The 241663-nt window shown below is 45.4% G+C and overlaps 1 protein-coding gene and 1 long non-coding RNA gene across 4 annotated transcripts; one reads left to right on the forward strand and one right to left on the reverse strand.

Moving 5' to 3' along the window:
- Positions 1-62911: 62911 nt before the first annotated feature.
- LOC115082695 lies at positions 62912-69560 on the reverse strand. Its single transcript, XR_003854230.1, has 3 exons — positions 69177-69560; positions 68200-68433; positions 62912-63729 (listed from the first exon to the last, which is right to left on the reverse strand). It is a non-coding gene; the product is annotated as an uncharacterized LOC115082695 (long non-coding RNA).
- LOC115082694 (ubiquitin carboxyl-terminal hydrolase 47-like) lies at positions 69088-203953 on the forward strand. 3 transcript variants are annotated; one of them, XM_029586891.1, is made up of 12 exons: positions 69088-69216; positions 69946-70007; positions 76237-76387; positions 88758-88918; positions 107389-107468; positions 121127-121261; positions 123618-123713; positions 170812-170955; positions 179305-179442; positions 182638-182675; positions 185689-185747; positions 203532-203953. In XM_029586891.1, exons 1-12 carry the CDS (start codon positions 69179-69181, stop codon positions 203606-203608), a joined length of 1179 nt encoding a protein of 392 aa, XP_029442751.1. In that variant the 5' UTR covers positions 69088-69178; the 3' UTR covers positions 203609-203953. The 3 variants fall into 3 exon arrangements, with proteins under 3 accessions (XP_029442751.1, XP_029442749.1, XP_029442750.1); XM_029586889.1 differs by lacking the exon at positions 69088-69216 and having other exon boundaries at positions 69562-70007; XM_029586890.1 differs by lacking the exon at positions 69088-69216 and having other exon boundaries at positions 69579-70007; positions 88797-88918.
- The last annotated feature ends 37710 nt before the right edge of the window (positions 203954-241663 follow it).

Below are 241663 nucleotides of genomic sequence, written 5' to 3' on the forward strand. Positions count from 1 at the left end.
CTCTTTCAGGGGCTCAAGATGCTTATGGTCCGTGAAAATGGTAAATCTATGTCCAACCAGGGGCGCCAACTTGATGGCGAGAAGTTCTCGGTCACCCATGGTGTAGTGCTGCTCTGTGGAAGAGAACTTGTGGGAGTAAAATGAACAAGGTATTAATTTACCCTTTGGAGAAAACTGACTTAAGACGGCTCCTGCTCCAATTGCGGAGGCGTCGACTTCAATGACGAATGGACTTCTTGGGTCTGGATACTGAAGATAAAGGCCGGAACAGAAGGCTTCTTTTAATGTCTGAAAGGCGGCTTGTGCCTTGGGTGTCCACACACGAGTGTTAGCCCCTTTCTTTGTCATGGCAGTGAGCAGAGCAGCTAGGGTAGAATAATTGGCAATGAAGCTCCGGTAATAATTGGTGAAACCAAGGAAGCCAAGGAAATGTTGTAAGGCCCGTAGGCCTACTGGCTGGGGCCAATCTTGGCTTGGGACTTTCTCTGGATCCGTGGAGAAACCTATCGGATATGATGTACCCTAGGAAGGGTAAGTGATTTCGCTCGAAGAGGCATTTTTTAAACTTGGCATATAGATGATTTTCTCTTAGACATTGGAGGACAATCTGAACATGATCTCGATGGAATTTGAGATCCTTGGAAAAGATCAAGATGTCATCGAGATACATGACTACGAATGAGTACAAGAGGTCTCAGAGGATTTCATTCATAAGGTGTTGAAAGACCGCTGGGGCATTGCATAGCCCAAAGGGCATCACTGGATATTCATAGTGACCATCCCTCGTATTGAATGTGGTTTTCCAGTTATCTTCGAGTTGGATGCGTACCAGATTGTACGCACCCCTCAGATCCAACTTGGTGAAGATCCGTGCCCCTTGAAGGCATCAAACAGCTCACTGATAAGAGGCAGAGGGTAACGGTCTTTGCGGATTATGGCGTTGAGCCCTCTGTAATCAATACAAGGGCGTAGATTGCCGTCCTTCTTCTTAACGAAGAAGAAGCCCGCTCCAGCGGGAGAATCAGAGGGATGAATGAACCCTTTCTCTAGGTTCTCTTTGATATACTCAGACATGGCTAGGGTTTCTGTGTGAGACAATGGGTAAGTTCTGGCCCTGGGAGATGTCGTGCTCAGCAGAAGCTCTATGGAGCAATTGAATTTGTGTAACGGAGGCAAGACGTCTTCAAACTCAACATACTGAGTAGGCAAACCAGATAGAGTGAGGCCTGGTACGCAGTGGAAGGCCCGGTGACTGCTGCCACAGGACGCCGAGGCCTAGCGGAGCTCATAGCTGCTGCTGGGGAGGCTGACCTGGGATATGCAGAGGAGTTAGTAAGATGAGCAGGCCTGTGTGCAGGCCGGGTGCAGACGGGGCGCACCACACTACTGTGCTTCCTCACTTTTATGCTCTTAAAGATAATTTTATTGTATTTTATAATTATTGTATTATCTTAAGTAATGTTACTTTATTTTAACATTTGTTGTCTTTTAATATTTTATTTTATTTTGAATTAATGTGATTTAGTTAATTTAATGTAATTGTATTACTGTTGTAAACCATTGTGATGGGTACACCAAATGATAGTATATAAAATCAATCAATCAATCAATCAATAAATAAATAGTCTAAATGGTAAAAATACAAAACATAAAAATACAAAAATAGTTACTTACAAAGGGGATGATATGTTTTCTTGTGGAACTTCCCATAGGTTACAACCCATTTCTATAAAAGTTTGCTATGGAATTAAATGAGTTCCATTACAAACCTTCCCAAGAAACTGTAGTATTGGTGCTGGCCAGTAAGGCACTTTAGATTAAAGGAGTGATATGAGAAAAACAGATTACAAACTGTTGACAGTGGGCCAACGTTAAGGATTGGACAAAATTATGGCAAAAAATGTACAAGAGTCTGTAAGCCAGTTTTTAATTTCCTGTACCTGTATCTTCTGAGATAGAAATAACCCATACGTGATGGGGGTCTATGCTTCTCACTATTTCAGTATTCACCAGTTTTTCCTGCTATGGGCAGTGGGAGCGATGTTTGCATTTTTAGACCCTCCCCTTGCATTAACTCCACCTTTTTGTGGGAGGCTTGTGTGGGATACAAATATCCCCATGAGCATGTTCAGAGGCAGAGGGCAGGTGATACTGGAAGAGAGAAGGTGTGGAATTGGAGGAGATCCCTGGAGAAGAGAGAGAGAAATGGCAGTGGAATTTTGTGAATGTTCATAGCCTTACCCCTTGGGGTTTTGATCAGAAGAGAAGGAGTCTGTGTTAGACTGGAAGAAGATTTTTGGACTTTCAATTGACCAGTCTGGAAGATAGGGCTCCCCTTCCCATGTATCTGGAAAGGCTGAGTCGCTGATCTTTAAGCCCTGCTGCAATGCAAAAGCAAGGGCAAGGAGATTTGTAGAGATTGTGAAAATCATGGAGTCTATTTTTGGATTTTGGTACTTCCTATTTTTCTAGTTTATATGGAGCTGCCTAGTATCCTACTCTCCAATGGGAAGGGATCATTAAGCCTGGATGATAGTGCAACAGGGACACAGAAACCATATTCTGACTATTAAGCTTTTTATACAGTTTGATGTTTCCATACTGGTTGGAACTTTATTTTTTCTGCAAGTACATTTTTCCTTTGAACAGCAAAATGAATTCTGTCCTTTTATTTTTGTTTCTGGCACCTGAGTTTGATGTTATTTTTCAGTGGTTATTGCGGTTACCCCTGCATCTAAGTGGCACCCCAGAGTACAGAGGCTTGGAGCAGTGGAGTTTTCCTTAAATATGCCTAAGGCCCTGGAAGTTTATCTTCCCCTGGACAGATGAACCCTGGTAAATGTAGCTCCTCGGCTGCAGCTAATAACTCAAATAGAGTACCCACTATACATAGAAAAAGAAACTCTTTTAAAAGTAGTGTAATGCCTGCTTACCTCGTGGGGAATTCCTGGGTCTGGGTCCAACCTGGTGGGAGCCCCCTAGGGCAGACTCACGTTCTTGGTCCTCACGTTCTTGGTACCTGGTGCCTCCACCTGAGGAAGAAGGTGTTAGTGGGTGGGATTTCCCTCCCTTTCCCCAGGAAGACAAATGGGGCAGTGAACAAGGCTGGCAGTATGTACAAATATATACAGGTTTATTAGACTATGCAAGTATATACATTTCTACATGACTATATATATTGCTAATAGGATGTCAAATAGCACACTTATCTACTCGTGGTTAATAGTCTCAGGCCACACAACTATATGCATTTCTACAAGACAGTAAGATAGTAAGAACATTTAGGGGTAGATTTTAAAAGGTGCACGCGGGTGTACATGTGCGCTCACTACCTGGCACACACACATGTACACCCGATTTTACAACATGTGCGCAGGCGCGCACATGTTGTAAAATTGGGGGTCGGCGCACGCAAGGGGGTGCACAATTGTGCACCCCCTTGCGTGGTTCAGTTGTCTGAGAACTGGGTACCCAAGGATCTGACTCCCCAGGGTGAGAATAAATATTTCTTACAAATCCCTCTCTCATTCAGAATTCTCCAATGTAGAACTTTTCCAGTCATAGTTCTGTAATTTAGGAGTTTGCTAACCTTGGATTTAAAGAGATATTTCATTGCAAATTACCAACAGTAGTCCAGGGGGCTGTGATATGCAAATTCCTTACCTCAGTCTCTGACTCATCTATTCAATGGTCATTTAAGCACCTTCATAGTAAGGGGTTTGGCAACCCTTTCAATCTCATTCTGGGTTTCCTGAGCTGGCTGCTCATTTTACATAGCTGCATTCTCCTCTTTTTTTTCTCTGCTGCAGTTCACCTAACTGGCAGCTTGCTCCCCACTCTCTCTCCTTTGGGAGCGGGGGTTTCAGTAGTGTAAGACTTTTGCGCAGGCTTTAAAACTCAATGGGCCTGATTTTAATAAGCATTTACATGCTTAAAATTGGGTTTTATATATGTAAATTCACTTTAACTCTGTAAGTGGGCTTTTGAAAATTATGAATTTCCATAGGATTTACCTCTATAAGTGCACTTTATGCAGGTAAATGGATTTTGAAAATTGCTACACTAGTATGTTAAATCTACATGTGCAAATCCTTTTAAAAATGACACCCTTTTTGAACAAATTTTTGTTTGAACCATTTTTTCATTTCCTAAGGATTCAGGAGGTTAAAAACCATAGAAAAAAAGATATTATTTCAAAATTGTGCATTTTTATTGTAACTTTATTTTTATTAGTTTTTCGAAAAATAAAATATTTAGTTACATACAGGCCATAAAATATAGGGATCTAGACTAGTGGTTCTCAATCTATTCCTCAGGCCATACCCAGTCAATCTGGTTTTCAGAATATCTGCAATGAGATAGATTTGGAAATATTGGAGATTGTGTATGCAAATGTATCTAATGAATATTCATTGTGCATATCTTGAAAACCAGACTGGCTGACTGTGTTCTGTGGACTGGGCTGAGAACCACTGTCCTAGATAATACAGCTTAATATGCATAGTAAGAGCCTTTTCTGCACGCTAAAAATAATGTGCTGTGCAGCAAGTCCTTAGGGGCGGATTTTAAAAGGGTTATGCGTGTAAATGCTCAGGATTTACGCACGTAACCGCTCTTGCGCGCACCAAGCCTATTTTGCATAGGCCCGGTGACACGCACAAAGCCCCGGAAAGCGCGTATGTCCCGGGGCTTTGTGAAAGGGGTGATCCGGGGCCAGTCTGGTGATCCGGGACCGAGCCTCCGGCGCGCGCAAGTTACGCCTGCCAGAGGCAGGTATAAATTGCAAAATAAAGGTAGGGGGGATTTAGGTAGGGCTGGGGGGCGGGTTAGATAGGGGAAGTGAGGGGAAGGTGGGGGGCGGGCCGAAGGAAAGTTCCCTCCGATTTTGGAGGGGCCTCGGAGGGAACGGGGAAAGCCATCGGGGCTCCCCTAGAGCTGAGTGCGCGCAAGGTGCACTAGTGCGCACCCCCTTGCGTGCGCCAACCGCAGATTTTATAACATGCGCGCGGTTCTGCGCGCATGTTATAAAATCGGGCGTACAAGTTTACGGTATATAGCTTGATATGTTGACCTCCATTTGCTATTTCCCTTGGGTCCAATCAAGTCAAAAAGTTAACATCTGCCTCAGACTAGATGTGAAATTTTTAGTGGGCCTTGTGCCATGAAATTCTCCCTGTGCTAACCAGACTGAAGTGAAAGGGTTGGTTAGCAGAGAGAATTTATTGTTGTGATTCCAGCTGCTGCGCAGCCTCCTCTCCACTAGAGGACCCCAGTGAGCTTGGCTCCAAACTACCAGCATGTTCTTTGTCCTTCGTCTGTACCTGCTGTACTACTTCCACTCCACCAGGGGTTCACCATAAGCACACCCTTCAGGCTGACTCATCCCTTCTCTCTGCCTTGCACCACACCCACACTGCAGCCCTATTTAGTTCTGTCTCTCCCATGCCTCCTTGCTTTGTCATCAAGTCCTTAGCTCCCTTCTTTAGCCACTATTGCTTTATGGCCTTCTAAGTCCTTTCCTTGTATATTTACATGGCCTCTGGGCCTTCTGACTCTAGTTTTCTTGAGCCTTGCTCTTTGGCCCTGGGCCTTCTGTTTCCTGGCTCTCCTTCCTGTCCTGTGGCCATCCAGCCTTCTGTTCCAAGCCTTGCTTTGTAGCCTGTGGGCCTTCTGACCCTTTCCTGCCTTGTGGCCTACTTTAGGCCTCTCTGTTCCCTGACTTTGCCTTGCCTGAGGCTCCCTTAGCATCTTCCTGTTTCTAGGACCTGCCTGATTTGCCCCTCAGGGCTTTGTCTCTGTTGCCTTCGGGCATTCTATGTTCCATGTTCTGTGTAGTCCTTGTCCTGGTTTGTCCTATCTTGTTGTAGCCTGTCTGGTCCAGTCCAAATTCCAGTGTTCCAGTTCCTTGCTTACCAGCATTTAGCTCCAGTGTTCCAGTTTCATGCTTACCTGCATCCAGCTCCTTGCTTACCTGCATCCAGCTCCTCGCTAAATTTATTCTGTTCCTGCGTTCCAGTTCCACGCTTACCTGCATCCAGCTCCACACTTATCTCACAGCTCCACACTGGAACCACAGAAACCACTCTGTTTCTATGGTTCCAGTTCCACCCTTACTAGTACTGAGTTCCAGCCCAGCCTGCACCTTGTTCCAGTGCTCCAACCTCACCGGACCATCTACACTCCATTATAGTCCTACGCCATTCCAGGAGGTGGTGTCTACAACACCCCCTCTCCAGCTCCCCTTCATTCACAACATTTATTCCATCCAAGCCAATCCTCCACTCCTCCCCCCCCCCGAGAGTAATAACTTCCTCCTCCATGGCACCGTCTCCTGCAGGACAATTATGTAGCCAATTACCCCCTCTACCCCATCAGTAATGACAGTGCCCTCTGGGCATACACACTTGATAAGTAGTGAAATGGTGCTTGGCAGCATTATTCAGAGTTCAATGGCCGTGCCAGCAGGAAGATTCTGCAGTTCATTCTGCTGGTGAATAAAATGGGCAACCTCTGGAATAGTAAGTGCCCAGAGAGTACTGTCAATACTACTGGGAGAGGAGGAGATAGAGCTGAGGGTATCCCAGGGAGGGATTGTCATTGCTGCCTACAGGGAAGGGGCGGGATATTGGGAGTTGGCTGCCCCAGAGGGAACCACATCATTGCTACCAGTGGTTAATAGAAACAACGATGTCCTGAAGGTGGCTATCACTGCTTTATGTGGGGGTGGGGAGGGATGAAATTGGGAGGGGGTACTCAGGAGGGGCTGTTTTGCTGCCAGGTGGGATCAGGGTGCCTCAAAGGGGATTATTTTATTGTTACTGGAAGGTGAGATACCATGAAGTGCTGGGGGATCAGGAAGGGGTGCCCTGGAGAGGACAACATCATTACTAATAGTGGGGGAGAGAAAGTGGACTGCCCTGGAGGAAGCTGTTATTGCTGCTGAGAAGGGAGGGATTTTTATTAAATTTATTTATTCATTTATGTATTCGCTTACTTATTTACTAAGGTGGGTATTGGGAGAGGATGCCCCATAGGCGGCAATCATTTCTGTTGGAAGGGGGAGTGGAAATTGGGAAGAGGGTGATTCCAAGAGGGCTGTTATTAGTGCAGGAGAGAGATAGAGAGTGGCATGCCCCAGAGGGGATTGTTTGATGTCTTGGTATGGGGTGCAGCATATTCTTTATGGGGAATTTGAGAGGTGGAAACCCCCCCTGCTAACCAGCGCTTTCACGTTTGGCCTAATAGCACAGGGGATTTCACTACAGCTAGTGAAGTCATTAAACTTTTCCATGTTCACATTACCTTAGTATCAAGGTCACGCTTTTGAGGGAAAGTTTTAATGACTCTTACTAAAATGTATTGCAGAGCACATTAAGTCCCATTTCAACATGCATATAAAAATGTTACGCTACAACATATGGTACAAAACATGATAAATTCCAACAAAAATCAGAAACGAAAAAATTAAAAAATGCATTATTTATGAAAGAAAAAAAATATAACATGAAATAAAGGGCAATATATCTACTGAACTTCACATCCACTGATGAGAATGAATAAATTATTACTTTATACCCTCTACTTTTTGCAGATTTTTACCCAACTTTTGCTAGATGACAGCGATGCAGCAGGATAGAATTTCAGCATGTTTGGTAGCCGTTTGAATCATGGGATAAAATATGTTCCATAGAGGAATGAGGGGTAGAGGGAGCAGGAAGGGAGGGGGAGAATGCAATCTGGGTGGGAGGAGGGGATTTAAGGTTTATGTTTGATGCACATCTACATTGCATATTTAGACTCTCATACTCTATAGGAGACAAAACATCTTTATAATAAAAGAAACATTTGTTAGCATTGGAAAAGCTAGATAAATTAGCTTTTGGAAACTCAAACAGAAAGCCATTTTTCATATCTCTGTTCAAGTATATTAAAAATTTGTCCCCAAAGTCTCCATTTAAATTCTGGCCAGAAATTAGCATGTGATTTCTCATGCTTGCTGAATGCTTTGGATGAATTTCTCTGCAGTCCTTGGATGATGATGCAGTGGCTGGATGGTTGAAGAATCCACAGTGAATTCCTAGTTTTTCATATGGAACAGGCATTCACTAACTCATGGAAAATGTTATGAACACTTCACCAAAATGAGATTAAAATTCCTTATCTAGTCTGGATCTCAGTTTGCCTAATACTAATAGAATGCAAGCAACTATACTAGCACAGTTCAGCCAACTGGAAATAAATAAATAAATACAACTGAAAGTTATCTAAAATTATCTTACTTGTCCTTTCTTCAAAACAAAACACTATGACCTAGATTTATCAAAATGCTATAATAAAGTGGAAATAGCACCCGTGATAAAAAAAACAGGGGCATGGTTGGCTAAGGTCCCTGCTCTCACATCAGTAATTTCCACAATACATTTATTGCATGCTTAATCTATTGCAGGTACATTACCAACCAACATATGAGAGAGAGAGAGAGAGAGTGATTTCGCAGCGGCCTCGGAGGGAACAGGCAGCGTGCACCGGGCTCAGCGCGTGCAGGTTGCACAAATGTGCACCCCCTTGCGCGCGCTGACCCCGGATTTTATAAGATACGCGCGGCTACGCGCGTATCTTATATAAAATCCAGCATACTTTTGTTTGCGCCTGGTGCACGAACAAAAGTACGCGCGCGCGTAAATTTATAAAGTCTACCCCACAGTGAACTTAATATCAGGTAATGGACTTCTCCTCCAAGAACTTATCCAATCCTTTTTTAAACACAGCTATACTAACTGCACTAACCACATCCTCTGGCAACAAATTCCAGAGTTTGATTGTGCATTGAGTAAAAAAGAACTTTCTCCGATTAGTTTTAAATGTGCCCCATGCTAACTTCATGGAGTGCCCCCTAGTCTTTCTACTATCCGAAAGAGTAACCGATTCACATCTACCCGTTCTAGACCTCTCATGATTTTAAACATCTCTATCATATCCACCCTCAGTCGTCTCTTCTCCAAGCTGAAAAGTCCTAACCTCTTTAGTCTTTCCTCTCAGGGGAGTTGTTCCATTCCCCTTATCATTTTGGTAGCCCTTCTCTGTTCCTTCTCCATCACAATTATATCTTTTTTGAGATGCGGCGACCAGAATTGTACACAGTATTCAAGGTGTGGTCTCACCATGGAGCGATACAGAGGCATTATGACATTTTCCATTTTATTCACCATTCCCTTTCTAATAATTCCCAACATTCTGTTTGCTTTTTTGACTGCCGCAGCACACTGAACCGACAATTTCAATGAGTTATCCACTATGACACCTAGGTCTCTTTCTTGGGTTGTAGCACCTAATATGGAACCCAACATTGTGTAATTATAGCATGGGTTATTTTTCCCTATATGCATCACCTTGCACTTATCCACATTAAATTTCATCTGCCATTTGGATGCCCAATTTTCCAGTCTCATAAGGTCTTCCTGCAATTTATCACAATCTGCTTGTGATTTAACTACTCTGAACAATTTTGTCTCATCTGCAAATTTGATTATCTCACTCGTCGTATTTCTTTCCAGATCATTTATAAATATATTGAAAAGTAAGGGTCCCAATACAGATCCCTGAGGCACTCCACTGTCCACTCCCACTGAGAAAATTGTCCATTTAATCCTACTCTGTTTCCTGTCTTTTAGCTAGTTTGCAATCCACGAAAGGACATCGCCACCTATCCCATGACTTTTTACTTTTCCTAGAAGCCTCTCGTGAGGAACTTTGTCAAACGCCTTCTGAAAATCCAAGTATACTATATCTATCGGTTTAGCTTTATCCACATGTTTATTAACTCCTTCAAAAAAGTGAAGCAGATTTGTGAGGCAAGACTTGCCCTGGGTAAAGCCATGCTGACTTTGTTCCATTAAACCATGTCTTTTTATATGTTCTGTGATTTTGATGTTTAGAACACTTTCCACTATTTTTCCTGGCACTGAAGTCAGGCTAACTGGTCTGTAGTTTCCCGGATCGCCCCTGGAGCCCTTTTTAAATATTGGGGTTACATTTGCTATCCTCCAGTCTTCAGGTACAATGGATGATTTTAATGATAAGTTACAAAATTTTACTAATAGGTCTGAAATTTCATTTTTTATTTCCTTCAGAACTCTGGGGTGTATACCATCCGGTCCAGGTGATTTACTACTCTTTAGTTTGTCAATCAGGCCTACCACATCTTCTAGGTTCACCGTGATTTGATTCAGTCCATCTTAATCATTACCCATGAAATATCTACACTGCTCGCAAACAATTCCAAATACAGTATAGTAGCCTTCCGGCAAGGAATGTGATATTAAGTTGACCGTTTCTACTTGTTGTACATCATGATGGGTAGTATATGCTATAATCTGCCCATGTGATCTCATTTACATTGGTTGCACTAAAAAAATGATCAAAGTTAAGTTGTTTAGATGTCTCTCATAGTTTCACTGATTTAAAGTGGTTGATAATTGATCACATTCTAGAACATGTGAAAGGAGCTAACAGGGAAGCCAGACTCAATCTACATAGCAATTTTGGATATATCGCTTAAATACTATATATCCAGGGGTGGTGGGCAGCATGTCTATTGCTGTTCCCTGTTTTTCTTTTAGGTTTATTGAGAATGGAACCTGGGATTCTCCGTGGTTGAGACCTGGGACAAAGCATAGTGACAGAATACCTTTGCTCATTTGAGCATCATGTTTTTGGAGATTTTTTTCCTTTGGCTGTGGGGGAAGGTTTCCACCCTTCACACCTCAATTTCTTGGTTTCCTTAATGGCTTTCTTAATGGTTTCCTTGGTTTTTGCTGAAAGCCTCAGGTTCCAAGGACTCAGATATTTTTCCTTTTTTGTTTTACATCAAGAGGGAGGGTGCGTTTCACTGAGAGATGCCTATAGGATCACCAGTATCCTCCGGGAAGGATGACACAGGAGTCATCCACGGGAAGAAGGAGTGAAATGGGAAAGAAGGAGAGTTTGTGGATCTACTCTGAGGTTTGCTACCATGTCAATGGAATAATGGCACTGGTATCCCTCTGGTACCCCAGCAGAATGAAGGAGAAAGGAGGACTACAGGAGAGGTAGGAGAACTGAGATTTACATATCTAAATTGACTACAGAGAAATCCCCTATCAATTGGAAGGGAGTTAACCTCACCACCAGATTGGCCTGCAGAAAAATTAAATCTGACAATTTGCATTTAATGAACAACAGAAATAACTGGAGAGAGATATGGGTCACAAATTTATTAATAAACAGAGACTATAAAGTTTGTTGTGAGAACATAAGTGTTGCGCTTGGGGACCCTTGTCCTGGAGCAGCGGAGAATGGCTCCCTGGTAGGGACCAGGAGGTAACTGTCCCCAGGGCGCGGAACTCTGGAGGAGACAAAGGCTAGGATGAGCTTCACCACTGGAAGCTCGAGGTCCCACTGGGAGGAGCCTGTAGGGACCCGGGCTGCTTGGACTTAGGTGGGCCTCGCAGGGTCTCCTGGAGAGATGGAAGTCAGGCGTGCCCACAAACAGGAGGAGAGCACAGTCAGGTTCAAGACTTGAGGTCAGGTGGAGCAAGGAGGACCAGAACAATGTAGATGATGACAAGGCTAGGAACAGAGCCAGAATCTAGAGACTTGGTCAAGCAGGCAGAGTCAGAGTCCGGGGGTCAGTCCGAGGAGTAGTCAGAAAAGCAGGGGTCAGGTTCCAGAGGTCAGACAAGGTCACAGGCAGGCCGAGGTCAGAAGGCAGGCAGCAGGCAGACAAGTCTAGGAACAAGCTGAGGTCAGGAGGCAGGTGGCAGGCAGGCAGGTCGAGAGGCAGACTGGTGTCAGAAGGCAGGCGACAGGCAGGCAGGTCGAGGAACAGACTGGAGTCAGAAGGCAGGCAGCAGGCAGGCAAGTCAAGGAGCAGGCTGGAGTCAGAAGGCAGGCAGTAGACGAGGTCAAGGAACAAGCCGAGGTCAGTACCAGTAAGACAGTCCAGAGGTACTACCTGGGGAGACGGATAGACGAACAGGAACAGAAGGATGCTGGAGTACTAGGATGCAGGAACAAGGCAGGAACAGAACTGGAACAGAAGGATCCTGGAACGAGACTTGGAACAAGACTGGAGCAAGATACAAACGCAGTGACAATCTAGCATACAAGCTGACCTGATTGCCAAGGCAAGGAAGTGTAAGCAAGGACTTCCTTATAACAGGGAATCAATCAGGGTGCGCCGCTGAGCTAGAACCTCCCCTTGGCCCTATAAGAGGCCGGGCGGTCCGCATGCACGCGTAAGGGCATAGCCAACACAGCCGAGGACACCAAGCTACGGCGAGAGGCCTGGTGCGCAGTCGCCGCTAGGGAGGCAGACCAGGGACCTGCCGTGGAACCATGGAGGTGAGCAGGGCCATGCACGGGGTGCGTAACAATCAGAAGCTGTAAAGAACTTTTCCATCAACTACATAATTCAACAGTAAAAATTATATTGGAAACCATAACAGTCTCCAGCATGATTATTATTGCTGTCTATAACTAAGAGATCAACAGTGATGTATACAATGAACTGTAATATGGGATTTGATTTAAAACAATGCATAGGGCCTAGAAGAATCATCTTCCCCCCACCCAGGGAATCTTGGACACTTAAATAACATTAACATCATGGGAAGACTCAGATATATGAGACTGTGTTTGAAGAATTATGCCTGGAACCCTATCTGGGACTGCTAACCTTGGGGTCACATATATTTGGTTGTGGAGAAGGAAGGAGCGAGGAGGATCAGTGGAGGTTTTCAAAGGACTTAACAGGTTACTGTTGATTTTCAGCTCTAAGTGTCTGTTTTGTTAAATCTTGCTGATCAAATTTGGACTGGCTAAATTTAGCTGAATTTTCAGCTGAAAACCTAGTCACTTAGATTCAACTGGAAATGATCTTAAAAATAATAAACTAAAATTAGCTGGTTATCTTACCCGCTTGGTGGGTCTGTTGAAAATAGACCAATCAGTGTCTTACTGAAAATTTACCCCAGAGGATCTAGCTCCATAATTAGGCAAATAGATCCAATCTTTGGTGCTCACTCCACCTGAGGTGGATAATATGAGACTGGCCCCTTGTAGGCCCATGAATCAGTGCCACTGTGCCCTTTTCCTCCATCAAAGTCGAGACCAGGGAATGTCCCAGGATGTCCCTGGGGGTCAAGTGCCTTTCCCAGCCACAAAAACAATCTCCTATTGCCAGGTCTTCAATGAGAGCCCAGCGGATGCAGGGAGAGTATGTCCCTCTTCACCTGGCCAGGTCAGATTCAAAATGGTGCCAACTGAGCTGATGCTACACTATGCTATACACTCTGTGCATCTTAAGGGTGGGGATGAGGACCAAAAGACCACCAGAGATTTATGTCAGAAGTCAGGTGGAACTTTAGTCTGCCAGGAATTGACACTAGGGTGGATGGGGTATACTAGACTCCCTAGAGATTTACATCAGGAGGAGGCTCTCTCCTGTCCCTGACAAAGTTGGGGGGTAGAGAGATCACAAAGAACTGATCTCAGAAGGAGGAATTATCTGGATTGGAGCTCAGGGATGGGTGAAAAGTGAACAAAGGCCTGTGGAAGTGGTGGTGATGGTTGGAGGGTGGAGGAGGAGGGAATTTTCTGGTTAGGTCACTGGGGTAGAAGGGAGGTGATAGGAAACCTCCATAAATCCATTCATAGATTTGCACCATTTCGAAGAATGATGCTGATCTATGCATTTAAACTGTGTACATAATTTAAAAAATCAAATGAATGTGTATAGTTTCATCCCTTACCCACAGCATCATTCCTTAACATCTACTTTTACAGTGGCTAAATAGAGCTGAATTGTAAAACATAGTGTGGAAAAATCTATTTTATAGATCTCCACGGTTCGTCTAATAAGTTCTGCTGAGAGAATCGTAAATTTCATGAGGGTTGATAACATTTTAAAATAGCATTAGCCCATGGACAAGTTTGATCATTAATCAATATAAAAATCATCATAGCAATTTTATATTTAATTCTTTCACCAATTGAGAGCCAATGTAACTCAATCAAAACTGGAGTGATATTGTAAAATCGTTTCAAACCATTAATTATGCAAGCTGAGGAGTTTAGCAAAAGCTGTAATGGGTCATAGTGTTGAATATGGAAGACTGTTACAGTAGTTGATAACTGGGAATATTGAGGCTTGCAGTATGGTGCGAAATTAGGAGGCATGTAAATGTTTCCTTAGACCTGAAATAACGCAGATGCGGCTTGCATTTGCAAGCAATTTAAATAGAGTATCAAGCGGTATGTGAGCAGGACTGAGCGTGCGGGGAACGAGGGTGCGCCCGGCACTGCCGCACTCTTTCTAACGCGGCCTTGCTGTATCGACCTGACAGTAGCTTAAAGAAGCCTTGTCTGATTATTTGAGTGACTTGTGGTCGAAATGACAAGGTGCTGGTGTTGCGGTCTCTACCGCTTCCCTCCGGTTAGGGCCCAAACCCGCCTACCTCCGCTTCAGGGATCACCGCATTCCGCCCGCTCCGGACCCCGGGGGCTTCTCTCACTCCACGTGGCGGTCGCCATTACGTGCCTGCTTCCCTTCAGTCTCGCGCGCACGAGGACATCCGTCTTGAACTCTCAGCTCCCGGAAGCCTGGCCCCGCCCGTGCTGCTGACATCACGCCCAAGTCCCGATATAACAGGCAGTCAAACTCTCTCTCATTCCCTTGCAACGAGGTTCACAACTCCATAGTTGTTTTTAGTTGCGTTCCTGGTGGTCTCCACGTTGCCTGCTTCTGACTCCGGTTTGCTTCCGACTCTGCTTCTGCCTGTTGCCTGCCTCCGACTCCGGTTTGCCTCTGACTCCGCTTCTGCCTGCTGCCTGCCTCCGACTCCGGTTTGCCTCTGACTCCGCTTCAGCCTGCTGCCTGCCCCGACTCCGGTTTGCTTCCGACTCCACTTCAGCCTACAGCCTGCTTCAGTATCCGGTTTGCTACTGACTCCGCTTCAGCCTACAGCCTGCTTCAGCCTCCGGTTTGCTACCGACTCCGCTTCAGCCTACAGCCTGCTTCAGCCTCCGGTTTGCCACTGACTCCGCTTCAGCCTACAGCCTGCTTCAGCCTCTGGTTTGCTACAGACTCCGCAGCCGCCGCTGCCCTGCCTTCAGCCGGCCCTCGGACCTGTACAGCCGGTCCCCTGCCTCCTGGGTACCTTGGACTTCCTATCCTTCTTGCTTGCTCTGGTCCCGGTCTAAGCCTATCTCAGCCCCTGGACTTTCTGTCTCTATTCCGAGTCCCAGGGACCCGGTGCCCTACGGGCTCCTCCCGGGGGTTCCCTGGTTCCTGGGTGAACACCTCCTGCTTGTGGCTCCACCCCCCGCCCTACCCTGTCTCCCTAGGTAGGCCGGCCCAAGGGTCCACTAGCTCTCCAGCAGTGTCCAACTGCAACAGCTGGCCTAAAAATTACAAATTGCGGCAAAACAGGGAGGTTGAGTGGAGGTCAGAACTGACCCCTGTCTCAACTTGGGCTTGCACACGCAGCAGCCCTGACTCCCGCAAATAGAAAAAAAATCTAAATGCCATCACACAGCAGATTGGGCACATAGCAAAGACTATTGCCTTTTCAGAAGTGTTATCTTTTTACCGAAAGGGAACAGAAAAGTTAACCCATACAGACAACTTCAATATCTGGCTCAAAGCTAGGTGTAAGGAAGAAGGTTTTGGATATAATGAATTCTGGAGCCATGCATAGAACAGTGAAAGATTGTATGATAAAGATGGCCTATGTCTGTCCATGGCAGGAAAAAGAATCCTAAGTGAGAAATTCAGATCATATATCCTAAGGTGTTTAAACTAGAGCATAGGGGTGGCAGAAGGAAGATGGAATATTGCTCCTGACAAATACAGAAAATCAGTGGAAAAATGAACAAAAATCAGCTTGAATCCACTTTTAAACAAAAGGGCAGCAAAGGTGACCAGGAAGAGTAGCAAGTCAAGTGAGAAAAACCGGAAAGCTATAAGCATAAATAGTAGTCATCTGAGCAATAAAATTCCACATCTACAGGCCCTGATGGTGGAGGCTGACTTGGATATTGTGTAGAGATGTGAATCGTGTCCTCGATCGTCTTAACGATCGATTTCGGCTGGGAGGGGGAGGGAATCGTATTGTTGCCGTTTGGGGGGGTAAAATATCGTGAAAAATCGTGAAAAATCGTGAAAAAACTAAAAATCGTAAAATCGCAAAACCGGCACATTAAAACCCCCTAAAACCCACCCCCGACCCTTTAAATTAAATCCCCCACCCTCCCGAACCCCCCCCAAATGAGTTAAATAACCTGCGAGTCCAGTGGCGGTCCGGAACGGCAGCGGTCCGGAACGGGCTCCTGCTCCTGAATCTTGTTGTGTTCAGCCGGCGCCATTTTCCAAAATGGCGCCGAAAAATGGCGGCGGCCATAGACGACCACGATTGGACGGCAGGAGGTCCTTCCGGACCCCCGCTGGACTTTTGGCAAGTCTTGTGGGGGTCCCCCACAAGCTGGCCAAAAGTTCCTGGAGGTCCAGCGGGGGTCAGGCAGCGATTTCCCGCCGCGAATCATTTTCGTACGGAAAATGGCGCCGGCAGGAGATCGACTGCAGGAGGTCGTTCAGCGAGGCGCCGGAACCCTCGCTGAACGACCTCCTGCAGTCGATCTCCTGCCGGCGCCATTTTCCGTACGAAAACGAATCGCGGCGGGAAATCGCTCCCTGACCCCCGCTGGACCTCCAGGAACTTTTGGCCAGCTTGTGGGGGGCCTCCTGACCCCCACAAGACTTGCCAAAAGTCCAGCGGGGGTCCGGAAGGACCTCCTGCTGTCCAATCGTGTTCGTCTATGGCCGCCGCCATTTTTCGGCGCCATTTTGGAAAATGGCGCCGGCTGAACACAACAAGATTCAGGAGCAGGAGCCCGTTCCGGACCGCTGCCGTTCCGGACCGCCGCTGGACTCGCAGGTTATTTAACTCATTTGGGGGGGGTTCGGGGGGGTTCGCGATTTAATTTAAAGGGTCGGGGGTGGGTTTTAGGGGGTTTTAATGTGCCGGCTCACGATTCTAACGATTTATAACGATAAATCGTTAGAATCTCTATTGTATTGTGTTCCATAACGGTTTAAGACGATATTAAAATTATCGGACGATAATTTTAATCGTCCTAAAACGATTCACATCCCTAATATTGTGGCTATTATGGAGAAATGTTCAGAGTCTTATGAATGGAATATGGCCCTACCGTGCTAAACCTGTTAAAGAAGGACAAAGATGACAAAAATGAAGGAAGAGTAGTTCTATATGCAAAAACAATATCCAAGCAACTGAAATGCAGGAGGCATGGAGAAGAAAGAAGCACTATGTGCTCTTAAAAAAAGATGATGACACTTCCATTTACACTAGGGTAATCAAACAGAGGAACTAGACAGAGATCTGGCTAAAGACATCCAAAAGGGTGGGGAAGGAAAAGTTTTGCTGGTTGGAGACTTTAATCTTCCAAATGTGGATTGGAGTATCCATTCTGCAGAATCTGCAAGAAGTAGAGAATTTGGATGCCCTTCAAGGGGCTCTGCTCAGACAAATGGTTATCAATCTCACAAATGGAGATATCTCTAGTCAGTTTAGGTGCTTCTCATTTCACACACAGGACCTTTCACTATGATGCATGGTCTGGTGCAAGAGTTAACCGTAATGGAGCTGCTTGGTAATAGTGATCATAACCGAATCAAATTTAACATAATTACTGAAGGGAAGGCATTAAGGAAAACTTGTGGAAAATTCCTTTTTGGGACTTACCCGAGAGACTCCTTGGCCTGGCTTTGCGCACTCTGTTTGTACCAATTTAAAAGTTTTAAAGAAAAATATGATCTGGTAAGACTTTTTGCAATGGCTGGCCTGCACCCAGTGGTCAATTCCTTGCAACTTTAAGGCTAAGTGGCTGACCAACAGCACTTGATATGGGCCTTTCCACCTAGGCTGAAAACAGTTCTTTCTCTGGAACACTTTATAATAGTCACCTTTTTGGATTTTGGGGTAAACTTGGTTTAGAGGACTCGAAAGAGCAGGGGCACCTTCTGGCAAATTTTCTGGACCTGTTGATGAAGTTTTCACACAAAATGTAAAACCAATTCATCTTGGGCAAAGTCAATGTCAACTGGGAAACTGGGCATAGAAGGCACAGTATTGGATGGCCCATGAGTATTTCATGGGGAGTTAGGCCATGTTTTCAGTTTGGCATATTCCTCATATTCATGAGGGCAAGGGGGAGAGCAGAGGGCCATTTTAAGGAAATCTCATGGGTAATTTTAGCCAATGTATTCTTCAGGACCAGATTTAGCCGTTCTATGAGGCTGGATGCTTGGGGGCAGCATGATGTATGGTACTGGACCTTTAACCTCAAAGCCTTTCCCAAATCTTGCATCACTTTTCCTGTGAAACGAGAACCTATGTCACTTTCAATAGTTCCTGGATTCCAAAATGTGGTATGACCTCAGTTAAGGCATTGTCCTTTGCTAAAGGAAACGCCTTGGTCCACCCACTAAACATGCAGATAAACTGCAGAATATATCTCCATTTCATTGCTTATGGCATTGTAATAAGATCCCTTTGTAACCTAACAAATGAACCCCAGGGGGCGTTTAGGTGCAAAGGTGTGACCCAAAGACCCTTTCCTATGTTAAGGACTACACATGTGCTTCATCTCTGTACATCTTTTAACACCCTAGGTCCCAAGCCTGGGGCCCACCAATGTGACAGGATCTCCAATATCATCCCCACCTTGCTAGAGTGAGAACCCTGGTGTGCCACTCGAGCAAGGTATGGTAAGAGGGATAAGGGGGCAACAGGTTTGCCTTCAGGGCCACACCACAGGTCTTGGGGATGAGACATAAAAATTTTAGCGCCTCCACAGAGAGTGTTCGTTGAGGGCATCTTTCTGTAAAACAAGAAGGTCATTAATAGCAATCTGGGAAGAGGGTGCAGAGACCTGTTTGGGAAACAAGAAGGCGTTAATGATGGAAAGAGTTGCCAGCTCATGGAGGGCAGCCTGGCAGACAACTGCATCAGCAAAGGCATTTCCACTGGCTTCAAAAGAGTCCAAGCTGGTATGGGCAGTATACTTCACCATGGCAATATGTGAGGGAGAAAACAAAGCATATACTATAAATTCAAAATTTTTGATGGGGGACTCACAGGAGATCAGAAACCCTCTAGTTTGCCAAATGACCCCAAAGTTGTGGACCACGCCAAAGCCATATTGTGAATCTATGTATATAGTGACCAATGAGGATGTGGCCAACAAGCAGACTCTGGTTAGGGTGTTTACTGAAGAGGATGTTGGGGAGGTACCCGTAATGGAGAAGGTTTTCATGGGTAATGATTCAGATGGACTGAATCAAATCACGGTGAACCTAGAAGATGTGGTAGGCATGATTGACAAACTGAAGAGTAGTAAATCACCTGGACCAGATGGTATACACCCCAGAGTTCTGAAGGAACTAAAAAATGAAATTTCAGACCTATTAGTAAAAATTTGTAACTTATCATTAAAATCATCCATTGTACCTGAAGACTGGAGGATAGCAAATGTAACCCCAATATTTAAAAAGGGCTCCAGGGGCGATCCGGGAAACTACAGACCGGTTAGCTTGACTTCAGTGCCAGGAAAAATAGTGGAAAGTGTTCTAAAAATCTGAAGGTCAGTTTTGTTCCAAGTTGTTATCTAAGTTGATCTTAGTTGTTTCTTAATATAATATATTATACTGTATTATAGTTCTTCTGTTCATCATATTATATTTAATATGTTCCATGTAAACTGCCTACCCGGCGATAGTTATCTCTGTTAAATGTGAACCGGAGTGATATGTATTGTATACAGGAACTTCCGGTATATAAAAACCAATAAATAAATAAATAAATAAAATCACAGAACATATAGAAAGACATGGTTTAATAGAACAAAGTCAGCATGGCTTTACCCAGGGCAAGTCTTGCCTCACAAATCTGCTTCACTTTTTTGAAGGAGTTAATAAACATGTGGATAAAGGTGAACCGGTTGATATAGTATACTTGGATTTTCAGAAAGCGTTTGACAAAGTTCCTCATGAGAGGCTTCTAGGAAAAGTAAAAAGTCATGGGATAGGTGGCAATGTCCTTTCGTGGATTGCAAACTGGCTAAAAGACAGGAAACAGAGAGTAGGATTAAATGGGCAATTTTCTCAGTGGAAGGGAGTGGACAGTGGAGTGCCTCAGGGATCTGTATTGGGACCCTTACTTTTCAATATATTTATAAATGATCTGGAAAGAAATACGACGAGTGAGATAATCAAATTTGCAGATGACACAAAATTGTTCAGAGTAGTTAAATCACAAGCAGATTGTGATAAATTGCGGGAAGACCTTGTGAGACTGGAAAATTGGGCATCCAAATGGCAGATGAAATTTAATGTGGATAAGTGCAAGGTGATGCATATAGGGAAAAATAACCCATGCTATAATTACACAATGTTGGGTTCCATATTAGGTGCTACAACCCAAGAAAGAGATCTAGGTGTCATATTGGATAACACATTGAAATCGTCAGTACAGTGTGCTGCGGCAGTCAAAAAAGCAAACAGAATGTTGGGAATTATTAGAAAGGGAATGGTGAATAAAACGGAAAATGTCATAATGCCTCTGTTTCGCTCCATGGTGAGACTGCACCTTGAATACTAGGGATGTGAATCATTTTTCAACGATTAAAATTATCGTCCGATAATGTTAATATCGTCTTAAATCGTTATAGAACACAATACAATAGAAATTCTAACGATTTATCGTTAAAAATCGTTAAATTGTGTTAGTGCGCACTAACGGGTGTTAGTGCGCACTAACTCCCAGTTAGTGCGCACTAACAGAAAATGATACAAATTGACACTTTCCAGGTCAGTAAAGGTCAGTTAGGAATGAATATGTGTTCCTATTGGCTGGCTGCCCTCTTATCTATTGATGTTACCAAGGTTCCCACTGAGGTGATGGTTGGGGGGATGGGAAATGGAACTGGAAACTCACGAACACCAACAGAAAATGAAACAAAGTGTTGACACTTCCCAGGTCAGTAAAGGTCACTTAGGAATGAATATGTATTCCTATTGGCTGGCTGTGCTCTTATCTATTGATGTTACCAAGGTTCCCACTGAGGTAATGGTTGGGGGGATGTGAAATGGAAACAGTTGGAAGCTTGACAAAAAAAGTAATGTGATGATCATCACTCATGTGACTAGAACTTGTTTGTTTATTATTTTTGATAGCAGGCACGTGAAATGCTAGTGCATGTTGAATTTGCCAATCACTGTGCATTTTAGAAAGGTGGTCCTGGCTGGAACTACACAGGTCAAATATATGTGGTAATTGATTGTTGGTAAGTGTATTTTTTAAGTAGCCACACTGGCCACCAGTATGTTTACTTTTCCTCCTACTTAACTCACTAGCTCAGCTTTATAAGAAGGGCTTCTCTGCTTGTGTGTTGCTTTTGTTTGGTGTGAGGAGAGCAGAAACATCAGATCTTTATTCAATCTACTACAGTCATCTATTATATTAACCTACTCAATTTTTTTAAATGATTTATTATATCACTGAATTAATAATTAATTATTATTAGGTGGTTGTGAATGTCTGACTAGGCTACTAGCCTAGTGTAACTGGTGAGGCTAGTGGCATTTTAGCAGAATTATAATTTATTTTTATTAGTACTGCAGCATTAATATATTCAAGCCTAGGTAGGCAGGCAGTGCACCGCTCCAGCAGTCACATCATTGCTTCCTGTGCATTGCATGTGCACAGGTCTCCTTTACTGCAGACACTGTCTCCAGCTTGGGGAAAAGGCAGGTCTCCTTTATATATATAATCTTATCAATCAATCAGTGGACTGTATTAGCTGCAGCTGGTGATTGATTAAATAAATACTGAAATATCAGTCTAACTACTAAACTAGTGTGTCGTCTTACACTAGCCAGCCGCTACCCCTGTGTTGGTGCTGGACTTGCACGTGAGCCTTAAATTTATAAATAAATTGTTTGTGTTAGTAGTGCTAGTATAAGTATAATATTAAGGGGTAGCCTAGTGTCATTGGCTTGTGGCTGGCTACTAGCCACGCCAGTGAGCCACTAGTCAGATTACTAGTCACACAGTGACCTGTCACTGACTGACGAAGTCACTCACTAACTGTATCTAACCCTTCTTTATATCTTATCTATTAGGTGCTGCTCAGTACACTGCTGTGCCAGCTTACTTGTTGGTACTGGACTGGACTTGCAGCCATAAAGTTTTAAAATGTTTGCTGGTAAGAAGAAGAGTGCTACTGGAAAGAAAATTCCAGTCACTAGAAAAAAACTGATTTGATAATGATACCCCTTCTACTGCAGCTAATGTAAAAGAGCAAGGTAACTTGCAGGACAAGGAAGGAGCAAAATCAGAAAAGGTGAAAGTGAAATCTGTGCAGCAGCAGCAAAGTTTATTGATAGATGAAGTGCTACAGAAAGTGTTGAATAAAGAATCAGAGGACTCTGAGTCTGAGGAGGAGGATGACAATGATGATATTCAGGATGAGGAGAAGAACACCACCAATGACAGTGATAGTAGTGATGATGAATCAGGTGATGGTAGTCCGATTGCCAAAAAAAACCACTGTCAGTGCCAGTATCCTCTCTATTCCTAAACCAGTTGAAAATTGGCAGGTTACTACAACAACAACTTCTGCTACTTCTACTCCTAGTACTACTACTCCTACTATGATGACAACAATGACAAGAAATGTCCAGCCTAGAGTAAGGGACAGTAGAAAAACATCTAAGGTTTGGAATCATTTTAATGTTACGGATGATTGGAGATGTGCTCAATGTATCCATTGTAAAAGGATGGTGAGCCGTGGAAGAACTCTTGGACATCTTACTACCACCAACATGAAATATCACCTTGAAAGAGAACATAGAGCACTGTTGCTTGCAGAAGAAGCTGCAGGGAAGCCACAGAAGGAAATTACTTCAGAAGATTGTGTGTATGTGAAGCAGAAGCAGACTTCTCCTTCTCCTCTTCCACGGCAGCAGCGGCAAGCTACTGTTGAGCAGATGGGGTGGTGTCCTTCTTCAATTTCACAGACTAGGAAGCAAGTAGTATCCAAAGTGGTGACACGACAAATTGCTGTAATGATTGCTGTGGATGATCAGCCACTGCAGATTGTAGAGAATGATGGATTTAAGCAGCTGATCCATCTTTTAGCACCAGACTACAAAATTCCTTCAAGAACTACATTTACCCGTCAGGTGATTCCTTCCCTGTACTCACAATGTCATGATGAAATGCAGATTGTGATGGCAAGGGCAAAGGGAAGGAGCATACATCTCACCACTGATCTTTGGACTAGTAAGAATGCAACACATGCATATTTGTCTCTAACAGCACATTGGTGGCAGCTGGATGAGGCATTAACTGACAGCACAAGCACAAGCAGTGGCAGTAGCACCAGCAGCTCCAAAAAAACTTTCTCCAGGATACCGGTGGGCTTTACTGCATGCTCAAGTACTAGACAAGAGACATACTTCTGAAAATATCTTACAGACAATTCAGGGGATGATGGAAGGATGGAAAGGGCTACTTAGAAGCAGTGATATGGAATGTTTAAATGGATATATCATTACTGACAATGCTGCCAATATGAGTAAGGCTCTGGAGGATGGTGGATTCAAAGGCATCCGATGCTTTGCACATACACTGCACCTAGTAGTGAGGGATGCGTTGGGGCTAGGTGCCAAGGAATTGCAAGGTACTAGTCGTCAAGCCCTGAAGCGGTTGATTGAAAAGTGCCACAAAATAACTGGGCATTTCAATCGCAGTGTGAAAAGTGGGAAGGAACTCAGAGAAAAACAAAAAGCAGTTAGGGCACCATTGCATAACCTTGTTCAGGATGTGCCTACCAGATGGAATTCCACCTATCTTATGTTGGAGAGGTTGTCTGAACAACAGACACCTCTGCATGATTTGGCAATGGAATCTGAAATTGGATTGGAAAATCCACTTGGATGTCAGGACTGGACAAACATTGCACAGATGGTGTATGTCCTCAAGCCTTTCAAAGAATATACTGATGCACTGAGTGCAGCTACAGCCACGTTAGGTGATATCATTCCTGTAATATATGATCTGGAGCAGGTATTACAGGAATTTCTGCATCAGACAGATTTGTCAAAGGAAGTGTTGCAGCTTGTGAGATGCTTAAAAGAGCAAGTACAGAAAAGGTTGAAACCTCTAATGGAAAAGGATAGCTATATCTTAGCTACTATGTGTGACCCACGTGTGAAAGGCAATGTTGCTCTCAAGTGCAATACTCTTGCATCCTGGACAAATAAGTTGATTGAAATGGTTGAAAAGATTTCAACTCCTCCCACTCCATCCTGCTCAGCTGCTTCCAGTTCCACCAGCTGCTTCCCTCCCATGATGACAACCCATTCTCCTCCCAAATGTCATGAAACTGGTCCTATTTCAAAAGCAAGAGCAAGATTTGTCACATTTCAGACTGGTGGTGCTGCTAACCAGCAGCACCTACAAAAGAAGGTTGCAGAAATTCATGTGAAGAATTTTCTCTCTGAGCCAGTTCAGAGCATGGCGTCAGATCCCCTGAGATATTGGGCAGAAAAAGCTTCAATGTGGCCTTATCTTAGCATAGTAGCACAACACTTTCTTTCCTGCCCACCCACCAGTGTGCAAAGTGAAAGAGTATTTTCATTGACAGGGAACATTGTGAGTCAACACCGTGCACGTTTGAATCCAGACTTAGTAGAGGAATTGGTTTTCATCAAAATGAACCTTCCGCTGCTTGATAATGTGAAAATTCGCTGTGACTGGGAGGAGTGAGTCTCTTGTCTAGGATGGGGATGCAAGGTCGTTTGGGAACACAGCAGGATGGAGCATTCAGCAGAAGCACTGCCTCATGATAGAACTGCCCCTGCCTCTTCACCTCAGGTGTCTGCTGTGCTGTTATCATCTATCTTGTCAGCTTGATGAATAAGGACCTTGTATGTGCAAGAAAGAACCCTAAGTTTGTGTCTATCAACTGTGTGCGCTTATTTAGCAGCTGTTAGAAAATAGGCAGTTAAAGTACTTTTGAGTTTTGACCATAGTCTCTCTAAGCAGTTAATGTATATCATACTGTGATAGGGGCATGGTTTATTTTTCAGGCTGAGACAGTTTATAGCTCAGCTTACCAAACCGGTCCTGGGGATTCCACAGCCAGTTGGATTTTTAGAATATCCACAAAGAATATGCATGAGATACATTTGCATATCATGGGGACTCAGTATATGCAAATTTACATCATGCATAAAATCCGGCTGAGTGAGTGGTTATTTATTTGGAAAACCCTGGTTTATAGGGACCAATTTGTCTCACTCTCTAGAAATAAAGCCTGACCACCTAAGTTAGTGCCTAAATCAAAACCATCTCCAGTTATGTCATGAGTTACTTAAGCTCCCTGTGGTCAGTAAAAGGTTTCTCTGGCCGAGATTTAATTATTTCTCCATGCGGAGCAGATACATGTTAAGTTGAATTTTCAAGTTGCATTAATAAAAAACAGCATTTACGTGTTTAAATTGCATATACTTGTTTATATAGTACAACATGAGTAAATCTACACGTGTGAAAAAAAGGGATGGTCCAGGTGTTCCCAAGTGGAGGCCAACATTTATGTATGTTAGTCGCTATTTTATAAGAGATTTACTGTATGTATAGATTTGGCAGCTTTATATTTACTCTCGCTCTTTATCTGGAGTAAGTGACAGTATAAGTCTTAACAGTGAAATCATGACTAGGTCATGGTCTGGGAGAAATGGGGGAAGCTGAGGCTGATCTTGATGAGTTGCAGATGGACTGGAGTGGAAACTGAAAGACTAATTGATAACACTGGTAATTTTATTGCTGTGTGCATGTTAGAAAATCTCTTGACTATAAATCCCAATTTATAATAATTTTAATAATTGAGTCCACTAATATTTCTCAAATTAAAAACATTTTATTAACTACAAAACTATAACGAAATTAAATAAAACTGTTATAAAAATATAACTTTAAAATGACAAAATACAAAAACAAAATTATGTGTTAGCACCCAGTACTCAAGGATGTGGAGAGGAGAATGGCAACCCGAGATGAGGATCCTGCTCTGGAGCAGAGGGCAGTGGCATCTCCTCCTCACGAGGCATCTCATGAGGAGGAGATACGTGTGCCCTCAGCTCCTGAATGGCCTCCTCCATGGCTGCCAGCCTCCTCTCCACATCCTTGACATCTGCCCTGAGGCTGTTTACTCCCTGCAGGAGCTCCTTCAGCATGCCAAACTGCGCATGTGCAGTGCATACGCAGCTTGGAGGAGATCCTGCAGGGAGTAAAGCAGCAGTGCTGGTGCTGGTGCTGCTGGGCCCAGCTGTGGCTGCCTCCATCCTTTGGGCACTGGCAGTGGCACTGGTGGCTGTGGCTGCCTCTTCTTGCCCTGTAAAGAAATGTAAAAAATTCTACATAAGATATAGAACAGGGGTGGACAGTTCTGGTCCTCGAGGGCCACAAACCAGTATTGTATGCACCAGCAAGGTGTGCAGGAAGATCACAACACTCCTGGTATTAATAGGGATAGGGCACTGTGTGCAGGAAGATCACAACACTCCTGGTATTAATAGGGATAGGGCACTGTGTGCAGGAAGATCACAACACCCCTGGTGTCAGGGTTAGGACACTGTGTGCAGGAAGATCACAACACTCCTGGTATAGGATAGGGCACTGTGTGCAGGAAGATCACAACACTCCTGGTGTCAGGGTTAGGGCACTGTGTGCAGGAAGATCACAACACCCCTGGTGTCAGGGTTAGGGCACTGTGTGCAGGAAGATCACAACACTCCTGGTATTAATAGGGATAGGGCACTGTGTGCAGGACGATCACAACACCCCTGGTGTCAGGGTTAGGGCACTGTGTGCAGGAAGATCACAACACTCCTGGTATAGGATAGGGCACTGTGTGCAGGAAGAACACAACACTCCTGGTGTCAGGGTTAGGGCACTGTGTGCAGGAAGATCACAACACTCCTGGTATTAATAGGGATAGGGAACTGTGTGCAGGAAGATCACAACACCCCTGGTGTCAGGGTTAGGGCACTGTGTGCAGGAAGATCACAACACCCCTGGTGTCAGGGTTAGGGCACTGTGTGCAGGAAGATCACAACACTCCTGGTATTAATAGGGATAGGGCACTGTGTGCAGGAAGATCACAACCCCCCTGGTGTCAGGGTTAGGGCAATGTGTGCAGGAGGATCACAACACCCCTGGTGTCAGGGTTAGGGCACTGTGTGCAGGAAGATCACAACACTCCTGGTATAGGATAGGGCACTGTGTGCAGTAAGATCACAACACTCCTGGTGTCAGGGTTAGGGCACTGTGTGCAGGAAGATCACAACACCCCTGGTGTCAGGGTTAGGGCACTGTGTGCAGGAAGATCACAACACTCCTGGTATTAATAGGGATAGGGCACTGTGTGCAGGACGATCAAAACACCCCTGGTGTCAGGGTTAGGGCACTGTGTGCAGGAAGATCACAACACTCCTGGTATTAATAGGGATAGGGCACTGTGTGCAGGAAGATCACAACACCCCTGGTGTCAGGGTTAGGGCACTGTGTGCAGGAAGATCACAACACTCCTGGTATAGGATAGGGCACTGTGTGCAGGAAGATCACAACACCCCTGGTGTCAGGGTTAGGGCACTGTGTGCAGGAAGATCACAACACTCCTGGTATAGGATAGGGCACTGTGTGCAGGAAGATCACAACACCCCTGGTGTCAGGGTTAGGGCACTGTGTGCAGGAAGATCACAACACCCCTGGTGTCAGGGTTAGGGCACTGTGTGCAGGAAGATCACAACACTCCTGGTATTAATAGGGATAGGGCACTGTGTGCAGGAAGATCACAACACTCCTGGTATTAATAGGGATAGGGCACTGTGTGCAGGAAGATCACAACACCCCTGGTGTCAGGGTTAGGGCACTGTGTGCAGGAAGATCACAACACCCCTGGTGTCAGGGTTAGGGCACTGTGTGCAGAAAGATCACAACACTCCTGGTATAGGATAGGGCACTGTGTGCAGGAAGATCACAACACTCCTGGTGTCAGGGTTAGGGCACTGTGTGCAGGAAGATCACAACACCCCTGGTGTCAGGGTTAGGGCACTGTGTGCAGGAAGATCACAACACTCCTGGTATTAATAGGGATAGGGCACTGTGTGCAGGAAGATCACAACACCCCTGGTGTCAGGGTTAGGGCACTGTGTGCAGGAAGATCACAACACTCCTGGTATAGGATAGGGCACTGTGTGCAGGAAGATCACAACACTCCTGGTGTCGGGGTTAGGGCACTGTGTGCAGGAAGATCACAACACTCCTGGTATAGGATAGGGCACTGTGTGCAGGAAGATCACAACACCCCTGGTGTCAGGGTTAGGGCACTGTGTGCAGGAAGATCACAACACTCCTGGTGTCAGGGTTAGGGCACTGTGTGCAGGAAGATCACAACACTCCTGGTATTAATAGGGATAGGGCACTGTGTGCAGGAAGATCACAACACCCCTGGTGTCAGGGTTAGGGCACTGTGTGCAGGAAGATCACAACACTCCTGGTATAGGATAGGGCACTGTGTGCAGGAAGATCACAACACTCCTGGTGTCAGGGTTAGGGCACTGTGTGCAGGAAGATCACAACACTCCTGGTATAGGATAGGGCACTGTGTGCAGGAAGATCACAACACCCCTGGTGTCAGGGTTAGGGCACTGTGTGCAGGAAGAACATAAGAACATAAGAAAATGCCATACTGGGTCAGACCAAGGGTCCATCAAGCCCAGCATCCTGTTTCCAACAGTGGCCAATCCAGGCCATAAGAACCTGGCAAGTACCCAAAAACTAAGTCTATTCCATGTAACCATTGCTAATGGCAGTGGCTATTCTCTAAGTGAACTTAATAGCAGGTAATGGACTTCTCCTCCAAGAACTTATCCAATCCTTTTTTAAACACAGCTATACTAACTGCACGAACCACATTCTCTGGCAACAAATTCCAGAGTTTAATTGTGCGTTGAGTAAAAAAGAACTTTCTCCGATTAGTTTTAAATGTGCCCCATGCTAACTTCATGGAGTGTCCCCTAGTCCTTCTACTATCCGAAAGAGTAAATAACCGATTCACATCTACCCGTTCTAGACCTCTCATGATTTTAAACACCTCTATCATATCCCCCCTCAGTCGTCTCTTCTCCAAGCTGAAAAGTCCTAACCTCTTTAGTCTTTCCTCATAGGGGAGTTGTTCCATTCCCCTTATCATTTTGGTAGCCCTTCTCTGTACCTTCTCCATCGCAATTATATCTTTTTTGAGATGCGGCGACCAGAATTGTACACAGTATTCAAGGTGCGGTCTCACCATGGAGCGATACAGAGGCATTATGACATTTTCCGTTTTATTCATCATTCCTTTTCTAATAATTCCCAACATTCTGTTTGCTTTTTTGACTGCCGAAGCACACTGTGCCCTATCCAACACTCCTGGTATAGGATAGGGCACTGTGTGCAGGAAGATCACAACACTCCTGGTGTCAGGGTTAGGGCACTGTGTGCAGGAAGATCACAACACCCCTGGTGTCAGGGTTAGGGCACTGTGTGCAGGAAGATCACAACACTCCTGGTATTAATAGGGATAGGGCACTGTGTGCAGGAAGATCACAACACCCCTGGTGTCAGGGTTAGGGCACTGTGTGCAGGAAGATTACAACACTCCTGGTATAGGATAGGGCACTGTGTGCAGGAAGATCACAACACTCCTGGTGTCAGGGTTAGGGCACTGTGTGCAGGAAGATCACAACACTCCTGGTATTAATAGGGATAGGGCACTGTGTGCAGGAAGATCACAACACTCCTGGTATTAATTTATAGGGATAGGGCACTGTGTGCAGGAAGATCACAACACTCCTGGTATTAATAGGGATAGGGCACTGTGTGCAGGAAGATCACAACACTCCTGGTATAGGATAGGGCACTGTGTGCAGGAAGATCACAACACCCCTGGTGTCAGGGTTAGGGCACTGTGTGCAGGAAGATCACAACACTCCTGGTATAGGATAGGGCACTGTGTGCAGGAAGATCACAACACTCCTGGTGTCAGGGTTAGGGCACTGTGTGCAGGAAGATCACAACACTCCTGGTATAGGATAGGGCACTGTGTGCAGGAAGATCACAACACTCCTGGTGTCAGGGTTAGGGCACTGTGTGCAGGAAGATCACAACACTCCTGGTATTAATAGGGATAGGGCACTGTGTGCAGGAAGATCACAACACTCCTGGTATTAATAGGGATAGGGCACTGTGTACAGGAAGATCACAACACCCCTGGTGCCAGGGTTAGGGCACTGTGTGCAGGAAGATCACAACACTCCTGGTATCAGGGTTAGGGCACAAATTCTAGTCACATTGACTGATCACATTACTTTTTTTGTCAAGCTACCAACTGTTTCCATTTCCCATCCCCCATATACTGTCAGTGGGAACCTTGGTAACATGAATAAATAAGAGGGCAGCCAATAGGAATACATATTCATTCCTAAACTGACCTTAACTGACCTGAAAAGTGTCAAATTGTATCATTTTCAGTTAGTGCGCACTAACTGGGAGTTAGCGCCCTAACTCGAGTTAGTGCGCACTAATGGAAAAAACGATTTTTAACGATTTTTTAACTAAAAAATCGTGCCAAACACGATTTTCTTCTCCTGACAAACGATTTCGATCGTTAAGACGATAGGGCACACGATTCACATCCCTATTGAATACTGTGTACAATTCTGGTCGCCGCATCTCAAAAAAGATATAATTGCGATGGAGAAGGTACAGAGAAGGGCTACCAAAATGATAAGGGGAATGGAACAACTCCCCTATGAGGAAAGACTAAAGAGGTTAGGACTTTCAGCTTGGAGAAGAGACGACTGAGGGGGGATATGATACGGGTGTTTAAAATCATGAGAGGTCTAGAACGGGTAGATGTGAATCGGTTATTTACTCTTTCGGATAGTAGAAAGACTAGGGGGCACTGCATGAAGATAGCATTAGAGATGTGCATTCGTTTTTCACGATTTAGTCAATGCCAACGACATTGTCTAATTCGTCATTGTTGGGGAAGTTGGGAAAAAGAATCAAAATTCCACGAAGTTTCGGGTTAAAGTCGGTTTTTTATTACTGCGCACTAACGGATGTTAGTGCGCATGGACTATCCGTTAGCGCGCAATCGCTGGACGTAGTGCACAGTACATGGCGCCTCACCATACTGCGCACTAACGGATTATTAGTGCGCGCTATGTACATGACAGTGCGCATTGATATATGTTAGTGCGCACTAATGTAAATTGATACTAAATTGATACTTTTTTGTAAATCGAAGGTTGAATATGTATTCCTATTGGGTGTCTTCTTGTTTTTTATTCATTACCAAGGTTACCAACAGCCAAGGTGCTGTTTTTTACAGATTGTTTTATATGGGGGATGGGGAATGGGAATGGGGGATAGAGCTATTAGCTTGAAGTTCTAATCCTACTGTAGTAGTGTGTCTGTGGATATTGTGATTATGTCATCAATCATGTGACTAGAATTTGTTTGATATATTATGCATAATATTCATTTGCATCATTTTTGAACTGGCCACTTAAATTAATAGGTTTATTTTCCCTCCTACTTTTAGTCAATAGGTAGCTATAATAGCTATATAATAAGGGGTGCTCTGCTTATGTGTTGCTTTTGTTTTGTGGGTTTGAGGAGAAAACATCAGTCAATCAGTCATTATAGCTAGCTGCAGCTGTTGATTTGATAGTTAATATTATACAGTCTTTATTGTTATTAATAAGGGGTAGCTGCTAGCTGGCTTAGCTAGCTGATACTAGTATCAGCCTATGATACTAGCAGCCAGCCAGTAGCCATTGCCACTAGCCACAGTAGCATATAGCTACTGCTAGCAGCCAAGTACCACTAGCCAAAATAGCCAATAGCCACAACCAGTGAGCTGAGCTGAGCTCTACTCTTTTTTTCTGTTTCTTGAGTGAGCTCTTCGTTCGCAGCATTCCTAGCCTAGGCATAGGCAGGCACCAGCACTCCAGTCCAGCAGCAGGGCTTGCTTATAAAGGACAAGGTGAAGGTAGGTGCTTTGATTGCTTTCTGAACATTGCAGCAGTAGAGTTTTAATAGATTTATAAATATATAAAATTATATAATATTATATTTATCAATATTATATAGATGTATGTGTAATCTACTAGATTTATCACTAATAGTGTTTATAGCTAGTTAGCCATAGCCAGTGACACTAGGCTAATAGCTAGCTTGGCTATTAGCCTAGTGTCACTGGCTATGGCTAGCTATTAAAGCCAGTGAGTCACTACTATCAAATCAATTCTACTACTAAACCTATAATTGGCCAATAGTCTGTCCAATATCCTATATTATGTATCTTGTGCTTGGCTTGAGGCTTCTGCTCCTGTGTGTGAGATTTGTGGGTAAGACTTGAAGTGGGAGGGAGAAGTTATTTTAGTTCAAAGAACAGAATAGGCCTGAAAAGGATATGAAAAAATAGGAATAGGACTTCTCTAACCTCAATGCTTGGCTTGCATGTAGTATTAACAGAAAAGCCTAGCCAGTCCTGCCAGGAGGCTAATGTAATGAGTGAACTGAAGTATTGCAGCCTAGTTTCAGTCTCAGTCTGCTGCAGTTTGATGCTCTGGCCAATGCATGGTATAAATTGCAATATAATATATTAGTAAGTATACTATATCAAATTATCAATTGTCAGTGTCACTCACTGACTAATAAATAATCACTATATCCTTCTTTGTCCTGTGGTCTGGGGGTAGCCTTAGCAATAGCTAGCTAGCTAATGCTATTAGCTCAATAAAGTTTTAAAAATGAATACCAAACTAATTTATTAACTTGTTTAATGTACTATATTTATTATATATTTCTTTGACCACAGGATCATAATGCCCCTACCAGTACCCTCTGGAAAAAAACGTGTTGCTAGTGATAGTGCTACTGGAAAGAGCTGTCTGCCAGTCCCTAGGAAAAAACTGCAATTTTTTGAGAAGAAAGAGGATGTAGAAGTGCAAGGAAACTTGTTGCAAGGGAAGGAACGAGCAAAATTTGAGGGAAAGGTGAAAAGATTAGATGAAAGAATGGTGCTACAGAAAGTATTGGATGATGATGATGAATCAGATATTGAGGAGGAGGAGGAGGAGGATGATGATCAGGAGTTTTTGGCTAGTAAACATTCTGAGGAGAAGGAGGAGGAGGAGAACAGAAGCAATGACAATGTTAGTCAGATTGCAAAACAAACAACTACTGCCAGTGCCAGCAGTATTGCTGGTACCCTGTCCCCTACACCATTTGAACATCCACGTGTGACTACTACTACTACTACTACTACTACTACTACTACTATTTCTACTACTAGTATGAAAATGACAAGTATCCAGCCTAGAGTAAGGAACAGTACAAGGACATCAAAGATTTGGAATCATTATCATGTTGTGGCTGACCAGAGATTTGGACAATGTATCCATTGTAAAAAGATGGTGAGCCGTGGAAGAATTATTGGACATCTTACTAACAGCAACATGAAATATCACCTTGAAAGAGAACATAGAGCACTGTTGCTTGCAGAAGAAGCTGGTCCCACCGTGCTTGCCCAGGCTTCAAGTAAAGCAACAGGGAAGCAGCCACAGAAGGAAAGTAGTAGTACTAAAGAAGATACAGATTGTGTGTATCTGCAGAAGCAGCAGTCTCCTCTTCCTCATCCCCAGCAGCAGCGGCAAGCTACCATGGAGCAGATGGGGTGGTGTTCTTCTGCAATGTCACAGAGCAGGAAGCAGGCAATGTCTAAAGTGGGTACACAACATATTGCTCTAATGATTGCTTTGGATGATCAGCCACTGCAGATTGTAGAAAATGAGGGATTTAAGCGGATGCTCCATTATTTCGCCCCTTACTACAAACTTCCTTCAAGAAGTACATTTAGCCATCAGGTGCTTCCTTCCCTATACAGAAAATGTCGTGCTGAAATGCAGATTATGATGGCAAGGGCAAAGGGGAGGAGCATCCATCTCACCACTGATGTTTGGACTAGTATGAATGCAATGCATGCATATTTGTCTCTAACAGCACATTGGTGGCAGCTGGATGAGGCATTAATACCTGTAAGCACTAGCAGCATTGGCAGTGGCAGTGGCAGCAGCTCCAAAAAGGTTTCGCCAGGATACCATTGGGCTTTACTGCATGCTCAAGTGCTAGACAAGAGACATACTTCAGAAAATATCTTACATGCAATTCAGGGGATGATGGAAAAATGGAATTGGCTCCTTAGAAGCAGTGATATGGAATGCTTAAATGGATTTTTCATTACTGACAATGATTCCAATATTATTAAGGCTCTGGCTGATTGTAGATTCAGCGGCATCCGATGCTTTGCACATACCCTGCATCTGATAGTGAGGGATGCTTTGGGGCTTAGTGGCAAGGAAGGTGGTACTACTAGTTGTAGTAGTCAACTCCTGAAGCGGTTGATTGAAAAGTGTCGCAAAATAGCTGGGCATTTCAATCGTAGTGTAAAAAGTGGGAAGCAACTCAGAAAGAGGCAAATAGCAGTTGGCGCACCTTTGCACAACCTTCTTCAGGATGTGCCTACCAGATGGAATTCCACCTATCTTATGTTGGAGAGGTTGTCTGAACAGCAGACACCTCTTCATGATTTGGCAATGGCAACTGAAATTGGATTGGAAAATCCTCTTGGATGTCAGGACTGGACAAACATTGCACACATGGTGCATGTCCTCAAGCCTTTCAAAGTATATACTGATGCATTGAGTTCAGCTAATGCCACTTTGGGTGGTGTCATCCCTGTAATAAACTATATGGAGGAGATATTAGAGGAATTTCTGCATCATCCAGATTTCTCTAAGGAAGTGTTAATGCTTGTTAAATGCTTAAAAGAGCAAGTTGAAAAAAGATTGAAACCTCTCATGCAAAGGGATTGCTATATGTTAGCCACGATGTGTGACTCACGTGTGAAAGGCAGTATTGCTCTCAAGAACAATGCTCTTACACATTGGAGAAAAAAGTTGATTAAAATGGTTGAAAACATAATGTCTAACAGGGTCTGTTCCACTGGTAACGATGAAAAAGAATTAGTATCATCCTCTCAGTCTCCAACTCCATCCTGCTCAAGTACTAGTATGATCAGCTGCTCCCCTACCCCTTCCATAACACATCAAAATATGAGTCATTCCACATTTAATGAACTGCCTGCCATGTCACAAGCAATCGCATCAGCTGTTGGCAGAAGAGTTACTACTACTGAGTCCTACCTGCAGGAGAATGTTTCAGAACTGCATGTTAAGAGTTTTCTGTCTGAGCCAATTCAGAGCATGGACTCAGATCCCTAGAGATATTGGGCACAGAAAGCTTCAATGTGGCCTGATCTTGCAATACTAGCACAGCACTTTCTTTCCTGCCCGCCAACAAGTGTGCAAAGTAAAGAGTATTTTCAATGACAGGGAACATAGTGAGTCCACACCGTGCACGATTGTCTCCAGACTTAGTCGAGCAATTGGTTTTTATCACAACGAACTTTCCACAGCTTGGGTATCCAAACTTTCCCTGTGACTGGGAGGAGTGAGCCTCTTGTCGAGGGCCGAGATCCAAGGTCAAGGGGTGGAAGAGAGGCTTGGCTCTATGCAGCTGTGCTCCCCGCATCGCTTGCTGGGGCGCCCGGCCACAAGAGGCAGCAGTGGCCACAACACTGCCGCTGCTGCCTCTTGTGGCCCACAGGAGAAGCCAGTCTGGGAGTCACAAGACATGAACACTCTGTCCTGCTGCATCTCCAACACAGGCTTCTCACTCCCAGGCTCCTTTCCCCCAGTGTCCACCTCTGAGGCAGGCAAGTCCTCGCTGGGTTCTTCTGCCTCAGCGTCCATCTCCGACAGCATGATTGTGTGAATGAAGTATGAAAGAATTTCAGGCCAATACAATATTAAATTGCACTTACAGTGCACAGAGAGGTTGATACTCTAACTAAGGGCCTCATTTTCCAAGCACTTTACCGCGTGCGATAAATTCGCAAATCGCGTTAACAGCTGTTAACGCGATTTGCGAATGCAAATTAGTAATTTGGCATTCAGGGGGCGGAGTTGGGGCGGAGCATATGTAAAGCGGGAACCTGTTTATCGTGTGCGGCGAAACAGCCGCAGTGTTAGCGCGGCTAATAACTACAACCCTCAAATTTGCGTTATGGACTGCGCTACGGGCCAGAAAAGGATTATCACCGTCCACAATAGTTCCGGACAGGCTCCGGGGGGGAGAGCGCCTTACTATAGTGCCTATGCCCTAGACAGGTATTTTAATCCCTATGGGAGAGCCACCTACTAACTCGGGGTGGGGATTAGGTATCAGCGTCGGGGGTTGGGGGCCACTGTCGCATTCCACATGAGACCTACGGAAAGAACAGTGGTCTCTAGTGAAGATTTGCTGGCCGTCGGAGTGAGGAAACTCACTCCAAGAGGAGATTTGGGCAACGTTCTCTCCACCTAGCTTGTTGTTGCCCAGGTAGAGTGTCCAGCAAGCTAGGTGGAGAGAACACTGCACAAATCTCCTCTTGGAGTGAGTTTCCTCACTCCGACGGCCAGCAAATCTTCACTAGAGACCACTGTTCTTTCCGTAGGTCTCATGTGGAATGCGACAGTGGCCCCCAACCCCCGACGCTGATACCTAATCCCCACCCCGAGTTAGTAGGTGGCCCTCCCATAGGGATTAAAATACCTGTCTAGGGCATAGGCACTATAGTGAGGTTCTCTCTCTCTCTCTCTCTCTCTCTCTCTCTCTCTCTCTCTCTCTCTCTCTCTCTCTCTCTCTCTCTCTCTCTCTGACTATTGTGGCCCGCGATGATTGAAGTGCAAAACCTGGCAAATATCGTGCACTGCGATGAAACACTGAAAGAATCATCGCACACTGGGAAAACATTGCGTGCGGTGCTAATGTTTTCGCGAATGTTTCCCCACTGCACGAAAGAAGCCTCATTTGCATTGGTAACGCCCCCTAATGCATTACCAATGCGATATTGGAAAATGAGGCCCTAAGTGGCTGTACTAGTACTAGCTACTACTTGGATATAAACTGTTACTGTTATATCCACTACTGGAACAATATATTGATTAACCAAATATATACAAACACCCTTGAGTGTAATAAAAAGAGAAAACTGAGCACCCAGAAGTTGTACATTTCTGAAGGATTTTTTGTTCATGAGTCTGCTTTCTCCTAGTCCTTACTCCTACTTTAGTATCACAAGCATTAAATTTTTTGCTTCAAATGGCTGTCTTGGTCATGGAGCAATTTTTGGCATTGACGTGTGAGTCATTGCAGTAACTTGAGTGCTGCACACACTGCACACAGTGCACAATATTGTATTGGCCAGGTTGAAAGATGTGTGAATGGTCAGTAGCCACGGTTGAAGCCTTGATGTTGGCGCTACTGCTCACAAGTATACAACTTGTGCTAATTCAGCCAGACTGAATGTTGTATGGAAGTGTATGACTAACTTAGTTACTACTAAAACAATGAAATGTGTTGAATTATAATAGACATACATCCGTACATGTCTGCTCTTTGTAATTTAGTAGTACCATACTATATTATTTTGGAATAATTATTATTAGTTAAATGACTAATAAAATAATATATAAAAAAGAACAAACAAACATTTTTAACAATGTAAACACATTTATTTTGTTTAACATATTATTTATATTTAACTATAATAGAATAGATAGACATTAGACAGACAGTAGACACATTTTTGTCAAAAAAAAAAACAAACCAGGCCAGCAGCCCAGGTCAAGGCGAAATATGATGCCTTGACTTCATGATGTTGCAGCAGGGTCATGTGGAGAGGAGGGTGCCGCCACTGGAGAAACCTGCTCTGAAGCAGAGGGAACTGGCACCTCCTCCTCATGAGGCATCTCATGAGGAGGAGAAGCCATTTCCCTCTGCTCCTGAGGGGCCTCCTCCAGGGCTAACAACCTCCTCTCCACATTGCTCACACTGGCCTGCACCTCTCCGACCTTCTGCTGCAACATCATGAAGTCGGCATCATATTTCGCCTTGAACTGCCGTACTTCCTCCAGGATCTCCTCCAACTTTGAATATTGTGCACAGCATCACTTACAGGTTGGAGGAGATCCTGGAGGAAGTACGGCAGTGCTGGTGCTGGCACTGGCGCCGGTGGTGGTGCTGGTGGCAGTGGTGGGCCGCTGGGCCATGACAGCTTTATCTTGGCCTGTAAAGAAATTAAAAAAAAAAAAAATTCAACATGAGACACAGAACTATACATTATACATACATTACATAGTCAGATATGACAAATAAAAAAGCAAATACTGGATGCGTGCGAGCAAGTTTATAAAATAATCTACCCCTTATTTAGTTTATTGACCTTGAGGATTATAGAAAAATGAGGAGTCCATTGCAGGGGAGAAGGAGTGAGGGGGAGAGTGGAGGGATATCAAATCTATCAACATAGATTAGAGAGAATACATAATTTGAAGGATTGGAAGGAGAAATAATAGTCAATCTCAGGTTACACAGAATATGATGGTAGGAGATACACTACAAACCTCTTCTTTTTTTTCACCTTCAATTCTTTAGTTTACTATCATAGCCACTCAGTGTCATTTAATATATACAAATAAATAAATACACACATCCCCCCATTCCCAATCCCCAGCCACTATAACTGACTGATATAAAAAAAAAAGATTTTGTTTTTCAGTCTCAGATAATATATACTACTGTACTGGCCGTGCCAAGATATATTATTTCCTACCTAGACCACTACTTGTTGCTGCCTCCGTCCTCCTCTGGTGACAGCTCTGCCTCCCACTAGGCCCAGGAAGCCCCGCCTCGTCCCTGCCTGGGTGTGGTTCTGTACAAGATAAATCAAAATTCAGAGAACAACAGTTAGAATTTTAAAAACAAGAATGAGATCAGACACAATGATTCATTCACTGTTATAGTAAAGAAACATTTTTAAACATAAATTCCATTACAATTAATTGAATAGTTGTGTAATGTGTGTTGTTCTTGTGTAGTATTCTGAAAACAACTTACCAGGCACGGAATGGGGCAAGGTTCGGCGGACCTCATCGAGCCACCTACCCTCGTGCAATCGCAGATGGCAACCTGAAAATTAGAGGAATATACAGGAAAAAGAATAACATTGATTAAGTTTTACAACATGCCCATGTTTTGCCTTGACCTACTAGATTATTTTTTATGCAACATACAAAAGTTAGTTATACATAAATACTATTTTATTTATATTTCAATGTGGCTTTCAAAAAAATTCCAAATACCACCATTTCAAAACGATAAATATAAATATCAATAATATACCACAGATAATTTTATTTCCTTTGTAGTCTAGTTATTAAGTATTAATACTAGTATAGTATAGGGTAAGGGTGGTACACTAGTAGCTAGCTAGTAGCTAGCTACTAGTATTTCTGTTTTTTTAAAATATATTTACTTAACATTATAACTTTTATTACTTATAGTAGTTAATTATTACATTATAATTATATAACTCACTGTATGCTACTAGTAGCTACTGTAGCTAGTATTACTATCATACTCTATTTAATTTTCAATGACAAAATAATATACATAATTTATAATTGAATAATATGATCAACATTATTATTTCTCACCTTTCTTTTTGAGGTCTTCCACCTCACGAGGGTAGGAGGCCCGCCGGAAAAACTCCTGGAGAGAGGCCCAGGCAGCAGTCTCCCTTTCCAGGTTAGGCCTGCTGCCTGGGGGGATGTAAAGGTTCCTCTCATCCAGGAGCATGAGCCGGGCCAGGAGGTCCACGTCGGCCTGGGTAAAGCGGGGCTTCCTGGACCTTGCTGCCACCTTGGAGGAGGACGGTGGGGAGGAGTCAGACTCCCTCCCCGTCACCTGACTCCCTTTCACGTTCCATCCTACCATGAGAAAATAAAAAAGAAGATGAAAAAAAGTATGTGCTATAGGACAGCTGTTTGTTCAGAAGCTCACACACTAATGCAGGGAGGGGCTAGGCAGCTCCCCCCTGTCTGTGAAGCCAGCCCTCAGCCCTCACCCACACAGTGACAGTACACTATTCAGTTCAGTGGCTGGGACATGGGGGGAGGGGAGGAGTGAGGGTCAGGCAGCTGAGCTCCCCCCCCTGTCTGTGAAGCCAGCCAGCCTCTCACTATGTAATGCAGGCAGGGAGGGAGCTGTCTCAGCCCTCACCCTCACAGTGACAGTACACCATTCAGTTCAGTGGCTGGGACATGGGGGGAGGGGAGGAGTGAGGGTCAGGCAGCTGAGCTCCCCCCCCCCTGTCTGTGAAGCCAGCCAGCCTCTCACTACGTAATGCAGGCAGGGAGGGAGCTGTCTCAGCCCTCACCCTCACAGTGACAGTACACTATTCAGTTCAGTGGCTGGGACATGGGGGGAGGGGAGGAGGGGAGGAGGAGAGGAGTGAGGGTCAGGCAGCTGAGCTTCCCCCCCCTGTCTGTGAAGCCAGCCAGCCTCTCACTACGTAATGCAGGCAGGGAGGGAGCTGTCTCAGCCCTCACCCTCACAGTGACAGTACACCATTCAGTTCAGTGGCTGGGACATGGGGGGAGGGGAGGAGTGAGGGTCAGGCAGCTGAGCTCCCCCCCCCCCCGTCTGTGAAGCCAGCCAGCCTCTCACTACGTAATGCAGGCAGGGAGGGAGCTGTCTCAGTCCTCACCCTCACAGTGACAGTACACCATTCAGTTCAGTGGCTGGGACATGGGGGGAGGGGAGGAGTGAGGGTCAGGCAGCTGAGCTCCCCCCCCCCTGTCTGTGAAGCCAGCCAGCCTCTCACTACGTAATGCAGGCAGGGAGGGAGCTGTCTCAGCCCTCACCCTCACAGTGACAGTACACTATTCAGTTCAGTGGCTGGGACATGGGGGGAGGGGAGGAGTGAGGGTCAGGCAGCTGAGCTCCCCCCCCCTGTCTGTGAAGCCAGCCAGCCTCTCATGCAGGGAGGGAGCTGTCTGACACTGACAATCTCTGTTAAACTTTTTTTTTCACTAAATTAGCATAAAATTAAATGAAGTACTTTTGTGTGTTAAACTTTTAATTTCCCCTAATGTAAGTAACTTCATTTAATATTATTTTTATATTATTTTATGCTACTTCACCGAAAAAAAGTGCATTAACTATTTAACTTAACCAACTAAGTAACTAATAGTAAAGTAATACTGTATAAAAACTAAAACAAAATCTTATATATTTATTATATTATACACTTACAGTGGTAAAGTTGAAGTTGATGATATTAATCAAGAGGATATTGGATAATGTGTTCTCTTCAACTCTGTGTGTGTGCACAGCTCAGTGCTCACACTGCTCAGCTCACTGCTGCTGCTCTCTGTCTCAGACAGCACGTAGTAAGAAAATAATTATTAGTGCGTGTATTTTAAGCAAAATGGCCTCTGGGGACCTCACAGAGCATGCTCAAGGTAGCGCGTACTAATCCGCGTTTGTGCGCACTACCCAGCGGTAGTGCGCACTAACTACGGATGAGTTAAAATACTGATTCTACATTCCCATTGGCTGTTTTCCAGGTGGTGCGAACCAGTGGGAGCCCAGAACCGTACATTTAGCTAACGAACTCCTTAAAAATTGATACGTTTTACTTAAAAGTTGCAATTTTAGGTAGTGCGCACTATCATTAGTTGGTGCGCACTAACGGGAACTCTGGGCGCACTAACCCCGGTAGTGCGCACTAACTATGGATGAGTTAAAATACTGATTCTACATTCCCATTGGCTGTTTTCCAGGTGGTGCGAACCAGTGGGAGCCCAGAACCGTACATTTAGCTAACGAACTCCTTAAAAATTGATACGTTTTACTTAAAAGTTGCAATTTTTGGTAGTGCGCACTATCATTAGTTAGTGCGCACTAACGGGAACCTTGGGCGCACTAACCCTGTTAGTGCGCACTAACTCCGTTCGTAAAAAAACCCAAACCACACGCGAAAAACTAAACTTTTAAACGAATCGGTCGACCGAAGCCAGACCCGATTCCTAAAAACGAAGCACATCTCTAGATAGCATGGGGCACATTTAAAACTAATCGGAGAAAGTTCTTTTTTACTCAACGCACAATTAAACTCTGGAATTTGTTGCCAGAGGATGTGGTTAGTGCAGTTAGTATAGCTATGTTTAAAAAAGGATTGGATAAGTTCTTGGAGGAGAAGTCCATTACCTGCTATTAAGTTCACTTAGAGAATAGCCACTGCCATTAGCAATGGTTACATGGAATATACTTAGTTTTTGTGTACTTGCCAGGTTCTTATGGCCTGGATTGGCCTCTGTTGGAAACAGGATGCTGGGCTTGATGGACCCTTGGTCTGACCCAGTATGGCATTTTTCTTATGTTCTTATGTTCTTAAACAGCTCTGCCACCTGTGCTGAGGCATTTGTAGACAGGAGTTGGGGAACACACAGCATACCTGGCCTGTAAAGCTCCATGGAGCATTGCAATCAGGAGCCATCAATAATATAAATCAGATTGGGGTTCTGCAAAAGAACCTCAGATAAGTCAGGACAAAATCAGGTATCAACATGAATGGTCGCCTCACAGTCGTGGGGTTCACCATCTTCCGGTAGGGGTAACAAGTTAGCTGGATGGAGAATGATGAACAGTTAGATTGTCTTGGCCAGTCAGGGAATAAAGTTTGTATTGGCTAATATTATGCTTCCAGTTCATACTCCCATGATTTTTAAAGTGTCATCCATGCAAAACTTTCTCAGTGGGAAGGGTATTCTGTTATCATGGGTAGGGATTTTACCATCACAGACAACCCTCTAGTGGACTACAAGCCATCTAAAAATCCCCCAAAACTCAGTCTAACATGGGTATAGGACTCTTATGTCATGATCTTCAGTTGATAGATTCATGGTGTATTTTACACTTGGAAGACAGACAGTTTACCTTCTTTTATCATGAACACAGAGTTTTCACTTGCATAAATTATATTTTGATATCAGAAACTTTGTTTGATAAGTTGTTTCATAGTTACATTGAGGATATGCCTTTCTTGGATCTTGCTGCAGTATAACATAGGAATGGAATACTGCGAACACCTGTTGTCCCAATTCCCCAATGATACACCAGACACAGTAATGGTATTTAATAGGGATGTGAATTGTTTTTTGATGATTTAAAACAATCGTCAGATATATTTTAAATCGTCAAAAATCATTAGAGCCGCGAGACAATAGCAATTCCCCTGATTTATCGTCAAAAAATCGTAAATCAGGGGAGGGGGGAGGGGGGAGGGCGGGAAAACCGGCACACCAAAACAACCTTAAAACTCACCCCAACCCTTTAAAACAAATCCCCCACCCTCCCGAACCCCCCCCCCAAATGTTTTAAATTACCTGGGGTCCAGTGGGGGGGGGGGGTCCCGGCGCGATCTCCCGTTCTCGGGCCACGGCTGCGTTAATAGAAATGGCGCCGGTGGCCCTTTGCCCTTACCATATGACAGGGCAAAGGTAACACCAGCGCCATTTGGGTTCCTGTCACCCGACGTCACAAGTGCAGGAGATCGCTTCCGGACCCCCGCTGGACCCCCAGGGACTTTTGGCCAGCTTGGGGGGGCCTCCTGACCCCCACAAGACTTGTAGTGAGGGCAAAGGTAGCGCCGGCGCCATTTTGAATATTGGCAATATGGCCCAAGTGCAGGAGGTCGCTCCCGGACCCCCGCTGGACTTTTGGCAAGTCTTGTGGGGGTCAGGAGGCCCCCCCAAGCTGGCCAAAAGTCCCTGGGGGTCCAGCAGGGGTCCAGGAGCGATCTCCTGCACTTGTGACGTCGGGTGACAGGAACCAAAATGGCGCCGGCGCTACCTTTGCCCTGTCATATGGTAAGGGCAAAGGGCCACCAGCGCCATTTCTATTAACGCAGCCGTGGCCCGAGAGCGGGAGATCGCGCCGGGACCCCCCCCACTGGAACCCAGGTAATTTAAAACATTTTGGGGGGGTTCGGGAGGGTAGGGAATTTGTTTTAAAGGGTCGGGGTGGATTTTAGGGTTGTTTTGGTGTACTGGTTTTCCCGCCCTCCCCCGATTTACGATTTTTTAACAAAAAAAACTATGACGATCAGATTTCTCTCCCCCCCCAGCCAAAATCTATTCACATCCCTAGTATTTAATTTGGCTGCAGTTTAATACAAAACATTAACCCGAGCCCTTACAAAATATAGCTTTTAACAACCCCTCCAAACCGCCCCACCAAAGTTTTGCCCTCCCCATCTTCACCACCTTGACCCCAGTAGTGAAGTGACATCTTCCCTCCCCTGTCTCCACGAACTCTGTCTCAAACCAGTGAGAGTAAGCTCACACCGAGAACTTTGGTCCTGTAGTTCTCAGGTCCTCCCATGTAGCAGCCCCCCCAACTACACGAGGCTCCCTCCCATCCCTACCACCATATCACTGCCCCATTACATAGACCCTTTGGGCTCGGGTTTACCGCTACAAACAAATCGATATTATATCGGCTTGTTCCCCCAACTGCGGCCTGTTATCACTTCCTAATCTCCCTCTCAAGCCCTTCCTGGATGGAACTATTAAATAAATCCATACCCACTTCCGATAAGTGTATCCTATCCCTGCTGAATAAACACGGTTCTACCCCCCATGATCACGGATGCCGTACCCAGAATCCTCCCTCCCAACCCATCCATTTACCCAACTGCCTATTCAATTTTTTGACCCCAGAGTGCCAAATCATCTCTTCTTGATTCCGTAGTCGCACAATGATGTCCGACCATCCTAACAAAATCCGTAGCCATCTAATCATTATTTGGGATAAGTCCTTTTTCATACAAGTGAGTAACTTCTTGCACAATTTTGAACCTATGTCATTACCTCCTAAGTGAAAAAGCATTATATTCGGCTCTCCCCACATTTGAATCCATTCAAACAGAAAAGGCAAGAGATCGTCCCACCCCCATGCCTCACTTGCTGAACCAGGACAAGCGCCACCCGACCCTATCAATGTCCAAATGTTGCCCATAAGGATGCTTCAGCGCTCTTCTCTGAGCCCGATGGATATAAGAATGACCCACTATCCAGGCACATCCTTTGAACCGCCACACTCTCACGCGCTCTGCAATACAAATGCAAAATCAGTAACATGCACAATTTTATCCCCCCTTTTCTCAACCCCCCCCCACCCCCGTTGCCGATCCTCCATAGTTCCTGTGCTTCCCGTCCCAGATGGCTCCTGCCCCTAGCAAAAACTTGGCCTAACATAAGATCGAAAGGCAGAGAACTTCCATTGTCCCATTCCTTTAATGTCAATATCCGACACACCGGCTTCCGCTGTAGATGTGGCCACCCCTATCTGGAATGAGTGAGAGCTATTAAAAAACCCAGATCACTGCCCACTTTGCTAATAGCCAAACTCCGAACCTTAGCAAACTGATAACACGTCAATGGGGTGCTATCCTTGTGTATCAAGAAAGGGCCCTCCAGAACTAGGCGTATAACCATATACTCTTGAGCCTGCCTCACCGGACATGCCGTCACTTGGGTAGCCAATAGTAACGTAATGAAAGCTCCCTTCCCCTGCTGATCCGTCTTGGACCTGGGAATAAACAATCTAACCTTCAAATCACAAATCTGCACGTTCCTTAGTGTAATGCCTGTGTCCTGATGTCCCACCGTGATTTTGCCACTAATTCACTGATCCTCATGGCTCCAAAGAAGGCCCAGGAAAATGCTATCCTGAACAAGGCCACCTCGAACGTAGACCAACAAACCATCGGCAAGATGTCTGCTAGTCTCACTAAATCCTTGTATCGGACTGGCCGTCATTTATCGCCCGGGAACCCGTAACCACATTGCCAACCCCCCAAAACCTTCCGCACCCTAAAACTATTAGCGGATTTGGTCTCCCCTTTAGCTTTTGAAAAAAAGCTAAATCTGCCAATTGCAATCGTATGGTAGCCAATGAACGTCCTTCATTTTTTGCCCCTAGTATGAACTGCACAAGCTCCCGCTCCGTCACATCCCCTTGTCTGCACCCTATGTTTTGCAAGAAACCTGACACTGCCATAAGTCCTTTGGTGTAAGCCTTCCAGGTTGCGGGTGCGACTGAGCTGTGAATCATCTCCCATTCTTCTTCATCCCAATGAGTCCCGTCAATCCCCGGGTAGCTCTCTCCATATGGCCTCCTCGGACTGTATTCTGCTGGGACAGCATAAGAACATAAGAACATAAGAAATTGCCATGCTGGGTCAGACCAAGGGTCCATCAAGCCCAGCATCCTGTTTCCAGCAAAGGCCAAAACCAGGCCACAAGAACCTGGCAATTACCCACACACTAAGAAGATCCCATGCTACTGATGCAATTTATAGCAGTGGCTATTCCCTAAGTAAACTTGATTAATAGCCATTAATGGACTTCTCCTCCAAGACCTTATCCAAATCTTTTTTGATCCCAGCTACACTAACTGCACTAACCACATCCTCTGGCAACAAATTCCAGAGCTTTATTGTGCGTTGAGTGAAAGAATTTTCTCCGATTAGTCTTAAACGTGCTACTTGCTAACTTCATGGAATGCCCCCTAGTCCTTCTATTATTCAAAAGTGTAAATAACCGAGTCACATCTACTTGTTCAAGACCTCTCATGATCTTAAAGATCTCTATCATGGTATCCTGGCCCCCCCCCTGCTTCCCGTCGCCACCCCTCCCCTTCATCTCTGCACCCCCTAATCCCTCCTCCCTTCCTAACCATCATTCATCCAACATGTATAACCCAGGGCTAGACCACTAAATTACCTCCCGATCCCCCTGCATTTTTTCATTCAGATATTATTTATTTATTTATTTATTTTTTAAAATGTATTTATTTTTATTATTCCCTCTCTGCCTAAAGTGGGCACTTTGCCACGGTTGTGCCTTTGGTATTTGTGGGTTGTGTCGCCTGATTGCACCGGAACGCGGAGTGTGCCCTGCTGCACGAGGAACATGCGTGCCTAAATTTACATTCAGGAAATAAACAAGTAGCTCTATTATATCTCCAACAGACATCAGAGCCACTAAGTGAGACCCTCAGATTGCTTCCTTTTGCTAAAGGCACTGGGCCACAAGTTGAACTGACCTTCCCCATGCCAAGAACACCCCCATTGCCACTGGTTACTACTATACCCTGCTCTAACTTACTCGGCCCTGCACTCTTATTCGTCATTTGAGTGAGTCATAAGTTTATGTCCTGCGTGCCCCAAGACATGAACTGGTTCCCCGCCATTTTTTCCCTGCAGCGTTCATTGTAGTTGAGCCATGCCCAACCTTCATAATACTTGTAAGCCCCAAGGATGCTGTCCCCGTTCGCTAATAACACCCCGTGCTGATCTGATTGGTATTGGCACACAACACTTGCTAATCTCAGGAAACCTCTCACCCAATTGATAATGTACTTGGCAACCTTAGGCCCTGAATAATCACCTCGCTTCTTCTTTTTCCCTTTCCTGTGCCCTTTTTTATCCTCCCTCCTTCCTGCCAATAAACGGAAAATATTAACATATCTTCTCCGAAGAATTCTGCTGCGCAATCTTTTGGGCACTCCCTCCCATAATTCCGTTAGGGCACTCCCTCCCATATCCTGACTCGGGCCTACCCCGCTGAGGCGCCGGAGCTTGTCCGAAGACCCGCTATCTGAAGAAGAGGTAGTGGATAAGTCAGAACTCTCTGAGCTATTACTATGTGCCCTCCTTTTCTTCCTTCTTTTTGTCATCGCGTTTTGACTATAACTTTCACCGTCTTTACCTGCACCAACTCTAGACAACGCTCAGACACTGGGTTCCCCTACTCCTTGTTCCTGCTGCTCTCCTGGCGGCGTCCGCACCCTGCGGTAGCTTTCTTCCTGCCGAGTCCTCCAACTCTCTCACATCGATCACCCTCTTCATCCTCGAAACCTGAAACAGCAGAAAAACCACCACCAGTATCTCGCCCAAACACTGCCCTCTCCACCCTGCTCCTGGCCCTGGATTGTGGATCTTCCCCCGCGAAAGCACCCGTCTGTCTACAGTCTAATTCTCCCAGCCTAAAACCTTGTGGGGTGCCTGCAATCAACCTGCCCCCCGATCTTCCTTCTGTTCCTGCCACATGACCGCTGGCTGATCTGACCCCTTCTGGTCCCACTTTTCCAACCTGAATTCCTGTGGCTGTGTTCCTACCCACTCGTGCAGGATTGAGCCCAGCTCTGATCCCCCTGTGCCTCACGACTGCTTCTTTAAGGGAGGAATAAAGGTGACTGCACTCACCACACGTCTGGTGCTCCCTTCTGTTAAGCACCTCCTGCAGCCTCTGTCCCTGCATCCGAGCTCTGGGCACGCCTCCTCTGTTGCCTCGAAAGGGCTGTCTGCCACAACCCACTTCCGGTACTCCTATCATGTTGCCTCCTCTCTTTAGGCTCGCCGAGGCTCCTCTCTGGGTCATGTGCCCCTTCTCCGGCCTGACTCCTCCCTGGCTTGCTTCAACGGTGCTGACGGCTCGTCCCTTGCTCGATTGCATCTGGTCCTGTTCCATCCTCCTCTCACTCTCCTGAGCCACTTCTGGGTCGAATCCAGTGCCCACTGTCTGAACATCGGACCCCATGGGGAAAGCACGGGGTTGGCTGGGAATGAAGTCTCGGTCACCCTCGCTGGGCCGCTCAAACCTTCCTTCACTGCCTGGAACCTAATTCGCTCAAAGCCTGCCTGTTCCTGCCAGTTGTCTCCCCCCCACTTCTGGCTCTCCCGAATCGATAGCCTCGGGGCCGCTTTCACCCGTGCTAGTGTCCACCTGTTGCGGAGGGAGCAGCCTGCAGGGAGGAGGGGCGCTGATCCCGGGTGTTATGGTTATTGATGTTTGGGTGGATCCTTGGACACTGTGGCAGCTGACCATGCCCACGAGGGGCAGTCCTGTGAGGGACCATGGTGTCAGGCTAGACTCTGGACACACAAACACAGATTTTAATCTTTATTTAAACAGTTTTGGAAACCACCAGAGGTGGCAGTAGTGTTGCGACCGTCACTTCCTGACGGCTTCACTCTGCCTACCTTTCCTTTCTTGTGACACCTCCTGCTCCTCATGGACGCCTGGCTGCCGCAGTGTCTGCCTGCCATCCTCTCCGGCATCCCCGGACTGGCTTGGGCGCTGCCTCCTGCCATGCTCTTCAGGCACCTTAAGGCACGCGCGCCGCGCGACCCTCATTCTTATTTCCTCATTGGCGCGTTCCTCAGGGGCATCCCCCTGTGATGATGTCATGCTGTCCGGATATTTAAGCCTACTGTTTATTGCTAGCCGTTGAGTTAGCAAGGGTGATCTTACGGATGGGATTCGCTGTCCTTACCCAGCTATTCTGCCTCTCCAACTCCCATTGGACTCTTTCTCCTAATGGGGTACCCGCTCCTCGGGGGCCTCATTGTTTCTTTCAGGTCGCTATCAGGTAACCGGTACTCGATCCTTGAGGGCCCATGTTCCCTGACTTGCTGCCTGCATTTATCTCCTCTTCTACTTGGAAGAATTCGCTGCAGACACCATCAGTGAGTACTACTATCATCTACTCCTCAGAGCTGTCTCCCTGGAACCAGGTACTCGCTCCTTGAGGGCCTGCCCCTGTTCCAGCTCCAGTGCCATCTCCTACGTGGAACCGCTGTGTGAGTACATTCCCAACGAGTCTCTCTACCTCCAGGGATCTGGTACTCGCTCCTCGAGGGCCAGCTCTCCTATCTTGGGGCTTCTCCATATCTGGGACTCTGTGAATGTTCTATTGTGCCCACTTTCTCAGTTCTCTCCATTACAGCACTGCTACCGGAGAAACCGCTGTTCCAGCGCTCTGGGGAATATTAGCCCAGCCGGGCTACATCTTCTACTCACTACCGCCACCTTTGGTGGCTTCTCAAACTGTCTAAATAAAGAACTATCTGTTGGGCCGGGGATTGGACACGTGTTTTCGGTCCCTTACTGAATAAGGGGTAAGGGAAAACGCGCGTCCAATGGCGGGTTAACAGTGCGCTCCACTGGAGCGCACCGTACTGTATCGGCCCGTGTGTTTGTGTGTCCAGAGCTGAGCCTGACCTGTGGCCCCTCACGGGACTTCCCCCCGTGGGCATGGTTAGCTGCCACAGTGTCAAAGGGTCCACCCAAACCTCACTAACTATAACAAGTAGTGAGTAGTAGATGTTGAGCCCGGCTGGGCGAGTATCCCACAGGACACTGGAACAGCGAATCCTTTGCTTGGCTGTGCTGTAGTGGAAAGAGACTGAGAGTTATGAGTATACAGTGAGAAACATACAGAGTCCCAGGTAGAATAGGAGAAGCTCCGAGACAGGGAGAGCAGGCCCTCGAGGAGCGAGTACCTGATCCCTTAGAGTAGACAGACTCAATGTATTGTACTCACACAGCGATTCAACTAGACGAGAGGTCTGGCACTGCAACAGAGGGCAGGCCCTCGAGGAGCGAGTACCTGGTTCCAGGGAAGCAGTACTGTGGAATAGACGATAGTTGTACTCAGATGGAAACTGTTAGTGAAGTCTTCCAAGTAGAAAGGGTTGTAGATGCAGGCAGCGACTCAGGGAACATGGGCCCTCGAGGAGTGAGTACCGGTTTCCTGATAGCACCTGAAAGAAGCAGAAGAGGCACCCGAGGAACAGGTATCCCGTTAGCAATAAGAGTTCTAGAAAACGCTGGAGTGGCAGAGTAGCTTCGGTATGGAGAGCGAATCCCATCCGTAGTGTTCCAGGTTGCTAACTCGATTAGCTAGCAAAAGTAGGAGGCTTAAATATCCGGGCAGCGTGACATCATCTTAGGGGGACACCCCTGAGGTTCGCACCAACGAGGAAATAAAGATGAGGGTGGCATGCGCGTGCGCCCTAAGGTACCTTGGAGAAGCATGGCGGGAAGCAGCACCAGAACCAGTCCGGGGACGCCAGAGAGGTCGCCAGACAGACGCCGCGGCAGCCAGTAGTCCAAGGTGAGCGGGAGGAGCCGCAAAAAGAGCGAGGTAGGCGGGGCGAAGCAGTCGCAGATCGATCGCAACACCGGGGACTGGACTGTGGGGCTTGGGTGGACCCGAACTTTTTCGACTTTTTTTTGGCATGACAGCCGTGTCCCTTGGTGGTGCTCCCTGCGTGATGCTAAAGCCTTATAACAGCGGCATCGCTGCCTGCTCTGTTATCTTTATCTTTTTTTTTTTTTTTACAGTACCTGCCCGCGGTGATGACAATTAAGGCCCCCTGCTGACTTGCTGCTTCACTGGCAAATGGCGCGAAACGCCCTCTGCCGGCTGGATTTGAAACACTGGGAAGCAGTCATGTCCAACGATCATTGCACCCTGCTTCCCGCCTGGCTGACGCCGTGCCCCCCCCCCTCCCCCTGCTATCTGCGCTCGGCCTAGCCCGCAGATTCCCCCCATGTTATATTTGCAGCACCAGACTTGCTGGCACTGCTGCTTGTTAACTACATTAACTTTGCTGGTGGAAGAGAGGGGCCTATCTCAATGGAGATTATTGCATTGGTTGTATGATGACAAAACCTTTGTATCTTTTATACAAGATAAATGGAGGGAATACTCAGAGTCTAATTTTACCCCTGATAATGGGATTTATCCCATTCTCTACTGGAATGCAGCTAAACCTGTATTGAGAGGGCCTTATTATTATTATTATTACCCATCAAGCAAGTAAAAAGTCTGAGCAAAATGTTAGATTACTAGCAATGACCAAGAAAATTGCCTTTCTCAAAAGGATTCATATACGGGAGCTGTCACAGACCTCTAAAGAACAGGTAATGGCGGCCAGAAAAGAACTAGATGATATATTGACAAAAAAAGCCCAACAATCTCTAATGTTTTACAAATTTAAACTAAATCAGTGGGGGGAATAAATCTGGGAAGCTTTTAGCAAGATTGGTAAATGCTCATATTAGACCTAAAAGATTGGTCACACAGTTGCTCTATACGTGGTCAGCTCTATGGGCCTCATTTTCCAACGCTAGCGCATGCTTGCGCTAGAGTGCAGTCTTGCGTTATCAGCGCGTGCGCTAGCAATATGGGGGCGGAGTCGGCCCCGGAAGAGGAGGAGTCGGGGCGTCACCGGGGCAGACTCTGAGACGACGGCGCGGACAGCGAAAAGGTAAGGGCCTTTTCGCTGCCTATTTCGCGCCCAATAACTACACCTTCTATGGTGGCGCTATTGGGTGCGAAACCGGCAGTGATCACACCGCGGCGGTGCGATCACTGTCGGCAAGTGCAGGACCGCCCCCCCCTGTTTCGACCCCCCGCCCCCCATTAGCGCGATTTTCTAAAGTATCGCAGGCCTGCGATACTTTAGAAAATGAGGCCCTATATGTCACAAGCCCACCAGAGTACTCCCTCTTATTTTACAGGCTTTCCAGCACTATAAAACCCTATATAAAATAGGGCAATGGTCTGAACAGGAGTGTCAATCCTTTTATCAGGACATTTATTTATTTATTTATTTATTTATTTATTTATTTAGGGCTTTTTTATACCGACATTCATGATACCAATCATATCATAATCATATCATAATCATATCTTCAGAACAATCCTACAATCAATCATTTTCGCAAAGCTGGACTATTGTAACACCATCATGCTTGGTCTTCCTTCATCACACACCAAACCATTACAAATGGTCCAAAATGCCTCCGCCCGTATACTCACCAACACCAGGAGAAGAGAACACATAACACCTATCTTGATGGACCTCCATTGGCTGCCCATCCATTTCAGAATAATCTACAAGGCCATTCTCACCATTTTCAAAAACATCCATCAATTAGCCCCTATCGATCTACATATCCCCCTCCGATTACACCATTCCACAAGACCGACAAGAGATGCTTACAAAGGATCACTTCAAGTACCTCCAGCTAAGACTACCAGACACATCACGCTCAGAGATCGGGCATTCTCCACAGCCGGTCCAACATTATGGAACTCCATTCCCCCGGATCTTAGAATGGAACCCAACATCTCAACATTCAAGAAAAGACTCAAGACGTGGCTGTTCACGCAGGCCTTTCCTAACTCCAATTCCATCTAACTCTCTTCTTTCAACACGCTCCGCTAGCATTAGCGTTAATAGCCACCTCTTACAATGTTATTTATACTTATATATAACTATCTGATCTTCATTTCCCTTCTCTTTCCAAGTTATTGTTTTCCTTGTTATATGTAACTGCTTTTCTGCACTATTGTTTAAATGGTAAAGTTTATTATAATTACACCCCTGTTTCTTGTGAACCAGCATGATGGGACCACCGTCTTGAATGTTGGTATATAAAAAAGTTAAATAATAATAATAATAATAATCATATCGGTTTACAAGAAACAATGGTGCAATAACATTAACATCAACATGAACAATAGGCGAAGAGAGAACAAAGTGAACAAAAGTTACAATAAAACAGGGGCACTTGAACTGGGAGGAGGAAGAGCCAGAGGCATGGCTAACTCAGAAATAAATAATATCTAGTCATATATTCAAGACTATAATAATAACGTGTACTCAGGACTGAATACTATCAAATATATAAATAATATCTTCCACAATTCTTCCATAAAACTTCCACAATTGGAGGAATACACTAGAGAACATTTGAATGTCCCAATTACTGAAATAGAAATAGCTAATTTGAAACTGGCTAACTCACTGGAATGGATGGATTTGGCCCAGCATTTTATAAATTACTGGGAGAGCAGAGCTCTACGCCATTAAAACTTATGCTTCAATCAGTGTGTGAGAAACATATATTCGAAGCAGGTCATAACTTGGCGACAATGACAGGAATCTTGTCATTTTTGCTACATCAGACTAACACGGCTGTCCTTCTGAAGATTTTTGGTGACTATGATGCTTCTTCCCAAACCAGGAAAGGATCCCAGGCATCCAAAGTCTTACTGACCAATCTCTCTATTAAATCAGGATGTGAAAATCCTTGTGGCAGTCCTTGCGTGTTGCGATTCCGGGCCGCCCCTGGAATCGCCACTCACCGGCTCGCGGGTTGGCGCGGATCCCGCGCTCCCCAGGGCCCCGGGGACGCCGCCGACCGCAGGCCCGGCGTTCCCCCAGCTCGCCCGGGCCTACAGCCGCTTCTGCTGCCGCTCCCCTGCCTCGCCGGAGCAGCCGGCACCTCGCGGCGCTAAGCCCCGCCCCCTAGACGCACGCGCGCGTCTCTTTTGATTATTTAAAGGGGCCAGCGCGGGAAAGCCTTGGGGACGCCCCTGATGATGTCAGACGCCTCCAGGGTACTTAAACCCTGCAGCCAGGCCTAATCGTCGCCTTGCAACGAGGTTCCCAGGCTTGCTCCTGTCTCCAGTTGCTGCGTTCCTGCTGTCTCGGCTTCCACTTGGTTCCTGACTCGGATTGGCATACGTTTCTTCTTGGCTTCTGACCCCGGACTGGTAATTGGATTTCTTCTGGCTTCTGACCTCGGACCAGCTTCCGTTGACCCCCTGGCTTCCGACCCCAGACCGGCTTACGTGGATTCTCTGGCTTCTGACCCCGGACCGGCTTACGTGGATTCTCTGTCTTCTGACCTCGGACCGGCTGACGGTGATCCATCGGTTCCTGACTCCGGCTTGGCGAGCAAAGACCCTTCGGCACTCAACCTTGGACTGCAGCGGACCAGGCCCCCGTGGGCCCTCCTAAGTCCCAGCGGCCGGGTTCCCACGGGCTCCTCCTGGGGGGACTCCGGCTTCCAGGGTGAATCTCCTAAGTCCCAGCGGCCGAACTCCTACGAGCTCCTCTCGGGGGAGGATCGGCTTCCAGGGCGAAGGTTCTCTCAGCACAGTGCCAGCGCCTTCATCACCGCCTTCCTCGCCAGAGCTCTTGGTCGCATAGAGCTCCCAGGATTCCACCTTCAACCAGCCACTAGTCTGTCAGCTCCGCCTCCCGGTCGGGGTCGCTGCTACAAACATCTACAGCAGCTCCTCTTCTGGCTCCGATCGGCCCAAGGGTCCACGAATCCAACAGATTGCAAGGCCATGGACCCGGCGGACCTTGCCGGCCTAAAAGCCATTCCGGGTATTGCCCAGAAGCTGCAGCAACAGCAATCCTGCCTGGATACCTTGATGTCTGCCGTCCAACGCCTGACGGACCGGGTAGGAGGGACTTCTGCAGCTCACTCCGCAGCTTCCACGTCTCAGATCCACTCGAATTCCCCTGTTCCGGTACAGATGCCAGCACCTCCTAGGTACTCTGGGAATCCGAAGACCTGTCGGGGATTCCTTAATCACTGTTACATTCGTTTTGACCTCCTGCCAGCACAGTTCACCACAGACCGAGAAAAGACGACATACATTATTTCTCTGCTGGATGGGAAACCTTTGACTTGGGCTTCCTCCCTTTGGGCGCGCCAAGATTCCCGGTTAAATAACCTCGTGCAATTTGTCAAGGCTTTCCGCAGGATATTTGACGAACCATCCCGGGCCTCCACAGCTGCCTCAGAGATCCTTCAACTGAAGCAAGGTAATCGCCCCCTTGAAGAATTTGCAATGGAATTCCAAACCCTGGCCACCGAACTGGGCTGGGGCGAGGACAGCTTGCATGGGATCTTTCTGGAGGGTCTGTCTTCTCGGCTCCAGGATGAACTGGCGGCCCGAGATCTTCCGGACGACTTGCAGGAACTTATTGAATTGGCCGGGCGCGTGGACCGGCGTATCCAGCGCCGGTTCCGAGAGCGAAGGCCCGCCCAGGGGCTCTCCGCCCGTCGGACCACTCCGCCTCGAGCTCGGCCTTCACCACCTGCAGCCACAACTCCATCTACAGAGGAACCTATGCAGTTGGGCCGCGGCCCTCTATCTTCCGAGGAGCGCAGACGCCGCCGTGCCTTAGGACTGTGTCTTTACTGCGGGGCCCAGGGGCATTTTCTGGCCCGTTGTACCGAACGGCCGGGAAACGCCCGAACCTAGAGCTCAGCGGGGAGTTGACTCTAGGCAACATTTCTCCCAACTCCCCATGCACCGTTCCGGTACGACTTTGCCTTCCAGAGGGAGACTTCGACACCCTAGCCCTACTCGACTCTGGATCCGGGGGGAATTTCGTCCTCCAGGAGCTGGTACAGCAGCTACAGCTCGAGGTCCGTCCGCAGGAACCGCCTGTGCGGGTTTCTTCCATTCAAGGGAACCCCCTTCCTGGGTTAATATCCACTCGCACCAATCCTCTGAAGCTCCAGGTTGGAGCCCTCCACCAGGAGGAAATCTCGTTTCTTATTCTCGAAAAATCCATCCACCCAGTCATCCTGGGTCTACCCTGGCTTAGGGAACACTCCCCGGTGATTGATTGGAGGTCCCTTCAGATCGTCTCCTGGAGTCCGGCGTGCCGCCGTCATTGCCTTCCCATACGCCCACTACAACCCGTCTCACTCTGCACAGCCCCGTTAACGGTTCCTCCCCAGTACCATGCATTCCAGGATGTCTTCTCCAAAGAAAAGGCAGAGTTGCTCCCGGAGCATCGACCATTTGATTGCGCAATTAATTTACTTCCAGGAACTACACCGCCCCGTGGGAGAGTCTACCCTTTGTCTCTGCCGGAGACCCAAGCTATGTCAGCCTATATAAAGGAGAACTTGGATCGGGGTTTCATCAGGCCATCTAAATCCCCGGCCGGAGCCGGGTTTTTCTTCGTGGGAAAGAAGGATGGGTCTCTTCGCCCCTGTATAGATTATCGGGGCTTGAACCAGATCACTCGCAGGGATCGTTATCCGTTGCCCCTGATTCCGGAGCTGCTGGACCGCCTCCAAGGCGCTCGCGTCTTCACTAAATTGGACCTCCGAGGCGCCTATAACCTCGTCCGCATACGCCCTGGGGACGAGTGGAAGACCGCTTTTAATACCAGGGACGGCCATTATGAATACCTGGTCATGCCTTTTGGCCTCTGCAACGCTCCCGCGGTATTCCAAAACCTGATGAACGAGGTGCTCCGTGACTTCTTATACACTTCCGTCATCGTATATTTAGACGATGTACTGATATATTCTCAGGACCTCGAGGCACATCGGCAACATGTGCGCCAAGTTCTACTGAAACTAAGGGAGAATCGTTTATACGCCAAACTAGAAAAATGCCAATTCGAACAGGAGTCTCTGCCATTCTTGGGGTATATTGTCTCCTCCACTGGCTTCCGTATGGACCCCGACAAAGTGAGCGCCATCAGGACCTGGCCACAGCCGTCGGGGGTGAAAGCACTCCAACGATTCTTAGGATTCGCTAATTTCTACCGACAGTTCATCCCGCATTACTCCAGCCTGGTAGCCCCCCTGACGGCCCTTACACGAAAGGGTGCGGATGCGCGAAACTGGTCCCCCGCTGCTACACAGGCCTTCCAGGATCTCAAGGACGCCTTCTTACAGGATACCTGTCTCCGTCATCCAGATCCTCAGCGTCAGTTTATCGTGGAGGTGGATGCCTCTGACGTCGCGGTAGGGGCGGTGCTGCTCCAAACCTCCCCGGCAGGCAAAACCTGGCCTTGCTCATACTTCTCCCGTAAGTTCTCACCGGCAGAGAGGAACTACGGGATTGGGGACAAAGAATTACTGGCCATAAAGTTGGCCTTTGAGGAGTGGCGCCAGTGGTTGGAGGGAGCTCAACATCCGGTTCTGGTGTACACCGACCACAAGAATTTACAGTATTTGTCACATGCACAGAGGCTCAATCCTCGGCAGGCCCGGTGGTCTCTCTTTTTTAGTCGGTTCGACTTCTCGCTTCGCTACCGACCCGCAGCCAAGAATGTTCGGGCGGATGCTCTCTCCCGCACTACCGAGGTTGAAGATGGGGAGGAAACTCCTCAATACATTCTAGATCCAGCTAAAGTGCTACTGGCAGCCACGGAACTGGGTCCCGAAGGGAAGACGGTGGTTCCGACTCGTTCCCGGAGAAGAGTCCTGGCATGGGCACACGACTCCCTGACGGCGGGCCACCCCGGAGTTACCCGAACCCTTGACTTGCTCACAGAGTTCTACTGGTGGCCAAGAGTGAGGGAGGATGTTCGGCTCTATGTCCAGTCCTGCCCCACATGCGCTCAACAAAAGCCACTTCCGGGCCGCCCCTGGGGTCTGCTCCAGCCACTCCCTATTCCCACGGAACCGTGGTCCCACTTATCCACAGATTTTGTGGTGGACTTGCCGCTCTCTGAGGGGAAAACCGTGATTTGGGTCACCGTTGATCGGTTTTCGAAGATGGCTCACTTCGTCCCGCTTCCCAAGCTACCTATGGCCCCAGAGTTGGCTGATCTATTTGTTCAACATATTTTCCGATTGCATGGCCTACCGTCGCATATCGCCTCAGATCGAGGCCCGCAATTCACAGCCAAGTACTGGAGGGCGTTATGCAGGAAATTCGGGGTACAACTGGATTTTACCACGGCATTCCACCCCCAGGGTAACGGACAGGTGGAACGAACTAACCGCTCCCTGAAGACCTTCCTCAGAGCCTTTGTAGATGAGCTTCAAGACAACTGGGCCTCTCTCATCCCCTGGGCGGAATTCTCCTATAATCGCCACAAGCACTCCGCTACACTACAGCCTCCCTTCCAGCTAGTTTATGGGAGGGTGCCTAGACCTCCGTTGCCATTACCAGTGCAGGTTACCTCCCCGGCGGCACAACTAACAGCCAGTCAGCTCCAACGCCTCTGGCTTACTACTCAGGAAAAACTTCGCAGGACGGCCACCCGCTTTAAGGCTTATGCAGATAGGGCTCGACGGCCCGCTCCGGTCTTCCTACCCGGGACGAGGGTATGGCTAAGCACTAAACACATCCAATTGCGGACTCCGTCCATGAGACTAGCGCCGCGTTACATTGGACCTTTCCCGGTGGCCGAACGCATTGGGGCTGTATCCTACAGACTGCGCCTGCCATCCACGCTCAAGATCCATGACGTCTTCCATGTGTCCCTCCTCAAGCCACTGGTGCTCTCCCGATTCCGGCCATCTCCACCAGAACCCTCCGAAGTTTCCTCAGATCCGGATACCACCTACACGGTACAAGAGGTGCTGGATGTCCGGTTTCATCGTCGTCGGTGGGAATACCTCCTGTCCTGGGAGGGTTATGGCCCTGAAGAGAACTCGTGGGAGCCCTCTACCCACATACTCGACAAAGCGCTCCTTCGTCAGTTTCATTCGGCCCATCCGGATAAGCCACGGCCTCCCGGGAGGGGGCGTAGGAGGGGGGGTACTGTTGCGATTCCGGGCCGCCCCCGGAATCGCCACTCACCGGCTCGCGGGTTGGCGCGGATCCCGCGCTCCCCAGGGCCCCGGGGACGCCGCCGACCGCAGGCCCGGCGTTCCCCCAGCTCGCCCGGGCCTACAGCCGCTTCTGCTGCCGCTCCCCTGCCTCGCCGGAGCAGCCGGCGCCTTGCGGCGCTAAGCCCCGCCCCCTAGACACACGCGCGCGTCTCTTTTGATTATTTAAAGGGGCCAGCGCGGGAAAGCCTTGGGGACGCTCCTGATGATGTCAGACGCCTCCAGGGTACTTAAACCCTGCAGCCAGGCCTAATCGTCGCCTTGCAACGAGGTTCCCAGGCTTGCTCCTGTCTCCAGTTGCTGCGTTCCTGCTGTCTCGGCTTCCACTTGGTTCCTGACTCGGATTGGCATACGTTTCTTCTTGGCTTCTGACCCCAGACTGGTAATTGGATTTCTTCTGGCTTCTGACCTCGGACCGGCTTCCGTTGACCCCCTGGCTTCCGACCCCAGACCGGCTTACGTGGATTCTCTGGCTTCTGACCCCGGACCGGCTTACGTGGATTCTCTGTCTTCTGACCTCGGACCGGCTGACGGTGATCCATCGGTTCCTGACTCCGGCTTGGCGAGCAAAGACCCTTCGGCACTCAACCTTGGACTGCAGCGGACCAGGCCCCCGTGGGCCCTCCTAAGTCCCAGCGGCCGGGTTCCCACGGGCTCCTCCTGGGGGGACTCCGGCTTCCAGGGTGAATCTCCTAAGTCCCAGCGGCCGAACTCCTACGAGCTCCTCTCGGGGGAGGATCGGCTTCCAGGGCGAAGGTTCTCTCAGCACAGTGCCAGCGCCTTCATCACCCCGCCTTCCTCGCCAGAGCTCTTGGTTGCATAGAGCTCCCAGGATTCCACCTTCGACCAGCCACTAGTCTGTCAGCTCCGCCTCCCGGTCGGGGTCGCTGCTACAAACATCTACAGCAGCTCCTCTTCTGGCTCCGATCGGCCCAAGGGTCCACGAATCCAACATTGCGTGTAGATTGAATACAATCATACAAGAGTTGGTATCATCAGACCAAATAGGGTTTATCAACGGCAGAATTTCTAATAACAACTTATTAAAAGCTATCCTTGCGCTTCAAGCTTCTCAGCAGTGTATCACAGTCAGGATCGTGGTTAGCCTGAATGCTAAAAAGGTGTTTGACCGGGTAAAATAGTCATATCTCATGTGGGTACTGGGAAATTTCTTATTTATTTTAAAACTTTTTTATACCGACATTCATTTGCATATCACATTGGTTTACATATAATGGGGATAAGAACAAAAAATTGGAAAGTGAAAAATAAGTTACATTAAACAGGGAGGCAAAGGAACAAGATGGGAATATAGTAGAAGAATAAAGGGTCCAACTAGAGGGTTGGATAGGCTAACAGAATGAAAGAAAAAGCGTTAAAATAAAATGAAATGAGAAAGGAGTAACTATTTACAGACTTCTGTGTTAAGGTTATGGAGGAGGAGATCAGTTTATAAGATGGGTGATATTATTATACCCTAAGCCCCAGACTCAACTTTTAGTAAATGGCTCTCTCAGACTCATTCCTACTAGAAAGCAGCACAAGGCAAGGTTGTCCCTTATCGCTGCTGTTGTTTGTGCATGACTTAGAGCCTCCTTGCAATCAACAGTTTTTGAGGGTGTTTGCATATGGAACAAAACTGTAAAGTTGGGTCTCTTTGCAGATGATCTGATGCTTTTTGTAGGCAATCCTCAATTGAGTCCCAGGAACATAATACATATATTTGAGTTTGGTTTGTTTTCAGGCTTTAAAATCAACTATAATGAATCACAATCATTCCCTACAGACAAAACTCTGCAGGAAAGATGGGTTGGAGCTTTTCCATTAACAGGAGCTTCTGACTGCATGCGCTATCTGGGCATTCATTTGGCTTGTATGGGATCAGAATTGTATCAGTACAACTTTGTTATACTTTTAGACAAGATTAAGCTTTTATTGCAGAAATGAATTAAGCTGCCCCTTTCACTTCTGGGTAGATGTACCTTGATTAAAATGATAATCCTTCCCAAATTTTTGAACTGTCTACAGATGTTCCCACTTTGGGTAAAAAATAGAGATGTAAGGTTGTTTAATTCAACTGGTGAGTGCTTTTTTATGGAACAACAAAAGGACCCAGGTAAATTTCAAAGAGGATGGACAATACCTGACTTACGATTATATAATATCTCTTGCCTACTATGCTTTATACAAGATTGGGTCTCAAATAAATGGAGGACTTAACTGCAGGTTGGACTTACTCTTATAGGCCTTGCAATTTGCTTCATTAAGAACATAAGAAAATGCCATACTGGGTCAGACCAAGGGTCCATCAAGCCCAGCATCCTGTTTCCAACAGTGGCCAATCCAGGCCATAAGAACCTGGCAAGTACCCAAAAACTAAGTCTATTCCATGTTATCGTTGCTAGTAATATAGCAGTGGCTATTTTCTAAGTCAACTTAATTAATAGCAGGTAATGGACTTCTCCTCCAAGAACTTATCCAATTCTTTTTTAAACACAGCTACACTAACTGCACTAACCACATCCTCTGGCAACAAATTCCAGAGTTTAATTGTGCGTTGAGTAAAAAAGAACTTTCTCCGATTAGTTTTAAATGTGCCATATGCTAATTTCATGGAGTGCCCTCTAGTCTTTCTATTATCCGAAAGAGTAAATAACTCTAGGAATAGGCTATCTATTATGGAATATTCAATATTTTGGCTTACTGCAATAAGAAAGGCATGGATTTGGTGGAGGAGATTGCTGGGACGCGACTCCACAGTTTTCCCTTACCTAACTTTAATAGATAATGTGGATTTTCCACCAGGGATTGGGAATACAGTTTTCTTGGATGTAATAAATGACTGCTTCATGGAGCAACTGGTTCAGGAACCAATGAGAGAGGGAGCTACTTTAGATTTAAGTCTTAGTGGATTTGTTGAGAGAGGTAACAGTGGTGGGGGCCACTTGGCAATAGTGATCATAACATGATCAAATTTAAACTAATAACTGGAAGGGGGTCAATAAGTAAATCTACAGCTCTAACACTAAATTTTCAAAAGGGAAACTTTGATAAAATGAGGAAAATAGTTAGAAAAAAACTGAAAGGTTCAGCTGCAAAGGTTAAAAGTGTTCAACAGGCATGGACATTGTTTAAAAATACAATCCTAGACGCGCAGTCCAGATGATTTCCATGCATTAAGAAAGGTGAAAGGAAGGCAAAACAATTACTGGCATGGTTAATAGGTGAGGTGAAAGAAGCTATTTTAGCCAAAAAAAATCCTTCAAAAATTGGAAGAAGGATCCATCTGAAGAAAATAGGAAAAAGCATAAGCCTTGTCAAGCTAAGTGTAAAACATTGATAACATTAAGCAATATATCAGAAACAAAACCTGTGTATGTTGTATTACAACTTTTATTTTAACAATATCAAAAGACAATCTATTAAAAAACTCTTTGTTCAGCACAAAATACAATAATCCATAAACATTCACTCTCCATTCATACTAATCAACAAATACAATAAAAACATAATCTCTGGTTAACCACTTCTTCTTTTCTTCTTCTTTTATGGTGGTGTAATCCTTTCAAAACATTATCTCCAGATGTCACTACTCCACATTAATTAACTTTACTTTCTCATTACATTCTTCTTCCCGACAAAAGACTCCTGTTTCACCACACGGTTTCATCAGGGGATATTGCATCTACTTCACATTGGATTACTACACATCATATCATCAACTACTATTCCAAGAGTTACTCACTCCAAAAGATCGTTCTGAACGACAGATGTCTTTCAAAAATAATCGCCAAGTGTCAACAACAGATAGTCTGAGATGTCTCACAATACGATCACTAAAAAAAGAAACACCATTCGATTTTCCCAATCATGATTCCCACATTTCCACAGCTAGAAACAAATCTCCAGCAATTTCCTTAACTCTTATTTCATAGTCATCAATTTCAGACACCATCAGTTGAGACAGCTAAAAAAAAAGCCGCGGCTGTGCATAAATCACCAGACCCTCCCCTTATATACTAACATTCAAAAAGAATTCAGTTATTGGATGAAGTCCTTCTACCTTCACTCTCCTCCAGAGTCTCAGAGTGCCAGAGCAGTGTCACTTTGAAGTAGATTGCTGGAGCAGGCTCCTCCTTAGCACAGATATACTCCTCTTTAGCCTGGGTATGTGGTGTCTTCAAATTTTGGCACCTAGGCAATTGCTTTTGTTGCCTATGCCTAAATCTGGGCCTGCCCAGGGTACAGGAAGGAAAATCTGGGAGTCGTGGTAAGCTAGTGCTCTGCAAAACATATAAAAATAAAAATATGATGAGACAACTAAGACTGATAATTGCCAAATGCTTCTAGTCATAGCTGTAGAATCAGTGTGCTAGTTTATTTCCCTGTTCTCTAGTTTAGATTTATATTTTTAATTATGCTGGCCAATGAGAAAATAACTATTCTAAAATTATACTTCATCCCAGGTCAGGGTCTTCTGAGTTGGGATTATAATAATAGCCAGGAGGTGGCGCTGTTACTCCATATAACCAATCACAAAGGTACATTTGGTGCTCAGAATCAGTACTTTAAATTGCACAGGAAGTGGGCATGTTTTTAAACTCGTTTTTTCAATTCTTTACACCAGTGAAGCAATGTTTCTATACAGCAGAGTTTATTACACAGAGAAATGTAGCTTTGATTTTCATCTTTTTTTTTTTTTGATGTAAGCTCCTTTCTCCCTTTGCATCATTAAAATATTTCCACTCTTGTGAACTCAGTCTGTGACTCTGATAAGACAGCGAGGACTGTAGGCTCCCAGCATAGAGAAAGAAATGGGTGTCCTAAACAAGACCAGTGCTAGCTTTTTTGCTGCCCTGTGCGAACAATTACTGTGCTGCCCCCCCCCTCCTTGTTCTGTTTTTTGTTTTCTGTGTTTCCAATAACCAACACACAATAGAAACTGTCCTAGACCCCCCTTCCCGGCTGAAGAAAGCCCTACTCCCTCCAGCAAACCAAACTTTCATATTGACACACCTCCTGAACCTACCTAATCCCACCCGCAAGTCCAAAATTCCTGGAATGGTAACTTTAAAATGGGTGCGTGCACAGAAGTGCATGAATTTTAAATGGCATGCCCAATTACATGCGCATTGTGGAAAATTAGTGCATCGCACACGCAGATTTACGCGTGTACTATCCACGCATAGTGCTGTGCGTAACAAAGCTGGAACGCTCATGTGCGTGAGGTTACATGCCCGTTTCTGCGAGGCACAACTTCTGGATGTGAAAAAAACAAAAACTAGACCGATGCCTTGGAAAGAATTTTATTGTGCAATAATAAAAGTGCCCGACTCTGGCCAAAGTTTCGCCTTATGGCTGCATCAGGGGCTCTTTAATATTGTCAACATATACGGACAAAGCTCGGCGTAAATGTTCAGCTAGTATTAACTGATAATGTATATCAGAATGCCAGAGACAGGAATTGTTGTTATTTCCTATATGTTAAACCCTTCCAAATTTATTTATTTATTTATTTATTTATTTATTTATTTAAGGTTTTTTTTTTAATCTACCGACATTCATAGGTACATCATGCTGGTTTACATAAAACAGTGTTAACAGGGCAAGAAATTACAAAAAACTAGGGTGGTAGTAACAGGGGAGTTACGGAAATAAGGCATTTCAAGGTAAATTTCAAGATAAATGGAAAACACAATAAAATAACTATAGAACAATGTTAACAATATAAAATATCAATAAAATTACAATATAATCACATGGCATTAAGCTGACATAGAGGATGAGGAAATCAATTGTGAAGTTCCAGAACAATGGAACATGCATGAACAGTGGTGGGGGCATAACCAATGGAGAGGGCAAATATATTGGAGAGGGCTAAGAAGAAGAGAAAGTTAAGGGTAGGCTTGCTTGAAGAGCCAGGTTTTGAGTTTTTAAATTTCTGGGGGCATTGTTTTTGTTGGAGATCAGGAGGCATGGAATTCCAGGTGGAGGGACCGGCAAAGGATAGAGCATGTTCTTTTGTGATGTTGAGGTGGGGAAGTTTAGGAGAAGGAATGTGTAAAATGCCTTTATAAGCAGATCTGGTAGGTCTGTTGGTGGTGTGGAAATGTATGGAGTCATTTAACCAGTGCATGTTCTGGTTGTGAAGGGTTTTATGTAAGATGGTGAGTGTTTTGTAGATTATGCGGTCGGAGATGGGGAGCCAATGAATATCTCCGAGGATGGGTGTAATATGGTCCGAGTGTTAGTGAGTATTCTGGTAGCGGAGTTTTGAAGCATTTGTAGGGGTTTAATAGTGGCTTTGGGGAGACCAAGAAGTAAGGAGGACCCTTAACTCTGATAAATAAAAGTCTGTTTCTGAAGAGAATACATGTTGTCTTAGGATCATAAGTAAGGTGGGAAGGCAACTGGAAGTGTCTTGTAGTAGACAGTTCCCTGCACCCCTAAACTTGCTTACAGAAATGTGAGTGGTGCCGCAGGATTGGAAAAGAGTGGTGGTAGTCCCGCTTCACAAGAGTGGGAACAGAGAGGAGGCTGGAAACTACAAGCTGGTTAGCCTTACCTCCGTGGTGGGAAAATTAATGGAGAACCTGCTGAAGGAAAGGATAGTGAACTATCTACAATCCAGTGGGTCGCTCTTTCCAAGGCAGCATGGATTCACCAGAAGAAGGTCCTGTCAGGCAAATCTGATTGATTGTTTTGATTGGGTGACTAAAGAATTGGATCAAGGAAGAGCACTTGATGTGATTTACTTGGATCTATGTAAAGCTTTTGATATGGTCCCACATAATAGACTTGTGAACAAAATGAGAAGCTTGGGAGTGAGAGCCAAGGTAGTAGCATGGATTGCAAACTGGTTGACTGACAGGAGACAGAGTGTAATGTAAATGGAACCTATTCTAAAGAAAGAACGGTGTTAAGTGGAGTGCCACAGGGATCAGTTCTGTTCAATATCTTTGTGAGCGACCTGGTGGAAGGGATAGAAGGTAAAGTCTATTTGCAGATGACACTAAGATCTGCAACAAAGTGGACATGTCTGAAGGAGTAGAGAGAATGAAAAGTGATTTAAGAAAACTTGCCTCATAATACCACTGGAAGTATGAAGTGTTTAATTACTCTGATGGTGTTACCATGGTGTTACCATGATGGTGTTACCATGATATTGTACTCAGTGAACAGGGATAATTTCCTTATGTTTGTTTGGTTAATTTGGTTTGGTTCCTATGGAACCTGATATTGATGCTTATAAGTGTAATGTCTGTTTTTATTATTATGTATGTTCTATGTATATCGCCCAGGCCTTTTTGTGTTGGGCGTTTAATAAATTTTATTAAATGAAAATGAAATGAAATGAGTGGTCAAAGATTTGGCAGCTGGGATTCAATGCCAAGAAGTGCAGAGTCATGCATCTGGGGTGCGGCAATCCAAAAGAGCTGTATGTGATGGGCGGTAAAAGACTAATGCGCATGGACTGGGAGAGTGACCTTAGTGTTATAATGTCTGATGATATGAAGATGGTGAAGCAACATGACAAGGTGATAGCTAAAGCCAGAAGAATGCTGGGCTGCATAGAGAGGAATAACCAGTAAGAAAAAAGAGGTGATAATGCCCTTGTACCGGTCCTTGGTGAGGCCTCACCTGGAGTACTGCATTCAATACTGGTGCCCGTATCTCAAAAGGGATAAAGTCAGGATAGAGGCGGTCCAAAGAAGAGCAGCCAAAATGGTGAGGGGTCCGCATTGGAAGACTTATGAGGAGAGGTTGAAGGATCTGAATAGGTACACCCTAGAAGAAAGAAAGTGCAGTGAAGATATGACACAGATCTTCAAATATCTGAAAGGTTTTACTGATGCACAATCATCAAACCTTTTGCATTGGAAAGAAATCAATAGAACTAGGGGTCATGAAATGAAACTCCAGGGAGGACGACTCAGAACCAATGTCAGGAAATATTTCTTCATGGAGAGGGTGGCGAATGCCTGGGATGTCCTGCCGGAAGAGGTGGTGAAGACGAAAACAGTCAAGGAATTCAAAGGGGCATGAGATAAACACTGTGGATCGCTAAAGGCTAGAAGTTAGAAATAAAGAAGAAAGTGCATGGGGTAACGGGAGGTAGCTTGCTGGTGTGGCAATTGCTACCCTTAAGAAATAACAATATCAAGGCTTAATGCAACTCCATCATTGCTCTCTGCTTCAACAGCAGTGAGTGAGAAAAGGGGAATTGGATTCAAACAGCAATCAACAAGAGCCCCAACTTTTATGGTTTGGGAAACAAATAAACATGGAGGTAGCTAGCTGTTGTTACACTTACTACCCTTATTCTCTAAGCCTGATACTTTTGATGCAACTCCAACATTACTTTCTGCTTTCATGGCAATGGTTAAGGGAAACTGGATTCAAATATTATCCGATGGCCCTGAATTTTACAGTCTGGTAAACTTATAAGCATGGGGGTAACCTCAGGAGCAGTTCTATAATGAGGCAGAGTGAGGCGGCTGCTTCAGGTGGCAAAATTTTGGAACAGCAAAAAGTGCCCCCCAAAATTCCCGGCCACCACCTCACCTTACTGCTAAGAGGGCGCTAAAATCAATTTGGGGAAGAAGAGGCCTCAGGGCTGCTGGTGATTCCCATTCCGCCAGCAGCTGAGGATTAAATGACGTACTGGGCCGCTCGCAGCTCCCAACTCGTCAGCGGCTGAAGATCAAAAGGGAAAGCTTTCAGGAGCCAATCAGAAGCCGGTTTACATCTACCTTGCAAGGGCTTCCTGAGAGGGGAGGTGTAATTGGCCGGGCGAGAGGCTGTGCTCTAACTTTTATCACCACCAGGTTGTTTTTTTCTTCCCATGGAGCTGATGTTGCCGTGGCTGCTATGTCCTTTCTCCTTCCTGTCTCTTTCCTTCTTGCTCTGCTCATGACAGCAGCAGCTGCTGGCAGCATGAAAAGCTTATTGCAATTTCTGAAGCTTGTATGACAGTTGAAGGTAAGCTGCAGTGAGAGAGGAGGAAAAGCTTTGCTTGCAGCCTGCACTCAACATTTTGTCTTGTCTGGGGGAGTAGGGGAGAGGTGCTGGGGTGAGAGAGGAGGAGAGACTCTTCTTTTAGTCAAGTGGAGTAGGGAAGAGGTGCTGGTGCGAGAGAGGAGGAGATGCTCTCCTTGCAGCCTGCGCACAGCAGTCTGTCATGTCTGGGGGAGTAAGGAGAGGGATGAGAGAGGAGGGAGGCTTTAGTTGCAGCCAGGTTGAGTAGGGGAGAGGTGCTGGAGTAAGAGAGGAAAAGAGGCTCTGCTTGCAGTCTGCCCACAGCACTCTGTCTTGTCTGGGGTCCTAGGGGAGAGGTGCTGCTTGCAACCTGGGGGAGTAGGGCAGAGGTGCTGGGGTGAGAGAGGAGGAGAGGTTCTACTTGTAGACAGGTAGAGTAGGGGAGAGGTGCTGGTGTGAGAAAGGAGGAGAGGCTCTCCTTGCAGCCTGCCCACAGCACTCTGTCTTGTTTGGGGGAGAGGTGCGGGGGGAGAGCATGTGTGAGGGTGTTTATGGTGGGGGAGAGAGAGCATGTAGGAAGGTGTTTGAGTGTGGGTGCAAGAGAGAGCCTATGGTGAAGTGGGTGGGAGCTGGGGAGGGCAGGCACCCATTCACAAATAGACACACACAAAACTCGGGCAGGCTCCCAATCACACACATACAACCCAGGGAAGCTCCCATTCACACATATACACACATAACTCAGGCATACTCATGCATCACGAGATCAGCACTGAAGAAATGCCAGCGCTGTGAGTTTTGAATATCACGCGGCCGGCACGCGCGCGGGTCTCTTCCTTCTTCAGCACGCAGTGGGACGCGATTGTCAGGCGTGGGGGGCGCGCCGGCCTCCTCCTTCAGCGCCAGTAGCTGCTCAGAGCTCGTTTCCGTTGTCGGCTGCTGCATGGGTCCCTTCTCAGTTTTGCCATAGCAGTCCTTCGCCCCAGCCTGAGCCTAAACAAGGTTAAAATCAGACATATATCAGTTAAGGGAGGACTGTACCACTTTGGGGAAGTTTAGGTCCCCGCTGAAGAAGATGCAGTATTTCATATTAATTAAAAATGGATTCATAGTTTTATAATCTAGTTGTAGTACTTCTAATTAATCAGTAACTTTGCTGAGCTCCCCTGTTACTCCGATTTGCCCCACGCTGGGGGAAAGTCCTGAACTGAAAACTAATCTTAATAACTGCTTGTGTAGCAAATGCATTTGTTATGGGCAGGCTGATTTAAAAGCTGGACAGCTTCTGTAAGGTGGATGTAAAACCGGTTTTCTATGCCTGCCCCCACTCGGACGGTCGCTCTAGGAAAGTGAAAGTGAAACCTCTCAGTTAAGACTGTAAGAAAGGTTGGTCCGCAGCTATCAATGAGGAAGCCTCTCTGGGGGGTTATGTTGCAGGTTATGAGGGGCTGGAGCAGAACCCTGGGGATTTTCTGTGGTGGTGTAGTTTTTGTTTTCGTGATTTGTGCGGTCTGTTGCAGAAAAAGAAAACCAAGAAGAATCCCCTGTGTAAAACAGAGAAATTCTCCGATTAATGGATCAGGTAGGTATGCTTTCCGGATGTATTACTGCTTAATCAGCTTTGTGTAGTCATTACTTGGGGTAACTCTCCTCATGCAGCTACGCTGTTCTTTCAGATTTTGGTCTGTCAGGTGTAGAAATCAACCTTGGGGGACTGGTGACTCACTTTTAAACTGATAACTGCTTTTTAATATATTGTATTTTATTATCCCTAAACTCTTTTTAGAAATTGCTTCCATGGTTTAAAGTTTTTAACTTTAGATAGAGCAATTGAACTGTCTGTTTAGATAGCTATAAGACAAGGAAGCTTCCCAGGCACTATCAGTGCTCTCTTGCTTCTTTGGGACCTGGATTTCATTAGAGGAACTGCATGGTACTCACACTTTTCAGGCATTACTTCACAATGATTCTCCTGAAAGGAAAAAACACCTGAGTTTCCTACATTCTATGTTTTGGGAGGCAAGGGAAGCAAAGAGGCCAGAGGCCAAATAGATTCCGCTGGTTTATTAACATCCACTGTAAACACAACAGTATGCACAAAATCTTTTTAACTACCCTTGCTTCAGGGTTATGTCACAGCTGCCAAGTTACCCAATTCCAGGAGGGAGATTTTAGACCAGACCTAGATTTCTGTAGTCATATCCTGACGCATTGACGTAAGTTCAAAAACCAGGACTGATATTCAGGAACTGGATAACTTGGCAGCTCTGCTATGGTGTCAATCACTAGCAAGCCCCTGAAATTTGTTCATTCCCTTTCTGAGCAGTGGGTTGCAGCAGGGGCGGTTCTATAATGAGGCAGGGTTAGGCTGCTGCTTCGAGTGGCAAGACTTCGAGGCAGCAAAATTGCCCCCCTGAAACCTTCCTGCCACAGCCGCCTCACCCTTCATGCAGGCGAACTCTGGTGGCAGGACTGGCGGCGTGGAGCAGCAACATGCTGGCGAGGTTTCCACTCCCCGCCAGCAAAAGAAAGGTCCTGGTGTCCTGCGGCAGCACGGCTTTGTGACGTGCTAGGAGGTATCTCACTGCCAGCACAAGATAGGTCCTGGCTTTGTGTCGTGCTTAAAAAGGTCCCGAGGTGGTGCGGGATTGTAACGTGCTGGTATGGTATCAAAGTTGCATACCTGTGACTGGAGTTCTCTGTGGACAGCAGACAAAACAGCCATACATTCTGGGTGATGTCACAGACGGCGACAATCGAGGACGAGCGCAATCTTCTAGATCCTAAGATTCTAAATTTAAAAAAAATCTCAGGAGCGTGTGTGGACTGCTGAAGTGACCGTTAGAATCTTTTATGTTCCATTATGTTTTAAGTCAGCGATATATCAACCATTGGGAGGTGGGTGGAACGTGTGGCTGTTTTATCTGCTGTCCATGGAGAACTCCAGTCTCAGGTATGCAACTTTGATTTCTCCGTGGACGCGCCAACACAGCCCCACATTCTGGGACTGAAAAGCGCAGTCCTAACAAAAAAAACTTGGAATGTTTGATATTCACAGAGTTGCATTAGCTAAAACAGAGGCACCAATATTCTCTGTGCAGTCTGTTACAGGTGAGATAAAATAATGAGATGAAAATGTGCTAAATGATGACCAAGTGGCCGCTCTACAAATTTTGGAAGGCTTTACCCCATTTAGATATGCCAAAGTTGTTGCTTTCGCTCTCAACATATGTGCGGTCACTTTAGATACAAACTCTCTACCTGGGTAACATCAAGCTAGGTTGAGAGAACATTGTACAAATCTCATTGTGGTGTAAGTTTCCTCATTCCGAAGGACATCAGATCTTCACAAGACTACTGTACTGTTCTGTTCTTACATCTCACTCTGCATGTAAAAGTGGCCCCTAACCCCTACACTAATACCTAAACCTCATCTTGAATTACTAGGTGGGCCTCCCATAGAGATATAAATACCTATCTAAGGTTAGGGCATTATGGCTAGTCTCTCTCTCTCTCTCTCATCGCAGTTTGCAGTAACTTAGCTTTTCGCATAGGTATTAGCACAAATTGCAATAAACTCCCTATTAGCATAAAACATGCCCCTTTTCCTATTGCATGCGAAAATTATAGCATTTTGATAAATCCAGGCCTAAGCAAGAAATCAATTTTTCCTCTTTTTAATTAATTGCTTGGATGTGATTGTCAGATGGTTGACTGGATACTGAAAGTTAATCCTCTGAAATCCTTTGGATAAATGCATGTTCCAGTTTGGAATTCTCTGTTCCTGTTATGGTGGGACTTGAAATTCTGCTTAGTGAGGTGGTTTTGTCCTTTGGTGTTTATCTGGATTCTAAATTATCTATGTATTATTAGGTTTCCAAAATTATTCAAAGGCCTTTTTATTTTTTATGTTTAATTCACTGGATTACCATATTTGGAACCTCAGGATTTGCGAATCTTAGTTCATGCCTTAGTTGTATCCAGAATTATTGGAATGCCTTGTACTCAGGGTTTTGTCAGATACAACTTAAACAATTGCAGATTTTACAAAATACAACTGAAAAATTGATTTTTGATAAGAGAAGTATGACCATGTAATCCCTGTACTGGAGGAATTGCATTGGTTGCCTGTTATCTCTCTTAACCCTGTAAAATTTTATGTCTTAAGTTTTCAAGCATTGCACTCAGGTTGACTCATTTTATTTTTCATATCTTTTAATGCTTTATTCTCTTCCCAACAGACAAGTAAATTTTCAAAGACCCATGCTTGTAAATTTCAGGGTTTACTTGTGTGGCCGGGCCTTGTGCACTCTGCGCGCATTTTCAGAAGGGCCCAGCCATGCGCTTAACCCCTTTTATGCGCACAAGTACCGGGGCAGGCCAGGGAGGCATGGTCAGGGTGGGACAGTGCCATTCAGTGCTGTTCCGGGGAAGCGCGCTCTGGCAGCCGGCTGGCGAGCGGAGATTATTTCTGCTCCAGAAGATCAGAAAGTACCAAAAAAAAAATTGGGGGATAGTAGATTTGATTTAGGGGGTGGGGAGGAGAAGGGAAAAGGGAGGAAGGATAGGTGGGGGGGGGGGGGGGGGGGTAGGGAATTTCCCTCCCAGTCCACTCTTTAATTGGAGCGGACTAGGATGGAACTGGAAAAAAGCCCAATTGCGTTGCTTCTCATAAAATTCCGCCCCTGCACGTGCAAGTCAGATGCCGCCCACACATGTGTGCACGGATGTTAAAATCCGGCACGCCTATGTGCGCAGACATCATATTTTATAATGTGAGTGTCACTGCGCGCATGTTATAAAATTGGCGCATCCATGTGCGTGCGCCAGGAACTGCGCATACATGGACCTGGCACACGATTTTTAAAATCTACCTAACAGATTATTGAGATTATCTTTGCATACTGAGATTTGTATAGAGGCCACTTTTAATTACCAAAAACCACTGTTATGGAACTCACTTCCACTTGACATTAGGCTTGAGTTAGATTATTTAAAATTCAGGAAGAATGTTAATGCTTGGTTTTTCTCTCAAGTTTTTAACCATTGAGTGATTTGGGCCTATGTTTGTTAAGAAGTTTTTTTTTTTAATTTATACTTTATTATATTATTAAGCATTACATTAATAATAATTACATTACATTAATAATTTCTTCCTGTTTTTCCCTCTCTTCTCTCGCCCCTTCTCTCATCCAATCTGCTCCCTCTCCCCCCACCCTGGTTTTTTGTAATGTCCTCCTTCAGTAATATTGTAAACCGGCATGATGTACCCACGAATGTCGATATATAAAAGCTAATAAATAAATAATAAAATAATATCACAGGTGAAACAAGGAAGAAATCAAGAAAATAAAACCTACATTACTAGTAACATCAATTGTTCCTTAATCATAGTCCCTTTAATAATCTAGGGGAGTGCTTCATAAGGTAAAAATATCTCAAAAGAAAAAACATAAATATGAGAGACATCAATTATAATGCCATCTAAACCTCACAATAGACAGTCAAGATATAGATTCTTTCTCTGCAAGAAAAGTCTCAAGATGGGAAGGATCATAAAAAATAAATGTGTTCTTACAAAATGTAATACAACCCTTGCATGGAAACTTGAGGAACAATAATGCCCCTAAGGATAAAGCTCTAGCTTTTAACATCAAGAATTGTTTTCTCCTTAACTAAGTACTTTTGCAACATCTGGAAATATAGTTACTAGTAGGAATATTATCCATAGATGCCTCCAAAAAGGAGGTCAAATTAGGACTATTTCCCTATAGCACATCTAAATCACCTTCCTGCCCTTTGGAGCTAATTCTAGACAAAGGAATATAATAAATCTTAGAAATCAACATTTCTTTACTAGAGGAAATTAGCAACACTTCTAAGTATTTTCTAAACAATTCTATAGTGGATAGCAACCTAGTAATAGGAAAATTTAAGATACGAAGATTCTTAGATCTCATTTCATTCTCTAAATTTTCAAATTGTTTCTGCATTACAAGGCTGTCTTTAATAAAAGAAGGGTTCACTGACTGTAATGAGGCAATTTCAGAAGTTACAGAAATAGAATTAGCTTCCAAGTTATGTAAACGTTCTCCATAATCCTGAAGGGTATTCTTAGTTTCAGTGGTAAAAGTCCCAAATTGAGCCATAGATTATGTTAACAGTTTTTCCATATTAGTGACTGCCCTCCAAACATCTACAAGGGTTACATTGTTATGTGTAGATTTTCAAAGGGGTACGCGTGTAGGATACTCGCGTACCCCCCGAAAACCTACCCCAAATCCCCCCTGCGCGCGCCGAGCCTATTTTGCATAGGTTCGGCGGAGCGCGCAAGCCCCGGGACGTGCGTAAGTCCCAGGGCTTGCATGGAGGGGCGTGTCGGGGGCATGCCGGGAATGACGCGGCGTTCCGGGGGGCGTGTCGCGAGTGACTTGGCGTTTCGGGGGCGGCGCCGCGGGCGTGGTTTCGGCCCAGGGGGCGTTCCGGGGGCGTGACCACGGCCTCCGGACAAGCCCCCGGACCGGAACACGGAGCGGGGCAGCCTGCCCGGCAGGCGAACTTTGCCGACAAAGGTGGGGGGGGGGTTTAGATAGGGCCGGGGGGGGGGTGGGTTAGGTAGGGGAAGGGAGGGGAAGGTGGGGGGAGGGTGAAGGAAAGTTCCCTCCGAGGCCGCTCCGATTTCGGAGCGGCCTCGGAGGGAACAGGCAACGCGCGCCGGGCTCGGCGTGCGCAGGTTACACAAATGTGCACCCCCTTGCGCGCGCTGACCCCGGATTTTATAAGATACACGCGGCTACGTGCGTATCTTATAAAATCCGGCGTACTTTTGTTCGTGCCTCGTGCGCGAACAAAAGTACGCCCTCACGCAATTTTATAAAATCCGGCCCTCTGTCAGGGAGTTCCAAATTGGGACTTCCTGGCATAGATGATCCTATAGTCGGGGAACTTCCAGGCTCTTTGTGAGCCATTATTGAGTTACCCATTTGCATCTTGTCATGTTGGGAGCTATCAACTACCGGGGGTAATGAATTTGTAACAGTCAAGGAAGTATCTTCCATAAACCCTGGAGTGTGAGGCAATGAATGTTGGCAAGGACTCTGAATAGACCCCGAAGAAAAGGAAACATCAAGTGTAGAATTCCCGGTAGATTGACTCAGCCTTCGTATTAGGTGTGTATCCAAGGGTCCTCTTATCATAGATGGAGTTGGTGTAGATGTTAAGACCTTGATTTTTCTTTTCCTACCCTTGGAGTTTTCAAACGGAGCTAGCCCAAAACATGACAAGGGGCACGCTGGCGGCTGCACGCCGCAGCCTCCTAGGTTTTAACCGCTCCTTGGCTGCGGGCAGATGACTTCACCAGGGGTGGGACTCAGGAAACTCCGTCTGCACATCTGCCTTGGTTGAGTGGGGTTGTAGCATTCCTCTAGCCGGTTCCTCCAGTGGGAGGATGATCTCTTCAGTGCACTCCTCATCTTAAGAAGTTTTAACTTCTAAAGATTTTGTATTTGTTTGATGTATGTGGTATTAGATGTTTTGTTTCATGTATTTTTATTGTAAAATGTTGATTTTGTTAATTATGCAGTATATGAAATTAAATAAATGATAAACAATTTATGACCTGTCTGTTGGTCTCTACTAGTTAGGTAATATTGTCTAAAACACCACAGGCAAGACTTATACTTCGTAGAAAGCATACACTTGAATGATGAAAAGAAAATATCACTCCTGTTTAGGTATTTCACATTGTTTGTTTATTTCAATTTGAAAATGTTATTAATAATTTTATTTTATTTTTTTTTTTTTGTTATCAGCATATCTAGGTCTGCAGAACCAGGGTTCAACTTGCTACCTGAACAGCTTGCTTCAATGTCTCTTCTTGACTCCAAACTTTACAAATATCCTCTTCTGGTGCAATTCCCCCCCTACTCGAAAAGTATACCCTTTCTGTGGCATTTTTTGCAGGTAATTGGAGCATTCACTTATTTTAACTGTAAATCCCTAGAGAAAATCATTTGTTGAGCATTTTATGCAATGGGTTTGTGGCTGACTTTTGAGTGCTCCACTACGGCATTGCTATGTTAGCACAAGAGCTTTGGATAATGTACGTGTATGGCTGTTCTCTTCCCAGCTCAGTTTTCAGGTTAATTCAGATAGGAATTAGCATTCCTACTATGAGGTTAATTTTCATTATCTCATAGCAGGTTCCTGAGTTGCTGTGAAGCACTAACAGTTGTGTGTCTTGTGCTAGGATGTTAAACTGACATTTAAAAAAAAAATATGCACCGTGTAATATTCCAGATGTTCATGTGGTAAGTAGTGATATGCAGCCTTCATCAGTTACACATTTGGTTTTTCATTTGTTATGTTTAAAACTCTTCAGTCTGCTCCTTTTCAGCATCCTTGCACCTCTGGGCCATTTGTTCAATCACTTTTCTACAATTAAATCCAATAGTCCGATTAGATCAGAAGTACAAATAACAAGACAATAATACATTAATATGCAAAATAAAGCTAAGACAAAAATAATTAGACCAAATAGCAACAAAGCGATTTTAACAAACAAATCTGACATATTACCTCAGATAAAATCTTAAATTACTGCTTTTCATACACATCTTTTGAAATATTGTTCCATACATGTGGGGGGGAGGGGTTAGTAGTTTTCATTTACTATGTTTAGGGACAAAGTTTGCAAGTACTTTTGACCAATGGACTTTGCCTACATTTCAAAATGAAAATATGTGCTTTAAAACTTGCTGTGACAAATAACTACAGTATCTGAATTGTAACTCACCTTGAGCTTGAATTTGGAAAAGGTGAGTAATTAAATATAAAATCCACATCCAAATGTATGGAATGGAGAAGCAGCCTAGTGGTTAGAACAAGGAAACCAAAGTTAAAATCCTCCTCCTCCTCCTGATGCTGCTTGTGACCTTGGGATATCACTTCACCCTCTGTTGCCTCAGGTACAAATGTAGGGGCTGATGTACTAAGACATGCATTGAAAACGGGCACTCCTATTAAGCATCTGTTTTCCTAACACGAACACAGCCACATCTCCTGGTAGCCTCATGCAGTATTTAAATTAGGGGCTGCATAAAAAAGGACGTGCTCAAATGCTTTGGACCCCCACAATTACAACAGGCGCTCAATACGAGCGTCTGTTTTTATCTCGCTTCTGGCCAATTTTTGCTGAGCTGGCTGAAGATACCTATAGCTAAGCGCCCCTTGCTGTGGGCATCTAAAGTGTGAATCCAGAATTTTTTTTTTTTTAATCAAGCCAATATACATTTATTTTTCAATACCACAAGCAATAAATTTAAGTGCCACAATGATACTAAGAGAAGGAACCTCAGAGGACTGTATTTTTTAATATCTCATGAGCCCTTGACTCGTGGATTGATGTTATGCCACCTCCGGAGATGAAGTTAATTTTGCTGAGTTAAAAAGTGTGCGTTGGGTGCCCAGTGATTTTCTGCATCGGGAGTAATAGCTAGTAGCCTCATTGATATGGAAATTATATGTGATGGAAACTATTGGCTACAAATTTGTTTGGGCATGTGTTTTGGACGCTCTGATTGTTATGTGTTTGTAAGGATGTGAACCCTGGGCTGGGATGAGAGGTGTGTCCGCCCACAGGGAGGAGACCTGTGGGCATCAGCGACGTAGGACTCGGCTGTAGATAGAACTTTATTATGGAGAGAAGGAAAGGCAAGCCCCCAGAGTGGGAAATGCATATAAGTACACTTCTGAGCAGTGGGATATACCCAAGGTGATACCACGGATGTGATGATCTGGTAGTGGCCCGCAGAGCAGAGTACGCCGAGGAAGTCCTTTCAGATGAGTAGATATATTGCAGTAGTGCAGATCCGGTAGTGGCCCGCGGAGCGGGGTACGCCGAGGATGTCTGTACAAGCGAAGATGTTGAAAGATAGTCTGAGGTGCAGGAACCCGGAAGTGGAGCTTGTAGTTGGTACGGCGATGCCCTGCTGTGTAGGGTATGCTGGAACTTCCACTGAAGGAGAAGCGGTAGTGGCCCGAGGCCCAGGGTACACCGCAGAGAACTTCAGTAGCTGGTATCGTTGAAGTCTGAAGAAAGATACTCACAATTGGTGACCCAGGAGATAGTCCTGAGAAGTGAGTCAGAAGTAGATCAAGGCTGGAAGGCCCTCCGAGGAGTGGATAGCCAGGAACGTAGAAGGGCCCCCAAGGAGCGGTTACCCAGAGCGTCCAATGCCAAGAGAAATCTGGAACAGGAAGTCCAAGATTGAGCGGATTCAGCAACAAGGGAACTCCTTGCTAACTTGTCAAAGGAATGGTCAGCTTAAGTACTGTAGTGGGTTGACATCATACGGAGGGGATGCCCCCAAGGTTCCCGCCATGATGTGTACAAAGGAGGATCTTGTGTGCGCGTGTACCTTAGGTAATCCCGGAAGCAAGATGGCAATCGGCAGTGCCCACGCCATCCTGGGGACGCCGGGGTGGTCAGCGTTGGTTGGCGGAGGCCGTCATTCTTCCGATGATTGACAGTGCAGGGAAAAAAGAGGTGAGTATGAGAGGTTGCAGCCGTCTGCAACCGACAGTCGTAACAGTAACCCGGAGGTTTTGGTTTTCTTGGATGTGACAAGTGAAACTGTCTGATCAAGTCCTTGTCAAGGATGTTACTTGCAGGCTCCCAACTATTCTCCTCGGGACCAAATCTTCCCAGGATATAAGGTACTCCCAGCGACTTCCATGTTTCCTTATACCAAGGATATCTTCCACCTGGTATGTAATGTTCTCTTCAGCGGAGAGCGGTTGAGGGTCCAGTGTCTTCCTCAAAAACTCGACAAGAAGAGCGGCTCCAAAAGGAAGATGTGGAAGGCATTGTGGATTCGAAGAGATGATGGTAATTGCAAGCTGTACGTGACTGGACCCAGGTGGCGGAGAATTGTGAAAGGCCCTATGTACATGGGCGCAAATTGAACAGAAGGCAGTTTTAGGCAGATGAAGCGGGTACTGAGCTATACCTTGTCTCCAGGTTGTAACTGCGGAGCTGCTCTGTGATGAGCATCGTAGAACTTTTTGGCCTGTTGCCCAGCTTTCTGGAGGAGTTCTTTTGTGTGCTTCCAAAGCTGATGCAGTTCTTGCGCTGAAACTTGGGCTGCAGGCAATGATACTGACACCAGGATTGGTAGAGGAGGTAGAGGTTGATGTCCACAGACAAGTTGAAAAGGCGACGATCCTGTGGAAGCTGACTGATGAGAATTCAGTGCGAATTCGGCCCAGGGGAGCAACTCGGACCAGTTGCTTCGTCTGGAATTGACATAGGATTGGAGAAACTGTTTTAGCGTATAGTTGTCCTCTCTGTCTGTCTGCTAGCTTGTGGATGGTAAGCGGATGTAAGGTCTAGGGATATGTCAAACATCTTGCAGAGGGATCTCCAGAATCCTGCTGTAAATTGAACCCCTCTGTCAGAGAGGATGTGCTTAGGCATGCCATGCAAACGGAAGACATGACAGATGAATAGCTTCACTAGTTCTGGGACTGATGGTAACCCAGGTAATGACACAAAATGAGCCATTTTGGAAAAGCGATCTATAGTGACCCAGATAGTGTTGTTGCCGTCGGACACTGGTAGGTTGACTATAAATTCCGTGGCTATATGTGTCCACGGTTCGCTAGGAGCGGGTAGAGGCTGGAAAAATCCCCACGGACAACCGGCCGGTGGCTTCTGACTATCACAGGTAGGACGAGTCCATGTAGGCCCGTACATCTTCTTTGATGGAGGGCCACCAGTAATAGCTTTGCAGAGTGGTCAATGTTCTGGATTGACCAGGATGACCTGCAAGGAGCGAATCATGGGCCCACCTGAGGATCTTCTCCCTGAGTGTCTGGGGAACCACAGTCTTTCCGGCTGGAACCATGTGAATAGCTGAGAGAAGTATCTTAGTAGGGTCAGTGATATAACGCGGAGTATCAGGGACATCCTCCGGCGAAAAGGACCGGGAGAAAGCGTTCACACGATGTTCTTGTCCGCTGGGCGATACTTCAGGAGAAAATCAAAACGATTGAAAAACCTGGACCATCGGGCTTGTCTGTGGTTCAAGCGTTCCGCATGACGTAAGTATTCAAGATTTTTGTGGTTGGTGTATACTGTTATCTGATGTTGTGCACCCTCGAGCCATGGGTGCCATTCCTCAAACGCCAATTTGATTGCTAGTAGCTCCTTGTCTCCTATCCCGAAGTTTTGCTCAGCAGGGGAGAAGCACAGAGAGAAAAAGGAGCAGGGATGTAAAGTGTGGGTGTCACTATGTTGACTAAGGACAGCACCAACTCCAACATCAGAGGCATCCACCTCGAAGATGAAAGGTCGTTGGGGATGTGAGTGGCGTAGACATGGCTCTCGAAGAAATACCCTCTTGAGTTCCTGGAAGGCACTTACGGCTTCTGGAGACCACTGAGAGGGATTGGCTCCCTTTCATGTCATGGCGGTAAGAGGCACGGTCAATATAGAGTAGTGATGACTGAATGATCTGTAATAGTTCGTGAATCCAAGAAATCTTCACAGAACTTTAAGACCAGTAGGTTGGGGCCAGTCTTGGATACTTTTGGTCTTGTGTGGATCCATCTGGAACCCCTGGCTGGATACCACATAGCCCCAAAAAGGAACAGACTCCTGATGAAATGAGCATTTCTCTAATTTGGCATACAGATGGTTTTCTCTTAATCTGTGCAGAACTTTGGCGATGTCAAGTTGATGACTCTGGAGATCTTGAGAAAAGACCAGTATGTCATCTTGATATACTATTACAAAGCTGTAATGCATGTACCTGAAGATTTCATTCATCAGGTTTTGGAATACAGCCGGGGCATTGCACAGGCCAAAGGGCATGACAAAATATTCAAAATGGCTGTTGCAGGTATTAAATGCTGTCTTCCATTCATCACCCTGGCGTATTCGGACCAAATTATATGCTCCTCTGAGGTCCAGTTTTGTGAAAATGTTGGCTCCTTGGAGCCTACCAAAGATTTCAGAGATCAGTGGCAATGGATAGCGGTCCTTCATGGTGATCTCATTCAAGCCATGGTACATGGGCGAAGGGATCCACCCTTCTTACCCACAAAAAAGAATTCAGCTCCTGCAGGAGACTTAGAAGGCCAAATGAATCCTTTCGCCAAGTTCTCTTGGATATAGGCAGACAAAGAACATAAGAAATTGCCATGCTGGGTCAGACCAAGGGTCCATCAAGCCCAGCATCCTGTTTCCAACAGAGGCCAAAACCAGGCCACAAGAACCTGGCAATTACCCAAACACTAAGAAGATCCCATGCTACTGATGCAATCAATAGCAGTGGCTATTCCCTAAGTAAAATTGATTAATAGCAGGTAATGGACTTCTCCTCCAAGAAAGTATCCAAACCTTTTTTGAACCCAGCTACACTAACTGCACTAATCACATCCTCTGGCAACAAATTCCAGAGCTTTATTGTGTGTTGAGTGAAAAAGAATTTTCTCCTATTAGTCTTAAATGTGCTATTTGCTAATTTCATGGAATGTCCCCTAGTCCTTCTATTATTCGAAAGTGAAAATAACCGAGTCACATCTACTCGCTCAAGACCTCTCATGATCTTAAAGACCTCTATCATATCCCCCCATCAGCCGTCTCTTCTCCAAGCTGAACAGCCCTAACCTCTTCAGCCTTTCCTCAAAGGGAAGCTGTTCCATCCCCTTTATCATTTTGGTTGCCCTTCTCTGTACCTTCTCCATCGCAACTATATCTTTTTTGAGATGCGGCGACCAGAATTGTACACAGTATTCAAGGTGTGGTCTCACCATGGAGCGATTATAGAGGCATTATGACATTTTCCGTTCTATTAACCATTCCCTTTCTAATATTTCCTAACATTCTATTTGCTTTTTTGACTGCTGCAGCACACTGAGCCGACGATTTTAAAATATTATCCACTATAATACCTAGATCTTTTTCCTGGGTGGTAGCTCCTAATATGGAACCCAACATCGTGTTATTACCGCAATGGTTATTTTTCCCTATATGCAACACCTTGCACTTGTCCACATTAAATTTCATCTGCCATTTGGATGCCCAATCTTTAAGCCTTGGTCTTTGACAAAGAAAGTGGGTACACCCTTCCTTTGGGAGGCTCGGAATTGGGTCCCAAGTTTATGGCACAGACAAAGGACCGGTGAGGTGGAAGAGTGTTTTCTGCTTTCTTAGAGAATACATCCTGATAGGATGAGTACTGTTGAGGCAGGCCTGGAAGGGAGGTGGTAATAGTCAGACAAGGCATCGGGGTTATTACCTCTAAACATCTTCCATGGCAAGCCTTTCCCATTGGGAGAGTTCTAGGGTGCTCCAATCGAATTGGAGTGAGTGTATTTGTAGCCATGGTATCCTGAGTACCACCGGGTGTATTGTCTTATCCAGGACTAAGAAAGAAATGGTCTCTGAGTGTAGCGACCCCGTGCGGAGACGAATAGGTTGCGTAGAACAAGAGACCTCACAAGGTAATGGCTCGCCGTGTATAGAGGACAATAGTAATGGAGTGGGTGTCTGAACTCTGGGGATTCACAGGTGCTCCACGAGTTGTCTGAGTATGAAGTTCCCACCAGCACCGGAGTCCACTAAAGCTAGTATGTGGAATTCGAGGGTATCCGAGATGATGGAGACTGGAAGTGTCAATGGAGGAGATGGGGAGGTTAGACCTAGGAAGAGTCCTCTGGTGGATCCTAGGTCTGCGAGTTTCCTGGATAGATAGGACAGGAGGTAATAAATAGCGTGGCCAGGTTGTCCACAGTACATTCAGATACCCATTCTCTTTCGGTAACGTCTCTCCTTAGCAGATAGGTGGCTGCGGCTTAATTGCATGGGTTCTTCCTCCTCAATACTGGGGTGCTGGAGTGGTCAAAGTAACAGGCGCTGGACGTGGGCGTGGAACTCCTGTGACGTCCTTTTAGGACCCTTTACCTCTTGTGACCGTTCATGCAGACGACCATCAATTCGTCCTGCTGGATCAATGAGAGAGTCCAGAGTATCAGGGAGTTCATGTGCCACTAATTTGTCTTTAATGCGAGAGTTAAGACCTTCCAGGAAAATAGCCCGTAGGCAACCCAGGTCCCAATGTAACTCTGAAGACAAGGTTTTAAACTCAATAACATAATTAGTCAAAGGTTTAGTACCTTGTTGTAGATGCAGGACTGCAGATCCAGCGACAGTCTTGTGAGTGGGGTCGTCAAACAAAGAACGAAAGAGAGCAAGGAAGCCTGTCAAATCCTTGAGAATTGGATCATTACGCTCCCAGAGAGGTGAAGCCCAGGCCAGGGCTTTCCCGTCTAAAAAAGACAGTATGTACATAGTTTTGGACACTGTGTCTGGGAAATAAGTAGGTTGCAGTGTGAAGTGCATACAGCACAAGTTCAGAAAACCCCTACATATAAGGAGATCACCTGTAAAGCGAGGGGGTACTGGCAAGGGCACAGAGTGTCGAGGGGGCAACACCTATGGAGAAGAAGTGGCCTTGTCAGGCATTAACGTGGAGTTCAGCCGTGAGTTCAGCTGATTGAAGGCGTTAGCCAAAGTCTCTGATGTCCTTTGTTGTTCAGCAAGACGTTGGGCCAGGCCAGAAATGGCCTGAATGGCTGAGAGCTGAGCCGGGTCCATGGAGTTAGCAATCTGTTATGTTTTTGTAAGGATGTGAACTCTGGGCCAGGATGAGAGGTGTCTTAGCCCACAGGGAGGAGCCCTGTCGGCCTCAACACCGGCAGGCGCGGCCTCAGCGATGTAGGACTCAGCTGCAGATAGAACTTTATTATGGAGAGAAGGAAAGGCAAGCCCGCAGAGCGGGAAATGCATATAAGTACAGTTCTGAGCAGTGGGATATACCCAAGGTGATACCACAGATGTGATGATCCAGTAGTGGCCCGCGGAGCGAGGTACGCCAGGAAGTCCCTTCACATGAATAGATATTATCTCAGAAATGCGGATTCGGTAGTGGCCTGCAGAGTGGGGTACGCCAAGGAAGTCCTTTCAGATGAGTAGATATACCAAAGTAGTACAGATCCGGTAGTGGCCCATGGAGCGGGGTACGCCGAGGATGTCTGTACTAGCGAAGATGTTGAGAGACAGTTTGAGGTGCAGGAACCCGGAAGTGGAGCTTGTAGTTGGTACGGCGATGCCCTGCTGTGTAGGGTATGCTGGAACTTCCATTGAAGGAGAAGTGGTAGTGACCTGAGGCCCGGGGTACACCTCAGAGAACTTCAGTAGCTGGTATTGTTGAAGTCTGAAGAAAGGTACTCACAATTGGTGACCCAGGAGATAGTCCTGAGAAGTGAGTCAGAAGTAGATCAAGGCTGGAAGGCACTCCGAGGAGCGGACAGCCAGGAACGCAGAAGGGCCCCCGAGTAGCGGTTACTCAGAGCGTCCAGGGCCTAGAGAGAAATCTGGAATAGGAATTCCAAGATGGAGTGGATTCAGCAATGAGGGAATTCCTTGCTAACTCATCAAAGCAATGGGCCAATCGGCTTAAGTACTGTAGCGGTTTGACGTCATATGGAGGGGACTCCCCCGAGGTTCCTGCCATGACGTGTACAAAGGACGCCCTTGTGCGCATGCGCGCACCTTAGGTAATCCCAGAAGCAAGATGGCGGTTGGCAGCGCCCACGCTGTCCCGGGGAGGTCGGTGTTGGTTGGCGGAGGCCGCCATTCTTCCGATGATTGACGGTGCAGGGAAAAAAGAGGTGAGCATGAAAGGTCGCAACCGTCTGCGACCGACAGGCATAACACTAATCTCCTTATTGCATCGGGTGCTAGACTACCACATCCAAAACGCGCATCCAACCGCATGTAAACGTGTGTGCTAGATTGGGTGTTCTTTATTGCATTGGTCCCTTAGAGGGTAATTTTTTTTTTTTTATTTAAAGTTTATTAGTTTTCATTATATGACATAGATCATAAAACAAAGGAAATATACTATTGATATGTGATATTTAGGCAAATAAAACAATATAGTTTATAATAACAAGAAAACAAATAATATCACATTATCCCATAATTTGGGGGATAAACAAGAAACTCTTATAACATTACCAACATATTTGTTGTAAAAGTAAACATCTCAGAAGGATCCAGGAGATTATTTCATTTTACTAAGTCTAAGTCTCGGGGTTCGCAACCTGATTTTTATCTACTAAGAATGTTTCTAGATGTGTGGGATCAACAAAACCAAATTTTTTTCCTTGGTAGTTGATCAGACACAAGCAAGGAAACTTTAAGAAGAAGGAAGCACCTAATGCTAACACACGGTCTCTTAAAGATAAAAAATACCTTCTTCTTACTTGAGTGGCTCTTGCCACATCTGGAAATATTTGGACTCTATGTCCACAGAACAATACATCCTTGTGTCTGAAAAACCTCCTAAATAAATTTTCTTTATCTAACTCGGCCAAACATGAAACAAAAAGGATTGCACGGCTATTAATCAAGTCCACTGATTCTTCAAGGAAAGTCGATACACCTGGAGAAGATACTAATTCTGCTACATTTTGTTCTCCAGAATTTCTAGATGGCTTTTTAAGCAAATAATAAATTTTTGATACCTTAGGGATTTCCTCTTCCTCATATAGTAAATTCTCTCTCAAATATTTTTTAAACATCTCCCATGGGGAGAGGAGCCTAGTGATAGAGCAAAAAATATAAGGATTATTAATTTTCCTATGTAGATTTTCAATATATTCAACTTCTTTTCGAATAGCTAAACTATCCCGAATAAAAGCATTTTCAGAATTTTGAATCATTTGAACTTTAGTTGTAATCGCCAACACTTCTTTCTCACATTTATCAAGTTTCTTTCCCTGATCTTCTATCAAAGTACTATTTGTTCTTATTAAGGTTAATAAAGACTCATTCATCTTATTCACATTACTATCCAGTTTTAAAATCATGTTTCCAAGATCTGACATAGTAACATTACCAGGTAATTTAACAGGACTAGTCAATATCATTTCTTTGGAATCAGCTAAAACTGATGTAATAGTATTCGCAGTCCAATGAACATTGACCTGTGGATTCAGGTCTAAGTCCCCTTGGGCCGCTCCTACCAGGCTTCCAGTTGCGATCACTCCTGATGGTTGAATTGGAGACTTTGGACCATCGCCAGGACTCAGGGAGATCAATGACGATTCTCCCAGACTGTCCTCTCGAGGCGTTCCCATCAGTTTCACAACGTGATGGTCCATTGGGCCTTTAAGTTGTTGATCCAAAGGAGAAGACGTAGAGATTTTTGCTTTTCTCTTTCTACCCATTAAGAAACATGTATATAAGAAAAACGAAAAAAACAGTCTCTCCAGCCTCTTCTGGCCTCTTCCGGCCTAAGCCGACCAAAGCCGCGCGCCCCTTTGGCGACGCGCCGGCGGCTGCGGGGCGCCGCCCTTCCGCTGCTTTTGTAGTCAGTCGGGAGGCGTCTCTGCTGACGTCACTTTCCAGCGACTCAGCTCTCTCACCAGGCTGTTGACTCGGATAGCCGGATCAGGTGCAAAATAGGAAAGCAGTGGCCTCCTCCCTTCTCCTTCTCACGCTCCCCACGATATCGCCGCCCTTCCGCTGCTTTTGTAGTCAGTCGGGAGGCGTCTCTGCTGACGTCACTTTCCAGCGACTCAGCTCTCTCACCAGGCTGTTGACTCGGATAGCCGGATCATGTGCAAAATAGGAAAGCAGTGGCCTCCTCCCTTCTCCTTCTCACGCTCCCCCAGAGGGTAATTTTATAACTGTTCATGTAGGTCTAAAATATGCCAAATTTTCAAGGCAGACTTACATACTTCAGACTGTTTCGAAAATTATAGGGCAGTCTTGAGTTCATAGTGGTGATTTTCAGATGTGTGTGCACATTTACACCTGTTCTAGAGACATACTTCTGAAAATTGACATCAGATACATTTTCAAAGGAATTATGCATCTAAATGTAACATAATATTAATCAATTTTCAAAGGCCATTTACCCACATTATGTCCACTAAAGGTGGGTAAAATCTATTGATAATTCAATGGCATATATTGTAACAATTTTCAAAAGCTCACTTACACAGGTTAAGTGAATTTACATAATCAAAACCCCAAAGTGCGTAAATGATTTCACTGCCCCAACCCTGTCCCCAGAATGCCCCTTTTTTTGTATGCATAAAAATATGCATGTAAATCACTTTTAGGTACAGTAAGTGTTCCTTTGACGCCAGAGTGCTTACAATTAACTAAGCATTCTTCTGATAGAGAAGAACAGAAGAAAAGCCTTAGTAAATCAGGCTCTAAATTTGATTCTGATTCAGTGGAGGGCAAAGTGACTTGTCCAAGGTTACAAGGAGCATCAGTGGGAATGTGAATGCTGGTTTCCTGGTTCTTAACCTGCTTTAAGCACCACCAAGCTACTCCTCTACACGGTACTGTCCTCACATGCAATGGGGAAAAGCAAGAACTGGCTTAGCTTGTCTCTCTGGACATGGAGTTATATAGCCACCCCAACAATATAGAAAATGAGTTGATATATGCATAAACCTAGTACATCCACCTGAATATTGTACATAGTTAATACTGTGGATTAAAACATTATATTTTACAAGGGCTTTGCTTAACCTGTAGATTTGGGTATATTTGACCTATATCAGAGCAACTTTGTGAATGCTCATATCTTATACTGGTCCCATTTTATAATCATGGCCTATTGGCTTTTTTTCCACACATTTTGTATTTCAATTTTAAATCCATTCAGTTATATAAATTAGAAGCTGATAATCTCCTGATCCGAACTGTGGATGAAATTGAAAGCATATATTAGCAACCGGCATGTTCAGAGACTAAGAAGGGAAGACACCAACTGCAAAAATTATTTTTCTCACACTGTGGCCTCGATTGCTATGGCAAACATCCCTGCAGTTTTGCAGGCATATTACCAGCTCCTAATTTATATGGATTTAATTTTTCACAAAGTTGTTCCAATATAGGTTGCTTATACGAGTATTCAAATCTAATATTTAAGTACAGTCCTGACACAATGTTGTTTTAATCCCTGGTATTTAAGGGGCACCCTAAGAATATGTCATGTGTACCTTTTTTTTTTTTTTTAATATGGCTAAATGGGAAACTTTTTGGAGAGGTTAAATAAACTGGATTCCAATCCAATACAGTTTATTGATATTCTGTCTTTCCAGACAAGCATTTATCTAGACCTTATATTCAAGAAACTGGTCAGTATATTTAATAATCTCTCATTTTAGAAAGCAAAGTCTTTTCTCTGTCTTTTTCCTAAACGAGTTTGATTCCTCTCCCTATCTCCTTCCTTTGCAGGTGTGGTTTAAACCTTGCTTCACTCCTTTGTTTTCTTAGGTGGTGTTTCCAACCTGAGCCTGGAATTGTGCACCACCTCCAGAAGCTCTTTGTTAATCTGCAGTATGGAAGAACAGCCCCCTCGACCCGGGACATCACAAAGGCCCTAGGAGTCAGCGATGGTAAACTGACTTCTTTTTTCATTAGTCAATATTGCACCATCGAACTTAAAATCGATTGTAGCTTAATCTTGTTTCTCTCTTATTATTGAGCTAAGCTCCGCCACCCTTCCCTCCGTCTCTACCCTGAATAAATATATTCCTGTTCAGGGCAGATGTAAGGCTAGGTAACCACCCTTTTCCCTGAATAGCTCCCATTCTATATTATGGGAGGATTTTTAAATTTTCTCTTCCCCCAGTGGAAAAGCATGGAACCTGGAACCGATACTTTACTCTTTTCTTTTACTGTATCCCACACCAGTAAAATAAGAGCTAAGAAGAGGCATCAGGAAAAAGGTTTCTCACAGGACAAGCAGGATGGTAGTCCTCACATATGGGTGACATCATCAGGATGGAGCCCAATCACAGAACATTTTTGTCAAAGTTTCTAGAACTTTGACTGGCACCTACTGGGCATGCCCAGCATAGCACCAACCCCGCAACCAGCAGGGGTCCCCCTTCAGTCTTCTTTTTTCCGCGCAGCAGTAGCCATGCGGGTTAAGGAGCTCTTCAGAGATTCGTGACAGGAATTTTCCTCACTGAACTTCATCAAAAACTTTCAAAAAAATGTACCCCACAGGGGTCCCCTTATCAATAACTGTGCTCCATGGTCAAATGGTAAGTTTTTCACCTGTTTGCGGTCGATTCCTGTGAGTTTTTCCCTCGCGGCCTACCGGCCATCGACCGCACTGCAGCTAAATTTTGTCGAGGCCATGGTGTCAGGTTTCTGTCAGTGCCCTGACTGCATTCGAATGATGTCCATCACTGACCCTCGCATGGTCTGTGTGATGTGTTTGGGGTCTGACCTTGATGTCCTTACTTGTACCGAATATGCCCAAATGTCACCAAAGGGTCGCAAGGCTCGGCTGGAAAAGATGGGACTTCTCTTTTGGCCAAAAACCCTGACTCCATCGATAGCTTTGATGTCGTCTGAACCAGTACTGTCTACTTCACGCCAGCACCGGGAAACCTCTGCTGCCCGACCGGCTTCGACGACTTAGTGGGTGTCGACCCCCTCTTTTCCTCCTCAGGAAAAAGACAGAGGAGAACATCGATAAAAACACCGGCATCGGAAAGCTCAGATCACCGATACAGGCAAGCCCTCAGCATCGACGTCGTCTGAGCCACCGACAAAAAAGTCCCGTACAGAAAAGGCCCCATCCTCTTCTGTCTCTGGGTCACTGAGGCATTCCCCACCTGGACAAGTGCTGGGATCCACGATTCCACTTTCACCGGTGGACCCTCCGGCTATGTCAGTGCTGCCTCCTACTACGGAACCGGGTATCATGCCCCAGGTTTCCATGAGGAATTGGATTGGATGATCCAAGAGGCCATCGGTAAAGCACTCTAGGGTTTCAAACCTCCATCGGTGCCGGTTCCTGCTCTGGCCACCGATCCAATACCCATGGCACTTGCATCGCTATTGGCAAGAATGGATAAGCTAATCAGTGCCCTTCCACCGGTGGATCCGAGAGAACCGATGGGCCCGATTCCTTCTTCACCGATACCCTTGTCATCGGAAGAAGAAGAAACACCGATCTCCATTCAGCCCTCTGGAGTGCTACCACCGACACAACCATCGATGTCACCGATTCCACCAGTGCCTCCCTCGAAGCCCCCATCGATGCCTCCTTCGAGGCCTTCTATGCCTTGGCCCGGACCTTCCGGAATAACACCATTACTCCCTTCTGATGAACATATAGGAGCTGGTGATGAGCCATACAATCCCTGGACCGATGATTTGTCCCAGGATACAGATGATCTGCCTTCACAGCCATCTCCACCTGATGAAAGGAAGCGTTCTACTCCAGAGGACTTGTCTGTTATCAACTTTGTAAAAGAAATGTCTGAAATAGTTCCATTTCAGCTTCAGACTGAAGAGGACTCTAGGCATGAGATGCTAGAACTTCTCCAATTTCTCGATGTTCCTAAGGAAATCATGTCTATCCCTATTCATTACATCCTCTTGGACCTTTTAAAGAGAAATTGGGAGCACCAATTTCTGTAATCAACTGTAAGGCAGATGCCACCTATCTAGTTCAGTCAGCCCCTGGCTTCCAGAGAGCGCAGCTAGACCCACACTCAGTGGTTGTGGAGTCAGCCCAGAAGAGGGCATGACGCTCCAAACCCCACTCTTCCATTCCCCCATAAATTTCTGGATGCATTTGGAAGGTGAGTATTCCATGGGTCAATGCTCATCTCTTGCATTGCTTCCTATCAACTGTACATGACCCAGTAAAACAGGGCCCTGTTTACAAAGATTCAGGAATTTGCTGAAGCCTTACCTCTACAATTCCAGGATCAACTTCATGCCCTAGCACAAAAAGGTCTAGATGCTGGCAAACATGAAGTATGGTCGGCATACGACATCTTCGACACTGCCTCCAGAGTATCAGCGGCAGGTATTAGTGCGAGACGATGGGCTTGGCTAAAGTCTTCAGACCTCAGACCAGAGGTACAGGACAGGTTAGCTGACTTGCCCTGTGCGGGGGATAATCTTTTTGGAGAAAAGATTCAAGAAGCGGTGGTGCAGCTCAAGGACCACCAAGAGACTCTGCGCCAGCTCTTCTTTCTGATCTCTCTTCCTCTTCCAAAAGATCTTTTAGGAGAGACTCCAAGAGACAGATCTACCGGCAAAGGAGATACTATCCCCCGGCGTCCAGGGGTCGGCCTTCTAAGCCTTACCAAAAAGGCCAATCCAAGCAACCTCGAGTACAGGTCACAGCCAGCTCCCCAGCCAGGTCCAGCGTCTGGCTTTTGACTCCTTCTTAGAGAGCAGTACCCAGCCTCCACTTCCGGCTATTCCTGTCAGAGGCCGATTGTGCCACTTCTCCAAACTATGGCACACAGTCACCACAGATCAGTGGGTACTGTATGCAAACATTGTGGAAACACAGATCATTTCAACCTATGCAGCTCTGTCTGGAAAATTTAGTTTTATTGATCAAAATGTTAATTGTATTTTTATTCTAACTTTATTTTATTTTTGTAATTATTTTATTTTTATATATTCTATTTAATTGAATTTTTTATTTTTACTTTTATTACTGTAAACCACTTTGGTCAATTTTGCATTGGTAAAACGGTATATAAATGTTAAATAAATATTGAGATTTATGCAGACCCCTATTATGTCATGTAAGACTCAGTATAAACAGTATGCTAGGCTATGATGGGTAAGATCTCTTGGGAATATTATTAGAATATTTTGCAGGGGACAACCTAAGACAGCCGGATACGGGCCGAGACTTTTTGTGAAGGATCTCTAGGCAAGAATCCTTCAAGAAGGGAATGTATATAATTGTATATGCTGCAAACCTGAAAGACACTGAACTGTTGGACTTTGCACGTTGATCATGATAAAGAATGATACAAGCTGGAACCAGAAGAGCTGCCCTATACACATTAACCTGAGCTGAAGTGAGGAAAGTTGTATGTATACAGAAACCTGAGTTGAAAGCTGTGATTGGAGGACTGTTGAAACCAGCCAAGGCGTGGACAGTGAAAAACAAAGAGACTGTAGAGATAGGTTACATATAAGAAAAGGCTATGTGAAGATCAAACTGAGTAGGTTTGAGACTTGCCCTGTTGTGTTGGCAAAATCTGCTACTCCCAAGAGATTGTATTACTTGCCTTTCTTGTTATTATAAAGATTTTGTTTCACAGATATGTTTGGGTCGGTATTGAATGAGCACGTACCGAACATATGTACTATGCTTCAGAGTACAGAATGTTGCACTGTAGTGGTTAATCGTTCAGAGATTGTGAAGAATGCCATGGAAAAAATCCAAAACTTGGCGAGATTAAAGGTAGAAGATTTTCAGGGTGGTTTAGATATTAATTGGTGGTCCATGGTTACTTCGTGGTTTGCAGGTTTAGGTTCTGGCCTAAAGGGCTTTGTAAGTTTTTCCATTGGATTAGGTGGACTTTTGTTGCTTGGCTGTTTGTGTACACCATGTATATGTTCATTTATTTCGCAATATCAACATCATTTAACTTCATCAGTGTCACTTGGTAAAGTGTACTCACTGTAGTAACTCAGGGTTACCATCTCAACTTTCTCTCTGTTCCACTGGATTATCCAGCTCGGCTGACGTGGGGAACATCCGACCTCTCATCACTCCTGGAGCAGGAGGTCTCCCTCCTCCTCCAGTTCCGAGCAATAGAGCCAGTGCCCCTCTCCCAACAGGGGCAAAGGTTCTATTCTCGGTATTTCCTGATACCAAAAAAGTCAGGTGGTGTTCGGCCAATACTGGATCTTCGCACCTTAAACAAATACCTACACAGAGAAAGATGGTGACCTTGGGTTCTCTTCTTCCCCTTCTCCAAAGGGAAGACTGGCTCTGCTCGCTAGACCTCCAGGACGCCTACACACACATTTCAATTACTCCGTCACATCGCAGATTCCTGCGGTTCCTAGTAGGCCCAAAACACTTCCAATATCAAGTTTTACCGTTCGGCCTAGCATCTGCCCCACGAGTCTTCACTAAGTGTCTCGTAGTGGTAGCTGCCTTTCTCAGGAGTCAAAGTGTCCACGTCTACCCCTATCTTGATGATTGGTTGATCAGGGCTCCCACTCAGCAAATTGCATTGACGTCCCTATGTCTCACGTGGCATACCCTGATCTCCCTAGGGTTTCTCATAAACTATCCAAAATCCAGGCTAGTTCCTTCTCAAACCCTATCCTTCATAGGGGCCGACTTGGACACTCTAAAAACGAAAGCCTTCCTTCCTCAGGATCGAGCTCTCAGTCTCGCTTCTCTGGCCCATCGACTGCAGTCTCAACAACACTCAACTGCACGTCACTTTCTGATCTTACTGGGTCATATGGCCTCCTCGGTGCATGTCACTCCCATGGCCCACCTGGCCATGAGAGTAATGCAATGGACTCTAAAATTGCAGTGGATTCAGTCTTCTCAGCCAGTGTCCACCATTGTCCAAATCACCAACCAGCTCCACTTATCGCTGGCTTGGTGGATTAACCAATCCAATCTTCTTCAAGGCCTTCCATTTCAGGCTCCAGAACCTCAAATAACCTTGACAACAGATGCCTCCAGCCTCTGCTGGGGTACACATGTTGCAAACCTGCAAACTCAGGGCATTTGGTCTCCAGAGGAAGCCAAACACCAAATAAATTTCCTGGAGCTTCGTGCAATCAGATATGCTCTCAAGGCTTTTCAGGATCACCTTTCCAACCAGATCATCCTGATTCAAACAGACAACCAGGTGGCCATGTGGTACATCAACAAGCAAAGGGGAATGGGCTCCTACCTCCTGTGTCAGGAAGCTGCACAGATATGGGCGGAAGCCCTTTCCCATTCGATGTACCTCAGGGCCACCTACTTGCCGGGAGTGGACAATGTGTGGGCAGACAAGCTGAGTTGCACTTTTTAACCGCCCGAGTGGTCCCTCAACCCCACTGTAGCAGACTCAATATTCCAATGTTGGGGTTACCCTCACATAGACCTCTTTGCGTCAATTCACATCCGCAAAGTAGGGAACTTCTGCTCTCTCACTCGCAGCCAACACCTCCAGCCAAGAGACACTTTCTCCCTCTCATGGGCCAGCGGTTTCCTTTATGTGCACCCTCCACTTCCACTCATTTTAAAGACTCTCGTGAAGTTGCGAAGGGACAAGGGGCTAATGATTCTGATAGCCCCTCATTGGCCACGCAAGGTCTGGTTTCCAATTCTCCATGACCTCTCAGTACACCGGCACATTCCTTTGGGGAAGGACCCGCTTCTGATCACTCAGAACAATGGCTTCCTTCATCACCCCAACCTCCAGGCCCTCTCCCTGGCTGCCTGGATGTTGAAAGGTTAATACGTCAACCTCTTAACCTTTCAGAGCTGGTTTCCCGTGTCCTAGTAGCTTCATGAAAGCCTTCCATGAGGCAGTCTTACCATTATAAGTGGAACAGGTTTATGGTGAGGTGTACTTCCATGTCCATCGATCCCTTCACGTGTTCCACACCGAAGTTTCTGGACTATCTCTGGCACCTGTCAGTCAGGCCTCAAAACTTCTTCTATCAGGGTACATGTCAGTGCGGTAGCTGCCTTCCATAAAGGTGTCGGGGATGTACCTATTTCAGTACAACGCCTTGTATAACACACTTTTTGAAGGGCTTGCTCCACCTTAAACCTCCACTGCGCCCTCCGGCCCCTTCCTGGGACCTCAACATGGTTTTGGGGCGGCTCATGAAACCGCCGTTTGAGCCTCTCCAATCCTGTGATCTCTGCTATCTCACCTGGAAAGTGATTTTTCTTTTGGCGATCACATCCCTTCGCAGAGTTAGTGAGTTACAGGCCTTGGTCACCTACCTGCCTTACACTAAACTTCTGCATGACAGGGTAGTACTCCGCACACACCCTAAGATTTTGCCTAAGGTAGTATTGGAGTTTCATATCAATCAATCCATTATACTACCCACCTTCTTTCCCAGGCCCCATTCAAATCCAGGAGAACAGGCTCTGCATACCCTTGACTGTAAACATGCTCTAGCATTCTATCTAGACCTTACAGATGCCCACAGGAAATACACTCAATTGTTTGTTTCCTTTGATCCCATCAAATTGGGTAAACCTGTGGGTAAGCAGACTCTCTCCTCCTGGTTAGTGGACTGTATTTCTTTTTGCTATCCGCAGGCAGGCATTCCGCTTCAAGACCGTGTCAAGGCAACTCTATCAGGGCCATGGCAACATCAGTAGCGCACCTACGCTCTGTGCCACTTGCTGACATCTGTAAGGCTGCTACCTGGAGCTCTCTCCACACCTTCGCAGCCCAATATTTAGACAAGGCTGGCAGTCAAGATTCCATCTTCGACCAGTCTGTGCTACGCAACTTATTTGCGAACTGAGGTACCAACATCCTTCCGCCAACCCGTTAGGGTTCAGGATGCCCTTTACCAAATTCCACCCCAGTTCTTGTGCCTGTTGCACGTATTTGGGTACATTTGGTGCATTGCTCGGGCATCCTCAGCTCGGTACTCACCCATATGTGAGGACTACCATCCTGCTTGTCCTGTGAGAAAGCAGAGTTGCTTACCTATAACAGGTGTTCTCACAGGACAGCAGGATGTTAGTCCTCACGAAACCTGCCCACCATCCCGCGGAGTTGGGTTTGTTTACGTTTCTTATTTTATTTTTGCATGTACTTTTTACTATAAGACAAGACTGAAGGGGGATCCCTGCTGGCTGCAGGGTTAGTGCTATGCTGGGCATGCCCAGTAGGTGCCAGTCAAAGTTCTAGAAATTTTGACAAGTGTTCCGTGATTGGGCTCCATCCTGATGATGTCACCCATATGTGAGGACTAACATCCTGCTGTTCTGTGAGAACACCTGTTACAAGTAAGCAACTCTGCTTTTTAAGTCCCATTTTGGTGCCGTTTTTCATTGCTTTTAAAGGGACAGTCTGGTGATCCCCACAACACAGCATGGCATTGGTCTCTTGAAAAGCAACAATGGCTGCTAAAGGCTGCAAGAAGCTCTGGTCCTAAAATACAAAAAGAATTGGATAACCAAAGACACAGAATTGGTAATTAATAAAAATACTACACCCCCAGGAAGAAGCAAATAGCTTAACGGATTGGATGCTTATGAAGCATCTAGTTACATAGAAACATAGAAATAACGGCAGAAAAGGACCAAATGATCTCCCCAGCCTGCCCATGCCAGCATTTGCTGCACTGTGCAGGTTACCCTCATGCTCATCAGTTTCCCAGACCGTAAAAGTTAGGGCCCTTGGATGCTGTTTGAATCCAATTTCCCTGAAGCACCACCACGGAAGCAGAGAGCAGTGCTGGAGCTGCCTGAAAAGCATCAGGCTTAGTGATTAAGGTTAGTAAAAGCTGCATCAGAATGTTACCCACATGTTTATTTGTTCCCCAAACCATAAAAGTCAGGGCCCTAGGACTGCTGCCTGAATCCAGTTCCCTTTTTCTCACTGCCGTTGAAGCAGAGAGCAATGATGGAGTTGCATTAAGCCTTGATACTGTTATTTGTTAAGGGTAGCAATTGCTACACCAGCAAGTTACCTCCAGTTACCTCCATGCACTCTTTTCTTTATTTCCATCCTCTAGCCTTTAGGGATCCACAGTGTTTATCCCACACCCCTTTGAATTCCTTCACTGTTTTCGTCTTCACCACCTCCTCCGGAAGGGCATTTCCAGGCATTCACCACCTGACATTTCCTGACATTGATTCTGAGTCATCCTCCTTGGAGTTTTATTTCATGACCCCTAGTTCTATTGATTTCTTTCCAACAAAAAAGGTTTGACAATTATACATCATTTAAAATCTTTCAGGTATCTGAAGATCTGTATCATATATCCCCTGCACCTCCTCTCTTCCAGGGTATACATATTCATATACTTCAGCCTGTCCTCATAAGTCATTCAATGCTGACCCCTCACCATTTTGGTCGCTCTTTGGACCGCCTCTATCTTGTCTTTATCCTTTTTGAGATATGGGCACCAGTACTGAATGTAGTAATCCAGGTGAGGCCTCACCAAAGCCCTTTACGAGAGCATTATCACCTCTTTTTGTTACTGGTTATTCCTCTCTCTATGCAGCCCAGCATTCATCTGGCTTTAGCTATCGCCGCATGAAATTGCTTCACAGCCTTCAAATCATTAGACACTTTCACACCAAGGTCCTTCTCCCAGTCCGTGCGCATTAGTCTTTTACCGCCCATCGCATACAGCTCTTTTGGATTGCCGCACCCCAGATAAGAGCTGTAGCCAGGCAATTCGGCACCTATGGCCAAGTGAAAAATTGCACCCTACCCATTACACAACACATGACACCATGAATTGGGAGACTCTATTCCTTATTTGTACAGCAATGCCCATGGCCACTGCAAGGATATTAGGTGCCCTAGGAAAACATTTTAGCCTCATACCCCCTACCACATCACACCCTCCTCACACACAATTAAAAATTATGCCTTTATAATAGATTTTACATGAAAAAGAACATTAAAAGCACAGTCTTCTGTGGCAAAAATATCACTCACAACATGTATATTTACATGCATTGCTGAGGAGCCAATCAGAAAACCTTGCAAAAAAGCAAGTGATACTTGGAACCTACCGTATTTTTCGCTCCATAAGACGCACTTTTTTTCCCCCAAAAGTGGGGGGAAAATGTATGTGCGTCTTATGGAGCGAATATAAAAAAACAAACAAAAATCTAACAACCCCCCCCCCCTGACTCCCCCAACACCTGCCGACTTAATTTACTGCAACTCCCCACCTTCCTGACCCCCCCAAGACCTGCCAAATGTCCCTGGTGGTCCAGCGGGGGTCCAGGAGCGGTCCGGGAACGATCTCCTGGGCTTCGGCTGTCGGCTGCCAGTAAACAAAATGGCGCCGACGGCCCTTTGCCCTCACTATTGTCACTGAGACCGACCAATAGCAGCGGTCGGTCCCAGTGACATAGTGAGGGCAAAGGGCCGTCGGCGCCATTTTGATTACTGGCAGCCGACGGCCCACGCTCAGGAGATTGTTCCCAGACCGCTCCTGGACCCCCGCTGGACCACTAGGGACGTTTGGCAGGTCTTTGGGGGGGTCAGGAGGGTGGGGGGTTGCAGTAAATTAAGTCAGCAGGTCTTGGGGGGGTCAGGAGGGTGGGGGTTGTTAATTTAAAGGGTTGGGATGGGGTTTTTTTTTGGGGGGGGGGGAGGGGTTCCCAGAGAAAGAAACGTTTTCTGATCTGGGGAGTGGACCGAAATGGCCCTCCCCAGACCCGAAAACAAAATAGGGAGAAAAAAAAAAGCTATGCACTCCCCTAATTTGCTCCATAAGACGCCCAGACGCAGAGCTGGTTTAGCACAATTTTTTTTTTTTTTTAATTTTCCCCCTCTGAATCCTAGGTGCGTCTTATGGTCAGGTGCGTCTTATGGAGCGAAAAATACGGTATATGATATTAGGCCTAGTGTTATGCATCTTGGGCACGGGCATGACCCCGGGGAGCCACTCAATCAGCAACAACCCTACCTATGAAAGTTAATATTATAAATATTACACCAGGCTTAAAATAGTAATAAACCCCCTATTAGGAACATAAGAACATGCCATACTGGGTCAGACCAAGGGTCCATCAAGCCCAGTATCCTGTTTCCAATCGTGGCCAATCCAGGCCATAAGAACCTGGCAAGTACCCAAAAACTAAGTCTATTCCATGTTACAGTTGCTAGTAATAGCAGTGGTTATTATCTAAGTCAACTTAATTAACAGCAGGTAATGGACTTCTCCTCCAAGAACTTATCCAAACCTTTTTTAAACACAGCTTTACTAACTGCACTAACCACATCCTCTGGCAACAAATTCCAGAGTTTAATTGTGCGTTGAGTGAAAAAGAACTTTCTCCGATTAGTTTTAAATGTGCCACATGCTAACTTCATGGAGTGCCCCCTAGTCTTTCTATTATCCGAAAGAGTAAAAAACCGATTCACATCTACCCGTTCTAGACCTCTCATGATTTTAAACACCTCTATCATATCCCCCCTCAGCTGTCTCTTCTCCAAGCTGAAAAGTCCTAACCTCTTTAGTCTTTCCTCTCAGGGGAGTTGTTCCATTCCCCTTATCATTTTGGTAGCCCTTCTCTGTACCTTCTCCATCGCAATTATATCTTTTTTGAGATGCGGCGACCATAATTGTACACAGTATTCAAGGTACGGTCTCACCATGGAGCGATACAGAGGCATTATGACATTTTCCGTTTTATTCACCATTCCCTTTCTAATAATTCCCAACATTCTGTTTGCTTTTTTGACTGCCGCAGCACACTGAACAGACGATTTCAATGTGTTATCCACTATGACGCCTAGATCTCTTTCTTGGGTAGTAGCACCTAATGTGGAATCTAACATTGTGTAACTATAGCATGGGTTATTTTTCCCTATATGCATCACCTTGCACTTATCCACATTAAATTTCATCTGCCATTTTGATGCCCAATTTTCCAGCCTCACAACGTCTTCCTGCAATTTATCACAATCTGCTCTTGATTTAATACTCTGAACAGTTTTGTATCATCTGCAAATTTAATTACTTCACTTGTCGTATTTCTTTCCAGATCATTTATAAATATATTGAAAAGTAAGGGTCCCAATACAGATCCCTGAGGCACTCCACTGCCCATTCCCTTCCACTGAGAAAATTGTCCATTTAATCCTACCCTCGGTTTCCTGTCTTTTAGCCAGTTTTTAATCCACGAAAGGACATTGCCACCTATCCCATGACTTTTTATTTTTCCTAGAAGCCTCTCATGAGGAACTTTGTCAAATGCCTTCTGAAAATCCAAGTACACTACATCTACCGGTTCACCTTTATCCACATGTTTATTAACTCCTTCAAAAAAGTGAAGCAGATTTGTGAGGCAAGACTCGCCTTGGGTAAAGCCATGCTGACTTTGTTCCATTAAACCATGTCTTTCTATATGTTCTGTGATTTTGATGTTTAGAACACTTTCCACTATTTTTCCTGGCACTGATGTCAGGCTAACCGGTCTGTAGTTTCCCGGATCGCCCCTGGAGCCCTTTTTAAATATGGGGGTTACATTAGCTATCCTCCAGTCTTCAGGTACAATGGATGATTTTAATGATATGTTACATATTTTTACAAATAGGTCTGAAATTTCATTTTTTAGTTCCTTCAGAACTCTGGGATGTATACCATCCGGTCCAGGTGATTTACTACTCTTAAGTTTGTCAATCAGGTCTACCACATCTTCTAGGTTCACCATGATTTGGTTCAGTCCATCTGAATCATTACCCATGAAAACCTTCTCCAGTAGGGGTACCTCCCCAACATCCTCTTCAGTAAACACCGAAGCAAAGAAATCATTTAATCTTTCCGCGATGGCCTTATCTTCTCTAAGTGCCCCTTTAATCCCTCGATCATCTAACGGTCCAACGGACTTCCAGAACAATCCAAGCTGTTATAGATTCCTACGTAGAAACTACACACTAAGGGGTAGATTTTATAATTTAGTGCGAACGCATACTTTTGTTCGTGCATCAGGCACGAACAAGAGTACGCGGGATTTCAATAGATACGCGCGTATCCATTAAAATCCGGGATCGGCGCGCGCAAGGCTGCCAATTTTGGGCAGCCTGCACGCGCCGAGCCGCGCAGCCTGCCTCCGTTCCCTCCGAGGCCACTCCGAAATTGGAGCGGCCTCTGAGGGAACTTTCTTTCGCCTTCCCCTCCCTTCCCCTCCCTAACCCACCCCCCGGCCCTATCTAAACCCCTCCCTACCTTTATTGCCGGATTTATGCCTGCCGGAGGCAGATGTGAATCTGCGCGCGCCAGCGGGCTGCTGGCGCGCCATCACCCAACCCGGGGGCTGTTCCGGAGGGCGCGGCCACGCCCCCGGAATGCCCCCGGGCCGAAAGCACGCCCGTGGCGCTGCCCCTGAAACGTCATGTTGCCCGCGCCATGCCCCCGAAATGCCACGTCGCAACCGCCACGCCCCCACCACGCCCCCGGCGTGCCTCTCCATGCAAGCCTCGGGACTTACGCGCGTCCCGGGGCTTGCGCGTGCCGCCGAGCCTATGCAAAACACAGATAGACCCTCAAATACAAAGAGATCATACAGTGTAAACAGAAATGTACAAAAACTGAACTGGAAACCAAAACGAGTCAGACTTTGTGTGCAGTGCAACAATGGAAATACAGAACCTCATAAAAGCATCAAACAATAAAATCAAGAAATATAAAGGAAGTTTGATTACCGTAAACGGTGTTTCCGTAGATAGGATGAATTAGCCATGCTGTCATGGGATCTGTCGGTCAGGTCCGGGAGGTGGAGCTTGTCAAAGCAGAGATCAGAGCTTTGGTCTCTGCGGCTGCGCGTGTGTTCGCCATGTGCGCAGCAGTCTTGTGCGCCGATACTTCTTCAGGCGCGGATATGTTATGCGCCGTTGTTTTATGCGCAGAAGGCATCTTAGGCGCAGAAGTTCTAGGCGCCGAGATTTTTGTCGCCAGTGTCTCCTGCGCCGACAATTCAGGCTCTATGGATTGTTTAAAATCCGATGGCCTTTGCCGGCTCGCCAAGTCCTTACCTCCAAGATTGGAGGATTGAGGATCCCACGATGATGCCCTCTTTTGAGGGAGCTGGTAAGATTGCAGGGCCATTTCACGAATGAGCCTCCGATGGCTCTGGTGAGGCAAAAAGTTCCTGAAGCCTGTAGGCCCGTTGTTTCAGGGCTCTTGGAGACATCCTCGAACAAAATTCACAATCTTCACGATTGTGATCTGGCCCCAGGCATCGGTAACATTGGTCATGGCCATCCGTGACCAACATTACCTTGTCACAATTACATGGTTTAAACCCCGATTTTGACATGTCTTATTTTATTAACGCTGAGGAGAAGAACAGCTCCGTGTGCGATCCCGCGCGTGGAAAGAACAGACTGAGGAGATTCCGTTACTTTCCTGCGCGGGAACACACGCGCAGCCACAGAGAGCAAAGCTCTGATCTCTGTTTTGACAAGCTCTGCCTCCCGGACCTGATTGACAGATCCCATGACAGCATGGCTAATTCAGCCCTGCTATTGACGGGAAAACTATCAATCATAATAGTTAACTATACTAATACAAAAAATAAATATTTCAAAACATCCAATAATTAGAAACGCATCTAAAAATATTCTAAATGGCAATATAATATTCGAAATTATTGGATACATCAAATAACACTCAATAAATTAAAACTAATTAGGAAATTTTAAAAAATCCCCCACTTTCCATACCAGTATGTTACGATTCTATCCACGGCCAGAGCCGCGGGTAGCCTCTCACCTCTGTTTTTACCTCCTTCTTATGCGGCGTGGAGGCCGTCGACGTCTGTACTGTGCAGTGGGAGGAAGCTGCCGCTGTGCCTTCTATAGGGCTGTTGCCGCCGTCCTCTCCTCCCATGCGGCTGGAGCCGCTCAGGTACTGCCCTTGCAGTCAGGAGGCCGCCGAAGACGTTTCCACATGGCCCGGAGGCCACCAACATTTCTGCTGCTGCGGCAAGGTGCTGCTCTGCTCCTCCATGCGGCCTGGAGGCCGCCGACGTCATCTTCTTTCCTGTGGCATGGAGCCGCCCTCAGCCTCATCTTTGCGGCCGGAATGCCGCCGCTCACGTCGGGGGCATGTTCTGCGGCCTAGCATTGCTCCTGCTTCACTCAGTGGCAGGGATGCCGCTCTCCAGGGTCCTGTCCTAGGCACGAGGCTGCACCTCTCTTCTATTCTTAAAGGGCCAGCGTGGGAGTGGTCCCATGGCCCCACCTGATGACGTCTTTGTGGGTGTGTCTTCAGCCCTATAAGAAGGGCCTGTCTTCATTGCTTCGGTGCCTTCACAAGGAGGCAATCCTCCTTAGGACTTCTCTGCATTCCAGCTTCTGCTAGGCATTCCGTTCCATGTTGGAATTCCATGTCTTCGTCTTCACCTAGGTCTCTCATCGGATCCCATGTCTTCATCTGTCCAGTTCCTGATGTTCCGATGTCCTTCTCTTCTAATCTCCTGATGTTCTAGATGTTTCGTCCTTCAGATCCCCTGAAGTCTAGATGTCCTGCTCTCCTGATGTCTTCGCGTCCAGATGACCTCTTATCCAGATGCTTCTTTCCTCAGCAGCGCAAGCCTCCAGAAGATCCTGGCTTTTAATGTTCCTTGCACCGAGTCCCGTCTCAGTGTTCCTTGCTCAGAGGTCCCGTCTCTGAGTTCCTTGCTCCGAGTGCCGTCGCCGAGCTTCTACTCCGAATCATGAATCCTGTCCGGGTCTTCGGTGTCCCTTGCGTCTGTCTCCGTCTGTGACTAAGAACACTGCTTAAACCTGTTCCAGTTCAGCGTGGTCCATGCCTTGCCTTGATTGCCTCTGGAGGGCGCACCTTGGTGCAGGCCTCGCCGGAGTCTTCGTCTTGTAACCTCCAAGCAACCTGAGTCGGGAACCACCAGTGTGGTCTATGACCTGCCTTGACTGGCTGTGTAGGGTGAGTGGTGTGGCAGCACCTATTCAGAATTCATGATCTTGTGACTTTGTCAGAGTCCTTCAAGTATCCTGAGCCTCGTCTCATCCTTCAAGTATCCTGACTCTTTGTCTGAACCTGTTTGTTCCAGCCCTCAGTCTCTGTTCATCCTGTCGCATCTGCTGTTCCCGTACGACAGGTCCGAAAGGGCTATCGAGTGGCCGGAGGGCTACTCCAGAGACCAACATTGCTTTGTTGGGTCTCTCTGATGCGTTCAGGTACGGCAGAGGCTAGGGGCCCTTCTCTCTAGCCTTTCCGCCCGTGCTTGGGCACTCCTTTCCTGCCTTGGCGCTTTCCCGGAGCTCCTTTGTGGTCGCATCATGGCCCAAGGGTACACATTCTCTTCCAAAATGGGATCACTTCCAGCGTTCCCCGTAACACTGTAAATTTTGATTTCCAGATGCCCTGAGATTGTTGTGGATTTAAAAGGGGGCAGGGGTTGTTGCACACAAACTTTCTCCTCTCTCTCAAATGCTCAATGATACATACACACATAAACGCAATCATATACACACATGCATACAGACTCTTTCATATGCTCAGTCATACAGGCACACACACACTCTCTCTCTCACACGCTGAGTCATATATTTGCGTAAATTGTTATTGTCATTGAGTAAATAATTGTTATTGTCACTGAGTTACTTTCTGCTTTGTCTTCTTCTTCCCCCAGTTCCATCACCTCTGTTTCATTGTAACTTTGCCTGCCTTTGCTATGTTAAAGTTTAAAGTTATTGTACCCCAGTTCCTTGAAAACCGACATGATATGATTGTATCATGAATGCCGGTATAAAAAAGCACTAAATAAATAAATAAAATATATACACACACATGCTCTCTCTCATGCTCAATCATACAAACACACGCTTTGACTCTCATGCTCAGTCATACACACGTACATACTATTTCTCATGATCAGTCATACATACATAGACACACACATACTGACTCATGCTTAATTATATATATATATACACACACACGCCATCTCATGCTCAGTCATAAACACACACATGCTCTGGCTCTCCTGCTGTTTCACGTTTCCCCCCCTGGAAGACAAGGAGCAGCAGCATCCTTCTTCTTCAGCCTGGGCAGCCACTAGACTTTTCCTTTGTGCTGCTAAACTCTGGGCCTTGCTGCTTCGACTTCTGACTGTGACGAGGGGCAGGGGGAGTGGAGGTTGATGCTGCTTCTTTCTCCTGCGTGTCCTGCTCCTAACTGCATGCAGAGGGGGTGTGGAGATGCAGACTTTTCTTGCAGCTATGCAGACCGTGCTCCTTCTGACTGTTCAGGTGAGAAAGGGGGGGGGGGGGGTGTTTTGAGAAGCCAATGCTGCTTCTTTTGGCTCTGCGGCCATGCTTCTTATGACTGCCGGGGTGGGGGTAGAGGAGAGGGGAGTGGAATGGAAGGGAGGTCAGATCTACTGCTAGTGTGCCTCCACAGCCACATTTTATCTGACTGCTAGGACAAGGGATGTGGAGGTCCGATGCTGTTTGTTGCAATTCCATGGACTGTACCTTCTGACTGCAGGGGGCAGGAGAGAGGCCGATGTTTCCCTCTGTCAACCAGTCCAGAGTTCTGCAGGAGGAGCTCCAAAGCTTCTTTTGAGCTGGGTGGCAGCACTGGTGATTTTTTTTATTTTAATTTGGACAATCCCCTTTCAGGGACAGCCCTGATGATAAACAGAACTCCAGAAGGAGGCACAGCAGTTCGGGTAGCAGATGGAGGAAAGAGAAATGCACCCCCCCCCCCCCCCCCCCCCGGTAGATGGCACCTATGGCTTGAGGACATATCGGCCATAGGCTAACTATGGCTCTGCCTGAACTAGAACAATCATGTGTTTTCCCCAAGTTGTAAAGAAGAGAAATATCTCATTTTGTACAGTTAGAGGATGTTAGAGGACCCAGGATGAACTCAAGGAATTATTGCGGCAATTTTCAAAGGGTTTAGGTTTTGTGGGCATTAAAAAAAAAACTGAATGCTAATAGCCAATAAGAGAAAGATTTTTAGTCTTTTTTTTAATAAGATATTTTATAATTGGAGCAGTGTTTACCAGACAATGCAGAGGAAATGCCAGCTCAGCTCTTCTGAGCCATCGCACTTAGTTAAATACATCACTATCTCTAACATACGAATAAGTTAGTTTGTTTACTTAATATTTTCCTAATTGGTTGGCATTATAATTTTATCTCATATTTGCTAATAAGACTGGATTCTTGTAGATCATATGATTTCTTGTAAATTGAGACCAAAAGGCAGACCTTTAATTAGCTTTTTTGTATTTCAGCAGCCATGGCTATTCCTGCAAGTTTGATTAGTGCTCTCTCACTGCTGTAATTATCTTTATGTCTTCACCACTAGCAAACTTCTCTGGTTTCATAGAAAAACCTTCTCAAAGCACCTAACTGTAAGAGTTAGGTCCCTAAACTGGCAACTTTGAAAATTAACTAAATTTAGCTCCCTGAAAAGTGGGCGGAGCAAATGGAGGAGGTAAGTTAAGCACTTAGGGCTTGACTTTAAAAAACATTTACATGGTAAAACTGGGTTTTACTTGAGTAAATGCACTTTTCTTGAGTAAGTGGGCTTTTGAAAATTGCTACAATATATTCCATTGAATTGTCTGTAGGATTTAGTCGCATAAGTGCACTTTACTCGAGTAAATGGCTTTTGAAAATTGGTACGATAGTATGTTGCATTTACATGCGTACCTCCTTTGAAAAGTACCTACTATAGTACCAAATCTAGGAAAAAAAAATCAGTCAGTGTTTATACTGTAATCCACTTATTGTGGTTTTAAATTAGGAAAGGTGGGCTATAAAATATTTTTAATTAAATTTAATTTTCAGTCAAAAACCTAGGGCCCTAAGTTTGACTGAAAACTTTCCTGAAGTCAATATCCATCTAACTTCAAACAAGCATTTTATAAAGAGACGGGAGAATAGGAAATATTTAGAAACAGGCAGAAGAACACCGGCACACAGCATTTAGGATTGTACAGTAGAGTGGTCCATGAACTCTACATCACTATAAACATAATTGTAACACTATGAATAGTGAATTTTACCCGTGAACAGTACCTTACTAGTACATTTGGTCATGACCTACTCCACTAAACAATTGATTGTCCTTAATGATATATTGTAACTGAACCTTTAGCGGCACCTGTTAGAATGTATTACTGTACGCCCTCACCTACATTCATTTACGTGCCCTCATGTAAACCGTTGCGATGGTATATAACTTAGCGACGGTATAGGAAAGATTTTAAATAAATAAATAAATTCATTTAAATGTTTAGTTTTGAATATTGACCTCCTTAACCTTAGGCATCTGAAGTACAAAGATCAGACGCTCAGCTTTCTTTGAATATAATTCTGAAATTTTTCTCTTTCATTTGCTCAATTTTTTTTTTTTTCTGCAGTGTATCAACCTCAGGATGTGGAGGAATACTTCCGAAATCTGGTAAAGAAAATCAACGAAGAATGCGAAGATATTCTGCCGGTAACTTGCTTTTTTTTCAGGAAGTCTTTAGTTCAAAACGAATCCAAAGAAGTTCTTCAACTCTGCAGTTCAGTTGAAAGTGAAATGAGCTCTCTGTGCTGTGCTATTATTCTCATGCACCTCACAAAATCAGCAAGTAATAAATATTGTTCTGTTTATGGATGTGGATGAGCATCATCTCTTTATATATTCTAAAGTTTTTTTTATATATAGTACTTCATATTGAAATGCCTCTTAAAAAAAAAATCTGTTTACATAGAAATTTCCATTCTAGAGCCAGGTGTCACATAACAGTTTAAAGTTAGCTGAAAAATGCTAATTTGAAAAAAAGCTGTGTGACTGATAAAGGGTTCAGGCTGCTGTCAGAAGGGTTCAAGGTGCTGTCTGCCATAATCACAGTTAATCCTCAAATTCCAGCATCACAATTCTGCTTCCTGTTTCACTCTGCTGCTAAGTAGGAAGTAGAAGCAGAATGTTGGAAGTTGCGGCCAGCCATGGCTGTGATTAAGAACATAAGAAAATGCCATACTGGGTCAGACCAAGGGTCCATCAAGCCCAGCATCCTGTTTCCAACAGTGGCCAATCCAGGCCATAAGAACCTGGCAAGTACCCAAAAACTAAGTCTATTCCATGTAACCATTGCTAATGGCAGTGGCTATTCTCTAAGTGAACTTAATAGCAGGTAATGGACTTCTCCTCCAAGAACTTATCCAATCCTTTTTTAAACACAGCTATACTAACTGCACTAACCACATCTTCTGGCAACAAATTCCAGAGTTTAATTGTGTGTTGAGTAAAAAAGAACTTTCTCCGATTAGTTTTAAATGTGCCCCATGCTAACTTCATGGCGTGCCCCCTAGTCTTTCTACTATCCGAAAGAGTAAATAACAGATTCATATCTACTCATTCTAGACCTCTCATGATTTTAAACACCTCTATCATATCCCCCCTCAGTCATCTCTTCTCCAAGCTGAAAAGTCCTAACCTCTTTCCCTGTACGTACCAGGATCAGTCCAGGACACCTGGGTTGTGACTCCGCACCAGTAGATTGAGACAGATTAAAACTTGTGGGCGGAGCCATATATGCCTTTGTGCCAGTCACAGCCCCTCAGTCTTACTTTGTCTCCAGTAGATGGTTCAGGTCCAGTCACAGCCCTGCCTGACCTGATTCGTGTGATTAGTCAGGTTTGATTTTTGGGCTAGTTTTGTTAGGCCTAATTGTTGTATACCAAATTGGGTTTTGTTTTAATTCTTAGTCCCGGGTGCCCTGCCTCCCAGGGGGGTTGAGAGGTCCTGAGGGGACTACCCTCCCCCGGTTGAGGCCGCTGCCAGGGTCGAGGACCCGGCTGGGCTAGTGGCAGCATCAGGGGTGACACCGGGGAGCCCGGTTCACTCACCCCTGCAGGAAATAGGGCTTTCAGAACCAGGGACAGCGTGTCTTTTTGTAAAAAAAAAAAAAAAAGTTTTACTTTTATTCTTGCGGCAGCGCAGTTGCGGCGGGAAGGCCTTCTGGTTCACCCTTACCTTGACGATTGGCTGATTCGGGCGAAGTCAGAGAGGCTGTGTCGGCAGGCGGTGGCCAGGGTGCTACAGCTCTTGCAGTCCCTGGGCTGGATGGTCAACTACAACAAGAGTCATCTGGAACCCACTCAGTCCTTGGAGTATCTTGGAGCCGTTTTCGATACGAAACGGGGCAGAGTGGTTCTCTCTCAGGAACGGATATGCAAACTACAGTCTCAGGTGCGGCGTCTTTTGTCTCTACACCGCCTGCGAGTCTGCGATTACTTGACGGTTCTGGGGTCTATGGCCTCCACGCTGGCGTTAGTCCCTTGGGCGTTCGCTCACCTGCGGCCGCTGCAGTCTTCATTGCTTTCCCGCTGGAAGCCGGTTTCAGAGGAGTTTTATCTTCCACTGCCTCTCGAGAGTCAAGCGCGCTCCAGCCTGAGCTGGTGGCTGGATTCCCAACATCTCTCCTGTGGAGTATCTCTTCTGGTTCCCAACTGGACGGTGGTGACCACGGATGCCAGTCTTTCCGGCTGGGGTGCAGTTTGCCAAGGGAAATCGGTTCAGGGTCTGTGGTCAGAGTCTCAGACCCGGTGGTCTATCAACCGCCTGGAGTCCAGGACGGTTCGTCTGGCATTGCAAGCCTTTCTACCCCTCGTACGAGGAAAGGAGGTTCGGGTATTGTCGGACAACGCTACCACCGTGGCTTACATCAATCGCCAGGGCGGGACGAGAAGCCCTCAAGTAGCGGAGGAAGCGCGTTCTTTGATGGTCTGGGCAGAGCGGCATCTCAGCGATCTCGCTGCGTCTCACATAGCAGGAGTCGACAATGTCCAGGCAGACTTCCTCAGCCGGCACCACCTGGATCCCGGAAAGTGGGAGCTGGCGGACGAGGCGTTTTTTTTTTCATTTTCAAGAGTTGGGGAACGCCCCACATGGACCTGATGGCCACGTGGCACAACGCAAAGGCTCCGAGATTTTACAGTCGACGCCGAGAAAGGGGAGCAGAGGGGGTCGACGCGTTGGCACTTCCCTGGCCGGCGGAGGTGCTTCTGTATGTGTTCCCACCGTGGCCCATGATCGGCAAGATCCTGCGGCGCATAGAATTGCACCCGTCCAACGTGATCATGGTAGCGCCGGAGTGGCCGTGCCGTCCGTGGTTTGCGGACCTGGTCCAGTTGTCGGGGGCGGCACCCCTTCGCCTACAGGGGTTTCCGGGGCTCCTTCATCAGGGCCCCGTCTGTTTGGAGGATGCGGATCACTTCTGTCTCGCGGCCTGGCTTTTGAGAGGTATCGATTGAAGCAGAAAGGCTACTCTGACGCGGTAGTTGCCACGTTGCTGAGATCCAGGAAGCAGTCTACGTCTCTGGCTTATGTTCGAGTCTGGGTAGTTTTTGAGGAGTGGTGCGTGGAGCGGGGTCTGGATCCCACTTCCGCTGCTATTCCCGATATTTTGGCTTTTCTCCAGGCTGGGCTGGCCAAAGGCTTAGCGTGCAGTTCCCTACGGGTCCAAGTAGCGGCGCTTGGTTGTTTGCGGGGTAAGGTCCGGGGAGTCTCCCTGGCTCTCCACCCGGATATCTCCCGTTTTCTTCGGGGGGCGAAACACCTCCGTCCTCCTTTGCGGCTCCCTTGTCCGTCTTGGAACCTCAACTGGGTGCTCTCGGCCTTATGCTCAGCTCCGTTTGAGCCCCTGAAGCGTTCTACGATCAAAGATCTCACGTTGAAGACTGTATTCCTGGTAGCGATTGCGTCGGCTCGCCGGGTTTCCGAGTTGCAGGCCCTGTCCTGTAGGGAGCCCTTCTTGCGCATTTCCGATTCGGGGGTTTCCTTGCGGACGGTTCCCTCCTTCCTGCCTAAGGTCGTGTCGGCTTTTCATTTGAATCAATCGGTTGAGCTTCCCGCTTTCACGGTTGGGGAGTCTTCAGACCCGAAATCGAGAGACTTGAGAAAACTAGAAGTGCGGAGGTCCCTTCTTCGCTATCTAGAGGTCACTAATTCTTTTTGGTTGACGGATCATCTGTTTGTGTTGACGTCGGGTCCGAAGAAAGGTTCTGCGGCGTCCCGCATGACGATCGCCCGTTGGCTCAAGGAGGCCATTGGTTCCGCGTACATTATGCGGGGTAAATCACCGCCGGTGGGTCTTCGAGCTCATTCGACGCGATCTCATGCTGCGTCTTGGGCGGAATCTTCTCAGGTGTCTCCTCAAGAGATTTGCAGGGCGGCAACCTGGAAATCGTTGCATACCTTCATTAAACATTACCGGTTGGATGTTCAGGCTACTGATGCTGGGGGATTTGGTGAGAGGGTACTCCGAGCGGGACTCTCTGCTTCCCACCCTCGGTAAGTTAGCTCTGGTACATCCCAGGTGTCCTGGACTGATCCTGGTACGTACAGGGAAAGGAAAATTAGTTTTCTTACCTGATAATTTTCGTTCCTGTAGTACCAAGGATCAGTCCAGGATCCCGCCCGCAGTGCTGACCCCTTGTTTGTTCGCTCTCCCGGTTGGGGAGTCTGGTTCCTGTAGGGGTGTTGGAGTTATTTTTACCTAGCAAGTTTCTATGGTTAGCTATGTTGTCTTATGGTTTTTCTACTTTGACATTACGTATGACTGAGGGGCTGTGACTGGCACAGGGGCATATATGGCTCCGCCCACAAGTTTTAATCTGTCTCCATCTACTGGTGCGGAGTCACAACCCAGGTGTCCTGGACTGATCCTTGGTACTACAGGAATGAAAATTATCAGGTAAGAAAACTAATTTTCCTTTAGTCTTTCCTCATAGGGGAGTTGTTCCATTCCCCTTATCCTTTTGGTAGCCCTTCTCTGTACCTTCTCCGTCGCAATTATATCTTTTTTGAGATGCGGCGACCAGAGATTGACAGCAGCATGAAATTTCCAGGCCCTCAAGTTGCCACAAATGATTTTTTATACAATATCAGTTTTCAGGTAATTGCTGAATTATTATCCCATATCAAATGGTTGTATAATAAATATCATTTCTGTAATGGCTGCAAGCCTCTATTTCCTAAATGGACACTTCAATATGAAATCTCCCTTTTGAACTTCCTGATTCCCTTTACTTACCTTCTCTTTCCTTTCTGTTGGCTGACTGCTTCCCATTATGAAATGTCAATTATGTATTGAGAAGCTTTAAAATGATACGAAATGCTGTTAAAAAAGAGTCACTGTTATTTTCATTTCACTGATGCTTCAAAACCCTTAAGGTATCTTTCTGAAAACTGCTTTGATGCTCTTCTGTAGAAGGCAACTTTAAAGTTAACCTGTACAAACGTCAACCTTTCATGATATTTTATGGCTATTTCACCCCAAGGTCTTGCATCGTAACCATGATGTTACAAAATAATACTTTATAAAAATAATACATACAGCACTTTGAAATGCTAAGAACAGTTAACCCAGGAAACTGTTTACCAAAATGTGCTAACGTGCATTGTTGTACGTAAACATGCATTTTTAGTAAACAGCCCCATTAGGATTAATAGAGTCTATTTACTAATAATGCACATATGATAAATTGGCCCCTCAATCAGAAGCTAGAGCTCAATAGCATTCATCTGTTCTGTAGATCCAGTCATTATTTGTGTGCATTGTTAGAAATGGTTAAAAAAGAGGTTTAAAGAGATACAACAAAATAATATATAGGGTTGTATGAGAATGATAAAAGAAATGACCACAAATGATAAAATGACAAAGAGACAAACAAACATTTAAATAGGGCAAGAGTAATAAGACTGGAATACATGAAAGCAAAACACTTATTAACATGAAAACAGCATCTATGGGAGCAATTTTCACATTGTTTGCATTGAGGTAAAGACCATGGTACATTTTACACCTGGTCTTTGAATCAATATTAAAAGTGAAAATATCCGCAAACATTTGCACTTGCTTTTTCTACAAATCCTTTTTCCTTGGAAAGTAAAATACATAGATTTGGAATGCAATCTATAGGGCCCTATTTACTAAACATTTGTCCCATAGACACAAAATGGGAGAAAACCTTTAGTAAATAACCCCCTATGTGCGTTATTTCCCATCCCTCACTGTAAATGCTCTGGGGAAGCAAGCTTAAAGTACATGCCCTGCGGGACACCACACATACTTTTAGTTGGGTAAAGGGTGGGTAATATTCAGACAGCCCTTTTACCCAGGTAAATGGCTTATGAATATTGACCTCATTATACAGCCTGCTCTCTCCATTAACAGATTTCTTAGTGCATTTTGGGTATCCTTTTTGATTTCTTTAGTGATTTCATATATTCTTTTTTTTTTTTTAATTTTCACAAGTTATGCCAGAATCCATTTTGTTTATTCAGTTAGGAAGGAGCACTTCTTTCTAATTAGATTTGGATTTTAGGCACATTTTAACTTCTCATTCTTAGCACTTATTCTTTCCTTAAACATGCTTGTTTTTGGGTACTTGCCAGGTTCTTATGGCCTGGTTTGGCCTCTGTTGGAAACAGGATGCTGGGCTTGATGGACCCTTGGTCTGACCCAGTATGGCATGTTCTTATGTTTTCTTATGTTTCTTCAGCTTTTACAGCAGCAAACTGTTGGTAAATGTTTAGCTTATTTCTTTGTACAAAACTCAGACCATTCAACAGATCTTCCCCTGTCGAGATATTCTGGATTGCTGCCAGAGTTTGCTGCCAGAGTTTTCCAGACTATATGGATATTTTGCCAGTTTACAGCCAATTTTAAAAGGCCTGTGCATGTGAAAAACAGGGGTTTGTGTGCGGCCGGGCTTTGCGCACGCTACGCATATTTTGGCAAAGGGCCTGGCCACTGGCATAACCCCCATTATATGCCGAAGTGTGGGGCCCAAAGAAAGGGGCGAGCTTGGGAGGCATGATCTGGGAAGGGGGCAGGCTGGGACAGCACCATTAGCTGCTATCCCAGGGAAGCGCGCACCAGCAGATGGCTGGTGCGCAGTGTCTACTGCTGCTCCAAAGGAACAGTAAGATATAAATAAAAAAAATTCAAAATGTTAGGTAGGGGGTAGGGGTCTGGGAGGAGAGGGGAAAAGGTAGGAAGGTTAGATAAGGGTATAGGGAAGTTCCTCCCCAGTCCTCTCCTTAATTGTAGAGGGCTGGGAGGGAACTGGGGAAGCCCTGCTCATGTCACCGCGCGTTGCTTTGTAAAATCCCCCCCTTCATGGGCCGCCCGCACATGCATGCATGGATTTTAGAATCCGGGGTGCATGTGCGCATGGCCATTGAATTTTAAAACATGTGCGGGCCAGCACGCGCATGTTATAAAATTGGCACATCCATGTGTGTGCGCACGCGGGTCTTAAAATCGACCCCTTATTGCCTTGTGGCCTTTATTGAGTTTTCTGGTTCACACATTCATATTTATAAAATGCAATTAGGGAAACACTGATTTACAATAAACACAACAAAATTGCCACTGTGCATTTAAAAGCTTACTTCTGCAAAAATATATCTTTCAAATACTGTGAATTATAATATATTTTGTATTGAGAGGAAAATACCTCCGTATTGGAGGAAAATGCTGCTGCGTGAATCCCAAACCAGTTAGTGCAATCACTGGTCTACAAAAACCTTTCCATTTTTTATGTCATGCTCAAAAACTTCTTTTTAAATAATTTTTCTTAGTTTTTATTATATATAAAATACAGAAGTATGCCCAGAATTGCAAAATATCTTAAGAAGTTATCCTCCAATTGGTAGCATGTTTCTTTTAGTACAGTATATTTTGTTCCTTTGTGAATATCAAAATGTGACTCGGCTTCAGATAGGGAACAATCGCTTAGATTTACTTATCTTTATAACTCAGTATTTATGATATAATCTGTTCCACGCCATCATATATATTGATCTAATTCAAAGAAATGCTGTGTTGACAACGCTTAATGGAATTGTCGTGTCAGGGTCAAAGCTCAAGATCTGAAAAATATAAATGTCCGATTCAGTTAATTCAATTTCAATCTGAATCGTTGAACATTTACTTGTGCTTTCCTTATGTACATGCATATTATCTTTCTGATATATTCCATACAGCTGTACCAGCAATACTAAATTACAGCTGGCATTGTTTTGAAATATATACTCAAAGGGGTAAATTTTAAAAGCTATGCGCGGGCGTCCATGTGTGCACGCAACCCGGCGCGCACACATGGATGCCCGATTTTATAACATGCACGTGCAGGAGCGCGCATGTATAAAGTCGGGGGTCGGCGCACGCAAGGGGGTGCACACTAGTGCATCTTGCACGAGCCGACACCTGTGGCCTTCACCCATTCCCTCCCAGGGTGCTCCAATTTAGGAGCGGCCTGTGAGGGAACTTCCTTCCCCCTACTCTATCCTACCTACCCCTTCCCACCCCCTAGCCCTATTCTAATCCCCCACGACCTTTATCTTACCTCTTGCGCCTGCCGGCACCCTGCCAGCACACAGTCCTCCGACACAGCGGCAAATGCCACTGTGCCGGAGGCCTTTGGCCCTGTCCCGCCCCTTTTTCGAAGCTCCGGGACTTAGACACATCCCGGGGATTTATGTGCGTCGCCTGGCCTTTATAACCCCCCCATGCGCGTAAATCCTATGAAAATCTGCCCCTAAATGTATCCAGTCCAAAATCTCATGTGCACTACCCATATTTCAATGTAATTCCAATGGCAGATCATTTATTTTGTCCAAAATTTTTTTTTAATTGCCTGGCCATTTTAACTGGCATGACATTAGCCTATCAAAGTTGTTTGTCGCAAAATTCAAAAGGGAACCTAAACCAATCATCATTGCTCCCTTAATCCTCATGTTGTTGATGTTTATTACCAAATCTGTCTTTATACATAGATATTTGATCTTCTTACTGATTTCTGAATTCACAAACTCCACTAATTTTTGGTCAAATATTACAATTGATTTAAAACTCATAATAAACTACTTCATTCGATCTTGCTGTTTAACCCCGTTGGTTCTTCACTTCTCAGCCTGAATATCCACTTCTGTTCTATTCGATATAATGTTTTCCCTATCATCACCTCTCTTTATCTTTCAGTACAGTATCAATCGCAAACCACCTTAAATCTTCTATTGAATGCCCATTCATAATGCAATGTTGTACTATAGGAGCCGCTTCTCTAAAACTGCGTAAGCAGCTTTTATGTTCGGACAAACGTCTTCAGCAATCTGTTGGTAAAACCAACATATATTTTATTACAAGGACATTTGATTATAACACTACAAACAACGATGTACATGTTGTGAAGTGAAATAGTTTGTAGACTCATTTTGTTACTGCACATTCAAATTCTTTTATTTGTAAAGTATGTTTACATATTTCGCAACGGCCACATTTAAAATATTCATTTAATTTTGACCACTCACCACAGATATATTTTCCTTTCTTCTCTCTTTAAGGGTGGCTGGGTATAATAACACTTTCAAGTTCTTGTACCAGAAAAATACCATCAGCCTGATTTTTTTTTTTAAATTTTCCCAGTGCTTCCTCATACTTCCCACTATTTTTTTTGGACATAGGAGAATATAGAGTAACACACACATAGATGTTTCACTTTCACTTCTAGATGTACAGGTGTCTAATAAGTCTCTCGATCATTATATAATGCTCTTTTGTATGCATGTTTTATATGTTTCGAAGGGTGATCTCGTGTTCTTAATATTTAAATAGTATTTCTGACTCATGTTTATAAGCTTCCACTTTTGAGCAATTACGTCTGTATCTAAAGAATTGCGACCTGGGCAAACTCTTTTCAGAGGCTCTGTGTGAGTACTATTAAAGTTCAATAATGTATTTCCGTCTTTCTCCTTTTGAAACAAGGTTGTCTCAATCTTTCCTGTTTTGGTCTTGAAAATGAGAAATGTAAAAATGAAATACTAGCAAAATCATACTGCATAGTAAACTGAATATTCTCACTGTACTTATTTATCCATGTGTTAAACTTCTGTAATGCGGCCTCATTGCCAGATCAAATCAAAAAGACATTAGGCTGGATTTTAAAAGGGCCAGACGCGCAAATAGCGGCAATTACATGTGTGGCTGAGCCATTTTCTAAAGGGCCCGGCCATGTGTGTAACTGCCGATACGTCCCCAAGTGCTGGGCCCTGAAAAAGGGGCAGAGGCCGGCCGGGACAGCAACCATTAGCTGCTGACCCAAGGAAGCACTCACTGGCAGCCAGCCGGCGCGTTCAAACTACTTCTAGTCCAGAGGAGCAGTAAGTATAAAAATACAAAAATTTCTGGTAGCTAGGTAGAGGTTAAGGGTCCGGGTGGAGAGGGGAAAGAGAAGGAAGGTTAGGCAGGGGAGGTAGGGAAGTTCCCTCCCAGTCCATTCCTTAATTGGAGCGGACTAGGAGAGAACTGGGGGAGGCCCATTGTGTTGTTGCACGTAATTTGCTAAAATTCACCCCCTCGCGTGTGCCACCCGCACATGCGTGCGTGGATTATAAAATCCGGTGCTTATGTGTGTGCGGCCAATGGATTTTATAGCATGTGCGAGCTGGTGTGCACATGTTATAAAATCAGTGCATCCATGTGCGTGTCGGGAACTGCGCGCGTGCTCCTTTTAAAATCTACCGCATTGTCTATGAATCTCTTATAAAAGAAGATACAAGACAAAATGGTGAATTGAAAACCCACTGTTCCTAAAAGATCATCATGTTGTGTTGTTCATTGTAAAATAGTGTTTCCCTAATTGAGTTTTATAGATTTACAAAGTTTTAGGGATGGCAAATACATGGCAGAGTGCATTTAGCTACTCACAAGAGTATGTATCCAATTTATTGCAACAATTGACACTGTTTCAAATGACCTCATTGAAGGCTGCACCGAGTGCATGGGTGGAGATATCCACGCTTTCCAAGAGAATTGCACATCATGAATTACGTGGGGTAACTTTGGTAGAGTACTGTAGGCAAGAAATAATTCCAAGAGGATTGAGGATAAACATAGAACCTAGGTTTTTTAATGACTTTTCTTGGAGAAGTGGAACACTATATTAAACAAATGTTCCCCCAACTTAATGATTTTAATAAGCCTTAGTATCCAAAAAATCCAAATGGTTCTCACTGGGTCCAATGCACCCCCTTGATTCACACGTTCCATAAATTGGTCTTAAAGAATGTAAAATTATTGGAAAAACACATATATACAAAACAAGGATCTTAATATTTAAAATTATGTAGGTTAATTTTCAGCTAGATAAACCTATCCGGCTAACTAACGAGGTATATTCAGTGGCGGGACAGTGCTGCTGAATAAGCCCAACTATCTTAAAGTTAGCTGGATAAGTATATCTGGTTAGTTTTAAGATAGCCCTATGGCACGACCAGAGTTAGCTGGTTAGATTAACCGGCTAACTCCACTCCTCAATGGAATGCCTGTTTCCTGTCTCAGGAATGCCCCCATCTTATCCGGCTAAATTCTAACTGGTTACCCGGCTAGAATTTACAGGGTCATTTATCATTTTGCGTTAGGGCAAAGCTTTTCCCTTCCTGCTAGCCTGATAGTTATTCTTTAATAATGAGAAGGTTAGATGATTTCTAAAATTTCCATTAGCTTAAAATCCCAAAGTATCTACTGGAGAGCGATGGCCAAAGTTGAGTGGTAATCAGCACTTCTCCTCCACTTTGGCGTTGCTGAACTCTTCAGCAGGAGGAGTAGCTATTGCTCTTATTCTACTTGCTTTCACAGGGACACCTGGCATGAGGGTCAGTTATGTCTTCTTGTGTGGGAGAATGTGTACTGGAGTCTTCACTCTACTGTCCTGCCCTCATTTGGGGGAGAGGTGTTCTGGCATTTGCTATAAGAATATAAGAAAATGCCATACTGGGTCAGACCAAGGGTCCTTCAAGCCCAGCATCCTGTTTCCAACAGTGACCAATCCAGGCCACAAGAACCTGGCAAGTACCCAAAAACTAAGTCTATTCCATGTTACCGTTGCTAGTAATAGCAGTGGCTATTTTCTAAGTCAACTTAATTAATAGCAGGTAATGGACTTCTCCTCCAGGAACTTATCCAATCCTTTTTTTAAACACAGCTATACTAACTGCACTAACCACATCCTCTGGCAGCAAATTCCAGAGTTTAATTGTGCATTGAGTAAAAAAGAACTTTCTCCGATTAGTTTTAAATGAGCCAACTGCTAACTTCATGGAGTGCCCCCTAGTCTTTCTATTATCCAAAAGAGTAAATAACCGATTCACATCTATCCGTTCTAGACCTCTCATGATTTTAAACGCCTCTATCATATCCCACTTCAGCCGTCTCTTCTCCAAGCTGAAAAGTCCTAACCTCTTTAGTCTTTCCTCATAGGGGAACTGTTCCAGTCCCCTTATCATTTTGGTAGCCCATCTCTGTACCTTCTCCATCGCAATTATATCTTTTTTTAGATGCGGCGACCAGAATTGTACACAGTATTCAAGGTGCGGTCTCACCATGGAGCGATATAGAGGCATTATGACATTTTCCGTTTTATTCACCATTCCCTTTCTAATAATTCCCAACATTCTGTTTGCTTTTTTGACTGCCGCAGCACACTGAACCGACGATTTCAATGTGTTATCCACTATGATGCCTAGATCTCTTTCTTGGGTTGTAGCACCTAATATGGAACCTAACATTGTGTAACTATAGCATGGGTTATTTTTCCCTATATGCATCACCTTGCACTTATCCACATTAAATTTCATCTGCCATTTTGATGCCCAATTTTCCAGTCTCACAAGGTCTTCCTGCAATTTATCACAATCTGCTTGTGATAAAGCAGATAAACGTCGTATTTCTTTCCAGATCATTTATAAATATATTGAAAAGTAAGGGTCCCAATACAGATCCCTGAGGCACTCCACTGCCCACTCCCTTCCACTGAGAAAATTGTCCATTTAATCCTACTCTCTGTTTCCTGTCTTTTAGCCAGTTTGCAATCCACAAAAGGACATCGCCACCTATCCCATGACTTTTTACTTTTCCTAGAAGCCTCTCATGAGGAACTTTGTCAAACGCCTTCTGAAAATCCAAGTATACTACATCTACCGGTTCACCTTTATCGACATGTTTATTAACTACTTCAAAAAAGTGAAACATATTTGTGAGGCAAGACTTGCCTTGGGTAAAGCCATGCTGACTTTGTTCCATTAAACCAGGTCTTTCTATATGTTCTGTGATTTTGATGTTTAGAACACTTTCCACTATTTTTCCTTAAAGTCAGGCTAACTGGTCTGTAGTTTCCCGGATCGCCCCTGGAGCCCTTTTTAAATATTGGGGTTACATTAGCTATCCTCCAGTCTTCAGGTTCAATGGATGATTTTAATGATAGGTTACAAATTTTTACTAATATGTCTGAAATTTCATTTTTTAGTTCCTTCAGAACTCTGGGGTGTATACTATCCGGTCCAGGTGATTTACTACTCTTCAGTTTGTCAATCAGGTCTACCACATCTTCTAGGTTCACTATGATTCGATTCAGTCCATCTGAATCATTACCCATGAAAACCTTCTCCATTACGGGTACCTCCCCAACATCCTCTTCAATAAACACTGAAGCAAAGAAATCATTTAATCTTTCCGCGATGGCCTTATCTTCTCTAAGTGCCCCTTTAACCCCTCGACCAACTGACTCCCTCACAGGCTTTCTGCTTCGGATATATTTAAAAATGTTTTTACTGTGGGTTTTTGCCTCTACGGCCAACTTCTTTTCAAATTCTCTCTTAGCTTGTCTTATCAATGTCTTACATTTAACTTGCCAACGTTTATGCATTATCCTATTTTCTTCTGTTGGATCCTTCTTCCAATTTTTGAATGAAGATCTTTTGGCTAAAATAGCTTCTTTCACCTCCCTTTCTAACCATGCCGGTAATCGTTTTGCCTTCTTTCCACCTTTCTTAATGTGTGGAATACATCTGGACTGTGCTTCTAGAATGGTATTTTTTTAACAATGACCACGCCTCTTGTACACTTTTTACTTTTGTAGCTGCTCCTTTCCCCTGTGATGGAACCTGTCTTTGGGATCTGTACTGTCCTTACCTGCAGTGCTAACACTGGTAAATAGTATCTGGGGAGATAGGAGAAGAGCCCAGAGAAACTATTCAAAGAGATGTATTTACATTTGTATGGAATGAGTAAATTGTTAAAACATCAATTGTATATTTTACAGTTATTTCTACTGAATATGGTCCATTGCATCAAATGCGAGACATGTGGACAAAAAACCGAACAGTCAAATTGTATCATAAGCCTCCCTCTTTCTATCCACCCGTCATACTCCAGTTCAACAGATGCTTTGTCAGTGGTAAGTGTCATGTATTAATACACACTAAGGAATTGTAGGGAACTTGGAACTAACTTTGCTCTTTCTTACTTCTGTTGGACCTACTATATGGAGCTATGGGGGCAATATGTGAAATCTTTACTGTTGGAGTGGCAGAGTCTGGTCTTCCATGTTTTGAAGCATTTTTTATTTTCTCTACTACTACCAATTATCACTGCTATAGTGCTACTAGAAGTAGACATCACTGTACAAATACACACATGAGACAATCCCTGCGTAGTGGAGCATACAGTCACGACAAGACACGAGAAAATCTGCTCAGTTGAAACTGGTCTGTTGAAACTGGTCTTCATTTGCAACAACCTGGGGACTTTTGCCCTAATTTTTGTCTCCCTCTCATTTTATTCCAGTGACAGTTCTCAGTCAAGGACAACAAAGCTCTGTTGCTTCTGGAAGCAGGTTAACATGAATCCTAATTCTGGCATCTAGGTGTCATTGTTGAGCAATGGCTGAGACTTCTTTCCCCTCCTCCACAGGACTGTCAATGCTACCTCTACAGCATTCCTACTCCCAGTCACCCTGCGGAGCAGAAACCAGGCCCGAGAATGGAACCCAGGTCTTCCACATGGCAGTGCACAGCACTTGCCACTGAGTCAGGACACTGGCCCTGTTCAAATGTTTATGATGAAAGCTGTCTCATATTTTTGATTTTTAATCATTGCTTAAGCACAGTGAGAACACACATGGAGATCATTGTGCAAATAACAACACTTGCTGGATGGTAGATCGGACTCTGCTTTTCTTATCCTTCAGCACTCCTCTGCTGGGTTGTGGTTATCATAGCCTAACACTCCATGCATAGATTGTTCAATTAATAGATGAGGATTCTCAACAACAGTCTCCTCTCCTCTCCCCTCCTCTCCATAAACTTATAAATCTGTTCATGAGGTCGTTTCTACAATGTGATACTGTCCTTTGCTATGGACATTCTTCCCCCACTTTCTTTGTGTCTTGACTAGATTGTAAACTCCATGGAACAGAGAATGTCTCTTATATGTGTCTGTACAGTATTACATATGTCTTGTTGCACTATATAAATAAGCAGTAGTAAAAGTGTGTTGTCCAACTCAGTTTGCATCTGCAGCCAGATTCCTAAACATCTAAGCAGAATTAGTAGCTAAGGAAATTATTTTCATTAATATTCTCTTCTCCATTCAGCCTATTCTTTGGCGGTGTGAATTAAGCCCCTTGGACTCTGGGGCTTGGTACTACAACTCAGAACAGATGGAAATATAATTTGGGGTAGTCTTATCTGCAGTATTATTTTGGTTTTGATATTTTTATGTTAATATGTTTTATGGGTTGTTAATAATTTCTCTTATGAATGTTTTATTGTTGCTCACTGAAAATTGTAGATCAGTGGGCTACACATGTTTTTAAATAAATAAATAAATACATTTAGCCAGCTGTTAAGTACTTACACATACAATTTCACCCTGCAAAGTGGCCACCTAGCTGAATTTAGTTAGTAAATAAATAGCCAACGCTGAGAATGTGGGACATGACATAGCCTGCTACCTCTGATTTTCAGTGCTAGCTGGCTAAGTGTGGCTACCCAAATGGTAGACCTGAATTTTGGCTGGCTATATCGGGCCCTGAATGCCTTTTTAAAAATTGACTCCCATATGTCCAAAAAGTGGCAAGATTGGAGACTTGAATTCACAATTGGATGCACTAAACTAGTTTTCAATATATCAGATATTAAACTCTGCCATATATTATTGTGCTAGCAATTGGATGTCTGAACAGGTAGCATACTTAGGCACCAAATCTAATCATGAAGATGGCATGTTACACATCTAATGCTGATTTGAAAATCTGTTCTGTTTGTGTACATACTTAGCTGCCTGATATCACACTTAGGTGCATGACTGCTTATCTTTGAAAATGTACCTCCATGTACTTCTATATTTTAGCCTTTGTGAAATGTGCCAGACAGAGCAAAGTACATGAACCTCTTCATATATCCACCATGCATGCAAGAATATATGCAAATGCAATGGAAGCTTGCCAACACTGTCCCAACAGCAAGTGTCGATATCTCTGAGGCTTAACGCATGGATCATGTTCAGTGCTCACTGGTCTCTTTTCCAAGAGTGTCAACCACTATAGAACTCCAATTCTGAGTGTGAAATTGGAGATGGGTTTTATTTTTCGGTATATCTCTCTTGTCCCAATGAAAACAACTGGTTTCCCATAGACTACCGAAAAGCCATCAGGTTGCATCTCAAGATTGATATTGCTTTTACAATGACTAACTTACACTTTTTTCACTTTTATACCACTCTCACTTTGATAATTGTATCGTTTCTTGTAGAAAGATGCATTGGAATATTTTCTGAAAGTGAAAGAGTTAAATGAAGACAATAAGTGTTACTGTGATACTTGTGGATGCAAACAAGATGCTGCTTCTGTAAGTTAAGTTTTCTGCATCGTGAATTATTCCATCAGTGATACATTATCTGTAGGCCTCCTGTGAGGATTCTGGTCATGAACAGGAAAGTATATAAATAAAATACACAGGAAAATGTTGTGCTTTTGCAAATGGATCAGCAGGTGGATGGAATGCAAGAGTCGAAGTGTGTGATTTGTAGCATGAGATCTGATAGGTATAGAATACAAAAAAAATCTTCAGAAACTTCATTTGGCAGTCTTACTTCTTTACAAGCTGGGATTTTGACAAACAAAAGGAGTGGGATGATAAATAAAATATGCACTTTAATAGAGAAGTGTAAAGGAGTACACTTGGGGGGGGGGTTAATTTTCAAAAGAATTTATATGTTTAAACCCTGAACTTGTGCGAACAAACTTCATTTTAAAAGTTAACTGGGGGTTGGGCTTGTAAAAGTACACGCAAAAGTATTTTTGCGTGTACTTTTATGTGCACTACAACGAGGTGTTCCGGAGGTGGAGTTGGAGCGAGGACATGATTTATGCACATACTTGATTTTCACAAGTATGAGGTCTATTTTCAGCTGTTATGTGACTTGGCTAGTTAGCCGTATAAACGGATCCAGCTAACTAGCAGGGTATATTCAGTGGCATGGTCGCGCTGCTGAATATATCCGGCTATCTTAAACTTAGCTGGTTATGTCTAATCGGCTAACTTTAGGGCAGCCCTATGGCCCGACCAGAGTTAACCGGTTAACTTAACCGGCTAACTCTACTCCTCCCCGGAATGCCTTCTGTCTGCCCACGGAACACCCCCATCTTATCTGGATAAGGGCTAAATGTAGCCGGGTAAGCATTTAAATATTTCGTTATCCATCTAAATGGCTTTTGAATATGGACCTCTATATGCATAAATATAAATGCACAAAGTTATACCTGCTTCAAGCATGTCTGATTCCTCGCACACCTGTACATTTTCAAAGCATTTGTTACGATTTGGAGAGTGGACCCCTGTTCCGAAGTAGAGTCAGCACTGCCGAGAGGGGAGTTAACCCTTGTCAGTCTCTACCATCGGATGGCAAGGCCTGTTGGAGAGAGACTTCACCCTGGAAGCTCGTGCCCCCCCCCCCCCCCCCCCGGGAGGAGCCCGTAGGGGCACGGCCGCTGGGACTTAGGAGACTCCCTGAAGAATGAAGATGGTTTGGATGCAGGCGCCTCCTGCAGGTCGTGGTTTCCAGATGGCTGGCGCCTCCAGCAGGTCGTAAGAGGTCGGGGAGTATGTTTGAAGAATAGTCCCAGTCCAATCCAAGGGTTGAAGTCCGGAGAGAGGTCGAGAGCTGGTCCAGGAGCAGACAGGAGAATGGTCTGAAGCCAATCCAGGAACAAGAGGGAGAAGGGTTCAGAGCCAGTCCACGTTGAAGCCAGAAAAGTCACCACCACCAGTCCAAAGGTCAGGAGCCAAAGATTCAATCCAACGGGGAGAAGAGCAGAAGTGGGATGAGAAGCGGATCCGGAACACCAAACAGGAAATCAGGAACTGAGCCTCAATACCAAGGCAAGGTCTGAGAGGCAGACCTTGCCTTAAGTACCAGAAAAGAGGAAGCAGCTTCAGAAGGGAGCCACGACATTTCCTGTTGTGGCCCCTTTATATCTATTCTTCAGCCGTGCGCGCGCAGCTCTAAGCAGCCAGGAAGGAGGAGGAGTCATCTCAGCCCCGCTGGGCTCCGCGGCTGGCCCGGGCAGTGGCCGAGGCCGCAAGAAGAACGTCGGAGGAGGCTCCCTGCTCCAGCAGGAGCCTCCGGGTTCCCCCGATGTCGCGGGTGAGTCACTGGTCCCGACTGCGGTCCACCGCGGCTGGCGGCCATGACGGTCGGCCCCGGTCGTGGTTTGCCGCAGCCGGCGGCCATAACAGTACCTCCTCCTTTAGGCCTCCCTCTAGAAGGCTTGGGCTTATCCGGATGCTCGTTGTGAAAGTTCTGGAGAAGTGTTTTATCCAGGATGTTCTTTGCTGGTTCCCAGGAATTCTCTTCTGGTCCGAATCTTTCCCAAGACAGCAAGTACTCCCATGTGCGACCTCGTTTACAGACATCAAGTACCTCATGCACCTGATAAATCGTCTCATCTTCTACCCTAGGCAGTAAGGCTTCAGGAATCTTGCGAGTGGGCCAAGTGAGGACCAAAGGCTTCAACAAAGACATGTGAAAAGAATTGTGGATCCGTAATGTCGCAGGCAGACGAAGTTGATAGGTCACGGGCCCTAGCTGTCGAAGCACTGGAAAGGGCCCGATATAACGGGGAGCTAATCGCATAGACTGGACCCTCGGGCGGATGTGTTGGGTGCTCAGCCATACTTTTTCACTTGGGCGGAACTGAGGACCTGGTTGACGATGTCGATCGGCAAAGTTCTTGGCGGAGAGTGCTGCTTTATGCAACATCTGTTGAGTATGAATCCAAAGCCTTTTTAATTGTGTAGCAGTGAGCTGGGCCGCTGGGGACAGAACTGGTAACAGTGAAGGCAAGGGTGGTCTGGGTTGACGTCCAAAAATGATCTGTAAAGGCGAAGCCCCCATAGCAGTAGAGGCGTGAGAATTATGGGAAAATTCAGCCCAAGAAAGAAGAGTCGCCCAATCATCTTGGCGAGAATGAACATATATTCGCAGAAATTGTTTTAACGTACGATTCATACGTTCAGCCTGTCCATTGGCTTGTGGGTGAAATGCAGTAGTGAAGTCCAAAGAAATGTGAAATTTTTTACAGAGATTGCGCCAATAACGTGCTGTGAACTGGGGGTCGCGGTCAGAAACAGTGTGCTGTGGCAAGCCATGAAGTTGAAAGATGTGGCGCATAAATAATTGAGCCAACTGAGGAGCAGACGGGAGGGAGGGTAAGGGAATAAAGTGGGCCATTTTTGAAAACCGGTCCACAACCACCCATATAACAGTATTGCCCTCTGAGGGCAGAAGCTACACGATGAAATCTGTGGAGATGTGTGTCTATGGTTTCGAAGGCAATGGTAATGGTTGTAACAATCCCTGTGTTTTCCCTGGGGGAATTTTATGTTGAGCACAAGTAGGACAGGAGGCCACATAAGCTTTTATGTCCTTGCACATTCCCGGCCACCAGTACTGCTGAAGAAGTGTCTGAGTCCGGGCTCGTCCAGGGTGCCCTGCTAGCTGAGAGTCATGTCCCCAGGCCAACACTTTATTACGGAGTCTCTTGGGTACCACCGTATTACCAGGTGGGACTGTGAAGGTTGCAGCCAAGTTGATGCAGGCGGGGTCTATAATGTGTTGGATAGGTTCTTTGATGTCATCCGCAGAGAAGGATCGAGACAGGGCATCTGCCTTAATATTCTTGTTAGCAGGTCGGTAACGTAATTCGAAATTAAAGCGTGAAAAGAACAGTGCCCATCAAGCTTGGCGTGGGTTCAGACGTTGGGCCTGTTGGAGGTAAACCAAGTTTTTATGACCTGTGTAAACTGTGATACGATGCTGGGCTCCCTCCAGCCACTGTCGCCACTCTTCAAATGCCAATTTGATGGCAAGGAGTTCTTTGTCGCCGATAGAGTAATTCCGTTCAGCTGACGAAAATTTCCTAGAGTAATATGAACAAGGATGAGAAGTTCCAGTGGAGTCATTCTGACTTAGGACGGCCCCCACTCCTTCAGCGGAGGCATCCACCTCGACTACAAACGGACGTCTGGGATCAGGATGCTGAAGGCACGGCTTCTTGAGAAATGAGCTCTTAAGCGCCTGGAACGCTTCTTCCGCTTCTGGAGGCCAAGCCCTAATATTAGCCCCTTTGCGGGTAAGGGCCGTGAGAGGTGCCGCTAACTTGGAGAAGTTCGGAATAAAACTACGATAGTAGTTAGCAAACCCCAGGAAGTGCTGCAACGCACGTAATCCATTAGGTTGGGGCCATTCTTGGATACATTTTAATTTAGACGGATCCATCTGAAAGCCTTGCTTAGAAATAATATACCCCAAGAATGGTAGGGATTCTTGCTCAAAGATGCATTTTTCGAGCTTCCCATAGAGTTGATTTTCCCGTAAACGTTGTAATACCAGAACAACATGTTGTCTATGCGTCTGTAAATTGGGTGAAAAAAATCAAAATGTCATCCAGATAGACTACAACAAAGACATAGAGCAGGTCTCGGAATATCTCATTAATGAAATGCTGAAATACAGCCGGAGCGTTAGTTAACCCAAAAGGCATGACTAGATATTCATAATGTTCATCCCTGGTGTTGAATGCCGTCTTCCACTCGTCACCCTCTCGAATCCTGACAAGATTATACGCTCCTCGAAGATCTAATTTCGAGAATAACTTTGCTCCCTGTAGACGATCGAAAAGTTCTGCTATGAGAGGTAACGGATATCGGTCCTTGATGGTAATGGCATTAAGCCCACGGTAGTCAATACATGGACGCAGAGTCCCATCTTTCTTCCCAACAAAGAAAAAGCCGGCCCCAGCCAGAGATGTGGAGCGCTTGATGAATCCTTTCTGTAAGTTGTCCTGGATATATTCCGTCATAGCATGAGTCTCCAAAGCAGATAATGGATAGACCCTACCCCGAGGCGGAGTGGAACCCTGAATCAAGTTGATACTACAATCGAATTCTCGATGTGGAGGTAAAATGTCTGCAGCCTTTTTGGAAAAAACGTCCGAAAACTGCTTGTACTGTGACGGTAGACCTTCCAGCTGAGAGGTACGGATGAAGCTGCTGGAGGAACTTGATCCGTGAATGCAGGACTCCAGGCATTTTGATCCCCAGTGGATGAGTTTTAACGAAGTCCAGTCGAACTGGGGATTGTGTAGCTGCAACCATGGAATGCCAAGAACTATAGGATGGATAGCTGTTTGGATAATATAAAAAGAAATCTTCTCGGTATGATTCGGTGATATGTGACATGCCATCGGAACTGTATGATGAGTTATCCTCCCAGGCAGGGGATCTCCATAGATGGAGGATACAATTAACGGCTTTGGACATAAGCAAGTGGGGATGTGTAGTTGATCTACCACATCTTGTAGAATAAAATTCCCACCCGCTCCAGAGTCCACTAAAGCCAGAGTGGAGAACCGGTGCTCTTCAAATTCCAGGGTGACCTGTAGAGTTAGTGGGGGAGCCGGAGAGGTGATGCCTAGGGTTACTTCCTCAATAGAGCCTAGGCATTGGAGTTTCCCGGACGTGTAGGACAACGGGCAATGAGATGATCCGCTCCACCACAGTATAAACAGAGATCTGCCTTGCGGCATCTCTGCCGTTCCTCTGGAGAAAGGGGACCTCACCCCAATTGCATAGGTTCCTCCGTAGTTCCTTCTGATTTAGGTGCCATGTGGGAGATGGGAGCTGAACGGGAAGGCGTGGCTCCTGCTACGTGCCTTCTTGTGCTTGATTCCTCCCGCGCTCTTTCCTGTAGTCGTCGATCAATTCAGGTGACCAAGTCCACGATGGCATCCAAGGATTGTGGTAACTCTCGGGCTGCCATTTCATCTTTTATTCTAGGCGACAGGCCCTCCAAGAATATAGACCGAAGACAATTTTCCCAATGGAGCTCGGATGCCAAAGTTCTGAATTCAATAGTAAGGTCGGCCAGTGGTCGACCACCTTGCCGAAGTTGTAAAATCTTGGAACCTGCGACCACTTGTTTCCCGGGGTCGTCAAACACCGCTTGAAATAGTTCCAAGAATTTAGGCAGGTTTTGTAGGATGGGGTCTGACCGACGCCAGAAAGGAGAAGCCCAGGCTAGGGCCTTACCCTCCAACAAGGATAGGATATAGGTTGTTTTGGTGAGATCATCTGGAAAGATGGAAGCTTGAAGATGAAAGTGTATGCTGCACTGGTCGAGAAATCCCTGGCACAGGCAAGGGTCTCCGGCATAACGTGGAGGAGTCGGTAGTGGAATTACGGACCAGGGATTATTCTGCACCACCGAGGGTAGTGGTGGCGGCATGGCTTGAGTTGTGGCTATGGAATCCAGCCAGGCGTTTAGTCGTTCTAAGGAAGCCACCATGGATTCTAGTATTCGTTGCTGCTCCATGACCTTCTGGGCCAATCCCGGAATGGCCTGACGAGCTGTGGCCTCTGCCGGGTCCATGGCCTCGGTATTCTGTTACGATTTGGAGAGTGGACCCCTGTTCCGAAGTAGAGTCAGCGCTGCCAAGAGGGGCGTTAACCCTTGTCGGTCTCTACCGTCTGATGGCAAAGCCTGTTGGAGAGGTAGAGCTGAAGACTTCACCCTGGAAGCTCGTGACCCCCCCCCCCCCCAGGAGGAGCCCGTAGGGGCACGGCTGCTGGGACTTAGGAACTCCCTGAAGAATGAAGATGGTCTGGATGCAGGCGCCTCCTGCAGGTCGTGGTTTCCAGACAGCTGGCGCCTCCAGCAGGTCGTAAGAGGTCGGGGAGTATGTTTGAAGAATAGTCCCAGTCCAATCCAAGGGTTGAAGTCCGGAGAGAGGTCGAGAGCCGGTCCAGGAGCAGACAGGAGAATGGTCCGAAGCCAATCCAGGAACAAGAGGGAGAAGGGTCCAGAGACAGTCCACGTCAAAGCCAGAAAAGTCACCACCACCAGTCCAAAGGTCAGGAGCCAAAGAATCAATCCAACGGGGAGAAGAGCAGAAGCGGGACGAGAAGCGGATCCGGAACACCAAACAGGAAATCAGGAACTGAGTCTCAATACCAAGGCAAGGTCTGAGAGGCAGACCTTGCCTTAAATACCAGAAAAGAGGAAGCAGTTTCAGAAGGGAGCCACGACATTTCCTGTCGTGGCCCCTTTAAATCTATTCTTCAGCCGCGTGCGCGGCTCTAAGCAGCCAGGAAGGAGGAGGAGTCATCTCAGCCCCGCTGGGCTCCGCGGCTGGCCCGGGCAGTGGCCGAGGCCGCGAGAAGAACGTCTGAGGAGGTTCCCTGCTCCAGCAGGAGCCTCCGGGTTCCCCCGATGTTGCGGGTGAGTCACTGGTCCTGACTGTGGTCCGCCGCGGCCAGCGGCCATAACGGCCGGCGGCCATAACAGCATTTTTATGCACATAAATCCATTTTGAAAATTCAGGCTGAAGTTTGCAGTTAAAGTAACTTTCTTCTGGAGTGAAATAACAGGAATTCAGTTTTTTACTTTGGATGTAACATTAGGGCTGTATTTCTTAGGGTTGATACAGAATGATATACAGTACGCTTTTATATCTTCCAACTTTAGCAGATCTGGAAACTAGCACCATTCCTATAAACTTAAGCATTGGCATTAATTATCTAAGCAGTGGTAGATTCCATACTTGAGTACTGCATTGCTCTATGTATTGCCTTGCCATAAAACTTTTAAGGAAACTCCAACTTGTTCAAAGCACAGTGGCATAATTATTAGTGGGATCATACGACTGTGATTTTATTATACATGTTCTGCAGAAGCTCCAATGGCTCCCTATTGAATTTCAAATAAAATTCAGTCTTGACCCTTGTTTTTAGACCTTTACATGTTTCTGGACCGTCCTGTCTCAAAGACTGGTTAATTCTTTATTGTCCTGTTTCCAAAGGTGTTTTTCTGTTTGTTTTATGTGAAAAACCCCCAAATTTGAGACTCTGATTTCTAGTTTCACAAGATATTCTGGGTGGGGGAGATCTTGGAATTATCATGGTTGACCTGTTGGGAAACTTGTTGAATGTTTTAATTGTAGTAATAGTAAATTACTACTGGATAACATTTTCAGGGAGGTGAGCATTGTATGTAGTGTGTTGTATTAAGGGGTGATGTTTTAGTTCCATTAAGAATTTGGGGTATGTGATTGGTGGGACATGATTCCACAGGAGGTATAAAATGTGGAGGTTTTTTTTGGTGAGAGCTGCCTTTTTCCTTTTCTTGCCACCCTATCTGGTTGCGCTGTCTAGGGTCCCGCTGGCAGGAGAAGGGACCTCTAGGATGACGTGGCCTGGAGTAGCCAGCCTGCAGGCTAGTGGGTCTGGGGACCACTCCAGTATGGAATGGAGCCTGCAGGGGCTCTTCCTGTCAAGGGGAGAGGCCTGAAGTCATGAAAGAAGGAGGCAGTCCTCCCACAGAGGGAAAACTATGGAGTTAGAGGTGGAACAATGGGAATTTCTCCCCATGAGGAAAGGCCAGAAGGAGAGAGTAAGGGATGGTCTGAAATAAACATAAGAACATAAGAAAATGCCATACTGGGTCAGACCAAGGGTCCATCAAGCCCAGCATCCTGTTTCCAACAGTGGCCAATCCAGGCCATAAGAACCTGGCAAGTACCCAAAAACTAAGTCTATTCCGTGTAACCATTGCTAATGGCAGTGGCTATTCTCTAAGTGAACTTAATAGGAGGTAATGGACTTCTCCTCCAAGAACTTATCCAATCCTTTTTTAAACACAGCTATACTAACTGCACTAACCACATCCTCTGGCAACAAATTCCAGAGTTTAATTGTGCGTTGAGTAAAAAAGAACTTTCTCCGATTAGTTTTAAATGTGCCCCATGCTAACTTCATAGAGTGCCCCCTAGTCTTTCTACTATCCGAAAGAGTAAATAACCGATTCACATCTACCCGTTCTAGACCTCTCATGATTTTAAACACCTCTATCATATCCCCCCTCAGTCGTCTCTTCTCATCCCATAACTGCATGTGTTTTGAGTGGAGCAAAAGAGAAATTAGGGGAAACTATGCAATTAAGAAGCAGTTGCAAGTAAAATTTAAGGGGTGACCCTCATTCAGAGAGTGCTATCCTAGAGTTCTGGATTTCAGCTTTCTACCGAAGAGCCTAAATTTGGCTTCTAGAACCTTCCTCCCACATTTTCCTATGTGGTTGGTGCCCACATGTATCATGACAGTCTGCTCCTTCCCTGAACTGTCTGAAATGTTATCTAGGTGATGCGTGAGTTTCATCCATACATGATCATAGAGATAGGTCAATATTCTCTTTCCATCTGGACAAAATACATTTAGCTCCCTCCTTTAGCAATGATTAAACTGAGTTACGAGTCGAAAGCAGACTTTTTCATATCCTGCTCCAGCATTATGGAATTCCTTTCCACCTAAGACTTGTGTCACTGAGAACTAGGTTTCCTTCCAGAAAATAGCTAAATTGTGGCTTTACAACCTTACATTAGTGAATTAGTGAGCCAATCAGGAGAGCCACCGCCGAGCAGCCAATCGGGGGACAGCCCCGACTGGCCTTAAAGCAGCGCGGCAGCCAGGCAAGCCCTCTTCTTCCATCGCGACGAACGGAGCGATCGGAGTCATAGCCAGGCCCGTGCGATCGGCGCTGGAGACCCACCGGGGTAAGGCCTTTTAAATCTTCACTTACCCACAGCTGCCGCCAGCGCCGACCACGAGGCAGCCCAGACCCGGGACTCGGGCCTTCTTCCTCCTCTCTCCTGAGCCAATCAGGAGAGCCACCGCCGAACAGCCAATCGGGGGACAGCCCCGACTGGCCTTAAAGCAGTGTGGCAGCCAGGCGCCGCGCGCCGAAGGAGCACGACAAAGGGGCAGGTCCCTTTGTGCGCCCCTTCGTGCAGCCCCGGAGAGAAGCCACAGCCATTCCCCGCTGCAATCTCTCGCTGCAATCATAATTCCTCACAAGCTATCATATTGGCATTCGCTTCAGACCTCATCAAACTCACTACAATCTCTGCAGTCACCACGTCCAGCAATCACGTAAGCAACCCAGCTTAGACTCACCCTTGCCTGTATCTTTCCAGCCCTCATCCAGCATTCAATTTACCTCAGCACTCATCCTGCAGTTACACAGAACCAGCATTCATACAGCATCCAACCCACATTCTTCCGGAACTTACCGTATTTTCCGGCGTATAAGACGAGTTTTTAACCCCTGAAAATCTTCTCAAAAGTCAGGGGTCGTCTTATACGCTGGGTATTGTCTTATAGGGCGTATACCGTAGCTGTCGCCGGTAATCCAAAGTTACAGCGTCTGGTGCATTCCCCACGCCCTCGCTCCTCGAGTCACTCCCCCGGATGCTGTAAAAGCAAGCCCCTTTTGCCCAGCACTGGCCAATCGGGGAGCGAGGGAGCGCAGAATGAACTTTTTTACTGCATCCGGTGAGGGGAGGGAGTGACTCGAGGAGCGAAGGCGCGCTGCCCGATTGGTCGGTGCTGGGCAAAAGGGGCTTGCTTCGGCAGTGCACTTTCGCTCCTCGAGTCACTCCCTCCCCTCACCGGATGCAGTAAAAAAGTTCATTCTGTGCTCCCTTGCTCCCCGATTGGCTGGTGCTGGGCAAAAGGGGCTTGCCGAAGCAAGCCCCTTTTGCCCAGCACCGACCAATCAGGCAGTGCACCTTCGCTCCTTGAGTCACTCCCTCCCCTCACCGGATGCTGTAAAAATGTTTTGGTTTTTTTTAAGTGTGAATAGTCAAGCATTTATTTTCAATCATTCCAGCGATTAAAACTAAAGAAAAGTCTACACTGCAGCAAAGTTCAGGATTTAGCACCTTAGAAGAAAAAATTTGCTTCGGTTTCAGAGCTTTAAGACACAGTAACTTGGTAATACCAGTGGTGTGACAACTAAGGGATAAGAAGGCGAGTATACCCAAACTCTATATTTTAACTGGAAAAGTTGGGGGTCGTCGTATTCGCCCAGTCGTCTTATACGCCGGAAAATACGGTAATTCCTGGCCAGGCCCCGTGGAGACTGATCACTCAGGCACAGTTCGGATCGTCCTTGGCTCTCACCGGCCATCGCCCCGCTCTGCCCTCTCCTCTCACCAGCCCCCTCTGCCTGATCATCACCGCTCACTTGCTCTAGGATGCGCTCCTTCGCCATACCCATAATTTACAATCACCTGGCTAGACCACCAAAATCAATTGCTCGTCCATCCAGCTGTCAACAGAGGCTCATTCCCATCATGATATCACCAGTCACACAAATACTCGGCCTCGCATTATTCTCACTTACTCTATTCAACGCCCAATCCATCACCAAGAAAACGCACGTACTCAGTGACTTCCTCTTAGAAACCAAACCAGACATCTGTGCAATCACAGAAACCTGGTTGAAACCCACAGACACAGTGTTAATAAATCAGCTCCCCATTCAAACTTATGACCTCCTCTCAATTCCCAGACTCAAAAAAAAGAGGAGGAGGACTGCTCTTAGCAGCAAAAAAAAGGGCTAGGACTAACCCTACATCTCTCAAATGCTACAACTAATCTGGAATTTGCCTTTTTTAAATCAAAGTTCCTCCAAATCGGTTTAATCTACGCTCCGCCAGGAATTCTTGAATCCGACCCTTCTCCTGTTATCGAACTCATCGCAAAACACTTCAACGTGGACAAACCAGCCATCCTGATGGGAGACTTTAATCTGCACATGGACGCCCAGCCACTCTCTGCGAACTGCGAAACTCTACTCACCTCTTTCAGCCATATGGGATTCAGACAAATTGTCAACAGTCCGACCCACAAAGCAGGCCACACTTTAGACCTCATTTTCATAAATGAGGGCTTCTCGCTTCCTGCCAACCCAATATGCTCACCAGTCCCATGGTTGGATCACCAGATCATCTCCACAGTCCTAGAGATTAAGGAACATTCTCCCCAGACAGCCCCTATAACCTCGGTAACATTCAGGAAACCTTGTTCCAGAGAACTCCTTAGCACGCAGCTCTCCAATCAATTAGCTCAACTCGACCTTTCCGATGCCAACACTGTGACCTCGTCTTGGATCAACATCACCAACAAAGTAGCTGAACGAACTTGCCCAACGATCACTAAAACACTTCATCCAGAGAGGGACAACAGGAAACCTTGGTTTACACCTGAACTGAAGTCCCTCAAACAGGACCTTAGAAGTAAAGAACATAGGTGGCGTAAAAACCCCTCCACGACTACCCTAGCTGCCTTCAAATCATGCCTAAATGCCTACAGGAATGTCATCAACAGAACAAAGGATTCTTCTCAAAAAAGATCCATCACTTCATCTTCGATTCCAGAGCACTGTTCTCTTACGTATCAGCCCTCACTAAACCGTCCACACCTCTCATTCCAGACGACAAGCCACCAGTAAAGCCAATGAATTGGCCGACTACTTTGAGAGAAAAATCTCCATTCTTATCGCGTCCCTCACGGCGCCCATTCCTCCGTCCTCCCCCACACTCTCCACCTGCAATCAACGAAACACACTCTCCACCTGTCATCAACAAAACACATCTCTAGTTTCCTTCGAATTGACATCTTCTCTAGAAATAGAAAACATCCTTAAGAAACTTAAAACCCTCTTCACACCCGTCAGACCACATACTGTCCAACTTGCTCTTTACCATTCCAAATATCATTGCGAAGCCATTAGCAGACGTCATAAACTGCTCCCTAGCTCAAGGTCATGTTCCAGACCAACTCAAGCTTGCAATGCTTAAACCTCTTTTTAAAAAAACCCAACCTTTCACCATCAGACCCAGCCAACTTCCACCTCATAGCGAATTTGCCAATGATCGCCAAGCTCATGGAAAAAGTCTTAAACAAAACAACTATCTGAATACCTGGAAGAAAATGATATGCTCGCCCCGACACAATTTGGCTTCCGCAAGGCACTAAACACGGAATCATTACTATCCTCCCTCTCGGACTCCATCCTCCTAAACTTGGAAAAAGGACAACCATACCTACTCGCTCTCCTGGACCTATCCGCGGCTTTCGACACTGTGAACCATATGATCTTATTACAGCGACTTGCAGACATTGGCATCAAAGGATCTGCATTCAACTGGTTCACATTCTTCCTTGAAAACAGGTTCTACAAGGTGAGGTTCAACAATAAAGAATCACACCCAGTCAGATCCAACATGGGAGTCCCCCAAGGATCATCTCTTTCACCCACACTATTCAACATCTACCTCCTCCCGCTCTGCCATTTACTTACTAACCTAAATTTAACTCACTTCCTATATGCGGACAACATCCAGATCCTCATCCCTATCACTGATTCTCTTCACAAAACTTGGTCCCATTGGAATAGCTGCCTTCTAGCAATCAACCATCTTCTCACTAGCCTCAACCTCGTCCTCAATACCAACAAGACTGAGATCCTTCTAATAGCTCAGGACAACAACAACATTCTTCTCAACTCCTCAAGTTCTTCCCAACTAGCCAAAACATCAATTAATCATTCATCACATGTGAGAGGCCTGGGGATTCTGCTCGACAACCAACTTAACCTGAAAACATTCGTAAATAACACCACCAAAGAATGCTTTTTCAAATTGCAGGTACTAAAAAAACTAAAACAACTCCTACACCTCCGAGACTTCCGCTTGGTGCTACAATCTATCATCTTATCTAAAGCGGATTACTGCAATTCCCTCCTTCTGGGTCTACCTGCCAACACAATTAATCCACTACAGATGGTCCAGAACGCTACAGCCAGGATTCTCACAAACGCCAACAAAAGGGAACACATCACCCCCATCCTTCAGAACCTTCACTGGTTACCAATCAAATTGAGGATTCAATTTAAAGCCCTCATGATGAGCCACAAGGCCTTGCATAATATCTCCCCCCTCAATCTAACCTTCCAACTACGGCTGCACATCTCAAACAGACCCATCAGAAGAGCATACAAGGACACGCTGTATACCCCACCTGCTAAAACCTCTTTTAGGATGTGCGCCCTCTCCGTAGCTGATCCTCCCCTTTGGAACTCTCTCCCACCAGACCTCCGCCAAGAACCCTGCCCTCTGGGTTTCAAAAAGAAACTGAAAACATGGCTCTTCAGCCAGGCCTTTTCGGAGAGATAATTCCTCGCACTAAGGCTCCCCTGGTTTATGTCCAACTATAGACCAGATTTGCGACCCTAAGCCCTCTTATCTATACCGGCACTCCATATATCCCCCAGATCTTTGACTTCGCCGGGAGACAAAGACTACATTAATTCCTTAACCTAGCCGTGGACCTTCACACAGCTACAAGTCACTTAGTCCCTTCATGAATCCTTTAAGTTAAACGTCTTAATGCACTTTGTGGACTTCTTCCCTCTTAACCTGCCCGCTTGCTGAGTTAGTTCTCTCCTGTTATCCATCAGTTAAGCCTCCTTTCCCGTCACGATGGCTTTCTCCTAAAGATTATTTGGAAGTTTCATTAGGCATAGCCCTATGTTATTATTTTATCTATTTTATTATTATTATTATTATTTTTATCATTTTATTATTATGTATTATTATTATAGTATAGTGTATTTCTAATGTTCCACATGATCATTGTTTCCGCATGTTCACTGTACCACATGTTTCATTGTATTCGCCCTTCGGCAACAGTTCAGTTTCATGTAAACCGGTGCGATATGTATCCTATACAGGAACATCGGTATATAAAAGTTAAAAATAAATAAATACATGGTCTATTTTTCACTTGTTGACTAAACAATTATGTGCTTTCCATACTGAAACTATATATTAAGGTGATTTTTAAAAACACGATGTGTATATTAATTAGAGGATGTGTAGGGATGTGCACTGATTTTTGTTTCATGTCATTTTCGTTTCAGGTCATTATCTGTTAGATTTCATTTTTAAAATGGTTTGGGAAGTATTTATTTTGTGTTTTCCTACTTTCGGAGTTATTGCGCACTAACGGGACTTAGTGCGCACTAACAGAAAATGTTACCAGTCAGTTAAAAAGTGTCAGTTTGGGAGGAATTCGTTAGCTAGAGGTATGGCTCTGCATTCCATTGGCTGCCTCCTTAGTTACCTGTACTTGTTTGTGTTGCTATGATTGCAAGGTAGTGTTTGTAGGGGTAACAAGTGTAAACAAATAAATGATGTAATTTTATAGCATCAAATTCTAGTCAGCAAAAGCATGTAATGCATATGCTTATTTAGAATTCACCAATCCTTTTGTATTTTAGGAAAGGGGCCCTGGCCTTTTCGGATATGCATACTGGAATTCCCCTGGTGTGAGTCTGTGTGTTTGGGTGGGGGGAGGGGTGACTGATGAGAGGAGAAGTGACTTTTGTGAATGTCTGGGGTGATAGGTGGGAGAGAGTTTGGTTGGAGTGGTGAATGGAGAGAGAAAGAGGCAGCCTGGTGTGTGTATGAGGTATCCTGTCACCCCATACAGTTACCCCAGTAACCCCCCCAACCATACACACAACACCAAGCTGCCTCTCTTTCCCATATATCACCGAATACAGTCACCCCAGTCACTTTTCCTCTCACTAGTCCCATTCCATACACAACAGGCTGTCTTTCTCTCAACAGTCACTACCCTAAGAAGTCTCTCTCTCTCCTGTCACCCCCATACGGTCACCCCAGTTATTCCCTCTCTTGCTAGTCACCCCCACATACCAGGCTGACTCTCTCTCAACAGTCACCATCTCAACCAGTCTCTCTCCCACCTGTCACCCCCATATAGCCACCCCAATCACCCCCACTTTCACCAGTCACCCCCACGATCTAGGCTGCCTCTCTCTCACCAGTCACCACCCCAACCAGACTCTATCCCACCCACCACCCACCATCCCATACATTCACCCCAGTCATTTCCCCTCTCACCAGTCATCCCCCCCACACACCAGGCTGCCTCTCTTTCTCCAGTCACACCCCAACCAATCTCTCTCCTATCACCCCTTAGTCAGCCCATTCACCCCCTCTCACCACTCATCCCTCAAATCAGTCTCTCTCCCACCTGTCACCTCATATTGCCACCCCAGTCACTCCCCCTCTCACCAGTTACCCCCCTCCCACACTAGGCTGCTTCTCTCTCACCAGTCACCACCCCAACCAGACTTTCCCACCCACCATTCTACAATTCACCCCAGTCACTTCCCCTCTCATCAGTTACCATCCTTCCACCCAAACACACAGACAGACAGCAGGGGAATTAAAAGTATACATGTACCAAATGCCAGGGCAATGTATGCATTTGCAATACATGCTTTTGCATTTGCTGACTAGAAACGTAATGGTATTAAATATTTATTATATCAATCACTGGCCATCCCCCCACAAATACCACCTTGCAACCTTGGCAACACAACAAGTAACTATGGGAATGCATAACCATAACTCTAGCTAACAAACTGCTCCCCCAATTGACACTTTTATCTGATTGCTAACATTTTCAGTTAGTGCGCACTAACTCGAAATACTTATTTTTACGAAATTTCGTCTTTTTTTTTTTTTCATTTCATGGCTCGGCATGGTGTCTGGGTGGTACATGGGCATTTTGGGACTTGAACCAGAAATTTGCGCATAAATATTTACGTGATCTGGTGCACATCGAGGTGCTCTACTGCGTAACTCCTACTTATGTGCTGTATGCCTTGCAAGTAATAAAAGTGAAAACTAGGCAATTCTGCAGGATTTAAATCATCGGGGATAACTAGGGGGAGTGCAAGCTATAAAACTAGGGTAGGTTTGAAGGACCTTTCTCTTAACTGGACAAACTGGGAACAGACTGGTAAAACTGACAATTGCATTAGCACGCATCCTTTCTAATGTCCCCACACTTAAATTCGTGAATATCTTTTCTATAATGATACCGATGAGGTTAGGATACAATCTGTGTGGGATGGCTTGAAATCTGTTATACTGGGTGTTATGCCCGTCGGTCGCAGATGGCTGTGACCGCACTTACTTACATCCTGCACCGTTCTCCAGCCCTCCCCGGGTCTGCTCGCAGCACAGGCCAGTCTCCACCGCCGCGTTTCCCTTGGCTCCTCGTGGCAGCTGAGACGCTGCTGCCACCCACGTTGTCTCTGGGCTTTCCTAGGCATGCGCATGTGCCACCGGGCCCTCCTTTGAAGCCTCTTCGGTGGGAACTTCGGGGGTGTCCCTGTTTGATGTCATCGGATCATGGTAGTTAAGCTCCACATGTGCCCTCAGCTTGCTGACTTGGCAACAAGTTCCGTACATCTCTACTAGCTCCTGCTTGTGTTCCTGTGGCTACTCTATTGGACTCCAGTGGACCTTGGACTCTGTCTGATACCCACTCCTCGGGGGCCAGTGGTCGCTCTCTACAGGGACCTTGTATCCTGGCCTCTTCTGCTCCTCGGGCTGGCCCTGTGCTTCCTGGAGTCCTACTCTGCAAGGCTCCCCGTTCCTCAGGGCTGCCCCCTGGAACACCTTTACCACTCAGGAGTTACTATTACACTTCCCCGCTCCTCGGGTTTGAGCCTACGTGCTGTGTTGGACTGTTGACGCTTCCCCACTCCTCGGGGCTGCGTCCTCATATGATACCAGAGACTCTCAGCACTGTTCCACTCCATGGGGCCATGCTGTCGTGCTACACTGTGACTGTCCGCACCTCCCTGCTCTTCGGGGCTGTGCTTCTCTATCATACTGAGATTGTTGGTGCTCCCCGCTCCTCGGGTTTCAACCTACGTCATCACTGGAGACCTGACTCGGGCTTCCCTGCTCCTCGGGTTAGCCTACGTCATTACAGCGGCATCGCCCTCGCTCCACAGCTCCTTCCCTCGGGGGGGGGGGGGGGTCTCTGGTATACCTCCTGCATGCCAGCCCCATGCCTGCCCGCCCTGCGGTCTACCTGGTGCCTTCCCTCTCGGGGGCCTCACTCCAGGTACTAGCCTGCTTGTCTACTGGGGAATTTCCCTGACTCCTCGGGACCTCTCCACCATCTCATCCAGAGCTCCCTGCTGTGCCTGACCTCATCTCCCGATGGTGTGGGCCTATGGGGCTCCTCCACACAGATGATACCAACTCACACCTCGGGCCAAGGGTCCACATACCCACAAACCTTAACTCCGGGTCGTTTAATTTCTTGGGCTATAATGAAAAAGAAACAAAAACAAAAAATTAGGAGTGAGCTTGAGACGACTATTAAAGATCTTGAAAGGTTGCATAAACCATCTGGTAATCCTAAATGGTTGAGACAGCTGGAGGCAGAAAGGGGGAAATATAATGCATTATCTGCTGAGGATATTAAATATAAGATGGATTTAATCAGACAGACGTAGTTTGAATTTGGCATTAAACCTAGTAGATTATTAACATGGAAATTAAAGTGTCAGAAAAAATCCAGATTGTCAAATTTAAGAATGAAATGGGGGAAGTGCTTTATAATAATAAATCAATTAGGTCTCAGTTTGTTCGCTTTTATGAAGCTCTATATACCATTGATGACTCAGTTAAAGAAGCAGAGATATATAATTTTCTATGAGAGATTTCCCTTTCTGCTTTAACTGAGGACCAGACTTCTAGGCTTGATAGAAGAATATAGAGTCAGGAAATCCTTCAAGCTATAGCCTCTTTGGAGTTCAACAAAGCCCCGGGTTTGGATGTTATGACAGCAACATTTTATAAACAATTTGAGGACATGTTGTCTGTTCCATTGGAAAAACTATTTAATTCCTTACTGATGGATTCTCAATTGCCTCCATCTATGAATGTGGCAGGCATAACTGTATTATTAAAAGCAAGCAAGGATCCGACTTGTGGTTCCTATCTCCTTATTTCTTTGCTAAATTTAGATTTGAAACTTCTGGCCAAAGTTTTAGCGATGCGTTTGAACTCAATCATTACGGGGTTGGTGAAGATTGATCAATCACGGTTTATTTCAGACAGGCAGGTGGCATATAATATCCATAAGATTCTGAATTTGGTCTGGTGGGCAAGATTTGAACATATGGAAGCTATATTTTTGACTATCGATACTGAAAAAGCGTTTGATAGAATGCATTGGGGTTTTATGCTCCATGTGTTGTGGAAGGTCAACTTGGGACCCAACTTTTTGAAATGGGTGGTTGCACTTTATTCATATCCTGAGGCTAGAATTAAAGTTAATATGGGGTATTCATCCCCATTTCCTTTAGGTAGCAGAACCAGACAGGGATGTCCTCTATCCTCTGTAGTGTTGGCTTTAGTAATGGAGCCATTTGCAGAGAAGGTCTGTTGTATGGGAGATATAGTAGGCAAATGGGTGGGTCTAGAGCAGTGGTTCTCAACCTTTATAGTTCTGCGACCCTTTTAATACAATTCCCCACTATGTGGCGACCCCCAACCGTAAAATTATTTTCGTTCTTATGCCTAAGTAACTGTACTGTACATACCGTATTTTCCGGCGTATAAGACGACCCCCAACTTTTACAGTTAAAATATAGAGTTTGGGATATACTCGCCATATAAGACTACCCCTCTTCCAACGCATTCCAACATTTACAGCAGGAGGGAGTGACTCGAGGAGTGAGGGCGCGCTGCCCAATTGGCCGGTGCTGGGCAAAAGGGGCTTGCTTTTGCCCAGCACCGGCCAATCGGGGAGCGAGGGAGCGCAGTATGAACTTTTTTACTGCATCCGGTGAGGGGAGGGAGTGACTCGAGGAGCGACAAAAACCCCATATTTCCGATGGTCTCTTAGGCCAGTGGTCCCCAACCTTTTTTGCACCAGGGACCGGCTTCAAGCAAGACCATTTTTCCATGGCCCGGCGGGGCTTTGGTCATATGGGGGTGGGGTTATGGAGGGGGTTGGATTTTAGTGCACACTTATCATTTAATTATGACATTTATAATGTGAATGTGACTCAACTCACCATAGGTTCTCACATGCATGGCACACTGACCCATGATCGTCACGGGGCTAGATGTAAAAGTACAGTTTGTATCCACGGGAACCCCCCTGACCCACAATAATGGATGTAAAGCAGAATTATGACATTCCCCATACAACTCACCCTACAAAAAAGATGTTCTGGTGACATCTCAGTAACAGCAACTCAAACTCCTTCTACTTCCAGGCTCAATAGCCCTACTTATGAAAAGACAGCAGTTTACCATCAATGCATGTCCTCTTGAGAAAACACAACAAAGACCGATACAAACGCTTACATGCTAGCAAAATATCTCATCTCGGTAACAGACACAGAACTGACCTAACATACTCCCAGGATCTGTAGTAATGCACATAAACTAATCCGCACACAGTTACACCTGTATTATGGAATACACTCAAACAGGAGCAACCCTATCTATGAAAAGGCAACACTACAAATATTAAATCAGGTCCTAAAAACCAATACACCTCTTATTAGGAAAACAGAACTAGCCAAGCAGCTATAGATCTCCACACAGAAATAACTGTATAACTATACTAATAAGCAGAATAAATGTTTCACAATAACTATGAACAGAATAACATCCAACAATTAAAAACTCATAAAAACTATTAAACATTCTCCAAACACCAATAAAATATTTCAAAAAAGCAGACATCACACAATTAAAATGGCAGTCAATCAAGAAAAATAAACTTAAAAAGCTACCTTTACTTACCCCCTCCAGCAGCTCTCCTACTCCCCTTCCCTGCAGGCCGTGGCACACACCAGAAGCAGCAGTAGAAGCTAAGCTCTATACTTATGGTCCTCTTCCTTAGTGCCCATGTCTCTCACACACACACCATACCAGTCATGCCCCCATGACCAGTTTCTGTCTCTCACACACCAATCATCTCCCAAACAGTCTTTGGCACACACACACCAGTCACCTTCCTGAACAGTTTCTCTCATGCCATACACACACACACACAGGCTTCCCACTCCCATGTTCTACTTACATATATGGGCTTCTCACTCTCATAATCACTTTCTCTGTCTGTCTCTCTCTCTCTCTCTCTCACTCACACACACACACACACAAACACTAGTCTCTCACTCCCATGCTTGTTCTCTCCACATGCACAGGCTTCATCGCGACTCCAGCGACCACCAAACAATGCGGCAACCGGCTCAAGGGAGGCCTGCGCGATCGGCGCCACAGACCCATCGGGGTAAGGCCTTGATCCCTCTTACCCACGCTGGGTCTGAGCCCTACCACGCGGCCCTTAGCGCCGTCTTGCCGCCGTCTCGCCGACCGTACGTCCGCCCAACAAGAAGGCCCGCCCTCGGCCGGCAATTGGACCCGACCTTACCTGCTGCAGCCAATCCTGAAGGGCCCTCTGGCTCTTTAAATTTCACTGCAGCTCCGGCGATCTCCCCTTCATCGTGACTCCAGCGACCACCAAACAACGCGGCAACCGGCTCGAGGGAGGCCTGTGCGATCGGCGCCACAGACCCATCGGGGTAAGGCCTTGATCCCTCTTACCCACGCTGGGTCTGAGCCCTACCACGCGGCCCTTAGTGCCGTCTTGCCGCCGTCTCGCCGACCGTACGTCCGCTCAACAAGAAGGCGCGCCCTCGGCCGGCGATTGGACCCGACCTTACCTGCTGCAGCCAATCCTGAAGGGCCCTCTGGCTCTTTAAATTTTACTGCAGCTCCGGTGCTGCGCGCCGTGCGCGACAAAGGGGCCCGCCCCTTTGTGCGCCCCTTCGTGCAGCCCCTTCGGACTGCCCCTTCGGGGCTACCCTATCTCACCACTACTGCCACTCCTCACCGCACCGATTCTCCCACAGTCAGAGAAGACTGCGATCAGAAGACCAAGGAACCTCTCCCCCTGATGCACTTGCTTTCTTCAGAGGGCCCAACATCGGAATCCTGCACCCAAGACATCCGAGACCAACAGACCACCTGATCTCCAACCTTACCCAAGCCCCTGCCTCAGAGGCCTTGCCAGATGAATCTGTGTGGACCACTTCCTGCCAAACCCCAACCACCTTACTGGCTTTCCCTAAAAGAACTCATCTGTACCCAATTCTCAGCTCCTCCTCCCCTCCCAATTCCCACTTCCCTGCAGCCCCCCTACCCGGAAGCATCCTCCAACCTATTCCAATCATCCACTTCACTCTTTCTACACCTAACTGTAAGTACTATAACCACTAAGTACTCTGTCTCTTAATTAAACATATTGGAGCTGCTCATTATATTACACCGTACTTATTACCCAATACTATTGCACTGTATTATATTGCACTGTATTTTTGACCCTGTAATACTGCTCCCAGCTCGATACTCTGAAACCTGCTCTGTACAATCTGTATTAATCTGCTCCGCTCACTCTGCTTTGTATACCCTGCTTTGTATACCCTGCTCCGCTCACTCTGCTTTGTATACCCTGCTTTGTATACCCAGCAATGTAATCCGCATGCCTTACCTCCACTGCACACCCTGCTTTATCTCTTAACCTGACGACATCCCACCTGACGACATCCTTACAGCACATCCTGCCCTATCTCCTAACCTGACGACCGACCTCTACCCACCCGTCTCCCAACTTCCCGTCTGTCCCCTCCTAAAATGTGCTTCCCTACTATACCTATCATACACCACCCCCATCGGCGGATCCTCCACCCAGCACACTCTCATTCCTTTACTCAGCACAAATCCCTAGTGCCCATCATGATTTCACCCAGCACACAACTGCTAGGCCTAGCCACGCTTGCCATCTCCCTATTCAATGCACAATCCAACCTAAAGAAAGCCCCCATACTTCAAGATTTACTCACTGACACCAACCCAGATATCTGTGCTATCACAGAATCCTGGCTAAAGAATTCAGACCATGTCTTCATCAACCAACTCCCAACACAGACATATGACATTTTCTCCATCCCTAGGCCCAAAAAAAGAGGAGGCGGCATACTCCTAGCTACCAAGAAACACCTTAACCTTAAGCTACAAACCATTCCCCCCCCCCCTAGACTTGAAATTGGTCTTTTTAAATCCAAATCCCTGCAGGTCTGCCTTGTCTATGCCCCCCCCCCCCCCCCCCCCGGTATACTTGAACAGGACCCATCCCCCCTCATTGAATACATCACCGACAACATAAAGCCAGACACACCCGCAGTGATACTCGGAGACTTCAGTCTCCATGTAGACACCTACCCCAACACGCCTGCTTGTGAAACCCTACTTCTCACCCTCAAAGCCTTGGGCTTCAGACAGCTAATCTCCGAGCCCACACACAAAGCTGGCCACACACTCGACCTCCTTTTTATTAACACAAGTATTACAGTACCCCAAGCACCCATCACCACCCCCATCCCCTGGTCCGACCATTTTCTCATCAATGCCCACCTCACCATCAATACTGACACACCGATCGCAGGTTCACTTAAAAAAACAATTTCCTTCCGTAAACCATGTTCTTCGGAGGAACTCTCCCTAGCCTTCAGCAAAGTAAGTGAAAACCTCAACCTAACTAACCCAGACACCGCTCTACTGTCATGGAATAAGTCTATCTCCAACATAGCCAATGACTTTTGCCCCACCATCCACAAAATAATAACCCCTACATGTATTGCGAGAAAGCCATGGTACACCGCTGAACTAAGAAAACTGAAGCAAGACCTCCGAACCAAGGAACGTACCTGGCGCAAACAACCGACTCCCACACACAAAATGGCCTACAAACATACATTGCATACATACTGACAAGCAACTATCCACGCCAAACGTGACTTCTACGCAGCAAAAATCCACAACTATAAATTCAGTCCAAATGCCTTATTCTCCCTCATGGCAGAACTCACAAAGTCCCCCTTTCCCTCCTCCCAAGAAGTAAATAGCATAGAGAAATGTGAGAAACTAGCTGACTACTTTCAAAGTAAAATTTCCAAAATTCTAACTCGACTCCCCTCCAATCCCGCCCCCACAGACCCACTACCTATCGACAACAAAACTAACCTCGACTCCCTTGACATTACCTCCGTGAAGGAAGTTGAATCCATATTAAAAAAGATGCGACCAGCCACCCATATCGCAGATACCATCCCATCAAAAATTCTCCTCACCATCCCCTCCGCCATTGCAAAACCAATAGCAGAAATCATAAACTGCTCCATCACCTCCAGGAAAGTCCCCGACCCACTTAAACTTGCCATCGTGAAGCCGCTACTAAAAAAAACCCACCCTCGACCACAATGACCCTGCAAATTACAGGCCCAATTCCAATCTGCCCTTCATATCTAAAATCATGGAGAAAGTGGTTAACACGCAACTCACCGATTTCCTAGAAGAAAACAATATTTTACATCCCGCTCAATATGGCTTTCGTAAAGACCGAAGCACCGAAAAACTCCTACTTGCAATCACAGATACCATCCTCAAAGGCATGGACCACGGCCAATCATATATACTTGCCCTTCTTGATATCTCAGCCGCCTTTGATACCGTGAACCATCAAATCCTAATATCACGCTTAGCGGAGATAGGCATCTCAAACACAGCCCTATCCTGGTTCTCCTCTTACCTTGACCACTGAAAGTACTTAGTCAAGCTTGATAATTTTGAATCCGCTCACATTCCTCTCACACAAGGCGTACCCCAAGGCTCCTCTTTATCGTCCACCCTCTTCAATATATACTTACTCCCACTCTGCCACCTACTCTCTAAATTAGGACTAAAATTCTTCTTATATGCAGATGACGTACAAATACTTATTCCCATTCAGAAATCCATCAATGAAACCCTTCAGTACTGGGAAATATGTCTGACATCCATCAATTCTCTCCTCTTCAATCTCCACCTAGCACTCAACGCCTCTAAAACTGAAATCCTCATCCTAGCAAATCAACCAATCAACTCAATCCACCAAATGATTCATAATGCTACACAAGCTCACACACTACCGCCCAGTGTCAGAGATTTAGGAGTCTCCCTAGACAATCAACTAAGCTTCAAATCCCACATTAAATCACTTCTAAAAGGGGGCTTCTACAAACTTCAAATCCTCAAAAAAACTGAAGCCCCTCCTCCACGCCCACGACTTCCGCACTGTTATGCAAACCACCATACTATCTAAACTCGACTATTGCAACTCCCTTCTCTTAGGCCTCCCTGCCTCTACCATTAAACCCCTCCAAATCCTTCAAAATGCTATGGCAAGAATCTTAACAAACACCAGAAAAACTGACCATATCACCCCCATACTCCAAGATCTCCATTGGCTCCCCATCACCTTCCGTTCCCAATACAAAACACTTACCATCCTCCATAACAAATTATACAATAACAATTCACCCTGGCTTGAAGATATGCCACAATTCCATCAAGCTAATCGCCCCACTAGAAACTCCCTTGCTGGCACTCTCCAAACCTCCTCACTTAAAATTGGGCACCTTACCACTACTAGAGATAGAGCCTTCTCCATTGCGGGCCCCACCCTCTGGAACTCCCTTCCCGTCAAACTCCGCTTAGAACCGTCCCTGAGCCACTTCAAAAAAGGAATCAAGACATGGCTCTTTAAACAGGCATACCCCAATTCCTCTCAATTCTAGTCATTGTCCTCCTTGAACCACATCAGCTCCAGCTCAGCCTATATTCCTTCTCCCTGACCTCCCCCATACCATCCCAGAACCCCCCCGCTCCCTCCCTTTTACCATCCCAGTACCCCCCCTACTCCCTCCCCTAGTGCCCCTAAGCCTCCCCCTACCCCGCCCTTTCACCCCCTAGCAACCTCTCCCTGAAAGTACCCTTGCTCTAATATACTCTTGTTCCCTCCACCCCCTCCGCTCCTTTTCCCCTCTTCCCTCCCTCCCTCCTCCCCCTGCACCAGCATTTAACTGTACATATGTGCACTTGCCTCCATCATACTGTAAATAAGTTTCATATGCTAAGTTCTTAAGTGCACATGCCCCCTTAACTTTGTTTATAAGTTCATTTGCATTTCTAATCCTAACATGAATGCAAAAAGTTGTAACTCTGCTTGCTGACTCTCTTCTCCTGTACCTTTGTATATCATCCAGTTAACCCCCCCCCCCCCCCCCGTTCATTGTAATTTCCTTTCTCAGTTACTTGTAAACCGACATGATGTGTCCTACGAATGCCGGTATAAAAAAGTGTTAAATAAATAAATAAATTCCCATAATCATTTTCTTTCTCTCTCCCACACACCACACACACACACACACTCACCAGTCTCTCACTCCCATGTTCTCTTTCAGATATACAGGCTTCTCCCTTCCATGATGTGTCTCACACACACCCAGGTTTCTCACTCCCATGCTCACTCTTCAGGTGCACAGGCTTCTCATTCCCATAATCACTTTCTCTCTATTACACACACACACACCAGTCTCTCTCATTTCCATGCTCACTCTCCACGTGCACAGGCTTCTCGTTCCCTGAATCACATTCTCTCACATTCACACACACCAGTCTTTTTCTCTCACACACACCGTCACCTTACCAAGCAGTCTCTCTCTCTCATGCATGCACACTCACCCAGGTTTCTCACTCCCATGCTTTCTTTCACCCCCACAACACCAGGCTTCTTACGCCCATGCTTTCCCACATACCCAGACTTCTCACTTCCATGCTTTTTCTCTCTCTCACACACACACATCAGTCACCTCCCTGACTAATGTCTCACACTCTCACATACACATCAGTCATCTCCCTGAGCAATCACTTTCATTGTCTCTCACATACACACACACATCAGCTCTCTGACCAGTCAATCACACACAGGCTGGCTGCTTCTCTCTCTTTCTTTCTCTCACTCACTTCCTCTCCCCACCCCGGAGCACAAATGGGAGCTGCAGCAGCCCCCGCAGGCCAAGAAGGAAGAATCCCATCGGCCGCGGGAGGCTCATGCTGCTGACTCCTTTCTCGATTACCGGCTGCTTCTATTGCTCGGGGACCGATGCTGCAGCCGCCGCTGCTACTTTATCACGCGGCATGGCTCTTTCTCCTTCCCGTGCACCGCGTATCACTTCCTGTTCCGGGTCACGGGAGGGGGGCAGGCGCGGGAAGAAGAAAAGGCCCAGCCGCGGGTGCCACTGCTTTTTCTAGCACCGCTGCCGTTCTCACTGGGCTTGAACGTGCTGATAGCCCGGCGGCAACGGCAGCGGGAGAGACCGGGAGCACGTGACACACCTGCCGGTGCTTGGCGGCGCCGCGGTCCGGCAAAAAACTCCCGCGGACCGGTGGTTGGGGACCCCTGTCTTAGGCGACCCCTAGCAAATCGTCATTCGACCCCCAAAGGGGTTGCGACCCACAGGTTGAGAACCGCTGGTCTAGAGGAATATAAAATGTTGCTGTTCGCTGATGATGTTATATTTACTATAAGTAAACCTGTCTTGACCCTGCCGATATATTAATTAGGGAATTGAATCGGTATGGGAAAGTGTCCGGTTTTAAAGTGAATATGACTAAGTCGTAGTTAATATTAGTCTTCCTTTGGAGGTGGTGACTAGATTGAGGGAGCCCTTTTCTGGGCACAAAAAAGTATATGTTATCTAGGGATTCAAATTGGGGCTGATTGGAAGGATACATTTTGTTTAAATTATGTACCTCTGATAGCTAAAACTGTCCAGGATTTATCAGAGTAGGAATCTCATGAGTTTTCATGGTTGGGCCGGATAGCAGCAGTTAAAATGACACTGTTATCTAAATGGTTTTATTTGTTCCTAACAGTACCGATTGAAATTTCGGATTCCTTTTTTTAAAAAGTTGCAATGCCATATATTGGCGATGGAGGCCCTTGTGGATTGCCTAGCACGTGATGTATAGACCAAATTTAATGGGGTATTGACAGTCCCCAAGGTTAAAAATTATTATATAGCTGCCCAGTTTCGGGTCATATGTTTATGGACTGGACCTTTTTAGCAGAAACAATGGAGTTCTATAGAAAGCTATTGTGTGGGAGAACGAACCTTCAGGGACATAGTGTGGGCACCCAAACAGTGAGCTTGGGTACGATATTTGGCTAATCCATTTACAACAATCTGAAGATTTGGTTTGCTTATAGAACTTTATTGTCACAGTATAAGGACTGTTCTCCTTTTACAAGTATTTGCTTTAACTCTGATTTTATTCTGGGGAATACTAATTTGATATACAGAAGATGGGGCTGAATGGTTTTGATTATGTTGGGTCAGTTATTTCGGGATGGGAATATGCTAAGCTTTTCAGACCTTCAAGAGGGTTATGGCCTTCCTGAGACAGATATTTTTGCCTACATTCAACTGTCATTGTTATGGTTTGTAGGCTTGTGAACCCCTGGGCCGATGGGAGAGGTGGAACCGCCCACAGGGAGGAGCCCAGTGAGACTCCCCATCGGGAGGCAAGGTCTAGGCTGATGTTAGACACAGCTGTGGAACAGAGTCTTTATTATAGAAAGAGAAGAGTTACTCGAGGAGCGGGTAATGCAGGAAAGACAGAGAGTCCAAATGATGGGGTACACCCAGCAGTAGCAATCCGGTAGTGGTCCGCAGAGCGCAGTACACCGCAGAGGTCTCTGGAAGCAGCAGCTTGACAATGGTCTGCAGCGCAGGTATGCTGGTAGAGAGAATCCTTACTAGGAGATGGAGCGGTAGGGGCCTGTAGCACAGGGTACATCGACAGGATCCTTCTTTAGAGATGAGATGGTAGTGGCCTGCAGCGCAGGGTACACCGGTAGGGTACTCACTTAGTGAAGGTCTGGCAGTGGCCTGTAACACAGGATACGCCAGCGAGGTCCTCAATTGAAGCAGAGATGGTGGAGCAGGTCCACAGTGTGAGGTGTAGACTGTGAAGATTGAGAAGTAGGACTCGGTAGTGGCCTGCAGCGCGGGGTACACAGGAATATAGTGAAGACTTGGAGAAGCAAGGTACTCACAAAGGAAGCGTTCCAGCAAAGGCACCAGGGAACTAAGAGAAGTGTAGATCCCAGGAAGAAGGCCCTCCAAGGAGCGGATAGCCAAAGGAAAGGAAGGGTCCCCGAGGAGCGGGTACCCAGCGAGGGGAAAGTCCAAGGCATCTGGAATGGAAGTCCGTGGAGTGCGGAGTGTAATCAGCAATAAGGGAACTCGTTGCCAAGTCGTCAGTGGTCAGGTGCAGTCAGCTTAAGTATCCGGGGTTGTAGGCGTTATCAGAGGGGAACGCCCTCGAGGGTGCGCGCCTATGGGATTCCGGAAGCAAGATGGTGGTCGGCAGCACCCATGCCGGCCGGGAATGCCAGGAGACATGCCACTCTCCCCAGTGGAGTCAGAGAACTGAAGAAAGTGGTGAGCATGAGAGGTCGCAGCCGTCTGCTACTGACGGGCGTAACAGTACCCCCCCTTCTTAGGGCCCCTCCCAGGGGGTTTTGGTTTCCTGGGGTGCGAGATATAGAATTGCTTGATCAATTCCTTGACGAGGATGTTGGATGCTGATTCCCAACTATTTTCTTCGGGACCAAAACCTTGCCATGCGATGAGGTACTCACAGCGTCTTCCTCACTTCCTGACATCTAAGATATCTTCAACTTGATAAATGATGTCCTCTTCGGCAGAAAGGGGTTGAGGTTCAGGCGGCTTCTTAGAGAACTCTGACAGGATGAGCGGCTTTAAGAGCGAAATGTGGAAGGCGTGTATCTTCAAAGTGTTGTGTTTTAGACATTGAGTCGTGGACCCCTGGTCACTGCAAGAGATGGCACCTCCCACAAGGCGGAGCCCTGTGGGAACTTGCAGTGATAGGCTAGTTCTCAATAGTAAAGAATACAGCGGATTGTAAGTATTGTACAGCAATATAGTTGGCAACCCGAGGTACGGGTTGTGGTCCAGGCCAGGGGAGAGGAGTCTCCTATGGTGTAGTAAAGTCTGTTCAGTGCAGCATGGATAAGAGTCTCACCAAGTCCTGAGAGGGAGAAGGGTCCGGTAGTGGTCCGCAGAGCGGGGTAGGCCGAGAACCCGGGATAGGTGGAATGCCGGTGAAGGTAGATCTGGTAGTGGTCCGCAATGCGGGGTGGCTGAAAATCTACTCCAGGAGAGACAAGGCAGAGACAGATGAGAGCTGTCGTACTCAGAGGCTGGAGAGAGCTGTAGAGAAGGACTCCTGAGGCAAAGGTCTGGGACGGAGTAAGGTCCCCAAGGAGTGGTACCCCGAAGGGCAGGCAGAAGCGAGGCAAGGCCCTCGAGGAGCGGATACCTAAGTCGTTCCGGAGCAAGAGTACGCACAGCGGAGGCGTCTAGTAGCAGGCAGAGATCAGCAGAGAGAATCCTTGCTAACTCATAGCTGGAATGGAGAGCGGAGCTTAAGTACCCAGAGGTAGTGACGTCATGCGGTGGCCCCGAGGTTTCTGCCATGATGTATTCAAAAGGAGGGCTGACGCGCATGGCATAGGTGACCTCAGAGGAAAAATGGTGAACATAATTGCCCATGCCGGACTGGGGACACCGGCAAGGTTGGCGTGGAGAGGCGGAGGCAGCCATCTTGCCCAGAGGAGAGGAAAGGGAAAAAGAGAGATGAGACAGAGAGGCTGCAGCCGTCTGCAACCGGGCGCAACAGTACCCCCCTTTCTTAGGGCCCCTCCCAGGCCTCCTTCCAGGAGGTTTGGGTTTTCGAGGATGACACTGATGGAAGTGTCGGATCATGTCTTTGTCAAGGATATTGACAGCGGGTTCCCAAGAGTTCTACTCCGGTCCATATCCCTTCCAGGAGATAAGGTACTCCCAACCTTTACCTCATTTGCGGACATCCAGGATGTCATCGATGGTATAGGCGATGTCTTCTTTAGTATCAAGTGGCACGGATTTTGGAGTCTTGTTGGAGAATTCGGAAAGGATGAGTGGTTTCAGTAGTGCCACATGAAAGGCATTATGAATTTCAATGGATGGAGGTAGCCTTAGACTGTACATCAAATTTCCAAGACGTCTGAGAACGGAGAAAGGTCCAACGTATCGTGGTGCAAAGCGTGCAGAGGGTAACTTCAGGTGAAGGAACTTTGTACTGAGCCATACCTTGTCTGCAGGTTGGAATTGGGGTACCTTCCTGTGATGAGCGTAATAAGACTTCTTAGCCCTTTGGCCCGCCCTGAGGAGCAGATCCTTGGTTTGTCCCCACAGTTGTTGTAGTTCTGTCACGGTGGCCTGGGCTGCTGGAGAAGTCACTGACAGCGGCAAAGGTAGAGGAGGTAAAGGTTGACGGCCATATACCACTTGAAATGGGGTTGACCCCGTAGCAGAAGCAGGATCCGAGTTTAGGGCCCGTTATGAACCATTACGATGGGTCCTTAGTGACAGTATATAAAACCTAATAAATCTAAATTTAGGGCGAACTAAGCCCAGGGAAGTAATTCCGCCCAGTCACTTTGCCTCGAGTTCACATATGAGCATTAGAATTGTTTGAGCATCCGATTCATTCTTTGTTTGTTCATTGGACTGAGGGTGATAGGCCGAGGTTAGGTCCAACGAGATGTCGAACTTCCGACACAGAGCGCTCCAGAAGTTTGCAGTAAATTGGAGCCTCTGTCCGACAAGATGAGTTTGGGCATGCCATGGAGGCGAAGATATGCTTCACAAACAATTTGTCCAGTTCAGCAGCAGATGTGCCATTTTCGAGAAGCGATCAACGGTCACCCAAATTGTGTTATTTCAACCTGAGAGAGGCAGGTCGACCACAAAGTGAGTCGTGGTGTGCGTCCATGCTTCTTCCGGTACAGGCAGAGGTTGAAGGAGACCCCAGGGTCGTCCGGCAGGAGGTTTCTGTCTTGCGCAGGTAGCACAGGAGGCCACATAAGCTTGGACATCATCTTTCATAGTAGACCACCAATAAAAGCGTTGGAGCATGGCTAGTCTGCGAGCTTGCCTGGGGTGACCAGCCAGACGGGAGTCATGTGCCCATCTTAATAGCTTTTTCTTCATTCCCAACGGAGACTGCGTGAGTAGTTGCCAAGACCAATTTCTCTGGGCAGATGATGTGGCGAGGTTCATTGGGTATGTCCTCAGGAGAGCAGGAGCACGAAAGGGCATCAGCCCTGATGTTCTTTTCTGCAGGTCAGTATTTGAGGAGAAAGTCAAATCGATTGAAAAATAACGACCATCTAGCCTACTGGTGATTAAGGAGAACAAGTCGTAGATATTCCAGGTTTTTATGATCGGTATTCACTGTTTGGTGTTGCGCACCTTCCAACCATGGACGCCACTCCTTGAAGGCCAACTTAATAGCTAACAATTCTTTATCTCCGATTCCATAATTCTTCTCGGCCGGAGAGAAGCGCCGTGAGAAGAATGAGCAGGGATGGAGGACATCGGTATCACTGTATTGGCTCAGTACTTCTCCCACGCCGACATCGGAAGCATCGACCTAAACGATGAACGGGCGACGAGGATCGGGGTGGCGAAGACAAGCTTTTTTTTTTGAGAGGCCTCCTTGAGAGTTTGAAAGGCCCCTTTTCTGTTCATGGCCGTGAGTGGTGCTGTTAAGGGGGAGTAATGTCTGATGAACATACGGTAGTAGTTGGTGAAGCCAAGAAAACGGCATAAGGCTTTCAATCCCGTAGGCTGACACCACTCTTGATTGCTTTTCATTTTTTGGGGGCCCATCTGAAAGCCATCTTTGGACACAATGTACCCTAGAAAGGGCACAGACTCCTGATGGAAGGCGCACTTCTCGAGCTTCACGTAGAGATGGTTGTCTTGTAGTCTTCAAAGTACCTTTACCACATCTGCCTGATGCTTCTGAAGGTCTTGAGAGAAGATCATTATTTATTTATTTTTATTTATTTAACAATTTTTTATATACCGGCATTCGTAGGACACATCATGTCGGTTCACAATTAACTGAGAAAGGAAATTACAATGAACGAGGATAGAGTCAACGATATTACAATGAACTAGGAACCAGGATAGAGAGAGTCAACGAGCAGGGATACAACTTTGTAAAACAAACTGGATGAAGATTATCCATGTTAAGAATAGGTATGCATCAGGATGTTAAGGATGCATTTACACTTAAGAAATTAACATATGAACTTATTTACAATATTAATATTAAATGCAGGGGCAGGGAGAGGGGGAGAGGGGGAGCGAGGGGGGGGAAAGGAGAGGAGAACGTAAAGGCAGTGGCACTTTCAAGGAAAGGCTGTTTGTAGGAAAAGAGGGGAGGGGTAGGGAAGAGGCAGCAGGGTGCTGGGGAGGGTGAGAGAACTAGAATGGTGAGGGAGAAGGGGGGAGCTGGGAAGGTAAGGGAGCGGGGGGAGTTGGGATGGCAAAGGGGAGGTTGAGGAGGGGGTGTGTAGGCTGAGCGGGAGCTGAGTAAGATCGAGACATGACAATGCCTAGGATTGGGAGGAGTTGGGGTATGCCTGTTTAAAGAGCCATGTCTTGATTCCTTTTTTGAAATGGCTCAGGGACGGTTCTAGGCGGAGTTTAGCAGGAAGGGAGTTCCAGAGGGTGGGACCCGCAATGGAGAAGGCTCTGTCCCGGGTAGTGGTAAGGTGCCCAATTTTGAGTGAAGGGGTTTGAAGGGTGCCAGCGAGGGTGTTTCTGGTGGGGCGATTAGTTTGACGGAAATGTGGCATGTCCTCAAGCCAGGGGGAGTTGTTTTTGTATAATGTGTTATGGAGGATAGTAAGTGTTTTGTATTGGGAACGGTAGGAAATAGGGAGCCAGTGGAGATCCTGTAGTATGGGAGTGATGTGGTCAGTTTTCCTGGTGTTTGTTAAGATTCTAGCCATAGCATTTTGGAGGATTTGGAGGGGTTTAATAGTGGAGGCAGGGAGACCTATGAAAAGGGAGTTGCAATAGTCGATTTTAGATAGTATGGTGGTTTGCATAACAGTACGGAAGTCGTGGGCGTGGAGGAGGGGCTTCAGTTTTTTGAGGGTTTGAAGTTTAAAGAAGCCCCCTTTTAGCAGTGATTTAATGTGGGATTTGAAGCTTAGCTGATTGTCTAGGGAAACTCCTAAATCTCTGACACAGGGCGGTAGTGTGTGAGCTTGTGAGGTGTTTTGATTCATTTGGTGGATCGAGTCGATTGATTGATTTGTTAGGATAAGGATTTCTGTTTTAGAGGCGTTGAGTGCAAGGTGGATATTGGAGAGGAGAGAGTTGATGGATGTCAGGCAAGTTTCCCAATATTGCAGGGTTTCAGTGAGGGATTTCCGAATGGGAATGAGTATTTGTACGTTGTCTGCATATAAGAAAAATTTTAGTCCTAGTTTAGAGAGTAGGTGGCAGAGTGGGAGTAGATATATATTGAAGAGGGTGGACGATAAAGAGGAGCCTTGTGGTACGCCTTGTGTGAGGGGAATGTGAGCGGATTCAAAGTTATCAAGTTTGACTAGGTACTTTCTGTGGTCGAGGTATGAGGAGAACCAGGATAGGGCTGTATTTGAAATGCCTATCTCCGCTAACCGTGATAATAGGATTTGATGGTTCACGGTATCGAAAGCGGCAGAGATATCAAGGAGGGCAAGTATATATGAGTGACCGTGGTCCATGCCTTTGAGGACGGTGTCAGTTATTGCAAGCAGGAGTTTTTCGGTGCTTCGGTCTTGACGAAAGCCATATTGAGCGGGATGTAAGATATTGTTTTCTTCTAGGAAATCAGTGAGTTGCATGTTAACCACCTTCTCCATGATTTTGGATATAAAAGGCAGATTGGAGATGGGCCTGTAGTTTGCTGGGTCATTGTGGTCGAGGGTGGGTTTTTTCAGTAGAGGCTTCACGATGGCAAGTTTCAGTGGTTCGGGGACTTTCCCGGTGGTGATGGAGCAGTTTATAATATCTGCTATTGGCTTTGCAATGGCGGAAGGAATGGTGAGGAGAATTTTTGATGGGATGGCATCTGCGATATGTGTGGCTGGTCGCATCTTCTTTAGTATGGATTCAACTTCCTTCGAGGAGGTGAGGTCAAGGGAGCTGAGATTAATTTTATTGTCAATAGGTAGTGGGTCTGTGGGGGCAGGATTGGAGGGGAGCCGAGTAAGAATTTGGGAGATTTTATTTTTAAAGTAATCTGCTAGTTTCTCACATTTCTCTATACTATTTTCTTCTTGGGAGGATGGGAAGGGCGATTTTGTGAGATCTGCAACGAAGGAGAATAAAGCGTTAGGATTGAATTTGTAACTGTGGATTTTTGCTGCGTAGAAGTCACGTTTGGCGTGCAGAGTTGCTTGACGGTATGTATGTAATGTATGTTTGTAGGCCATTTTGTGTGTGGGTGTAGGTTGTTTGCGCCAGGTACGTTCCTTGGCTCTGAGGTCTTGCTTCAGTTTTCTTAATTCATTGGTGTACCAAGGCTTTCTCTCGGTACGTGTAGGGGTTATTGTTTTGTGGATGGTGGGGCAAAGGTCATTGGCTATGTTGGAGATGGACTTGTCCCAAGATAGTAGAGCGGTATCTGGGTTAGTTAGGTCGAGGTTTTCGGTTACTTTGTTGAAGGCTAGGGAGAGTTGCTCTGAAGGACATGGTTTACGGAATGATATCTTTTTATTATGTGAGCTTGAGATCGGTGTTTTGGTATTGATGGTGAGATGGGCATTGATGAGAAAGTGGTCGGACCAGGGGATGGGGGTGGAGATGGGTGCATGGGGTGCTGTAATGCTTGTGTTAACAAAAAGGAGGTCAAGTGTGTGACCAGCTTTATGTGTGGGCTCTGAGATTAGTTGTCTGAAGCCCAGAGCTTTAAGGGTGACGAGTAGAGTTTCACAAGCAGGCGTAGTGGGATGGGTGTCTACATGGAGATTGAAATCTCCGAGTATCACTGCGGGTGTATCCGGTTTTATGTTGTCGGTGATGTATTCAATGAGGGGGGAAGGGTCCTGTTCAAGAATGCCGGGGGGGGCATAGACAAGGCAGACCTGCAGGGATTTGGATTTAAAAAGACCAATTTCAAGTCTTGGGGGGGGAGAGATGGTTTGTAGTTTGAGGTTAAGGTGTTTCTTGGTAGCTAGGAGTATACCTCCTCCTCTTGTTTTGGGCCTTGGGATAGAGAAAATGTCGTATGTCTGCGTTGGGAGTTGATTGATGAAAACATGGTCTGAGTTCTTTAGCCAGGATTCTGTGATAGCACAGATATCTGGGTTGGTGTCAGTGAGCAAATCTTGGAGTATGGGGGCTTTCTTTAGGATGGATTGTGCATTAAAAAGGGAAATGGCAAGCGTGGCCAGGCCAAGCAGTTGTGTGATGGGTGAAATCATGATGGGGACTAGGGATTTATGCTGGAAAGAGGGGTGGGGGTGTGCTGGGCGGAGGATCTGCCGGTGGGGGTGGTGTATGATGGATATAGTAGGGAAGCACATTTTGGGAGGAGAGAGACGGGTAATGGGGGGTGGGTGGATGTTGGTTGTCCGGTTAGGAGATAGGGTAGGATGTACAGTGAAGGTAGTACAATATGGATTATTTTGCTGGATATACAGTGCAGATTAGACAGAGCATATTTGTACAGATTATACAGAGCAGGTTTCACAGTATCGAGCTGGGAGCAATGCAGGTTAAATAGAGCAAATTTAAAACTGATTGTACTGGGAGCAATGCAGGTTATGCAGGTTAACAGTGCAGGTAACAGAGCAGGTAAAACATAGCAATGCAGGTTATGCAGGTTAACAGTGCAGGTAAAACAGATCAGGTTAAACTGGGAGCAATGCAGATTAACCAAAGCAGGTTTAGGGGGAATGTACAGAGCAGGATTCAGAGTGCTGAACTGGGAGCAATAGTGCTGTCGGGCTAGGAACAATAGTGCAGGGTCATGAATATAGTGCAATACAATGAACAGCTCCAGTAAAGTTAACTGAGAGGATAGAGTACATTGAGGTAAGGGTACTTACAGATGAGTGTAGGAGGGTGACGCGGATGATAAGTGGGAGAAGGTTGCAGCCCGCTTCCAAGGAGGTATCACTATGAATTATGTATGTTAGTTTACTCTTCTTGTAAACCGGTGCGATATGTATTCAGCGTTCTGATGACGTCGTCGATGCTGGGTGGGCCTCAGGAGATGGCGCTTGGTTGGTTTTGGTGTCAGCTGCGGTGGCGTCGCACGATCGGGTCTCTGCTGCAGAGTAAGGCTGAAGGGATGCTGGTGGCGGTAATGGTGAAGAGATCCGGCTTGTTCAAGTTGTGGGTCTCCTGTGCTGGGTTCGTGCTGTTGTTTGTACTTAGTGGCTGCTGTGAGGCAGATGCTGGGGAGTGTTGTAGAGGTTGCAGTAATGTGAAGGGGATCTCTGGCGGCACTTCGGGGCTGCACGAAGGGGCGCACAAAGGGGCAGGCCCCTTTGTCGCGCTCCTTCGGCGCGTGACGCACGGCGCGTGACGCCTGGACTGAAGGGTCTTTACAAGTCCAGCGAGGGCTGCGTGGATAGGCCGGCTGTCGCTTGTGCTGCTTGGTTGGTTGGGCTTCGGTGGAGGCGGGGCGAACGGCCCGAAGAGGACGAAGACGGCGATCAGGCTGCGGGTAAGGTCGGCAGGCCCGACTAGCCTCGTGGTCGGCGAAGGGGACCCGTTCGGGGTAGGAGTGCACAAGTGCTAGGCCTTACCCCGGTGGGTCCTCGGCGCCGATCGCGCAGGCCCTCTCTCCTGTCTCTGTCGCCGGAACGAAGGGAACGGCGTCTGCTGCGCGGCTCTTTTGAAGCACAGCGAGGGCTGCCTGGATAGGCCGGCTGTCGCTTGTGCTGCTTGGTTGGTTGGGCTTCGGTGGAGGCGGGGCGAACGGCCCGAAGAGGACGAAGACGGCGATCAGGCTGCGGGTAAGGTCGGCAGGCCCGACTAGCCTCGTGGTCGGCGAAGGGGACCCGTTCGGGGTAGGAGTGCACAAGTGCTAGGCCTTACCCCGGTGGGTCCTCGGCGCCGATCGCGCAGGCCCTCTCTCCTGTCTCTGTCTGGAACAGTAAGTCTCACAGGATTTCGTTCATCATATTCTGAAACACCGCTGGTACATTGCACAAGCCGAAGGGCATGATTTATCGCACAATCAAAAGTCCTGTGTGGAGGTAGAACGTCTGCTGCATGCTTGGAGAAAACGTCCTGGCCAGGTAATGATGGAGTAGTTGACATACATGGTAAGAACATAAGAAAATGCCATACTGGGTCAGACCAAGGGTCCATCAAGCCCAGCATCCTGTTTCCAACAGTGGCCAATCCAGGCCATAAGAACCTGGCAAGTACCCAAAAACTAAGTCTATTTCATGTTACCATTGCTAATGGCAGTGGCTATTCGCTAAGTGAACTTAATAGGAGGTAATGGACTTCTCCTCCAAGAACTTATCCAATCCTTTTTTGAACACAGCTATACTAACTGCACTAACCACATCCTCTGGCAACAAATTCCAGAGTTTAATTGTGCATTGAGTAAAAAAGAACTTTCTCCGATTAGTTTTAAATGTGCCCCATGCTAACTTCATGGAGTGCCCCCTAGTCTTTCTACTATCCGAAAGAGTAAATAACCGATTCACATCTACCCGTTCTAGACCTCTCATGATTTTAAACACCTCTATCATATCCCACCTCAGTCGTCTCTTCTCCAAGCTGAAAAGACCTAACCTCTTTAGTCTTTCCTCATAGGGGAGTTGTTCCATTCCCCTTATCATTTTGGTAGCCCTTCTCTGTACCTTCTCCATCGCAAGTATATCTTTTTTGAGATGCGGCGACCAGAATTGTACACAGTATTCAAGGTGCGGTCTCACCATGGAGCGATACAGAGGCATTATGACATTTTCCGTTTTATTCACCATTCCCTTTCTAATAATTCCCAACATTCTGTTTGCTTTTTTGACTGCCGCAGCACACTGTACCGACGATTTCAATGTGTTATCCACCATGACACCTAGATTTTTCTTGAGTTGTAGCACCTAATATGGAACCCAACATTGTGTAATTATAGCATGGGTTGTTTTTCCCTATATGCATCACCTTGTACTTATCCACATTAAATTTCATCTGCCATTTGGATGCCATTTTCCAGTCTCACAAGGTCTTCCTGCAATTTATCACAATCTGCTTGTGATTTAACTACTCTGAACAATTTTGTGTCATCTGCAAATTTGATTATCTCACTCGTCGTATTTCTTTCCAGATCATTTATAAATATATTGAAAAGTAAGGGTCCCAATACAGATCCCTGAGGCACTCCACTGTCCACTCCCTTCCACTGAGAAAATTGCCCATTTAATCCTACTCTCTGTTTCCTGTCTTTTAGCCAGTTTGCAATCCACGAAAGGACATCGTGGCCCACTTAGTACTGCCCTTTTTTTTTCCTCAATTTCCCTTGTGTTTGTCAAATAACATACCAAGGGAAGAAATTTAGATTTGTGGACCCGACCCATCTTGAGACTTTCCTATCAGATAAGTCACAGATATAATTAATTAGAGATAGAGGTGTATTAAAAAGAAGTCAAATTCTCCTTCCTTTTATGTTTTCGCTAATGAAATCCTAATCCTAGAATTATTGGGATTGGTTTATTATTAGCAAATGATATATAAATCTTGTATTTGTATATATAATAGTTGCCTTTCCTCCAATTATGTGAAATGTAAAACAATTATTGTTTGCGTGTATTGGTTATAAGTATTTAATTATGGTTGTGAAACATATTTCCTGTTTTCCTTTTCATGATATTGTCATTGAAGAAATTTAATAAAGTATAAATAATAAAAAAAGAAAATTGCCCATTTAATCCTACTCTCTATTTGTCTTTTAGCCAGTTTGCAATCCACGAAAGGACATCGCCACCTATCCCATGATTTTTTACTTTTCCTAGAAGCCTCTCATGAGGAACTTTGTCAAACGCCTTCTGAAAATCCAAGTATACTATATCTACCGGTTCACCTTTATCCACATGTTTATTAACTCCTTCAAAAAAGTGAAGCAGATTTGTGAGGCAAGACTTGCCTCACAAATCTGCTTCACCCTACTCGGTCTGAAGTGTCCTGGAGGAATTGTGGTCAAACAGGCACTTTCTGTCATTTATGGTGGACATGTTCTAAAGTTCAGAGTGTTTGGTCACAAATTGGTGGCTTATTATCAGAAATTTTGTCAGTGACCATTGCTAATGATCTGAAAGTATTTATTTTGTCTGTGTTTCTGGAGGATCTTCCAAAGTGCAGGTTGTGCCTGGTAGCCAAACAGTATTTACAGCTAAGTGTGAATTAGCCACTTTTTGGTCTAATAATGATATGCCTCCAATGTTGTTGGTTGTTAAGAGACTGTTGACAGTATTTTATATGGGAAAATTGACAGCTCTGCATAAAGACCATTTGGATGGGTTCCTTAGGGTGTGAGACCCATTCATTTGGTGGAGTAATCAAGATATGGTTTCAACTGGTATTTAAGTTTGGTAGTTTGTCATTGCCTCTCTTTGCATTAGATTTGGTTAGGGTATGTCTGTTTAATATTCTTTTATGGAAACTATTTCCCTGCACCTATTTTACTGTACTTGCAGAATGTATCGATATGTGCCTTGTCCAGTCATCACCAGGGACAATACTATATGTTATAGTGGTGATGACTGGATCGGGGCAGGGGAGGGAATAATAGCATTGAAAAGGTTGAACTGCATTTGCGCTGTATTTGGTATCACTAGTTTGTGTAAGTTTATAAGTTCAATAAAATCTTAATTGCAAAAAAAAAAAATCCCCGCACTTAAGCGGTAGAAGCAGGAGTTTTGTGAACAGGTGCACATCCACTTAAAATTCAGTGCAGATGTACATGCCACCAGAATGTTTTATAATGTGTGCACATATATGCAGGTATGTTATAAAAATAGCCGCGTCCCTGGGTGCGGGGTGATGCACGTCCACCTGTGCACCGATTTGAAAGTTACCGTCTTAATATTTTCTTGTTTTAGATTTATTGGTATTGTTTGGTATACTCTCTATGTATTCCTGTGTTATCTTTGTGATGTTTATTGTAGCTCACCTCAAGCCTGGTGGGTATGACAGGCAATAAATTTAATTTAACACTTTGATGACTATCAGGAGGAAAGTACATAGAATAGGTCAATATTCAGTAAAATATAAGCAGAAAATGTATCTGGGTAAAGTTACACCCTTAATTTATCCCATATATGTTTTTGTCTCCCACTGAATATCTATGAATAAAGTTATGTGCGTAACTTTCCCTGAATAAATTTAAGCCTGTGATTTCTCTGACCAGACTTAGACACATAACTTTAGCCAGAGAATGTTGAATCTGTGCACATATTGGTTAAAATTTAGCCTCACTCACAGCGTGCCTATATTGATTCCCCCTTGCTGTTCACATAAATTTTATGTGCACAAAATGTATGTGGTCTGGAGGGGAAATACTGAAAGCTTGGTTTGTATATGTAACTTGAAATGTTACCTGCAAAAAGGCTTTTAATATTGACCTCGGTGATGATTTTTTATTTGGATTTAATTATTCACCATTCCAAAGTTCAAAGCGAGTTGCATTTCAGGTGTACAGCAATGCTGTAAGAATGAAGAGAGTAAATTTTTCCATGTGATGTGAAACCATCATTTAGTAATAGAATATCTGGATTGCAGTAGTAAGGAAAGTAAACAAGGTTGGGGAGAAGAATTGTATTAAACTTTTACATTTGGCCTGTCAAAATATTAACTGGCAGATTTTAAAAGTGCCATGTGCTCCAAAGCCGGGCAATATACGCGAGTGATTCGGCCCGGCACATGCTGCACGTATTTTAAAAACCACGCGAGTACACGCGCATCTCCTGGTTCATGCACAAAATAAAAAGTTCAATAAAGGGGCAGGGCATGGGCTGGCGAAGTCTGTACCACGAAGTTTGTACGTAATATTTTCGCGGACAAGCGTGTGCCGGGGTCCCCTACCGCGGAACTTTACTTCTGCTATGGACAGCGTAAATAATAAAATGAAAACTAGGCTAGTCAGTGGGGTTTTAAGAGTCCTTTATTGGAGCGGACTGGGAGGGAACTGGGGAAATGCCCTATCGCATCACTGCGCATTTCTAAGAAAATTCCCTCCCTTGCGCGCGTGAGTCGGCACTCGCGCATACTTGCGCGCACCGATTTAAAGTCAAGTGCACGGGTAGCTGATTTTGTAAGATGCGGGCCGACGCGCATATGTTATAAAATTGACGTGTCCATGTGTGTGCGCATCGGGAACCGTGTGCACATGGTCGCCTGTGTGCGGGTTTAAAAGCTACCTTTCTGCTTTATAAGGTGCTATGTGCTTTGTTATTCATCTTTGTTGAATGGCCACTAAACAGGGAAAAATGTGACTCATTGTCGTAAGTGGCATTTATTGGTTCTATATAGATCAATATTTTTGTTGTCTTCCTGGCTGGGGAATCAGAAGCTATGGAAGCAGAACTACACAATAAGCAGCCTAATGTCCAACAATATCAAATTTATTACGTAGAATCAAATTATGCATTGAGCCCGACTCCAGCCGAGTTTCGCCCTTTTTCAGTAGGGCTGCATCAGGGGCTAAAAACATACAATAAATGACATTAAATAATGTAAAAATAAATTATTAAAAACTAATAAAAACATAAAATACACACACATTCAAATGAACATATAAAATGAACATATAAAGTGAGCATATAAGATGAACATATAAAATGAACATATAATTAGAACAAATAAAATGATAACATGGAATTTCGTGGTGTGAACATGGATCTGATTGAAAGCATTAGTAGTATATCATGTTTGTGAAAGTGTGTAATAAAAGAATATATATAAATAAATAAATAATTAAAGTAGCATCTGCAATAAAACCAGCAAAAGCATCTAAAAATGACAAGTACCTAAAAATTGGATATTGCCTTAAAATTATTGCATATAATATATAATCAGTATAAATGCCCAATGAATTACTCTCCAAGTGATAAAAAGGAATAAAAAATAGTTAAGACATGGTACAACAGGAAGTATTTTTAAAAAAAATAAACTCAATGCTTACAATTTGCATATGATTTTAAAGAGAACATTTTATTCTGGAAACTGTACATTGATGACATTTTTATGATATGGAAAGGCACCCCAGATCTGCTCAAACTTTTTCACAGTTGGCTTAATAATTTGGATTTTAACCTGCATTTTACTCTTGTTTTTAGTGAGAATCAGATTTCATTTTTAGATATTTTAGTTTCTTTTAAAGATGGTTCATTTTTTACTGACATTTTTAGAAAACCAACAGATACTAATAAGTTTTTACACTACGAGAGCTGCCACAACAAGTCTCTACAAAAGAATTTACCTTTTTCACAATTTTTAAGACTCAGAAGAATTTGTGGCGATGAAGAAACCTTCCAAAAAAGATCTGTAGAAATGTCTGTTAGATTCAAAGAGAAACGGTATCCACAAAAACATATTACAGCAGGTTATGTCAAAGCCTCCAACTATGACAGACAAACTTTATTACAATCCAAAGAGAGAAAGAAGAAGGAACGGGTAGTGTGCCCCATTACTTATAATCACATGTCATTTCAGATCATCAAGATTCTCAAAAAACATTGGTCGGTCTTACAAATCTTGCCCTGTTTTAAAAACAAACAACTGATGATTGCTAATAAGAGAGAAAAAAATATTAAAGAATATATCTCTCCCTCCGCTTTACCTCCCATTCGTTCGAAAGATATCAGACCACCTGGACACCGCCCCTGCGGAAACTGTTCGGTATGCTGTGTGAACATGAGGACAGATACATTACATATTCCAGGACAAAATAGGGATTTTAAACTTAACAAATTCACCAATTGTAAAAGTACAGCAGTTGTGTATATTGCTTTCTGTCCCTGCAATAAAATCTATATAGGTAAGACTATCAGACAATTTAACAAACGGATTATAAAACATAGAAGTAGCATTAAAAAAGAAATCTTTTAACCAGCCCACTAGTGACACATACCACAGAGAACAATCATAAATTTGAACAGTACAAATTTTGTGTATTACAACAGGTGAATGCAAATTGGAGGGGTGGTGATTTAGACCACCTCTTACTACAGATTGAACAAAGGTACATATTTGATTTTAAAGCTTTAGAACCTAATGGTCTAAATCTGGATATAGACTACTCTGTTTTTCTTTGAATGTATGTACTTATGTGGGTATTGCCTTTATTTTTTATTTTTGTTTTTATTCCCAGCTCTCCAAGTTTTATTATATATTATATTATTTTTTCTCCAGTTGGACATTGCACCTTAGTTCACTTCTCAGTTATTCCTTTTTTTGATTTTTCTTTTTTTTTTAATTTCACTATCAATTTTTATAATGATTTCTGTATGCAATTTTCATTATCAATTTTCACAATAATTTTTGAACCGTTGAGAAACAAATTTGTATGCTACATGTTAGTAAAGTAGCCACAAGAATTTTTCCATGGTTGCAAGTTGCTATCTAGCTAAATCAATCGTCGTCAATTATGTTAATTTCACTTTAGGGACTTGATCAGTTTTTTCATCCAAAAAATTTGTTTTTCTTTTTTTTTTCATTTTTTCCATTTTTTCACCAAGTCAGATATTAATATTTTTCTTTTGTGCAACATTGCATTTATCCGCTTTGCTGTTTACACATTAAGGTCTCTGTGAAGACAAGCTCCCATAGTTCTTCCTCACTTTTTTATCACACTTTCATTTATTGATTTATTCTATTCACTAAATTGCACATCATTTTCAATTAACATAACAGTAAGAATGGATCTATGTAATCTCACACATTAATCCCCCCCTTTTTACATTTGTTACTGGTTTTTTCAATTTCTTTAATAGCAACACCTTGGCACTGTTTTTTATCGTTGACACGTTGATATTCCCACTGATAAAAATTTAGCTTCATATTGTGATAATTTCCATATGTTGTAAGTAACACTGTAATAAGTTTACCAATAACACCCGAGCACTGCTCCTTAATTGCACAATATGTTCTAAGAAAATTGGTTTGGGTTTCTTTCCCAACATATCACTTATAGTTTTGTAAGTTACAGCAGTCATTCCATTTTTATTCATTTTTCATTCATTTTCACTCCATTTTGCATTTAATTTAGTTGGGACATATTAAAAATTCATTAATGTCCAAAAAATTTCATTAATGTCCTTCACATATGTTGTATTTTTTTGGTGTAAATAATATTTTTGATTTCTATAGTTATACACAGTCACTACATCGAACACCAGTAGAATTAGATCTAATTTGTAAATAACGCAATACTCTATAGACACGCCCCCCCCATTTTGATTGACACAGATTTTGGCGCGTTTTTCTATGCACTTTATAAGCAGTACACCGGCGCTGGCGTTTCAATGGTTACGTAAGAGACTGAAGTGATTTACTATACTGAGATCCTGAATGTTTGTTGTGCACCAGGTCGGCATCTAAATCCTGTAAGTAACATCGCCAAAAAGTCACCAGATCACTTTTTGTTCTGTCAGCATCTGAATTTTTTTAAAAACTTATCCGATCACCTGTTTTTACTTCTTGTTCCATTCATTTATAAGCAGCACGCCGGCGCTGGCGTTTCAATGGTTTCGCAAGAGATTGCAGTGTTTTGCAATACTGAGATCCTGAATACTATATCTGTTTCAAAGTGTGTTGCATACAAGGTCAGCATTTGAATCCTGTAAGTAACATCGCTAAATATCATCAGATCACTGTTTTTTGCTTTGTTAGCATCTGATCCATAAGTGTAAATTATCCAATCACTTTTCTTCATTTTTTTCCTTAGTAATATTCACCGTTGCTTAAATCTACCACATTACCGTTTTTTCATGCACACTGAGTTAATGTCTGATGTCTGTAAGGAACATCACCAAATAATACTTGACCACAGGCTGTTCCTTTGATCCATATCTAGTTTCCATTTTTATGACTTTTTTATCTTTCTCATATTTTCATTTGCGTTTTTCTTCTTTGCCTTTTCTTTTTTGCACTAACAGCTAGTAATCACTAGATCACTATTCTTCTCCTTTTTCTTTTTTACTCATTGAATCATGCACACTGAAGCCAACATTTGTATCCTGTAAAGTAACACCGTTGTTAATCACCAGATCACTGTTCCTGTTTTTGTTCATTTATACATGGTACTCACATTTGTTCAGCTATTTTTTCCTTTATCTCATTAATATTCAACGTTTTTTCATGCTCACTAAGCTAATGTTTGAATTCTGTTATGCACATTGCTAAAATCACTTGATCACAGGTTCTTTCTTTGGTATTTACTTTGATATTATTTTTTTATTATTTATTATTTTTTTCATTTTTTTCATTTTCTCTTTTTTGCACTAATAGAAATCTCCAGATCACTGTCTTTCTTTTTGATTTGGTTAGTCATGCACACTGAGTCAACATCTATATTCTGTAAAGCAACACTGTTGGAAATCACCTTATCACTGTTCCTTTATTCATTTATAGTATTCATATTCAAGACATATTTTTTATAGTTGTAATTTTTAGTTTTTGGTTATATGTTGTATTTGGATGTTCTACACGCCAGCACTTTTTATCTATTCAGTTACCTTTTTTAACTTATGGCAATCTATCAAATTGCAAAGACAGATTGCATTCATAAGCTACCCACAAATTTACTATTTTTAATTTCTCTATCAACTTCATAGGTACTTTTCACAGCTTTACTCACAACTCCTTGATGAGGATTTTAGATTATCATATGCAAATTGTAAGCATTGAGTTTATTTTTTTTAAAAATACTTCCTGTTGTACCATGTCTTAACTATTTTTTATTCCTTTTTATCACTTGGAGAGTAATTCATTGGGCATTTAAGGCAATATCCAATTTTTAGGTACTTGTCATTTTTAGATGCTTTTGCTGGTTTTATTGCAGATGCTACTTTAATTATTTATTTATTTATTTATATTCTTTTATTACACACTTTCACAAACATGATATACTACTAATGCTTTCAATCAGATCCATGTTCACACCACGAAATTCCATGTTATCATTTTATTTGTTCTAATTATATGTTCATTTTATATGTTCATCTTATATGCTCACTTTATATGTTCATTTTATATGTTCATTTGAATGTGTGTGTATTTTATGTTTTTATTAGTTTTTAATAATTTATTTTTACATTATTTAATGTCATTTATTGTATGTTTTTAGCCCCTGATGCAGCCCTACTGAAAAAGGGCGAAACTCGGCTGGAGTCGGGCTCAATGCATAATTTGATTCTACGTAATAAATTTGATATTGTTGGACATTAGGCTGCTTATTGTGTAGTTCTGCTTCCACGGCTTTATTAAGCAGCCTTCCTTGCTGTTTTGTTAGAATCAGAAGCTATAACATCAGCTGTAATGCAGACAATTGGAAGAACATTTTTGGGTATGTACTTGCAAGGACAGGTAACCAAGAGATGAAAAGTTGCAGTTTAGATATTGCTGTACATAAATAATGCTGGTTATCAAAGAATCTACAACTGAATCTAGCAACATAACACAATCCCTGAATAATATTGGTAAACTAGAAGAATATAGTACCAAATCATTATTGGTAACTGCTTTGCTGGACTTTTTTGTGTGTTCTCAGGTAACCAAGAGAACATTGAAATGTACTAAAAGTAGAGGTCTAAAACAGTATTTTATTTTTCAGAGTTATAACTTGCCTCTTCTTTTCTGGTCTTTTCCCAGCTTTTTTACTTTAATAGTCTCCCTGAGATTCTTGTTATTATTTTGAAGCGCTATGAATTTCACACCACTGGCTTCAGGAAACTAAATATCGAGGTGTCTGTACCATGTGAACTGAAGATTCCTGAAGGAAGTAGGACTGATGATGTGAGTAGTTGGATTTTCCTCAGAACCAAGGCAATTCTTTTTCTGTTATTTCTATTTAGTCAAGGGAATACAGAAAGGATGAAAAGTTAGGGATGGGGAAAAATATGGACTAACAGTTCTTTATTAAGGTCTTTTCAATTTGAACTTCAGAGTTTATCAATCCTGCTTAGAGCTTGAGAACAGGTATTACTGGAGAACCCCCAAACAGCTCCAAATCAACCAAACAATAGACAGACCTGAAAAAATCTGCACAAAACATGAAAAAATTCTCAGAAAAAAAATTAATTTTTTTTCTCACAATATTTTAAAACACTGCAAAATTCTGCATGCTTTGGGTCTGATCTACTAACCCATGGAGAGTTAAGTGGGAATGGCCTGGTAACATGGTATACATTTCTTGCAGTATTAGACAATTTGCATATAATGGAGCAGAGCCAAAGCCAAGCCATTTGGCAACTATGGCCTAGTGGAAAAGTGCACCCTGACCCTGAACACAACATACAATACCACAAACTGTGAGACTCTGTTAAATGTAGGGGGCTTTTATTTTTATTTTGACCCAGCAATTTCCTCCTGCTCATTTGGGCTTAGGTGGAACCAGTATGGGGATCCTGGCGCCATGAGCCTTATTTATAAAAATGTATATAACCTGCTCTATGGGGTACAAAATTACATGCATATTAAAATTTGTAGCCATCAAGATTCACAAACAATATTTATACATCCATGCATCAAATACTGTTCACCATATTTAAATTAGTTTTCTAAAACTGTAGTAATGATCATGGACAATATTTTTATCTGTATCTCATGGATAGATTAGAGGATTTAGTATCATCACATATATCGAGTGTGCATAATGTAAGAGAGCTGGGGAAACTGCCCACAAAGTTTCTTTTTGAAAATATGGGAGCCAGCCAGAACCATAGGTTTTTGCACATCTACAGACTGCTCCTGCTTTTTAGTAGATACAAAGTCAACATCATAAAGCATATGCAGGAATTTCAAAATGAAATCCGAGCATGATGCTTACTGGTTCTACTCTTCCCCTTAAAGCCCTGCGCTCCCCCAACTCACACCTTCCCTAAATGCAATAAAAAATTATACATGAAAAAGAACATTGGAAGTCCAGTTTTCTGAAGTAACAATATCAATAACATATTTACAAGTTCTGCTGTAGTGCCAACCAGAAAACTCTGCAAAAAAGATACTTGGAACTCATGCCTATAGAAAAGTGTTAGGTGTGTACTTGGCCTTGAGAAAGCTATGAGTAAACTAAATTACAGTTAAGAGTATAGTAGACCTTCCACACCAAAACAGCACTAACTGCCAGTAATCAAACAGTAACAATCCTACCTATGAACCAGGTCCTAGAACAAGTCAAGCTGCTATAGATCTCTACACAGAAACTACAAGCTTGCAGAATTCCTCACTTCAATAATGCTTGCAAAACACAGACCAACCTTCAAAACCAGAATAAAGGGACCATAAATTATGAGTAGAAATATGTTGACAAAAACTGAACTGGAAACCTCAACAAGCCAGACTATGTATGCAGTACAACAATGGAAAAACAATAAAATCAAGAAATATAAAGCATTATTCATAACTGTAAAACCTTTCTAATAAAAATAATAAATATTTAAACATTTAACATTTTTAATTTTAAAATGTTGTAACCCACTCTATCTACAATATTTATTTTTATATAAAATATTTATTTCCTACTTGTCAACCATTCTTTTTTTATAATTATATGTTTATTGATTTTTCATATTTAGACATGTAATAACATAATTATTCAACTATAACATAAAATCATCTCATCTCAGATCATAAATACCATCAATATTTATAGTCTAATTATGATATAATCAAATAGTAACATTTCAATCATTATCTGTAACCAGAGGCATAATGAAAATATAGGGAGATATAAAGAAACAATAACCAGTAATTAACATTGTATTCCTGCATACATTTAAACTATATCACTGGATTGCGAGGGATTTACTTCTAATCTCTTTTGTTCAACAAACGTTTTTAAGTGATTGGGGTCAAAAAAGATGTATACATCTAATAATTTCTTAATCACACATTTGCAGGGGTATCGCAGGGTAAATGTGTATCCCATTGTAATCAATTCTTGTCTAAATAGCAAAAATTCTCTCCTCCTTGCTTGTGTTGTAATAGATAAATCTGGAAAGATTTTTACCAAACTTTCGTAAAACGTAATGGGGTACTTAGCAAACTATTGTTTCATAACATTATTAAGATCAATTAAATTAAGAAAAGATACTACTAAAGTTCCCCTATCTATTATTAAGTTATTTGTACTTTCAAGGAAATTAGTGAGGTTGCCTTGAAAAGGCATTTCCTCTGTTATTAAGTTTGGGTCTTTCTTAGGAAGAAAATAGCAATGACTAACGACAGGGATTTCATTTTCTAGAAAATTCACTGTTTCTATCCAAAATTTCTTTAACGTTTCCATCATTGTCTGCCCAGCCACCCGAGGGAAATTGAGCAAACGAAGATTTAAACGTTTACTATGATTCTCAAAAATTTCTAATCTTCTAGACAGTGAATCTCTATCCTTTATTACCAAACCTTGGAATTCCAAGTTCTTTTTCTCCCTATCCTCTAAAAAAGTAATTCTTTCCTCAGATTTTCTAACTGTATCACGGATATCCATTATATCCTGCTGACCTTTCCCTGCCATTGTATCGACTTTCTTATCTAACCTCTTAATATCCATAGACATTTTAGTCATAATATCCCAAAGCAAATCCAGTGTTACCACCGGAGGTCGTTCAGGAGTCTCTATATGGCTACCATCTGAGACTTGATCTTGTGTCTCATTTCCAGTCCCTCTTAAGATGTTCTCAATTTGGGGTTGTGACTCAGCAGTATTGAGTTCCTCGGGTGTGCCTATTATAGAGCCCTCTGTTGCCCTGCACATAGGTGGTTTATCCAGGTTCGGACTCAGTGAAGCCTCCTCCATGGACTCGGCTACTCCTCCCAAAGTACTCGAGCCAGCGGTATCCTTAGCCACTGGGGTTTCTGCAGGAGCTGACAAAAAACGAACAATTTCCTGTTGTATTGGTGACGGGGGCGGTAGAGAAGGGTACACCCTTATTCTGCCCTTCCATTTGGGGGGCATTTTAAGGAATCTTTACTATACAACAGGCTGTTCGTTCTTTGATACAATGTTAAAATATTACTTGCCTCTGTGGCAGCAAACTCCGGCAAGGCTTCACCTCCAACTCCTCCCAACGCCGAACGAAGCCGAACAAAGCCGCGCGCCCCTTAGGTGGCGCGCCGGCGGCGGTGGCGCGCCGATAGGACGCTGTTCTTATTGCGTCTCTCGGCCCCTCCCGCTGACGTCGGGGTAGCTGCCACAGGAAACCAGGAAATGGTAATGCAAAGCTCTCCGGGTGCCTTCCCTCCTCCGAAATCGCTGCAACTCAGGTACCTCTGGGACGCTGTTCTTATTGCGTCTCTCGGCCCCTCCCGCTGACGTCGGGGTTGCTGCCACAGGAAACCAGGAAATGGTAATGCAAAGCTCTCCGGGTGCCTTCCCTCCTCCGAAATCGCTGCAACTCAGGTACCTCTGGGACGCTGTTCTTATTGCGTCTCTCGGCCCCTCCCGCTGACGTCGGGGTAGCTGCCACAGGAAACCAGGAAATGGTAATGCAAAGCTCTCCGGGTGCCTTCCCTCCTCCGAAATCGCTGCCTCTTGTCAACCATTCTAAGTGGGAAATGCGCCTTCTAATAGCCAGTGTGCCATGCTCCTGTTTCTGCTCCTGACTGGTGGGGGAGGCTGATGATTCTTCTTGTGGCCCAGGAAACAACACTGCTCTTGATTGCAGAGGAAGGTGGACCTGTGCAGACTGTCTCCACTGGGTAGCAGCATTGGTATTCATTTTCCTGTTTGCCCCTCTACCTTCAAAGAAGGCCTGGGGGGGGGGAGGGGACAGCAAGAGAAGGCACAACAGTTAATTTTCTTATATGTGTATGCCGTCTATCGCCAAAGGACGTGGACACTTTATAACATACGTGCATATATGCGCACATGGTATAAAATAGGCTGAACACGTGTATATGTGCGCACAATTTTATATGCATGCAGGCATGTGCGAACAAATGCCGCCTCTACCACATAAATGGGGGAATTTTATAAGGACTCATGCTGACACCATTACTAGTTTTCCCAGTTTGTTCCCTGTTCAGGGATAGGATTTCAAATCCCCTCTAGATTATTAGCCTCCCTTTCCACCTGTTAGTCCCAACTCTTAAAACCCGCTGACTAGCCTAGTTTTTTTGTTTTGTTTTATTACTTACATGCTATCCACAGCAGTAGTAAAGTTTGTGCGCAGGGACCCCAGCGCTCGCTTGTGCATGTAAATACTTATGTGCACATTAGATGTTAAAGTCCCAGAATACCTATGTCCCGCCAATGGCCCGTCTAGACCACGCCACGTCCTTTTTGGGCTCTCTCTCACTTGTGCGTGTACCAGGAGATGCGCATTTACATGGGCTGCTTTTTAAATCACGCGTTGCACACTGGCCAGACATACTCCCATATCTCCTGGATTTAGTGCACACCAGGCTTTTAAAATTCACCTGCAAGAGCACTCCAGCTCATTCAGAATGCTGCAGCCCAGTTAATTTCAGGTTGCAGTATTTACAATCATATCCCTCTTTTGGAATTCCTGCATTGGCTTCCGATAATTTGGAGATTGAAGTTCAAAGTCATTTTATTGGTTTTTAAGTGTATCCAAGGCCTAGCTCCTGTACATTTTAATTCTATTCCAAAGATATATCAACCGGTGAGGAATTTACGATCTGCCTCTCAGATGCTATTAGAAATTCCCTCTGTTTGCCAGGTAAGGCATTGTGAATCCAGAGCGCGGCTTTTTTATTCTGGTCCTTCTCTCTGGAATGAACTTCCTTGAAATTAAAATCTGAAATTTCTGTTGTAAAATTTAGGGAAGTTTCTAAAAACTTATCTGTTCAAGCAGGCTTTTGACAACTAGTCACCACCCTGTTTTAAAACTGACTCATTGCTTTGTAAGCTTAAAAATGATTTCAGAACAGCCTATTTAAAGTTACACTGATTTTTTTGTGAAGGAAGCAGTATTTTATTTTAGAGATTTTAAGTTTTAGGAATTACTTTATATTTTTTCTTTGTGTTTTTTAGTTTCATTTATTTAGTTTTATGTTTTTAGTCCTTAGTCTGGTCTGATTTCATTATCTGATAGGAAGTTTTTATTGTTTTGTTTTTAGAATGATTATATTTTGTGTTGTACATGTTAGTTTATGATTCTTTGTTTATGCTTTTATGTATGCTTCATTGTAATCTGTCTAGTAGTTTAGATAAACGGAATATACATTTTATATATAAAGTATTGCGGGTGTGAACCCTTGGACCAAGGTAGATTTGGTGCAGTCTGCAGGGAGGAGCCCTGCAGGTCCCCACCATCAGCTGGTAGAGTTGGCTGAGGCAAAGGCCCAACTGGAGCTTCACCAATACCAGCCCTCATTCCCTTTAACTTAAGCTCTTGGGTGCTGGGGCCAGCTGGACTTAAGTGCAGGCCTCTGCTGACGAGGTGAGGATCAGTTGAGACTATAGAGTTGCAGGCCAGGGTCTAAGGTAGAAGGAATAACAGCGGAGTCGAAATCTGGCATTGGTCCGTGGCAGGCAGAGGTCAGTGGTAGTAGGAGATCCATAAGTGTTGGTGTCCAAGTAGGAGTCAAGCCAGAGATCCATCTGAGGAACACAGAAGAATGGAGAGGCAGAAGGGAGGCGAGGAACAGCATAGGCAGGATAGAAGACACTGAAGACTAGGAAACGAAGGGTGAAGACTGACCACGAAGAAGACAAATACTTAAGAGAACGAACCAGACTGCCAAGATGAGGACCAGGAAACCAGGAACACAAGCAGGAACACGGAGCAAACAGGAACGCTAAGGCAAAACGCACTTCAAAAGAAGTCAACTTATTCCCGAGGCAAGGAAATGTTGCAGAGGTGGCCTTAAATAAGCAGGAGCTCCTGATGTCATCAGGAAGCGCCACAGATTTCCCGCTGCGGGCCCATTAAATTGAAGCTGTTCGGGTGCACACCTAGGGACAGCCCGAGCTGGAGTCAGCAGCATGTTCTTGCAGAGTGTGTTGGGCCAGTTGGACACAGTGAATGTCTGCTGTGGCATTGAGAAAGCTTGATCATGGGTTAGGGCTGGAAGTAAGAATGGCGGCCCCGTGCCATGGACTGCCGAGTGCAACAGAAATAATGAAGCTCCCATGAATAGTTAATGTTTGTGTATTGTACATGTATTGTATATTCTTGTATAGAGGAAGTGTTCTGGAAGGCCTGGCCCCTGACCCCCAGGTTTTATCCCTTTCCCACCCCATAGGATCTCTGCCCTGTCATGCAAACTCCTCCTCAGTTTTGATACTACAGTTCACTCTCTTCCTCCCCAGGCTCAATCCCTTCCATTTCTTTCCCCCCTCCCAGACTTGACCCTCTTCATCTCTTTTCCCCTCTCCTCATGGCTTGAAACCCTCCCCAGTCTTGATCTCTCCATCCCACTCCCCTCGGCTTGTTTTCTCTCTTCAACTCCCCTCCAAAGTTGACCCCTTTCTCTGACTCTCTACTTCTTCAGGATTGACACCCCCTCAGTCCTCCCTACCAGGCTGGACCCCCTAGCTCTCACCCCCCAAACTCAACCATCTCCCAGTTTTCTCTTTCCACCTCTTCCTCTCCCCACAATTTACTCTCCCTGTCTCTGCTCCCACAACTTGACCTCCCCTCCCAGTTCTCTCTTTCTCCTCATCCCCTGGTAAAACCTCCAGCTCTCTTTTTCTGTTTGTTCCCCTTTTCTCTCTTTTTTCACTGCTCTGATTGATGCAAAGTCTGTGAGTGCTTTTTATCCACAGTCTTTGCACCATTTCTCAAAGGGGAAGTACGCATATACTTTTGCTTTGATGCTTACTGCACATGCACAGTCTGCACAGTCACTTTCATCTGCTTTTTCTATAGGTAGAACTTTGTAGGGAAGATACGTATGTGGATTTGAAAATGCAATTTGCGTGCATGTTTTTCCTCCCTCGACCTAAACATGCCTTGGGGAACGCCTTCTTTCACTGCAGCTAAAAGTCCACAGCTTGTTCCATACCACTAAAATTTTTAGCTGCGTTGAGGGCGGGCAATTTTCAGAGAGATTATTGTCGTAGGCAAAATGCTTTGAAAATTGCACCCCCGCCCCATGCTTTACATTTAAAGATGTCAAAGCTTTAAAATTGTTGTGTTCAAGTTGTGTAGCTCACATGATCAGGGGCATGACAAAATAATGAAACAATGGAAATAAATCGTGATATAAACATTGCCAACAAAAGAATAGATGTAAGTACTTCTACCCTTATTCTCATATAGGAGACAAGAATCAGGAAAAATAGGAGAGAAGGAGATGACACATGAATGGTAAAACACTAACATTGGTTCTAATCTCCCTCTGCAGATTTCAAGCTGCTTTCTACTTAACTATAAAAATAGCAGTGATTTTTATTTTTATCATATGTTAAAGCTGCAGTTTAACACAATTTGTCCACAGATCAGGTAAGTATATAGAAAAGTGTTGATGAGGATCTGCAGTTTGAGTGATTTATACTAGACACTTAAAGGTTTCAACAACCTCATCTCCTCACCATCTCAACTCGTACAGGCCTTCAACCTTACCATGTTTGACTTCTCCAGGACCTGTTTCCAATGTTAATTTCATTTTTTCAGGTTTAATACGCTAGATGTAATACCAATTCCCGATTTATATCTTATTGCTCTCAAGACTTTTGCCTTGTTACACGTCGTTACATTCACCATTCATGCTTACTAAGTCTGCTGTTAATCTAAGTTTTTGATTCTATCTATAATTCTTATTACATGTAATAGATGTAAGACTAGATTTCGGTTTTCTATAATCTTTTACTAAGTTCGCCTCATTATTTGTAACAACATGTTCGATGTATTTTCTAACTTTAGTTGTCTGTAAACCGACGCGATATGTACTAGCACATGAACATCGGTATATAAAAGCCTTTAAATAAATAAATAGATAAACATTGTAAATGTAAAACCTTCCCAGGGACAAAGTGTGATGCCTAAAGGACAGAACCAGACAATTAATGAGGCATAAATTCTGTGCTACCCTCCCCAAAGAATTAAAAAAAAAATACTGAAATGTTTCTATCTTTTTTACTTATTTATTTACATGTACATTTGCCCAAGGCAAAGTTTTTGAACAATTCCAGTGTACCAGCCAGTGACCTGCAGTCTTCTCTTGCCTTTCCTGCAGAAAGTCATCCAACAGAGGTACAATCTCTTTGCAATCTGTCACCATTTGGGAGGAATGAGAGGTGGTCATTATCTGTCCGAGATAAAGTCGTTTGAGGATAATCAGTGGTACAACTTTAATGATGCTTCTGTATACAAGGTAATGGTGATTTTGGGTGATGACATTAAGTTATGTTTTCCAAAAATTTCTGAACCATTTTTCATTTTACTCACAAATTTGATATATGTTTTCTGCAGCAATATTCCCTGGCCCTGTCAAAAAAGAAAGATATATTAGGCCTAGTGTACAAAGTTTATGAGTTTCTAGCTTGCTGGCCACTAGAAACATGAAGATTCTCACAGACTGTGCCTGCCTGGCTCCACTGCAGCCGTCCATGAGAAACCTGTAGTAACTCTATTCCTTTAACTAGGGTCATCCATGATAGACTGGGTTACTAACTAGTGCATTGTCAGCTGACTAGGCCAAGCAGGTCCTGGATTTGCTTCACATATATATTGTACTCATAGAAATGCTTTTCTTAGAAAGTTTGTACTGCCTGTCCATAGATGCTGTAGTATAAAACTAGGATTAGCTCAGCTTAATCAGATGACATGGAGTCAACTAGGAGCCCTTGCATTGGGCTAGGAGGTTCACTTAGGATCCTGCCCACATCAGACACTCAGCATTATATTATCCCTATTCATAGTAACAAGGTAATGAGGGCAGAAAAAGACCAAATGGTCCATCCATTCTACCCAGTAAGTTTCTTAAGGTAGTAAATGCTGCTCTGTGCTGGTTACTCCCAAACCTTTTGTTAAGGGAAGTAATATTTACAATCAAAACCAAGCAACTGTCAAACCTATAACAAAATTTCTGCTAGCAACAACTTTATGGGATGAGCAGACTTCTTGATAATTCACAGAATGCTGCTTTGAGCTTGGTTTTTGGGCTTGGCTGTAGAACCCCTTTGAATTAATTTACTGTTATAAACGCTGAGGATTGCTTAAAGCTAGAAAATGAAGAAAAGAGTGCATGGGGGTAACCTGCACAGTGTGGCAGTTACTACTGTTAACAGAAGGCATAGGGATTACTACCCTTGACCAATTAGCCTTGATGCTTTGAATGCAGCTGCAAAATCGCTCGCTGCTTCGACAGCAAGGAGGAATAGGGGAATTGGATTCAGATGACAGCCAATGTTGGGCCCTGACTTTTACAGTTTGGGATATTGGTGCACAGACATTAAGGAAAAAGCACAGGACTGCTTCCATGGCCCGTTCCAAAAGCAAAGCACATTCAAGCAACATAGTATGAATTATCAAGAAGGTTGGTCATCCCATAAAGATGTTGCTAGCAGTAATTTTGTTATGGGTTTGACAGTTGCCTGGTTTTGATTGTAAATATTACTACTCTTAACTTAAGGCATAAGACTTGAGGGTAACCAGCATGGAACAACAGTTACTACTATAAGAACTTGCTGGGCAGACTGGATGGACCATTTGGTCTTTTTCTGCCATCATTACTATGTTATTATGAATATAGTAATATAACGCTGAGACATTCATTCAGATGCTGCTGCATCAAAGTGTATGAAGATATTGAGACAATACTATAGCTAGGTCACCATAACAACTTGATGAAATTCGGATTCCCTCCTATTTGTATGCTGTAAAGAAATTTAAAAAAATACAGAAGAGGAGGATGTGTAGATTTAAAAAGGCAGTGCGCTCTTCCTGTTTACATTTGTATGTATGTGGCTATTTGGTAAGTATTAAGGTTTGTCATGATCACATAAAAGAAAGCCATGCTTTATGTATGTTGTGCAAGATTTAAAAAATATACCCAGCAAACTATGATCCTCCCTCTAGATCAGGGGTGGCGAACTCCAGGCCTCGAGGGCCACAAACAGGCCAGGTTTTCAGGATAACCACAATGAATATGCCTGAGATAGTTTTGCATGCAGATCTATTTCATGTATATTCATTGTAGATATCCTGAAAACCTGGCCTGTTTGTGGCCCTCGAGGACCGGAGTTTGCCACCTGTGCTCTAGATCATTTACCATATTATTTAGATAATTGTGTTTCCAATTCTTGAGCTGCTCCCCTGCAAGTTACCTGTAAGCTTGAGAGCAGCAGTGGCACAGTTGCCTCACAGAGACCAGATACACCAAGCAATTTTCCCATAGACACAAAATGGGAAAACTATGTTAGTACATCATGCCCATGGAATTGGATTTGCAGGCTCATGCTTGTGGGATGCCATCTGGGATAGCATAGCCCATATGAACCAATCAGATTCAATGAGTGTGAGATAATTGTGGCTTCTCCCAGAGGTTCAGAACAATGGTGGAAGGATGCTTAAAGAGTTTCCAAAATAAGGATTCAGCAGTAAAATGTTTAATAGGTGCAGGGTGAGTCATAGGTGCCAGCTCCATGGGTACTTTGGGAACCCTCAGTATCAGATTTTCCTCCCGTGTCTGCTCTTCGCAGACTTTTGGCTGCTGAGAGGAGGGGAGAGGCTGAAGAGATGACATGGGGTCATGGGTGCTGAAAGACCCAGAGCACCAATAGAACTGGCACCTATGGGGCTGGGTGTAACCTGCTTTGATTGGTGGTTATGACCTTAACAGCTGTGGTATGGCTAATCAAGCTTGCAAGAAGGCATTTGGATACCCTGCGTGGAGCTATGGTTGTGACCCAAATGGCAGTGGCAAGACTGTATCAGGATTCCAAGATTGGGGTAACCTACACAGAACAGAGATTACAACCCTCACTTACAGCAATGGTATGGCTGCATTGGGCTTCCAAGAAGGCGGCTTCCAAAAAGGCATAGGATTTACCTATGTGGAGTGAGCGTGGTTAAAACCCAAACTTCAATAAACATGGGAAGGCTGGATGTTTTGGACAATGGCTTTGCTAGTTTAGGTAGCTGTGTAGATTGTTAGAAAGCTTGGCAATAGGACATAGATGGCAACCTGGATATTGGATTTAGTGTTGGTTTGATAAGAATCATAGAGAAAGATGACTAGGTGGTGGAGGTGGTGGAGGTCAATACTTAGGTACATTCTGGGCATGCTTGGGGCTAATATGGAGGGTAACGGTAGAAAAAGGATTGAAAGTTCAGGTAGATGGCATGAGGGATAGGGAGCAGGTATTGGGTTGAGTATGGGAAATTGTGTGTTCATCTACTTAAAATGGAAGAATTGCGACTGGGCAGACCAGATGGGCCAATTTGTTCTTTTTTGCTACTTTCCAAACATATTTCTGCAATGCTGTACGATACGCAGAGGGCAGAACTCTTAACACCTGCTTATATACAAATGTCTTTATTCACCGTGTCATTATTACTTTTGCAGATTAAAGAAGAACCAAACTCATCTGATACAAGGACCAGGTATTATCTCTTACCGAGGTTAGGTGTCTGCCACAACAGAAGGAGCTAGTTTTGCCGTATAGTCCACAGCCAGCTGCTCATTTTAATTTGCTGTTTTTTATCCTCAACCTGTCTGTTTCATTCCTTTTTTCTCAAGTTCCTGTTTACTCTCATCTCACACTGGATTCTCTTTGTTCTTTGTCTCTCATTGCTTCCAAACCATGTTTCACTTCTTCTTTCCTAACTTCATTGTTTTTTCTCCACTCGGCCCTAGTTTTGCTTCCTTCTTTCCAGTTGTTCACTTCTTTATACCAGCCCTAGGGCTCAGTTTTTAATTCCCTCCCAGTCTCAGTGCTTTATATGTCCCTGTCAGTCCCTTCTTCTCACTCATTTGTAAGGGTTAGGCTTCCTATGGGCCAGTGACTGTCCTTCAGTAACTTGGGTAATTGCCAGGTTCTTGTGGCCTGGTTTGGCCTATGTTGGAAACAGGATGCTGGGCTTGATGGACCCTTGGTCTGACCCAGCATGGCAATTTCTTATGTTCTTATCTATCTATTTATTTATTTAACGTGTTTTGTATACCATTATTCAGTTTCGCCTTCAGAACGGTTTACAGTAATCGTGAAAAAAAGATTAGATGAACATCATCACAACAGATTGTCTTGAAATCGGATTACAATTTCAGGGTTTGAGTGTTATTACAATCAACATATTCTATTAAGGCGTATAATGGGTTAATGAGTAAGGCAGAAAGGAAAGGTGTATGGTTTGGATGAGTTATACAGTTAGGTCAGTAACAGCAGGGGTTTCAAGGTTCAAGGTATAATTAAGAGGTTGTTAGATATGCGATGTGAGGTCATTTGCACAGTGTCTTAGGTATTCGAATGTTGGATGTTATTTTGTTGATCGAGGGATGGAGATTTCTTCTTGGTGTTGGGTTGCGTGGGTGTCTGGTAGTACGGATGATTTGGTGAGTTTGAGTAGGCTCTGGTGAACAGCCAGATTTTCAGCTCTTTCTTGAAGGTTTTAATGTTTGGTTGAGTTCTTATTTCGATTGGTATTGAGTTCCAACCTGTGTGAACACAGGTTGTGTTCAGGTTTGTGGTTTTGGCGTGAGGGATTTTGAGGAGGCCTTTATTCGTTGAGCATAGGTTCTGTTTTGGAGCGTGGATGTCGATGGATTTGCTTAGTCAGTTGTTTTGATGACCTATGATTATTTTATGCAGGATTGTTAGTACTTTGTAGTCTATTCTGTATTTTATTGGGAGCCAGTGTAGTGAGATGAGAGTTGGGGTAATGTGCTCATGTTTTTTTGTTCGTGTTAGAATTCTGGTGGCTGTGTTCTGTAGGATCTGGAGTGGGCGGATGGTAGCAAGTGGTAGGCCAAGTAGTAGGGCATTGCAGTAGTCTAGGTTGGAGAAGATGAGAAGTTGCAGGACTGTTCTGAAATCATCCTGTGCAAGGAAGGGTTTAAGACGTCTTGAGTGTGAGTAGTTTGTGATATCCTTCCTTTATCTTGTTAGTTATGTGGATTTTGAAAGATAGTCCGTTATCTAAGGTGATTCATAGGTTTCGAGCATGGGTGACTGGAGAGATTAATGTTTTGGGGTTTTCCGTTTTGAGTGGTTGTATGGGAGAGTTGATTTTTTTTTTGTCTAGGATGTTTATTTCTGTTTTATCTATGTTTATTATGAGTTTTAGGTCGGTTAGACGCTGTTTGATTTCTGTGAGATAGATGGTTGTTCTATCATTTGTTTCTTCCAGTGTATTCTGTATAGGGACCAGTATTTGTATATCATCCGCATATAGGAAGTGGGTCAGGCCTAGGCGTTCTAGTGTGTGACAAATTGGGAGAAGGTATATGTTGAAGAGTGTTGCTGATAGGGCAGATCCTTGTGGAACTCCTGTGTTGAGGTTTACTTTGTTCGAGAAGTTGTTGTTGAACATTACTTGGAAATTTCTGTGTGATAGATATGATGAGAACCGTTGTAGGGTATTATCCATGGCTCCTATTTCAGATAGTCTGTCGAGGAGGATGGAATGGTTGACTGTATCAGAAGCAGCTGATAGATCCAGGAGGATTAATAGGTAACTTTGTCCTTTGTCAAATCCTCTAAGTACTGTCAGTTCCTATATCTATTCTTATGTTCTAGCTTGCTACAGCTCATGCTGCGGTCTACTACTAGCCATTCAGATTTCCTTTCTGGTCACTAAGAGGTTATGGGGTAGATTTTCAAAAGGTTCAACTAGGACTTAGCTGATTAAATTTGCACTTTTAAAACTTTTCTCCCACTTACTGGCTAAATTCACAAGGCAGCCAGAGTTAGCTGGTTAAAAAAGGGGTCAGTTTCAGGGGTGTTCCCAGGGTGAATTCATGAGTTAATCAGTTAACACTGATTCCTCCATCTAGCTGGTCAAATTTTGACCAGCTAGATCTGAGTGACTTTTAAGCTGAAAACCTAGCTGCTTGGAAAATGTGCTTAAAGATAACCAGATAAAATTTGATAGGCTAGATTTAGAGATGCTGTGTGTTTGCCTGTTGGTAGGGACTGTCCACCTAAACTTTGCCAGTTAACTTATTCCCTCTGCTGCTCTTAGAAAATAGATCATATGCTTTTTTGTCTCTGGCACAGACCTGGGCTTGCAGGCTCTTAAAACAATACCTCATTCAGTTTTACTCTGGCTCAGAATCCTTTTCACCTTTAAATGGGTAATTTTCTGTGGCTTATTTTTTCTTTGACTAAAACTGAACCAATACAAGAGCCAAGTTAATCTGCCTTGGCTTATCTACTCTGGTGGTTTATTGAAGAGTATGACAATGTATGTCTTGAATAACAAACCATGCAATCTTTCGTTTGTGGAGGCTCCTGGGGATTAGCTGAAATGCAGTGGTTTACTGTTAGAGCACAAAGCCAAGCAGAAGTTAGTTACTGTTAGAGAATTTACATTGTGAAATTAATTAAAGGTTTCCTCATTTGCTTGCCTTTTGCTGTTCATAAATATTTTCTCCTCTCACTCTTTCTCTCTCTGACAGTGAGACTGCTTACCTACTGATGTACCATCGGAAATATCAGCAATCTGCACGCCTTCCATGTAAGTATAAGTCATACCAAAATATGTATCCAACCAAAATGTCTCATACCAAAGTATTGGGTAGATTTTTAAAGGGTTACGCGCATAAGGTACACGCGTAACCCTTTTAAAACACCCCTGCGCGTGCCGAGCCTATTTTGCATAGGCTCGGCGGCGCTCGCAAGTCCCGGGGCTTTGCTAGGGGGGCGTGTCGGGTGGGCGGTGCAACTTTCGGGGCATTCCGGGGGGGGGGGGCGCGACTGAGGCCTTCGGAACAGCCCCTGGGTCGGGAGATGGCGTGCCAGTAGCCCGCTGGCGTGCACGAGTTACACCTGCCAGAGGCAGGAGTAACTTTTACAACAACGGTAAGGGGGGAGGGTTTAGATAGGGCCGGGGGGTGGGTGGGTTAGGTAGGGGAAGGTGCGGGGCGGTGGAAGGAAAGTTCCCTTTGAGGCCGCTCCGAAATGGGAACGGGCAGCGCGCGCAGGGCTCGGCGCACGCAAGTTGCACAAATGTGCACCCCCTTGCGCACGTCGACCCCGGTTTTTATAAGATATGCGCGGCTACGCGCGTATCTTATAAAATCCAGCGTACTTTTGTTTGCGCCTGGTGCGTGCGCTGTTTTTTTAAAATGTACCCCTATGTGTTTAACCAGAGCATGTGTTATACCAACATGTTACACCAACGTATGTAATGACCTAAAAGATGAATGTTACTTTTGTAAACTGTTGTGATCTTCGCTTGGAACGACAGTGTATAAAATAACTAAATAAATAAATAAATAAAGTTATCTTGTTCCATATGGTCTGGCCAGACTCCATAAACCAGGGCTTTCCAAATCTGTCCTGGGGACCCCATATCCAGTCGGGTTTTCAGGATATTCACAGTGAATATGTATAAAATAAATATGCATACACTGGGTCTCCAATGCATGCAGATTTAACTCATGAATATCCCAGAAGAGCTCCAACAAATATATGGCAACTCTTACTTCAGGAGACAAAGAAAAGCCTGTCTTTTGTCTAAAGACTTTAATGCTAAAACCAGACCCCAAAGCTGCTAAATTGACTATGGGAAATTGTATTGGCCTTTCACCTCGAATTCTCTTAAACATTTATTATTATTTATTTTATTTAACAGTTTTTATATACTGACGTTCAGTGGTGATATCACATTGGTTTACAATAAACAGAGAATTACACTAAATTAGCGCTTGACAGGGAATGTGAACAGATCAATAACCAACGATCAATAACAAAATGTAATACTAAATAGGCTGTAATTAAATACAATAACGAAATGTAATACAAAATAGGCTATATATATATATATATATATATATATATATATATATATATACACACAATTTACAAGATGACTAGAGCTAAGTTACCTATTAGTTATGATGACTAAGACTAAGTTGATAACATGATGCTACAATCCAGAGTTTTTTAATTGGACCTATTTATTCATAGAGTTAAAACTATTAAAGGTGAATTTTAAAAGCCCAGAGCATGTGTCAATGAGCGGATGCTCGCACAAGTCTGGCTTGTGCGCACTGACCAAATTTTAAAAGCTGCTCAGATGCGCGCTTTTCTCCCGTTGTGGTGCATCTCACTCTGTTTCAAAAAGGGGCGTGGTGTGGAGAGCAATGTTGCCTTCTGTTAAGGGTAGTAGCAATTGCTGCTCCGTGCAGGCCAACCACAAGCATATATGTAAATTATACGTATAGCAGAAAAGTTACCTCAAATCTTCATTTTCCATTCTCAAACCAGCAAGAATCCTCTGTTTTTGTCCCATGCCCTTTTAAATTCCATTACCATTCTTTTCTTCACCACCTCTTCTGGGAGGACATTCCATCGATCCACCACTTTTTCCATGAAGAAATATTTCCTAATATTGTTCTTAAGTTTCATATTGTGACCTCTAGTTTTACAGCTTTGTTTGCATCGGAAGAAATTTGTTTTGGGTTTTTTTTGCACATCATTAATTCCTTTCAGGTATTTGAAGGTCTATATCATATGTCTCCTGGCTCTCCTCTCTTCCAGGGTATACAACATATTAAGATGCTTCAGTCTCATCTCATATAGCTTTCTATGCAGACCCCACACCATTTTGGTTGTCTTTCTGTGGACCACTTCCATTCTGTCCTTATCCTTTTTGAGATGAGGTCTCCAGAACTGAATGCAGTACTCACCAATGAACTGTTCAGGGGCATTACTACTAGTTATGCCTCTCTCTATGCAGCCTCCCTCTGACCTTAACCACCACCTTATCACATTGCTTCACCACCTTCAAATCATCAGACACTATCAGTCTCTCTCCCAGTCCGTGCACATCAGTCTTCCCAACACATATGGCTCCTTCAGATTATCATGCCTCAATGCATGACTCTCTGTACTTCTTGGCATTGAATCCCAATTGCTAAACCTTCGACTGCTTCTTGAGCTTTCCTAAGTCATTTCTCTTTCTCTCTACTCCTTCAGGCATGTCCACTCTGTTGCAGATCTTAGTGTCATCTTCAAAAAGACAAATTTTACCTTTTAATCCCTCTGCAATATTACTCACAAAGATATTAAACAGAACCAGTCCCAAAACAGATCCTTGAGAAACTCCACTTATCACTCTTCTTTCTGTGGAATACTCACTGGCATCTGTCAGTCAGACAATTTGTAATCCATTCTACCATCTTGGGACCCCCTCCCAGGCTTCTAATTTTATTTATGAGCCTTCTATGTGGGTCCGTATCAAAAGCCTTGCTGAAATCCAAGTAAACCACATCAATTGCTCTTCCTTGATCCAATTCTCTAGTCACTCATTTAAAAAAAAAAGTCAATTAATTTGTTTGACTGGACCTTCTGCTGATAAAACTATGTTGTTTCAGATCCTATAACCCATTGGATTGCAGATAGCTCATTATCCTTTCCTTAAGCAGTCTCTCCATTAATTTTCCCATCACAGAGGAAAGGCTAACTAGCCTTTAGTTTCCAGCTTCCTCCTTGTTGGTACTATTTTGTTCTGGTTCCATAATTATCTATCCGGACATAGACAACAGGTGAGATGTCGTTTGAATGTTTCTTCATGGCACCTTCTTTCAACCAGTGTGCCTCAGGGCTCTTCTGTTGATAACCACTTTATTGAATATTTCTTTAAGGCCAATTTGTAAATTACTTTCTGGTCTAGGACTATATATTAAAATCTGTATGCTGGCAATACAATTGTTTTCCCCTATCAGCTGCTGCTGATGTTAAAACCACTCTTGATCTAATTTTCATCTACATGAATGCAATCAAAAGTTGTCTAAATTGTAACAGATTATCACTCAATCTTTCTAAACTGAGTTAATATAAGTAGATTTTCAAAGGTTGCCTATCCTCCGTCCATCGCTTTCCAGCATTGTATTATCCCTTTCATTAAGGAAGTTAAGAACTTGGGGTAACTTTTGATTCTGTGTCACGGATGTGAACCCTTGGGCTCTGGTGTGTTTGATGCAGCCTAGCAGGTGAACCCATTAGGTCCATACTGACAACTTGTGGACTCGCTCTTACTGGGACTGGAGCTGGAGCTTCACCTATACCAGCTCTGTTCGCTGCAGGTTGAGCCCTTGGGTTCCAGGGGCTGGCAGTACTTAGGTGAATGTCCCATAAGGATCAGTCAGATGTAATCAGGATACATGCTGAGTCAAAACTGGCAGCAAATAGACAGGGTCCAGGGGCAGGTGGAAGTCCAAAGGAGATGTCAGTGTCCATAGCAGAGGTTAGTACCAGGCAGTAGGTAAGAGAGTAGTCAGGTCCAAGCGGAGGTGATTACCGGGAGTCAGGCAGAGAGGGCAGTCAGGGCAAGACAAGGTACAGGGACAAGGCACAAGCAGGACAAAGCAATGAGGAGGCAAGGAAACAGCAAGAGACAAGGAGGCAAGGCACAGGAACATGAGTAGCAACACATACTGAAATACAGAGGGGCCTGTTGCTGAGGTACCGGCTGGAAGCGCGGCTGGAGTTTAAACCCATAGCCCGTGCTGACATCATCTGTCGGCGCCACTGCTGTTCTGCTGTGGGGTTCATTTAGTTCGGTGTGGGCCAGGTGCACCTAGGGGACCTGAAGAGGGAAAGTGGTGGCATCCATGCCATGTGAGTGTCAGGGGTAAGTGCTAGATAAGTGCATTCATTTATCACAAATTAGGCAATTTCGACGGGGGACCCAAACCACGAAACGGATTTTCGTTTTTCAGGTTAGTGCGGGGGGCAGGAGCACACTTATTTAAAAAAAAACAACCCCACCCCAACTCTTCATTTTTACTTTTACAATCCCCCCACCATCCTGATCCCTCCCCAAGACTTACTAAAAGCCCTGATGGTCCAGCTGGGTCCCGCGAGCGATGTCTCCCTCTCGGGCCGTCAGGCCTACCACGAATCAAAATGGCACCGTGCCCTTTGCCCTTACGATGTCACAGGGGCTACCGGTGCCATTGGTCGGCCCCTGTCACATGGTAGGAGCAATGGACGGCCGGCTCCATCTTGTGCTCCTACCATGTGACAGGGGTCGACTAATGGCACCGGTAGCCCCTGTGACATAGTATGGGCAAAGGCTATCGGTGCCATTTTGAATACTGACAGCCCGAGGTGCAAGAGATCTCTCCAGGACCCCAGCTGGACCACCAGGGACTTTTGGCAAGTCTTGGGGACATGGTAGGAGCACAAGATGGCGCCGGCCGTCCATTGCTCCTACCATGTGACAGGGGCTGACCAATGGCACCGGTAGCCCCTGTGACATCATAAGGGCAAAGGGCACCGGCGCCATTTTGATTCGTGGTAAGCCTGACGGCCCGAGAGGGAGACATCGCTTGTGGGACTCCGCTGGACCACCAGGGCTTTTAGTAATTCTTGGGGAGGGATCGGGATGGTGGGGGGGTTATAAGAAAGTAAAATTGAAGGGTTGTGGTGGTTTTTTTCTGATTCTTTTTTTTTTTTTCAATTCGTTTTTCGCCTTGTTTTCCCTGATCCGTGCTGACAAAAAACGATGCGCCGAAAAATGAAATTTTCGACAAAGCGCCCAAACCGAAATACCTCCTGATACAAAAAAACGAAGCTCATCTCTAGTAAGTGCAGCCAGTTGCAGGGATCTCCCACAGCCAACCAAGCATTACATTTTGATTTATCATTCAGATCTAACGTTAAGAAAATAGTCCAACAATTATTCTGGAAGCTAAGAATGTTGTGTAAACTTAAGCCATATTTGGAACCCATTGATTTTAGAGCGGTGCTGCAATCTCTAATAATAATGAAGTTGAGTTAATGCAATTCAGTCCTTATCTATATGATACAGGCTTTACAGGTCATCCAGAATTCAGCAATTAGGGTACTTACTGGATCTTCAAGATTTGAACATATTTCCCCTGTTTTATATTCTCTGCACTGGTCACTGGTTGAATAGAAGGTACAATTTAAAGTACTAACAATGGTATTTAAAGCCATAATTAATGTTATACTCGTAAGCATCAGTGTCTTGTTCAAAATTTATGGACTTTCTAGGGATCTTAAATCAGCAGCCCAGTGCCTTCTTGACTTAGCTCACCCTCATTTAATCAGGCTTGTCAAATCCAGGGTAAGATTCCTTTATGTAATGGGTCCAACCTGGTGGAATCAGTTCTCATTAGCACTTCATAAGAAAGTCTATTTTAAGACCTATATAAAGCTTTTGAATTTCTTCCTGTTTAAGTAGGCTTCCAACGTGCCATCTGGGAAACATGCTATATTAGCAGTTGTTATGCTCTTGCCACTGTATGTGTCATGTAGCATTACAGTTTCTGCTCATCATATAATGTATTTGATTGTTTAAGAAGGCTCTTAATTTGCCATCTGGGTAACATGCTGTATTAGCAGATATCATTAACTTACCACCGTTTCTGTCATACAGCACTATAGTCTTCATTCATTGTTTATTACATTTGATTGTCCAAGGCCTGTTTTTAGAATTTAAATGCTTATTTCTATGTTTTTATGAATGTTCGATTGTAAGATGCTTTAGGACCTTGGATAATGCAGCATATAAATTTAAAATTAAATAAATAATTGAAAATGAATAAACAAGAAGGGCAAAAGAACTGAGCCCTGTGGTAGCCCATATAGGAATTGTGAGCCCTCTGGGCACACGGAAATACCTACAGTACCTGAATGTAATGCGCTTTGAAGTGGCTGAAAAGTGGAATATAACTCCCCAAAAAAATTCCCAAAATCTAGAACAAATCTTTTCTAATTCAAAAACGTCTTCATCCATTTCTACAGGCCTTTCAACAATTTAATGGTATGATTGACCGTGTCAAAAACTACTACTATATTTAATCCTCTTTCAGTCTCCCAATACACCCCATCTAGTAATGATACTAACAGAGTCTCTGTACTGAAGTTTAAAAACAAAAACAGACTGGTATTTCTTAAGTAGGGAATGATCTTTCATGAAATCACACAGCTGCAATGATACCATTGTCTCCATCACCTTGCCCCAAAACAGCAAGTTAGAGACCAGTCAATAGTTCTTCCTAATCCCATGATTGAATGAGGATTCTTGAGCAGCGATTTAAGCACTGCTTTTTAAAGATTTGGGGAAGACCCCCTCACTTAGGGATGTATGCACTATTATTCTGATTCTGTCAGCCAATCGCTCTCTTTACATTTTTACCAGAGCTGACAGATAGGGATCAAGACACAACCAGTGAGCTTTATCCTTCCTGATGCCTCACTCATGTATTTCTTATTTACTACAGAAAATTTCTCTCAATTCCTACCTTCTACCTCTCCCGTTTCCCCGCCAACATGATGCCCCCTCCTTCCACATTCCCTGTTACACTCTCACATTAACTCTTTCTCTCTGCTCCTTTTAACCTCCAATGGGCTGGTTTCTCTCTCATATGTAAACCTTCAAAGTCTTTACAGATGTTCAACACTTTATTTCTAAAAAAAAATCCTCAGAATGGCTCAATTAATGTATAATCTTTGCCACTGTATTAGGCACAAATGTCAGCAATTTCACCACTTGAAATAATGCGTTCAGTTTTTTCCAAGTGGATTCAGTTGTCCCAACCTGTTTCTGATCATCGTTTATCATACTTTTTCAATTGAGCACTGTAACAGAAGCTATCAGTCTACCATCGGTAGATTGTAATTACATAGGCACATGGTCATATAAGTACAAAGTTACAATAGCACAGCAATAACAATTAAGCACATTTTTCAGTTCTTCCAATGGGTATGGGTAAGGGAGGAGTGAAAAAGAGAGCATTTTCTAGCATGTGGCAGATGGACTCAGGACCAATGGGGATAGTGTACTCCTGATAGCAGATGGGAGATGGAGTCAGATTTCAATGCTGACGTCAGCCTACATATACCCGTGCAGGAAGCTTAGCTCTTCAGTATTTCTCTGTCTCCTAAAGCAATAGGGACACTACACACACTAGAATAGTGTTAGAAAATTTACCTCAAGAAGACGAGCCCCGCTCTCATGTGGTGATACCTAAGGGTCCCTCCCCCAGTCGAGAACTCCTGAGGTGATTTCCGAGATCCCTCAGAGGTAAGCCTCGGTTCGGTAGCCAGCTCCCGGCGTGGACTTAGCCCCCAGGGTGGCTTAGAGGCAGCTGGTGTTGAACCGAGCACGGCAGTGAAGGTATTTCCCTCTCTCTCTCCCCCCCCCCTGCAGCCGGAGACTGCCCGGCACGAGACCAGGAAACGCCGAGACCAGGTAAGGTAGAAACCTTATTTTAAGTCTCCGATCTCCAAGGCTCAAATAGCTGCACAGATCATCCCATCCGGCATCTGTTAAATTGGGTTGAGCAGCTCTGTCCGAGCTAGACCCCGATCTGGTGCAAGGGTCCACACACGTGGAGACCCTCCGGGAGGGCTGCCATCTTGTCCGCTTGGTCGCCGGCACCATTTCCTCCCCCCCCCCCCTTGACTGCCGTATTGCCCGCACAACCGAGCCATGCGCACAGCTGCGAGCCGGGCGCACAACCGACTTGTGCGCACAGCGGCGCTCACAACGGTGCTGTGCATACAGCGACTCACACAACGGTGCCGGGCGCATAGCAGCCCGCATAAATGGCCCGAGTGCACAACTAGGCCCGTGTGCACAGTGGCGCGCACATCTCGCCCAGGCGCACAAAGTGGTAACCTGCACACGCATCCCACACGCACATCGTTGATGCACCTGGAGCGCACAACTTAGCCTCCTGGCGCGCACACAGACGAGTTTTGAATCACTCCACGCGCACAAGTCATGGCACTGCCAGCCAAGAAGATCAAGGGACAAGCCCTCTGCCCAGCCTGCCACCTGAGAGCTGCGCAACCTGACGTGGCCTCCGCCCTATGCCTGCAGTGCAAAGAGGCTCAGGGGGAACCTAAGCAAGGCTCCCCACAGCCAGTAGAGGGCTCCGGATCCACTAATGATAGTACCCCAGGCCTCTGTATCTCCAACTCGGCGCCTACACAGGGGGGCACCTCGGGGGCCTCCACTGGATTCAATATGGACCTAGGGACTTTTTCCTGTGTGGAGTTCTTCAAAGGGCTGCAAACCTTTGTCCAGGCGCAATCAGTACTGCCGGCGACACAGTCCCAGTCTCCACCACCAAGCACCTCTCAGACCTCCCGAGGCGTGCCCCATCCAAGCAAAAGCCTCCCCTTAGGGGACACAGACACCTCGGGGGATGAGACTGACTCCCTGGAGGAAGGGGAAATCCCTCCAGGGATGGAACCATACTGAACCATACTGCGATTCTTCTCCAAAGACGAGTTACCAGCTCTTGTGTCTCTGACCCTGAAGACACTGGCCATTCCAGCCGTGAGTACCACAGCGGAGCCAAAGACGAACCCCGTTTTGGTTTGTCTCCGTCAGGCCTCATGCTATTTCCCAATGCTGCGGGCCGTACAACAACTGATTGACCTGGAATGGAACGCCCTGGAAGCCAGTTTCAAAGGAGGACAGGCCCTAGAAGCCCTATACACCCTGGAACCCATGGCCAAAGAACTCCTACAGTTTCCAAAAGTGGACGCCATGGTCTGCGCAATCTCTAAGCTTACTACCATCCCAGTTGAAGGAGGAGCTGCGGTAAAGGATACCTAGGACAGACGTCAGAAATCCATCCTTAAGCAGTCATTTGATGTTGCAGCAATGACCCTATAGATCGCTTCCTGCTGCGCCGTTGTGACACTTGCCTGCTTGCTTCTCTCCAGAGATGCAACCACAACCGCCGAAACATTAGAACCGGCGATATCCTTCCTCAAGGACGTGACTTCATACCTAGTGCGCGCCTCAGCCAGGGGCGTCTCCACCATAGTAGCAGCCAGAAGACAACTATGGCCCCGTAATTGGTCAGCCGATGCGACCTCCAAGACGAACCTCATGAGAATGCTTTTTCAAGGATCCCTACTGTTTGGAAGCTAATTAGAGAAGTTAGCCAAAAAATGGGGTAAATCTCCAGTACCTCGCTTACCGGAGGACAGGAACAAAAGAAACCAGCATTCCTCCCCCCGAAGAACCAAGGGCAGAAGAGCCCAGCGCTTCAGACCATACAAGAACACATACTACCAGGCACCTCGCCCCACAGGCAGGAGCCAGTCCTTTCGGAACAGACACAACAAGAGGGGAGCAGGCTCATTTACAGGCCCCGGCCGCACCCCACAATGAGAATCAACAGACCCTTCCACAGGAAGAAGTCATAGGGGGCAGACTTACCCTCTTCTACCAAAGATGGGTCGAGATAACATTGGACAAGTGGGTCCTAACAATCATTCGAGAGGGATACTATCTGAACTTCCACAGCATCCCTCCAGACAAATTTGTGAGATCACCGTGCCACTCCCTCTCCAAGAGGACGGCAGTGGAAACCACACTGACAAAACTACTCAGCCTAAAGGCGATAACTGCAGTGCCCATGCACCAACAAAATCTGGTCACTATTCCATCTATTTTATCGTCCCCAAGAAGGAGGGAATGATCAGGCCCATCCTGGACCTCAAGACGTCAACCGCTACCTGAGGGTACCACACTTCCGGATGGAAACCCTACGCTCAGTCATAAGGGCAGTATAGCCGGGAGAATTTCTGACTTCCCTGGATCTATCCAAAGCCTATCTCCACATCCCGGTCCATCCAGACTGTCAGAGCTTCCTACGCTTTGCAATACTGGACCATCATTACCAGTTCCGGGTGCTACCCTTCGGACTAGCTACTGCCCCTCGGACGTTCACCAAAATCATGGTGGTAGTGGCGGCAACACTGAGGAAAGAGGGAATCCTCGTACATCCATATCTGGACAATTGGCTGATCAGGGCAAAATCTCCAGAGGAAAGTTACCAAGCGACCACCAGAGTCAAGAATACTGCAGAATCTCGGGTGGGTCGTCAACACAACCAAGAGCTGCCTGCAGCCCTCTTAATTGCTAGAGTACCTGGGTGTCCGGTTCGACACCAAAGAAGACAAGGTTGTCCTTCCCCTCCCCAAGGAGAAGGAAACTGATGGGTCAGCTATGTTCGCCCCAGGGTATGGGACTACTTCCTAGTCCTCGGCCTCATGATGTCAACCCATGGGCAAACTGTGGCTCTTGCCCACATGCGCCCACTACAACGTTCCCTACTGTCATGATGGAACCAGAATTCCCAGAACTACTCCATTCACCTCCAGCTACCAGCAGAGGTTTGGACCCAGCTCCAATGGTGGCTACAGGTGCCTATCCCCACCGAACTGTATCCTGCTCACCACGGATGCGAGCCTGCGAGGGTGGGGAGCCCACTGCCAGGAACTGATCGCCCAGGGACAGTGGGACAAGGAAGAGTCGGGATGGAACATAAACCGACTGGAAGCCCGAGCAGCCAGATTAGCCTGCCTACGATTCGGCCACAGACTCCAGGGAGAATCGGTCAGAGTCATGTCAGACAACGCCACAACAGTTGCCTACATCAACCGCCAGGGAGGAATCAGAAGCCAACAGGTGTCTCTGGAAATAGACCCTTTCATGGCATGGGTGGAAGCAAACCTACAAGGGATCTCAGCCGCCCACATCGCAGGAAAAGACAACGTCTCTGCAGATTACCTCAGCAGAGAGAAGCTAGACCCAGGGGAATGGACGCTGTCGACCACAGCCTTCCAGTTGATAGTAAACAGCTGGAGAACCCCAGCCATGGACCTCCTGGCAACCCGGTCCAAAGCCCAAGTTCCCAAGTTCTTCAGCCGCAGACTAGAACCACAATCGCGGGGAATCGACGCCCTCATCCAGACCTGGCCACAGGAAGACCTGCTGTACGTTTTTCCCCCATGGCCACTACTGGGCGGGATCATCCGCAAGATAGAGCACCGGGGGGGGCTAGTACTTCTAGTGGCCCCGGACTGGCCAAGAAGGCCATGGTACGCAGACATGCGAAGACTTCATGCGGGGAACCCTCTGGGCCTACCTCCACACAGGGACCTTCTCTGGCAAGGACCGATCCTCCACGAAGACCCGACTTGATTCTCTCTTATGGTCTGGCCATTGAGAGGACTCGCCTGAAGAAGAGCGGATGCTCTAAGGCAGTGATTGACACCTTGCTCCGAGCACGCAAGTTCTTCCCTCATCTAGCTTACATACAAATATGGAGAGTATTCAAAGCCTGGTGTGAGGATTGCGAGATCCTTCCGCGGACAGTCAAAATCCCCATGATCCTGGAATTTCTGCAGGACGGTTTGAGAAGGGGTTGTCTCTCAACTCCCTCAAGGTTCAGGTGGCTGCGCTGGCCTGCTTCAGAGCCAAAGTGGACGGCATCAGTCTGTCAACCCATCCAGATGTTTCCCGCTTCCTGAGAGGGGTCAAACAAATCCGACCACCGTTAAAGTGGCCAGTGCCCCTATGGAATCTCAATCTAGTACTAGACTTCCTAGCAGGAGCTTCCTTCAGACATACACGTGGTCTGTCGCTACGGCTCCTGACCTTGAAGACTGCATTCCTAGTGGCAATATGTTCAGCCCATCGCATCTTAGAGCTTCAAGCGCTATCCTGTAGAGAACTGTTCCTCAGGTTCACACCAGGAACCATACAGCTACACACTGTCCCCTCCTTTCTACTGAAAGTGGTTTCTCAGTTCCATCTAAACCAAACCATCTCGCTGCCATCTCCAGACGAACATAAGGACTCTGAAGACTCACGCCTTCTTCACCATCTAAACGTCGGCAGACTCCTAGTCCGATACCTGGAAAGATTGGAATCTGTACGAAAGACGGACCACCTATTTGTCCTTCACAGCGGAAAGAAACAGGGGGAAGCGGCTTCACGAGCAACTATAGCCCACTGGATCAAAGATGTAATCAAGGCGGCCTACGTAGAGGCAGGGAAACCTCCACCTCTACAAGGCTCATTCTACAAGGGCCCAGGCAGTGTCCTGAGCAGAAACCAAGATGCTGTCGCCTACCAAGATGCTGTCGGGTGGCTACGTTGTCCTCTTTACACACCTTCTCCAGGTTCTACCGTCTGGATGTCCAGGCACCGGAGGACATAACCTTTAAGAACATAAGAACATAAGAAAATGCCATACTGGGTCAGACCAAGGGTCCATCAAGCCCAGCATCCTGTTTCCAACAGTGGCTAATCCAGGCCTTAAGAACCTGGCAAGTACCCAAAAACTAAGTCTATTCCATGTAACCATTGCTAATGGCAGTGGCTATTCTCTAAGTGAACTTAATAGCAGCTAATGGACTTCTCCTCCAAGAACTTATCCAATCCTTTTTTAAACACAGCTATACTAACTGCACTAACCACATTCTCTGGCAACAAATTCCAGAGTTTAATTGTGCATTGAGTAAAAAAGAACTTTCTCCGATTAGTTTTAAATGTGCCCCATTCTAACTTCATGGAGTGCCCCCTAGTCTTTCTACTATCCGAAAGAGTAAATAACCGATTCACATCTACCCGTTCTAGACCTCTCATGATTTTAAACACCTCTATCATATCCCCCCTCATTCGTCTCTTCTCCAAGCTGAAAAGTCCTAACCTCTTTAGTCTTTCCTCATAGGGGAGTTGTTCCATTCCCCTTATCATTTTGGTAGCCCTTCTCTGTACCTTCTCCATTGCAATTATATCTTTTTTGAGATGCGGCGACCAGAATTGTACACAGTATTCAAGGTGCAGTCTCACCATGGAGCGATACAGAGGCATTATGACATTTTTCGTTGTATTCCCCATTCCTTTTCTAATAATTCCCAACATTCTGTTTGCTTTTTTGACTGCCGCAGCACACTGCACCGACGATTTCAATGTGTTATCCACTATGACACCTAGATCTTTCTTGGGTTGTAGCACCTAATATGGAACCCAACATTGTGTAATTATAGCATGGGTTATTTTTCCCTATATGCATCACCTTGCACTTATCCACATTAAATTTCATCTGCCATTTGGATGCCCAATTTTCCAGTCTCACAAGGTCTTCCTGCAATTTATCACAATCTGCTTGTGATTTAACTACTCTGAACAATTTTGTGTCATCTGCAAATTTGATTATCTCACGCGTCATATTTCTTTCCAGATCATTTATAAATATATTGAACAGTAAGGGTCCCAATACAGATCCCTGAGGCACTCCACTGTCCACTCCCTTCCACTGAGAAAATTGCCCATTTAATCCTACTCTCTGTTTCCTGTCTTTTAGCCAGTTTGCAATCCACGAAAGGACATCGTGGCCCACTTAGTACTGCCCTTTGCAAGGGCAGTACTAAGTGGGCCACGGGCAGCCTCCCACCCTGTTCGGGAGTAGCTTTTGTACATCCCATTGGTCCTGAGTCCATCTGCTACACTGTAGGAAATGGAGAAATAACTTACCTGATAATTTTGTTTTCCTTAGTGTAGACAGATGCTCTCAGCATCCCACCCACGGCTGCTCCAAATCCGGAAACCTCAGGTGACAAACCCCGAGAACAAGACAGGCACGGGTAAGCCAGGTATTACCCGTAGTTCAGACACCCATAGTTGCCGGGTGTCAACGTTATTCGGTTGAATGCACTGGCGGTCTCCAATTTGGGATCCAGTTGAACCAGCCCTAGTTAATCAAGTTATTCAAGTTATCCAAGTTAATTAAGTTATTATTGAACACATATATCCACAATTGCTTTTCGAGGAGAATACTGAAGAGCTAAGCTTCCTGCACGGGTATATGTGGCTGACATCAGCATTGAAATCTGACTCCGTCTTCCATCTGCTATCAGGAGTACACTATACCCATTGGTCCTGAGTCCATCTGTCTACACTAAGGAAAACGAAATTATCAGGTAAGTAATTTCTCCAATTGTCTGCCAAGAGTTGGTTAGGAATGGGATCATAGTTCTGCTTGTGTCTATGTGTTGAATACTGCTTGAAAGAGTCAAGTTTTTATTAAGTGATTGAAAGTTAGCAGGTCTGGGACTCGTCTGATGACTGGTGGGAGAGAATTCCATAAAGTGGGGGGCTGATCTTCAAAAGGTCCTCGTTCTTTTGCTTGTGAGGACCATTTCTTTGGGTTTGTGGTAGTGAGCGCAGTGGGCAGTTTGGCATGTATGGGGTGAGGTAGCTCTTTAGATATAGTGGGGCACTTCCATTGATAGACTTGCAGAACACAATCAAAATTTTGAATTTGACACAGTAGAGAACTGGAAGGTAGTGGAGAGTTTTCAGGGTTTGTGTGATTTTGAACACATTTTCTTATGTTCATCGTCATTTCAGCTGTAGTATTCTGGATGAGTTGCAGCTGTCTGACTAGTTCTCTGGACAGTCTAGGTGGAAGATTAAACAGGCCTGACTGACGGTTTCAAAGGCAGAGGCCTCAAGAAGCAGTCAAATATATTGTAATTGGTGTATTAAGAAGAAGGCTGATTTGGCACTCTTAGGACTTGGATTTTAGCAGTGAGTTTAGAGACAGGCATGGATCTGCACACAAGTTGTAACTCTGATGTCAATGAGGAGGGTGTCTGATATCTTCTAGGAGGGATGGAAAGTGGAGAGAAGGTTGGGAGAAATTGTATACATTGTAGAGGGCACATTCTCCTCTGGAACGGCATCCGATTCTGATCTGATGTTGGCAGTCTTAGTGAAGAAATTAACTAGATTATTACAATGTCTTTCCAACATCGGCGCGAATGGAAGAGGAGAGTGGATTCCAGAAGCTTATTGACTATATAGAATAGTTGTCTGGAGGAGTTTTATGTCTGATTTATGTTGCGCCTGGAGGTGGACCCTTGTCCTGAGGCAGTGAGGAGCGGCTCCCTGGTTGGGCTCAGGAAGTACCTGCCACCAGGGGGCAGAGCACAGGAGGAGACAGAGGCTAGCTGGAGCTTCACCACTGGAAGTCTGAGGTCCCCCAGGTGGAGCCTTTGGGGACCCGGGCTGCTTGGACTTAGGTGGGCCTCGCAGGGTCTCCCGGAAAGGAAGTGGAGAGGTGTGGCCACCAAGCTCAAGGGTGTGCGGTCGATGTCGAGACTGGAGGCTTGGGGAATCAAGGAAGGCCAGAACAGTGTCTGCGATGACAAGGCTAGGAGCAGGGTCAGGCTCAAGGAAGTGAGGTCAGTGATAGCAAGGGTCAAGTTCCAAAGGTCAATCCGAGAGTAGTCAGCCAAAGCAGGGTTCAGGTTCCAGAGGTCAGACGTGGTCAGGGATGCAGGCAAAGGTCAGAATCCGGGCAGTGATCAATGTAGTCAAGGAACAGGCAGAGGTCAGTACCAGAGAGTCAGTCCAAGGGTCTACCTGAGGGAATGCTGGAACAGACAGATGCTGGAACAGGAGGACGCATGAACAAGACTGGAACAAGCGATGAGACACTGAGGCAAACTAGTACACACACGGTGTCCACCCGATTGCCAAGGCAAGGAAGTGCAGGCAGGAACTTCTTGATATACTGTGCTCAATCAGGGTGCGCCGCGGAGCCTGGTCCCGCCCCTGGCCCTTAAAGAGGCCAGGCAGTCCGCGCGTGCGTGCCTTGGGGCGGGGCCGATGCCACGGGGACGCCGAGCTCTGTCGTGAGGCCTGGTGCGTTAAGAAAGGCCCGGCGACCACTGCCACAGGACACCGAGGCCTCAAGGAGCTAGCTTAGCTGCGGGAGAGGCTGACCCGGGACCTGCCAAGGAGTTGGGAAGGTGAGCAGGCCCATGCGCGGGCTGAGCGTGGACGGGACGCACAATAGTTTATTGTTTGGGGGTAGTATGCCTTCTTAGCATCAGCCACAGCTCTGCAGCTATGTAGTATTGCGTCTCTCGTTTAGCTGCTTTATTAGCCTTATTATAAATACTGACATGACATAACAGTAGTATTGAAAATGGTCTGATTATAAAAACATAAAGAAATAGACTGGGCAATTGAAAGTATATAACCAGAAGGGGGTCAATAATCAGAACATAACCGTGTATCTAAGATAACAAGATAGACATATCCAGCTAACTTAGATGGGATACTCAGCAGCACAGCTATGCTGCTGAATATCCCCATAGAGATCGCTACTTAAATGGATAAGTCTTATCCATCTGCTATTGAGCAGGTCTAACTTAGCTGGATAAGTTATCTGTCTAAGGCTGAATACTGGTGCTTATCTGTATAACATATCTAGCTAAGTAGCGCTGCCTTGATCCACCCATTGCCCACCCACAACTTATTCGGCTAACTAGGTATCCTGATAAGTGACTTTATCCAGCTATCTAGCAGCCGCTGAATATAACCGGATATTCAATGGCTGCTAGATAACTGGATAATTCCTACTTATCCAGCTTTTAGCATTTGAATATCGACCTCAAGTTGTTTACTTGACTGGTTCTTGAAATTTGGTAGCAAAATTTCAGCTGCTAATAGGGTTTGAGATATCAGTAAATTCCTCATAGTTACACACTATTTGGTAGAGATGTGAATCGTTTTTTGTGTTCATGTCGTTCTTTGTTTTTCGGCCGCTGCGGGAAATGGCATTTTTTTGTGGTTTGGGGTTTTTTTTTCGTGAAAAATCGTTTTTTGGGTTAGCGAGCACTAATGGGAGTTAGTGCGCACTAACTCCCTGTTAGCGCGCATTAATCCGAAAAACAAATTTTTACGAAAAAACGGGAAAATCCCAATTGTTTTTCGGGTTCCCTGAAACATGCCGAATTGGACAATCTCATAGAAATTTTCCAATTTGGCAAAACCGAATGCACATCTCTACTATTTGATCTGCCTTTCTTTACTTGTTATATATGTTAGAACACTTTAGCCATTTTTAACTCGAGAGCTTCAGCTCTATTGCTGTTAGTTAAAGGCTGTGAGTGTGGATCTCTGGTGCTGTGGGTGTAGATGTTGCTGCACACTGAGCATGTGTGTGTTCTGGCTGGAGATCCTGTTAGAATCAGAAACTGAGAGTGTGAGTATCTGGTGCTGGAGGTGTGAATGCTACTGCACTTGGGGACTGTGAATGTGAGTCTGTGGTGATCTGGGTGGAAATCCTATTGCATTCAGAGGTTGTGAGTATAAGTCTCTGCTGCTTTTTTAATGCTTTTTTTAATGTTTTTATGTAAAACCTCCTCCCTCCACCCCGTCCCCCCCTTTTTTGCCCCCCTCCCCCCCTAGTTCTAGTTCTTTTATCAGTTACACTGTGAAGCCCTGTTGGCCAGTTTGTTGTTCTATGGAAACCGATGTGATGTTTTCTTAACGATTGTCGGTATATAAAAAACTTTAAATAAATAATAATAAATAAAATAATTCACTCACACACACACACATACACACACACACACACATATATATATATATAGAGAGAGAGAGAGAGAAAGAATGTAGAATCTAGTGTAATGAGTCTTTTATGTTTTTCAGGTTTTATGGAGAAGGATGCCCTGAATTCGTCTATAAAAAATCTGATCAATGAAAACTGTTACCTTGAGACTGTGTAAAAATCACTTTTCTGATTTGATGTCTATTCTGGATTATGCAGACATCATAGACACAGTTGCCCCTGTGATCACGTCATGGTAGACTGGAGAATCTGCAATTCTTGTGTAAGATGGATGTTGAACTTTGAGTACTCCAGCAGCACTGATGGATGGATAAATTATATTAATCATGGATGTAACTCGGGGGAAAAAAGGGCCATATCTTCTAGCACTGCTGAAGCCAGAATAACTCAATGCATTCCCAGCAGTTCTTCAGATAGAAGGGCAGCAACCTGTTTCTAGGCCCAAGAGAATCAGAATGCAATCAATCAAATAAAGGTCTTAATACACCAATGTGTTGCTCCAGTCAATAAAGAAAAGTTTACTGACACAAAAAGGTAAAGTGGTAGAAATTAAGAAAAATCCTTTTCCAGAATTATAGTCTCAAAAATAAACAGTCCAGTAAAAATACACAGTAAAGATCAGCAGGGCAAGTTCCAGGTGTCCGTTTTGCCATTTTGCCCCTAGACTTTACCCAGAATCAGTGTGTGCTTCAGTCTTACTATATATTCTCCCTTGTACCTACACTGTTGCAGCCTCTCAGGAATGACACCATTCTCCTCTTCTTGAGGTTGCACTAACAAATTTCTCCATCACAAAAATAGAACACAGCTACACAGTTGTAGATTTCTAGTGCACAGCTAAAATGTTTGCAGTGGGTTGAATTTCTTTAGTTGGTAAGAAAAAAGGGATAGAAAAATACAGGATTGAGTCCACTTTATCTGTATGGAAAGTCACGTAGCCTTCTCACTGGAAATAACAAAACTGGTGAACACCTCCAATCAGAAGGTCAGCTTTATGCTCCCCTTCCATCTTTGAGAACAAATGCTTCTAAGAAGGCTGCTCCAAAAAAAATTCCCCCCATGCTCCTTTCTTATAGCCTTAAGAATTCTCCTTTCAGATGGAGAATGACCTTTAGAAACCCAATAGACAATTTGGGACGGATTTTAAAAAGGTTGCACGCTTCTTTTAAAATCTATCCCTTTATACCTACCATCACTGTTGGAAAGGACCTTGAGTGGGAACTACCCATACCTTTATTTTATCTCCCATTTTTATCACTTTTTTTTTTTTTGCTTAATTCATCCTGATTGACAAGTTCTGAGATACAAGTAATCAGATTTCAGATTTTCAAGTGCATATCCACATTTGCCATCTGTTATCAATATTTTACTCAAGGACAATGTATTTGCATTAATAATTGTACTAATGAACTAATAAATAATGCTTACTAAGCATTAAAACTGAACCTGAGTATTCTGTCTGACCATATCATTATTGTTACACAAAATACCCTTGTTTCCCTTTCCAGTGACCATAAGAATGAAGGACGTGCCATGCTGGCTCATTGATCCCAGAATCCTGTCACTGGCAGTGGCCAGTCCAGGTCACAAGTAATCAGCAGATCCCAGAAGGCAGATCTGTTTCTTGTTGCTCACTTCCAGGAGCAAGCAATGGCTTTCCCAAGTCTACTGTACTATTAATTGCTTATGGACTTTTCCTCCAGGAACTTGTCCAAATATTTCTAGAACCTTGCTGTACTGGTCGCCTTGACCTCATCCTCTGGCAATAGATTCCCACAACTTGATAGTCCTCTGAGTGAAAAAGTACTTTCTCTAATTTGATTTAAATTTGCTAGTTGTTTCATGGAGCACTCCCTTGTTTTGGTATTATTTGGAACAGTAAATAACCATCCTCTATGCATTCCACCATACATAAATCTCTATTATGTCCCATCTCAGCCATCTCTTCCTAGCTGAAGAGTCCTAACTTGTTTAACCTTGCTTCATAGGGAGCCATTCCACCCCCTTTATCATTTTTGTTGCCTTCCTCTGCGCCTTTTCTAGTTCCTTGACTTCTGTCATGTCTTTTTGGAGATGGGGCAACCAGAACTGGAAACAGTACTCAAGGTGTGGTGGCACTATGGATCAATTCCATTTTGTTCTCTATTCCTTTCCAAGTCCTAACATTCTATTTGCTTTTTTGACTGCCACTACACACTGAGCTGAGGATTTCAACGTATAATCCACAAGGACTTTGAGATCATTTTCCTGGGTGATGATTCCTAACAATGAACCAAGCATTGTGTACTTGTAGTTGGGATTATGTTTTATGTTCAAATTAAATATCATCTGTCAATCAGATGCCTGGGCTCTCAGTCTCACAAAGTGGTCCTTCAATTGCTCACAATCCACTGTGGTTTTAAAAACTGTAAATAATTTGTCTCATCTGCAAATCTGATCACCTCACTTGTTGCTCCCTTTTCTAGATCATTTATGAATTTGTTAAACAGCACAGAGCTTAAGTACAGATGTGCGTGATATTCCATTGATGACCTTTTTCCATTTGGAAAACTGATCATTTCCAGTTCATATCCCAGATCAGTCCAGACACATGGTTATGCCTCCCAACCAGCAGATGGAGACAGAGAAGAAAAGCTTTACTGACACTGACACCTGCAGTTGCTCAGTATTTCTCTGTATGCAGAGGTGCAAAACCTATAGTATGGAGATTTTAAAAAAATAATAAAATTAAAGGAGATGTTCCCTTTTCTAAATCATTTATGTGTATGTTAAACAGCACAGATTTAAGTACAGGTAGTATTCCATTAATGACCTTTTTCCATTTGGAAAACTGATCATTTAGTCCTATTCTCTTTTTCCATCTTTTGACCAGTCAATATTAGGACACTGCCTCCTATCTCATTAATCTTTTTGGCCTATTCGCCAGGTTAATGCGAAACACTATACAACTTTTCAGTCTACAAGATGGGTCATGAATTTAATCCAAATCAGACCCTCATATCTGCCTACAGCCAGAGAACTCCAATGTAAGTGTTGCAAACTACACATGGCAATTTCCTGTCTATGCAATGAGGGCTGATCATTTGCCATGCTGGCATTGAAATCCCAATGATGCATTTGAAACGCATGCTGAGGTGGAACCTTATTAGGGCAGTTTCACATCAAATGTAGAACAAATAATTCAGAGAATGCCTCAACAATAAAGTATTATAGCTGCTTTATTGCACTCTTGATTATGGCAGTGAATAAAAACCATTCTGCTTGGATTTAAACAAATCTGTATTCATTGTTGGAGTCTTGAGGAAAAGACTTTCTTCAACATAGCAATTTAGTAAATGATGGCTGATAAAGACCAAAATGGTCTAGTGCCATTTAGTATTGCAGCCGCCAGCTAATGCAGGTTACCCCAGTGCATTTCTGGAAGCACAGGGCAGTCATACCACCCATGTTATTGGCTGAACTGCCATTTTTTGCAGGTTACCTTGTGCTTCATTACCATTATCTGTCTTCAGGGATCTTCTGTGTTTATCCCAGTTTCTTGAGTTCTGTTACTGTTTTGGTCCCCACCACCAGCTCTGGAAAGACATTCCAGGTATCCACCACCTTCTCAATGAAAAAATACTTCCTGACATTATTTCTGACTCTATCCCCTTGGAGCTTCACATCATATATATAATTTATATTTTGATTATTTTTTATTGATTTTATGCATTTAAATTTGTAAACCACTTAGATTTTAACTAGAAAGATGGTATAACAAAAAATACAAATAATGACCCCTAGGTTTACAATTTCTTTTCCACTGAAAAAGGGTTAATTCTTGGCATTAATATCTTTCATGTATTTAAGAGGGCAATTATCAAAGCCACTTTCACTCATAAATGCCAGTGACTCTTTGAAAATAGCCCTGGCAAGTATGCATATAAAAATATGTACAAAACCTGGTTTGCTCATACTTTTACATACTAAATAGGCATTCCATAAGTAGAGTTGAGATGAAGCTGTGATTTACGCTCATTGGGGTAGATTTTAAAACGTGCATGCGGGTGTAAATGTGCGCATGCTACCCAGCGTGCACACATGTACGTCTGATTTTACAATGTTATAAAATCAGATGTCTGCATGCACAAGGGGGTGCACAATTGTGCACCTTGCGAGCTCCAAGCCCGCGCTGAGATGCGCTGCCTTCCCCCATTCCCTACCCCCCTACCCCACCTTCCCTTCCCCTACCTCCCCCGCCCTTCCCCCCTACCTGTTTCCTTTTTTCACTTTTGTTTGAAAACTTACTCAAGCCCTGGGGCTGAAGTAAGTTGCACGATCCCCGGCACAGCGACAAATGGCTGCTTTGCCGGGAGCCTCTGACCCCGTCCCCACCCTGCCCCTTTTTGCAAGCCCCAGGACTTACACGTATCCCGGGGCTTTAAGCTCGTCGTTGGGCCTTTTGAAAATAGGTCCGGCGCGTGTAACCTTTTGAAAATTTGGCCCATATTTTTTAAAAAGTATATACATAAGTTACCATGCACAAGTTTTGCTCTGCTTGGAGTGGGCATAGTTTGTGCATGATAATATATGCGTGTACTTAGGCAATTACCCAAGTATTACCCACACTCTCCTGGGGACCCATCGCTGCCTCTGGATCAGCTATTGAGGTCCGTGGCAATCTGGGGAACCCAAACACTTTCTGATCAGCCAGTGGAGTCCACATCCTCCTGGAGACCCAACACTCGCTGTCGATCAGCCACTAGGGTCCTCGTCCTCCTGGGGAATCTGTCACCTCTTCTCAACCAATGTCTTGAGGTTTTCTTCCTCGATGGGAGGGGTTTCCATTACTATAATTTATAGCTCATGTAGGGTCATGGCTTTGCCCATTGTCCAGTGATTATAGCTCTCAAGGATTTCAACTCGGCTAAGTTCAATGCCTACTATTGTTTTTCCTAGCTTAGAGGAACCCCTCCTGTCAGCCACAAGGATGAGTCTCAGGTAGAAACACAGAAATGTGACAGCATAAAAAGCTGTATGGCCCATCTAGTTTGCCCATCCATCCAACTAATTTAGTTTTAGAAGTACCATCAGTCTTTTGAAGAGATTCCTAGTATTTATCACATGCTTTCTTGAATTAAGATACTGTTTTTGTCTCCACCATCTCCAATGGGAGGCTGTTCCATGAATCCATTACTCTCTCTGTAAAGAAATATTTCTAAGATTACTCCTGAGTCTACTCCCTTTCACCCTGTTCCCATGACCCCTTGTTCTATACTCTCCTTTCTGTTAAAAGAGGCTAATATCATGTGCATGGAAACCTTTGAGAAATTTAAATGTCTCTATTATATTTCCCCTATCTTGCCCTTCCTCAAGGGTGTACATGTTTAGATCTTTGAGTCTATTCCCATATGCTTTAGAATGAAAAGCAGTGATCATTTTAGTAGCCACCCTCTGGACCAACTCCAACTGGTTTATATCCAGAATTGTCCACAGTATTCCAAATGAGGTCTCACCAAGGACCTATACTGTGGCAATATCACCTTCCTTTTTCTGTTCTCCCTACGCAGCCAAGTATCTGTCTGTCCTTTGCTGTCACTTTATCCATCTGTTTGGCCACCTTAAAATCATAAGATACAATCATCCCCATATCCTGCTCTTCTTTCATGCTTAGAAGAATTTCATCTCCAATACCATACCTCTCCCTTGGGAGCCTAAATGCATTACTCTACATTTTTTAGCAATAAATATTAGCTGCCAGTCTATTAACCATTTCTTGAGCTTTACTATATCCCTCCTCATGTTTTCCACACCTTCCTGGATGTCTACCAAGTTGCAGATTTTGGTAGCAACGTCAAAAAGATAAATCTTTCCTGATAATCCTTCCTCTATGTTTCTCACAAAAATGTCGACAAGAAAGGATTCTAGAACTGAATGTTGATGTACACCACTAATAACACCCCCTTCCTCAGAGTAAACTCCATTTATCACTACCCTTTGTCACCTCCCACTCAGCCAGTTTCTAGTCCAGTCAGTCATTCTAGGTTCCATACTAAGGGCGCTCAATTTATTTATAAGTCTCCTGTGTGGCATTGTGTCAAAAAGTCTTATTGGAATCCAAGTACACTGTCTACTGCTCTCCCTTGATCCAACTCTCTGGTCACCCAATCAGAGAAATTGATCAGATTCTTCTGACAAGACGTACCTGTAGTAAAACCATGCTGCCTCAGATCATACATCCACTGGATTCCAGAAACCGTACTATATTTTAGCAGCAATTTCAGTAATTTACTCACCACAGGTGAGATTAACGATCCTGTAATTCCTAGCCTCCTGCTTACTTCCTTTTTTATGAATAAGAACCACATCCACTCCTCTCCAGGTTTCCGGAACTACTCCCGACTCTAAGGAAGCATTGAAAAGGTCAGCCAGTAGAGCTGCCAGGATTTCTCTAAGTTCCCACAATACCCTCAAATGTATCTACTTCAAGTTTAGTTAGCTCTTTATTAACACACTAATCTGAAAATCAATTGAATTTTACCTCACTTACAATCTTATTTGTGTTCATTTAATGTGGTCCTGCTCCAGGCCCTTCCACAGCGAATAATGTCCCTGTATGAAAGAGCAGGGGTGAGCAAACTGTGAGGCGAGCCAGTCAAGGAAGTAAAACATGGTTATACTGTTTAGTCTTGGTGCCATGGAGGTACTACAAGCTTAGGAAAGAGGGAGCTTGCAGACTGTAGTGACATCACTGTAAGTATCCAGACCAGCGAAAGTGTGTTCCACTAAATCTTTAGATCTGTAGGCTATAACATCACAATTTGAAGTTCATTGTCAAATATCAAAGTTTAATCGAAAATGTTCAAAAAGAAGCAGTCATTTTCTTGAAGAGCCAATTAAAGCACATCAGAATGAGAAATCGGTCCGTGTTTCACGGGAAGTTGCATCGAGAGGGATAAGGAAGACCAGAAAAGATCTTTCCACATATTTCACAGTATGTGAAATATACAATAAAGTAATATTTAAATAATATATAGTGTTTAAATAACAGATTACAAAAGGGCTAACAATAGCAGCCAGATATATTAAAAACCATACCTTTCCTAGCGTGTAGCAGATGGACTCAAAACAAGTGGGTATAGTGTGCTCGTGCTAGCAGTTGGAGACGGATCTGATGTCAGCACGGGTACATATACCCCCGCAGGAAGTGCAGCAATTCAGTAATTTCTGTCTCCAAAGCAGTTTGGAGCTACCTCACGCTCGCTGAGCGTGTTTCCAAATTCTAACGACTAAATTCATTGAAGAATCCTACCGGAAGACGAGCCCCGCACTCCTGCGGTGATACCATTCGGTCCCTCCCCCAGTTGAGTTTCCCGAGGTGATTTCCGTGGTCCCTCGGAGGTAAGAGCCTCGGTCCTGTGGCCGATTTGCGGCAGGGACCTAGACCCCGGGTGAGAAGGGCTCGGGCGCGGCATAGATGCAGCCTCGGTCCCGGCATGGACTTGGCCCCCGAGCGAGACGAGTTCGGGCGCGGCCTAGAGGCAGCAGGTGCACCTCCTCGAGCGCGGCGGTGAAGGTAATCACCCTCTCCCCCCGCAGATGGAGACCACCCGGGTCGCAGCCGGGAAGCGCCGAAGACAAGGTAAGGCGTACATCTTTACTTGTTGGTCTCCGAGGAACCGAGGAGTAGCAGAGTCTGCCTACGTGGCAACCCGCCAAGGGGGTCGCTATTTGCCTGTCTGCTCGCCGACGCCTTCTGCCCTGGTTCGTCACCGCGCAATAGGCGCATGTTGCTACGCGCACGTTAGGTGCCCGTTGCTAAGTGCATACTGTTAGGCGCCCGTGGCTAAGCGCACGTTGATAGGTGCCCGCTACTAAGTGGCGCCCACTGATAGGCGCCCACTGATAGGCGCCAGTTGATAGGCACACGTTGATACGCGCACATTGATAAGCGCACGTTCATAGGCGCCAGTTGATAGGCGCACGTTGATAGGCGCACGTTGATAGGCGCACGTTGATACGCGCACGTGGACAGGCGCACGTGGATAAGCGCATATTGGTAGGCGCACATCTTTCGCGCATATTACAAAGCGCAGACTCTAGCTGAGTTAACAGACGAGATGGAGCGTAAGAGAGCCCATGCGTCAGCGGAGCCGGCACCTCCAGAATCAGGCATAAGCCTCTGCTCTGCATGCAACCTCAGAGCCACACAGAGCGAGGAAGCAGACTCCCTATGTGCCCAATGTGAACTGGGAGTTCCAGGCCAGGACCGGTCGCAGCCCAGCGTACTTGCCAGTTCCTCAGGGAACACCCCGGACCTAGCAGACAGCGGTGAGCTACCAGGGAACCCAAGAAACCTGGTGCCCCTAAGGCCAGATCCGGCTTCGCTCTCCTGGGTGGAATTATTCAAGGGGATTCATGCCTTTGTCACAATGCAGGCTGCGCCCCGAACGGGTCCATACGTACCGGATAACCCGTCCCCTGGACCCTCAAGGTCTAGACATGGCCACTCGCCACCCGGAACCCCCATTTATGGGGATTCAGATTGCCCTGAGGAAGACGAAGAGCCCCCCGAGGAGGGAGAACTTCCCTCGGGGATTGAACCATATCGGATCATGAGGCGCTTCTTTCTGAAGGAGGATCTCCCAGGCCTGATCTCTCAATGCCTGTCGGCACTGGCTCTTCCGGGCCATGACACCCCGGGGAACCGAGAATGAACCCCCTGTTAGAGGGCCTGCGTCAAATGACTCACCATTTTCCCCTCCTACAAGCAGCACAGCAGCTAATCGATCTGGCCAGCATTTCCTTAGCTGCCGGGTCTAAGGGGTACATGCCATGTACCCCTTAGACCTGGCAGCTAAGGAAATGCTGGCGTGCCCTCAGGTAGATGCCATAGTAAGCGCAATTGTGAAGTGCACCACCATTCCGGTGGAAGGGGGGACGGCCCTCAAGGATACACACGACCAGCGCATGGACGCCATTCTGAAACAAGCCTTTGAGGTGGCAGCCATGTCCCTACGAATTGCGACCTGCTGCACCATGGTGACACGTTCCTGTTTATCACAGGCTAGGAACAACACCCCGGGAGAAGAGATGGAATCAGCTCTCTCGTTCCTCACTGACGCAGACTCCGACCTAGTCCGTACGGCAGCCAAGGGAGTGTCATCCTCAGTGGCAGCCTGGAGGCAGCTCTGGCTACGTAATTGGTCAGCCGACTCCTCTTCCAAGACACGTCTCACGAGAATGCCCTTTAAGGGATCCCTCCTGTTCGGCAGCGACCTTGAGAAACTGGCCAATAAATGGGGCGCCTCTCCGTTGCCCCGTACCAGAAGACAGGCCAAGGAGGAGTCAGCGCCCTTTTCCTAGACCATCCAGAGGTAGAAACTCTCAGCGCTTCAACCCTTACAGGACTCGCTACCAAGCACCTCGTTCGCAGGCCAGGAACCAGTCCTTTCGGACTAAGCACAACAAGAGGGGAACCGGCTCAGGTTCGGGTCCCGGCCGTACCCCACAATGACAATCAGCCGACCCATCCGGGGGTAGCAGCCATAGGGGGCAGGCTAACCCTCTTCTACTGCAGGTGGGTCGAGATTACCTCGGACCAGTGGGTCCTCGCCATCATCCGAGAAGGGTACTACCTGGACTTTCTTCGGCTCCCGCCGAACGAGTTTGTGGAATCTCCTTGTTCACCCCTCAAGAGGACGGCACTAGAAGTTACCTTGCAGAGGCTCCTGTCCCTAAAAGCCATAATCTCAGTGCCTGCAGGGGAGATAAATTCTGGGCATTATTCCATTTATTTCATAATGCCCAAGAAGGAGGGCACTTTCAGGCCCGTCCTGGACCTCAAGTCAGTCAATCGACACCTACGGGTCCCCAGCTTTCGCATGGAAACTCTGCGGTCTGTCAAAAATTCAGTACAGCCAGGGGAGTTTCTCACATCCCTAGATCTGTCGGAAGCCTACTTGCATATCCCAATCCATCGGGATCACCAGCGCTATTTACGCTTCAAAGTCCTGAACCAACACTTCCAGTTTCGAGCTTTACCCTTCGGGTTAGCCACCGCGCCGCGGACCTTTACCAAGGTCATAGTAGTAGTGGTGGCATCCCTCAGGAAGGAAGGAATCCTTGTCCATCCCTACCTGGACGATTGGCTGATCAGGGCAAAGTCACCAGAGGAGAGCCACCAGGCAACCAACAGAGTTATAGCTCTTCTGGAAAGCCTAGGATGGGTAGTAAACTTGAACAAGAGTTCCCTACAGCCTTCTCAGTCGCTGGAATACCTAGGAGTCCGATTCGACACCCAGGAAGACAAGGTCAACCTGACCTCCAAGAGAAGATCAAAGCTCCGGAATCGTCTGCAGGCCCTGCTGAGCGCCACCCGGCCCACAGCTTGGGATTACTTACAGGTCCTCGGCCTTATGGCATCCACTCTGGAGGTGATACCATGGGCGTGGGCTCATATGAGACCATTACAACGTGCCCTCCTATCTCTGTGGAGCCCACGATCACAGAACTACACCATACACCTACCTCTACCAGCCAGAGTGCGGAATCAGATACGGTGGTGGTTGCAGCCCTGCTCACTACAGATGCCAGCCTGAACGGATGGGGAGCACATTGCGAAGAACTCACCGCCCAAGGGCGGTGGAACAGAGAAAAGTCGGGGGTGGAACATCAACCGACTAGAGGCACGGGCAGTCAGGCTAACGTGCCTGCGATTTGCCCACAGACTTCGCAACAGAGCGGTCAGAGTGTCGGACAACGCCACCACGGTGGCATACATCAACCGACAGGGCGGAACCAGAAGCCAACAGGTATCCCTAGAAATAGCCCCCCTGATGACTTGGGCGGAAGCAAATCTCCAGGACATCTCCGCCGTCCACATCGCCGGGAAGGACAACACCACGGCAGACTTCCTCAGCAGAGAAAGCCTAAATCCAGGGGAATGGCAGCTGTCACCCACAGCTTTCCAGATGATTGTGGATCAGTGGGGGACGCCGGGCATGGACCTACTTGTGGACAGGTCCAACGCTCAAGTACCCAGATATTTCAGCCACAGGCGGGATCTTCTATCCCAGGGGATCGATGCCCTGGTACAGCCATGGCCTCAGGGGATCCTGCTATATGCCTTTCCTCCATGGCCCCTGCTGGGCGCCATTATACACAAGATTCAGCGGCACAGAGGCCTAGTTCTTCTAGTTGCCCCGGACTGGCCAAGAAGACCCTGGTACGCAGACATGAGAAGACTGCTGGCAGGGAATCCACTACCCCTGCCTCCACACAGGGACCTGCTGCGGCAAGGTCCCATCCTCCACGAGGATCCAGCTCAATTCTCTCTTACGGTCTGGCCATTGAGAGGGCTAGGCTGAAGAAAAGAGGATACTCGAGGCTGGTAATAGATACACTCCTCCGAGCACGCAAGTTCTCCACATCACTAACATATATAAGGATCTGGAGAGTATTTAAAGCCTGGTGCGAAACTCACGGCACCAATCCACATACTGCTAAGATCCCTATCATTTTGGATTTCCTGCAAGATGGACTTCAGAAGGGTCTGTCCCTCAATTCCATTAAGGTTCAAGTGGCAGCGCTATCCTGCTACGGTCCCCGGAGTGACGGCAACAGCATTGCCACACACCCAGACGTTTCACATTTCCTGAAAGGAGTCAAACACATTCGCCCGCCACTGAAGTGGCCAGTGCCCCTGTGGAACCTCAACCTAGTTTTGGAATTCCTAGCGGGACCTGCCTTCAGACCACTTCGAGGCCTGTCCCTCCGTTTGTTAACCTTGAAGATGGTGTTCCTGCTGGCTGTATGCTCAGCACGCCGCATCTCAGAGCTACAAGCACTGTCCTGCCGTGATCCGTTTCTCAGAATCACTCCAGAGGCTATCCATCTTCGCATGGTTCCTTCCTTCTTACCCAAAGTAGTCTCACACTTCCACCTCAACCAAACCATATCCTTGCCTACCACGGAAGGTTTGAAGAAGTCGGAAGAAGGTCGAATACTACGCCATCTCGACATCGGCAGGCTACTGTCCAGATACCTGGAAATGTCAGAAGCAGTACGAAAGACGGACCATCTGTTCGTCCTTCACAGCGGGAAGAGGCAATGGGAAGCGGCCTCCCGGGCAACCATCGCCCGCTGGATCAAAGAAGTTATCAAGGCGTCCTACGTAGAAGCGGGAAAACCACCCCCTCTACGGGTCAAGGCTCACTCTACCAGAGCGCAAGCGGCCTCTTGGGCAGAAACTAGGATGCTGTCGCCTGCAGAGATATGCAAAGCGGCGACGTGGTCCTCCCTCCATACCTTCTCCAGATTCTACCGTCTGGACGTCCAGGCCAGGGAGGACACAGCATTTGCGAGGGCAATCCTGAACGGACCTCTGGCAGCCTCCCGCCCAGTCCGGGAGTAGCTTTTGTACATCCCACTTGTTTTGAGTCCATCTGCTACACGCTAGGAAATGTAGAGATTACTTACCTGATAATCTCGTTTTCCTTAGTGTATGCAGATGGACTCAGCATCCCGCCCGGCTGCCAGTATACATGGGGATCCACCGACTCGCGGTAAGCCATATTTTCTTATAATAGGGCATCCACCCTGCCGGGTGTCGACGCCTTCCGGTTGAGAACCCTGGCGGTCTCCAGCTACTATCAATCGGTCAGGGTAATCCTATTCATTTAATCGATCGGTCAATTACACATATATCCATAAAGCTTTTGCAAGGAAGATTACTGAATTGCTGCACTTCCTGCGGGGGTATATGTACCCGTGCTGACGTCAGATCCGTCTCCAACTGCTAGCACGAGCACACTATACCCACTTGTTTTGAGTCCATCTGCATACACTAAGGAAAATGAGATTATCAGGTAAGTAATCTCTACATTCTGAATCTAACTGCTTCATCTATTGTACAGTGATTGCAGGAAGTGAAAATGCCAAGCGATAGGTAAGAGACAAAAGCATGCCATGGGACAGCCAATCACTGGGGGTGTATGAATGACATAACAAAGCCAGAGGTACCAGTCAAAGAGTGAACTAAACGTAGATCAAAGAAAATTAGACTATTCAATCTCCTTGTTAAGACCTTGAGGTAAGAGGGTGCCCAATTCAAAAATCCAACATTGTTCATGTTGTACCAGATAAGTAGAGAAATCACCACCATGAGTGGGGAGATCAACAAACTCCATTAGAAAGAATGTCAAAGCAGAGATCGTTATGTCGTTTTTCCAGTCAATGTGAAACAAGGAGATTTTTGCTCTTTAAGAGGCACAGGCAACAGCAATGTTCAAGCATCCTGGTTTTAAGTTTGCAGATGCTTTCCCCGCAGAGAGCGTGGGCAGCTTATTATGTTCACAACACTGGCAGAGTAACAGTCTGAAAACTTCTTAAGTGTGTAAAACCTCCTGTTATCTAGATTTTGAAACATTGAAAGGGAATCAGAAAATAGGCAGACAGCACATTAACCATAAGGGAAATGGCCAGTCCTGCGTCGATCAGCAGAGGCGAGCAAACGGAGTTGAAGAGGTATGAGTAAGTTCCACAAGATTTTGCCATTTGGTTTGGGAAATGCAAATCTAATATTAAATTGGTCCTTGCAGGCAAAATGTGACAATCCCTCTTGTAGATGTCATCAAAATATTAGGGATGAATTTAGATGCACTTTCGATGTCAAAACAAGTTTCTCTGTTAAACAGATCTCTTTTGCAATCTTCGCATATTAAGGAAAATTGCTGCCCTGTTGAGCAAAGATGACTTGAAAATGTGCTAATATTATCAAAAATTGACTATTATAATTCTCTCCATGTTAGTTGCAATTGCCGAAGGTTAGTTTTTGTTATGCTATCTGAGAACACTGCAGCCAAAATTTTGTTGCAGGATTATTTTTTAAATCTTGTGCCTTACTTACAGACCCTGTCCAGAAGTAAGCCAGACTACTTAGCAAATATCTTACTACCATATAGGTCCTCAACATGACTTAGATCTCAAAAAGGACTTTTGCAAATTTCTTCACCCCGAGAAATCAGATTTGAGGAGACCAGAAATCAAACCTTCCAATAACAAGCACCTAAAATCTGGAATTCTCTGCTATTGGATTTATGCTCAGAAAGCAACTTTTTAAAATTCAGAAAATTAATTCAAGCCTAGGTGTTTGCAAAAATTTTCCCCTAATAATTTATAAACCTCTTCAGGGTGGTCTCTGGTAGTATTCTGGACTTCAATTTCTGATTATTAATGTACTTCTGACTATTATTCCTTTGGTTGTATTGAATGCTCTGTTTGCTTAATTCTGTTTTTAATAGTTTTATTTTATTTTTAATGTTTACTTTTATTGTAATTTTTTAATCTAATTAAGTTTAATTTAATTTGTTATTGTAAACTGGCTTGAAATTGTACAGAAAATCAGAATATTAAATAAAGATTACCATTATCAATACAAAATGGGAAGGGGGGGGGAAGGTTCAGAAAAAGTAGATTGCGGGGCTAGCACCTGCCAGTGCCATCTAATACTAGTGCAAACCTCCTTAATCCTGCTTGAAAAATGTAGCACACAGGTCATTCTGTTAGATGGAATAGAAGGAGAAGGGATAAAAAGTAAGTTATGGTTAATGCACAGGGCATGTTTATACGCCCTCTTAATGGTACATGGAGGATAGCTTCTAGATAAGGAATGAGACTTCATGACCTGAGCTTGTGCTATGAAGTTGATTTGGGAAGAGCACAAGAATCATAGATGGAGAAACTGGCCAATAGTGATATTATCGCGAAGAGTCTGTGGGCGGTCACTTTCATATCAAAGCAAACTATTCTTGTTAGTGGGTTTGTGAAAAATGGAAGTGAATGGTGAGCCATCCTATACTGACACCAAGGTATCTGAGAAGGAGATTTGTGAAAGTTGTTTGCAGTGGGTGAAATGCAGATTAGGATCACATATATCCAACCAATAGAGAAACACATAGAACCGGACATCCATGCCACCCAAAATAAAAAAATATATATCATCGATGAAACGGAGCCAAACAGGTATGAACTGCTGAAAAATGTTTCTATAAATCCAGTTAGATTTGAATTTTGAGATGTAAAGGCATGCAATATCAAGAGCCATAGTGCCCCCCATAGCTGTACCTTTTATCTATTGGAAAAACATTTGCTGAAAGCAAAGATTTTCTGTTAATGCTAAGTGAACCAGTTTCAACAAGTATTGGGTAGGTATGTGAGAATCCTGTGGTCGTTGATTCAAGAAAGATTCAATCAGACAGTGCATCATCCTGAAGGATATTTTTATAGAGAGAATCAATGTTTAATGTGATCAAATAAAATGGGTGGGAAGTAATTGTTGCCCCTGTAGAAGAGTGATAATGTGGCCCAAGTCATGGACATGGGAAAGACTTAAAGGGACAAATGGCTGATGGATTCCTTCTCCAAGTTTATTGACAAATTCTAATAGAGAATCCAGTCCTGTGATTATGAGGTGTCCAGGAGGGTTTTACAGAGATTTGTGAATTTTGGGACATATGTAAAACACTGGAGTGATGGAAAATTTCACAAGTAGAAAGTCTGATTCACAGGAGGTGATTTAATGGTTATCTAAGCCCTGCTGAATAAGGGATGATACTGCTGAGTATAGCACAGGTGTAGGATCGCTCAGAAGGGGCTTATAAAAGTCAGCATTAGCCAGCTGTCTATTCATCTCAGTGATGTAAGCAGCCCGATCCAAGATGATTATCCCCCCTCCCTTGTCGGTCGGTGTGATAATTATAGATATAACAGATGTTGGGAAGCTTAGTGCTAACCACCTTACTGTTGTGAGTAGGTGGTGCGGTAAGAGTGGGGTGGGCTGGTGTGATGAGTTTTCTCCTGAAGTTGTTGGTTTTTCGGCATCCGATGGCCATGGTGTGAGCCTAAAAAAATAAAGAGGTAGCAGAGTCCACTGCAGCAGCTGAAGAAAAGTCCCCTGTGCATGTTCCTTCCCCAAAGGAGTTGTCAGATGATGAAGTATCGAAGGGAACCCTTTTGTGAGCAAGACGCAGTGCCTTCATCCAGGGGTATACAAACCCTTTAGCATAATCTAGCTGATCACATTGGAACTTTGTTAATTTAAGGGCTTTCAAGTCAGAATGAAATTTATCTACATTCTTTTGGAATTCAGATAACTGAGTACTGTAGGTAACCACTGAGATTTGATCTTTCAGTATGTCCAGCTAAGCAGAGATTTGATTTTGGAGCACAGAGGCAACCTGTTTAGTGGTTTTGACGATGTGTACTATTAAATTGAAAGAACATTTATTCTCATTGATTCCAATGAGTGATCACAGTAGGATTGTAAGTGTGAAGTCGGGGCGCTTTTAAGATTCAGAGACCATGGGAGATCCTACATACCCTGCAATATTCCACTAAAGTTGTTGGGTAAAGTTTGACTCTGGTGGCATGTTTCTATAGTCTTATTGCTGCCTGGTGAATACCCTTCATAAATGATTGCATGTGTGTATATATATATAGAAAGATAGATAGTAATCCATCTTGAGGGGCCTCAACTAATTGCATGAATGGAATGGGGGCTACAGCTCAGAAGTTTACTCACTCATGTGATAGAGGATAGACTCTCAGATTTATTTAGTGGGCTCAGATTTATTTAGTGGGTCATGCACATGGTGCAGTGGACTTTATTTGAAACAGTGAGGCAGAATACCCTTTTCTGGCTGGTCAGGGAAGGCATTGCCTATCCTTCCCTCCATGAACCTTGTCCCCCTGTTTCCCAACTAGTGCTGGCATAAATTAAGGCTCCAACAACAAAGATTCACTCCATTCACAAGCTTAATCAAAACCCCAACTTTATTTTTCTTGGATTTTCCAGACAGCAACTATGTACATTTTAGAAGAGGTTCATGAGATACACAATCTGAGTAAAACATACACTACTAACACCAAAGTTTTGTAAACCATCTCCTCCCAGTCTTCACCTGAACAGCAAAAAGATTTTTCACATCTTTATCACTTTCCCTATTCCTCTCCACCACTTCTAGAACATAAAGGGGTAGATTTTCAAATAGCGCGAATTGGCCTACTTTTGCTGGCGCATCAGGCGCAAGCAAAAGTAAGCTGGATTTTAGTAGATACGCGCGGAGCAGCGCGTATCTGCTAAAAACCTGGATCGGCGCGCGCAAGGCTATTGATTTTGTATAGCCGGCGCGCGCCGAGCCGCGCAGCCTACCCCCATTCCCTCCAAGGCCGCTCCGAAATTGGAGCGGCCTCGGAGGGAATCCTTTAACGCCCTCCCCTCACCTTCCCCTCCCTTCCTCTACCTAACCCACCCGCCTGGCCCTGTCTAAACCCCCCCCCCCTTACCTTTGTCGGGGGATTTACACCTCCCTCCGGGAGGTGTAAATCCCCGCGCGCCAGCGGGCCTCTTGCGCGCCGGGCTGCGACCTGGGGGCGGGTACAGAGGGTGCGGCCACGCCCCCGGACCTCCCCGGGCCGTAACCACGCCCCCGTACACGCCCCCAAAACGCTGCCGACACGCCCCCTAAATGCCGCGACGACCGGGCCCGCCCCCCGACACGCCCCCAACATGCCCCCCTCGGAGAACCCCAGGACTTACGCGAGTCCCGGCGCTCTGCGCGCGCCGGTAGGCCTATGTAAAATAGGCTCACCGGCGAGCAGGGCTCTGAAAATCCGCCCCTAAATGTACATTCCCAACTACCTTTCTGGTCACTCATACCTGACCCCCAGGGCTATTCACAGCATCAGGATCTCAGGAACCATCTCTCCCAACTTTCTGTTACGACTGCTGCTGCCCGACGTCTCCACTCCGCCCTCCTTACCTATTTTGCGACTCCTCGCGCGGTTGATGGACGTCTGGCTGCCGCTGCGTCTGCCTGCCATCCTCTCCGGCGTCCCCGGTCTGGCTTGGGCGCTGCATCCTGCCATGTTGTTCAGCTACCATAGGGCGTACACGCTGCATGGCCCTGCTTCTTATTCTTTCTTTGGCGCGAACCTCAGGGGCGTCCCCCTGTGATGACGTCACACATCCCGGATACAAAAGCCTATTCTGCTAGCTATTCGAGTTAGCAATGGTGACGGAACTCCTTAAGGTAAAGGAACTCCTTACGGATGGGATTCGTTCTCTGTACCTAGCTACTCTGCCTCTCCGTAATTGGACTTAACTCTATCGGGGTACCCGCTCCTCGGGGGCCTCTCTCTTTTCTTTCAGGTCACTGGAACTGGTACTCGCTCCTCGAGGGCCCATGTTCCCGGACTCTCTGCCTGAGCTAACTTCTGCTTGGAAGAAACTGCTGCCTACACCATCAGTGAGTTACCATCCGTATTCTCTCAGAGCTGTTCCCTGGAACCAGGTACTCGCTCCTTGAGGGCCTGCCTCTATTCCAGCTTCTGTGTTACCTTCCGGGAGAAACCGCTGTGTGAGTAATCTACCAACGAGGCTCTATTCCAGAACCCTGGCTCTATTCCAGAACCCAACGGAGTCAAAGCAGAGAAAAAGGCTGCATGGCTCTTCCAATTTTGGAGATAGCGGAGTCCCGCTGGCGGTGGACCCTGCTGCTGGTGGTGAACAAGAACATGCTTTGACTCCATTGGGTTCTGGAATAGAGCCTGGAATAGAGCCAGGAATAGAGCCTGTTTCCTTACATTTTATTTCTTTTGTATTTTTTATTTTCACATCTATGTTTCTAATACAAAGTTATTGCTTTGTTATGATTTAAATTTAATAAATAGAGTTAAAAAAAAAAATCTCAGGTTCTCCACCACTTGAAATATCTGGTACTACTAGAAGTGAAAAAGGGCACAAATGTGAGGGTCTCCCTTCTTCTAGCTTCCTTGCCACTGCAGGTGCTTGTCCTCTGCTAAGCTTCAATCACCATCTTATTGTTACGCTCCACGGCCGCAGACGGCTGCGACTGCTGTTGCTCACCTCCTTTTTCTCTGCTTTGACTCCGTTGGGGGAACCCGTGGCCTCTGCCAGCTACTGCTGGCCTTCCTACCTCTGTTCTGGGGCCCTCCTGAGCAGCATGGATGCTGCCGACCGCCATCTTACCTTTGGGGTCCCCTAGGCGCGTGCCCGTGCTCCCAGGCCAGCTTTAACCACATCATGGCGGGAACCTCGGGGGCGTCCCCCTCAGATGACATCACTCATCTTGGATACTTAAGCTCGCTGGTCCAGACAGCCTATGACTTGGCAACGAGTTCACCTTGCTGAATCCACCTACTCTCGCTTCAGTACTTGTTCCGGTTCCTGCTTCTGTGGCGTGAGATTACTGGGTACCAGCTCCTCGGAGGCCCTTCCTCGTCTCTTGACTATCCGCTCCTCGGAGGGCCTTTCGCTCGGACTCCTGCCTGCCTCGCTTCCCGAGGCTTTCTAAGGAACTCCTTCTTTCCTTCAGCCACTGTGACTAACCACACTGTGGACTACTGCTGTGATATCTACTGTAGAATCCTCTCCGGTGTGCCCCGCTCTGCGGACCATTGCCGGAATATCACTAGAAGAGCCCTCCCTGGGTCTACCCCGCTCTGCGGACCTTTGCTGTGATATCGCTAGAGGCACCCTGCTCTGCGGACCAGTGCTGTGATCTCCTAGAGGAACCTCGCCGGTGTACCCCGCTCTGCGGACCATTGCCGTGACCTCCCACCGAGGAACCCTCGCTGGTGTACCATCTCTACGGATCCCGTGTAACCACAGTGACTGTACTATCTCTCGGCACCCCTGCTCCTCAGTGCCTCTCCTATTGCCTGTGACTCAAGTCTATCCCGAGCTGAGTCTGACGTCAGCACCTATGCTGTCGCTCCGTGGCCCGCCTCCTGGGGTCTTTCTCTCCTTCTGCTGTATTCCATCCTGCAGCCGAGACCTCGCCTCTTGACGGTGAGGCTCAGTGGGGCTCCTCCCCTGGGCAGTACCATCTCTCACCTCGGCCAAGGGGTCCACACACCCACAAATCTTAATACTTATGTACTTCCTCTGTGAAATAGCTTGGAATCCCAGCTCCCCTACTTGCTCCAGAACTGAGCCTGCAAGCTCTTGATTGCCAAATAAATCTCCAATAACTTGCCTCATTTGTAGTTTGCAATTCCTAGGGCCTTCCTGCTGCCTCTTGCCTTCACCCGCCTTTCACATATCCCCCTTATATATGCCTCCATTATACTGTGGATGTGGAAACATGGCTGCAAACAAGACATTACAAGTTACTGAACCTGATACACGTTTGATGGTAGAATCAATGAGAGAAACATATTGTAGGCAATTTTGAATACACCATGGGCACTTTTAAAATGTGTACATTGTAGCTAGTTTTCAAAGGAAAACTACTCATCAAGGTAAAAAGCCTCAAGACTTTGGTAGTGCAGAGGTGGAGTTAGATCCCCCAAGAGAGTGTGGACCCTAATGGCTGATCGAGAAGTAGAATTGGGTCCCCCTGGAGGGTGTGGATCCCAGTGGCTGATTGAGAGGCTGAGTTGGATTTCTTTGAAAATTGCCTACAATATATGCACACCAAAAGCACCAACAAATATTTGCACCTGCTATTTGTGTGAAGTCTCCAGTTGGGGCAAAACTTCACACATACATTTCAAGATTGAATGTTTTCCGGCTGTTTTACTACCCCAGCCTACCTTCCTGCACCTCTTGAATGCCTCTTTTTTTTTATAAAGGGAGGTGAGGAGAGTGCTGAGGTCAAGAAGGAGTGAAGAGAAGAATGCTGGGGTAAGGGAAGGGGAAGAATTCTGGGGTCAGGCCTGGGGGAAGGTAGAGAGTGCTGGGGTCATCCTTGCAGGATAGTCCTGGGGGAATTCTGCACAACTGGGGAATGCAGAATTTCTGCAGAATTCCTCCCCCTGCGTAGAATTGCCAAATTCTGCACAGAAAATGACAGAGGAGACCATGGCATGCCGCAAACGGAGCACGTGAAGATGAAAGCCCTGGCGTGTGCCGTTCACGGTGAAGATGAAGGCCCGTGTGTGCTGCAGGATGCGCTCCGCTCGTGGTGAAGATGAAGCCCCCATGTGTTGTGAACAGAGTGCACCATTTGCAGTGAAGATGAAGGCCCCCTCATGCCACGGGACGCACTCCGCTTGCAGCGAAGATGAAGGCCCCGGTGCAAGTGAATGTGTGTGTGTGTAGGAGAGGAGAGGGGTGTGAGAGAGGGGAGGGGGTGAGGAGGGGTGTGAGAGAGAGAGCAGGAGGGTGTGAGAGAGAGAGCATTGGGCGAGAGAGAGAATGGGAGATGAGAGCGCAGGAGGGGGATGCTTGATGTGGGTGCCAGAGAGAGGGAGCCTATATGAGAAGATTGTGAAGGAGTGTGTATGTGTGGGAGAGATTGGCAGCTCATGTGTATGAAAAAGGGATTGTGTGTATGTGAGGGTGCTAGCCTGTGTGAAGGGACTGTGTATGTGTGAGACACAGCCTGTGTGAAGTGGTGCATGAGAGAGAGACATAGGGAGCCTGTATGAGGATGTATGTGTGCGAGAGAAAGGGAGCTTGTGTGGGTGTGTATGCAAGAGAGGGACCCTATATGAGGGGATGTGTGTGTATGCGCAAGAGAGTGAGGGAGCCTGGGTGTGTGTATGTGTACTAGAGAGAGGGAGCAAGGGAGCCTGTGTGAGAGGCAGTACTGAGAAACTGGGTCAAACTCTGGGATTGGCGATAGAGTGGAAGGGGTTGAGCCTAGAGGTGGAGGGGAGAGATACTGGCAGGTGGAAGAGTTGGGGCCTGAGAGGGCAAAGTGGCCAGGGGAGTAGGAAGAGAAAGTGGAAGGGACACTCTTACAGTGAATTTCTGGGGAAATTCTGCTCAATATATTTAAAATTCTGCATCTCTAAGTAATAGCTTTTTTCTGTATTAATTTAAAATGTAATTAGTTAAAGACTACTCACAAACCCGTGTTTCTAATGGGCTATAATGTCCAGTTGATAGTCAATCAGAAACGTTGAAAATTAATGGCTATCCAACCTTAAATTATTGCCTATATCACTTCTAATATGAATTATATTTCTTCTTTTTAAATGACCTTCATAGTGGGCGTCATTGTAAATGTGAACCACAATTTTAACTCTGCCGTTCGTTATAATCATCGGTCATTTTTTCTTTGTGTAGAATCACAGTGTTGTATATTCAATGTAAGTTGTGTTAGTGCAGTAATTTCACCACGATATTCTTTCCCAATTCTTATAGATACTTATATCTTCACTACACTTCATTTATATTGATGTTACGTGTCCCGTCTGAGGTAGGCTTGCATCCGGGTCTACTCACTCCAGTAACCCAGCTCCAGGCCCAGGACTGACTTCGCTTGCCCTCAAGCGCCTGCAGCCTCCTCTGCCACTTCCAACTCCTCCGTGGCTTCTTCCTGCACCTGGCGGGTCTCCCCGCGTGGGCCGCGGGGAGACGCCATTGTCCAGCCTCCTCGGCCCCGCCTTACGCACGCATGCCTCCAGTCCTTTTAAAGGGGCCCCGGTGGGAACTTAGCCTGCGGCCCTTGATGATGACATCACTGGGCCCTGGTATATAAGGCAGGGCCCAGCCACTAGATCCCTGCCTTGGCAACAGGTCTCCATGCTTGCCGTGTGCTCGTTGCTTGATCCTGATCTTGTCTACTTTCCTGGTTCCTGATCCTGTCTACATTCCTGTTCCTGATCTGTACCTGGCCCCTTCCTTGCCTTGTTGGACTGACTTCTGGCTCTGACCCTTGCTATGCTTTGACCGCTGTCTACGTCTGCCACCTGCCCTGACGCCAGCTTGCTCTCTACTACATCTACTGGTATCTCCCTGGACTTGGCCTTTCAGGCTTCGGTCTACTTTTACTTGGGTGCTACTTGTCTTCACCTCTGGTTCCCTTTGGCGCTCGGGTCTATGGATCCCTGCCTCGCCGGACTTGCTTCAGCCTTCCTATTACCTCTGCTGGTTCCTGGTTGATTACCACCTCGTCTACTGGGAGTCGTCTGATGGAGGCCTGTATGATCAGCTGGCCCTGGCACCCAAGGGCTCAACCTGTAGGGAATGTAGGCTGGTATTGGCGAAGCTCCAGGCAGCCTCCATTGCTCAGCCAGCTCCACCTCCCAACGGTGGGGTTGACGCTACCCACAGGCTTGCCCTGTGGGTAGCGTCAACCCCACCTCGGGCCAAGGGTCCACCTTCAGCACAACAGGTTGCCAAGGCCATGGACTCGGTGGAGCCTTCGACCCTTCAGGCCATCCCAGGCCTGGCTTGTAAGATCCAGGAACAGCAGAGGTTTCTAAAGGTGCTGGCCTCCTCCGTCAAGCGCCTCCATGCCTGACTTGATACCCACACTGGCCCTACAGTACAAACGTTCGTACCAGCCAACCTTCACCCTATGCCCTCGCCCTCTAGGGCTTTGTTGTCCCTACCCACTCCACCCCGTTTCAATGGGGATCCCAGGCTCTGCAGAGGGTTTATCAACCAGTGCTATATGCAGTTTGCTTTGCAGCCGTCCATCTTCCAGATTGAACTCACGAAGGTTACCTTTATTCTTTCTCGTCTGAAGGGTAAGGCACTGCCATGGGCTTTTCCCTTGTAGGAAAGTTCAGACTCTCTCCTTCAAGAGCTTTCTCACTTTGTGGCTGTCTTTCGTTGCACAATTGAGTTCCAAATCCTTGCCACAGAATTGGCATGGCAAGAAGATTGCCTCTGAGCCATCTACCTGGACGGTTTGTCCACCCAGCTCAAGGACAAGCTTGCGTCCCGCAAGCTACCTTCTTCCTTTGAGGACCTTATTGACTTGGCAGGCCGCATAGACCATCACCTCCAGGAGCGTCACTGCGAAGTGCGGACACCCAGACAACCCACCATGGCGTGTTCTTGTTCACCACCAGCAGCAGGGTCCACCGCCAGCGGGACTCCGCTATCTCCAAAATTGGAAGAGCCATGCAGCTGGGTCGAGGGTGCTTGTCTCCGGAAGAATGCCTCAGATGGAGGCATTTGGGTCTGTACCTGTACTGCGGGGCTTCTGGCCACCGCCTTCAGTCCTGTCCGTCCGGGAAACTCCCGGGCCTAAATTCAGTTGGAGTCCTGAACTTGAGAAGTACTTCTCCGGCCCCTCAACTGTCCGTGCCAGTCACCTTGACTTGGGACTCTTGCTCTTTTCCAGTCCTGGCTCTAATTGACTCCGGAGCAGGAGGGAATTTCATCCTTAAGGACTTGGTGCATCTCCTGTGTATCTCCACTCGCTCTCTTGAGACGCTGTTATGCATTGCCTCCATTTATGTTGAACCGTTGCCCTAATAACGGCACCCATCCGTCTCCTCATTGGAGCACTACATGAGGAAGAGGTTGAACTCTTCATTCTGGAGAAATCCATTCATCCAGTGGTCTTGGGATTGCTGTGGCTTCAGTGTCACTCTCACCACTTTGACTGGGGAACTCTACAACTCATTGAATGGAGCCCAGCCTGTCATCAGACGTGCTTGAAGAAGGTGGCACCTCCTTCTGCAATTCCCCTGGCAATGACTGCTTCTGGTTTTCCGCCTCCATACGCGGATTTTGAAGACGTATTTTCCAAGCAGAAGGCTGATATCCTTCCGCCTCTATGCAAGGTTGATTGCCCCATCGAGCTGCTGTCGGGCACTACACCTCCTAGGGGAGGACCTGCCAGCTCTCGGTGCCTGAGACCCGCGCTATGACTGAGTATATCCAGGAGAACCTGACAAGGGTTTCATCCGCCTTCAACCTTGCCCGCGCCTGCGGGTTTTTCCTTTGTCACGAAGAAGGATGGGTCTTTGAGACCATATATTAGGGGTGTGCATTCGTTTTCACCGCATATGTAAAATGCAACTTATATTTTTTTTTTAACTTAAAAAAGTGATGAGGCGAAAACGATCGCGATTTCCAACTTATTCAACATAGCTATGTTGAATAAGTTGGAAATCGCGATCGTTGATCCTAAATAAAAATTTAAACCCCTCACCCTCCTTAATCCCCAGCTTGGGGGGGGCCTCCTGACCCCCCCAAGCTGGCCAAAAGTTCCGGTTGGGTCCAACGAGGGGTCCGGGAGCGGAACCGCGGTGGACCACGTGACGTCCGCGTCACTCCGACGTGACGCGGACGTCACGTGCTCCTCGCAAAGGAATAGAGGAATGGCTTCCTGACTCCCCGCTGGACCACCAGGAAGTTTTGGTAAGTCTTGGGGGGGGGGGGGGATTAAGGAGGGTGAGGGGTTTAAATTTTTATTTAGGGAACCGGTGCACGTATGGACATAGACTCAACTTATGGAATTCTCCATATGTCCATATTGACCGAAATTGACCCCCCCTTTCGACTTATGGACTTATGAACATAAATTTTTTGTCTGCACATCCCTAGCTCTTACTGACTTAACATAACAATGCAGATGCGTATTGCCTCATTGATTTACAGAGACATATATTAGTGTGATTGTTATTACCTGATCCCAGTAAATTGCCTTATAAAGTTGAAAACGCCGTCCTCATTTACCTGTAATATCGTCCTTTCCCCGAACAAATTTCGCTGCAGGCTCTGATGTATCTTCCTGTTTGCTCATGGAAGTGCTTATTTTTTTGCCAATAAAAATATGACAAATAAAAATGTGTATTAAAGTGGAGAGAGAAAATGAATCGAGTCTCTGTGAGTCGGGACCAATGACTTCCTGGTTGTGTTTTAGAGAAGTTGATTCTCTTAGAGCTCCGCCTTATTGCAGGAATTTGATAGGCTTTCCCCCTTTTTTTTTAAACGCACCCTTCCTGGATCAGTTTTTCTGGAAATGGAGGTGCTTTATGTATTATTTTGGCAACACATTATACAAACTCTCATGCTGATAGTTTCCTGAATCTGAATGTCTGATCTGTAGCCTTCTCAGTGCAGGGGATGGTGGGAAGGGAGCAGAGTGTTCCTGAGAAAACTTGACAAGACTGCATTTATTTAAATTTATTTCTAACTACCAAGTCAAGAAAAGTAGCTAAGAAGAATCTAGAATTGGCAAACATACGGGCTGAAACAGTAAAGTTCGCTGGAGAGCGGGCGCGCAGACAGGCGACTCTCCTGTGCGCGCAATTCTGTATTTAAATGAGGCCCGGCGGTAAAAACAGGCAAAAGGAGGCGCTAGGGACACTAGCGCGTCCCTAGCGCCTCCTTTTGGACTGGAGTGGCGGTTGACAGCGGGTTTGACAGCCGACGCTCAATTTTGCCAGCGTCGGTTCTCGAGCCCGCTGACAGCCACAGGCTCGGAAACCGGACGCTGGCAAAATTGAGCGTCAGGTTTTCGACCCGACAGACGCGGGCCAACTTCAAAATTTTTTTTTTATTTTTTACTTTTTTTACCCTTCGGGACCTCCGACTTAATATCAACATGATATTAAGTCAGAGGGTGCACAGAAAAGCAGTTTTTACTGCTTTTCTGTGCACTTTCCCGGTGCCCGGTGCCTGAAAGCAAAATGTGCGGCTTGGCTGCACATTTTGTTTTCTGAATCGCGCGGGAATACCTAATAGGGCTATTAGGTTCAGGGAATTGGACGCGTGTTTTCGGCCCCTTACTGTATAAGGGATAACGCTAGTGCGTCAAAAACGCGCATCCAATGACGGGTTAACAGTGCGCTCCATCAGAGCGCACTGTACTGTATCTGCCCGTTTGTTATCACACAAATAAATTAGGTGTGAATATTTACTTGTTTACGACTGTACCTTTGTTTACGACCGTACCTTACCAGCCCTTAAACTCCTCATTATCACCAATTAGTCACTCTCCCAACCTCAGTACTTATTTTCCTATCATTTTTAGATAATTTCTGTCTACACCTCTGAGTTAATATGCCCTTCAAAGAGTGCTTTTCTCGTTTCCCATGCCAATTTTATATATATATGTATATTTTTGCTATCATTATACATAGTAACTCATATTCGTGTATTTTAGTCTCGTTGACTACCTAGCTTTGCATTGTCAGTTAATCCTGTTGTACACTAAGTTATATGTAAAGCCTATTGCTGAATTTGCTGTACCTCTGTAAACCAATTAGATGTTCCAAACGATGATCGGTATATAGAAAACCACAAATAAATAAATATGGGCTGGCCCAGTGGTTCAGTGGCAAGTGCTGAGCACTGCCATGAGGAAGACTGGTTCAAATCCTGGGCCAGGTTCCTGCTGTCCAGGCTAGGAATGGAGCTGCTGTGGAGGCAGTGTTCATAGCCTCTGGGGAGAAGGAGCATGAACAATTGTTCAACAATGCACCCAACTAGTCAAACTTAAGAGTCCACTGTAGCTAGGTTCATGAAGAAACCTCAGTTTGTGGCCGATATATAATATGGTAACATATAATAACATAGTAATGATGGCAGAAAATGAGTTCTGAAGGAACTAAAAAATGAGTTCTGAAGGAACTAAAAAATGAAATTTCAGACCTATTAGTAAAAATTTGTAACTTATCATTAAAATCATCCATTGTACCTGAAGACTGGAAGATAGCAAATGTAACCCCAATATTTAAAAAGGGCTCCAGGGGCGATCCGGGAAACTACAGACCGGTTAGCCTGACTTCAGTGCCAGGAAAAATAGTGGAAAGTGTTCTAAACATCAAAATCACAGAACATATAGAAAGACGTTGTTTAATGGAACAAAGTCAGCATGGCTTTACCCAGGGCAAGTCTTGCCTCAAAAATCTGCTTCACTTTTTTGAAGGAGTTAATAAACATGTGGATAAAGGTGAACCGGTAGATATAGTATACTTGGATTTTCAGAAGGCATTTGACAAAGTTCCTCATGAGAGGCTTCTAGGAAAAGTAAAAAGTCATGGGATAGGTGGCGATGACCTTTCGTGGATTGCAAACTGGCTAAAAGACAGGAAACAGAGAGTAGGATTAAATGGACAATTTTCTCAGTGGAAGGGAGTGGGCAGTGGAGTGCCTCAGGGATCTGTATTGGGACCCTTACTTTTCAATATATTTATAAATGATCTGGAAAGAAATACGACAAGTGAGATAATCAAATTTGCAGATGACACAAAATTGTTCAGAGTAGTTAAATCACAAGCAGATTGTGATAAATTGCAGGAAGACCTTGTGAGACTGGAAAATTGGGCATCCAAATGGCAGATGAAATTTAATGTGGATAAGTGCAAGGTGATGCATATAGGGAAAAATAACCCATGCTATAATTACACAATGCTGGGTTCCATATTAGGTGCTACAACCCAAGAAAGAGATCTAGGTGTCATAGTGGATAACACATTGAAATTGTTGGTTCAGTGTGCTGCGGTAGTCAAGAAAGCAAACAGAATGTTTGGAATTATTAGAAAGGGAATGGTGAATAAAACAGAAAATGTCATAATGCCTCTGTATCGCTCCATGGTGAGACCGCACCTTGAATACTGTGTACAATTCTGGTCGCCCCATCTCAAAAAAGATATAGTTGCGATCGAGAAGGTACAGAGAAGGGCAACCAAAATGATAAAGGGGATGGAACAGCTCCCCTATGAGGAAAGGCTGAAGAGGTTAGGGCTGTTCAGCTTGGAGAAGAGACGGCTGAGTTGGGATATGATAGAGGTCTTTAAGATCATGAGAGGTCTTGAACGAGTAGATGTGACTCGGTTATTCACACTTTCAAATAATAGAAGGACTAGGGGGCATTCCATGAAGTTAGCAAGTAGCACATTTAAGACTAATCGGAGAAAATTCTTTTTCACTCAACGTACAATAAAGCTCTGGAATTTGTTGCCAGAGGAGGTGGTTAGTGCAGTTAGTGTAGCTGGGTTCAAAAAAGGTTTGGATAAGTTCTTGGAGAAGTCCATTAATGGCTATTAATCAATTATACTTAGGGAATAGCCACTGCTATTAACTGCATCAGTAGCATGGGATCTTCTTAGTGTTTGGGTAATTGCCAGGTTCTTGTGGCCTGGTTTTGGCCTCTGTTGGAAACAGGATGCTGGGCTTGATGGACCCTTGGTCTGACCCAGCATGGCAATTTCTTATGTTTCTTATGTTCTTATGACCAAATGGTTCATCCATTCTGCCCAGCAAGCTTCTTATGGTAGTATCTGTGTTGCGCCCGTTGGTCGCAGACGGCTGCAACCTCTGCTGCTCACCTCTCTTTTGCCTGCTCCAGTAATTTCCAAGACTCTCTTGGCCTTGGCCTGCAAACTCCGCTCTCCCCGGCATCCCCGGGACGGCATGGGCAATCCCGGATGCCATCTTGGAATTGGAGTTACATAAGCGTGCGCATCAGCCCTTTTTATTGCCGTCATGGCGGGAAGCTCAGGGGCGTGCCTTCCAGTGATGTCATCCACCAAGAGGTATTTAAACCTGATTCTTGCAAGCTTCCAACAAGTTAGCAAGGACTTCCGTCTTGCCTGATTCCACTCCTACAGAGACCATCTCTTCGTTTACTTGTTCCTGACTACTGAGACTGAACCTAGGTACCCGCTCTTCGGGGGCCTACTTACTTTGGCAATCCGCTCCTCGGAGGGCCATCTCGCCTTCAGGAATCCTTTGCTTCTGTCTGTGAGTACCATCATCTACCACCTCCGTGACAAGACCTCCGGCATACTCCGTTCCTCTGGACCATTACTGAGTGTCCTCTGTTACTTGCCTCATCTCTACTACTTGAGTGCTTTAGTCTACTCTGCTTCTCTGCTACGAGTGCTTCTATCTTCACCACCAGATTCACGGCGTATCCCGCTTGCGGGTCACTACCGGATCGCTAGCCACTCCACTACCGAAGCATCTCCACTCCAGACAATTTTCCCCGGCGTACCCCGCTCTGCGGACCACTACCAGGAGGACCAGCATCACACCACCTCACTCCAGACTAAGCTTCTACCCACTTTGTGGGATATCTATGTTCCTGCTTAATAAAGATATTCCTCTGTGTCTGTCTGTTATGGCTAGAGCCTGTCGTAGTGAGTCCCCACAGGGCTCCTCCCTGTGGGTGGAGTCAACTCTCACTATAACCCCAGGAGTCCACAACCACACCGAATTATAACAATCTGCCGTTCTATGCAGGACACCCCATTCTTCTGTCAATGATGACATCCTGCCGCTTCGTGCGAGTTACCCCCAAACCATATGTTTAGAGTAGTATTAATTATTAACAATCAAAACCAAGAAACTGTCAAACCCATAATAAAATTACTGCTAGCAATATTTTTACAGGGTGAGCAGCCTTCTTGATAATTCAGATAATGCTGTTGCTTGAACATGCTTTGTTTTTGGACTTGGCCGTAGAAGCAGTCCTGCACTTTTTCTCTAATGTCTGCGTATCAAGACCCTGGAGCATAGAAGTCAGGGCCCAGAGCTGGCTGTCGTCTGAATCCAATTCCCTCATACAAACTTTTCTTAATTTCCAACTATAGCCTTTAGGGATCCATAGTTTTATCCCCAGCCTATTTTAATTCGTTTACTGTTTTTATCTTCACTACCCCATCTGGAAGTGCATTCCAGGTATCCACCACCCTTCCCATAAAGAAAACGTTCTGACCCTGGTTCTGAGAGTCCCTCCTGAAGTTTCATATCGTGACCCCTAGTTCTACTGCTTGCTTTCCTGTGGAAAAAGTTCGAGGTACCTGCATCATTAAAACCTTTCAGGTATCTGAAGGTCTGTGTTATATCCCCCTGTATCACCTCTCTTACAAGGAATACTTATTTAGGTCCTTGAGCCTGTCATCATATGTCCTCTGATACAGACCCCAAACCATTTTGGCCTCCCTTCTTTGGACTGCCTCTGACTTGTCTCTATCCTTTTTGAGAGAGGGTTTCCAGAACTGAACACAATACTCCAGGTGACGCCTCACCAAGGACCTGTACAAGGGCATTACCACTTCTTTTTTCTTACTGGTTATTCCTCTCTCTATGCAGCCCAGCATTTGTCTGGCTTTAGCTATCGCCTTGTCACATTGCTTCGCCAATTTCAGATTGCCAGACACTATTACCCCAACATCGCTCTCTTGGTCTGTGCACATTAGTCTTTCACTCCCCCATCACATACAGCTCTTTCGGATTACCACATCCTAGATGCATGACTCTGCACTTCTTGGCATTGAATCCCAGCTGCCACTCTTCAAGCTTTCTTAAATCACTTTTCATTCTCTCTACTCCTTCAGGCATATCCACGCTATTGCAGATGTTAGTATCATCAACAAATATACAAATTGTACCTTCTGTCCCTTCCCCAATAGCTTAGAATTGCTACTACATATATAAAAAAGGGAAAAAACCTATTGTAAAGTCTCATGGCACCATAGACCAACAGAGGCTAACTCTGACTGAGCTGGAAGTCAAAAGGAGTAGGAAGAAACCAAAAAATTATATATACAATATGAAATAATTCAATATTTTCAAAAGTCATGTATGAAAAGAAAAGTGACAAATGTTTGAATTACTTTTGTTTCCTGAGCTTTTTCTCATTACACTTTTCTTAGTCTCTCCTTTGCTTCCATTGTCTCTGTCTTCTCATGGCTCCCTTTTCTGATTCTCCTTTCCATGGGCAGAGCATCCATAGTTCTCCAGCAATCAGAGATGCTGTTGCCAGAGTCTAGGGCAGAGCTTCTCAGCAGTTCCTTCCGTGCCGCAGCAGCAAGAGGCCCAGACCCTCTGCCTCCCCTTTCCCCCAGGTGTGCTAGTATCCCCTTCACATCCTTCCCCTGATCCCACCTCCCGGGGCACCACTTAATGACACTCCTGTTGGCCATGCACAGATTAGGAAAACGGATGCTCGTAAAATTAAGCGTCCATTTTCCGAATCCACTGACAACCACTTCTCCTGGGCGCCTGCTGCCAAGGAGGTGTTAGGGGCTCACATTTGTCCCTAGCGCCTCTTTGGCAGCGCGACCCCTCATTTAAATATTCAGTCTTGGGCCCAGGAGAGGTGCTGGGTGCTCATTAAGAAAGCAGGCGCTCAAGACTGGGCACCCATTTTCTGTGCTGATTTATTGCATCAGCCCCCAAACGTGGCATATGAAGCCAGACTTCAGCATACCACAATCCCAGCCAATCTCCCGGTTTTCCCTTCCCTTCCTTTCTTTTCCACTAGAGAGCCTCTAACTCATTTTTTATAAAATGTTGTTACTGGTTTTGTAAGCACACACTCTCATGTGTTACTTATATCCTACTCAACCAGAGGTTTACTGCGGTTCCTTTAACCACAGTCGTGTATAGGAAAAAAGTACAGTACTTTCTGCTATCTGAAGGGTATAGCAACTCTTTCCTGGTTCTCTCACTTTCGTTTCAGCTGCAGTCAGAGGGGATTCCTGGAAATCACACGTATCAGCAGCAGGGACGTGACTGCCAAAAATAAAACATAACCTTGGAACAGAAACCCATCAGTATGTTTATCGTTTCCTATCCAGCTCTACCTGTATGAAGGTAAACATGAGTTTGCTAAAGGCTGATGGCTTTAATCAGTTTGGGTAGAACTAAAATAAGAAAGGTCACACTCCATACCCAATCAATCTATGAGTATAAATCACATATAAAAAGTAGATAATCCTGTTTTATTGTATAATATTCAGACACACTATGTTGATAACTTTAAAATGAGTATGCGAGTGCACGCAAATGCACATAGACAGGAATTTAAAATCGTGAGCGCAATTATGCGCACAAGATTTAAAATACACCCATCGCATGCGTGCCCCTAATTTTAAGAGTTTACGCAGGCAAACATAATTCGCCTTACCTTCCTTAGGATTTTGTTGGCTTTAACACGTACAGGTAAGTGGATTTTAAAACATGCTTGCGTGAAGGACATTCCCAGTTTTAACAATAAGTGCTCAGTCCATCTTGAGGTCATCCTGACCCTCTGGTTCTTCATCCTGCACTGCCCCCAGTTTATCCAGACCCCGTCACCCAGTCGAATTGGGCCTTATCAGAAATTTCGGTAGACTCTCGCCTCATCAGGAGCAGAAGAGAACATACATGGTTAACAGACTGTTGCGCGCTGCGGCGGCCAGTTTTAAAATACAGAACAGCACGCGTAACTGTTAGGCCCACCCTGGAAAGCCCAATGCTCAGCCCCCAACTCTGCCCCTTTTACACCCCCCCTCACACGGGCACATACATACATAATTTCCAGCTTTTAAAATACGCGCTGCTCGCATGCAGCCCAGATACTCGCATATATGGGCCTCTTTGCACAAGCAATGCTTATAAAATAAATCCTTATGCCTTCCTACAAGGACTACTCCTCCATGTGATGAAATCACATAATTTTCACAGGTGGCTATAACAATCATAATCTGCCTAGTTTCTCTAACTTTTGCAGCCATATCTGAATGATCTATACATCAGCTGCAATTTAAGTTTCAACTTGCCCCTGAAGCATCAAATAGTTTGTCAAAATGCTGTGTCAGACTCGTCTTCCTTTAATAAGTATGGACTTATACCTGACTGCTATCCAATTGAGTGGTATTATTGTAATCCCTGAATGTATTCATGGGTGGTAGTCGCTGATAAGGGAGTGCTGGTCACTCCCACAGTGGTCCCTCCTGTTATGATTTGTGGGTTTCGTGAGGCGAGGTCTGGCACAGCAGGAGCTCTAGGAGAGAGTCTGTGGGAAGATCCCAAGGAGCGGGGTGAGGAACTCAGCGAGTAGAGATATTACAACAAACTTAGTACGTTGAGAAGCAGTACCTGGATGAAGACCTCCAAGAGGGTAGTGCTAGGCAAGCCTGACTAGCGGGAGGCATGAAGCAAGGAGCGCAAGAGGTATTGCAAAGTAGGGATGTGCATTCGGATTGACCACATATGGAAAACGCAACTCAATTTTTTTTTTTTACTTAAAAAAAAGATGGGGCGTATACGAGCAGATTTCCGACATAAATGAACATAGATATGTCAGATACGGTGAATCGCCATGCGCGCGCTTTCTCGCCGCCATTACCTGCGACTCGAGCTCGGAGCCCCGGATTACCTGAAAATGGCGGCGCCCCTGCGGTAACCATGCCAACCTGTCTGACCCTGTCCTGTGAGTCTCAGTGACTCACAGGAAAGGGTGGGACAGGTCGGCATGGATACCGGAACGCAGCGAATCTGCGTTCACCTTTTCAGAGAAGCACTGAATGCAGCGAATCGCGCTGTCATTCCGTGCTTCTCTGAGGATTTCCTGACGAGCCAGCAGCACTATAAAAGCAGCAGCAGCACGAGGACTGACGGACATTGTCAGCGATTCAGTGGGGAGGTGGGATCGGGATCGTGCAGGGTGGGCTTAGGCAGGCTGAGGCAGAGAAGATAGCAGAACCCGATTTGATAGACAACACAGAACAGAACCAGATTTGATAGACAACACAGAACAGATTCTTTGTTAGGGAAAAAAAAAAAGAACATTCTTATTGAGTGAGTCTGTACATTTTATCCTGGGCAGTGCCAGGCAGGGCTGGCAGTACTCTGCCTCATATTTGCTATTTTTAAACAGACTTAAAAGCATTCTCCTTGAGTGGTTCAGTGCTGGCTGGGCAGCAGTTCCAGGGCTGGGAGTACTCTGCCTCATATCTACTTTAGTTCTATGTGCACTGCAGTGCACACAGACAGACACATTCCGTGCATTGCCAGGCAGGCAGTGAGGCAGTGGGCATTGTAAACAGAGTGAACATTGCCCTTCAGCGAGTCTGTTACATTTGCTATTTTTAAACAGACTTAAAAGCATTCTCCTTGAGTGGTTCAGTGCTGGGTGGGCACTGGGCAGCAGTTCCAGGGCTGGGAATACCCTGCCTCATATATACTTTAGTTCTATGTGCACTGCAGTGCACACAGACAGACACATTCCGTGCATTGCCAGGCAGACAGTGAGGCAGTGGGCATTGTAAACAGAGTGAACATTGCCCTTCAGCGAGTCTGTTACATTTGCTATTTTTAAACAGACTTAAAAGCATTCTCCTTGAGTGGTTCAGTGCTGGGTGGGCAGTGCCAGGGCTGGCACTGGCAGTACTCTGCCTCATATCTACTGAAAAGGAAGCTTGTTCTCTGTGCACTCACTGCACACACACAGACAGACACATTCCGTGCATTGCCAGGCAGGCAGTGAGGCAGTGGGCATTGTAAACAGAGTGAACACATTCTCCTTCAGTGGTTCAGTGCTGGGTGGGCAGCAGTTCCAGTGCTGGGAGTACCCTGCCTCATATCTACTTTAGTTCTATGTGCACTGCAGTGCACACAGACAGACACATTCCGTGCATTGCCAGGCAGGCAGTGAGGCAGTGGGCATTGTAAACAGAGTGAACATTGCCCTTCAGCGAGTCTGTTACATTTGCTATTTTTAAACAGACTTAAAAGCATTCTCCTTGAGTGGTTCAGTGCTGGGTGGGCACTGGGCAGCAGTTCCAAGGCTGGGAATACCCTGCCTCATATATACTTTAGTTCTATGTGCACTGCAGTGCACACAGACAGACACATTCTGTGCATTGCCAGGCAGACAGTGAGGCAGTGGGCATTGTAAACAGAGTGAACATTGCCCTTCAGCGAGTCTGTTACATTTGCTATTTTTAAACAGACTTAAAAGCATTCTCCTTGAGTGGTTCAGTGCTGGGTGGGCACTGGGCAGCAGTTCCAGGGCTGGGAATACCCTGCCTCATATATACTTTAGTTCTATGTGCACTGCAGTGCACACAGACAGACACATTCCGTGCATTGCCAGGCAGACAGTGAGGCAGTGGGCATTGTAAACAGAGTGAACATTGCCCTTCAGCGAGTCTGTTACATTTGCTATTTTTAAACAGACTTAAAAGCATTCTCCTTGAGTGGTTCAGTGCTGGGTGGGCAGTGCCAGGGCTGGCACTGGCAATACTCTGCCTCATATCTACTGAAAAGGAAGCTTGTTCTCTGTGCACTCACTGCACACACACAGACAGACACATTCCGTGCATTGCCAGGCAGGCAGTGAGGCAGTGGGCATTGTAAACAGAGTGAACACATTCTCCTTCAGTGGTTCAGTGCTGGGTGGGCAGCAGTTCCAGTGCTGGGAGTACCCTGCCTCATATCTACTTTAGTTCTATGTGCACTGCAGTGCACACAGACAGACACATTCCGTGCATTGCCAGGCAGGCAGTGAGGCAGTGGGCATTGTAAACAGAGTGAACATTGCCCTTCAGCGAGTCTGTTACATTTGCTATTTTTAAACAGACTTAACCGCATTGTCCTTGAGTGGTTCAGTGCTGGGTGGGCAGCAGTTCCAGGGCTGGGAGTACCCTGCCTCATATCTACTGAAAAGGAAGCTTGTTCTCTGTGCACTCACTGCACACACACAGACAGACACATTCCGTGCATTGCCAGGCAGGCAGTGAGGCAGTGGGCATTGTAAACAGAGTGAAGATTGGCCTTCAGCGAGTCTGTTCAATCTGCTATTTTTAAACAGACTTAAAAGCATTCTCCTTGAGTGGTTCAGTGCTGGCTGGGCAGCAGTTCCAGGGCTGGGAGTACTCTGCCTCATATCTACTTTAGTTCTATGTGCACTGCAGTGCACACAGACAGACACATTCCGTGCATTGCCAGGCAGGCAGTGAGGCAGTGGGCATTGTAAACAGAGTGAACATTGCCCTTCAGCGAGTCTGTTACATTTGCTATTTTTAAACAGACTTAAAAGCATTCTCCTTGAGTGGTTCAGTGCTGGGTGGGCACTGGGCAGCAGTTCCAAGGCTGGGAATACCCTGCCTCATATATACTTTAGTTCTATGTGCACTGCAGTGCACACAGACAGACACATTCTGTGCATTGCCAGGCAGACAGTGAGGAAGTGGGCATTGTAAACAGAGTGAACATTGCCCTTCAGCGAGTCTGTTACATTTGCTATTTTTAAACAGACTTAAAAGCATTCTCCTTGAGTGGTTCAGTGCTGGGTGGGCAGCAGTTCCAGGGCTGGGAGTACCCTGCCTCATATCTACTTTAGTTCTATGTGCACTGCAGTGCACACAGACAGACACATTCCGTGCATTGCCAGGCAGACAGTGAGGCAGTGGGCATTGTAAACAGAGTGAACATTGCCCTTCAGCGAGTCTGTTACATTTGCTATTTGAAACAGACTTAACCGCATTGTCCTTGAGTGGTTCAGTGCTGGGTGGGCAGCAGTTCCAGGGCTGGGAGTACCCTGCCTCATATCTACTGAAAAGGAAGCTTGTTCTCTGTGCACTCACTGCACACACACAGACAGACACATTCCGTGCATTGCCAGGCAGGCAGTGAGGCAGTGGGCATTGTAAACAGAGTGAACATTGCCCTTCAGCGAGTCTGTTACATTTGCTATTTTTAAACAGACTTAAAAGCATTCTCCTTGAGTGGTTCAGTGCTGGGTGGGCAGCAGTTCCAGGGCTGGGAGTACCCTGCCTCATATCTACTGAAAAGGAAGCTTGTTCTCTGTGCACTCACTGCACACACACAGACAGACACATTCCGTGCATTGCCAGGCAGGCAGTGAGGCAGTGGGCATTGTAAACAGAGTGAAGATTGGCCTTCAGCGAGTCTGTTCAATCTGCTATTTTTAAACAGACTTAACCGCATTGTCCTTGACTTGGTCCGTTCATTTTGTTATTTTAAACAGACTGAGCATTCTTCTTGAGTGGGTCTGTTAATTTAGTTATTTTAAACTGACCGAACATTATTATTGTGGGACAGTGGGCAGTGTTACCACTAGTACTCATTGACATTAAATCCATAATGTCAGGGAAAGGGAGATGCAAGCGACTTAGTGGGAATGGCAGCGGAGGCACCGCAAAAGACACCAGCGCAACACCACCAGTACAGGTAAAAAGGCAACTGTCGCAATCAAACGTCTTTGTAGGGGATGGCAGTTCCATGGCAAAAAAAAAGAAATCAGACCATGAAACTTTGCAATCGCCAGCACCTATTTCTGGCACTGTAGTTTTGGAGGAGAGTGAAGAGGAGGCAGAGTCTAGCCAGACAAAAGTTACACACCCAAGAGCAGCCAGGGGACAGAAGTGTCCTGCAAAACTTTGCGGTGACAAGGTAGCGCTGGCACTGTTAGCTTCTGATTCAGAAGAAGAATCTTCTTGGATGGGATTCTCATCAGAAACGGAAGATGTAATACCTGAGCAATCTTCGGTAGAATTGTCAGTTAGTCCTGTTTTAGCCTCCACCTCCAGAAATCTGCGGCAGGGGAGACATTCCACTGATATCGAGGAGGAGGAAGAGCTGTCAGAAGGGAGACAGAGGGTGACTGTTGCCCCCGCTGGCATTGCTTCGCCGGGTGCAGTGGGTGCACCACCCACACCCAGTAGTACCTCAACTCCAGTGCCACCATCCACCCCCAGGGCGGGAAAGAGAGGA

The sequence above is a fragment of the Rhinatrema bivittatum genome, unplaced genomic scaffold, assembly GCF_901001135.1.
Source record: "Rhinatrema bivittatum unplaced genomic scaffold, aRhiBiv1.1, whole genome shotgun sequence".
NCBI classification, from domain to species: Eukaryota; Metazoa; Chordata; class Amphibia; order Gymnophiona; family Rhinatrematidae; genus Rhinatrema; species Rhinatrema bivittatum.

Coding starts and splice junctions, on each gene's coding strand:
- LOC115082694 (XM_029586889.1), top strand. CDS start 69,830: ATGAGGAAGCCTCTCTGGGGGGTTATGTTGCAGGTTATGAGGGGCTGG. Junction 88,919..107,388: donor GGCCCTAGGAGTCAGCGATG/GTAAACTGACTT, acceptor TTTTTTCTGCAG/TGTATCAACCTCAGGATGTG. Junction 107,469..121,126: donor AATGCGAAGATATTCTGCCG/GTAACTTGCTTT, acceptor TATATTTTACAG/TTATTTCTACTGAATATGGT.